Consider the following 288,358-nt stretch of genomic DNA (forward strand, 5'->3'; position numbering starts at 1 on the left):
CTTTTCTCCAAATTTCTATGCCTTCAATAAAGTGCCAAAGCATAACTCCAATGAGTTATTAGATTGGCCCTGTCTGTAGGGAAACCCTAAGAAAGAGGTTGTACATGCTGGATGGGAATGAAGCAAACAGCCCCATAGGAATGGGATTGATCTGCTTCTTGGTAATATAGTGGGCCCTTGGTGTCTGCAGGGGTTTGGTTCCAGGACCCCCTGTAGATACCAAAATCTGTATATGCTCAAATCCTATTAAATACAGCAGTCTAGGAAAAAGGTATCCCTTATATAAAATGGCAAAATTAAGGTTTGCTTTTTGGAACCTATATTTTTAAAAAATATTTTCAAGTTTTGGATGGTTAAATTCAGGGATAAGAAATCTGTGAACGTGAAGGGACGACTGTAGTTCTTTTTACCTCCAAAGTGTGAAAATACATTTAAAAATCTCCCATTACAAAATAGATAACAGGGATCAGATAAAACATTTTCAAAGTCAGCATTTCAATATAGTGGAGAACTCTGTAAATAATTGCTGCTTCCCCTTATAGTTGATCTTTTAACTTGTTGTGTTAGATATGTAGAAAAGCCTATTCTGCATGCATGCAAAATCAATTTACACCTACAGGAGGTCTGAATGAAGGATGGCTGTGCTGTATGAGCAGCATGTGTAATTATTTTAAAGTTCAGACATTTAAGAAGGATTTGGGGGCAATATTAATAAAGCAAGTATGTTTCTCTGTCTTAATCTCAGTAACCTAGATATAATTTTTGTCTGAGTGCTCTACAGTTTCAAAGCTCCAGTATGATAAAGTATAAATGAAAAAGTCAATTTGGTTCTATCAAATTAACCTCTCAGTAAATCCATCCCAATAAGCTATTTTAAGAAAGTCTTATCAAAAGGTTGATCTAACTTCAATGTCAGTCTCCTTTATCATATAAATTGCTTATTTTTCCCTTGTTGCCACTGACTATATTCTGCCACAGTTTTGTGCTCTTTAGATGTGTCATACTACAACTGACATCATCCCCAGCCAGCATGAGTTGGGTGATAGGAATTGTAATAGAACACATCTGGAAGATACCGGGAGCAGAAAGACTCATTTATAGCCTGTTGTCATGTGTTAATGCTATAGGTTTACAAGCCTCTATCTCCACAAAAATCTCAAACTAGCAAAGCCACATGCAGCCAGAAATTACTATCCAGATACAGAGCAATTATATATCAAATCTATTTTGTCTGAGGGCATTCAATCAGACTAATTAGTTTATTTAACAGTTAATATTGAAGGTATTCAGGAACCAGTGAAAATCATATGCCCTTCAATATTTCACAGGTGAAAGGTTTATACATACAAATATGAAGATTTATTTTGTTTTATTTATTTATTTATTTATTTAATAACCTACTTTTCTCTCAATATTGGACCCACAATGGCTTAAAATCTGCCAGCATCTTTCAGTTTCACTTTTTAGAATCCCAACAACATTACTGCTTCACCCCAGTTGTGTATCAGGATGTGATACTTTCCACCGACTTCTCACAAGGACATCTGTGTGCCTTTATAGTCATATTCCCCCTCCCACACCAGGGACGTAGCCGGGGGGGTTCTTGGGGTCCGTCCCCCTTCCATTAGATAAAATGAATGGTGCGTGCTGCTGCGCCGCCGTACCAAAGCCCCATTATAATGGTGGCACTTAGTCTGGACCCCCCCTTCCCAAAATCCTGGCTACGTCCCTGCCCACACACATGGTTTTGCACACATTATTTTACCCTTGTGTGGTTTTTACAGATTCTTCCCTTTGACTAAAGTGTGTTCATCCCCCCCTCCCATAGATGCATTTTTCAGGTGTATGCATAGAGTTTTATGCATTTTCTTGTGCATTACATGAAGAGGGTCCAGCATGAAGATGGGGAGTCAATTTTTTAATATATTTGTTTTGTGGGAGAAATGGTAAAGGTCTTCTGATCTGGCAGTGTGAAAGGCAATTGCTACCCAAAGGTATCACTGGATCTAAACATCAGATCACCTCTGTGCACTCAGTTTGAGCCAGGATAATCCCAGAAGTTATCAGACTCCCTAACTTTTCAGGCAATGAGTGGTGAATCACTGCATCCTCTTGTTGTGAGAGCCCAGACTAGAAACCAATACAGAACAGCCAGAGAAGGAAAGAGTCAAGGACTGGATTTAGTATTTGGAGTGGCTGAAACAAACACAGAAAGAACTTATAATGAGGTGGATCTATTTATAAAAGGTAAGGGAAACAGCAGAACATTAAAAAGAACAGATTACCAGAAAAATAACTGGGAATGTGTAGACTGGTGTAAAACAAGAAACCTATTATGAATACCAATAGTGCAAGCCACTCAGACTAAAGCGACAGCAATTTGGGACATCAAAATATTGTGAGGCACAACAGAACCCCATGAGATGCCGTGAGGTGCTGAGCGGATCTCAGAGCCCAATGTTTATACTCTCTATCCATATGCCCCAGTCATTCAGTTATATAATGAATGCATAAGAACCTTCCACCTGGCTGAGCCAGAGCCAATTACTCTGTAATTAGCAGGGATCAGTTTCTGAAATTCCCAAACTACTGATAATGCATGATGAGATATGGTACTTATCCTGCTTACAAAAATAACTGCTAGAAATGGAATCACTCTTGGGCTTAGGAAAAGTGGAAATGAAATTCCTTTATGGTAAGCAAGACCTCATTTAATTTCCAGTTTAATCCAATCTTTTTGGCGAGCTCACCTATCTCAAAAGAAAAATATATATCTCGAGGGCTAATAGCTACTACGCCAAGTTTTAACTTTAACTTCCTCATCTTCTACATATCTTCCAAACCCTGATTTGACAGAGACAGTCCTGATTAATCCTCTGCCATCTCATATTTTAAGATGCTATTAAAATGTCCCACTTTCTCTCTCCTCTCTCCCATTTTGTTATCAGCTTACATTTGAAATGTGAGTTCAAAGTGCAAAAGTTGTAACATACAGTGGGCCCTTGGTATCTGCTGGGGTTTGGTTCCAGGATTACCTGTGGATAACAAAATCCATGGTTACTTGAGCCCCAGTAAATACAATGGCATAGTAAAATGATGTCTCTTATATAAAATGGCAAAATCAAGGTTTGCTCTTTGGAATATATATATATATATATATATATATATATATATATATAATATTTTCAAACCGTGGATGCTTGAATCTGTTGGTAAAGAACCTGTGGATAGAGAGGGCTAACTGTATATAGGAAGCAACATGCCAAACCTTTTTGTACAGTTAGTAAAAAAAAGCTCAAAATTTGTACTGAAAATCCATACTTAATATAATTACTTTTCCATCAGTTATGTATGCACATTTAAGAGATGTTATGTGTATTGTGTTATTTGTTTTTGTTCCATGCTTTGATCCACAGAATGGGGTGGATAGGAAATCATCATCATCATCATCATCATCATCATCATCATCATCATCATCATCATCATCTCTTAATGGTTGTTCCTGATGGGGACTTTAAAAAAATTCATTCCAACTGTAAGATAAATCAATTGTCTTCTCTTTCATTTCCATGTGAAAGTCAGGTTCTGTTCATGATGTCTTCATAGACCTTAGTAAGTTACCTTGCCCCATCCAGCAAGGGAAAAGTAACTTTTCCAAGCTCTGTCCATTTTTAACCTGAGAGTTATAGAGAACAAATCCACAGCGTATATTTCTGGATAGCTTTGGGGAAAAAATGTACTAGGAAATATTCCCAAGATGACATTGCATTTTTTTTTTAAAAGGGTGATGCTGACAGGAAATTGTACTAGATGTTATTGTTCTCCTTGAGAGCAGAACACATTTACTTAATGTGTGATTTTATTACAGGCATTTAAGTATGTTAAACATTTTACCACACGGGAAAAATCTAGCAGTTATAATTAGACAGGACTTCCATTGACCATGCTGAAAATGTCACTTGCATAGTGAGGAGGGAGAATGAATATACAAAGTGTAATGGGAGGGAAAAAGAAGTAGAAGTAGTAATTGCAAGTCAAGCCTGCACTGTATTACCTTTGCTAGTTTTCCTGCAGAGTGTCAGTATCATTCAAGGTGGTGGTGATTACTTTTAGTGTTTGCACCTCTGGGACGTGGGATGAATCCCTTTGACCCCATAGTAAAAATCCATGATGCTTTTTTTTTTCTGGGTGTTTTGGGGTCTTGGGTGTTTGGGTCTGGAAGAAGTAAAATCACTGGCTTTGGGGGATGTTTTGAATGAATTGGGTCATTTGGAGCAACCCCCCTAGAATGAAAAAAAAATGGATCTGAGAGCTTGGGGAATTACTTTTGGGTCTTCACTATAGGCCACATTTTCTTAACCTTGCTCCCATTAGTCAGTGCACCTACCTGATCACATTTTTTTAAAAACATTCAGATTGATTAAAACTTCCTCATCCTCCAGATACTTATAATAATAACCATGCTACACACAATCAACTAATATTTGCTGGAACTGATGATGATAGACCTGCTGGAAAACAGACACCAACCAACAATTCTATCTATGAATGTCCTTTCAAACCAACTGCTATTGAGTACAATGGAACTTATAACTTTAAAATGCTGAGAACCTAACACAGACTGTCCAGCAATTCAGAGTTGAAAACCAGGACACATGTTGCTCAGTAAATCAAAGTGTAGTCAACATGCAAAAGTTATTAATAATGAAGGGCCCACAAACTAAGGGGTTGTACTGACTGGCATCAAAGGTCGCCATAGAAGCAGAGTGGAGGCATGACATCTGCATGACTTCGTGCCCATGCCTGCGTGATGCTGCACACCCCACCACATGGCGAGCAGCTTCATGGCACTTCTCTGGCACTGCATCCAGATGATACAGCACCAAAGGAACACCAAAAAGCCATGGTGCCAGCGGCTATTGCATCCTTTCTGCAGCATTTTGCACTGTGGAAAGACCACTACTGGCAAAGAAAGAGGGGGCTGCAGGCCGGCCCTAGGGGCAGTCTGTTCATCCCCTAAGAGAAACGGAACCTCATGTACTATTTTCACTGTTTGTGTAATAGAAATTAAAATGCTGTTCACTTTGGTGAATCTGCACCTATGAAAGTTAAACATTTTACAGTTGAAGGTATTGCTGAATTATATTAATGTTGCCTGAGTGGGTAGGCTGGATGTATCCTCGGATCAGATGTAGGCAATCTTGGAGTATCCAGAAACCAATTCGACCTGCTTCAGGTCTCCCATGGGCTATTTCATTCTACTGAGTTATAGCATTCCACTTTAGCTGCCATGTGATTCCACTTTAGCTGCCATGACTATGTCCTATTGAATCTTGTGGTTTGTATTTTGCTGAATCACTAAGAAGCTCTGACAAGTCTGAATGTCCCTCCCTAAACTATTGGCCAAAACAGATAGGCCAAAATAAAACTGCTTCAGGTCACTTTGGAGGTATGCAGTTTAAATGATGCATGTGTCCTAAGAGGCTGGAAGCTGCACCAAAGCCATGCTCCAGTCCTAAGGACTGCAGTGCAACGTTGTTGTTGTTATTAACATTTATTTATTTAACATTAAATTTATGCTGTAAATTTACACAGTGCTGTACAGCTTCTGGCCTCTTAAGATGTGTGTGTCATTTAAACAGCATATCTCCAAACTGACCTGAAGCACCTTTATTTTGGCCTGTCTGTTCAGGGCTTTTAGTTCCTAGAATTCCATAGGTTGGTGCTATGGCATTTATTTAACATGGGATTGTTGTTGTGGGATTGTTGTGTGCCTTCAAGTTTTTTCAAAGTTATGGCAATTCTAACTCTAAACCTATCATGAGGTTTTCTTAGGAAGATTTGTTCAGAAGAGGTTTGCCATTGCCTTTCCCTGAGGCTGAGAAAGTGTGACACACCCAAGGTCACCAGTGGGTTTCATGGGCAAGCTAGGAATTGAACTGTAGACTCCAGAGTTGTAGTCCAACCCTCAAACTGCTACTCCACGCTGGCTATATTATAACTGTGTTGTACGAAAGGGCCCTAGGAAATGCAGTAAATCAGGAGTGAAGCTGTGGGACACCTTCAAGGAAGATTGAAATGGAAAGTCCTCCTTTCTGTTACTTGTTTCATTGAGGCATTTTCTCCCACTCTTTGATGTCAAATAGAATTCTTCCTTATCAGACCTATTTATTATCCATCAAACAAACAGCTTTTTCTGATAGCAGAATGTTATATGTCAACTTCAGATTTATTCATGTGGATCCTAGAATTATGCAGAAGTTACTCTGGCCTTGTGTTAGAACAAAGTCTGGACAAATTAGTTAATAGATCTGGCAGGCACCTGGTTCATATACATATATATGCATGCACTCCTCAGTGTGGCTGAAAGTATTGAAAGCTGAGTCTCAGTTATGGCTCAGTGATTTAGTCCCTTGAAATATCAAGTCAGGAAGTAGTACAGATCTCTCTCTCTCTCTCTCTCAAGTGAGGTTACCTATCTAAAGTTGGAGAGCTTGAAATTGTGATTTGAAATAATGTCCAAAGCTTCGCAGCCCCAGGCTACAAACGGTAATCATGTTCTCAGCTTCATTGGTAATGACCTGCACTGGCTTTTATTGCTCATAACTAGTGCATTATGATCTTTGCCAAGAAAGGAGTTCATTTGTTTGATTTTCCACTTGCTAGAATTCCAAGCAATACATCAATCTTTCAGTACTTTCTCAGCATGAATATAGTCACACATGATCCGAAGAAAATAAAGGCACTTGGAGCATAAGAATTTAAGAAGAACTTTACTAGAATAGACAAAATGTCCATCAATCTCATATTGGTCAGTCAGACCGAATCAGTTGTTCTCCAGGAACCGGTAGTTGCTGTTCCAGAACATGATGCCTCTGATCCTAAAGACAGCATACAGCCATTATGGCTAGTAGCCAAAAATAAGGCTTATCTTCCACAAGTTTGTGTAAACTTGTCATCTATGACTCCATCTAGTCCCCATTTAAACTGAATGAATTCCATAAGTTAACTGTGCATCGTGCTTCATAATGACTGACACCCTGTTGGTGACTTATACCAGCATAAGTCCGATCTACACCTCTATATGCCTTTTGATAGTTGTTGAAAGGGGAGTTGTTAACTATGGGGCAAAACAGATGACCCCTATGCGCCAGCTTGGGGCGTGGCATCAGAGCACAGCATTTAGACACTGCATGCTCTGATGCTACCCCCAAGCCGGTGTCACGCCACCCATATGACCACATAGCGGGCAGCTTTACAGTGGTGTGGCATTCAGACACTGCATACTGCAGGAGGAATGCAAAGCTGCAGCAGTGGTAGAAAAGCTTGAAGACACACAACAATCCCACAACAACAATCCCATGTTAAATAAATGCCATAGCACCAACCTATGGAATTCTAGGAACTAAAGGCCCTGAACAGACAGGCCAAAATAAAGGTGCTTCAGGTCACTTTGGAGATATGCTGTTTAAATGACACACACATCTTAAGAGGCCAGAAGCTGTACAGCACTGTGTAAATTTACAGCACTTTATAAATAAATGTTAACAACAACAACAACAACAACAACAACGTTGCACTGCAGTCCTTAGGACTGGAGCATGGCTTTGGTGCAGCTTCCAGCCTCTTAGGACACATGCATCATTTAAACTGCATACCTCCAAAGTGACCTGAAGCAGTTTTATTTTGGCCTATCTGTTTTGGCCAATAGTTTAGGGAGGGACATTCAGACTTGTCAGAGCTTCTTAATGATTCAGCAAAATACAAACCACAAGATTCCATAGGACATAGTCATGGCAGCTAAAGTGGAATCACATGGCAGCTAAAGTGGAATGCTATAACTCAGTAGAATGAAATAGCCCATGGGAGACCTGAAGCAGGTCGAATTGGTTTCTGGATACTCCAGGATTGCCTACATCTGATCCGAGGATACATCCAGCCTACCCACTCAGGCAACATTAATATAATTCAGCAATACCTTCAACTGTAAAATGTTTAACTTTCATAGGTGCAGATTCACCAAAGTGAACAGCACTGGGTGTGAGACTGCCATGGTCGCCTTAGTCGATTATCTCCGTCTGGGCATGGACAGGAGAAGCGTGTCCCTGTTAGTGCTTTTGGACATCTCAGCAGCTTTCAATACCATTGACCATGGTATCCTTCTCGAATGCCTGAGGGAGTTAGGTATTGGGGGCACTGTGCTCCAGTGGTTCCGTTCCTACCTGTTGGGTAGATTCCAGATGGTGCAGCTGGGGGACGTCTGCTCCGATAAGAGGGAGCTCACATCTGGTGTCCTTCAAGGAGCTATTCTGTCCCCCATGCTATTTAACATTTACATGAAACCGCTGGGCGAGATCATCCGGAGACACGGGGCGCAGTGTTATCAGTATGCTGATGACACCCAAATATGGTTCTCTGTGTCTCCAACTGATGCAGTGACTAGGGATGGCATCTCTCCTCTAAATGCCTGCTTGGAGTCGGTAATGGGCCAGATGAGGGAAAACAAACTCAGCCTGAATGCAGAGAAAACGGAAGTACTGGTGATGGGTTCCCCAGGCCCGGGTAGTGAAATTTGTCCACCTGTCCTGAATGGGGTCACGCTCCCCCTGAAGTACTCAGTTCGCAGCTTGGGAGTGCTTCTGTACTCGTCGCTGCAGTTGACATCTCAAGTGGATGCGATGGTCAGAAGCGCTTGCTACCAGCTTCGGCTGATATGCCAGCTGCGACCCTACCTGGACCGGAGGGACCTTGAAACTGTAGTACATGCTCTGATAACCTCTCGATTGGATTTCTGTAATGCGCTCTACATGGGGCAACCCTTGTACCAACCCAGAAGCTTCAATTAGTGCAGAATATGGCTGCGAGATTGGTTGCTGGATGTTCCAGGGAAGACCCTATAACACCTATCCTGAAAGATCTCCATTGGCTGCCTATTCGCTTCCAGGCCCAATACAAGGTGTTGGTAATTACCTATAAAGCCCTAAATGGCTTGGGCCCAGGGTACTTGGAAGACCGCCTCTCCCCATATAATCCGCCCCGCACACTCAGGTCAGCAGGGAAGAATTTGCTGATGGTCCCAAGTGCGCAATATGCGGCGACCTCACAAAGGGCCTTTTCCATCTCGGCCCCAAAAATGTGGAACAACCTTCCCGACGAGCTCCGTTCCACCACCTCCATGGATCTTTTCAAAAAGAACCTTAAGACCTTTTTCTTTCACCAAGCTTTCCCCCCATGAGATGTGATAATATGCCCTTCCCCCTACTTTGTAGTGATTTTGTAATGTTTTTTGGATCTTTAACTCAGCTGACTGTGTAATTGTTTTTAATATGATACTTTTAAATTGTTTTTATTGACATGTATGTATTTTTATGTTGGAATTTTAATCTGTACACCGCTTTGATCATCACGGAAAAGTGGGATAAAAATAAAATTCATTATTATTATTATTATTATTATTAAAAAGAAGCAACATTTTGTTGCTCCTTTTTGTGCCAGCAAAAAGCTGGGTTGGGGGCATGGCATGTGGTTGCTGCAGCCCCAACCCCATGTTCAAAGTGATGGCATCAAGCCACCCCTTCAGAGCCGTCTGTTTCAGCCCAAAGTCTATTTTATCACTCTGACTACTGACTACTGAATTCATCTGATGTAATAGGGAAGATTGCCAGTGAGTGACCTGTATGTAGAGGTGTAGCTGCCAGGGAGAGCCAGTATGGCATAGTGGTTTGAGTGTTGGATTACGCCTCTGGAGGTAAGGGTTCAATTTCCAGCTTGGCCATGAAACCCAGTGGGTGACCTTGGACAAGTCACGTACTCTTAGCCTCCAGGGAAGGCAGTGGAAAAACTCCTCTGAACAAATCTTTCCACTAAATCCCAGTGATAGGTTTGCCTTAGGGTCACATTAAGTTAGAAATGACTTGAAGGCACACAACAACAACAGCTTCTGGGGATGGAGCAAAGTGAAGGCTCCACTCTCCCAAATAGGAATTCTCCCCTTCAAGGAAATTTACTTTCAGTCTCCAAATATGTACATTGCAGAACAAGAGGCACTGAAAAATTGTTCAAACTTAAAACACTTATAATTGCAGTGTTTGCATTTCCTTGTGATAATTTTGCCTGATTCTTTTCTTTAAATGCTTAACTGTATTTGTAAATGCTCAACTGATATTCTGAATTACTACAGGGTTAACAATGTCATCATTTGCTCCCACTCCACATAGTTATACTTCTGCCTTTACACCTCCTCCGGGACAAAACAGATGGCCCCTTTGCGGCAGCTTCCCAGAGGCTTGGGGGTATGTCATTTGTACAATGCATGCCCCCAAGTTGGCAGGAAACCACCATGAAGCTACCCACCCAACCGCATGGTGGGCAGCTTTGCAGCATTCTGGCGGCATGACATTTATACGCTGCACACTTCAGGAGTGTCACAAAGGCGGGTTATAGACCGCCCATTTGGGGCGGTCTGCACCTGCCCCTTTCCCCGGTGTATCGGGGCCTCAGCGTGCAGAGTGGCAGCCGCTGAGGCCCCGATCCGCCGCTTTTCAGGCTGCGGGGAAGCAGCAAAACGCCGCTTCCCCACAGCCTGAAAAGGGGTGTCCCTGGGGCTTCAAGCCCCAAGAACACCCCGCAGCGGCAGGGAGAAGAGAAAGGGGCCGCTTGGCCCCTTTCTCTTTTAGTCCACTGGGCGCAGCCGTCTGAAGGCTGTGCCCAGCGGACTAAACCAGGAAGGAGCTCCAAAACGGAGCTCCTTCCTGCTCCGTGTTCAGGGGGCACTAAGCGCCCTGGCGCAGAGCAAGGACGTCATGTCCGTACCACCCCGACTAGAGGCGGTGCGGCCGTGACGTCCTCATGGCAGCGGCCGTATGGAAGGGCTGCCGCCGTTTAGTGCGTGACGAGCACGCACTAGGGTTAGGGCGGTGCGGAAGCACTGCCCTTTTGTAACCCTAGTGCGTGCTTGTCATGCACTAAAGTGCCGGTCTGTAACCGGCCATTGCCACAGCGGCAATGGAAAGTCAGCTTTTTGCTGGTTCAAAAAGGAGCTGCTTCTTTTCAGGCCAGCAAAAAGCCGGATTGGGGCCACAGCATGTGGATGTTGTGGCCCCGAACCAGCATTCAAAGTGGTGCTGTCAAGTCACCCCTTCAGATCATCTCTTTTGGTCCTCAGTCTGCTGTCCTGGTGCTTACTGTGGGATGTCCAGCCTAAGGACCCTGTTCTTCTTTTTTATTATGGCTCTTCATTTTATAACTGGATTTAAAGTGTGTAGTCCTTTAAACAGTGGATGTCTTTAAATACAGGAGACTAACAGCCCTGGAAGACTAAGAATTATCCCATGTAAAATATATCCTCCAACTGTCCTGGTTTGGCAGGGGTAGTCCTATTAATCCTTTGTCCTTCCATTTTTTCAGCTGCTTTTAAAATGTGCCAGTTTCTCTCTCCACCTACCACTTTCCTCTTTTGTCCACTAGCTTACTTCAGTTACAGCAAACTGAATTCAAAATGCAGAAGTACAAAAGTAGTTTCCATTCAACTCAGGCAAGGGAGAGAAGAGTGGAATCCTATCCGTCCTTGTAGGCTCATGCAAAAGCAATCTGCTGCAGCCTCTCTTCATGAATACCTTTTGGCATTTTGACCACAAACTGATGTGTTTTGACCATACATGTCCCAGTTTTCATCTATGAAATGTTAGGGTATGGTAAAATAGGATGCATGGTCACTTTACAGAATGCAAATTTCTAGCACACCAGTTACTTTAAAAAACAGCAACACTCAATTGAACCTGTTGTAAGCTATATTTCAGAGTAATAAAATGGCAAAACCAACTCTGAGTATTCCTTACCAAAGAAATCCTTATGATATTCGTGGGGTTGCCATAAGTCTACAGGCAATCCGAAAGTGCACACACACACACACACACTGAACTTATAATTCAGTATGAATTACCATTACTACTACTACTACTACAATGATAATGAAAATCCAATGTGGGCTATAATGGGTGAGGGTACAGGTAATGGCAAACAGAAGAATCAGTAATGTTTAGCCAGTCCACTTTTTAGGATACTAGTGCTACCATTCCATTCAAAGTGGAAAAGCCCACCACAATTCAAACCTCAAAACCAATGGGAAAACAGAGGGAGATTGGGAATTGAATGTTTTGAGTAGTGATGTTATTTGTAGCAGACCTTAGAAATGCTGACTTATAAGTAACTGTAGTCTGTAACTAGTTACTTTAAGGGATAACAAAATGGAACAGTATTACATTTGGAAAGTAATACAACAAGTACAATTGACTGAGTTATTTTCCAAAAATACTTTTTAAGGCATTTTGACAGGCCAGTCTCATTTTGTGTGCACTCTAGGTGTGTAGCTACAGGGATGAGGGGTGAAATGAAGACACTGCGCACTCAAATAAAAATTGTTTGGCTCTAATGAAATTTTCTCTCAATTTTCAAATTTCTGGCATTGCAGAGAATGAGTTATTGAAAACAGTTCTCACCTGGAACTCTTCTATATTTGCTATGCTCACATATTCCCTCCCGCTCCCTCCTCTCTCTTTTGGATGCCTAAGGCCTAAAAACCCTAAGGCACCAGATACTGTTTGATCCTGGAAGTTAAGCATGGTGGGCCCTGGTTAGTACTTGGATGGGAGATGGCCAATGAATACCAGGCACTGTAGACTATATTTCAGCAGAAGAAACTGGCAAAATCACCTCTTTCATTTCCTAACAAAACCCTATGAAAAATTCATGGGGTCACCATAAGTCAACAGGCAACCTGAAGGCACACACACACACACACACACACACACAACTTTTAAAAGCTCAGCTGAAGTTTTATGTTACTGCAATTTAGAAATTTAGGGAGGACAATTCCATGAGGAGGCAGAATTTCCCTCAGTGCCCCCTTAGATGCATCCCTTTCCCCATTCCAAAATGTACAGAAAGCAATAAAAAAGTAAACAAGTGCAACAGATAATGTAATGAGTTAAGCCTTTTCTCTCATTGTAGTGAATGAAAGGAACAGGTAACTTTTAAAACAATCCAATGGGTAACAGAACAAATTACTTTTGCAAAGGAATTTGCCAAGATCTAGTTTGTAGTCTGACTGAAAGAATGAATGATGCCAATTGCAAAACAAACATCTAACAAGAAAGGAACCTTAGGCAGTGAACAATGTGACTGTCTTGAGTTGGGGACAGGCATCTCGAAATATGGAAGAAAGAGGAAGCTAATGCTCATGTTGTTGGTGTTGACTTATGGCAACTCTAATGCAAACCTATCATATTTTCTTGCCAAGATTTATCCAGAGAGGGTTTGCCTTTGGTTTCTTCTAGGGCTGAGTGTCACTTGTCCAATGCTAGAAGTTTACAGACTGAAGGAAAATTCCATGAGGCAGCAGAATTTGCATTGGGGGAGCAGCTACCCATGTGGTTCCATGGCCAAGTAGGGATTTTAATCCTGATCCCCAAGATTTTTTGTCCAGCACTCAAACTGCTACTCAAACATTAGCTCACTCATGTGATGTGCAGTAAATTTTTTTTAAAGGCACCACACAAAACATATTTTAGAAGCAAAAGAAGGATTCTATTTTAGGGTGACCAGACATCCTCCTTTTCCAGGACATGTCCTACATTTCATATTGCTGTCCAAGTGGAATTCCAAAATGTCCTCCATTCTGAACATGATTAAGAAGCATGAATTTATATTTATATGAGAGTTTTTAGTTTTTGTTTGCTTGAATGTCCTACATTTTACGATGCCTTGTCTTCCTTTGTGGTTATGGCATCTGATCACCCTGTTCTGTTTTCAAAGGCAGCCTGAAAATAATTTCAGATCAAATAGTGATCTTGATTTCCCATTAAACACAACCTGCCCAGCCTGTTATATTGCCAACTTCAGCACAACCTAATCTTTCCTTTCTTGGATAATCAGGCCCCAATTCCTTGGGCTTGTTAGCAAGGATCTTCTATTTTGTGCCTGCACAGAAGGATAAATTCCCTGAGTGCAGGTTTGATTCCATTGAACTCCCATAGATTTTATTTCCCCACTAATTTTGGTGGAGTTAAAATTTCATGTATATTCTTCAGCTTCTCTTAATTAGGGTTTCCTGCTAATATCTAAAGGTATATCTTTTCTCTCCCCCTTCATCACAGCTACACTGTGCCTCTTAGTTCCTGTGGGTTTTTCCTGTTCTTTAAATGAAAACAAATGGATCCAGCTGCATAAATAGATATCTAGTTCACTGAAGTCCAAAGCTGAAACCAATATATTTCTTCAGAAGCTGGCTACAGGGAAAGTTGAAGGTGGACAGTCAGAAACCATTTGTGAGGTACTTCTTTATCTTTCATAAAGTGGAAAAAGATGCTTTTATTTTAAGCTGGTTCAAGAATGTGGAAATGTTGGCCAGTTACCTTCAAACAAAATTTCCCCTCGACTACAGAGAGTTATAGAGGGATAAATATAATTTGCAAAGGACAAAGAGCCAGAGGGTATGAACAACAGAAGTCTAAGCTCTGAAAGCAGCAGTAAATTATAGTAAAATGTTAAGATGATTTGTCTGGTAAAAGATAATTATTTGGCGAAGGGTTGTTTGTGAGTCACTGGTGCCTGTGACACTCATCAGCACCTCTGTTTTTCACCCTATGAGGACAGAGGAATGCAGTAAAGATGGACAATTGGAGTGTGTTCAAAGGTGAATAAGGGTGAATACCTGGAAACAATCCAGACAAGATAATGGCTGGGAGTTTCAGCAGTTTAAGTAGTTTAAGCAGCAGCGAGCTTTATCACACTAGCAAGATCCTACGGAGAAATGGGATTTAAACTGGATTTAATTAAATTAAATTTAAACAGAACCCACAAATTCAGGAAGTTTATCACACTGAATTGCTGCTAAAGTGAAATGACGCAAAGTGAAACTGGAGGAAAACACCACCTTACTCCTGAAAGTAAAAAGCTGCTGTTTTTCTCCAGTTTAACTTCGTTTTAACTTCACGTTATTTCATGTTAACAGTGATGTTGTGTGATAAACTTTGGGCATTTCTGAATTTTCTCTAATTAAACTCTCATTTAAATCCTGTTTTCCGGCGGGGTCTTGCTAGTGTGATAAACTGAATGAAGCTGGCATTACTTCTGAAGGAGCAGGTACAGAATTCAAAAGCAGTGGCACACCTAGTATATTTGACACCCAGTGCAGATCATTTTTTTTTAAAAAAAATACCCCCTCCTCTTTTTGACAGTCTTTCCAGATCTGGTAGAGCTGCTGGCCAAGTGGGAGAGGGAGGAGACTCTCTTTACTGCCTGTCCAGCAGAGCCACCAGACCCAGGAAGCAGCCCAATCTCACCAGATGCTGCTGGTTGGGATGGGCTACTTCTGTCACCTGAAGCTTTTACGGGTCTGAAAGCTGTTGGACAGGTGGGAGGTAGTTACTGTCTGATCAGCAGAGTCACCAGACCCAGAAGGCAGACCCTTGCCACCAGAACATTGGGTGGCACTCCCCTCTGAGTTATGTCCCAGTGTGATCCACCCTCCCACCCCTCATGACTCCCTTTCCAAAAGTACTCTTGATAAGGGTCTTTTTAGTTGGTGGCATCCAAGAATGGATCAACCAAACTGAATTTCAGTGCCCCCCACCTTTATGTGTTTCTAAGCTTCCAAGATCAGATGGAATCTGGTGCTTGTAGTATATTTAGGCCCTAAGAAAGTATTTTCTACTTTCTGTAAAAAGCATTCATATTTAAATATAACCCACAGACACACTGAAAGCATTTGTTTGCCTAAAACTGAATACAGAGAGGTTCTTTACACACACACACACACACACACACACACACATTATGATTGCATTTAGTGACCACAGGACCTTAAAAATAAACTCTGGCTATGCAGATCTCTTTGTCCTTTAAAGAATGGAAAATATTATGTACTTCAAACCCTGCTGAGTCTCTAAAATTCTTTGGATACTATTGCAGAAGGGATGGCATTGCATTCAGCACCAGAACGCCTTATGAGTGAACAATAGGGAGACAAATTAAATAAGTATTTATACTGATCACCTCATTCAAGCTCTTGTCCATTTGTTTCCTCTGGATGCTTTCTTATCTGGCTTTTGATCTTCATAAAGGACACTCGTCAAAGGCACCTCAATGAAGACTATTTTGCAATTAGAGCAAGCCATCATTTGTAAAGCACGCTGAAGATGTAAATCGTCATGCAAATGTGATAGATTTAATGCCACTAATGACTTATTGACTTGTGTGTGATCACTTGATTGTTTAGGACAGGAAATACAAGCACACAAATTTGCATTCACTTAAGAATGAAACATGCTATTTGGAGGAAATGGCTCAAAGTGAATTAATCTTTGGAGGAATGGGAAGGAAATGCTATATCCAAGGAAGGGGGAAAGCATGCTGAAGTCTAATTACATCACCAAATGATGAACCTACAAGCACGATATCACTTCCATTGTAAGTATCCTTTCTACAAATTAAAATGTGATTATCAGAGTCATTGTGTCATATATTAATGATGCAGCATGTTTGAGTTCTGGAACTGAAATGTAATATTAGAATAAATAAAATCCACACTGGACCTAATGAAAATTAATAATTCCTACTTATTGTACAATAATAATGAACCGTTTAATTTATTATGTTACAACTGCTGTGGTTTTGGGTGGACAAAAATGATGCTGAACTTCATGCAGGGCAATCCGAAACATATTTATTCATGTATCTCTGAATCCAGTGGCATATGCACTCTAGTGAACAAGCTTAGAATCTGCAGCTCCAATTTTGTGTTTTAAGATATACAATATATCTATCCCATTATCAGGCTTCATGAATGTCATGAGTTACCAAGTTGAATATATAAATAACTAGCTATTGTTATTTAATCTAGACTCATTATCTGGAATGCAGTTCTGTACATATTTTCTAGGGTTGTAGACCCATGGGAGTAAATCCATTAAACTCTCTGGAACTTATTTCCAAGTAAGTTTTTGTAGGATTGTGTTAGTTTTCAAAGAAGTAGCCTTATTTGTCTTTTACAGCATAAAAAGGAGGAAGAAAGGGGGAGAGGGAAAAAAAAAAGAAATGTGGCAGCACCTTTAAGACTAAATGGTTTTTATTTGGATTGGATTGTAATCTCAAAGGATTTGAACAATCTAAACATTTTCAGTATTTCAGTCTTAGTATCCCTTTAGCCTTATCTGGAATAAATTATATTCTTTCAATGTATATGTTTATCAGTGTATGAGGGATGATGCACCCAAACCTTTCTTTTTATCCCCAAACACTTTTATCAGAACTTTTCCTGATATTTCCGTGATATTCTTTGTCCTTGAAATCACAGCCAACAGTGGAATGTAATAGAAGTCTATTGCTCATATAAGTACCCATTCAAAGAGATGAAAACTGAATAAATGATAACAACAGCTGACTACATGTATCCTAAACTTTGTGGGGGGGGGGGAACACTTTGAAACAAATGTAAAGAACCAAGAAATAATAGGAAGGCAAAGTTCCTTTTTGGCATCCTTCCACTGCCTGATTTATCTTTCCCTTGATTACTTGGAACATGCAGCAGAATGAAAGCTTAACTAAAATTAATATTGGCCTGTCATTAGAATCACAGTATTGTTTCTAGAATACCCATAAATACCAAATGTTTAAACTCCAGATTGGATTAAAGTATTCTTATAAATGTGGTACAGAATGCAAAACAGCATTTTTGTTGAGACAACAATGGAAATATGTATATGCACATACATACATACACACACACACACACATGAATTGTAAGGCATGGGTAACAGAAATTCCCATTCCATCTATAGTGTGTGGTCATTCCATTCCATACATAATATAGTGTGTGGCCTAGAGATGGATGGATAGCAGGGAATGGATCTGTCACCTTGAAAGTGCCTTGGAGAAGGTCAGGAAAATGAGGTAGTGTTCTGGTCACACCCTGTCCACAATCTTGTGAAATGATGATAGCAACTTCAGTGTGATTCTTGCTGCTGTCAGTGATATGAGATGCTGGATCTTTGTTCAAGCATACTTATACTGAGAATCAGGATGAAGGGCATGGAGAAAACCATTAAGATCATTTAATGAGAAATCAGTGGGAAAACGATCAGTTTGGTGGGCCAAGGGCATTCATTCTTTTCTGTCTTTCCATGGTGGAGGAATCTGTCTATACAATGGTCAGAGCATCAGGGAGAAGATTTGTTTGTTTGTTTTTAATCACCACAGAAAGCATCTTGCACTACAGGAAAAACCTTGGTTGACAAAAGACTTTATCACATGACCGCTGTTCTCACTGCAATTTACTGAAGGGAAATGCATGCATACCAGTTTGGGAACACTCTCTACCATTTGCATTACCTTGCTGATGCTGCCTCCTTGTGCTTTCTTCCACCCTCATCCTTAACCCCACCTCCCTGTCCTATGCCCTACCCAGTGTGCCTTTTTTAAAACACAATGCTAGAGTTATGACATATATTTTTTTTAAACCAAAAAGATTAAAATAAAATTTTTAAAAAGCCCAGCTATTCTGGAATAGTGAAGAGGATGGAGGAAGGGGAGAGGTGAGAAGGAGACACTGACACCATGCAATCCTGGAACTGACACAGAAATAACTTACTGCACCTGTGGACTAGCACTATACCAGTGCATTTGGGAGCTTATTGATGGATTTTCCCCATCAATGACAAGGTTGAAAGACTAAGATTGGAAGACATGGCAGCAACGAAAGGGAGGCGGTGTTGTGTGATAGGCATAATCAAAGGCCATATTATTGAACTTTTGTGGAAGCATACAAGCTGTATGTGGTAGAGTCCAAAGCCTCTGAGCTTCGTTTTACAACGTCTTTTAATGCCTACTCAGCCCCCACTTTCCTTCTTGTCATCTGTGTAGCTATAAGGTTTTTTTAAGCAGCATTGGCACTGGAAAAAGAATGAAGAAGGGTTGTAGAAACACAGACTTTAAGTGCTGGGTTGCAAAAGCATGCCTGTAATAAAAAATAATATAAAGCTTGAGAGGAGAAAAAAAGAGAATTTTATTCTTGCCAATATAACTGTAACCATGTGTGCCTGCTTACAAAAGGCAAAGTAAACAGCAACTGCCTTTGGAATCCTTTACTGAGCATGAATGAACAGTAAAACAGAGAGAAAAGGAGAGTGAAGATAAGCCCCACCAGTTACCCGCTAGCATGTTTAAAAAGCAGAGATATATATTTTTGCTCACCAAAAGTGAAAGCTGGTGAAAGAAAGAAAAATCCATCCTAAGATACAGTACTGAAGAAACCTTGAAGTGGTTGAGAGACAATTCCAAATGTTGTTGTTTACTCATGCAAGGTTTACCTAACCTGGTGGTTTCATTTCACATGTGCATCTCTTTGATCCTGACTAAAAGGTATGCTGAAACATGTTAAGCTGGTCTTCTTTTTATTGGTGAAGAAACCCATCCCTAGTCTTTCCATGTTATTTCTGCCTTTGATACTATTAAGTTTCTATTAAGGTAGCAATGCACAAGAACACATTTACTTCATATTTCTCCTCCTACCTACCATCCTACTTTCCCAAGACCTTGTTTCATATATCGTAAATGTGTAGTCCTTGTCCAGGTGCCTGTTTCTGTCCTCAACACACCAGGAATGCTTTTCATGGAACTCCTGCCTGTGATGAAGCAGCAGTGGTGGCTCCAGAAACAGGCCATCTCCTTTCCCTGTGCTGCTCAGTGCAGGGTAGGGGGATGGCACGGCTTTTGGCGTGTGGACAACAGATCAAAGCAAATTGGACCCTTTCCAGCTATCCACCCACCAAAAGAACACAAGGTCCCTCTGGTTCCTGGGAAACACTGGATTTCCCCCCCAAGTTTGCCTAGTTCAGTGCAAAGTCAGGTTAAAGGCCAGAAACTGTGATATTTCCCTGGAAGTAACCATATGTCATGAGGACTGCCAGCATTGGCTTAGTGTGAGCTTGGCATTTCCCCCCAAGTTAGACAAGCCCTGAGATTCAGAAGGACTCAGAAACGCAGGTAGAAGTTTTGTGAAAACTGATAAACTCTCTAAATTCTGCATAGAAGTTAGATGCCAGAGCAAGGATTGAGAAGACGTGAAAATATAAAGTTCTGTCATCAGGACTCTCAAATCCCAGATATTTAATGAAATAAATGTTGAAATAGTATACAGTGGGACTCTGTGTTCAGTATTGTTTGCTAATTCTGTTTCCTAGAAACAGGAATACGTGGTTTTTGTGGAATATGTGGAACCAGGAAGGGTGTTGCACTGGCTGCTTCCTTGAAAAATGCTGAATGTTTAAGTTCTACTTGATGCTTCCAGATCCAACATCTGCCTGAATTCTGACCTATTGTACTTTCTCTGTGGTACCAATTGAGAGGAAAGCAATAAAAGCTTAAACTTTTTTTCATCCATTGTATTTTCCTTGCACCTATCCTTCTGAAATTTCCAGAAAATTTCCTGAAATTTCTTTCTGTAGCCATAATTTGACATATAGCATTTTTTGTAGAAATTCCCACAAGAAACAAAAAAGAGGAAGGGCAATCTACACTCTCAGCCCCGAATTTTGAGCTCTCTCTTTCAACCTGCATTACTTTTTCTGAAATATTTGCAGGTTTCTTCAAAACCTCTACACTTTAGGCTATTTTAACAACTTTTGTCCACAAAATAGGGGAATAAAACACATCTTTTAAAAAAAAGCCACACATACACACCTTAAAACTAAAAACACTGCTCTTACTAGCAGTGGCATCCCTAGGATTGGTGTCACCCAGTGCAGTAACTCATGGTGTCACCCCCACTTGACCTCCTCCCATTTCACACAATACAGAACATCTAGTAATGCTGTTTTGCACTAATGTTACTCATAAATCATAATTGCCATATAGCACAGAATGTAATGCTAATAGTTGTGACATAAACAAGTAGTAAAATTAAAATTATACTTTCAAATAAATATTTTTAATTTTTAATTTTTTTAAATTTAAAATTTTTAAATTTGAAATTTTAATTTAAAAAAAGGTTGGGCCTCTCTTTTCTGTTCCCACTCAGCTTCACCCCACTCCCACCATCTCTTAAAGCATTTTAAAGGGAAGCAGGTGAATGCCGCATCCTGTTTCCGCCAAAGGGTAGGTGTTTGAGGAGCAGTCGTGTCACCCCCCCCACACACACACACACATTAGGGTGTCACCTGGTGTGGTCTGCATCCCCTGTTCACCCCTGGTGATGCCACTGCTTACTAGGGATGTAAATCTTTGCTTTATTCATTATCACAGACAAGAACAGAGAATTCTTATACTATACTATACTATACTATACTATACTATACTATACTATGCAAGGGCACAAAGATTCCTTGACAGTTCCTGAATGCTGCATGCTTTGGTAGATAACTGCCGGTGCAGAAATATATATGATTTTTCTGCACAAGAAACATGTTTTCTGTGTCGAAAATGTGTTTCTTCTGCAGGGAACCATATTTTCTGTACAAAGCACAATGTTCCCTGCCTGGGAACATTTTTCTGCACAAAAGCATGTTTTCTGTGCAACCAACCAACAAACAAAAACAACCCAAGTGTATTTTTTGTAGACAAATAATTAGTGAATTATAAGAATACTACAGTATATTCATTTTTAAAATTATATTTTAGGGTGGGGAAAGAAGAATCTCTAAGTGGCCTTGAGATTGCCTCCAATCTTCCTAAAAGAAGGAATTAATTTCATTTTGTTTTGTTTCCACATGCGACTCAAAACAGCTTACAAATTGTTGAAACAAGAAAAAGCTAAAAACCTGATAATAAAAAGTGAAAGCACAAATAAATAATAATCTTTACACCATTAAATTTTAAGAAATGTAAAATAATTTTAAAATGTACAATAAAGTTAAAATACAGCACTCCCCCCATAAAAATGACTCCCAGCAATCATTAAATTACTAAATGGCTTTTTGAATAGAAAGGTTTTTATTTGCTCATGAAAGGAGACAGGGGGCCAGCCTAGCTTCCCATGAAAAGGAATACCCCAGTTTGGGAGCAGCCACTCCCTTTCGTGTCCTCAGACATGGCAGGGAGGTATGATACTCTTTTCACAGTTGGAAGTGGGTTTGCAAGTTATAGCAACAAATCAATCAAGCTTTGCCAATTGTAGTAGGCTGTTACTTTCCTAGCTGTGCTGAAGATTTGTACGCAGCTGCTACTTCTTGCCCGGAACTGAGCCCAGCAAAACCAAAGACTTTACACTCTTGTCTTTCACCTGGAGATAATCCATGAAAACAAGACCTAGGAATAGTCCCTGAGATCTGACAGCTCCACTGTCATGTGTACTATCCAGCAACTGACATACAGAGAGATACCAGTCCTTTTGGTACTGGAGGGCATATATTCATCATTAATAGTACCCTCTAGACAAGTCAAAATCCTGTCATGGGCAGCCTTGGCAAACAACTTTTTCACTGTGGATTTAACACTTAGATAATTCCTGGAAACCACATACCTCTAAGACACAATGTCCCTGAGGATCAGCTCAGAAACTTGTACTGAGAATTGATAGTGCATCAAATTGAGCATGCCAGCTAAGTGACAAATGGCTGCCTTGATCTACATCTTTAGATTACAGCTGCCTCCGGCTGTGAAACTGATTTTGTCTCTCCCACTCAGTGTATTAAAAAAATGAGAAGCATGAAAGAAACTAGCTAATTGATCTATAGGTAAATAGAGAGTTTTACTTAAAAAGTTTGTATAATTGAGCATAAAGACAATTGCATTAGCAACAAGGTGAAATAGAAGCAGTCTGATATTTGGCAATGTATTTAGATAGATGTCTCTAGCAGCACTCATATTTTAATAACCCTGACTCAGCCTCTCACTTTATCAGAGTTGAATATAATCTACACCTTTAACCAATACACAGTGTTCAAATCTGTATAAATTATACATACTTATTCAAATGCTAATTTATATACCATTATTCTGCTTCTTCCAGTCATCCAGACATGAAAGATATAATAGTATGGAGAGCACTGAAGTCTCATAACATGGCCACACAAAATCCTGCTCATCTTGAAGAAGAGGAGGAGGTACTTTTTAGAGAACAGTCCCCAGAATTCTGCACTTGGTGGGTGTATTCTGGGAGTTATAGTGCCCAAATTTTTTCCAAGTTGTGCCCAACATATTGTTTTCAATCTGTCCAGTATATTGATTTCATCCTTGGCTTCACCTCTATACATTTTTCTTTCTCACCTTTGATTTTGTCTCATAGAGAATAATGTCTAAATTCTGATCATGGTTTGACCTTTGGAGGTAGTTTACTTAACCCCCAACTTGGCAGCTCATTTCATTTTGATTATCTACATCAGTGGCTAAACCAAAACTGAACTTCAATATCTAAGGCCTGTGTATCTTCAAAGCAGGCATTTTGCAAAAGGCTGTGGAAGAAATGATCTTGTCATTTCCCCAAACAAATTGATTCACTGCAATTTCCAATCATTTGTAATAAAAATATTATATTGAATTATACGACAAATAAAATAATTACTGCAATACATTCCAGGCCTGGTCAGTCTCTTTCAAAATAGGTATGATAGAGACAGTGAAGCAATTGCTTTAGTTTTATATATATATATATCAAACTCTGACTTTCATGTTGTTTTCAATAAGCCATGTGATTACTGAAATTTCTTCTCTAGTGCCTTGTGTCAGTACAAAGTGACCTATTAATATGAAACTACACATTCTCAATTTTTTGCTTTGTGGACAGTGCCAAAAACAAAAACAAAAACAAAAAATGCGTACCGAAGCTCCACCTACTGTGTTTTATACAAATCACATAATTTTCCAGCCAGGATTAGATATGCTTAACCTCCTCTTCATTGCACCCACTGCATTGTTCTTCTGGGAATGTAAATAATTTTCTTCCACAAGAATTGTATTTCTCATTCTGAAAATTTCAGATGGTATGAAGATAAATAGAGAAAGCCAATCTTCTGTATATTTATCAGCAGTAAGTTCTATGTCAGTGAGGCTTAGTGCCAGTAATGTTGTGAGAATTACATCTTGAACACCCTCACAGAGAAACTGAAATGCTGTGTTTCAGTGCTTTAAATATTGAAAATATTTTTGCTATTCAGATTCCCCCCCCCCCCAAGAAACTGGTCATACAAACGTGTTTCAAAACAAGCAGAGTAGAAAATTTACTGTAGAAAATTGATACAGCACATTAATAGGATTGGCTTTAATTATTTTACATCTAACTGATTAGAGAGGTAGACAATTGGAGAGATGTAGACGTGGGCTGGAATCGTGTTAGTGGATTAGATGTTTGTCAGGGTAGGTTATACACACAGGTCTGTTTTTGGATGGGGTGCAGAAGGCTATTATCTAAGTCTGGTAGAGAAAGGAGGCAACTCAGAGGAAGAAGATGTGGCTTTGACTCCAAGGGGAAAGGAAATAAAGGCACATTCTATTTAGGAGTGCATGCTTATTTCTCCCTTGCTGCCTAGACCAGCTACAATTTCTTCCTCTGACTTGTCTTCCCTCTCCCTCCACTCCTGCCATGGAATATAGGAATTGGGCTGTGGTGGTGGTATTATACAGTGGGCCCTTGCTATCTGCTTGGGTTTGGTTATTGGATTCCCTGTGGATATCAAAATCCATGGATGCTTGAGTCCCATTAAATACAATGGCATAGTAAGTATCCCTTATAAAAATGGCAAAAGCAAGGTTTGCTTTTTGGACTGTTTATATATATTTAAAAATATTTTAAAGCCATGGATGATTGAATTTGTGGTTAAAGAATCTGTGGATATGGAGGTCTGACTGTAATTATCACCCTGCATTTTCCCCAAACCTAGGACTCAATATGATTTATAATTTTAAACAAGTTCAATGTAGCTAAATTTTTACAAATGTCATTTGTATACAATTAAAATATAATTAAACTATTCAAAGCAATACAAATGTTTTAAAATACACGTAGAAAGGATGAAACCCAGTTTTATCCTTTTAAAACCAGTACAATATAAAACAATACAGCACCCTCTTAAAAGCCCTTTTCTTAAAAACCCAAAAGCCTTTCAGAATTTTAAAAAACGTCTTCACCTACTGATGGAAGAATAACAAAGGACTTTGCTAATAAGGGACTTTTAGAACATAGGGGTACCCCACCAACTACACTTGTGAAGGTGGTGAGACTGTAATAAGGGTCTCTCTGGAGAATCTCAGGGACCATGCTGTATTATATATAGAGAGCAATAATCTGTCAGGTAGCCAGCGCTTAAGCCGTATCATACTTTCTAGGTCATAACTAGCACTTTAAATTGTGCCCCAAAACACACAGGCAGCCAGTGAAGCTTTTGGAATGGGGTAGTTATATGATTCCTGTAATCTGCCCCATTTAATACTTTGTCTGCAGCTCTTTGTACCACCTGAATCTCCTGAGCACTCTACTAAGGCCAATTCATGTAGTGTGTGTCTCCATCCCAAATGGGGTGTAAATAAGATATGTGTCACTGTGGCTAGTTCAGACAACTTCACATTTCACGGCTCCTTTTTCCTGTGTGGTCACCATGGCAATGAGCAGTGGGAGAAAGGGGTGGTATCTCTCCCCCCTTTCTGCCTTTCTGTATCCCCCCTCAGTTTGCTTAATTAAACAACCAGCCTTGATTCTTGGTTTTTATACAAACACACCCCATTCATATCAGTGGCTGATTATTCTCACTTGAGAAAGTGCAAAGATATGACACTGTACACTGAAGGTAGGATCGTCTTCCCAATCACCATGTTTGGATGTGAGACCTAGACACTGAAGAAAGTGGATGGAAAGAAAATCAAATAATTCGAGATGTGATGCTGTTGAAGAGGGCTGATGATACTATAAACACCCAAAAGACATACAAATGGGTCTTAGAAGAGATGAAGCCTGAATTTTGGAAGCCAAGAGTCTGTCGTACTTTGGCTACATCATGAGAAAGCATGACTCAGTAGAACAAACAATAATGCTAGGAAAGGTGGAAAGCAGTAGAAAGAGAGGAAGATTGCAAGGCAGATGGTTAAACTCAATCAAGGAGGTCACAAGCCTGAAACTACAGGAGCTGAGCAGAATGGTTGGGGGTAGGAGATCTTGGAGATGTCTCATCCACAGGGTCACCATGAGTCAGGGTTGCTTTGAAGGCAGTTGTCAACAAGAAATCTATCTAATTATGTCATAGAAATAATTCATTCCACCCCACCCCAAGGTTACATTTTTAAAAATTTAATCTTTAATGAATTATTACATGATTACATTAAAAGTTACATTTTAAGAGTATTTTGCATTGCCTAAAAGTATTATTTATAAGAAACTTAGAGAAAAGTTTGAGTAATAGGTGTGAGAATGAATAAATAATATAACAATGATAGAAAAGCTCTTTGTTCAGGGCAAGGTGAAGATTCAGCACCAATTCTCCCCCACCAAAATAATAATAATAATAATAATAATAATAATAATAATAATAATAATAATAGTGTTTTAGTATATTATGGTTCTTTAAAACCAAAATTTTAAATAATTGCTATTTTGTTTTATACTGTTTGGTGGCAGTTTTAGCCACTAACATTAAGAAGGATTGTCTTCAAATGTGAAGAGTTGCTTAATGAACTGTCCATCTGAGAATGTGGCATTGAAATGTCCTTGATAACAGACTATCTAATATCATTGCCCTTTATGCACTTGAGAAAAGCCTGCTGCTTGGTTGCTCTGTTCTCATTTTCATTGTGTTCCAAACTAGGAATGTAGCATTGCCTAAATGTGTAGAGCTAGATAAATGAAAGGACTAACCATAAAGGTCACATCTTTTCAGAAAATAGCTGAAACTCACACAACTGAAATGAAACAGTGAAACCATGGCATGTGAGCTGAGAAAAGTAACTTGGCTTGCAGTGTCATTTTTAAAGAAAATGGATTATTACCATTTGGTAGGATGGTTTGCACTCTTTTTTTTTTAATGGTTTTTAAAAATGGTTGTAGTTGTTGTGTGCCTTCAAATAATTTCTGATGTATGACAACCCTAAGGCAGCCCTATCACAGAATTTTCTTGGCAGAATTTGTTCAGAAAGGATTTGCCCATGCCTGCTTTTGAGGCTGCTAGAGTGTGATTTGCCTTTCTTCCATTGTCTTAATCCAACAGTGAAACCAGTACATCTCACTGGTACAAATGTGAAAATTTACCTCACATATGCAACTTTTTGTGTATATATAGCAGAAAATAGATGGGATTCAAATGCATGCCTCTACCATTTGGGGGGAAAGGCTTGGGAAAATAATGATAAATATATGATAAATATGCTAGTGGAATCTGAGGGAAAAAACAGTCTGAGAAAATAGCCTTAGCTAGGAAATGTTATAGGGTCAGTAGGGGCCACTCTGCTTTTCTCCCTATATGAAACATGCCTTCTAAAACAGGAGTGGACAACCTATTTTCCAGAGTACAGAAAAGTTACATTTGGACTCCAGCTATCAGTATTTCCTAACCAGGAACTATTGGATTGAAGTTCCAGAACTCCATAGCCAGCATAGTTCCTGGTTAGGAAATACTGATAACTTTTCTACTCTGGTTTCCCATTGACCACCACATTAATTCAGTGGCAATTCTTCAGGGACCAGATGCCTAAAGGCAGCAAGTCACTTTGCTGGTGGGTAGTGCCAGAGCCATTACACAGAAAAAGTGGGAATGGTAATGGTCTTAAGTTCTCTCATCATTGTCACTCACTCTTCCTCTTGCTAACTGTTATACATGAAGCACTGCTGCCACAAGGACAATGAGACTGGAGGCACACTGTCAGACTCATAGGTCCTGCCATACTTACATTTTGTATATGCTTTGCATACTGGATAATGGGTTATGCTGTACAAGTGGTGATGCTGGGTGGAGAGCTTGTTTACCTTTCTCTAGCTGGCCAATGAGCAGATGTGAAGGAAGGAAAAATGTGCTTTGAACAGTCAAGGCCGATTCAATGGGAATGCTTGGTATGAAGAATCTTCTGTCTTGACAGCATGGTTATGCTGTGAACAACTTTGATTTTCTGAATAAAGCCTACTAAAGCTTGTGTTACTGAACTGAACTGAGACATACACAGACAGGGAAGCAAACAGATGCATAAACTCAGAAGCCCAACCATGGAAGTAAAGAGAGAAATGTATTTTTCCATAAAGCATTATGCTGTTTTGACTGTTTCACTCAGTGGTTGGGTTTCTGGACTCATATTTGGTCCTGGCTGCTTACTTGGCTCTTCTTAATTCTTCTTGTAACAGTGGTGGTGAAAGGGGTAGTTAGCACAGGATCCAGCTGCTATGGGTGCCAAATGAATAACAGATCAACAGGCAGATCTAGGCTCATGTGATTTTTCTGAAGGATGCTACCTTTATCCAGCTACTTGTAGTTAGGTTTCTATTCTTGTGTGCGAAGCTGTCAGACTCTCTTGTGTTTTCTTTATGAGCAGGACAGCCAGTGTGAAGGCCTTTACACACGTGAAAAAGACTCAAGACAGTTTGGCAGCTCCACACACAAGAATAGAAACCATTTTGGGATTTTACCAGCACTCTTCCTGCAGCTGCTTTCAGCTGACAGAGCCGGGCCCTACTTTAGCACCTAGTAGAGCTTCCATTCAACTTGGAGAAGCTACAAGAGAATGGTGGCAAAAACCTCACTGAGGGCCCATTCCCACTTGTGGAAAAATCTGTGTTGGAACCTGGCTCCTCTTCACTAATGAAAGCGGTTCCAAAAGGTCCCTCGTTCAGGCTATGAAAAGGAACCTTGTTTGTACAGGTGGGGGATGCCCAGAGGCAGAGAAAAGGAGAATCTGAGGGGAGGCAAGCCATAAAAGCCAGATCAATGAATATAAAGCCATCATGGTGGGTACCTTTGGCAGGTGATCAGTGTAGATCACTGGCAGGGAAGGGGAAATGGGACTGCAGAACTGAAATGGTAGTAGGGAAAGGAAGGGTTGATGGAAGAAGGCAGAAGAAAACCCTCTGCAAACGATCAGATTAGACTTCTTGGGTGAAGCTACTTAGATATCTTGCAAAAGTCTTCCATCCCTCTTCTAAAACATGCCTGGCTGAGACAGGAGCAGAGAGAGAAGGGGCAGGGGTGGAAGGAGGAAGAAAGAAAATGTGTGGGAGATGGTCTGCTCACTTTGCACAATGATCTCACCACTACCAGCATGTGGCCTTGACAGAAAAAAAAAACCAGGAAGACATTCCTCACTTTAGCATAAAGTCTTTTAAAAATGTACAGGTCCAGAGCTACAAGCTATTATAGACAATGTGTAATGTATAAGCAAAATTGCTGATTAGAATTCTTGTGTACTTCAAGACATGGTGAGGTGGGGGAGAATGCTTACTATCTAAGGAGGACATCCTCAGAATTTTGATGAGTATCTGTTTAAATCTTTCTATTCTTGGAACCTGTCAGATGTTCTAATGTTTTCCCTTGTTCTTAATTTTTTTTATTTTTAAGCAACCTAATTGTCATGTCAGCTCTTGATTATTCTTTCCTCCACTCATTTGTAAACAAAACAGAAAAGAGGACAGTGAAACTGCTGAATTTAAAATTCTGAAAGAAACAAATAACCCAGAATAGACTATACTCTGGCCCATGGCCTTTAAAGAAAAGAAAAGAATCAGTCTATTCATATTACTACTCCCATGTCATGAACCCATCCTTCATCTACACCGGAGTTGGGAACTGTGTGGCCCTTGAGTTGTTGCTGAACTCCAGCACCTATCAACCATAGCAAATATAGCTGATGGTGAAGAATACAAGCTGCAGTTCAACAACATCTGGATGGCTTCACAATTCATCACCCTCATCTATATTATAATTTGAAATATTTCTCTACTCTAGAATACAAATTAACATGCCTGATCACAATGTCACCAGATTTGCCCTGTTATCATATGGCATGACAATAAATACTGCACTAAGGTTAAGACCAAATCTGTCAATTACTGTGGATACCTCTGAACAAATAGTTTTTTTTGTGGGTTTTTTCGGGCTATGTGGCCATGTTCTAGAAGAGTTTCTTCCTGACGTTTCACCAGCATCTGTGGCTGGCATCTTCAGAGAATGCAGGTACTGCAATTAGGGTGGAAAAATAAAATGCACAGATATAGGATGGGGGACACCTGGCTGAATGAAACTACATGTGAAAGGGATCTAGGAGTCCAAGTAGACCACAAGTTGAACATGAGTCAACAGTGTGATGCAGCAGCTAAAAAGGCCAATGCAATTTTAGGCTGCATCTAATAAAAGTATAGTGTCTAGATCAGGGGTAGGCAACCTTTTTGAGTCGGGGGCCAGGTTGCTGTCCCTCAGACAACTGGGGGGCCGAAGCCGGGGGTGGAGGTTCCACCCTCCAGGGGCGGAGCCACATGCCGGGGGTGGAGCTTCTGGGGCGGAGCCACATGCCAGTGTGGAACTTCCACTCTCCAGGGGCGGAGCCACACACTGGGGGTGGAGCTTCCACCAAAGCATTATCATAATCATCACCACCACCACCACTATCATTGTTACAGCAGACCTTTGTTACAGCACTTTGGAAAGTCACATTGTCTCACCTTCATAAATAATACAAATAATGAAATGAAATAAAAAGCAATAATAAAAATAATGAAATAAAAAAACAAAAATAAGTGTTATATATTTTTAAAAATTAATGGAAAAAACCCAAGGCAGACCTGAAATGACTCACCTTTCCACCTCCTCCCCCTCTTTCTCATCCTCCTCCTCCTCCTCTTTCTCATTGAGAGGGCATTTTGCAGAAAGAACACCCAGGGCAAGTAGTAATAATAATAATACTAATAAAGTTACAAGCAAGGAAATTACTAAAATGCAATTGAAAATAAACTGCAGCAAGCATGCACACTGTGTCAGCCCAGAAAAGCCACAAGTTGGTGAGAGGGCATTTTGCAGAAAGAACACCCAAGGCAAGTAGTAATAATAATAATACTAATAAAGTTACAAGCAAGGAAATTACTAAAATGCAATTGAAAATAAACTGCAGCTGCAGCAAGCATGCACACAGTTTCAACCCAGAAAAGCCACAGGGTGCTGAGAGGGCATTTTGCACAAAGAACACCAAGCTAACCCCCTCCCCCATTGAACCAACCTCTCGCCTTGCTGTGGCTGCAGCTGCTGCTCTGGCTCCCTTTCTCCCTCACTCTGTACTCCTTCCTTCTGCCTCCTCCTCATTTCCCTGCTCTTAGGGAGGAGGAGGAGGAGGGTGGAGGGTGGAGCCTGCTGCAGGCCCACTGCAGCCCCTGGAGCCCTGTTGGAGTGCTCCAGGGGCTGCACCGGGCCTACTAGATGGGCGCCGCCATTTTGTTTTTCAAAATGGCGGCCGAAGTCTCGCGTGACCTTTGCCATCCTGAGGTCACGCGAGACTTTGGCAGCCATTTTGAAAAACAAAATGGCGCCTGGAGCGGCGCGAAAACGGGGGAAATCGGCGGCAGGACTGTGCAGGGGCTGGCAGGAAGGCCTTGGTGGGCCGGATCCGGCCCGCGGGCCGAAGGTTGCCGACCCCTGGTCTAGATCAAGAGAAGTAATAGTGCTACTGTACTCTGCTTTGGTCAGGCCCGACCTGGAATATTGTTTCCAGTTCTGGGCACCACAATTCAAAAAGGACATTGAGAAACTGGAGCGTGTCCAAAGAAGGGCGACTAAAATGGTGAAGGGCCTGGAAGCCATGAAGCTCTATGAGGAACAACTTAGGGAGCTGGGGATGTTTAGCCTGGAGAAAAGAAGTTCAAGAGGTGATATGATAGTCCTATTTAAATATTTGAAGGGATGTCATATTTAGGAGGAAGCAAGCTTGTTTTTTGCTGCTCCAGAGAACAGGACCTGGAACAATAGATGCAAGCTCCAGAAAAAGAGATTCGACTTCAGCATTAAGAGGAACTTCCTGACAGTAAGGACTATTTGACAGTGGAACACACTCCCTCGGAGTGTAGTGGAATCTTCTTCTTTGGAGGTCTTTAAGCAGAGGCTGATTGGCCATCTGTCAGGTATGCTTTGATTGAGATTTCCTGCATGGCAGGGGATTGGACTGGATAGCCCTTGTGGTCTCTTCCAACTCTGCGATTCTATAATTCTATGGCCACATAGCCGGAAAAAAACCACAAAAACCCTATGGATGCCAGCCATGAAAACCTTCGACTTCACATCTGAAGAAATACTTTAGGTTTCTGTACTTTTTTTATGTGTCTATTGCGCGTTACAGACCGCCCTTTTGGGGCGGCCTGTATCCGGCCCTTTCCCCGCTCGATTGGGGCCTCAGCTGCCACAATGGCAGCCTCTGAGGCTCCGATCTGCCACTTTCCAGGCTGAGGGGAAGCGGCAAAAGCGCCCATGTGTATAGAGTGCCACCATTTTGTACATGCTTGGCACATACTAGGGTTAGGGCGTCCGGAAGGGACGCCCTTTCCTAACCCTAGTATGTGCTCGGCATGTACTTTCGGCACATCTGTAATGCGCCTATAATGCACATTTATGAATTAACGTTGAGCAAATCTGATAATTACACTTAGCTTGGTATGCCAAGCATTTTTGTGAAGTTTTGATTAATCAGCAAATTTTGATTTTGGGAGAAAATTATTATGTTTGGTCTGTTTGGTACAGAACTTAATGTGACTGTAACTGCTACCACTCAATTGTCTGTTTCATATAGATCGTGATTGAAACCATCTACTGTGCTGATGATTTTATTATTTTGTTTGGCCTTTGGCTCTTAAAATTAGGGGTATGTGCTTTGGCTGTTTGTCTGAGTTTAGATCTGTTTTTAAAGAGAAGCTTGGATTGTTTTAAATGGATTTTTCTTATTTAGTTAATGTTTTAAAAGTATTTCTCAGTTGTGCATCACCTTGGGGGTCCTGTTCAGCTGGGAGGCATTATGTATACGCTTTGAACAACAAACAAACCAAGAAACATAGGTAACACTGGGTAAATTTCCAAGAAGTATAATGTAATTCATGCTAGTTGGGGAAAAAAAGTCTATCAGTGGGTACATTTCTTAGTTCTTTATAAGCTGAGTTCTAAGCTTCAGAATAACCATCCTACATCTCTGTAGCTATCCTTTGTTTCCAGTGGGAGAACCCCAGCTGTTCAGTCCTAGTGCTGTTTTTAAACACAATTTGGGAACATTCCTAGTACAGCCTGATATTTCATTGACTTTGAATGGCATAAGTCTTTTCACGGGGGATAGGCAGAAACACCTGGGCCCTTAATTCTCACAGGCTTGAAATGAAATTCAGGTGTTTCTGTTCTATTTTCACCTGCGAACATCTACTGCAGCATGAAAAGCAGAATGGCAATACTGATCACATCTTTGCATTCAAGAAGAAAAGGAGTTTGATTATTGCCTGTACTGTGTTGTTTCAGCAAACAAAAAATGATTGTTTGCTCTAGTGGTCACTTACACATTGCTGAAGAAGAGGACATAGATATACATACAGTTTGCCAGTGCTTGCTGGTAAGTGTTGATGTGAACTGGAGAATATTTGGTGCAATTTAAAAAGTACTTTTCAACATGGTGAGGAAGGTTCATGTTTGAATCTCCAAATTGCTTGGAACCTGAAGTCTTTCAGATTTTGGATATTTCTGGATTTTGCATTATTAGCTATCCTCTTCTGTCTTGCAAATAAAAGACCAGGAGCACATTGCTGGCTCAGAGGCAAAAACGGGTGGCTGGAGGGTTCCTTGGAGATCTCTTATACAGTAATCAGATCCCTGATATGAAATGAAATGGTGTAGTATTTGTGGGCTGAAGAGAGACATGAGAGATGTGATGCTGAAGAGAAATATGGATGGAAAGAGATGTGAGATTTCAGAAACCTGCTTATAAAAAATGCATGAAAAATAGAGTAAACTTTCTGATGGCTGGGAAGAGGCAAGCGTTACCAGAAGTTGGCGGGTGATAGGACCCAGGAAGAGTGGCTTTGGCCTGCACACTGTTATGAAGCCCCAAATCCATGTTGCTCTGTGTCTCCTTGCTGTGTTGCATTTCTCATATCTCTCTGTATCCCAGAAATACTACACTATTTTATTGCATATATGGCACCCAATTACTATACAGGAGATCTCCAATTTGCAGCGGTACTCCTGGTTGTTTGCTCATGTCTATCTCCAACCACATGTCCCTCTCCAGCCTCGCAAATATACATACTACACCACTTGTGCTTTAGCTCCCAAAGTTTCAGATTTCAGAGCATTTTGGATTTTGGAATTTCAGATAAGGGAGACTCAACCTGCACTGACCAGATAGGTCGGTCTGCTCTGAAGATGCTAATTTGAGCTAGAAAACATCAAGGCTTCTTCTTTCCTTCCTCAATATGTTCTTTACTTTCAACTAGACTTGGTCTGGACAGCCATTTTATACAGAAAACTGTCCTTTTACAAGAGGTGCAAAAAGCAGGAATGCCCAGAATTTGTTCAATGCAAAAAGCAGAAATGCCCAGAAATTTTAGGGGTGTAAATTGGTACTCATATACTGTGAAATGCTATTTTGTCAATGTCTTTTTCTCATTTTTTCTGTTTCCCCAAAAGAAGCAGAAGTTGGATGGTGGGAGTAGTGTTAAAGTCAGAGAACAGTGCAAGGTGAACTGCCAATAAACCCAGCAGAAAATGTAACAGCTGTACTATGGTTTAATATTATGTTGTACTATGGTTTAGAATTAGTTCACACAGTTTTATGCAGATACATATCTCTTAATCTCCTTTCTTGGTGGTGTCCCTCCCTAGTCATAGGAGCTGGGATGAAAAACAAAATGGGAAGTGCATTTCAAAATAAATCCGGCTCATAGCCTTGCCATTTTTAACAATTGTAAAATGAACTTCCAAAATATGGTGCATATTGCCAATCACATGCAAATGCTGACACATGAACCAATCCAAATGGGGGTGAGGTGGGATCTTCCACTATTTCCAAAAGGCTTACTGGCTCATGCTGGCCAGAGTAGGAGGTAGGTGAAATGGTGTTCACAACTGAGTGGATCTTTATGCTTTAAAATTTTCACTCATCATTGAAAATATTGAGGAGGGATTGCACTATGACAGCTCTAGCAAGCATAATTGTGGAGACCAGTGCTGGGGCCTTTGAGGTATAGCTTCCTGACCAATCTTTGTTATAGGGTAGATGACCAGATATGGACATGCTAAGAAGGTGAATACCCAGTATTAGAGTCATAAAGTGTTTCCCAGTTTTGTATTCTTTAATATCTCATTAGTATTTCTTGTTCATGTGATAAAAGTTGCTGCTGTAGCATATAACCTACAAATAATTTCATTATGTATTTCCTAGACAAGGACATTTCACATAATGACTGGATCAGTCTAGTTTTTCCTAGCTTTTTTTACCCTACAATTTCATTTTGTTTCTTACTGTATGCTATTTTACCAAAAACACAATAGTGAAGGTTAAATCACAGGAGTTAATGGCGCAAACCCACTACACTGCTGCAATGCCATTTAAATAAATGGCAATTGCAGATACAGATGGCAGCTGAAAAGAGAATTTATACAGAGTCTTTTTCTAATATTACTCTGTAGCTTCTATTTTACCTTTGTCTAAAAGCTCTGCAGTACCCACCTTCCAGCTGTCCAGATTTGGCAGTCTTGATTATTTCTCTGCTGTCCTACTCTTTCAGCTGCTTTCAATGTGTTACAGTTTCTTTCTCCTCCTACCACATTCCCCCTTTGTTCTTAGCTTACTTCAACTGCAGACGAATGAAGTTCAAGGTCTCTGACTTTGCTTCGTGAACGAAGATTCAGGAAGGACTCATCCGCGCTTTGTACAAGCGCGTTGGTGACTAAAAAGGCCAATTTGGGATAAACAGGTCCGGTTGCAGAAAGCACAGCAGAAAGTCTCCTTGGGTGATGTTTCCAGGTTGTGGTTCTTTCTGCGTTGTCGTTTCTCTTCGAGGCTCGTTCGGCGTGAGCTTTTGAAGAAGGCTGCAGCGTCATGGATAGTGTGTCTCCATGCCTCCCGATGTGAGGCCAGGGAGGACCATTGTTGGTGATCTATCTGGCCAAGCCTGAGATGTTGTTTCAGGGAGTCCTTGTATCTCTTCTTTGGGGCTCCCCTCTTACACTGACCCGTGGCGAGTTCACCATAGAATACTATTGTGGGGAGGCGATGGTCCTTCATCCTAGAAACATGTCCTGCCCAGCGCAGCTGCATCCTCAGTAGCATGGCCTCAATGCTGGTGATCCCTGCTTGCTCGAGGACAGCAACACTTGTCACAAAGTCAGTCCAGTGTATATTTAGAATTATGCATAAACAGCGCTGATGAAAGTGTTCAAGGAGTCGTAGGTGTTGGCGATAGGTGACCCATGTTTCAGACCCATAGAGGAGAATAGACAGTACAATGGCTCTATACACACTGATTTTTGTGCTTCGCCTCAAGTGTTTGTTACTCCAGACTCTTTTGTGAAGCCTTCCGAATGCGCTGTATGCCTTTGCCAGTCTGTGATCGATCTCTTTATCAATCTTGGCGTCTGAGGAGATGATGCTTTCCAGGTAGGTGAACTGCTGGACAGACTTAAGCACAGATGTGCCTACAGTGATGTGGGGATGGTAGTGTTCTTCCTGTGGTGCCGGCTGGTAGAGAATTTCCGTTTTCTTCATACTGACTTCCAGCCCAAAGAGCTCTGCAGCTGTTGCAAAACAAGATGTGAGGCGCTGAAGAGCTACTTCCATATGGGCAACGAGGGCAGCATCGTCAGCAAAAAGCAGCTCACGGACTAGATAGTTTAGCGTCTTAGTGCGGGCCCTCAGGCGGCTTAAATTAAACAAGCTGCCATCAGTACGATAGCATATATAAATGCCGTCTTCTTCTTTGAGATCTGCCGTAGCCCTTTGGAGCATCATGCTGAAGAAGATTGTAAATAAAGTTGGAGCAAGAACACAACCTTGTTTTACACCATTAGTTATTAGAAAGGGCTCCGAGAGAGCATCACCATATCTGACTTGACCTTGCTGGCCTTCATGTAGCAGGATGATCATTTTGAGGAATTTGGGGGGGCATCCTAGTCGTTCCAGGATCTGCCACAGACCTTTTCTACTCACAGTGTCGAAGGCTTTGGTGAGGTCGACAAATGTTACATAGAGTCCTTTGTTCTGCTCTCTACATTTCTCTTGCAGTTTTCTGAGGGCAAATACCATGTCTGTAGTGCTCCTATTAGCTCTGAAGCTGCATTGGCTTTCGGGGAGAAGTTCTTCTGCAATGGCAGGAACTAATCTGTTCAGCAGTATCCTTGCGAGGATTTTTCCAGCAATGGAGAGCAGTGTTATACCTCGGTAGTTTGAGCAATCCGATTTTGCTCCTTTTTTCTTGTACAGGGTGATGATGGCTGCATCTCGGAGATCTGATGGCAGTTCGCCTTTTTCCCAGCAACTCACAAGGAGTTCGTGGAGTTTAGCATGGAGTGCACTGCATGACCTCCATGTTTCCAAGCTTCAGGTGGAATTCCATCAATCCCGGCAGCCTTGCCATTTTTCATCTGCTGTATGGCCTTAACGGTTTCTTCCAAAGTGGGAGCTATGTCCAATTCTTTCTTCATCGGTTGTTGTGTCATCTGTTGAATAGCTGAATCTTGGACTACTCGGTTGGCAGTAAAGAGGCTTTAAAGAGGTGCAAAAGTAGTTTGTAGTTAATAAACTCAATGGGGGAAAGGAGAGAGTAGAGGGTGAAATCTTACCCTGCCCTATTGTCTCAGGCAAAAGCAAACTGCAGCAGCCTCTCCTAGCTTGTATGTTCTTCCTCTTTAATCACTTTTGCCATTTTGATCACACTCTGATGTTCCTTGGCTGCATAGGTTCTGGTTTTCATCTGTGAAATGTTGGCAGGTAGTAGTAGAGATGGTAAGGGTAGAGATCCAGTGTAGTGTAGTGGTTTGAGTGTTAGACTATGAGTGGTTTGAGTGTTAGACTATGACTCTGAAGATCAGGATTCAGTTTCCCCATTCAACCATGGAAACCCACTGGATGACCATGGGCAAGCCACACTTTCTCAGCTTTAGAAGAAACCTGGCAAGAAAACCCAGATCTAATCTGCTCTCATTCAGGCTATTTATCTAAGGCGGGATACAGACCTATGGATCGGGGCCTGAGCTGCCACAGTGGCAACCCCAAAGGCCCTGATCCGCCGCTTTCCCAGGCCTCGGGGAAGCGGCAAAACACCGCTTCCCCGCAACCTGGAAAGGGGTGTCGGGGCTTCATTGTTAGGAAATGACATTTATGTGTCCACAAGATAGAGCTGTAGCGGAACATATCACAGTTCCAGTGGCAGTTGACAGTTGACATTTGTATTATGGAATGTTGATGCTGTCAGTCCTTCTGAGAGAGAGTGTCAGTTATTATAGAATCATAGAATTGTAGAGTTGGCAGAGACCACAAGGGCCATCCAGTCCACCCCCTGCCATGCAGGAAATCCAAATCAATGCATCCCCGACAGATGGCCATCCAGCCTCTGCTTAAAGACCTTCAAAGAAGGAGACTCCACTACACTCCGAGGGAGTTTGTTCCACTGTCGAACTGCCCTTACTGTCAGGAAGTTCCTCCTAATGTTGAGGTGGAATCTCTTTTCCTGCAGCTTGGATCCCTTGTTCCTGGTCCTGTTCTCTGGAGCAGCAGAAAACAAGCTTGTTCCCTCCTCAATGTGACACCCCTTCAAATATTTAAACAGGGCTATCATATCACCTCTTAATCTTCTTTTCTCCAGGCTAAACATCCCCAGCTCCCTAAGTCGTTCCTCATAGGGCATGGCTTCCGGACCCTTCACCATTTTAGTCGCCCTCCTTTGGACACACTCCAGTTTCTCAATGTCCTTTTTGAATTGTGGTGCCCAGTTATGGCAGTTGGTGTTAGAGTAACTGCCTCTCTGTTTTTGTTGTTATGGTTGTTTGGTTGGCAAAGTAACTTATTTATTAAAGTAACTTATTTATTAAAGCCCTCGTGTAGAATGAAGGCTTGAAGTGCTCTTGTCATTATATCTCAAGCTGGGAGCTTAAGGCCATCTGCAGTGGTGAAGGAATATTTTTCTTCTTGGCCTGAATACCTTTGCATACATCTGTTCAGGTTCCTTCTCCCTGGCGTCCTGTTGATGTGGTTCAACTCTGTAGGTGGTTGTGGTGGACACAGCGCGTCTTTCCACGCCCTAACATTCATGCCATAGTGACACCCCGACAGTGGCGGGGAGACAGAGAAAGGGGCCATTCAGCCCCTTTCTCTTCAGTATCGCTGGTGCGACTGTGTAAAGGCCGCGCCAGTGATACGCAGTGCAAAAGGAGCTCCATTTTGGAGCTCCTTTCGGCACCACTGAAAGGGCACCACAAGTGCCTATCAGTGTCGCCAAGACATAATGGTTGTGCTGCGCCGTTTGGACGCAACACAGCTGTTATGTCAAAATGGCGGTGCCCGTGTATACAGTCCCCCGTCACATGCTGGGGTGAGGCCGGTATGGACACTGTGTCCTTGGCCAACCCCTAGCAAATGATGGGAGCGCCGTATCCACCCATCTGTGCAGTGCCTAAATTGAGATTTGGGAATCCAAACCACCAATCCTCCTTGACTGACTTGCACAGAAAAAGAAAAAGAAAAAGCACAATTTCCCCTCCCCCACACATGTGCACCTTGATATACAATTTAGAGACACTGTAGATCCTAAGAAGAGGATTAACCAGGTTTGTTAGAGTTTTAATTTAGATAAGAAATAATTTTATTTAATATAATTAACTTGAGGAGATACTTTTGCTTTATTCTACCAGCAATTTAACTAAGAAGACTCATTAACAAAAAGAAGTGAGGAATGTGAGAGATGGGAGGATGTTTTTGTGGCAGACAAACCGGTAAGGTCCCTCAACAAAACCCACCAATTGGTTAGCAAGAAAGATAAACAGAAGATTAAACTAGACTATTCAACAAGACTAAATAAAAAATAGAAATAGAACAACTCTGTAAAAGATTCTAGAGGAGATTCTAGAGGAGTTTATCACACGGGAGGCTAAGTGGCAAAATCCCGTGCAGAAACAGGATTTAAATCCTGGAAAAATCCCTCAAAAGCGTGATCATTTTCAGACACATCAGGGGCATTGTGCATTAATCCAACAATAACCTACACAGAAAGTGGACAAAACTGGTTGTTTTTTAATTTGGGGAAATCCCCCAAAATAAAAAGTGGATGATTTTGTCTATTTTCTGTGCAGGTTAATGTCGGATTAATACTCAGGCCCCCCCGACGTTGTCTGAAAACGATACTGCTTTTGCAAGATTTGTCCACTTTTTGTGCACGATGCCTCATGATGTCATCTGAAAAAGATACTGCTTTTACGGAATTTTCTGGATTTAAATGCTGTTTCTGCATGGGATAAACTTCGTACGATAAACTCCTAATACAGATGATTGTTGCCCAACTCTCACCACTATTTCACTATCTGCTACTAACACAGCTAAACACAGAGAATTAACAAGGAGATTCTAGAGGAGATTGAGTATGGTCCAAAACAGACTGCAGAAATAATCCAGTTTGAGACTGCTTTAACTGCACTGGCTCAGTGCTAGGCAATCCTGGGAGTTGTGACACCAGAGCTCTCTGACAGAGAAGGCTAAATGTTTTACAAAACTACAGTTCCCAGAATTCTCTAGCATTGAGCCGGGGCAGTTAAAGCAGTCTCAAACTAGATTATTATTGCAGTCTGTTTTTGACCTATGTAACATCAGTGGTCTCACAAAATCCCATCCTATAAACATTGTGATTGGAGAGTGCTGTTCAGAGTCTTGTTTCCATCTTCTGCTCAGGAACTATAAGTACAATTAAGCAGCTGCTTTCATGAAGCTTAGGGATATGAATGTCCCTGAGGTTCTTTGTATGCAGAGCCTACAAACTACTAGTATTTTCATTTGCAGAACTCTTTCTCCATTTAGAATGAAATTGAGAACACTTGTCAGCTTGAAGATGTGACAGTACATGGCCAACCACATACATCTTGTCATATGGGTTGAGAAGAAAATGAATAGCTCTACAGACTATCTATGAACTATTCCACACTTTGAAAAAGCTGTGAAAATTGTTGCATTCCTTGCCTTGTGGCCAGCATCCTTTTAATGGCTTACATATATGTAAGTGCCACTTACATGTACACATGTCCCTTTTTTGGACAGTGTGCAGAGAGACGTACACATGTTCCTTCTCACCAGCAGGGAGTGAAGGATTAGAGATGGTGATTCAGATCATGAAGACTTCGGTGCTCTGAGCAACTGGGTGAAGGAAAAGGCAACCATTTCATCTGAATGTGTATTCTCATTTCTTCCTTCTTGGGAATAAGCTGAGACCAGCTGTTTCTCTCTGGTTTAAATCAGTTCCAGCCCCTCCTCTACAGGTACATAGCAGCAGCAGAGTGCCCCCCCCCCCCCGCAAGCCTTGACAGCTGCTGGGGGATGAGAAGATACAGAACTGTGCATGTGGAGCTAAATACACATGTAGTATCTCATCCATAGTCTTGTTTTAAAAACGATTGAATCCCTTTGTCACAATTTTGCCACTCATTATTTCCTTCTTGATGCAAGCCACACTTCAAATATGTCGTCATGATGAAATATAGCATCTCTTGATTTGCATATCTATTGATAAGATAGCACATTTTTAGATTCTGTTATTGCCCATTTCTATGAATGGTTGTGAAAGTTAGACAGGGAAGAAACCTGATAACTCATTTGAGGTGTGGTGCTAAAGACGAGTTATACAATAAATGGGTCCTGGAGCAAATCAGGCCTGATAATAGTAATACAGTGGGCCCTTGTTATACGCTGGGGTTTGGTTCCAGGATCCCCCGTGTATAACAAAATCCGTGTATGCTCAAGTCCCATTAAATATAATGACATAGCAAAATGGTGCCCTTTATAAAAAATGGAAAATCAATGTTTGATATTTGAAATTTATACTTTTTTTTGAACATTTTCAAACTGTGTATGCTTGAACCCGTGTATAAAAAAATCTGTGTATAAGAAGGGCCAACTGTAGTACCTTTCTTGTTTAAGAGATGTGGTGGCTTAGTGGTTAAAACACCAGTTCTGTCAATTGTAAGGTCAGAAGTTTGGCAGTTCAAGGCCCAAGTGCTGCCTGATGGGGTGAACTCCCGTCACTATTCCCAGCTTCAGCCAAGCTAGCAGTTTGAAAGCATGCAAATGCATGTAGATAAACAGGTACCACTTCAGTGGGAAGGTAACAGTGTTCTGTGAAGTCATGCTGGCCACATGGCCACAGAGTTGTCTTTGGACAATGCTGGCTCTTCATCTTAGTAATGGAGATGAGCACTGCCCCCTATAGTTGGTTGTGACTAAACATTCATGTCAAGGGAAACCTTTACCTTTCTTTTTATATTGTCTCCACCCAACTGTTTAATGATTAGATCATGAGACTATCTTGGTATTGACTACAGTCTGACCAATTTAGTTGCTTTTCTATTGGTTTCTCCTGCCCATTGGTTGGTTCATGTACTACTGTCCCTCACTCCCATTTCACCTGAAAATTCATGTTCACATGAGGAACAATTGCACTTTCATTCCAATGAATTTCCATATTGGATGCAGTTCAAGGTGGAAATGAAAGAATTCAACAAGCTTGTTTTTTCCCCTCTCATTTGCACATTTTGGAGTCTTATGTAGCTTCTGTTTTGTTTTGTTCTGAATCTCACAAAGATGCATATCATTCTCTTTGCAACTCGTCTCAGATCCAGCTGTGTCCATAAGACTACTGGTACAAGTCTGGCCATTGTAACCACTATCCACCTGAAGACTACTGCTCTCACAGGGACTGGCACTGCTTTCAGCAAGAGGCAACATACAGATGCAAGAACCTTCGAAGTTCAAGCCAGCTATTGGCATATCACCATTTTCAGCTGATCCTTTTACTGAGTCCTCTTCCAACACCCCTGGATCATCCATATCCACCAAATGGTTTTCCTTGAAACTATCAAGATCATGGATCAGTGTCACCCCTTGTTTGTTGCCTTCAGAATGCTCTGGTGAAATGGACATTCGGGCAACCACTAAATGTGTGCCACGTGTGGAGGCATCTCCATTCAATGGGTGCAGGTTGACTTTTGCCTGTGCTGGTGACGGATTTTCTTCAGCCACAGCACTTGCTGCCTCCACCTCTGGCTGCTTTTCACTGGAACTTTCAGGAGTAGAAGGTAAGCAAATGAGGGAGGTCTGATAAACTGTTGCTCCTTGGCATGCCACAGTTCTCATGGGAGAGCCATTTTTTAATGGAGAACATTCTGTGTAAGAACTGATGCTGTAAGGAGGAGCTGGTCGGCATGCATTTGAAACAGAAGGCATGTCTGGAGAACGAAAACTGAAGTGCCTTTGTTCTGATAGTGGCGTCTTCCTTATCTGAATACCGGTTGGAGAGAAAGTTGGAGAAGCAGTAAATGCAGGATTTCTCTCTGGAAATGATGGACTAGTTAGTCTGCCCAGACTGTAAGTCTTCATACCTCCCTGAATAGGTCTGGAGGAAAATTGGCCTGAGCTTGATGTATTTAGAGGACTTCTACAATGGACTGGAGAGATGTCTATTGAATACAGTACTCCAAGGGAGGCTGGAACATTGTGTGGACTGTGAAAAGCAGGGCATGAGTTCTCAGAGGAGAGGCTTCCATTCTCATCTAAAAACAGTTTTCCTCTCAGTGAGGAAGTACTCAGGCTTTCCTGAGACTGGTCAGCTAATTCGTCCATTTTAAAATATTCACCTGCATAAGGCAGAGGAGAGCAAACTTGATAGGAGTATGAGCCACATGTCTCTTGTTCAAGTCTTATTTCAGTCATATACTGCTGCACATTGGGCAACCTCGGCCCTGGAACTAATATTTTTTCCATGTCAAAATCTACAGGAAGAGACAATACAGTTTGGCAAGCAGCATTACTTTTGCCAGGTTGCACAGCTACTTCTCTGCCAATTGGTGAAGCATTATTTTGATCAGTATACTTAGTTGAATTAAGTTGAGAAACCTGTTTCCCACTGTGATCTGTCCAAGGAGATGGTACAATGACTCTTTTAGTGGAGAGGTCTTCAATGGTTTTTTGTCTCTTTTCTTCCATCTCTTTATCTATTCTGGCTTGGCTCAAATACAATCCTTGATGACATATGTCTTCAGAGTCTATTTCCTTTTTTTATTTAATCTTTATTAGTTTTTCTTTTCTTTTCATCATATGTACAGAACATATTTTATATAAATAATCCTCTCTTTGTTGTTGCATTCCTCTGTACATCGCTCTTTCTCTAATCTTCCATTATACTTAAATTCTTATTGTTCTTAGCATATCTTTCTTCCATACAACTCAAAAAAGACAAAACAAAATACAGTTTATTATTTCCCACTTATACATATTGTTATTTGTCTATTTTTATACTCTGTTTACTTATATGTTATTCAAATACTTTGTCAAGGGTTGCCATTCCTTTTCCCAATAATCCGTTGATTTTCTATTATTCCATACCGTTATTTTATCCATTTCTTTCAGTTCTACTATTTTTTCTATCCATTCTTCTAAACTAGGTGTTCTTTCAGATTTCCAGTACTTGGCCAACATAATTCTAGCTGCTGTCACTAGATACAACACCATTCTCCTGTATTTTTTCTCTTTATCTGCTCCCAAGACTGAGGTCATATTAAGTAAGTACAACTCTGGAGTACATGGGAATTCTTGCTCCAGTATATTTTTAACAACTTTGTGTATCTTCTTCCAGAATGTTTTGATTTTTGGACATATCCACCATACATGATGATAAGACCCTACTTCAACTTGACATTTACAACAGTTTTCCCCTTGCAATCCATATATTTTTGAGAGTCTTAGTGGTGTATAATACCATGTTGGAAATTTTCAGGTAGTTTTCTTTTAAATCTTGGGAGCGGGTAAATTTACATGTTTGCTTCCATGCTTTTTCCCAATTCTCTAGTTGTATCGCATGGCCTATTTCTTGGACCCATTTTATCATAACGTCAGTCACTATTTCCGTTTCTACCTCTCTTTGTATTAATATTTTATATATCTTAGATATTTTTCCAAAATCCTTATCCCAGATAATTTTGTCTATTACATTTTGTTGTATTTCAAATTTGTTTTTTACAATATCTTCTTTGTATCTTGAGTTAATTTGATAGTATTCAAGCCTGTTTAGTTTCTTCCCAGTCTTTTCTAAGTCTGTCTTGGATCTTTTTCTAACTTTTTCTTGTGAATCAATTATTATTTGCTGTTTATAAATTTGTTTTATACATTGTAAAAAATTTCCCCCCACATTCATTCTTTCTAAGTACAGTCCATCCTCGCCTTACGCGGGGGATCCGTTCCGGATCCCTCCGCGTAAGGCGAATTCCACCTATGCTCAAGCCCCATTGGAAACAATGGGGCTCGTGCACGGTGGCGCGGCCGCATGTGTGCGCGCGAGGCTCAACGGGCGCGTGCGCCCATTCAATTGAATGGGATGCGCTGCCCCTTCCACCTCGCGAACGCCGCGGCTTGAGCGCATACGCTCAAGTCCGCATATGGCGCGCCCGCGTATGGCACGGGCACACTGTACTTCAAATAAACATTTCCATTTAACTTTATTGAATGCCTTTTCGGCATCCAATAATAATATAGCTGCCTTTTTTTCTTTATGTAGATGGTAATATTCAATAGCATTCACAAGTGTTCTTATATTATCTCTAATGTATTTTCTGGCAAAAAGCCATTTTGATCCTCATGAATATATTGCATCAATACCACTTTCAGTCTGTTTGCCAATATCCATGTATACAGTTTGTAATTTATGTTCATTAATACAATGGGTCTATAATTAGCCATATCTGTTTGATCTTTTCCTTCTTTGGGGATTAGTACCACATTTGTGGTTTCCCATGAACCCGGTATGCCTTCTCCTGATATTTCATCAGACATAAGATATAGCATATTAATTATTTCATTTTGAAAGATCTTGTAATACAGGGCATGTATCCATCTGGCCCTGGTGCTTTATTTTCCTTTAATGCTTTTATTGCCTGTAGTATTTCCTCTTTGCTAATTTCTTCATTTAATTTTTGTTTTTGTTCTTGTGCTATTTCTTTTATCATTTTCTTATCTAGGTATTTTTTAAATTCTTTCTCTATCTCCCTGTTCTCTGTTTCTTCTTTAAATAGATCCATATAGAATTCTGTGTACACTTCTTTTATTTCCTCTTGTTTATTTAATCTCTTTCCTTTATATCTGATTTCTGTTAGTATTCTCTTCTCCCTCACTTTTTTTAGTTTATAGGCCAGCCATCAGCCTATTTTGTTTGCCCCCTCAAAGTACTTTTGCTTAATCCTTTTTAGTTTTTTATCCATTTCTTCTACATTTTCCTTTGCATTTGTGGTCTTAGCATTATATATTTCTTCTTTAATTTTTTATTATTTGTGTCTTTCTCCATTTTTCTTCTAGCTTTTTAAAATCCTGTTTAATTTGTATATTTTTCTCCTTTGTTATTTTTTTATTTCTGAAGCTCTCTTTATTAGCAATCCTCTTATTACTGACTTACCAGTGTCCCATATGGTTTTATTGGGTATCTCATTTGTTTTGTTCTCCTCGAAAAATAATTTAAATTTCATTTTTCAATTTTTTTTACAAATCCTTCATCTTTAATTATTCTCTCATCTAATTTCTAACTCCATTCCTTAATCTGTTGTTTCATCTTTATTTCTAATTCTATTACATTATGGTCCGATATTAACTTTGGCTCAATCTCCATTGATGTTATTCTTGGTAATAAATGTTTTGTTACAAAAACATATCTATTCTAGATCTAGACTGGTGTGATTCAGAATAATATGTAAATCCTTTTTTTGTCCATATAAATGTGTCCATACATCTGCCATATTTTGTTCTTCTAGCATCTCAAAGCATCTTCTAGGTAATTTACCTTGATGTTTTTTTATATTTGTCGTTGATTCTCAATCTCTTTGGGGCTTATTTACCCCATTAAAATCTCCCACCAATATTATATTTTCTCCATTTATTTTTGATATCTCCTCATTCAAATTTTGAAAAAAGCTTTCCTTCTTTTCTAATGGTGCGTATATACAAACAACTTGTATTTTTTCATTGTTCCATTCAATTTCTATTGCTACATATCTCCCATTTTTGTCTTGAAACAACTTTTTTGCTTCATATTTTTTGATTACATATATTGCCACCCCTCTTTCCCTTTTTTTTACTTCTGATGACCAAAATAAATTTCCTAATTTTTTATTTTGTATAAATTCAATTTCACTTTCTCTAATTTTAGTTTCTTGTATACACAATATATCGTATTGATTTTTTCCAAAATAATGAAATAGCAATTTTTAAAATGATTTTTATTCATACCTCGAACATTCATGGAACCAGTTCTAATTCTTGAGTCTCCCTCCATCTACCTTCCCCTTGTGTGTCTCTACCTTTGTTTAGATCTCTTCCTCCCCCTGAGCTAGATTACTTAGTTCTAGTCCCCCCACATCCACCAATATCTCTTCCTCTTCCTCAGCTTCAGTATAGGTTGCGTCCTTTCTCTTCTCATTTCCTTTTCTTTGTTCTTCTCCCTCCTCCACATCTTTTTTCCTTTTTTAAAATTTTCTAAGAAATTCTTTAGCCTTTTCAATGTCATCAATCCTGTATCTCTTTTGTCTATATGTGACTGTCATTCCTTCAATCCTGTCCCATCTATATCTTATTTCATTTCTCTGCAAGAATTCAGTGAGGAATTTATATTCCAGTCTTTTTCTCAGAATCTGTGGCGGGGGGGGGGGGGGGAATCTCTCTAAAAATTTCTATCTCCCTCTCATCTATTATTAGCTTTTTTGTATAGCTATTTTGGCATAACTTTTCTCTCAATCTGATATTTGTAAATCAAATAGCAATGTCCCTGGGAATATTTCTTTCTCTAGCTATGGCCAAATTAATTCTGTAGATTCTTTCTGTCTGTAGGTCTAGGATTTCTTCTGTTATTTTGAGGTATTGGGCTATTATTGGGATCATTCTTTCTAGTAATTGTTCATTTTGTATTTCCGGAACCCCTCTCAATCTTGCACATCTTTCCCTAGCTCAACTGTCTTGTAAATTCAGATATTGATTTTCTATCTGTTGCTCTTTTATTACCCATTCTGTTTTTTTATCTAATTCCTTTGTCTTAGCCGCGAGTTCCTCCACATCTGTTCTTATTCCAGACAGCTCTCTTGTTACTTTATCTATTTTTTTTGATATCCCGCTTATTTCTTTTTGTATGTCCGAACTTATTTCATCCCTATTGTCTTTCAGTTCCATCTTCATCTCCTCTCTGATCTCACTCTTAAATTCTTTTTTAAATTGTCTCAATTCCTGCAATATTAACACATTTATATCTGTATTAGTTTCTTCCATTAGTTCTTCCCTGGGGCTTGAAATTCCTTGCCCTCTCATCATGTGATTGAGATCTTAGTTTACCCCTGTAAGCCATCTTCCCTCCTTATACCCCACTTGCCTCTTCTTTTGTCTTCGTTCCATTTTTTCGTCTCTCCATTCCCCCTCCCCCGTTTTAGTCCAACAGTCTTTTTTTCCCCTCTTCGCCATTTGTTCAGCCTTCGCTCTACCTCCACCGTCCCTTCCTCCATGTTGTCCCGCTCACTCTTTATCTTCGCGTTCCAAAATAGTCCCAAATAGTCCCAGCGTTCTCTCCACTCTGTCCTTGGTTTTCAGCATTGTCTTTGCTTATTAATTCTCTCCTCCTCTTCTTTTCCCCACTTAGTCTTAGTCTCTTGTATCAATTTGTCTCTCGGTATGTACTTTTAATTTGCTTTTGTCCTGGTTTTTTCTTGAGCGCTTTGCAGTTTTTCCCCTCTCCTTCTCCTCTGGTCTGTTTTATTATTCTTTAACTCCATGGCTCCACTCTCCACACAGCTCCGCTCTCAATGCTCTTAATTAAACAGTCTCAGCTGTTTTTAGTCTCCCAGCTGTCTTTGTATTCACAGCTGTCTCTCTTTATTTTTGTTTTCTTTCTCGGCTTCTTTTTAGTTTCCTTCCCCCCCTCCCCAAATATTCAATCCAAAATGCTTATTCTATTTGTTGGTCAATGAAATCCCAGTTATAAATTATACTTACCCATTTATCAATATTATCCATAACATCATACAAACATCAGGTTATACATATAATATATTTTTAAATACTTGTTTTATCAGTAACCATTACCAACTTAAGTATCTATGGGATTTTTCTGTATATTTCCCTTTTAAACATATGTCTAATATCAATTCTATCTGTTATAACAACTTACCATATATTTCTTATAAGCTTAGCATATTATAAGCATAACCCATATCACCTGTTGGGTTTTAATATTTTAATAACCTTTTCCCTCAATTTCAGATCCTTTGTATGTTCCATTTAATTTTTTTTATCAACCATATATTCAATCTTCTAACCCCCCTCTCTTATTGGATTAAAGATTGCTGGAACATCATCTCCAACCACTTTCCCCCGTTCCTAGTACAGTTTTGAAAATACAGTGGTACCCCGGGATACGAATGCGCCGCCTTACGAAATTTCCGGGTTACGAAAAAAATCTATTTAAAAAACCTGTTCCGCGTTACGAATGTTTTTTCGGGTTACGAAAAAACTTTTGGTGCTTTTCGGCGCTATTTCGCACCAAATCGCGGCTTTTCCCCATTAGCGCCTATGGCTTTTCGGCTTGCGAAAGCCTTTCGGGTTACGAAAGCGGCGGCGGAACGAATTATTTTCGTAACCCGGGGTACCACTGTATGTTGTTTTCCATTATACTAATGGCAGTCAACAATACATTGGTTTTCCACTCTATCAACTCAATTATATCATTGTCCTTTTCAGGAGTTTTTTCTGGATCAGTTCTTGTAATCGACAACGTGTTTCTTTTTATTGGCTGTGGTCTTAACACCTCATCTAGTAAAAAGTCTTTGTTTCTTCCTGTTTCACTGGACCAGATTCTTTGAGTGCATTGAGCAATCTTTATATCTTCTTCTGTAGACTGTAAAGCATCCCTTATCGAAATCATCACATTCTCTAGATAGTTCATCATGATCTCTGGTTTTTCTTTCTCTGTTGAATCTCCTTTTTCAGTTGGTTGATGGCTTTTATGGTCCCACCAACGATTGTCTCTTTGCTGTGCCTCATATTCTTTTCTTTTTATTTCCCTCTCATATTGCCATTCTTTTTTTTCATTTCTCTCTGATATTTCAGTTTTATTAAGTCTCTCTCATATTTTTTTTCTTTTAATTCTTTTTTATGTTTCAGGTCTTTTAATTTAATCCTAATCAAATCACATTCCTTGTCTGATATCCCCATATCATCACAAGCTTTTTCAAAACTGGCAATATATAATTCATGGCTAACTCCTATGTCATATTTAGGGGGGAAATTATATCATATAGGGGGAACCCATTAATGTTATTCTTGACAATATGAATAACTCTAGATTTTAAACTGATCATTAAATCCCATGTCTTTATGTCATTTATTTCTCTCCCATGAGCCATCTCATTCTCCAGTTTTTTAATTTTTAGATCATGCATTTCTCTGTCATGAGTACTTTCTTTTTTCTTTCAATCTCTTTCTCTTTCAAAAGCCTCTTTTCCTTTTCAATTTCTTTTTCCTTACAAAGTCTTTCACTTCCTATCCTGGCCATTTTTATTCTTTCTTTTATTCTCCAAATCTCTATACTCTCTTGAGGTTCAGAAATTACTGTGTCAACACTAGCCACCATCTCTTCTCTAACCTCTTCCTTTTCCACCATTTATGGCCCTGCTGGAGGTTTGACTTTCTTAGGAGGCATAGTTGATAGTATTTCCTTACAAATACCTAAAACCTTTACCTCAGGAAATACTCAAATGTGACTGTGTTTCCACTTAATAACACAGATCCACTTGAACCGTATAGTTAGGTCAGTGATTCCTTACTTTACCACTGACTTTTACCTCAGGAATCACTATCTAAGTATTGTTTCTCAAGTGTGCTTTCCCTTCCTACTAATCTCTTACAATTACCTCAGGGGTTTTACCTCAGAGACTAGTCACTTTCTAGCGTGGTCAGTTTTCGAATAATCTCCTACAAATACCCTTTTGCTGTTACCTCAAAGATTATTCTACTGACACCAATGCCTAGATTTCAACTGTTGGGCTTTCACTCTTACGTTTAACTCAATGATTGGGTGTATTGTATTTCGTACTCAGACCCCCTCTAACCAAAGCACACTTCTGGCTAGCGGATTTATCGAATCCAGGCGCTCTGAAACTGTAACTTTTTTTTCAGTCCCCTACAATTTACCTCAGCAAATTACCTCAGGGACTGGTATTAACTTTCTTATCCAGCCTGGTCAGTCTACAGGTAATCTCTTACACAGTACCCTTGAAGTTCTCTGCCTGAGAATTCTAAATACCCCTCCTTAAAACTGCCAATACCAGAATGCAACAGGAGGCAGCTAGAGCAGTCAAAGTGGAATAGTAGCACTTTAAGAGTATAGTGTGATAAACATCTATGATGGGTAGGCTTTTGACAGGATGCCCATTAGAAAAAGGCTTTAATAATGTTTGGTCAGAGGATGAGGGAATTCAAAGTCTCTTATTTTAGAACATTAGTTATGCAGCATTATTCCTTATCATGCAATTGATGTGCATGCCAATTTAAGCAATAAAGTAATACCCATCTCAAAAGTTATTTCCATTCATTACATGGTGGGCGTGATACTTGGTATTTCATCTGTTCGATCAATTTTGGATGAACTGTTTCAGTACGGATCACAAATATTCACTTGTATGATAATGGACGTTCCTACCTGCATGTGTTTTAATGTCTTATTGTACAATAGAAATCAAATATCTCAGTACAGACAATAGAAATGTTTGACAAGGAAGCAAAATAATAATAATAATAATAATAATAATAATAATAATAATAATAATAATGATAATGATAAAAAATACATCTAACACAGAGAATCAAGGGATTGTCTGCTTGTCACCAGAGTTTAAATGGTTTTTTTCTGGAATAATTTTAACTACTTGGCTGATGGGAGGTTTCTTTGATCTTATGTAACTAACATTGATCCACCCTTTTAATTGCTGTGCTTGAAATGAGATGGTCAGAATTTTCTGCAAGTCACTACATCATTTTCAGTCTTTCTACATGTAAGAATGGTTTCTTTGGGGTTTTAAAAATGTTTGGTGCTTTTTTAAAGTTGTTGATGTGCATGAGTGGTTAACCTTTTAAGCTTTTAAATATTTTGTAACTTATCCCTCCCCCCCTTTTTTTGGGGAGAAGAAAAGGAGTTTAAATAAACCAAATGTTTCTATGTTGAGCACTGTTGTATCAAAGGTTCAAAAGCTGAGCTATATTTCAGGTTGCTTGGAGACAAGGGGAAGGTGGGTCTCATTCCAGCTGTCTGGAGTGAGAAGTGCATGCAACATCCTTCCTTTAAGGAAATCCCACATCTGTTTTCACAGTGTAATATAGCATTTACCTCTACTACTGATCTGGATCCACAGGGCCAATGAATCCATTCTCTCCAGCTACACCTCTACAAAACTACTAACAAGGGAGGAATATAGAACATTTTCTGAACCATTACTGTAGCTGTTTGCAAGAAAATAGACTTTACAGCTAGCCTAGCAACAATGATGAGAGGAGGCACCTTTTCCCCTGTTGGCTGTCAGGATGAAAACATCATCCCTCGATCCAGGTCAAGTTTGCAGTTATGGGGAAATTTGTCAATTTCATTTTCTCCCATACTCAAAAGTTCGCAAATTTTTGGTAAATTCTGACCAAGAAACCTAACTGCAGCTATCCATTCATAACAATGATTATATTTCACTTTTTATTCTGCCTTCTAGTTCTTGTGGTGATTGTTTAGATAAAGAGTATGATTAGCATATATATTCCCTGCACACGCTCTTGGTTGTTGTTTCTAAAAATGGTGATGAACTTGTCCAGTGTACTCATTTATACAAATACAAGACATCTCTGGAAGGATCTTTCCTTTAAATTAGAAATACCCAATTGTAAGGTTATTTCTGGTTCTTGAAAGATGCACTGTATCTTTAAGTTAATCATTTTCTGCCAAGTGCTAAATTCTTTCATAAAAATTAATTCAGTAATAGCTAAAATGATCCTCAAAAGTAGAACACTCTTACTGTCCCCATATTATAGATGGGAAATTTATGATTTATCAATATTGGCTTACATAAAGTATCTGATAGTAGGGGCAGGATAAAGCCTGGGAATTTGGTATCCATGGTTGAACACCATTATAGTTACAATTGTATAAAAGTAGCATTTTCTTTTCTTGTTATTCAAACATAATTCAATAGTACTTCTCAGTTACTTTTAAAAAAGCATCAGAATGTTATGAGCTATGGGCCTGTGATATTAAACACACATAAGTAAGGAAACTCTGTAACTTTAAAAAGTATTAAAACACTTACAGCTAAAGCACAAATGGAGTGATATTATACCTCATTGTGTTACCCTTGTAATATAACTTAGTTATATCTTAGTTATTGTAGAATATTTAATTATAAAGTAACCTGTTAATTGTAATCAGTTATTTGTACATTCTTTGCTGCACTTTATGGAGGGAAAAAAAAGAAGCAAGTACATTTGTCCCTCAATATTCGCTTGGGTTAGGGGCAGAAGACCCCCATGAATATGGAAAAACTGCAAATAACAAAAAACACCATGTTTTTTCCTGAGAGGACACCTCTCTAGGAATCTCTAGGTCCTCCAGTGCAACTCTGTGGCCAATGTCCGACAGACACTGAGCATACAACTGCACTGGAGGAGCTGCAAATGCCTAGTGGAGTATTCTCTCTAGGTCTTTTGGTGCAACTTTTAGTTAAAGTTGACCATAGAGTTGCACTGGATGACCTAGATATTTCTAGAGAGAACATATTACTCAAATCCCTGAATAACCAAATCTGAAAATATCAAAGCCGCAAATGCGAAGGGATGAGTGTACACAAAATCAATTGTTCATCTATGCTGAAGGAATCTGTTCCTGAGATGACATTGGCTGATCAGGAAGCTGATGGTGGGGTTGTAATGGTTAGTTCACTGACAAATTCCTTCTTGGAGATCATTAGGAAAGAAACTGCAACTGCTAATATACTAATACTGTTACACAAATTGTAAATCTGGAAAAAATGCAGAAAAGAGAAGGCAAAATGTTCAAGTCAGGAAAGGTTGCAATGTTTGAGCTTCTTGATCATAGGGGGGAAAGGCACGTGTAAGTGATAATCATGCGCCAAATTATGCATGGTGGTAAGAAAGTGGATAGGGTGATGTTTTCTCTTATAATACAACTCATAGTGCTAAAAACTGGGATCATCCAAGGAAACTTCACGCTGAGAAGAAATTCAATACATATGATAGGAACCACTTCTTCATACAGTGCAAAGTGTAATTGTGGCATTTGCTGCCACAAGATGTATCGATGACTGCCAACTTGGTTGCCTTGAGTGGACAGTGTCACAGAGGATAGGGCTATCAGTGTATACTATTTATAATCAATACAGTACATATTACCTCCAGTATCAAAGGCAGCATGCTGAGGAAGACAAGCAGGGAAGAGCAGCTGTGCTCATGTCCCATTTCTGAGGCCTCCCATAGGCATCTGGTTGGCCACTGTGGAAAAATAATGCAGGATCAGATTGTCTTCATGGTCTAATTCAGCAGGGTTCTTCTTGTAGCAAAGTCTGTCACTGTGTCAGTCTTATGTGAATGCCAAGGTTGCATAAACTCTTTTAGTAAACACCTTTGGAGCTACTTTTGACTAAGCACGCATATGACTGTTTTGTAAATTAGTACTTCTTGCAGACATGCTGAGCATAAAAATTAATAATCTCTGTGATGCTGTGCTAATAACAAGGGTATCCCAGCCTGGTGTGAGGAAAGAAGCATATCAGCATCTCAGTGTACAGAGAAGGTAAAACAAGTATATGAATGTAAACCCATTTAATTCCATTAATATCCTTGTGAATGTTGATCTATATACATACACACATCAGAATGATTTGCTAATAGCACAGACATTCGTTGTAATGGATCACATAACTCTGTTTCATCTATATCAACCCATTCTGTGACACAGTGATACAATGGAATGATATGAATCATGTTGCATGGAAAAGTGTGGCTATAAAAACTTTGGTCACATCCAGTATCACACAAGCGGATTTCAGATTATTAGCACAACTAGAGTGACCAGATGTCATAACCGCAAAGGAGGACAAGACACCGCAAAATGTAAGACATTGAATAAAAAGGTTAAAATCACTAATATAAAAATAACTTCATTTCATATGTTTTATTTACGACCATATTACATATACTGTTTTTTTGTTTTGTACTCAACCATATTTTTTTCTAATGAACCTATCTTCATTAAATGCCTTGTTGGCTTGAAATATACTTACTTATAGACTTCTGAACAAAACAAATATTTAAAATTGTACATTACTAGCAACAAACTCTTGACTGAATCTACATTTTAAATGATTACTTCCATTTGTAGTTTTCCCATTTGCTTTCTCATCCCTCCTGCTTCTTCTTCAACCCAAACAAGCACACTTTGCCCCCCCCCCTCGCCATGATGCCACTGATCTGTCTTAACAACCCAAATTTGGACACAGCAGCTCTTTATTTACTTAATTTAGAAATGCAGGATGTGGGTATGATTATCAGGTGACCAGTTTCAACAATGCTTGTAAAAACTAGTTGGGGGTAAAAATGGGAGACAGGATCTGCATCAAGCCAAGATGAGTAAACACATAACTAGCAGACAAAGAGCTTGGTCTGGTTTATGTATATTGACTCAGGAATAGAAGAGACATGTAATAAAGAAGGCATGAGAACCTAATTGTGGGTGAGATGTCAACTAGTGTGCCAGAAAATGATTGCCTCTATTCAAACCATTGTCTATGGCCTAGAGTTCATAGACATATCCTAAATCAGATGTTTCTTTGCCTACCTTCTGAATTACAATATATTCAATAACCTGAATTAAGATAGATTCTGCCTTCTTCACATCTAAAGGAATAAATGTCTGTCCATAGATGTTTGATTCCATGCATCTAATGGAGTATACTGTGTCTATGAATGTTTATGCTACCAATGTCTTTCTCTCAATATCCCCTGAAGGCACTAAATGATTCTTTTGTATCATTTAATGCTGATACAAACTAACACAGCTATGTCTTTCAATAATTTTCCTGTAGTTTGAATCCAATTAAGAAGTTGCAGGTTACATTGTATCTGGAGGTCAGATGACCTTCTATAAGAAGTTGTTGTTGTTGTTGTTATTATATACCTTCTGACATTTCACAGATAAAAACCAGGAAATTCCCACCAAGAACACAGAGGGAATAAAGTTTTCATTATAAATGTTTAGTTTTAAAAGAAATTTTGCTTACTATTACTTATATATGCCACAACTGTTCCATGTAACAGGAACAGCCCATATAGCTGGTTACTGTCTCTACTTTTGCCTTTTTAAAGAACCTTATTAAAACATTTTCAGTGCCAGTCAACAGAATTGCATTTCCACCAGGTTCAACTCCCTCCTTATGGTGCATCTACACTGTAGGAATAATGCAGTTTGACATCACTTTAACTGCCATGGCTCCATCCTACAGAATCCTGGGATCTGTAGTTTTGTGAGGCACCAGCACTCTTTGACAGAGAAGGCTAATGATCTTGTATAACTACAAATCCCAGGATTTCTTAGTATTTATTTATTTATTTAGGTATTTATATCCCGCCCTTCAGTCCTAATGGCTCTTAGGGCAGCTTACAATTAATATTTTTAATCAGACAGTTCCCTGCCCTCAGGCTTACAATCTAAAAGACAGGAAACAAAAGGAGAAGGGAATGGTGGAGGGAAAGGCGATGAGGTCCAGTGGTTCTTCTCTCCCTCTGAGGCCTGGACCAAGGCAGATGGATTGGAGGGAGGGCTCTTCCTTCTTCCAGGCTAGGCCCTGATGGAGCTGGAGCTGCCTGGTGAACTCCCTCTCAGGCCGGCGGATGGCAGTTATGGAGGGCGGAGTCTCCTTCCTTCAGGCTAGTCCTGATGGAGCTGGACCTGCCTGGTGAACTGCCTCTCAGGCCGGTGGATGACAGTTATGGAGGGCGGAGTCTCCTTCCTTCAGGCTAGTCCTGATGGAGCTGGACCTGCCTGGTGAACTGCCCCTCAGGCCGGCGGATGGCAGTTATGGAGGGCGGAGTCTCCTTCCTTCAGGCTAGTCCTGATGGAGCTGGACCTGCCTGGTGAACTGCCCCTCAGGCCGGCGGATGGCAGTTATGGAGGGCGGAGTCTCCTTCCTTCAAGCTAGTCCTGATGGAGCTGGACCTGGCCTGGTGAACTGCCTCTCAGGCCAGCAGATGGCAGTTACGGAGGGCGGAGTCTCCTTCCTCTCAGGCTGGCGGATGGCAGTTATGGAGGGCGGAGTCTCCTTCCTCTCAGGCCGGCGGATGGCAGTTATGGAGGGCGGAGTCTCCTTCCTCTCAGGCCGGCGGATGGCAGTTATGGAGGGCGGAGTCTCCTTCCTCTCAGGATGGAATTACAGCACTTAAAAGTTGTATCAAACCGCATTGTTTCTACAGTGGAGATGCACCCTTAGAGTCCTTCCAACATTTCACAGATGAAAACTGGGACACATGTGGCCACACCACAACAGAGTGTGGTCAAGATAGCAAAAGTTATTAATGAGGAAGAATGCACAATCTAGGAGAGGTTGCAGCAATTTCCTTTTGTTTGAGCCCACATGGAAGGGCAAAATTCTGTCCCCTCTTCTGCCCTCTGTTGAATAGAGCAAACCACCTTTGCACTTTGAACTTTAGTTTGCATCAAGGAAAGTAAGCTGAGGACCAAGGGGCAGAGGAGAAGGAGGAGAAAGAAATTGGGATGTTGTAAAAGCAGCTGAAAAAGTGGGAAACCAGAAGATTAATTGGGACTGTCCCTGCCAAATTGAGACAGTTGTAAGTTATATGCATTATACTGCCAGAGCTATGGAATGCTCTTCCATGGGTCTTTTCCATTCTGACATTCTTCAAACAAGTTAAAGCACTTGGTTTCTATGTGATTTCAGCTGCCACTATTGCTATTAATGTTGCTGCTATTTTTTAAAGAGCCCATTTTATGTTTACATCCTTTTGTTATAACTTGTGGTTCATTTAATTATTTTATAATGGCTCTGATTTATTTTGCTGTAAACAGCCTTAACACCCCCTTTTTTTTGGAAGAAAAGTGATCTTTAAGATATAATAAATATACTAAATAATAATTATTCTGAAGAGAAACCATCAATTTACCTTCTATTTTTCAAATATGGATTAATTATACTTCCAATATATAGGATGCAAATTCTAAGCCTGAAGCTCAGTCTTTAAAGAGGCTATTGTTATGTTATTTCTGTGTTAATCGGTGAAGCCTTATATCTATCTATTCTAGTTAATAATCTCTTTAAAGTATAAAAGGGAACACAAATGGCCAGAGCTGATTCTGATTCTTTATGGTTCTTCGGTTATTTATTTATTTATTCATTTTTATAATAATATGATACATAAAAATAGTTTTATCTATTTGCACAATTGAAAGCAAAATATCCATTGTAGGAAAATACATTTTGCCTACTGCTGTTTTACAGACATTTGTAATAAGCTTTTAGAAATTATTCCATACTTGTAAAAGAAAATTTGGCAATTTATTTATTTTAAATTCCCACTTTCCAGCTAAAAATGCTCTCAGATGACGGTGCAAGATCAATTATGCTAGGCATTTGTAACTCCTCCAGCACAATTCTGTGGTCAATGTCTGGTAGATGTTGACCACAGAGTTGCACTGGAGGACCTAGAGATTCTTAGAGAGGTGTTTCTCAGGTAAAAACATGGTGTTTTTGTTATTTGTGGTTTCCCCACATTCACGGGGGTCCTGTGCCCCTAACCCCAGAGAATATGGAGGGATGAGTGTACTCCAAAATTTGAAAAATTCCAAAATCCAAAACATTTCTGATCTCAGACATTTTGGATAAGGAATACTCAATCTGTCTTGACATTTGAAAGATGTAACATAAAAGAAAAAAGGTATGTGGAAGGAAGAGGAAGAGAACCTGAATCATACATTAATTCTTACTTAGCATCTTTTGCAATGACTAGCTGAAATAGAAATGGCAGAGCCGATGGTAGCTTCAATGGACTGGACTGCTTTTGCTACAGAGTGATGGAAAAAAATAGGAGAAGCATTTAAGGGGATGTTTCTATATGGCAGGAAGGGAATAATATTTTGTAACTGTGTTATGATAGAAACACTGTTGCCATTGCCATGCTGCAATAATATCTGATCAATTTCAAAGTGTTTTTTTTTAAATAAAAAAATAGGTATTTGCTAGAACAAAAACAACAATAGGAAAACAAGTATAAGTACGTGTACCATGTAAAATATTGTCTCTGCCATGCAGTCTTCGACATTCTTAAATATTATTAGGGAAAACTTTAATGCCAGGAACACCAGCAGTGGTGGCAACAACACCAGCGATGTATGCATGTGCAGACTTTGCAACACTAGCTGACTGAAATAAACCTTGAAGAGTCCAGGCTCTTAGCCTTTTGCTCTGTACTCAGACCAGATTAGGGAAAGCCTGAAAAAGGAAACAGAAAAGTTAATTACAAAAGAACATTAGCACTGCTTTTGGAATCAGGCCAGTGCACCATTAGCTCTCCTTCAAGGAGATAATATTAATTCAAAATAGTAATGAGGTTTCTCAGCCACACAACAAATCCATAACAAAAGCAGCATCCATTAATTCACGCTTCTCTCTTAAGAAGAGTCATAAAGGTTTTCTTTTTTCTTTTTCTTTTCAAGATCAGCCATAGCTCCTTTTTTAAAAACACCCAAGGAAGAAAGATTTGTGGAAGGCAATAAATATATACATATTTGTCATTGTTGTGCGCCTTCATGTAAACTCTGTGACTTATTGCAACCCTGTCATTGGGTAAGAGATATTCTGAAGAGGTTTACCATTGCCTCCCTCTGAGGCTGAGAAATTATGACCAAGGTCACCTAGTGCATTTCCATGGATGAGTGGGGATTTGGACCCTGGTATCCTGTGCTAGTATAATATATTCAAACTACGTGCATACCATGCTGGCTCTCATGCGTGTAGATGCTTCTTCCTCTCTCACCCTCTTCCTCTCCCCCACTTGTTTTTACTATAAATATAACAGGAAACAACAAAAGGCAGTTGAAGTCAAGCCTCTTTAAAAGTAATGGAATAAGACATGCACTATAGGCAAATATGTGTATGTATGGCTAGAAATTCTACTGACATCCAAATTACATTGGCTGCAAGAAAGGGATGACTGGACATTCCAGTGTCTTTTGATGGCTTCGATCCAGACTATCTCAAAGACAGTCTCTTCCTGTATGAACCTGCCTGAGTTTTAAGATCCTTGCTTTTTTCTTGGCCGTGTCTGCATTGTTGGGAAAACCTGGCTTACCACAAGGAGGACAAGCTACCTGCACAACCAACACACACAATGGATCAATACCAGCAGCATTGCCTGCACACACACACACCCTCCCATCCTGGCCCCAGTCCCATTAAAATGCAGTATGTGGTGGAGGAACTGTGCACATTTTAAAGTGACAGTACTGTGGTGGGAACTAAAATTTTTCCAGGTGGGAAGGGCTCAGCAGTTCACTCAACCCAGAGTGGATCCTTCTGACCTCTTCTGCTTGCCTCTGATGTTCCTTCCCCCATCCCTGCACTGGCACACAGTCAGCATATCTGGAGTTTCCATACTGATTCAGAGCCAAACAGAGGCCTGTTACAGACTGCCAAAATAAAGCTGCTTCGGGTCTCTTTGGAGGTATGCTATTTAAATGATGCATGCATCCTAAGAATCCGGAAGCTGCACCAAAAGCTGCACTCCGGTGCTTAGGAATGGAGTGTGGCTTTGGCGCGACCTCTGGACTCTTAGGACCCATGCATCATTTAAATAGCATACCTCCAAAGAGACCCGAAGCAGCTTTATTTTGGCAGTCTGTAACAGGCCAGAGTCTTTTTCCTCCAGATAATTATGCTGGTGTGCAGATTGGAGTGGAGCTGTGTTTCACCTGTTTTGGCCTCGGGCACCATCTAAACAGGTCAGTGCAGGAACAGCACAGGAATGCTTCTTTTTTCTCTGTGTGGCTCTGACCTTGATCTCACCACTGTTATAGTGACATCTGGTAAGGACATTTGAGGCTGCCTTCTTGGTGGCTGTTCTTGGGCTGTGAAACTCTCTCCCACAGAAGGCTAGCCATGTACCCTCTCTGCTTTCCTTCCAGGTAGGCAACATATGTTTTATTTACACAGGTGTTTAGCTATTAACTGGTTATTTATTGCAGAAGGGCATTTTAATGTAGGGAAGGAAGGAAGGGAAGGAATTGTCATATGTTTATTCTCATTGTTTGGTGTGTGGTCTTCCTCTCTTCCTACTGCCTTCTATCTTTCCGAGCATTATTGTCATGTCTTCCCATGATGTGCCCAAAATATGACAGCCTCAGTTTAGTCATCTTGGCTTCTAGTTCAGATAGGATTTGTTCCAGAAGCTATTGGTTTGTCTTTTAGCCATCCACAATATTCCAAGCCACTTCTCCAACACCACATTTCAAATGAGTTGATTTTCATTCTATCGGCTTTTTTCACCATCCAGCTCACATAGCCATACATATTGATGGGAAATACGATGGCATGCTAAATCCCCACTTTAGTGTTCAGTAGTATATCTTTACACTTCATGACCTTGTTCAGTTCTTTCATAGCTGACCTTCCAAGTTCTAGTCTTCTCCTGATCTTTTGACTGCAATTTCCATTCTGATCAATGATTGATCCAAGATATAGGAAGTCCTTATTGCAATTTCCTCATCATCTGTATTGAATTTGTATGGACCCTTCATGCTCATTATTTTACTTTTCCTGGGCAGCCTGTCTACAATCCAGACCTTTTTCAGGATGGGAAAATTCTGGTTCCAGCAAACCTCGTGATTGCAGACAGGCTGCCCAGGATGGGTATGGACTGCATACGGCCTGGGAACTGGTAAGTGTGATAACACCCACTGTTGACTTTTAAATCCTGTATCCATCCCAGTGGGATTTCTAGGTGAGATAATCTTATGAGACACTTCCTGAGGATGATACTAACTCTGATGGGCAGGAATGCAAGCATAATACCGAGTTCTATTTGTTGTTAGCTGCTCATGAGTTGACTCTGACCTATGGTGACCCTTTGGATGAGACATTTCCAGGACCCCCTGTCCTCTACTGCTTTGCTCATGCCCTGCAAATTCATGCCTGTGACCTCTCTGAGTAAGTCTATCCATTTAGCATGCAGCCTTCCTCCCTTTCTTCTGCCCTCTACCTTTCCTAACAGCATTGTCTTTTTAATGAGTCATATCTTCTCATGATATAGCCAAGGTATGACAGCCTCATTCGTAGTCTTCTCCTGATTTCTTGGCTGCAGTCTCCATTCTGATCTGTGTTTGATCCAACAGGTTTCTATACTGTAGTTCTATTCAGCAGGTATATTAGCAGCTACTGATCAGTAAAAGACTCAGGAGGGGGGAGGTAAACCTCTCTTTCCTTCCCTTCTGCAGTGCTGCATTACAATAAAATTACAAGCGTCTGTGATGGTCTGAAGTAACGAAAATGATATTGCAAGTTCCAGTGATGGATTCCTGCATCCAGTGAAGGTGAGTGGCTCCAATATCAGTGGGTTGGTGAACTCATTCCAAGTCTGAATATGAATTTTTAAAGGAGCTAGAGTTCAGCAACTTGGCAAGCTCTTTTAAGGTTTGGACTGAAGTAAGAGCTTATTTACTGCCTCACTGGCACCAGAACCACCAGCCACCCTGCCTGAAACACAAGTAATATAGTTGTGCATCCAGTGGGACTTAATGTTAAGACTCATAGAATTGAAAGAGATCACAAGGGCCATCCAGTTCCAACCCCTTGCCATGCAGGAAGACACAATTAAAACATTCCCAACAGATTCACATCCAGCCTCTGTTTGAAGCCTCCAAAGAAGGAGACTCGTCCACTCTCTGAAGCTGTGTGTTCCACTGTCGAACAGTACTTACTGTAAGTTCTTCCTAACGTTTAGGTAGAATCTCTTTTCCTATAGCCATTGTTCTGTGTCTCAGTTTCTGGAGCAACAGAAAACAAGCTTGCAGCATCTTCATTATGACATCTTTTCAAATATTTAAGCAGGGCTATCATATCATCTCTTAACCTTCTCTTCTCCAGGCTAAACACACCCAGCTCTCTAAGCCACTCCTCATAAGACATGGTTTCCAGACCTTTTACCATTTTGGTTACCCTCCCCTGGACACACGTCAGCTTTTCAATATCCTTCTTGAATCATGGTGCCCAGAATAGGACATAGTATTCCAGAAGATAGCGACCAAAGTAGAATAGAATGGTACTATTACTTCCCTCAGTCTAGATGTGATATTTGTACTGATGCAGCCTAGAATTGGCTGAATCTTAGGGATTTAGGGTGGAATCACTGTGCCTCATTCATGGAGTCTGGAAAAGTTAGCTCATTGGACTAAAACCGCTAGAATTTCCCAGCCAGCATGGCTAATAGCCATGATGACAGGGGACTCCAGAAATTGTAATCCAAAAGATAACTTTTCTTTGCTCCATTCATTCACTTACATTTTGCAACAAGAGGGTTGGGAGGATGACTGGCATCCATTTGTCAATCCTTCCATATTTTCTCCATTTCCTCACATTTTTAATTAGCACAGGAACAGTGTGTCATTTTGAGGAGGATAGAAGCATAGTCTTCACAAGTATACATACCCTTAGTTACTCTCTTTATAAAAGAAGACTTTGTCCCTTCCAGAACCAGAATTTGGACAGTTACCTCTGAAGAAGGATGTATATAATGAGTCCCTGAGCATCATCCTACCTCTGCTCAATTATAGGTGGATCATTATCATCCTCCCTTTAATATCTCAGTGTCTGTTTCTGGAATGAACATTAACAGTTCAGTGCATGTTCACTTTAGACTGGGGCAACCAATTTGTATGAATCTCTAATCAATGAGCAAATTAGGCTGATTTATACTACCTCCAGATTAAATCAGGTTTGCCCAATTTGGCTCTGGACCAGAAAAAGCACACTCCAAACTGCATCAGACCTATCCAGACACTAAAAATAAGAAGTTAAAGCCAGACAATGTGTCTCCAGTGTGCTTGTATAAGGAAAATGTGAAGGTGATGTGATGTGGGAAGGGGGAAAGGAGGTGGAGGAGCAGAGCTTGGTTCTGCCCACTGAGAGCACTATCTGTTATTTGAGGCAAGAATCTCACAATCATTCTATAATCATGTTATTTATATGGATTGATTATTGAGGCCATTGAAGTCATGTAAGTCAGTCATCTTCTCTGGCATCTGTTCCTTTATTTGCTAGATTCATAATGTGGTGAGAAGTTGCAGTTGTTGATTGTCCTCTGCATTGGTATCTCTTTCTGTTTTCATTTCCTTATGTCTTGTTGAACAGGCCAGGTGAATCTTCTATTTGCCGTCCTTGTGAACATATTTATGTGTCCAGGTGTGGTTTAAATGGTGAAGTTTATTATCCTCTCCCAATTGCCCCTGGTTGTTGTTATTTGGTGTTACAAGGAAGACAGGCAATTTGAATCACCAAAGAAAAGGGAAAGCATTGTTGGAACAATTTTGAGATGGTAGTTGAGCCCAGATTTCGTATCTGCCTTCATTGTGGAAAGCAAATAATAGAATGAAAGAGTTGGAAGAGACCACAAGGGCCAGTCTAGTTCAACCCCCTTGCCATGCAGGAACACAAAAATCAAAGTACTCTAGACAGATGACCATCCAGTCTCTGTTTGAAAACCTTCAAAGAAGGAGACTCCACTATACCCCAAGTATTCCACAGTCAAACAGCTCTTGCCATTGAGAAAATTTTCCTAATGTTCAGGTGGAATCACTTTTCCTGTAGTTTAAATTCACTCTACAACATCCCTTCAAATATTTAAACATGGTTATCATATCATCTCTTAACCTTCTCTTCCTCAGGCTAAACATACTCAGCTCCCTAAGTCTCATAGGACCAGGTTTTCAGACCTAAATGAGCAAGGATAAACTATCAGGGCATTATAGAACAAGCAGCAATCTCAAGCACCTTTATAGGTGTTGGGGGGCAGTACAGAAAGGTTCTAACAAAAGGATATGAAGAGTAAGGTCCAAAACACACTGCAAAAATAGTCCAGTTTGAGACTATTTAATTTTAATTGCCCTGGCTCAATGCTAGGGAATTCTGGGAAGTGTAGTTTTGTGAGACATTTAGGCTTCTCTGTCAGAGATGTCTGGTGCCACAGTAAACTACAGTTCCCAGGATTCCCTAGCACTGAGCAGGGCAATTAAAGTGGTCTCAAACTGGATTATTTCTGCAGTGTGTTTTGGACCTAAGACTCATAAAGGAAGAACAAACCAGGCTGAGTCTCCTAAAAGCAGCAATTATCTATCCCCTATCCCACCCCACCCCAGAGGCTTAGGCCAACTGCTCTGGAATATATAGAAAGAAGGGTAATGGGACCATGAGAGTAAAGCAGTCAGATCAGATCACCAAATGCAGGGACGTAGCCAAGGGGGGGGTTCTTGGGGTCTGGACCCCCCCCCTTCCATTAGAAAAATGAATGGTGTGTGCTGCTGTGCCGCTGCGCCCAAGCCCCATTATAATGGTGGCACTTAGTCTGGACCCCCCCTCCCCCTTCCTAAAATCCTAGCTGCATCCCTGCCAAATGCCTTAAATGGTATCAGTGGGATCTGCCAGGGGGATTTCACCACCTGGGCTGCTGGTAAAGCTCTCTTTCATCAACTTTATGTTGCATCATCAACTCTCATCAGCTGTACTGCAGGCAGAATAAACAGTGATCTCCTGAAGTGTGCTGTCATTTCATTATTTTAGCTGACTGATGCATCATGAATCTAGCAAAAATAAAAAATAAATAAAAATAAAAAATGAACAAATGCCAGAGAAGATAAGTGACCACATGACTTCAATTATCTCAATAATCCTTCCACACAACTACCATGATTGTGGAGCGATTGTGAGAAGTGACAGGTGTATTGATTAAAGCAACATATATAGTCAACAACTTTGAAAATACAAGGTTATTTTTTCAATTGATAGCCATTTTCATTTTCCTCATGCTGGTCAATGGGGGAGGACTATTAATCTGGATTTTCAAGTCTGATTTGGGATTTGGGGTCCAGATTACAATGTATTGGGTTTAGATTGATTTTGTATTGAATCAGATTCTTGTCCAAATCACTGAATCTGGGACCAAATTGAGGGACTTATACATACCTTTCTTACTTAGCTTTGCAGTAGGTATCCTTGTATAACCTGGTCATTTTTTTTTTGGTAATTGTAAAAGTATTTTGTTGGTGCTTGTTGTTATTATTACTAATATTGGAATATAGAAGTAGTGATAACAGTAGAAGAAGAAAAATCAGAATACTAGGTAAAATCCCAGTTACATAAAAGAAAGTTACAGCATTATAAAATGAGAGTGCTAATTTTAAAAGCAAAAGGAAAAAATTGTTTTCCACCCATCAACATTTTGACAATGTGGATTTTTTCTCATTAAGGTACTTCAAGTTGAACACTAATGTGTTAACACTTTGGGTTTGTAAAATATTTTGGGAGAACAATGGACATTGATGCTTAAACGAATACACATTTAATGCTAAGTAAATAATTGATTTTTATCTTATCCTTAAGGATAAATTTATTTTATTTTATCCTTAAGGAATGCTTTGTTCCCCTATCCGACCTCCAACAACACAGATGTATTGAACCTCACCCTTTTACATCCACATCATATATGTCATATCAAATATTGTGTGTTGTGTGCCATCAAGTCATTTCTGATTTATGAACACCCTAATGCGATCTGGTTGTAATCCTGCCTCAATCCACAGGGAGAGGTGGGAAATATAAATAAATAATTTATTATTTATTTATTATTATCCTATCATGGGTTTTCTTGGAGACATTTGTTCAGAGGGGTTTGTCATTGCCTTTCTCTGAGGTTGAGAACATACGTATGAACATATGTGGGTTTCATGGTCAAGCTGGAAATGGAACCATGGTCTCCAGAGTTGTAGTCTAACACTTAAACCACTATGCCACACTGGATCACATATATAGCACAGAATACATCTACATTTGAAATAAACATAATATTCCCATAATGTGGAAAGTCAATTGCAGATTTTTTTTTGTTACAAATCATTTCTCTTCTGTTATGTAAGTGACAGAAGTCACCCATGTAGGAAAATGGGTGTGAGGGGACTTTGTTTATGATATGCTTTTTTATTTATTTGACTGAAAAACTTATTTATCACTTCTGAGCCCACCAGGACTCCAAGACGTTGCACATACATTAAATATAAACAGACTTTCAGCAAATTATGTACAAAATGAACAGTACACACAAAACACATTTCCACCTGTTTATTTGCATATTTTGGAGCATAAAAATAAGGAGACAAAAATTTAAACAAATGGAAAGCTTGGCAATGTGGTTTATTTAATCATTCTTTAACTATTAAGGTGCAAACCCCTTTCAGATGGACATTTTGCATTTCTGCAGGGATGTCAGGGCACATAAGAGACACCCTGGAGCCAATTCATTCTCCTGATGTACTCTGGAGTTTGGTCCATCATTTTTATCAATCTTAATTTGGTATAGTTAGTCTCCCCTCCAGGTGATTTCAAAGTAGCTTCAATGGGGATGGGAATTCAGAAGAACAGAAGTTTCCAGGCTTGTTTTCAGAAGAACTTGCTCCACATATATCCTGCCTTGGCTGAAAGCATGAGCTTAGAAGTGACAGATCTTCCAGCACTATTTCCCACACTTGGAAATGCTTTGCTCCTTCTATTTCCTTGGCAGTCCAGAAGCAGTACTAGCATCTTATACTCTGCATATCATGATCCAAGGCAAATGAAAAGGTAAAATCATTCCACTGGCTGCCATCTTATTTCTGGGCAAGCTGCAAAGTGTTGGTTATTACCTTTAAAATCTTGTATGGTATGGGTCCAGGTTACCTATGGGATTGCCACATCCAATATAATCCACCCTATATATTCAGGTCCTCTGGGGGACATTTACTCCAGTCAGCCAAAACTAGGTTATTATTATTACACTCTATTTATATAGTGCTGTAGATTTACACAGCGCTGCACATACAGTCAGTAAAATAGATAAAAATAAACCTGCCTATGGCGTACATTCTATGAAATAATAGCATAATACATATAAAATAATACATAATAATACATGAAAGGGTTCAGTAAAATAAGGCAGGCAACAAGTTAAAAACAACAAATATCAGGTTGGTAACTGTCATCCAGAGGATTTTTCTTCAGCCACCCCTAGACTGTAGAATGACCTTCTGTAAGAGATGCTACAGCTGAAAATTTAAAACATTTAGCATTACAGAATTAAAGCATTAAGGACCAGTCCCTTCCGGCATGTCTATCCAGATAATTTTTAAATTGTGAATTTTAAGTGATGAAATTTAAATCTAGGCTGTTTTAATATGCATGTGTCGTGGTGGGTCTTTTCAATTGATGTGTGTTTTTAACAGATATTGCGCATTTGTTGGTCTGTTGTTCTGTTCTTCAGCCCATGGGGAGAGGTGGGTGAGAAATAATAATAATAATAATAATAATAATAATAATAATAATAATAATAATAAACAATGCTGTTCTGTGTCATTTAAAAGCACAAAGTGCTGGAAAGGAAAAGTATACAGCCCATTTGCTCAAACACATGTTTAAAACAAGAAAAGGAAAATTGTAAGCATTGCTGTGTGTTGGAGTACTGGGATTGTCATCCCTGCTGATGCTGATTTCGTTTTGAAAAGGGCAACTTGAATGCTTCAATGTGCTATAACAGTGGGACATTCAGCCTCTAATGGATCGATTTGGCATTATAGGGGGATTTCAAAAAGATGGCACATTACATGCTCACAGTGTTTAGTATACCAGCTAATTGGGGTGTGGTGGGGATAACAATTATTGATTGTTGGGTTTTTTCTTGTTGTTTTTAGTGATTAGCAAACACAGTTGTTTCCAACAGCTGAGAAAACACTCTCAATTCCATGCATTAAAAAGAATAATGGGAGAAATTTCATTGAGTAAGGAATTGATCATCTGAAATTTCCCTTAGGATTTTCAATTTCAAAGTTAGAGTTATTTTTGTGGCTGCCAGCAAATGCAAATCTACTTACATGCTCACTTTTTAACAGTTTTATAATAGCTTGAAAACATATGCTCCCAACTCTCCAGACTCGGCACAGACAGTCCTGACTAATCCTCTGTTGCCCATTCTTTTTCAGCTACTTTTACAGTGTCCCCATTTCTCTCTCCTCTTCTCCCTTTCCCCTCACCATATTTCAATTGCTGAAAACACTTGGAAGTACAAAAATGGTTTGCACTCAGTTAATTCACCAGGGTACCAGGGAGAGGAAGAGCCATAATCTTGGCTTTCCTGGTGGCCTCAGGCAAAAGCAAACTTTAATAACTTTTGCCATCTTAATAATAATAATAATTTGTTTTATTTATATACCGCTATTCCAAAGATCATAGCGGTGAACAGCAAGTAAGCTAATTAGCAAGTAAGCTAATTTGCCCCCAACAGTCTGGGTACTCATTTTAGTGACCTTGGAAGGATGCAAGCCTGAGTCGAGCTTGGGCCCTTTTGCTGGTCTTGAACTCGCAACCTTGTGGTTTTGAGTAAATGGCTGCAGTACAGGCATTTAACCACTGCGCCACCAGGGCTCCTTAACTACACCCTAGAGTTTCTTGGGTACATATGCCTACTTTTCATCCGTGAAATGCTGGAGTGTATGGAAATGTAATAGAGCAATTGGTCCATATATATTTTATATACACTTCCTCATTAGCAGAATTTACAGAAAGTAAAGATGCCATTGACCCCTTCTCTTCTCTGAAGGCACCAGATTACATCTGATCTTGGAAGCTAAGCAGAGTGAGCCCTGCTTAGTACTTGGTTGGGATACTGCCAAGGATTACCAGGTGCTATAGGCTATATTTCAGAGGAAGGAACTGGCAAAAGCAACTCTGAACATTCCTTGCCTTAAAAAACCTTATGAAATGCATTAGGTTCTAAGCTGGCAGTCGATTTAATAATAATAATAATAATAATAATAATAATAATAATTTATTTTTATTTATCTCCCGCCTCTTCCTGTGGATTGACACACTTGAAGACACACACACACAGAGATGTCATCATCTTCCACTTCTAACCCTCCCCCTAAGGGAAACACACATCTCTTTTTCTATTCCTCATAAAAATCTGATACTGTGAAACAGTCAGAAAAATTGCATTGTGTTATCTTTGACTGATAATGTTTAGAATAGTGTTATCCTTTAAATAAGTAATTCTTTATGCCTAGTACTTACATCAGCAGGTGAAAACCTTTGCAGTCCAGCAGGCCTTTGAATACTGAGTGTTTTGCAAGAGAAGAGCTTTCCTCAGTGTGTTGTACTACTTTTATCATTTCCTTTTTAAATGGGGATGTTTTCAGTGGTTCTAATTTTACAGTCAGTTTTATGCTAGAAATAAGATAAAAGGTACAAGAGTGATGATGATAGAACTGATAGGAGTGCTGTGGCTAGGTTGTCTTCTATTGTGTTGAAGTCATTTACAGTAACTTTTGTACTATGTTGTTCAGTATTAATGTTATATATTGTATATCTGCAATATTATTATACTGTATATCAGCAATACTCTTGTATCTTTTGCTTTATTTCTTGCAGCGTCTTATAAGAGGTTTTGTGGTTCTGTTGCCTTAGAATAGTCAGTTTAATGCCATTGTAAACATAATTTTTGTATTTTTATAAACCTACTTATATTTTTAACTTGCATTTTTAAAAATCTTAATGAGTCCTAACTTTTAGGAGCATGTGAAATATAAATAAAGTAGTACAATACAATACTATTTAAAATGAATTGCACTGCACACAAAAGTGGGAAGCATGTGTCACTTGTGATGTTGATGGATTGCAAATCCTAGTAGCCGCAGGCTCTTAGCCATTGGTGATGAATACTGGGCACTGTGGTCCGTAGTATCACAACTGGAGGGGGGTGTTACTTGATTCCCACCCCTGTATCATAGAAACGTTCTGTAATATTATTATATTTTTAATAATAACTGCAATAAAAATATACCCTTGATTTGATAATGAAATGGATAAGTATCTGCGTCAAGTATCTTTCCCATTACTATATCTAAAAATTAAGTTCTTCCTCAGTTTTAATGGTCTGAAGTTATTTTCGGCCAAGCACGAATTCCCAATGTTTTGTATGCAAGAACTGAAAAGAGGATTTTATCCACATCGTTTACACCTCAGTATACAACCAGATTACATGTGACTCAAATGAAAAGGATCCTCTTCATGTTTTTATTGTGTACAAAGAATGGCAGTGATGGCTCTTCCAAGTTCATAGAATCATAGAGTTGGAAGAGACTGCAAGGGCCATCCGGTCCAACCACCTGCCATACAGGAACTCTCAATCAAAGCATCCCCGACAGATGGCCATCCAGCCTCTGCTTAAAGACCTCTAAGGAAGGAGACTCCACTACACTCCGAGGAAGTTTGTTCCACTGTTGAACAGCCCTTACTGTCAGGAAGTTCCTCCTAATGTTGAGGTGGAATTTCTTTTCCTGTAGCTTGCATCCATTGCTCCAGGTCCCAGTCTCTGGAACAGGTTATCTAGAACAATGCTTTTCAATCTGGACAGTGGTTCTCAGTCTGGTTCAAAATATCTGGACTTCAGCTTCCAGAATTCCTGAGCATTGGCCACACTGGCTGGGATTTCTCAGAGATTAAATCCAAAAGTTCTGTAGGACCAAATGTTGAGAACCACTGGCCTAGATTCATTTTCCCCCCTTACTTGGAAGACAGATACAATAGCCAGTTTAGTGTCTTAAGCAATAAAACCACATCTCATGCCAGCTCAACAGTGCTGACGGGGGGGGGGGGGGGGGGGGGGGGAGCACATCGGGAGTCAGGAGTCAGGGGTATGCCTGCTCGAAGAGGTGTGTTTTTAACCCCTTTTTAAATTGGTTCAGTGAGGTGGCCGAGCGGAGCTCATCGGGAAGCGAGTTCCAGAGATTGGGGGCCGAGATAGAGAAGGCCCTCCTGGTGGTAGTAACTAATCTGACCTCCGGAACTCTTAATAATTGTTTCCCGGTTGATCTGAGTGTGCGGGGCGGATTGTACGGAGAGAGGCGGTCCTCCAAGTACCCTGGGCCCAAGTACCTTGATCATTGGAAGTTCCACATTTTTTTCTGAAATGTATGGTGAATCTATGCATTAAAAATAAGACAGTTTGGCACCACTTTAAGGTCCATCCTATGGCATCCTGGGATTTGCTGTTGCCACAGCAACAGGGACAACAGTTGCAGGCTTTAGAAAGTGTGGGCATGGCCTTGAGGGCATTTCTCAGGGTGTGTGGACTGAATTGGGTGACACTTCAGAGCAGCAAGTCGATCAGAGTCTTTCTGTTCCAATTTACTCCTGGGAGATTTGGTCTGGTAGCTCTGGGGGTGAAAGCATAAGTTATTGCACTGGAGTGAAAAAAAACCTAATAATGCAACTGTGTCAGTACCTTAGAGGTTTTATTGGGACACAACACTGAAGTCATTCTCAAGGTCTTTCCAAGTACCCCTGGGAGGTACTTGAAAAGGCCTGTCTCAGTGTCCTAGCAAGTGTGGGCAAAGTGTGGCCCACAGGCCACGTGTAAGTCTTGAGACCCCTATGTGCTCCCTGTAAAGTCCCCCCAAAATGATTTTAGGGTGAAACTGCAAAAGCTGCCAGGAAATTTAGTAGTTTGTTTCCTTTAACCCTCCAGAGTCCCCAAACCTCCCCAAACCCTGTAAATTAAAATAAATTGGCCAAGTGGCTGCCATGCAGGAACTCACAATCAAAGCATCCCTGACAGATGGATTGCTGCTTAGCTGTTCTCTGTTAGCGGATCTATTTCAGTTTCTCAATTAATGATCACATCATTCTCTCCCCATCCCCAACTTATTAGATTCTCTCATTCACATTTTTATTTTCTCACTTTTTACAGTCAAAAGATCCTCAGAGTTATTCAGTAATTACACTCTTTGAACAAATCTTGCTAATAAAACTCCACAATAGGTTCACTTTAGTGTTGCTGTAAGTCACAAATGACTTGAAGATACACAACAACAACAACAACAACAACAGTTCAGTACTAATGCCAGTATTAACAATACTAAAACTAACATTATTAATATATTGTGACTCACTTTGGGTCCCATTTTGGGAGTAAAGTGGGAACCAAACAAATAAATAAATTCTCAGTCAGTTCCTTAGAGAAATAAGTTAATTCAGAATAATCAGTAATGAATGGTAGCAGTATTCAACAATTAATAAAATTCATTAATTAAAGTCTGTCATGCTCACTTTCAAATAATACCAATGTTTTCAACAAATCATTGTTAGTAGCTAAGTTAACATACAATTTTTTACATGTTTAGTTCTAAGTAAATCCTTTTGTGTAAAATGCAAATTGTTTTCTTGTCAGTGCATTTAGAATTGCAGCCTTAAATCATGAATTGGGTCCAATTAAGGCATTATAATAGCGAATAGTGCTTTACTCGTTTGCAGACAGCACTGAAAACAATTTTTGTTGACTATAACCAGGTGACATAGTTTGTGTGAATGCAAGTGTATTCTGCTTGTTTGAGGCTATCACAACATACTGTGGGCCCAACATATCTATAAATTTGTATTCCACAGATTCAGCCATTTATCGTTTTAAAATATTTTTTAAAACATCCAAAAAGCAAACCTTGATTTTGCAAGTTTTTATAAGGGACACCATTTTACTTGGCCATTGTATATGGTTTTGGTATCCATGAGTGGTCCAAGAACCAACCCCCAGCAGATAGCAAGGTCCCACTGTACAACCCTGTGCTCTGTAATTCAAGAAATCATACTCCAGTCTAGTCCTTACAAAGCCAAACCAATTAATCCTATCAGACCATGAATATTTCCGAGTACCTCATCTAGTTGAAAACCCATTAAAGCAGGCAACATGACACCGGCAGAATAGGAATCCCACAAGGAGCATTGCAAGCAAATAAAGGAAAATTGCCTTGACAGTATTAATGATGGCAACAAACACTCTATGAATTTTAAAGCAACTTCCCTCTCACTGGACCTGAAGGAATGAGACAGTTAAGAGAGCTCAAGAAAAAGAAAAGTATAGCCTGTTTGAGAGTGACAACTGAAAATTAGGAAAATAGATGGGCATACGTGAGTATGTTTTCCTTATAAACTGAAGCTGCATGACAGAACCTTCACAAAGATTCATGTGAAATGTTTTATTGTGTTGTGATCACGATACACTAGTGAGAAGTGATAATTACGCGGAATGAATTTTTAGTCAATACCATCCCCCCCCCCCCCCCAATTCTGTTACAATTAAGGACATTTTCATAAATAAGTGGAAGTGAAAAACTTTGGTCAATTGACATGCTCTCAGCCTCAGGAGAAGGCAATGGCAAACCTCCTCTAAACAAATCTTGCCAAAAAAACCATGATATGTTCTCCTTAGGGTTACCATAACTCGGAAATGACTTGGAGACACACCACCACCATCATAAATTTTGTAATATATTATGATAAGATTACATGGGAATTGAGTATTGCAGCAGTAATCAGGGACAGCTATAAGGAACATATAACTCACATGGTGAAAAAGCTTCACTGACTGCTAGGTCAGTTCTGGGCATAATTCAAAGTGCTGATCATGACCTATAAAGACCTATGTGGCTTGGGTCTAGACTATCTGAAAAACCATATCTCCCTATATGAACTTAAGATCTTCAGGGGAAAGCCTTCTCATAGTCCTGCCACCATCAAAGGCTCACATGGTGAGGACTCAAGACAGTGACTGCTCCATGGGAGGTAAGGCTTTCCTCCCTACTTTCCTTTCACCAGCAGGCAAAAACATTTTTATTTAAGTAGATTTTTAATATGCAATTGCACCAGGGAGGCATTTTTATTGGTGTGTGTGTGTGTGTGTGTTTAACTTTTGAATGTTTTAAAATCATTGTATATTTTAAGTGCTTATAAACTCACTTAAAATTTTTAAATGTTGGCTAATTCCCTTTTGTAAGCTGTGTTGGGTCCTTCTCTCTGAGAAAGGTACCATATAAATAAAATCAATTAAAATTATTATTTTAAAAAACAGATTCATACATATGCTGATTTGGAATCAACCAAAATCAAATTTGGCTTGATTCCTTTTAGTTAGCTCTGTTGAGTCCTACTCACTGAGAAAGGCAACATATTTATTATTATTATTATTATTATTATTATTATTATTATTATTACTATTATTATTTTTAAAAAATCAGATTCATACATATGCTAGATCAGAACAAAGGCCTATCTAGTCCAACATTCTGTTTTCACTGTTGCTCTGAGTTTCTCAGAGATAGGCTCCTAGCCACAACATGCTTATAATAAAAAGTCTAATACTTGTGTTCTTAAGGAACTGATTTTGAAAGACGGTCTGCTTCTTATGGCTATATAGCCTGTAAAGCTTAGCCACTGATAGTGCTACTCTCCATGAATTTGCCTAATCTCATTTCAGTCTATCTATTAATTTTATTTATTTGCTGTGCAAATAAAGGAATCCAGTAGCACCTTTGAGACTAACTGAGAAGATGACATTTTTGCCATAAATTTTCATGGACTCAGTCTACTTCTTCATATGCACAGGAATACTTCCTTTTATCTGTCTTGAATGTTGCAGCACTTAGCTTCTTTGAAGAAATACTGGCTGTATGCTAGGTACAGGTGGGATCCTACATAGATAGATGATACAGATGGAGACTCAGCTCTCTCCTAAATTTGTTCCATGGCATTATGACCATATTACTTCAATGGTGTATGGAAGCATGGTGCATCTGATCACACAATTCAGCTGCTCCTTTTTCAAAGACTGCAAATGTCATTGACATTTAAATGTGATCTGACACACTACCTATATTTGTGCAAGTAGTAGCAAAACATAGTTCTTTGTCTTTAAGGGGTGTGTGAAATTAATTGTATTCTTCATTACTGGAGTATTTCCAAGGTGGCCCTGAGTGCTGAACATAATTTTGAGATAGCTACTGGTAGTACATTACACAAATAGGTCGACATTACTGACTCCCTTCATACTTCTTCTGTATTTTCCACATGTTGTGCATGGGTGACATCAGTGGCTAAGAATTTGCTTGGAAAAGTAGAAACGTGTATTATAACTTCAGCCCCTATGTGAGCATGTCTGTGTTTGTCTGTGGTATGTTTTGTCAGTGTTTGAGACTGTTTCCTTAAGAAAAGTCCTGATCCAATATAATACTCGTACTTCAAACTGTTCAGAGGGCACATCTAAACTGGAGGACAAAGTGGTCACAATATGCTGTTGAGCCTGGCAACAAAAATATAGAAAGGCTTGACATCAGGGAATAGTGTTTGGGACAATAAAGAGCCCCCAAGAAAATATGGTATGCAGCACATATATGACATGGAGGGTACACACCAGCAAGATGTTATTTCTGGGATTAAAGATGTTTTTACTAAAATGATCACAATGAGTAACATTTCATCTAAGAAAGCAGCAAGTTTTTTTTTTAAAAAAAGCCATTAACCTTTTGGTTAAACCATTTTTTCAATAGTGAGGAATGTTGTGTGACATGCTAGGGACCACCAGTCTGGAAAAAATACTTTTTTTGATTACAAATCCTATAATCCCCTAACCAACATAGCCAATGACAGCTGTAGTTTTCCAAGTTCTACACTTTATTATACAGTATATCATCTTGCACTTGTTAAGTAAGTAAGTAACTAAGTCTATCATTAAATGCATTTCTTTTCTACTATGTAGTATTTTTTGTGATGCAAGTTTCTTTTTGTTCTACTGAACAGTCACTTATTAACTGTCTTTACAACATACAGAGATTTGTGGGTGAGAAGAATAACCTTAGTATCTATATATCTGATGGCCAAGAGACTGGAAATGATCAATATACATCCCCACCCACAAAAAAGGAGACAAAAAAGACTGCAGTAACTATAGCAGCATAGCATTAATTTTCCATGAAAGCAAAATTATGCTCAAAATTCTGCAACACAGACTGCAATCATATATGGAGAGAAATCCCAGAGGTGCAGAGTTCAGAAAAGGAAGAGACACTAGGGACCACATCACAAACTTACGATGAATAATGGAATGAACCAAAGAATTCTGGAAGAAAGTCAATGTGCATTTTATATACTGTACCAAAGCCTTTGATTGTGTATATCATGAAAAGCTATGGAATACTCTTAAAGAAATGGAAGTGCCACTGTTTTTTATAGTCCTGATGAGGAATCTATGCTTAAGACAAGGCTACTGTTAGAACAGAATATGGAGAAACATAATGATTCCCTGTTGGCAAAGAGATCAGGAAAGACTCTGTTCTGTCACCCTATTTGTTCAGTGTGTGTTCAGAAAATATAAGAAGAGCAGATTTAGACTCAGAAGAAGGAGGAATGAAGATAGGAGTAAACTACATCAATGATGTAAGATATGAAGATGACACTTACTACTAGCAGAAAACATCAAAAGCTTTGAACAACTACTAAAGAAGGTCAAGGAAAAAAGTGCAATGATAGGCTTACTGCTGAATGTAAAGAGGGGAATACATCTATACATACTAATGGGGAACATAATTGCTTGTACGATTCTAAATTTCATGCTTAGTTGTATATCTTTGCTCTTTAGGAACTTTTCTAGTTCTTTCATAGCTGCCCTCTCCATTCTTAGTCTTCTTCTAATTTCTTGACTGCAGTCCCCATTCTGATCTATGTTTGATCCAGGCATAGGAAGTCTTTTACTGTTTCGATTTCCTCATTGTCTAGGTTGAATTTATGTTGATCCTTCATGGTAATTGTTTTTATTTTCTGTATGTTTAGCGGTAAGCCTGCCTTTGCACTTCCTTTCCCTTCCTTATTGTGTTTTCTGCTTGGTGTATGGTGTAGTCTGCTTATCTTAGATTGTTGATATTCCTTCCACATTTTTGCATTCCTCCTCCTTCTGTGTCCTAGCCTGCTTTTCATACAACATTTTCTGCATAGAGATCACAGAGACATCTGGCTATATTTCTGTACCCAGACATGGAGCTCCCTGGAGGTCTCCGTGACTGATGTATTAACTGGTTGTGGTAACATATAGATATTGAATGGCTGTGGGGAATGGATCTTCAGTAGTTGTATAGTTGGCTTGGAAAGCTTTTATCACTGGAGAGGGAGGAAGGGAATACTCTGCAGTGACCCAAAATAGACTTATGCAGGTTTAAGGTTAGTTTATGCCTATGTGTGTCATGAATACGATTCCAGCCCAAAGACAGCTATTCAAAGTGCTGGGTACGATCTAAAAGCTCTACAGGGGTTAGGTCCAGGCTGTCCGACAGATAGTATCACCTTCTAGGAGCCTGTCCAGGGCCTAAGACCCACAGGAGAGCTTCTTTCAGTCCCACTATCTTCATTAGTATGGTTGTCAAGAAGACAATATAGAGCCTTCTCTTCCCTAGGCTGCCCCTAGACTTTGGAACGCCTCTCTAGGGAAGGTAGAATGGCCCTCTTGCTGTCTCTCCATTGGGAGGAAAATATTTTTTTTATTCAGACAGGCTTTTAGAAAAGATTTTTTTTTTTAAAAAAGGGTGAATTATTTTAAACTGTACTATTTAAAGTGTTTTTAAAAATCTTTTGAATATGTATATTTTAAATTGTTATAATATGATTAATAGTTTAATTATATCCTAATGCTGACTTTTCTATATTTTTAATGTTATTGTAGTCTTTTTAATTTCTAAGCTACCTTGAATCTCAATTCTGGGGTAAGGCAGGATATAAATAAAGATAAAAACAGCAACAGCTAAAAAAAAAAAAAGGCTTTTTCAAACTCTGCTAGAACATGGCCACATAGCCCAAAAAAAAAAAACCCACAAAAAACTATGACAAAGGTTGGGCTTTAAATGCGGTGTAATTTAGATGTTTAGGTTTGTTCAGAGTTTTTAATATATTTTAAATTTTAATGCATAGTTTTAACTTTTAAAATTGTTTAATGTTTTTTAATTTTATATTTATATATAGTCAGTATTTTTGTATTGTTTTAAATTGTACTGTTATAAATTTGCTGTGCACTGCCTTGGGGATATAAGTTAGTTATTTAGTTAATAAAGCACTTGTCAAAAGCAAGCAATTAATACTTCTGGGAAGTATTAGGGAAGAAATTTGCACATATCCAGCCATGGCAGAGGATTTCCCCACTCCCCCTTGCATTTTAATGCCTTTGGTAAGGTTTGTGACTCAAACAAGTGTGGTGATCTGCTGTGAGTCATCTGAAGATCCATAAGCAGATTCATATTTCTATTCTAACCAAAATTTGCAAAAATTACATGTTTGTAATTTTTAGCCCGAGCCCCACCACCCAAATAAGTTTTCTGAATTCTGCTTTTGCTCACCCCAGTCCAGAAAAACTACTACATCGACTACCCATCACTTAAATGAGAAGCAGTGGTTTGATGCCCCTCCTCGCCTTTTCAGTATATCCCACCCTGAAACTTCATAAACTCTCTTCTTCATCTCCTATATTCATGGGTTAAATATTAACTTATTTTTTTTAATTTATATAGCACCATCAATATACACGGTGCTGTACAAAAATAAAATACAGATTGAGTATCCCTTGGCCGAACTTCCGAAATGCAAAATACACCAAAATCCAAAATTGCCCTTTGAGTGGCTGAGATAGTGACACCTTTTTTTTATGGTTCTGTATACACAAACTTTTTCAAGCACAAAATTATTTAAAATATTATGTATAAAATTACCTTCAGGCTATGTGTATGGAAAATCAACATGGTGTAGTGGTTTGAGTGTTGGACTATGGCTCCTGGATACAGTGGGCCCTTGGTGTATGTGGGGGATCTGTTATGGACCCACCCGCGTAAGCCAAAAAATGCGTATGTTCGAGCCCCATTCACTTGAATGGGGCTCGTGCACGCGGTGGTGGCACAGAGGAGGCAAGGCGGCAAGGCAGACGCGTGTGCCTTGGCTGCACACCCTATTCATTTGAATGGGACGTGCCACCCCTTGCGCCCCACACGACTCTCCACAGGTTTCATATAATAATATACAACAGATTAAGATTATCTACGCTGAAGGGAATATAGGCTCTCTGTCACTTGCGAGCATGCTGAAGTTCATTTATGTAGAATTGTTAGCTATCTTGTAGGTTTCAAACAAACGTGAACAGGTAAATCTGGATTGCAGAAATTGTTGCTGTATGCATTTGGCTTAACAAGACTTAGAATAAAAAACAGTAGCCCTTTGCTGCTTTTATACCAGAAATGGGAGAATTGTGGACCTCCAGAGGTCGGACTGAAACTTATATTAGTCCTGTCCATTGTAGCCAGTTCTGAATGATGATGAAGGTTGAAGTCCAACAATATATCTGAAGGGATATGTTTCTCTACCCTGCTTATTGTGGACTTATAGAGTAACAGAGGAAGTTGGAGATTATGATATCTTCCACTCTCTTTTGAGCCACATGCTCACCTTAAACAAGCTTAATACAAACTACAACTGTTCATTTCTGTAAGTGGCACTGACAAATATTTTCAACTATTTAGGTACAGTTGAGAAAATGCTTGAAATTCTAATGGTATGGTATAATTGTAGCAAATGCTATTAAGAAAGTGGTAAATACTTCTGATAGTAATATGTTGATATGTTGATGGCAAAAGTATATTTCATCTAGCATTCTTTAGCTGCCACACAAGGAATAAAGTTAACTTTTCAAATATAGATGGATGCTACATTAATGGAATCATCTTAGTTTTACAGATGGCGGTCATTTTCCTGGGTTAGGCATCCATTTGCTCCACTCCAAAATGTTTCTTTTGCCATATGAATTGATAGGTGTGATCTGTTGTTGTTGTTATGTACCATCAAGTTGGCTTGAACTTATGGGAACCCTAAGAATTAGAATGCTCTGAGATCCTGTTATTAACAGTCCTACTGAGTCTTGAAAACTCAGGGCTGTGGCTTCTAATCCTTAAATCCCAGTTTTAAAAGCATTAACTTGAATATCTCAGTTATGGAAGTAAATGTGCTTCTGGGCATTACTTCATTAACAGAAACTTTAGTACCAGAGGCAGTAAGAACAGGGATAGGTTCGTACATCACAAAAAAGACAAGCATCTTGAACATGTTTCAATGGACTTTTCATTCAAAAACTAAAGATGTACACATTTGAAATGAAACAAACAAGTCATGTAAGCCTTGTATGAGTACACAAAAACATCTCAAACTTTCTAGAGACCAAGGGCTTTAGCACATCAGGCTGCTAAGATGCCACAATTGCAAATATACTGGTTTTGTACAGCTCTTCAAAATTGCCACAGTGCCGCTATAGTCTCAGGCTCTGTCTTCTGCACTGTGGCCTTCAGAACCCCACCTTCGTGCATTATGCTGCCCCCAGCATGCCTTTTGGTTTGCATTTTTTAAAATATATATATATTTATTTATTATTAAAACACGCTTTATTTCATATTTACATTCCACTTACAAGTCATATATCAAAGAAAAATAAATAAAAACAGAGATTCATGTAATTCTTTTTCCATTCTCTTTGTTTTCCCATTTCCCCTCTCCCTACTGCACCAGGAGGAACTTATCCTGGATATTCCTTTCTTTTATTTTTAAACAGCTTATTTATTTCATATTCCTCTGTTCCTGTTTTTCTATAGCCCTCATCTCACACTAATAACTAATTTTCTTGTTTATACATAACAGTCTATGTATAGAGTTTCTTTAGAATCTTAACTTACAATGTATTCACTCCATTCTAATAAAGAAATTGAAGCTCTCTATCTTCCTCGCGCTTCTTGTATCTTGTTTCTTTTTCAGTTTGTTTCCCAGCCATTACTCTGTGAATTGGCTCCTTATATATATTTTATAGTTGTTAATAATGTCCATAGTGTTAAGAGTTTAATAAAGTAACAAGCATAATATATCAATATACTCAGTACACTCTTAATTTTTCACTTTATTCAAGCATATGTAAGCATTCGTTTTTATAGATTTTGACCGTCTGTCCTCACAGTATTTCAACAAAGGTTTCCACATTTCTTCATTTGTCTTATAGCTCTCATCGTCTTGCAGTAGCATTGTTAATTTATCCATCTCTATCACTTCTAGTGCTTTATTTAACCATTCATCATTGTCTGTTTTTTTTTCTATTGTTTCCAGCTTTTTGCTACTACGATTCTTGCCAATGTTATTAAATGTAATATTAATTTTATATGTTTCCTTAGTTCTTTCCTGTCTATCATATTTAACAAAATTGTGTCAGGTTCTAATTTGACATTGATTTGATATATTTCCCTTATTATTTTGTTTACCTCTTTCAAAAAAATCTTAATATATGGGCAAGCCCATCACATATGGTAAAAGGAGCCATACTGGCTGTTAAACCTCAAACATGTCTCCGATTTGTTTTTTTTTAATTATTATTATTTTTGCTAATCTTGAAGGTGGAAGGTGCCAACTATGTAACATTTTCATGTAATTTTCTTTCATATCAATACAACATGTAAAATTTAAATCTTTCCCCCACGCCTTTTCCCATCTGTCTAATGGTATATTTCTGCCAATATTTTTTGCCCATTCAATGATACAATTCTTTGTTGTTTCTTCTTTCAATTACAACTTTTAAAATATTTTTAATTGTACAGTCACAGCAATTGATTAAGTTTAAAAAAAATAAATTGAAAAAAAGAAAAGTAAAGTAAAACAGCCTTTTTGGGAATAGTGAGGGAGAGGGGAAGAAGAGCATAATGATGCCTACTTGCACCACGTCACTGCCTCCATATCACAACTGCACCAGGAGGAACTTATCACATGTGAATCAAGAGGGAAAGATTGACAGTTTTGCCTGTCAGTGAAAAGGAGTGCTCCAGGAATGGATGGAAGACAAAGCAGCTACAGGACAGACATGGTGCTATGTAATAAGGTATGGCCACAGATACTAATGTTCTGCTGTAACTCCACTTAGGCAGCCTTATGTGATAAAGTTCCAGGGCTTCTTCCAAAGTGCATCCAAGTAGTGGCATCACCAGGGTGTGTGTGTGGGGCTGCAGACTGCATCAGGTGTCACCCTAAAAGAGGGTGACACCACTGCTCCTCAGACACCTGCATTTTGTCAAAAATGGGCTGTGGCATTCACCTGTATCTCTTTAAAATGCTGAAGAGATGGTGTGAGTGGGGTGAGGCTCAGAGGGAGGAGAAAGGAGAGGCCCCAGGGATTTTTGTAAAAAAAAAATTTTTTTCTTTAAAAACATCACTTTTTACCAAATTTTCACTTTTATCACATGAAACTATGTATATGTGAACACATTTAATCTGTGAATATGATGCCATAATTTAAAGGTATACATTTAATTTTGCTAATTGTTTATCTCGCAACTATTACCATTACATTCAGTGATATAAGGGAATTACGATTTATAAGTAAATTAGTACAAAAAACATGATTAAGGATTCTGTATGGTGTGGTATGGGAGGAAGTCAATGGTGTATGTGTGTGAGACACGATGAGTTACTGCACTCTGGTGACACCACTGCATCAAAGGATTTTTTTTTCTTTCACCGGTCTCTACTTATGATTTACATTTTGGTGGTCAGAGTTACAGATCTATCCTTTTTAATGTGTTGAGAGTGGATGGTGAGGCAGCCTTATCCACGCTCTCTTTTTCTCTGTGTTTTGTTCTTCATTCATGCTCAGTAAAGGAGTCTGGAGGCAGCTGCTGTTTACCTTGCCTTTTGTAGGCTGACACACACAACTATAGTAGGATTTGCTAGAGTAGAATACCATCCTTTCCAAGCTCAAGGTATATTGTTTTATTTACTGAAAACATGTTGTTGCTGTGTTACCCTCAAGGTAAGGGTGTCCAAGAGGATGCTCCATCACTAATCTGAACTTAGGGGAATTGTAATACTTAGCCCAAATGAGTAGATTTAGAGTGACCGGGGCAAGACGGTCTTAGGGATCAATCCCACATTTCTGATATCAAAAGAGGAGGGCCCTAGTGATATCAGTCGACAGTCTGTATTTCTTCAGTCTTCTTTCACCATCCTCCCAGTATTGATGCTGCAAAAACAACAAAACAATAACAAAGCAAACCTCTAAACCACTTCCACCTAAATAGATGGCAAAGAATAAGCAGGGGCTGGGCAGGCATAAACATACTTTGTAAAAAGAAACCTCTTTCCCAGTTTTGTTAACTGAGATATGCCTGTACAAGTGGCATCTCTTCCTCTCTGGAAAAAAACAAACCATGTCATTTATGTATACATTTTCTTTTTTAAAAAATCTGTTATACTTAATGTGTTTTACAGCTAAGCCTTAGACTGAAGAATTTTCATATCACTTTTTCCACATAACTATATAAGAATTGTAGGGAAAGAGTCTTTTTCCCCTCATGGGAGGAACAGGCAATGTTTATACAGGGCCATTTGTAGCAAACTTTTCAGGGGAAAAGGAGAACGGTGTTTTATGTATGAAATTTTCCAAGCTGCAGCGGAAGAGAATTAGGTCATGTAAATATGTAGTGATGCCCTTTCTATGTAAAGGCTGTACTACAAATTGTGGAGCTTTGCAGAGCCTTTCAACAGTAAGTGGTATTTAGGCCAAAACCTACAGCCAAATTATGGCTACTCTCCTAAAACAACTTACCCTAGAGTATTGGCCCAAATGGGAACTCCACAGGGCAAACTTCTCCAGATGTTTCCCCTCATGCCCTTCAAATGTATTGAATAGCAGGTTGAATCAGTTCCAGCATAAACAATAGTTAGAGATTATGGGAGATACAGCCCCAAAATACCTGAAGTCCACAGTTTGAGTAAAGCTCTTGTAGGGTTTGATATAGGGAGACTGCAGCCCAAATACATTTATATTCCTTATACATTGCTTTCTCTGTCAGAGGGATCAAACTCTTTGGAAAATGTAGGTTGTGATGGGCCCTTCAGGAGTTAATCCTATAGATCTGAATAGGTTTGACGGCTGAAGCTTCAATAGGCTGTTGACTAACTGGTGTATGTCAAAAATAGTAGTAGAGCCCTTGTAACATATTTATTAGCATACATCCCAAAAAGTAGCATACGGCCCAAAAATTGTGTTGATTAATGACTGAAGGAACATCTACACTGTAGAAATAATGCAGTTTGACACCACTTTAACTGCCATGGTACCATCCTACAGAATTCTCGGGTTTGTAGTTTTGTGAGGCACCAGCATTCTTTGGCAGAGAAGGCCAAAAATCTTGTAAAACTGCAAATCCCAGGATTCAATAGGGTGGAGCTATAGGACCTAAACTGGTGTCAAACTGCATTATTTCTACAGTGTAGATGCACCCTGAGACTTTACCATCTTCCCCATAGGTGCAATTTATCAAAGTAGCATCCTCTCCTATCTACATCATTTATAATCTGTGGAACACTTCACATCCATTGCTTCCTGATTCTTCTGCTACAATTGTTTTTCTATAGCATGTAACGTGAAAGACTACCTCTGCTCATAACTACCAACTTGTCTGCACACTAAGATTACCAGTTGACAGCCTTCTCCAAATGACACTTCTTTTGGAAGATTAAAACCATACAAAAGGAGCCCCCCATTTTCTTGTAATGGCAACCAAATTATGGCATGTCCTTCCCAGAGAAATATTGTCTATTTTTTTTAACTTTTAGGTTCAAGGCACAAGTTTTGTAACCAGACATTAAAGGAAACACATTAAAAACTGATCTTAACCCATCCTTAAAACTCATTGACCTTTAGGTGTGCTTTTATGTGATGCTTGTTTTCTCTGTGTTTTTGTTTGCATTATTTTTTAATGTACATTGAAATAGTTCCATTTATGTATTTTTATTTATTAAAAACAAACACACATAAGTAAAATAAATAACATTCAAAAATGGCTTTATGAAGCCAAGCAACACAATTAATTACACTGTGGGGTGCGGAGGGTTTAAGAAATGTCCTGCATTGAATAGTCTCTGTGTAGATAACAAACATATAAAGTAGGGGTGAAAATGCTTAGATTTTCCAGATGTTTTGAATAACAACTCATATAAGCCTTTACCAGTAACCCCACATAATGAAACTTTTGGGAGCTGAGATCCCAAATATCTGGGCCACCAAAGTTCTCCAACCCTTAATGTAAATAAGAAGAACTCAAAGCTCAAAGCCTAGTCTAGTTTTTTGCCCTTGCTTCTTATTTTTTTAAATGCAAGACACTTATTTTCAGTGATTAAACATTTACATTTTATGTTCTTCTTTGTACAGTTTGAAGTCATGTGAAAGCAACACCAAATAGCTGCACTCATTTTGTAGCTTAGCTGTCAAGGATGAGTAAGTAATGGCTCTCTAGATCTTGTCTGACTGTAACATCTTGCATCCTTTCCTAGAACAACCCATAGTAAGGGATTATGGTTGGGCTCTAAATACCCTAAAGGTACAGATCCCATCAGATCTTGGAAGATAAGTATGATCAACTCTAGCTAGTACTTGGCTGGGAGACTGCCAATGGATACCAGGTGATGTAGGATATATTTCATAGAATCATAGAGTTGGAAGAGACAACAAGGGCCATCCAGTCCAACCCCCTGCCATGCAGGAACTCTTAATCAAAGCATACCCAACAGATGGCCATCCAGCCTCTGTTTAAAGACTTCCAAGGAGGGAGACTCCACCACACTCTGAGGGAGTGTGTTCAATTGTTGAACAGCCCTTACTTTAGAGGAAAGAACTAGCAAAACCATCTTTGAGTATTTCTTGCCTTAGAAAACCCTATGAGATTCAAGGAGTTACCATAAATTGACAGTTGACTTTAAGGTACATACACAGAGAGAGGGGGAGGGGGATTATGGCAGTTGTGGCTAAGAACATCTGGAAGGGCAGAGGTTGTTTGCCACTGTAGAAATATTTTTCCAGTCATATATGACTGGAGTTTACTGAAACAGTCCACCAGATCCCTTTTAGGAGAGTCATGTGGGTAACCTAAGGGTGAGGTCCATGTTAGATGTGTGATTTGTACAGACTTTGCTGAACTCATAAGCCTGAAGGTCTATAAAGTGTATCTGATGCTATGGAGATTATCACACATGGCTTTTAAATCACAATTAAAGTTGAAAAAAAGTGCCTTTGGTAATGCTTACTGCATGATGTCACCTCCAAATAATAGCTGCTGTGTCTCCCAAGTATGGTTAAGGTGTCCCTTTTCATTGACAGGGGAAACCCATCAATAGACTCCCAATTGCACTGCAGTCCTATTAGTCCTCAAGTGTGAAACCTTGCTGTTGTGGCCATTCGAATATTGGCAGTCATGTGGTGTTAGTGTCTCCTCATGTCTCCCCTCCCCCTTGATATTCCTGATCAAGCTGACTGCCTCTGCTTCTTTTCTATTTCTATTTCATTTGCTTAAATCATATTAGCATAACTTAAGAATTGCATTAAAAATACTCCCCCTCCCCAAAAGGCAAGGAAGTTGAGTAAAGGGTTTGTGTAGAGGAGAGTGCGCTGGCACTATTGTGGAGACATGTAATAATGGCTGCTCTCAAAGCGCTGTGTTTGTCTTCATTAACTAACACGATTGTGGTGAGAACGGGGCTCATGTGGTCATGTCCCAAATCTTTTCTTGTGCTTTTTACCCAGCATTGGCAACATCTTAATTTGCACAACAACAAAACAACATGTGATGAGAGGCTCAAAGGGGCTCAGTTATAACATCATATGAAAATGTTTACAAGGACAGTCTCTCATAACAATGGCTCACCAATTTACTTAATCTTTTTTAATTGTTGATTTACATTTTTACCAGTTCAAAAGTTTAGTATGAAGCAAGAGTTCACACAAGGGTCTGGGTAAAAGAATGTGGGAATGGGTGTGAAGTACATATGCATTTTCCTTCCCAGTTTGTCAGACCTTGGAAAAGTTACTTTTTAAAGAATTATAACTCACAGTGCTTATGCTGGCTTGGAGGATTTGGAGAGCTAAATGTCCATAAAAGTAAGATTTCCAGGTTCTGCTAGTGGTCAACAGCTATTCCACCTTCTTCACTCCTCCCTTCCCATTCCATTTGGCTTCCATATCTTTCCAGAAATGGACTTTCCTACCCTTGGTTTGTCCACCACAAGTACCTCTTGAGGCTTCTGAAGATGTAGCCACATAGAAGGCTTTACATTTTTAATTTTGGAGGGGAAATCAGACTACAGTAGGCAATCACTGGTAAGGATGAAACATGAAGGGTAAGGAAGAGTCACTGTCAATCATACATGAAAAGTAGGAGAGTCCAAGCAGAAAATGCACCCTGGCAGGAGTGGGACATTAGTGGTGCAGAGTGGGGGTGGGGACATGTACTAAAACCCTCTTATTACAACAAATGCATCTGTGTCTCTTAGTCACAGAGACTGGCTGTATGAACCACATGCTTCATAGAATCATAGAGCAGGAAGAGACCCCAAGGGCCATCCAGTCCAACTCCCTGCCATGCAGGTACTCACAGTCAAAACACCCCTGATAGATGGCCATCCAGCCTCTGTTTAAATTGCTTCAAAGAAAGACTCCACCACTCTCTGAGGAAGGAGAGTGTTCCACTGTCGAACAGCTCTTACTGTCAGGAAGTTCCTCCTAATGTTGAGTTGGAATCTCTTTTCATGTAGCTTGCACTCATTGTTCTGGATTCTATTCTCTGGAGCAACAGAAAACAAGCTTGTTCCATCCTCAATATGATTTTCCTTCAAACACTTAAACAGGACTATCATATCACCCCTCATTTTTCTCTTCTCCAGGCTAAACATACCCAGCTCCCCGGGTCTCTCTTCATAGGGCATGGGACAGTGTCATTCTTATTTATTCAAAAATTGTGTGTTGTGGGGAACCAACCTTCCCTTAAAAAATATAAAAATATATACATGGCTTGGTGGGAGAAGAGAAAAGGAAGAGAGACAGAAAAGAGACTGATCACACTCTTGGGACAGCTGTGTCAGTAGCAGACCTCAAAAGAAATCTTGTAGCACCTTTGAGACTTCCTGAAAGAAAGCTAGTAGAATGCACTTTAGTAGATTTGAGCTTATTTTTTCAGGTGCATGAAGTGGAGTCCAGAGACAGACCTTCATAAGCTGGTTGTGTGTGAAAAAGTCAACTGAAACTCAAAATCTTGTGGGGATGGTGAAAAGTTCAGTTTTAAGGATGGCGGATGGTGGACAGAGGCAGGAGGGCCTTGTGGGGATGGAGTTGAGGTGGAAAGTTCAGTTTTAAGGATGGCGGATGGTGGACAGAGGCAGGAGGGCCTTGTGGGGATGGAGTTGAGGTGGAAAGTTCAGTTTTAAGGATGGTGCATGGTGGACAGAGGCAGGAGGGCCTTGTGGGGATGGAGTTGAGGTGGAAAGTTCAGTTTTAAGGATGGCGGATGGTGGACAGAGGCAGGAGGGCCTTGTGGGGATGGAGTTGAGGTGGAAAGTTCAGTTTTAAGGATGGCGGATGGTGGACAGAGGCAGGAGGGCCTTGTGGGGATGGAGTTGAGGTGGAAAGTTCAGTTTTAAGGATGGCGGATGGTGGACAGAGGCAGGAGGGCCTTGTGGGGATGGAGTTGAGGTGGAAAGTTCAGTTTTAAGGATGGCGGATGGTGGACAGAGGCAGGAGGGCCTTGTGGGGATGGAGTTGAGGTGGAAAGTTCAGTTTTAAGGATGGTGCATGGTGGACAGAGGCAGGAGGGCCTTGTGGGGATGGAGTTGAGGTGGAAAGTTCAGTTTTAAGGATGGCGGATGGTGGACAGAGGCAGGAGGGCCTTGTGGGGATGGAGTTGAGGTGGAAAGTTCAGTTTTAAGGATGGTGCATGGTGGACAGAGGCAGGAGGGCCTCATGGAGATGGAGCTGAGGTGCCAAGTTCAGTATTAAAGGTGGAGGTTGAGGAGAAGTAAAGCAGGAGGTTGCCTAGCATCTTTCCACTCTCTCCACTCCAACTCATGCATCTGAAGAAGTCAGCTCCAGTCGAGGAGAGCTTCTGCTTTCCTCTTTTCTCTGTCAGTTGGTCTCCAGGGTCTCCTTGGCATCCTGATGTTTCCACTTGGTGTAGTGTTGGGAGGGACTCCCAGCACTCTGGAGACCGAAGGACTGAATCCTGGCTGGGTCATGACAGCTCCTTTGGGCAAGATGTCCTTTCTCAGCCTCAGGGCAAGGGCCAGGGCAAGCTTCCTCTGAACCAAGGTTGGGCAGGAAAAGCCAGGATGCCTTCGCCTATTGAGGGTCGTCGGAAGTCAGAAACGGCTCGAAGTCCCACCAGAAGCACGGGGTTTCCAGATGCAGACGGCGAGGTCTTTTGGAGTCTGGCGGCGGAGCTGGCTTTCGTTTTGGAGAGAGAGTGAGAGTCTCCAGAGAAGAGCATTGGGGAACCCTGGGAGGCGAAGGAGAAGAGAAGAGGAAGAGGAGGAGGAGGAGGAGGAGGAGAGACCCAGGGACACACACACACACACACACACACACACACACACCCCTGGAGAGGAGACCAAAGCTTTTGCACAGCTACCCAGACTCGGCACGAGACGCACTACACACAGGCACACATACGAACCTACACACACCTTGGGGGGAGCCCACTGCTTTTGTACACTGGCTCAGACTCGGCAGGAGACGCACGAGGCATCACACACAGGGACACACACACACACACACATCTTGAGAAGAGACCAAAGCTTTTTCACCGCTACCCAGACTGGGCAGGAGACGCACCCACGAGGCACCACACACACACACACACACACAGAGGGACACACAAACCACCTACACACACCTTGAGGGAAGCCCATTGCTTTTGTATAGTTGTCCAGGCTCGGCAGGAGACGCACGAGGGACACACACACACACACACACACACCTCTAGAGGGGGGAGCCCATCCCTTTGCACAGCACGAGGCACCACGCAACTACACACACACACACACACACACACACAGGGGGAGAGAGGCGCTGGCAGGGAGCTCCCAGCCCAGCCTCTCCCTCGCTCTCTTTGCCTTGCCTCTCGGTGTGTGTGTGTGTGTCTCTTGTGTGTGGTGCCTCTTCCGACCCCCGCGTTGGTGGCTCTCTTTCTTCCCTGGCCTCTCTCTCTCTCTCTCTCTCCTCCCTCCCTCCCTCCTCCCACCCACCCACCCACTTTCTCCCACCACCCATTTCTTTCCCCCCACCCTGGTTCCAATTTTGTCTTCTTTGCTCTTTGGTTTTATTTTGCTCTCCAAGTCTGCCTGGCAAGCCTTGGAAAAATGCCTGCCCGTGAAGCGAGGAGGGGGCGCCGGGTCTGGACATAAGAAGTGAGTACTCCTGACAATGGCGCGCCGCTCTGCCTGGCTCTGGCAAAAGGAAGAGGGAGGAGGATGGGGAGCATGCATGCTCCCTTTTGCATCTTGGCTCTAGGGAAGAGGAAAGCCTCCCCCCCGGCAGTCGAGCCCCCATCGCCCATGCCCACCTATGCCCCCCCCCCCACTGCCACCCTTCCCTGCCCACCTCATGGCAGCGAGGCTCCTGGTGCATGCAACACCTTGGCTTTGCTAGACTTCATCTTTCTGCAAGGTGTGTGCGCGCGTGTGTGTGTGTGTGGAGGGAGAGCGTAAGGCCAGGAGAGACGTCCAGGGGATGCAATGGATCTCCTCATGGACCTCTCATGGACCTTTTAGCCAAAGGTCCACGAAAGGTCCATGGAAATATCTCCTGCATCCCCTGTATCGGCATATGGCCCTTGGCTCGCTGGCTGGCTGGGAACAGCAGCCAAAGGTCCATGACAATATACATAGCATCCCCTGGATGTATAGGTGGCTGTGTATGTATATATGTATGTATGTGTGTGTATGTGTATATGGGGGAAACAACAGCCAAAGGGTCCATGAAAAGAGATATTGCTTCCCCTGGATGTACATGTGTGTGTATATGTATATGTATATTGGAGAAAACTGCAGCCAAAGGTCCATGGAAATAGGTATTGCATCCCCGGGATGTATATGTGTGTATATGTATGTATATATTAGAGGAAACTGCAACCAAAGGTCCGTGGAAGGTCCGTGTGTGTGTGTGTGTGTGTGTGTGTGTATCCCATCTCCTGGATGTATATATGTATGAGTATGAATGTGTAAAATGTATATGGGGAAACAACAGCCAGAGGTCCATGAAAATAAATCTTGCATCCCCTGGATGTATATGTGTGTGTATATATGTATGTTGGAGGAAACTGCAGCCAAAGGTCCATGGAAGGTCCATGAAACAAAATATATGTGTATGTATATGTGGGTGGGAGGAACAACAGCCAAAGGTGCCTGAAGATACACAGTATAGTGCATCCCCTGGATGTATATATATATATGTATGTGTATATTGGGGGAGGGGAAATAGCAGCTAAAAGTCTATGAAAATATATATTTCATTCCCTGGATATATATGTATATAGGGTGGTGGTGGTGGGGAACAGCAGCCAAAGGCCCACAAAAGGTCTATGAAATTATATATTGCATCTCCTGGATGTATATGTGTGTGTGTGTATGTATGTGTGTATGTATGTGTGTGTGTGTATATATATATATGGGGGCAGCAGCCAAAGGTCCATGAAAATATATATTGCATTCCCTGGATGACATATATATGTATATATCTGGGGTGGTGGTGGGGGAAACAGAAGCCAAAGGTCCCTGAACGGTCCATTGCCTTAGGAAGATGTTCTGCCCTACCGGTTGTTGCCAATGATTTCAGGAGCATCCTGGTTGTGTGTGTGTGTGCGTGAAAGGGGAGGGAAACTGGTTGCTTCTTTGGGGGAAAAAAGAGAGAGATGAAGATTTCTCTCTTGTGAGGTTTTTCAAACACGGGGGGGGGGGGCGCTTCTCAGGGTAAAGGCTTCTTGTTTATGTTAGTACATGTGTCGAGGGGGAGTGAAATGGGAGGGCAGCCTTTTGGATGATGCTCATAATGGCTAAGGAGGGTGATGTGCATGGAGGGGCAGTGAAGGATGCTATTCTGTGTAGGATCCGCCTAAGGAGGAGATGCTCTCTACTCTGCCAGCCCTTTCTCCCTTTGTTAGCTCAGCAGCAGATGAGAGAGCTTCCTGAAAGGGAGAGTGGATCAAGGGGAATTTGGAGACTTACACTTAACCCAAGGTAACAGGTTTGCCTTGGGTGTGTGGGGGTGCATTGCAATAAACGTGGATTGCCTGACAGGTGCGGGGCACTCTTCCTCCTCTTACTATTATTATTTTTATCATCAACATCATTAATGATGCATTATTCTTGCTGTTATTATTATTTAAGAGAACAGGATGTCCAGGTGTATAGCTGCCGGGTCTCTTGCAATAAACCTGGATTGCCACCATTTTGAGGCGGGAGAAGAGTTGGAGCAGGATGACAACATGCTAAGAGAGATCAAAGTGTGAGCGGTGGCATTAAGCAATGATGACATCAAATGGGGATTGCTCCATGTTCCCACCCCTTTTCCTTGCCTGTCACACATTTTCTCACCCTGATCTGCAAGCCGCTTAATATTCTGATCACTTCGGCCCCTACAGAAGTGCAGTGGGCTTCAACTGCTGTTGCTGCAGCTCAGCTGGTGTATAAATCGTCCTGCTGCACATAATCAGTCAAGAACTTAACACCAAAGCCTTTGGGCAGCAGTGTTCAATTACAGTTGTCAAATCTGTGACTCTGGAATAGTTACCCTGAAGTCAATAGGATTAGTTCCATCACATCTATTCTGGGTAGAAGGAGATGGTTGTAAGGCTGAATCGTCAGGCATGGTGAAAGATGAGATTCTTTTGTGGCCCTCCTTTGGTGGTAGAAGTTGTTATGGTGTTCACCACAGTGAAAGGAGTTAGGTGTTGCCTCAAGTCTTTCTTGGAAGACTTTTGCATTCTCTTTCCCCCTCCTTATATAGACAGGGATTTCCTCAATACAAACCCTCCCTCTCTCCTCTCATTCAAACTAACCATGTGACTTAGGTCACTCCCTCTTATTAGACCCACACTCTTTCTCCTGCCCTGTTGGGTCCTCCCCTCTTCCTTCTCCCTCAACTTTCTTAAGAAAGATGGCGAGGTAAATATTTCTTTTTAACCTGAACTATTCACTAGCTAGATATAGATTAAAGCCATTAGTAAACTGTTGTTTGAACTACAAACTTCATGTGTTGTTTTTGAGTCAGTTTCAGTTCTTAGGGAAGCATAGTTAGACAAGAACCATTCTCTGCTACTCTGCTGATTTAAAGCTAGACACTAACAGGCTTGGCTTTGATATTTTTGATATTTCAATATTTTTGTTTCCTTAACAAAGGGTGTAGGAAACTTAAATTGCCTTACAAACCTTAGTTTCTAGGAGCTGGAAAAGAGTAATGACCTGACAACACTGTCATGAAGGATGGACTATCTGAGTTTCCTCATCTGTTGCTGCTGTCTCTTTTGGGTGGGTAGTGGCAGCTCTAGTCTATCTTCAGTGCCTGTCTGCCTCTTTCTGTCTTTGGTGATGCCGTAGTGCAGTATTGTTGTAGTGCTAGTGTGGTATAGTGGTTTGGCTTTTGGACTATGACTCTGGACACCAAGGTTTGAATCCTGCTCTGCCATGGAAACTGACTGAGTGACCTTGAGAAGAGATGGTTAAGAGGTGATATGATAGCCCTGTTTAAATATTTGAAGGGATGTCATATTGAGGAGGGAGAGAGCTTGTTTTCTGCTGCTCCAGAGAACAAAACCCGGAACAATGGATGCAAGTTAAAGGAAAAGAGATTCCACCTCAACATTAGGAGGAACTTCCTGACAGTAAGGGCTGTTCGACAATGGAACACACTCCTTACTTGGAGAACGGTGAAGTCTCCCTTCTTGGAAGCCTTTAAACAGAGGCTGGACGGTCATCTGTTGGGAATGCTTTGATTGAGAACTTGTGGTCTCTTCCAACTATGACTCTATGACCTTAGGTGAGTCACATTCTCTCAGCCTCAGAGGGACCCACTGGCAACCTCCCCACCTCCCCCCCGAACAAATCTTGTTCAGGAAAACCATGTGATAGATTTGTCTTAGGGTTTTCATAAGTTGGAAACAACTTGAAGACTCACAACAGCAACAAGTGAGGTTTTACCTCACATTCCTGAAGAACACGTTGTACATAGGGATAATGATATGGATGACTAATGTGTTCAGCCACCTTCTGCTTCCCTTAGGACATGTCCACATTTCAGGGTGGTTAAGGGAGAAGACTTATAGAGAGTCATATGTATGTATGAGTGATTTGTATGATAACCCTGTTTTAAGTATTTGAATGGGTGTCACACTGAGGATGGAGCAAGCTTGTTTTCTGCTGCTCCAGAGACTAGAACACGGAATGATGGATGCAAGCTACAGGAAAAGAGATTCCACCTCAACCTGAGGAGGAACTTCCTGACAGTAAGAGCTGTTCAATAATGTAACACACTCACTCAGAGAGTGGTGGAGTCTCTTTTGGAGGTCTTTACAGAGAGACTGGATGGCCATCTGTTAGGGCTGTTTTGATTGAGTATTTCTGCATCGCAGGAGGTTGGACTAAATGGCCCTTGGGGTGTTTTCCAACTGTACAATTCTATGATTTTATGTGTTCAAGCTGTAGACTTTTTCCTACCAGAACTGAAAGGAACATTTTGCTCAGTCAAAGTAACCCAATGATATATTTTTAAATACTGACATTCAACAGTGCCAATATGATATCTCTGGCCTCATTTCCACTTTCAAATATATCAGATTGTGATCTGAATCGATGGATTGATTCGACAGCAGAGCGTGGTTCACACTGCATTTGCCCCAATCTCATTTTCTTGTAAAATAACCCACTTCTCATTCACATTGACCAGTGTTTCGATTCCAAAGTGACCCTTTTCAGTGGATGATCATCTGATCATGCCATAAAAAATAGATTCCTATCCGCATCCTGTTCACACTTGTGCTGAATTAATTTATTGCAAAAGACTCAGAAAAAATGAGCATCAAAAAGAAGCATGTTAAATGGGTCTAGTGCATGGCCTCCCTCTCCAAACCACTTCAGGAATTTGGCTCAAGTGCGAACAAGGGTAATTTAAACCATTTCAAACTGGTTTGCAAACCAGTTTAAAACATAGTGGGAATGAAGCCTCTGTGGTCTTCACCATGTTGATGTGACATCTGATTGATAATCATTATGAACAAGTTTTGAGGACAATCTAATTTACATGATGTTGAGGTAAGAAAATCTTAGCCCCCCCATAATGAAATATTTTCTCATGTAATCCCCAGACAGGTGCTTGATTCTCCTGCCCCCAGTTAAGTACTATCATTTCCACTGGCTCACAGAGCTAGTGTGGTGTAACAGTATATGAGTGATTTGTATGATAAACCTGTTTTAAGTATTTGAATGGGTGTCATATCAAGGATGGAGCAAGCTTGTTTTCTGCTGCTCCAGAGACTAGGACACGAAATTATGGATGCAAGCTACAGAAAAAGAGATTCCACCTCAACATGAGGAGGAACTTCCTGACAGTAAGAGCTATTCAACACTCCCTCAGAGAGCTTTGAAAAGCATGAGCTTTGGACTATGATTGGAGAACAGAGTTCAAACCCCTGCTCAGCCATGGAAACCCACTAGGTGACCTTGGGCAAGTCACACATTCTTCAGAGGAACCTTCAGAGGAAGGCAATGGCAAATCCTCTTTGAACATATTTTGCCAAGAAAACCACATGATAGGTTTGCTTTAGGGTTGCCATAAGTCAGAAACAACTTGAAGACAAACAATTATTTGGAAATACTTTCCACATGATGCTGCTTACAATGAACTGCTATTGAAAATTATACATGAGAGGAAAGGATGATACAAATAATAATGCATTTTTCTAAGTCCAACATATTGTGTGTGGGTGTGCACATGTAAGGTTTTAGAAGTGATTATTTGTATTAACTATTTGCCTTTAAGCTAAAAGTAAACTCATTTGCAATAAATTTCATTTACAACTAATCTCATTTACATCAAAATGAACTAAAAAGGGTTGAATTGAGAAAATATATGTACAATTGCCTCTCCTTTTTTATGGGGGACCCATTCTGGAGCCCTCGTGAAAATGGAGTTTCACTTATATTCAAGCCCCATTGGTTTGAATATAGGCGGGGGTGGACGGGTGCATGTCATGGGCGCATGTCCCATTCTTTTCCCCGCCATTCATCCCTTGCACATAAGTGAGGGATGTGAGTCTGAAGACTGTGAGAATGGAGGGAGGATTGTAATTATCAGATATTAATCATTATTATGTGATTAGTGCATTATGTGATTGGTGCTGTGTTCTTTGAGTTAGCAATGTACTTATTTCTGAATGTCTGGACTGTAGACATTATAACTGGTCAGTCAAAAACAAGAAAAAATGAACTAAGCAGTGTTGCCACAACAAGTTGCTGGAACCTCTTGTTCTATGGTACATTCTTGAGAAGTGAACAACATGAGTCTCTTTCCAGAGTATCACTGAAGTTAAGTTGTCACATGAATTAATAGGTTCCCTCTAACCCTCTAGCAAGAAAGAAAAAGTACTGAATAAATTTCCGACAAACCTCATAAAAATAAAAATTAACATTCTTGTCTTCTCCCCTCTTTTTATCAGTGGCGGCACCTGACTTGCTGGATCCCAAATCTGCCACTCAGAACTCCAAACCCAGGCTGTCATTTTCTACCAAACCCACTGTGCTTGCTTCACGGGAAGAGAGTGATACAACAATTAATGTTATGAAATGGAAGACGGTCTCAACCATTTTTCTGGTGGTGGTTTTGTATCTGATTATTGGAGCTACTGTGTTCAAAGCCTTGGAGCAGCCACATGAAACTAACCAGAGAACAACGATTGTCATCCAGAAGCAGCTATTTGTGTCACAGCATTCCTGTGTGAATGACACAGAACTTGAAGACTTAATTCAGGTAATTCCCTGTACAGAAGTGTGCTCTTTATCATGTTTTAAAAGGAATATAATTTCTTAGGTTACATAGAGATTGCTATACTGACCATGACTGATATTTGTATGGAGCAGCATTTGGCAAAGGTAATTTGATGTAAGACTTATTTATTTATTTAATTCAAGGATTTATATCCTGCCTTTCTCCCACAATGGGATTCACATGCAACAGTAATTGTTTACTTCATTGTCATATCAGGGTTGCAGTGAAGCTGGCCTTTTCCATTAAATGCCTCTGCTGTGTTTCTTTTTCATTTGCTATTCACTGCAGATGTAATACAGTGTACTTTTTCTTGAACTAGATAAGTAATCTTGATGTTCCTTGGTAAATGGATAGACAACAGAAATAAGAGCCATACTAGCTGCACTTGAGAATTATTCCTGGGTATAACCAAATATAAATAATTATTTGTAAGAAGCATATGCAACAATAACAGGGTACGACATAGAATTTGGATCACCTTCCATGCTGCACAGCATTGTGGACAGAAAGATGTCTTTGTTGGTATCCTTTGGAGAAAAGGCCAGTGTAAATGTGTCATGGTGCAGAGTGTAAATGTGACATAGGGGGCAGAGTTGAAGGATGTATTAGTTCCTGTTGCCCCCTTTTTTTGATTGGACTTCGTCAATTCATTCTCCTGTCTCTGATATAGACCTTTGCTGGTTGGTCCAAGGCTGGGTAGGAATTCCTGTCTCCTTTTCCACAGGTTTTTTCCCCCTTACCTTACACTGTTGACTGGGGACTGTGTCTGTTGGCTTCTGGTAGAGCCTTAAATATGGTATATGCTCAACTATAAGTCAACCTCATGTATAAATTGACGGTAGTTTTTGTGGCCAAAACGATGGTATTTTGATGTGACTCACGGATAAGTCGAGAGTAAAGAGATTCCACCTCAACATTAGGAGAAACTTTTTGACAGTAAGAGCTGTTTCACTCCCTCAGAGTGTGGTGAAGTCTCCATCCTTGGAGGTCTTTAAAAAGAGACTGAATAGCCATCTGTCGGGGATGCTTTGATTGTGATTGCCTGCATGGCAATGGGTTGGACTGGATGGCCCTTGTGGTCCCTTCCAACTCTATGATTCTATGATTCCATAGGATGCCTTATATTCTACTGGAGTGGCATTAGACCCTTTACAGTGCAATCCTATACAAGTCAATTCTAGAATAAGATGCACTTGCTTCAGTGTGGTGATTACTTTATTGCAGGTGTGTAAGATTAGCATCATATATTTTTTGTTTTCTTTAACTATCAGCATGATTTTTGCCCAAATTTATCTCAGTAGCATTGACTCTAAAGTTCATGTAAGGGTGAATGAAATTATACCAACTCTAATAGATGAATCTGTTTCTGGTTTGTGTAACTTTATATGTATTTACCCATAATTACTTTCATTTTACAGATTCATCTGTGATTCTAACAATACCTTTCAAAATCATTGCTATTCTACATTGGTGAGACCTCCACTGGAATATGCTGGGCATCACAGTTTATTAACATAGAACATTAGTCTCAAACATTTTATGCAGACATTTACAATGGTTGTCCTGGCTAACCAAGCCAAATAAAAACACTTCTGTTCAAATGTGTCCTCACTAATGCTTGGTTGTACAGGGCTCCAGTTTAGTAACAAGAAAAGTTGACAAATTGATAGTGTTCAATTGATAGTCGTGTAGCACTTTACAATGGCTGAAATCCTCAAGTGTTCCAGATCCAAACTCTTGTTTTTAATAATCACACTTAAGATAGTTGTGTGGGGCTTCAGGTTAATATGAAAAAGATCCATGTTATCCTGTGACCAACTGGTAGGATGGGTTTTTGGTGAGGATGGAGTGATTTTACTCCACTAAACAGTTATATGTTTATTGTGTCATATGTATTCTTGGGCTTACTTTATAGTATCTCTGGAAAGGTACAGTGTGCTTGTCCTCTGAGATCCCTATGGCATACTGACTGCAGTTCTGTAGCAGGTAGTGACAAAAGAAGCTTTCTGTCTTCTTGTTAAGAGTCTGCCCTCCATTTCTGCCAACCTGTCATCTTTTGTAGTTACTTAATTGCTGTTGAAAATACATTGTGTTCAGGAGAGGAGTTTAGTTGCTTATTCATTGTACAATTATAATAACAGTTTTGCTCCAAAGAGGATTGTTCTCTGGTGTGATTCAACACATAAACAGTATTTTTGAACTGAATTTTCTGAAAGATATGAAGGTAAACATTGGGCAATAGTATAGTATTAAGACAGCACTAATTAAAAGGTCTGTGTGAAGAAAATTACAGAATTTTTTTCACTACAATGTTATATTTTGGGGCAGTAGTTGTGTATTACCTTGTTCTAGGCTAAAATTAAATCTAGGTCTTAAAGATGGAAACATACTCTTTAAAAACAGTTTATGGCTAAGGAACAGGACCAAGGGTATATCTACACTGTAAAAATATTGCAGTTTGAACATCACGTTAAGCACTGTAGCTCTATCCCATTGAATCCTGGGAGTTGTAGTTTGACAGGGCCTTTAGCCTTTTCTGCCAGTGCCAAAGTGTGCTGGTGCCTCACAAGAGATTACAAATCCTGGGATTCTATAGGATGGAGCCATGGCAGTTAAAGTGGTATTAAGCTACATTATTTTTACAATGTAGATGTACTTTAAGGAGGGAGCTGAACCTGGTGGAATTACAATTCTGTTGACTGACATTGAAAATGTTGACACCACTTTAATTGCCATGACTCCATCCTATACTCCCTTGGAGTGTAGTGGAGTCTCCTTCCTTGGAGGTCTTTAAGCAGAGGTTAGATGGCCATCTATTGGGGATGCTTTGATTGGATTTCCTGCATGGCAGGGGGTTAGACTGGATGGCCCATGCGGTCTCTTCCAACTCTATGATTCTATAGAATCCTGGGATTTGTAGTTTTGTGAAATATTTAGCCTTCTGTGTCAGGGTGTTCTGGTGTCACAACAAACTACAGATCCCAGAATTCTGTAGAATAGAGTCATGGCAGTTAAATTAGTGTCAAACTTCATTATTCCTACAGTGTAGATGCACCTCTAGGGGCAGTGAATACATTTTTGAAGTGGTGTAGTGACGTTTTTGAAGTGGTGTAGTGGCAAATTTTGAAAAGCAGGCACTCACCATGAATGTATTAATAGCCATGCACCCAAGGGGAGTGAGTCCAAGAATTTAGGCTGCTCTACTGATCCATATCAATAAACCAGTTAGCATCTGTATGAAGAATATATGTTTTGAAAAGCTCATTGGTCTTAATGTTACATTCCAGACCAGGAAATTTTAAAATACTTTGCACTGCAGCAGGGATAGCTGGCATTTGGGTTGGGGATCCCTCCACAGCTACAGTGAAGATTTCAGCTGAGCTCCAATGAAACAGCACAGCCAATAAATGGAAGATAAGAGATCATGGAATCATAGAATCGTAGAGTTGGAAGAGACCACAAGGGCCATCCAGTCCAACCTCCTGCCATGCAGGAACTCCCAATCAAAGCCTCCCCAACAGATGGCCATCCAGCCTCTTTCTAAAGACCTTCAAGGATGGAGACTTCACCACACTCCAAGGGAGTGTGTTCCACTGTCGAACAGTTTTTACTGTCAAGAAGTTCCTCCTAATGTTGAGGTGGAACTGGACACAATATTCCGGGTGGGGTCTGACCAGAGCAGAGTAGAATGGCACTATTACTTCCCTTGATCTAGAAACTATATTTTTATTGATGCAGCCTAAAATTGCATTGGCCTTTTTAGCTGCCGCATCATACTGTTGACTCATGATTGATGTCTCTACTGATCAAGAAGTTATGCTGCTTTCATCCTTTGGATCCCAGCTACAGTACAACATGGGTGTGCCCACATTTTTAGAAGAGTTGTAGACTTGATATGTGTTTTCTTTAACTACAAATATGATTCTTGCCAGAATTTATCTCAATAGCATTGATGGTAAAGTCAATGTGTAGTTGTATGTGATACATGTTATCCTTAATCCACTTACTCTGGATAAGGCATGGTGGTTTTAAGTGTGGGTTGGTTTTTTTTTTTGGTCATAAATAGTCATTCATTTCCTCTTTTCTCATACATTTATTTTTACTCACCTTTTTTTTATAGCTGAGTATTATAACATTCCCAGGTGATAGAATTAAAGACATAGCTGTGTTATTCTGGATCAGTATACAAAGGGATCTCTGAGACTGACTGAGAGAAGGAAGTTGGTAGCAAAAGTTTTTGTATACTATGGCGGGTTACAAACCGCCATAAAGTACGCGCTCCGCGCATACTAGGGTTAGGAAGGGCCGTATTAGGGTTAGGAAGGTTCTTACCTTCCTGACAGCCCTTTCTCCCAGTACGCGCGGAGCGCGTAGTTTTTTGCGGTGCCCATCCACATGGGCGCCGCCATGTTGACGTACTGGACGCTGTGCGTCCAGACGTGTCGCGGCGGAAGTGACGTCGCGAGGACGCACTCCACCCCTCGCAGCGCCACTTCCGCGTTCCAAAAAGGAGCGGCATTTCGCCGCTCCTTTTTTGCTGCGCAGGGAAGCCTCGCGGTCTGGCAGCTGGGGCTTCCCTACGCAGCGAATGGCGGCGGCGGGAAAACGGCCCCTTGAGAGCCGTTTGTAACCCGCCTATGTCTACTTCCTCAGATGCATGAGATAGTATTCCCAGGTTTTATTGAATTGCCAATTGTGTGGACATAGTCATCAATATGGATTTCCTCTCCCTCCTGCAGCTACCCAGAAATCAGTTTAGGACCCTCCTGAGTAGATTTCGAAGAGGCACAAGTGATTGCAGGTTGGAGAAGAGGAAAGATAGGTCCCATTGTGTGACAGGAGGCTTGTTCACATGATTTGGATGTAGGCACCTCTTGGTTCCGGTATAAGAATCAGGTGTTAAGGGAATATGACTTTCTCTGCCTGCAGAATTAATGCAGTTTGACACCACTCTAACTGCCATGGCTCAGTGCTGTGGAATTTTTGGATTTTTAGCTTAATTCTACAAACTATTAATTCTGCAGTGTGGCAACAGCCATTGACTCTGTACTATTTCTAGAATGCATACTGGATTCTTCCAGATGATCATTCAAAGATATAGCCATGTTAGTCTGTAGAATCAGTATGTAGAGAGATTTTGTAGCACCTTTGAGACTAAATGAAAGAAAGAAATTGGCAGCATGAGCTTTCATAGACTTCAGTCTACTTCCTGAGATGCATTATGCAGATGCGTAATGCATCTGAGGAAGTAAACTGAAGGCTACAAAAGTTCATGCTGCCAGTTTCTTTCTTTCAGATGATGATATAGTTTATAAATAGGATAGACCAAACGTATTTATGATTCCAATGTGTTTCAGGCCCTTTTACATTAAAAAGAGTCCTTCAGGGCAATTTTGAACAATCACTATTTGATACAGTAGTACTGTACCGTACTACACTGATCAAAAAGTGTGTACAACTTAATCTTTATAAGTTCATTATAATTAAAAGGGTTAAAAACTGTGTTGGAATAATAAAACAAACGAACAAGCTTAATTTATACAGTATATCGCTTCATACTGCCTAAGCAGTTTACAACTGTAAGCTAATTTGGCCCCAACAATCTAGGTACTCCTTTTAGCGACCTTGGAAGGATGCAAGCCTGAGTCAAGCTTGAGCCCTTTTGCTGGTGTTGAATTCGTAACCTCGTGGTTTTGAGTGAGTGGCTGCAGTACAGGCATTTAACCACTGTGCCACCAGGGCTCCTGTACTTGCCTACCTCTAGACTTTTTAAACTCTTGGTGGCCTATTTGGAGTTCCCCTTTTCTCAGATAATGCCATATCCATTAATCCTTAATCCACTTACTTTGGAGTAGGCCTATTTTCATAGGTCTATTACTTTCAGTATGCCTTTAAGTAGATTTTAGGGCTCTGTTATCATAGATAGAAATGGCTTATTCATGTTAGCCTTTCTCCATAACTATATTTGTGTTCATCCTTTTAATACCAGTGATATGAAGAAAGATTTACAGTACCAGGAGTGTACTATATAATAAATCTGACCATGTTAAATTTTCAAGGAGATTTTTGTAATGGGATTTCCATCACAAAACCAATGTGTGCCTTCAATTTTAGCTTCATTTCTGTGTAGTTGAGTTCTCTCCCTTCCCCCCGTCCCACTATAATTCCCCTGTCTCAGATATTGTGCTGTTTGAATGTCACAAATGTCCAAATGTTTTCCTTGCCCAAGTGCTTGTATTTCCCATAGTTTATTTGCCTACTTCAGTTTGAGGCAGTCAGTGTGCTTCCTACTGAGGTGGTATCTATTTATTATAACGTGAAGTCCAACCTGGTACTGGAAACCTTTGATGGGCAGGATGGGCAAAAAATACTTTAGAGGTAATCTGAGAGAGCCCTGCCTGCCACATAGCTGGCTGTGTGAATCCAACTGGATCATATTTGTGCAGATCTCATGCCTTTCTGTCTACTTGCAATGGCACCCAGGAGCACCATCACAACCTTCTCCTTTCCTCCTCTTGTGCCTCACTAGACAGAAACATGCCTCTTACTCAGTCAGGGACAGGGACTTGTATTTTCCAGTTTTGATTCAATCAGTATGCTCCATACTGAAATATATATATATTTGTTTATCATAACTTGAATTAGTTCTAATGAGTTTTGTCAACATTTCATTAGTTTTCTTTCCTCTCTCTCTCTCTCCCCCCCTCGTTTTGTTGGGTCTGCCTTTCTTGAAATCCAATACTGTTACACTGAGCATTCTGTGAGGTAAAAATCACAAGAAAAGATGCGACTTAGTGTGATATTAAAACATGATTGTGTATTCCTGTATGGTAGGGAGTTGGACTGGATGGCCATTGTGGTCTATTCCAACTCTATGATTCCATCTAAATGCTGAAACCCAACATTATACAATTCACACATTGCCCAATGAATACCAGGTGATGTAGGCTACATTTCAGAGGAAGGAACTGGCAAGTCCATCCTTGAGTATTTCTTGCCTTTGCTAAATTAATGTGTCATCATAATTTAATAGGTGACTTGATGGCACACACATACCAGGCAACATTCCCTAAATACTGAAAAATAACTTCTGCATGAGTGGGATCTATGTGTGATGGTGACATATATAAATGGCACATTTGGCATCTGGATTACATCACTAATTCTAAGAAATCTCAGTGTTGTGTATGGTGGTAGATCAGAATATGGACCATAAACCTCATACAGTGGACCCTTCCTATTGAATCATAGAATCATAGAGTTGGAAGAGACCATAAGGGCCATCCAGTCCAACCCCCTGCCATGCAGGAAATCCAAATCAAAGCATCCCCAACAGATGGCCTTCCAGCCTCTACTTAAAGACCTCCAAGGAAGGAGACTCCACTACACTTTGAGGGAGTTTGTTCCACTGTCGAACAGTTCCTCCTAATGTTCAGGTGGAATCTCTTTTCCTGTAACTTGCATCCATTGTTCCGGGTCCTGTTCTCTGGAGCAGCAGAAAACAAGCTCGCTCCCTCCTCAATATGACATCCCTTCAAATATTTAAACAGGGCTATCATATCAGTTATGGAAATCATATCAACATAAGGAAATCTAAGCAGTATAACAGCTCACATGCACATCTATGAAGAAACTGACAAAAATGTTCTTTATTCAGTGCATCAAAATATTCAGTATTTACTTTAGTTTGTATGTTCTGTCCTAATGCTTCCAGTCATAAGATGGTTATGCTAACCATTTTCAGTGATATATGGACAACCCAGTTTATTGACACTTTCAGAACCTTCTTCAAATCTTTTCAAACCTCTGCCTCAGACCATTTGTTTAGCCCAAAATACAATTGAAGTCTCAATTAGTTAGACACAGATTTTTGATCTCTCTTCCAGCCTCTGTATTAGTACTTCAACTATTAGAAAAAACATATGCATGGGATTTAAATGTTGCTTCTAGTGATCAGCAATTTGACCAACTGCAGATCACCACAACTCATATTATTCAGTGAGGCATGTGCACGCAGAGGTGCTGATGTGGACACACACACACACATCCCTGCCGATTTAAAATATGGGGCAAAACCATCCATATTTTTTCCCAACTGTGGGGAACTCTGGAATTGAACCCCTGGGGATGGGAAAGTCCATACTATTATTGGCCCCCATGTGGAGACCAAAAATGCATTACCACACTAGTGTATGGATGGACTGATTCAATGAAAAGCTTTCATTTGTGTCAGTCACAAAGCTTGGGAACCTTTATTTTTAAATGAAACCTCTTAGAAACAACCAGCTGGCATTACTCATATTGACTGAGGATTCTCTGAGCTGTAGTCCCAAAAGTAACTTTCCTAAGCTCTGGCCATTATGTTAGTTAATTGACGGGCATTTTTGCGTTTGAAAGTCAAACACTTGTAAATACAAACCTGATATAGAGTTCCAAGCACCTGCCAAACAGTTCTAAAATGTTAGTATTTTAACATCACTGCAATCAAATCTAAAGCCAGCGAGCCACATGTCATGTTCTTACATCAACTAGTGTATGGTAAAACACTACATAATATTGAGGAGAATGAATTACATTATAGTATTAGGAAATTTGCATAGTGTTTTCTGAATTTGTATTGGTGGTTTCACTTCATGATTTGAATGATACAAAAGTCTGATGGGTGATGGAATATAACACAATTTTTCCAAAAAAAATCCAAAGTTTTCTGAATGTTTGCGTAAAGCATAATAATAGTTCAAGTCTAATCCTCAGGTTTTGTCAGCCTTGGTTCATAATGTGCCTTTTAGAGCAAAACTACAGAGGTCTTAAAAGTTTGTTCAGGAAGTATCTAAAGTAGTAGAAAACTTTATTTCAGTGCTTCCAGTATATAACACACCATTGTTTTTTATTTCTGTAGTGGGTGTAACAGAAACACTAACAGAGAAACTTTTTAAATTTGGTGTGCTAATCTGAAAGTGACCAGAAGTTAAATGGAAATCAAGTACATTCATTTCCAACTAAAATCTTAGAGTGCAGTGCTTTTGCCCTAATGAAAATTTTTAATAAAAAATTAGCGTTGGTTTTTCTAAAAAAAATAAATCATATTTCTGAGAGGTTCCTCTTTAAGAACAAAACAAACCTTGATTCAGTGGAAGTGCATAATAGATCACTAGGTTAATGTTTCAGGCATTATTTAGAATATCAGCTATTACAGAATTCAAAGGGACTGGAGGATTGTCCTCACTGGATGAATCTAGATGTTCCTTGTGATTTATCTATTTACTTGCTGATTAAAACAATTTACTTGCATTACTTGTAAAAGAAACATAATTGATCCACGTGAATTGGATCTCAACAGTCTTCCAGATTATGACTCTTATTTTGCTGTAGAACAAAGGAAAGAAAAAAAACATGAATGATCCACACTTTTTGTGCATCCACCCTGTAGAATTAAAGCAGTTTGACACCACTTTGACAACCACGACTCTCTCCTACAGAATCCTGGGACTTATAGTTTGCTGAGGCATCAGTACTCTCTGACAGACCAGGCTGAATACCTCACCAAACTACAAATCCCAGGATTTTGTAAGATAGAGTCATGCCAATTAAAGTGATTTCAAACTGCTTGAAATCTGCAGTGTGGGTAGCACCCCTAGTTACTTCTAAGGCTCTTGAAAGTACCACATTATTAGAGAAGAACTAAGGATTTTTTTTAAAAAAAATGCCTAATGTAACATGTGAATGTGTCAAGCAGGTGTTATTTTACAAACATATTAACCAGAGACAGGTTTGGCTGTTTTGGCTATGGGTATTCTCATTGGAAAACATAGGGTTCTTACTACATAATGATTTAAAAAGCCCAAAGAAATTCATGCAATGGGTCTGATAATTGTGCATTATGTACCCTTTGCTTAACTGCATCCATCTGTCCTGCCTCTCTCTATATATCTGTACATCTTTATATAACTAGATTAGCTAGAGACATCATAGAGTAGCACAGTAAATGTAAGATGAATGATTAATTTGTCAACGAGACACCCTAATTTCACATGAAGAAGGTCAATGACTGGGGGGAGACCCTGCACCAAGTTCATTCAAGTTTTCTTTTCTCCGCCTGCATTCTATTGCTTGGAAGATGAATTTAATGATGTAATATGATTTACCATGGATTTCACATAGTTTCTGATCCTATGATTCAAACCATTCATATATATATTGCTGCATGAATCTAAATATTGTTTCAGATGAAGTACAACAATAATATGTGACTTTCAATACTGAATTGAAATTTATAATGATACTGCAAGTAGGAGTGTGTTAAAATAGTTCGAGCTGCAGCCTTGAGAAGCAACTAAGAAATGCATATAATATTTATATATGTGAATTCAATGTATGCACAACTGGTTGAGAATGAACGCCTTCCTAATTACCTGATATTGGCAATTGAAGTGGTGTTCTTGATCAATGTGATACCAGAAAGACTCAGTTAGGCTTGCACTGGTCTATACCTCCTTGAGGGAGATTGGGAATAAAGATAGGACTAATGTTATGTTTTTCTTTTATGCATCTCTCCATATAATAAACCTGTATAATTAACTTATATATTGCCTTTTCTTTAATACTGAGACTCAAGACAACTTACAAAAATTGAAACAAATACAGTAAAAAGCACTTACAAAGTCATGAAGAAAAAAACAGGTAGAAAGTTATTAAAATGCAGTCAGAACTACCCAGAGACATAAAACTATTTGAAACAAACCCATTCAAAATTGAAATATAAAAATCAACAAAATGGCACACTGTTAAAACTCCCAGCAGTCAGTTCCTAAAAGTTTCTGAAATAATAATAAAAAATCACATGTAGAGGGAATGACAGCAAGGAGCAAGCCATCCTAGCATCCCTAGGAAGGTAATCCCAAACTCTGGGAGCAGCCTCCGAGAAGGCCTTCTTCCTTGTACCCATCAGACATGGCTGCAAAAATGGTGGGATCAAGAGAAGGCCGTCCCTTGAAGATCTTAGAGTCTGAGCGACCTAATCCTGGAAAATAAAATCCTTTAGATACCTTGGAGGCAAGCCATCATACTTGGTGCCAACACCTATACTTTATAGGTCATAATCAGTACTTTGAATTATGCCTGGAAATAGACCAGTACCCTGTGGAGCTGTTGCAACAAGGGAGTTGTATATTCTCTGTAGCCAACAAACTAATCTGGTTGCATTTATTTTGGCCATGTGATGATTCTGAACACTTTTCAAAGCCAGCCCCACAGAGGCCGCATTATATTAATTGAAATGAGATGTAACAAAGGGAGTGTCATTATGGCCAGTTCAGAGATTTTAAGGAATGGGAACAGCTGGCTCATTGGCTTTAATGATGTAAATATACACCTGGCCACTGCCAAAACCTGGACCTCCAGACTCATGGCTGAATCTAGGACTACATTTGAACTGAAAACCTGTGACTTCAGGGTGACATAATCCCATACAGTATAGGCTGAATCCATAGTCTCTGGTTTTCATTTTGGACAGAAACGCCTATGTTTTGTTCGGATTATGCTTCAAGTTGTTTGCTCTCATCCAAGACATTACTGATGACCAATATCCGTTTAGCATGGAAACAGCTTCTTTGGAGTTAAGTCGAAAGGAGAAATAGAGCTAGATGTCATCAGCATACTACTGACCTCTTCACCAAAATCTTGGACAACATCTGGCAATTAAATAGCAATAGTAGCTACATTTCTATACCACTGTAAATTTACAGCGCTTTACAAATTAAGGATAATAATAATAATAATAACAATAATAATAATAACTTCATACTGAACTAAGCAGTCTCTAAGCAACAGGTTTCATGTATACAATAAATATGTAGTATGGGACCAAAACAGAACCCAAGGAACTCAACAGGCCAAGAATCATGGAGCAGAATAGGAATTGCCTATCACACTTTCAGGACTCTCCCCTTCTGAAAAGAATGCAGCCACTATAAAACAGTGCTTCCAACTACCATGTCAGTCCAGAAGAATACCATAGCTGATGGTTTTGAAAACCACTGAGATGTTCAGCAAACCCAACAGGGAAACACTTCTCCTGTTCAGTTACCAGTGTAGGACATCCACTGAGGTGAACAAAGTTGTCTCTAATGGCCAAAGTTGGCTTGAGGTGGGATTGGCATAGACCTATGTAATACACCGAGGAACCTGTAATATTCAAAGGCCATTGTATGATTTAGTGGAATATTGAAGACTGGCTAATAACTATCAAACATAGTGGGATCCAAGGAACATTTTCTGAATAGAGTCAAGTATCCTTCAATATGTTGGGACCTTGCCTTGATGTGAAGAGACACTGACCACAGCCTTAACTCAGTCAAACTCTGGCCTCTTTAATGAACCCAGATAGGCAAAAATATAGAACATGTGGTGGCTATTTCCTCACCAAGCATTGTGTTCACATCCTCAGTCTGCAAAATCTCACTGGAGTCTTCCCTGGCTGCATTCGCACTGCACCTAGGTTGACACCAATTTAATTGTCATAGCTCAATGATAAGGAATACTAGGATTTATAGTTTATTGTGGCACCACACCTCTCTGACAAAGAAGACTAAATATCTCACAATACTACAAACCCCAGAACTCCATAGCATTGAGGCATAACAGTGAAAGTGGCCTCAACCTGGATTATTTCTGTAATGTAGATGCAGACGCTATGAGTGATGTTTTAGCTCCACTTTCATCTTTACGACTCTAACCTTCTGAAAGACATCCCACATTTCAATTTGCAATTCTGCTTCTCTATTAGGTATGGGAAAGTTCTACAGGGTTTCAATCTGTGTTGTTGTTCTGTGCCCTCAAGTCATTTCTGACTTATGATGGCCCTAAGGTGAAATTGTCATGGGTTTTTCTGGCAAGATTTGTTCAGGCAGTGAGGTTGCCTTTGCCTTCCTCTGAGGCTGAGAAAGTATTGATTGATTGATTGATTGATTGTATGACTTGCCCAAAGTCACCCAGTGGATTTCCATGCTCTAGTGGTGATTCAGACACTGGTCTCCCAGGGTCCTAGTGCAACACTTAGACCGCTGTACCACACTTGGTCTACAGTCTTACAATCTCTACATATCTAAAGGCAGGGAACAATGAGGACACCTTAAGTATTGTTATGCTTTTACAGTGCTTCCTCAAGGACTGATACACAATTAAAATCAGCTATGATACTGGAAGCTTTGCATATTTATATGATCTAAGATGGACCTTTGTAATTAGCATACACAAATATCCCTAAAGATGCTATACAAACACTAGCAATGATCCCATTATTGTTCAGATGACTCAGCATTGTGGGCTTACTTTTAATTTGTGCTGACATGTTCACCTCTTCTTTTTTTCTCTGCTGAATTGTAGTTGTCAGACAGAACAGTGTTAATTATGAGCCCTGAAATCTACATGTAAAACTTTGGCATAGGGTTTGAATGAGAAGAACAATATTGGATTTGGGGTGATTAATTAAGACCCCTGACTGACTGAATGACTATGTCAGTTACACATTTGTGGGTAAAAGTGGACAGCTGAAACCATGTGGTGCAAAACACAACAATATTATTGCAGAATCTTGGTGCAGGTTTTTTGGGGGACATATCAAACTGTGGCTACTAATTAACATAACAGTTTGATAACATCAGTTTAATGATCTCCTACATCATGTATGTCTGAACACATACAGAGCCCACTTGAGATTCTGTGCTGTTTCCTAAGAAGTAGAGTCCATAAAAAAATATATATTTTTTAAAATGATAATTTAAAATTTTTAAAGTAGATTTTTAAAATTAAAAACAGATTCCAAAGTTTTCTTGAAAGAGCTAGGGCATGAATAGTATGAATATTAAAAATATTACTTGAAATTATATTCATAACATATTATAAATATGTTAACAGCAGTTTTGAAGATGGATGATAAACAGAACAATCCTTTTCTGCAGATGATAAACATGAAGTATTCATTCTTTCTCTTCCCTCCCTTTGTAACCTTTGTCTTTTTCTAAATGAAAAGATAGGTAAGGTCAACAGCCAGAGACTTCAGGCAGGTAAGGTGGATCTGAAAAATGGCCCTCCACGTTTGCAGCTTTGAGTTTTGTGGATTTGACTATTTGTGGTTTTGAATAATATGTCCTCTCTAGGTATCTCTTGGTCCTCCAGTGCAATTCTGCCAGAAGTTGACCATAGAGTTGTGGTGGAGAACATAGAAGCTCATAGACAAAAGGCTTCTCTAGGCATTTGTAGGTCCTCCAGCATGATTCTATGATCATGTTCTGGCAGATGTTGATCACAGAGTTGCACTGGAGGACCTGGAGATACCTAGAGAGGTGTTCTCTCAGGTAAAAAGAATACACTGGTGCCTCGGGATACGAAATGATCGGGTTACGAAATTTCCGGGATACGAAAAAGTTGGATTGGCAAAAACTGTTTCGGGTTACGAAATATTTTTCGGGTTACGAAATTCATTTCGGCGCGAAATTCAAATGCTGCAAAGTGCAGCTATAGGCTTTCCAGTGCTAACGGATTATTTTTCGGGTTACGAAATTTTCGGGTTACGAAAGGAATGGCGGAACGAATTAATTTCGTAACCCGAGGCACCAGTGTAGTGTTTTTTAATTTGTGTTTTTTCCACATTCATGGGGGTCCTTCACCCCTCACCCCAGCAAATGTGGAGGGACCACTGTACATGCCAGGAATCCCATTTTTTGTTGAACTGAAAATTCATCTGAAAACAATTCAGAATAATTGCTTAGCCTATTTGAAAATATATCAATGTGATGCCTATATACTTGAAAATGAAGCCTATATATTTGAAAATGTATCAATGTGATATTAAACAGCAATGTATCTTTGCTTCAATGATTGACTAGAATCTTCACACTGGTGATTTAAACAGTGGCTTAAACACTGTAATTAAAATTGAGTTCAGTGAAGTAATTTGAATTAGGATTTAAATCAATTTGATTTTAATCAACTCAACCCTGCCCTGCTAGGAAGTCCCTCCTGGCTGATCCCATGGCAATGATCACCAAATTTGCCTTAGAAGAACAGCCTTGTATTTTGCAGTGGCACTGGGAATTGGGGAGCTGATGTGTTTGTCTGTGTGGGTGGACAATGGCAGAGAAAAGTTGGACCACAGAAAGATATCCATCAGACTGCAGAATTAATGCAGTCTGATGCCACTTTTACTGTCATGGCTCAATGCTGTCACAGCTCAATGCTTTCAGAGAGCCCTGGGACCACAACAAACTACAAGTCCCAGAATTCAATAGCATTGAGCCATGGCAATTAAAATGGTGTCAAATTGAATTAATTATGTGGTAGCAGCCTGAGATTTTTGAGCTTGTGCATGTGGGAAAGCTGCATTCCCTGAAGAGAAATCCAGAAATCAGAAAATTAACTGAAATCAAAAAGAGAGCAAAAATAATATTTTCATTGTAATAATAATAATAATAATAATAATAATAATAATAATAATAATAATAATTTAAAGCCCACCTCTCCCCAGAGGATCTGGGCAGGTTACAATCAACAATAAAACATAGTAAAATAATAACACAATCCCTAACCCACAATTAAAATAAAATAGCATAAAATCAGTTATTAAAATCACAATAAAAATTACAATAATTATTTGAATATAAAGGGGAAGTGGATAGTCTAGCTTTCAAAGGAGAAATGACAATGTAAAAGAAGCAGGGAGGAAATAGAAAATATATTTCATTTTGTAGGTAGAAATAAGGTACAAGTTACATGCGAAAGGAGAAGACGAGAAGGTATGTCAGGACCTAAGAGGGTGGGAAATACTTTCACAGACATATTGGTGGTGGGAAATATATGAACCCTTCTTCCCTTAAAGCCTCTGGATCAGAAAGTTCTGCCTGAAATGTAGAGGCTGAGTTGTGATATCTCCAGTGCTCTGCTTGGTTGGGAGAAAGCTAAACTATGGAACCTCCTGCTACAAGGAAATTACTATTGTGAGGAATATATTCATTTCCAAAGAGAGGTTAGTTATCAGCACAAATTGACACCAGCAATTTTCAGCAGATGATATCTAATTCCATCTCCTTCTACTGCCTTTTTGTGACTAATGGGCTGCAATAGGTTTTCAGCCTTGTCAAGTGGGCTCTGGGGATCAATGGTTTGATAATATCTACTTTTAGCCATATTATCACTTCCCTAATCAAACAGATACACACATAACTTGAGGAGCAAACTCAATAGACCTTAAGAGTATAGTGTTTCTCCAGGGAGACTTAATTTGTCACAGTGATTGATAACTGTCACATATATGTATGAAATAAAATAGTTTAATAGATTACCAAATGAATATGATGTACTACAACCAAAATGACAGGCAGAGCTGCTTTAATACTTTGCTCCTGTTGGTGTGGGTATACTGGTCAGTTGATTAAAAACATGAGTATTAACTTATGATGCTTGATAATGCAGGGCTGGAGTGCCATAATAAAACAAATTAACCTATAAAGTAATATTAATCTAATACTTTACTAGGTAACATTCACACTAGAGAGAATATTGTCATTTCTAGGTAGGAGAATTTATGACCAGAAATTCTATCACATAAATGAAATATAGGTACCACAGATTTTAAGACTGGACTTCAGGTTTGCTAGGTGAAATTACAACACTTAAATGGATGTACATGTTATATTGTTTTACAGGTAAATAATAAGCTTTGTTTCTTTTCACAATGATAAGAAAATAACTATGAATTTACATACTGACATTAGGGATCCTTGAAGATCTATGGTTTAAATTTTGACTTGCATTTCTCAGAATGTTGTATGGTAAGGAGTGCAGTTACTAGGTTAATGCACCTCTGAGTTTTATGATACAGGCCTCTTTGCCCACCCCCATGTGTGTAATAATGCACAGTTTATATTAAAATGGGTACAGACATTTATATTATATGATAAATTCTGTATTTATGATAAAACATATTTATGTGTATAATAAACTGTATTTGAGTTAAAAATGAAGATTTAGGTCATTATAGGATAGAATTAACAGAGCATGGAAACCTCCCTGGATCTCCCAGCCAATGCGGGCATTTTGGCCATTGGATTCTGCTAGATTTATTCTAAAAATTAAGGAACACTTGAATCAATAACTTAATTTATATCCAATCATTTTTTCCAAAAGGGGAACTCAAGGTGGCATTGAGTAAACAGACTGATCACCAACAGATATTACTATTCCATCTGATGTTGTGTTACAGGTTGTTATTAACATTGAAGTCTGGAATTCTAAAGCAGAAACTTCCTTCATGGCGGGAAAGAACAGTAGATGTCAAGAAATGCCGATGTTACATATCTCTTTCTCTCTCTTTACAGTGGGCCCTTCCTATATGTGGGGGATCAATTCTGGGGGGCCCTGCATGTGGGAAAAACCGTGTAAGATTAAATCCTTTTATTTGTTATAGCATCATGTTCCCACATGCGGCGCCTGAGGCACAGTTTTGTCCTCCATAGCTTGCTGTATGCGTAAGCTCAAAGCCATGTACAGCAAGCCCACATATGGCAAGGGACCACTATATTATGATCCCCCCCATTTATTCTGTGCCATTACTGAGCATATTTTGAGAGAGACAGGCATACTATATGGCCTAAGATATACATCAACAAATATAATATCAATGTAAATATCAATAAATATGAGTAGCTAATAATTTTTTAAGCTAAACTAAAAGATATCATCCTATGTATCCATATTTCGGCAAGGAAAATATACATGGAACCAGGCATTAAGCAGTTCCGTGAATGTAAATCAGGAATTAGCATGTTACTTCCATGTTGTGCTTCTGAACTTTATTTTTGTGTGTGCTTCCTGACTAGAACACCTACGGCTAGCAGGCCATATATGCCCCACAGTTGCTGTTTGAGAGTGGGTTGTCCCTCTACCAGATAAGTCTTTTTGTGCTGCTAACAGCAGCAGGGAAATGCAGTCTGAATCAGGGTCATTGGAGGGAGGAGTAGAGGCTTTCATCTCTTTTGCCTCCCAGAGGACTTGAAACACAGGCTGCTGTTTCAGTGCTGTTCACCACATGGAAACAGCAGTCTGTTTCTCATCTCTGACTCTCGTCTGATCAGTTCATGGAAGAGAAATTTTGGAGGCATTTTGGGTTCCAGCAAGCCCCATAGAGTAGAGAGAACATTCTCTTGTGTGGCTAATTTTGTTGGGGGCTGGGAGAAGAGAAGTTTTAAACTCTTTCCCTTTTCCACTTATCCTGCCCTATTCAAGCAAAGAGCAGGAGCCCATGAGATATAAAGTTGCAGTACAGGCCAGTCAGTTCAGCACCTAGGAGAGTTCCAAGTGAAACACCTTGTTTAGACAAGATCTCAAGCTCAGCTAGGCCTTTTATAATTATTAATTAAGAAGTCCTCTTTCTGCTAGGCTTCAAGTTTCTCATCTTAGGGGCTAGCTATACTTTTAAGACTATTCACAGAGTAAGAAGTATAGCTTATCCCTAAATTTAGCACTCTCTTTTTTTCCCAGGACCCCATATGAGGTACATTGTAGGCATCTGTACATTTTCAAAAATTGTAAAGTCTTGGAAGAAAGTGTTAGGGCTAGGTTTGGTGTTACCAATGTTAGTTTGGAATTATGGGTCTCAGGCATGGAGGTATCAGGCTGAGTGGCTTCAGGTATTTCACATGCAAGTCATAGGCTCCCCACTAGTATGCAAGCCTGGTGTCCTTTTTACAGATGTCACTGGTTTCTTGACCTTTGAGTTTATGCCACTGCAGAGCTCTGGGGCTATAATAGGCACTAATAGCAGTCAGGAAACAGATATCTAGATTAACAAAGTTTAGGAAGAAACGTAAACACTTAACAGCCTTTCCCTAGGCTTCCATACCCTGAGCCTAAGGAACTGCAAGGAGAGCTGTATGTGTATGCCAGAAATATTTATGTGTGTGAATGCATCTGTGTATCAGCTTGAATATATGTACACAAACTGATCTAGAACTACATAATCTAAAACTTCAAGCAACATTTTGCAGAGTACTGATGGTTACTTTGAAAAATAATGGGAAAAAAAAGATATGTCTAAGCTATCTATAACTGAGCAGTGGTAGGTTTATGTTCTGGATCCCAGAGAATCATCATATTAGTGATTAGTCATGGGTGACCTCAGCATGTTACTGTATTGCTTTGCATTGTTCTGTTACATTTGAAGAGCATGAAGAGCCTGCTCTGGTAGCATGCCTATGAACTAATAGATTAACAGTGATCTAATAGTGAGCTCATTTGAAGAAGAGATGGTGCGCATTTGTATACATTAAAAAGTGAAGTGGAAAACAGTGAAACATTTATTGGTGTCAGACCATGTTTTATATTCTTCTGAATATTTCTTTTTTCTTTCAAAACAGTCCTGCAGAATTTATATTGGAAGGGCAATCCAGAAATTTACTAAAAGTACTTGATCATTTCCTCACCCTAGGTCTTCTCCCAAGTTAACTTAAAAAAACCAAAAAACAAAACAAAAAGTAGTTGCAGATAAATATGTAATCTGTACAGGGTATTTTCCTGCTTGTTAAAAGTCTTAATATGGGAAATTGCTCTATACATTAATGGGTGTTGCCAAAAAGGAAAAAGCAAGTATGTAATGCAGAAGAAGTGTATTTGTAATACTTCTTATATTATGTTTAACATGCATGAATAGTTGGGGGCGGTTGGACATAATTCTCACAGTGGTGTGTGCGTGTGTGTGCGCGTGCGTGTGTGTGTATCAGTGAGAGATGAAGAAAAGAAAGAAAAAAAGAAAGGGTATAAATATTCATTTATGTGTATTTGTGGGGATGTGATGGCATCTTATTTTGGTCAGGTTTGGGGCTTATCACAGGTAAGCTGTGAACTTAGTCTATTAAAAATTTATATTTCAGTTGTTGGGAACGTTTCTGAGTATGCTTCATGATGTTGCATACACATGGCCTTGGGTTGGCCTAGAGGGAGAAACTGTATTTATTCCATTACCTCAAATTGGTCCACAGTAGTATTATTTCACTCTGCTACAGAGCTCACACTTAGGCAATAACTTCTTTAATTCCTTGAACTCTAATGTTGTTTGCTCCATTATACCCACTTGTATGTTTGAACTGGAAGTTCAATATCCAGTTACCTATCTAAATAAAATCCCCACAAGCTGTTTCAATGTTTCAAGAATTTATTATTGTAATCCTCCTGCAGGTTTGTTAGGGTTACAATGTAGCACAAAATACAAATACTGTAAAGCATATCTTTCTACCACTCAGCCAAAACTATGAATGAACAGAGCAGTTTTATTTTGTTGCAGTTATCAACTATACTGCCTGATGCAATCTGATACAATATAACCATGATGTAACAAGATCTCCATAATTTTTGTTCATGTGAAATGATAGCCAATTATAAATCATGACATACAAGTTGGGGGTGATATAGGAGCTAACCTGCATGATTATGGTAAGCACAACAGGAAAAATTGCCAGTGTCCTGACTTAATGTCACAGGAGTCTTGTTAACTAGAGAAAATGCACATCAAAGGCAGATGCTGGTTATTCAGCACTTACCAAAGCTAGTGTTTTCAGTGCCAAGATTCCACTTACGGTATGTTTCATGGAAGATGATTTCCCAACCAACTGAAGTGCCTTTTATATATACTTGTCCTTTGCTTATAGCTCTGGATAGAGCAGAATATTTCCTCATGGTAAAAAATTCCACAATCAGGTTGATATGATTTAATAATGCTAATGGCCAGGTCATCGAACAGATTGTTTGTATGTTCAATTTCAGCTGAGATGTGTCAGTGTGTCATTTCCATAGCTTGCTTTGGCTTCTGAAAATCTTCCCTTATGCCTAAATAAACATAGGGCCATTGCAAGTGGTGTTGTTCTACTGGATGGGAACTTCGTTGATGGACGAGAGCCTTTTATCAGTGGAGTAGAGAGAGATGTGATATTTTGTGTTTCATTTTGCATTTTGCAGTCCCATCATTCCTGAAACGTCTGATCCAGATTGGAATAAGTTTAGAGAAGAAGCAAAATTTGCCTACATTTGTCTCTTTCATCGTTTCAATGACAAACCATCACTGTCTTCCATGAGTGGCAGGACAGTGTTGGCTACAACTCAGTGAATTTAGGATTGGGCTCATTTATTTGCCATCTGGGGGCTTTCTAGAGGTCGCCACACCCCCATTCAAGATGCCTTTCCATTGAATATCATAACCATAACCAGAGGTGGAAGCTTTCTCGATAGTCTTCAGTATTCATATGTTCATATTGTATCTGTGAAAAGTGATTGCTAAGGCTTGAAATGAAGCTATTATACTGTTAGACTTCTCTGTTTCAGTCTCAAAGTTGCTGTCACATTGTATAGCCAGTAGTTTGTCACCTGGTGATCATTTTCAATTAGGGATGGAGAAAATTCTCAAGGAAGTTGTGAAAACATCTATTTTTATATTCTACCAGGATTCTTCACATCAAGCCTAAAGAACATGATGAAATTTCACTTTCCTCTAGCAATAGTAGTGTCTGTGTTGAACTCTTGATCATTTAACCATCTTACTCTTTAACTCTCAGCAATGTCAAACAGAATGGATAACAAAGAACTGCAGAAATATAATATTTTTCATTTAACTGCCCTTCAGTCTTAGAAAAGATACAGCTGAAATTGGAATTTTCTTTCAGAATTCTATGAAACATTGTGTTCTCTTATTTTATTTTAATCAGCTGAAGCCTGATAAGTTATATTCTCTTCACAAGCATACAGAATACTGTCTTCTATGTTTATGTTTCATAAATATTGACAAATATTTCTTTAAACTTACAGCAAGTAGTGGCAGCAATAAATGCAGGAGTCAATCCAAAAGGAAACACGCCTAATCAAGTCAGTCATTGGGATTTGGGAAGTTCCTTCTTCTTTGCTGGCACAGTTATTACTACTATAGGTAGGACACAATTTATTATTCTGTTTGGAGCGGTGTATTTCTAAGTCAACTTTAGTTAAAATATATATACTTATTTTCTTGTTTTTGATTTTTAAAAATTATCTGTTTTAATATTTTTATATTTTATGTATGGAGATGTCAGCTAAATTGGAGTTCATGGAAAAATATATTTGATTTTCTAAGAATAAACTGTGATTTTTAAAAATTCAGTATAAACTAGATTTACATCACAGTGAAGGTGGTAACCTGTGGATTGTGAATTGGAATATGCATGTAAATTTGTGCTTTACTCTGTTGATTTGGATTTCTAGAAGTGACAGTCTTAATTCCATACAGCTATTCTTAAGCAATTTAAAGAGTTTTTTTCAGGAATTGGTGTGTATATATACTTTTCAAAATGACAAATCTTTAAGAAATGAACGCAGATTACACTATCACTTGAGATTATCTTATGTTGTGGTGAGAAGAAAGCATTTACAACCAAGACATTTTCTAACATTGTATACTGTGCATACAATTTACAGTTGATATTATGTGGATAACTGTTGAATTAGACACAATGACAGCACACCTAGAAAGATGGATCATCATGTGGGTAGATACTTGATAGAAAGAGGGACACATGGGAAATACTGTGCACAGGATATTTCCATTATTACAACATATCTTCCTGCAGTCCAAAACAGGGTTTTCTCTCCCCCCACCTCTTTAGGGATATTTTTCCTATCCTTGTTGTTGTTCTTGTTAACTGCCCTCAGTCGATCTCGACCCATGTCGATGCTGTGGATGAGACATCTACAAGACTCTCTGTCTTCCGTTGCTCTGCTTAATTCCTGTAAACCCATACCCGTGACCTCCTTAATAGAGTCCGGCCAACTAACATGCAGCCTTCCTCTCTTTCTACCTCCCCTCCCCTTTCCTAGCATTATGTTTTTTCCAGTGAGTCCTCCCTTTCCATGATGTGCCCAAAGTATGACAGCCTCCTTTTTGTCATCTTGGCTTCCAGGGAGATCTCTGGCTTGATCTGCTCTAGGACCTGTTTGTTTGTCCTTTTGGCTGTCCATGGGATCCTCAACACTCTTCTCTAGCACCACATCTCAAATGAATTTATTTTCTTCTTATCTTCTTTAACTGTCCAGCTCTCATATCCATACATGGTAATAGGGAATACGATGACTTGTATGATTCTATCTTTTGTGCTCAGTTGTATATTTTTGCATTTTAGAATCTTTTCTAGTTCTTTCATAGCTGCTCTCTCCATTCTTAATCTTCTTCTGATTTCCTGGTTGCAGTCCCTGTTCCTATCAATGTTTAATCCCAGGTATGAGAATTCTTTTACTATTTCTATTTCCTCATTGTCCAGGTTAAATTTGTGTAGATTTGTGTAGTTTTCTTTATGTTCAATAGTAGGCCTACTTTTGCACTTTCTTCCTTGATCTTCCTTCGTATGTGTTCCAGGTCTATGGAAAACCTGATGAGGTTTTCTACTAGTACTTTGGTGTCATCTGCATATCTTAGATTGTTGATATTCCTTCCTCCTATTTTCCCTCCACCATCTTCTGTGCCCAGACCTGCTTTTCTTATATGTTCTACATACAGGTTGAACAGGTAGGGTGAGAGGATACAGCCTTGACAGACCCCTTTACCAATTCTGTTTCTCTGTGTTCTGTTCTGACAGTAGCCTCCTGTCCGGAGTACAGATTCCTTATAAGGACTATAGATATGTTGGCACTCCCATGTCTTTAAGGGTGTTCCATAGCTTTTCATGATGTATTCAACTGAAGGCTTTGCTGCAGTCTATAAAGCACATGCTGATTTTCTTTTGGAATTCCCTGATGCCCTCTATTATCCATCATATGTTTGCAATGTGGTCCCTAGTGCTCTTCCTTTCCTAAACCCTGCCTGGACCTCTGGGATTTCTCTTTCCATGTATACTTGAAGTCTGTGTTGCAGAATGTTGAGCATAATCTTGCTTGTTTGGGAGAGGCTATGATCCTATAGTTGCTGCAGTCTTTTGTATCTCATTCTTTGTGGAAGGGGATGTGCATTGACTGATTCCAGTCTGTTGGCCATCATTTTGTTTTCCATATTTGTTGTCATTTGTTGGTTAGCACTAGAGTTGACTATGTCAATGTGGATTACAGCGGTTCAATTGGAATATCATCTGTTCCTGGAGATTTGGTTTGTTTGTTGGTTTGTTTGTTTTGTTTTGTCATTTCTCTTATTGCAGTTTCCACCGCGCTTTTTAGAATTTGGGTTTGATATTCATATGGCTTTTTGTTCCATGTGTCCTTCATGTTGTCATCTCTTTTATATAACTCTCCTGTGTATTGCATCCAACATCTTTTCCCACCCCAACATCTATTTTCCACATCTTACTGTGTTACAAATATAAAGTATGATTTTTGAAAGTTCATACTGAACACACAAATGTCCATGTGTTCCAGTTATCTAGTACAAACATTTGAAACCCCACTTTAGTCACTATTCCTCCTTCACTGTTATGCCTTTATTATTACTTTATTTATTTAGCCTTTATCCTAAATTGACCTAAGTGGCTCACAAAATATAATTTAAAAATAGTACAATTAAAAACAGTTAAAAACATCACATTAATATACAAGTTAAAAATGTAAAATCATTATTTATTTATTTATTTATTTTATTTTTATGCCACCTTTCTCCCAAAAAAGGGACCAAGGCAACTCACAATATAATAATAATAATAATAATAATAATAATAATAATTTTTTATTTTTATACCGCCCTTCCATAGATCAGGGCGGTTCACAGCAAATATCAATAAAACAATTAAGAATACATAAAAACACCCCTCTCTCACTGACCCCTCCCCCCTGGTAAAAAGCCACCACAGTGGCAAGATAGTCCTCCGCAGTTCTGGGGAGCTTCTTCCCAGGTGACATGGGGGGGGGCAGCGGCAGAAGTAGTCCTCCACCAGCTCTCAGGCAGTCCCCGATGTTGCTGGGTCTGCCTGATGGCTCCCTCTGAGGCCGAGATGACAGTTGAAGAGGGAGGGGCCTCTTCCTTCAGGCAGTCCTCGATGTTGCTGGGTCTGCCTGATGGCTCCCTCTGAGGCCGAGATGACAGTTGAAGAGGGAGGGGCCTCTTCCTTCAGGCAGTCCCCGATGTTGCTGGGTCTGCCTGATGGCTCCCTCTGAGGCCGAGATGACAGTTGAAGAGGGAGGGGCCTCTTCCTTCAGGCAGACCTTGATGTTGCTGGGTCTGCCTGATGGCTCCCTCTGAGGCCGAGATGACAGTTGAAGAGGGAGGGGCCTCTTCCTTCAGGCAGACCTTGATGTTGCTGGGTCTGCCTGATGGCTCCCTCTGAGGCCGAGATGACAGTTGAAGAGGGAGGGGCCTCTTCCTTCAGGCAGACCTTGATGTTGCTGGGTCTGCCTGATGGCTCCCTCTGAGGCCGAGATGACAGTTGAAGAGGGAGGGGCCTCTTCCTTCAGGCAGTCCTCGATGTTGCTGGGTCTGCCTGATGGCTCCCTCTGAGGCCGAGATGACAGTTGAAGAGGGAGGGGCCTCTTCCTTCAGGCAGTCCAAGATGTTGCTGGTCTGCCTGATGGCTCCCTCTGAGGCCGAGATGACAGTTGAAGAGGGAGGGGCCTCTTCCTTCAGGCAGTCCAAGATGTTGCTGGTCTGCCTGATGGCTCCCTCTGAGGCCGAGATGACAGTTGAGGAGGGAGGGGCCTCTTCCTTCAGGCAGTCCAAGATGTTGCTGGTCTGCCTGATGGCTCCCTCTGAGGCCGAGATGACAGTTGAGGAGGGAGGGGCCTCTTCCTTCAGGCAGTCCCTGATGTTACTGGGTCTGCCTGATGACTCCCTCTGAGGCCAAGATGACAGTTTAGGAGGGAGGGGCCTCTTCCTTCAGGCAGTCCCCGATGTTGCTGGGTCTGCCTGATGGCTCCCTCTGAGGCCGAGATGACAGTTGAGGAGGGAGGGGCCTCTTCCTTCAGACAGTCCCTGATGTTGCTGGTCTGAATATATAAAAGCACATAAAAACAAAAATTTGAAAAACAATTAACATAACCTAATTAAAACACAACAAGTTAAAATTTAAGACATACAAAAGTTGAAAACATAATTTAAGAATCTATAACAACCCACCGACCCCCAAATAAAACCAGGCTTGCATAATTTTAAAAAGGCTATCTGCATAGGAATGTTTTTACCTGCTGGTGAAAGGCCAGCAGGCAGGGAGCCAGTCTAGCCTCCTGCAGAAGGGAGTTCCACAGGTAGGGAGCAGCCACTGAGAAGTCTCACTCTCGTGTCCTCACTGAGCAAGCCTATGGCGGTGGTGGGACTGAGAGAAAGCCTTCTCTTGAGGATCTTAGGGCTCTAGCTGGTTCATATGGGTAGATACAGTTTCTCAAATAGTCTGGACCTAAACCATGTAGGGCTTTATAAATCATTAAACACATACTCAGATAAAAATATAAAACCATTTAAAACACCCGAATAACAAGCCTCCCTGTCTGCAATTACATATTAAAAGCCTGTTCGAAGAGAAATGTTTTTGCCTGTCAGTGAAAGGAAAGCCCTGCTCCCATATGAGGGAATTCCAAAGAATGGGAGCAGCTACTGAGAAGGCTCACTCTCAGGTCCTCCCAAGCGAGCCCATGATGGTGGCAGCATTGAGAAAAAGTATCTCCCTGAAGCCTGAAGATCTTAGAGTTCTGCGTTCCCCCTTTCCAAATCAAATATCACTATCACCACCACCGTCATCTTCATCTTCATTTTCATCATCTTTTGGGGGATGAGGTAGAAGGGATGAAGGATTACCATAATCCTTCACAGGAAGTTACGTTGTGTAGATCACTTGAAGAAGAAACTTAAAAGGTGATGTGATTTTACATTCTGTAACCCTCTATTCCCTGATACTTCTCCTCCTTTCCTACGTCCAAGGCTCTTCTGGTGCTGATGTGTGGTTGTGATGGGAGAGGGTAGGGGGTAGACTAGGAAGAAGTGCTGTACAACCTCATGTGCCATCTTCACTTGCTGAGTTGCACAGGAGTATGTAGGACTGAGTTCAAGATAAAGATCGGGTTGTTGCCAAACCTTATGGATTCTTCTTTGTGCATAAATTAGCCTCTGTATTACTACGTTTTAATGAGTGAGGCAGTCACAGACTAGGTTGTGATAAAAACTACCAAGAAGGAATAAATAAGAATGAAGCAAGAATATAGGGTGCAAAATGTCAGCCCTCCTGTGTGGAATTCTTCATAAAGTTTTAATGCTGTTGAAATTTTATTATCATATTGTCATTTCATAGGGACCCTTAAGTGCTGAGTAATTATTTCATGATATAGCTGTAGGCAGGTTTGGCTGCAATGAATAAATCTGGATTTTTAAAAATGAACAAAAATTGTAGATAAAATCCAATGTCCTGAGGGAAGAACTGAAAAATTTCTTCTGCTCGACTGCCCTCTCCCCCTTGCAGCTCTCTGAGTCACTCAAGAACCAACTATGCTGGACTTTTCCACCTTTCCACAGTGAGCCAGTTTTGAGGACACATATGGAGCTTGAGTGGAGAGGAGGAGACCATTTACTTCCCAGTTCTGATTGGGCTCCTCTTTCACCAGCGCAAGTCCATAACTGGATCCAGTCCAATTTGACTTAGTTACGACTTAAATAATGTGAAACATAAACTGAAACAAAGAGAACAGAAAATTTGCAAGTGTTCTTTACATTCCTAAGTACTTTTCTCTCAGGACATTTAGGTCTGTATAGTTCAGAAGCTTTACTTTTACTTTGGCTCCAAAGTAAATTGAAAACCTGTCAGTAACCACTCTTGCAATCACAGTCTGGACAATATCAAGATTCCAAACTCTCTTTAAAGGCTTGTCCACATCAGTACGTTTCTGTAACCAGGCATGAATGACTGCCACTGGAGTACAGCTAGAAAAAGATTGGCAAAAGTCAAAGTTTATAAAATCTGTTCTCAGACAGTGCCAATATGTAATTACCTATAAGTAGATATGATCTAGGAGCATGGTCAAGATGCAAACATGATTATTATTATTATTATTAGTAGTAGTAGTAGTATCCCTCCTCTCCCTGTATTGGATTGAGGCAGGTAACAACAAACAAAAGCAATAAAATCAAACATGACTATCATTGGATAAAAGCATAACAGGACATATTAGATCCCAATTCCTCAATCTCCCTCCCACCCTAAAATACCATTAAAAACAATTCCCAATAAAATGGTTAATAAAATAAATACATTTTTGCCACCTTATCCCATTCAAAATAAGCAGTCTTGAAGGAAATAACGATTAGTGATACCAAATACCACTGAAAGGTCAGGAGAATCAACACAATGAAACTCTTTCTAGAAGAGTTACACACCAAGGTCGTCAAGGCAGTTCTGATCACTTGAATCTAGATTGCAATGGATCTGTCATCTGGATCTTTCATCTAGGAATATTTGGAATTAGATTTCTACCATGTATTCAGATATACCAAGGCTAGAATCTTGTTGGTGAAATATGCATATGTAAGTTGTCTTATACATGTGGTTATACTTTTTTGATGTTTTCATTTACTGGTTACATGAGTGATATTCCACAAGTGCACCTGTTTCTCATGGGCCTAAATCTTATCGTTAGTCCTAAATAATGTAGAGCCATTTACCAAAACCAACTCATCATTTGACAGTTGACAGTTGATTTCAGTGCTCTAACTGGGACTAACTATCATTATTCTAGTCATACAGGTGTGCTTTCTTGGAGTGGTGGTGGTGTAACTATTACTAGTACCTTCAATGATCCTCTTTGTTTACTAGGATTGCAGAAACAACCATTGTGTATTCCCTATTTGCAAAGGGATGATAAGCAGTCAATGGTTACATAATGTTGGTATTAGGCAAGAAAGGTGGTGTAGTGAAATCACTGTGTAACTGCAGGAGTGTAGATTTACACCTTACAATACACATTATAGGATAGTTTTTTGTGGGTTTTTTGGGCTATCTGGCCATGTTCTAGAAGAGTTTATTCCTGACATTTCAATAGAGGATCTCAGCCGATGTGTTCAGGCATCATGTGTAAACAGGGTAGATTTGACACAGCATATGTCTTTTTGGTCAAGTATTGCTCTTTAAGACAGGGTCACAACAAGGCTCTCATAAGAACCATTCTGGACTACTGTTTTATTAGAACGACAGAATAAGTGAAAATTTGCTTCCAATTTAAGGAAAATATGTCAGCCAGGGCAGAGACCAAATTGTTAGCTTTTTAAAGCTGTGCTTTGAGCAGCTCTATTATAAGCTGTGACTGAACTTTGAAGGCTTTGATGGGCAAGTGAACAATCCTGGCCATTCTCTCTCTCCATTCTAGAACTATAATGAATGCTACTAAACAGAAGCTGGTGGGGTTTATCTACCAGAGTGTTGTCATTTTAATTATGTTATGAATAGTTTTGTTTGTAACAGTGAGTTGAATCCAGTGTAATTAGTGGCAGGACACTGAATCCAGTGGGACAGAAAGCAAAACATTTCCACACCAATTAGAGACTCCTCTCATGGATATGCACAATTGACTGGAAAACCCTCTGGAAACAGTTTCCAAGGACCTGTTGGAGGGATTCATAGGACCTTCCAGGGCTGTGGACGGCATGGCAGGATAAGAAAGTTCTATTGCAGCCTCTACTTGGTGGGCACCACATATTCCATAGGCGCAACATATGACCCTCCTGGTGAGCGGGAGGAAGTCTCTTGGCTTTCCTGTATCCACCAATCCTGATAGCTTTCTACCATTTCGGGCTGAAAAAAATGTTTTAGGGACCTAAAAATAGCCTTGGGTGACATTTTGACAATCTATGCTATTTATGGGGTGCTGCATCCCAAAACAGGGACACAAAACACTCTAAAAGTGTAACTTCCAATCAATCAGAACATTATTTCCAGTCACTGCTTAATGTGCCAGTACAGTGGACCTTTGGTATCCATCAGGTATCCATCAGGGTTCCAGGATCCCCTGTGGATACCAAAATCCATGGATACTCAAATCCCATTGTACACAGTATGGTAGAAAAATGGTGTCTCCTACATAAAATGACAAAATCAGGATTTTTTTTATACACACACAAACACACACACACACACACACACATGCCATTGATAGTTTAATCAGTGGATGCAGAATCATTGGATATGGAGTGCTAACTGTACAACCACCCAAGGGTAGCAGGGAGCCCAAAATGGCCTTCTGCCCCTGTTGGATTTAAGAGGTCCTGCATGTTAGTGTAATGCTGGATTTCTTTGTCAAGAAACATGACAAAATTGTAAATGTGCATTGTTTTGAGTGCTTGCACTTTCCTAACAGACTGCTGTTTGTAACAGTCTTTTATCAATATGATTGACATTTGCTTTTGTATCTCAGGAGCTTCTCCCACTTGAGCATGCAATCAATGTATGATTTCAGTTGTTTTGTATTGTACATAGGATGATTCCTTCATGGCATTTTTTTCAGTTGCTATTATGCTGCCCCTTATGTATATAAAATTCATGCTTTTCACTCAGATGCAGCTGGAAAATAATAATAAAAAGGTATATATTTTAAATGCTGTGTACAGTTCTTGGAATCTTATTGTGAATGCAGGTGCAAACTAGACCAACGAATATGTTTAGACATTTGCTTTTGCTTTTAGAAATCTTGGTTTAGAAAGCAGTTACAGTTAGTTTCTTTAAATTAGAAAGTTAAGAGCCAGCTGACAAACTTTTTTTTCTCTTTAGGCAGATCCAATAGTTCCCAGGTAAGCATTTATGTGGACAAACAGAATGTGTGAGCTGTGCTGTCACAGATAAAATACTAGACAATAGTTTTTGCAACCGAGATTGGTGTAGTTATAATTACTGTTAGTAGTAATTTGTAGTTCTTTGGTTTACATGCTATCTTTGTTCATGTGAGAACGTCCATAGCAAAGGTCAGAATGTCTTGCATGAAGGGGAATGCTACTAACATTCACACACTGTATGAACATCTAAAAGAGGGAAATTTGATAATCTTATTTATTTATTTCATTTATATGCTGCCTTTCTCCACAAAGGGACCCAAGGTGGCTCACAGATCATTTGTAATGTTCATAATTATCTGGAATAATCACTTGTAATATTGGAAATGTTACAGGGGATGTGTTGAGTTTACACAGACAATACAGAGACAATACCAGAACGTGGCATATTTTCATTTTCCTCAATATGGTATACTCCCGTTATTTTGACTACAAAAGCCATGAGAGTTGTTGCCAAACACATGTGAAAGCTCCCATCATCATTATAGTGGTTTGTTCTACTGAAATTGATTGATTGTAGTTTAAGAACATTTTTTGTTTATAGCAGTGTTATCGCAGAGGGTTTTTTTAACCACTGTTATGTCCTACAGTCACCTATAGTGTACATAATTTGCCTTTATGTTTTGATTATGTCACACAATTCCCTTTGATATTTAACGAGACAATCACTGAAATCTTGTTGATAGTCCCAACTAGAGTATACCCATTGAACCAATAGTTGATCAGTGAGTCAATATGTAGGTAAATTCTATTGATTTAATAGGTCTACTTTGCCAGGATTAACAATAAGATTTAGGCCAATGTTTGTTTAAGATGGTTCCTGAAACTTTATAAGTTAATGATCAGATCTCTGTAAAGTGTAATAATATTTCTACTGATCTTACAATCTACCATCATCCCAAACTACTTTGTTTTCAGAAACTAAAAAAGGTAGTAAACAAATACTGACACTCTGAAAGGTATGCCATGGTTGATGGCACTTAACAGAGTAAAGTAAGCCTTCTAGATTCACATTTATGATTAGAGACCTTGTCTGTGAGCTCAAATAACATTTTATTGTAAAGAATGTTTTTATTCTCCAGTCTATGTCCCCTGTGGGCACAAGCATTTCTTCAGAGGTCAGAACATTTTCTATCTTGTTATGTAGTTCATGGATTCAGCAGAACAATGGGGAATTGTGCTATTAACTCTATTTTTGCCAACAAAATTTTACTACTGTAATATAGAGTATGCGTAGATATGCATATCTGAGCGGGAGATTACTGATTTGATGCATGGTCCCTCTCCTCGCCCTCCTACACAGCCTAACTTCACTGAATCTCCATGTCCCTTTTCCACTTTGCCCATGGGATTAACTTTGTCCATGGGATTAGCAATTGGGTTGTGGAGATGTGGGAATATCTTGGAGTACTGATGGTTGGAGTGAAGTCTAAATCCCACTCCATCTCCGCCTCCCAATTTTCTGTTTTCTGTCTTCCTATATGTAAATGTTGGAACAACAATATGCATAAGTTCAATAATAAAAGTTGCAAATGCTTCATGACCTTTCAGATATCCTGCTTGCTAGTTTGTCATGTAAAAAAGCTAGGATTTTTTCAACACAAGCATTTTTGTAATTTCATTCAATCTATCTCTTTCATCCATCTAATTCTGATAAGTTATACAAATAAAAGATATAACTATATGTAAATAAAACACATGCACATGTGTATAATACTATTAATAGTGTCCAGCTTTGCCTATGTTCAGGTCTTATTATCCCATCACTGTGATGTATTCAAGTCTTATACTCCACATCTCAAGTCAAGTCTAAAGCCTCTACCTTCACATCTCAAGTCCTTGCAAAATACTTTCAAGTGAAGTCTTAAGTCTGGGATCAACTTTAACATGAAACAGGAGGTGGTGTGTGTGTGTGTATAAGAGAGTGGAGTTTCAGTAACTAGAAAATTAAGAAGACGTACACAAAGTTAGGTAAAAAAACAACAATTAAAATTGCACCCATAACCTGTATATATGATGTGTGGTACATTCTTTTGACCAAGTGTTGAATTAATGGGTTCCAGTTATAATTTTAAAAAGTCAAAAGAGTGGATGAACATTATACTTCTCCTGTTGGTCACGCAAGTGCTTAGAGGGATGATTTCATTTCCTGAGAGTTGTGGCTGCTGAGGGGAGCAAAATGTTGTGCAAATAGCTGTGTTTGTATCTTGTTGACTGAACCTGCCACCAAGACCAAAGTCCATGGTGTAATTCACTTTGAGCTGTGGGCCAGACTTACCCCTGAGAGTGTGGGGCATATTTCTCAGAGGGGAACAGCAAATGTGTTAGGCATGCACCTTGTTCTTTTGAGGTGAATTTTGCCTGCTGCTCGTAAGAAAAGCTTTGGAAGGATTTTTCTGCCTCAAGCCCATTCCCTGACAGATTTGTTTGCTGTTCCCCTCCAAGACACATGCTCTGTGCTCTCAGGGTGAGTCTTGCCTGATGCTCAAAGTGAACATTGCTGTGGACTTTTGTAACATATTCCTGGGTTAGGAAGCTAGGAGGGTGTTGGTTTTGCTGAGAGATAATTTAATAATCATAACTGAAGTTTTTTGCAGTCATAAAATGCAGAAAACAGTCTTTTGAAAAATGCTTTTTTTTTTTTTTTTTGCAAGCTAAAAAAATTATTGGGTCTCACTTTTCAACTGATTCAATTTTCTGACTGGTCCTCAGGCCCATACCCACCAGATAAGTGAGAGCTTCCTATATAGCAAATGTAAAATACCACTTCTATCACATGACTGGTAGGCAAAAAGCAGTGAGATGGAAGTGTTCAAAGGAGGAAAACTGCTTTCTGGTCTATGTTTCTGGATGAATGTGTTATGTTACTGAACCAAGGCCAGGAAGTTGGCTGCTAAAAATATACAAGTCACTAGTTGAGTTGAGTCAGTGCATCATTTATTATGGAGTCAAGTCCAAGTTGAGCTGTTGAAGTGACTTGAGTCCAACTTGAGTCTGAGTCAGTTCGAGTTTACATCACTGTCCTTTCTTGATGTTTTTTCTTTTCTTTTCCTCAACCCTGTATGGACTTTGCATGAGTTAGAAAATTCTTATTGCCTTCACAGTACTTTTCTGTTTCCTGTTTCAATTTCTTTTCTTCTTGGACTTTTTCTATCTTGCTGTTTTCAGATCCACCCTTGTGATCATTCAGCCTTTCCCTCTCTTAACTCTCTTTTCCACTTGTACCAGACATCAGTTCTTTTCCCTTTTAGTTTTTACCATGTTCTTGTTTCTCAAATTCATCTGGCCATATTTGCATGTTATAAAGATTATGTGTTTATTGTTCAGATGATATAGTCTGCTAGGGTTTGACCAGTGGACACACATGTCTCTAAATTCTTACTCAGAAACTTCCACTCAGATATGCACATCTACACATACTCTATATTTCAAAATTACTTTATAGATAGAGAAGATTGTGTTTTCTTAGGCCTGTTACAGACAGCCAAAATAAAGCTGCTTCGAGTCACAGTGGAGGTATAGTGTTTCAATGATGCATGCATCCTAAGAGTCTAGAAGCCACACCAAAGCCACGCTCCAGTCCTTAGGGCTGGAGCGTGGCTTTGGTGCAACTTCTGGACTCTTAGGACGCATGCATCATTGAAACACCATACCTCCACTGTGACTCGAAGCAGCTTTATTTTGGCTGTCTGTAACAGGCCCTAGTTTCATGTAAAATAACCATAAAATACACAACTTAGGGCCTCCTTAGTATCCGTGCAAAGTTTCAAGTGTGCAGGTTTCACAGTACTGGAACATTTTTTTTTATTTTAAAATAAAACAAACTGTGAGAGAATTAGTAAGAGCTATATTGGACTGTTCCATGTCCAGAACTGGTGTATGTGTTCTCCCATGCCAAATCCCTGAGGTCATTTGTAATAGCTGGAAGCATGAGAATCAGTGTTGTGACACATGTTGGCCATGAGCAAGAATCAGGGTAAAGCCCAAGCCACCCTGACATGCAAAAGTAGAGGGTGGCAACAAGGGCAGGAAACCATGTTCCTAATAGTTATAACAGACCTGGTCAATTCAGAAAGTTCATAATACTTGAAATTGCCAATAGAGACAAGCAGTCACATCATAACAGCAGGATATTTTATGTTACTTCATTTGTTATACAGTAGTTTTGCTTCCTGGAATGGGGTCAGGTGCTTGTGAACTTGTCTGCCTTGGGTGCCAAAATAATCTCAGATGCCATGGATAGAATCTTTGTATGAGATTGGGAGGGTTCTATTTGATGCTTTTCCTTGGATACCAAAATATTTTGGGCTGGCAATGCTTAGTGAAAATATATTTCTACCAGTGCACAGAAGCGGTAGGTAGCTGGGCCAATATGGGTGAGATGCATGGCTTGGCAATTTGCAGCATGCCTTGGTAGTCAAAGCTTGTTATCACCAAGACTTGTAGAACTGAATTTTATACCTCATCTCATGTAGCTGGTGTTTCGTGATCTGAGTGGGGGTGATGATGCTGATCTCTTTGCTCTCGGAATGAGTTGCTTTCCCTGCTTGGATCACAAGCTCCCTTGTACTGCTCTTTAAAATGAGATAATTGACAACCAGAAATGCCTCTTCCATTCCCCTCTAGCTTGGAACAGGTTGAGGCACTGAATGCATGCCAACTTTCTTTCTATCATGTCTGGAAGGGAGTTGGAGCTTGGAGCTCTCTTGTGAGAACCTCTGAAAATCAGCAGTTGTGCAAGCCTTCTCTGTCTCTGTGTTTTTCACTTTGAAGATTTGGAGCCCAATTTATATCCTTGTGCTGTCTGTGTCCAGCAAAGTCTGAAGTTTATTTTCACAAAAGTAGCAAAGAAAAATCTTATGGGGCTTTATTAATATGTTGATAATCAATAAACTGATAAACAATTAGGCAATTTATTAATACACTGATAAGCAGTTACTATACCAGACATAATCGTGGTTGTGAAAAAGCAGGTTTGGAGTTTAATCTCTGGGAATAGCAGATTCAGAAACTGAGATTATGACATATTGAGACCCACAAATGGAATGTTGGTGCCTCTAGAAAGAGGGAAAAATGCTCCACTGGTAAGAGGAGCTGTGGAAGTGTTTCCAGACAAACAGACAAATCCTCTGAATGAAACTGCTATTAGACCCAAACTTTTATATGCCAAACATTGCTAGATAAAGTTTAATTAATGTTTGCCCCCCTACAAAAGTAATATCAGATTTGAAGATGAAGATGTCTAATTTCCAATTTTTGAATCATATTTTGAACCACATACAATAGTGCAGGTGAACAAAAAACCCCAAGCTTATAACTCTGTGCAAAAAATGCAAATCTAATTTAAACAGTTAGATTCTAATTTATTCAGAAAAAATTGAATGATGATTCATGACTCGTAACTCAAGGACACTACCCTCTTTGTCACACTCCCTGAAATTCCATCTCACACCCCTGCTTGAGAACCCCAGGATTAGACAATAGCATAGTTTTAAAAAGTGTCACTACTTGGACTATGTCCCAATATTTTATAATTCCTCACTGATTCCTAGATTTGTGGATAGAATCTAAATCAGTGATGGTCCAGAATTCCAGGCAGTAATGTCTAGTAGACTGTGGAACTGAGAGATGATGATGATGATTCATAAAACGGGCAAAGATACAAAGTAGGAAAGGGAGCAGCAGGAGAAATGAAGAGTCTCAGCCCATCCTGGAAAATGCAGACAGGAAGGGAGATGGAAGGGATCTGGAGCAGCAGGAAAAATTGAAAGACTGTATGTTTCATTAGAAGATGGTAAGTCAAAATAGAATGATGGACTCTTGGTTTTTTTAAACAATAACTGGGGGAATATTTTTATTGCATTAGGAAGTGGGGGGTTTTAGCGTTTACATCTTTAGAGTTTCATATTTATGAGTCTGGATATTTCATTTCCCAGGTCAAGAGAAGGTGACTGACAATCCTGGTAGTCAGACTTACTGTATATACTCATGTATATACCTAGAAATTTTAGTAAAAAAATTGACCCCAAAACACTAGCTCAACATATCCACAGGTCAATGTTAATACTACACTTTAATTCTTATTAAAAAGGGAACCATCCCCTGGTGGAAGACAAGAGTGCAATCTGCCCTGGAAGCACTGACCTCCTTCTACTCTCTCTTCCATCCAGCTTTTAGTGTGAGCTAAAACAGCATAGAAAAAAGCAATTCCTGTCCAGGAAACATGTTTTCTGTGCATAAAACACCACTTTCTGAACAGAAAAGTCAACTGACTGGGAAACTCTGTTCTCTGTTCAGGAAATGTCTTTTCTGTGCAAAACCACCACAAGCATTTTTCACATCAAATAAATCCTGAACTGTGAAGATTCTCAGCAGTCTAAGATTCTTCTTGTCATGATAGTCAAAAAATCAAATTTAAACTTTAATTTCCCCCCAAATATTCTCTCCATTGTGAGAGACAAAATAGAAGTGTTGGGACAAAATAAGAGTGACCAGGAGGGGGTCTCACATCATTAACTTCAGCATAAGAATAAACAAATAAGTATTTATGTCAGATTTCTCCCAATTGTTACCTCCAGACATGTTGGATTACAGCTCTGATCATCCATGTAGCTAATGGCCATAATTCCTGAGCGCAATAGGAGTTGTAGTTCAAAATTGCTGGACAGCAACATGTTGATGAAGGCTGCTGTACACAAAAAGATTCTGTACACAGCATTGACATTAGAGATCAAAACATTCAGAAATCAGTTAGCCATTGTTTTCATTCTCTAGATCATTCCATATCAGTTTAAATGGGGACTCAGTTTAGGATTAAATTCCTGATTTAGACCTAGAATCATACATTTGGAAGAGACCATCCAGTCCAACCCCCTGCCAACTAGGTATGGTTATTTTTTTGTCCATTTAGTCCTAGCCACTCTTGGTGCCTAGTATCTGATGTTCAAAGATATACAAATCCCCATTAATTCCAACTGCCAAGAGGTTCCCATGAGCAGGCATTTTGTGGTAAATGATTTCATAGGCTAATTGTGCAGTATTCTTAGTAGTGCATATCAAATATGCTTGTGGCACTACAAATTTTGCTTGACTGTCCTAAACAGTATTTATTCTCTTAAGAGTTGCTCTGATTGTAAATGTTAAGATATAACACATTTTTGGAAAAGTTCTTACAGCTAGTGACAGCACTTGACTATTCACAAGCTCTTACATTCTTTCTTTTTTTGTCTTCAGATACTTGGGTCTTAAGAGTCTTATGGTCTAAAATGGCAAACTAACTAAAATATTTCCTATTCCACATTATTAATTTCTCCTACACTGGTATGTTTGCATACATTCTTGGATTTCTTCTTTTGCAGTATATTCAGGCGACATCATTTTAGTTTGAATTATAATCCAATACCGAAAGTACTAAGGTATAGAGTCCAAGAAGGAAATCCTTACCAAGGCTTCATCTCTTGCATAAATTTATAATAATAAGATAAAGGACTGGCTGCTAAAGAACCTGTTGTCAATTGACTACCCTTTTCTGCCTCAATTTACAGTGACTATGCTGTAAATTAATTTGTAATATGCTAACATTATGGACTGAGTAGCAATTCTATCTTCATTCAGCTTGTAACCCAAAGATAAGAATGCACTGATATGGAATCTGTCAGAGAGATTTAGTACTCTTTATATCAGTAATACTGTTGAATTTAAAATTGTGTATCTATATTTTAATCCACATTAGCATTGCATTAGGCAAAAGGAAACTACTTCACTTGGAATAGGGTTGCCATAAGTCTCCAAACCGGGACAAATGTAGGACAACATTTTCAAATGTAGGATGTGTTTTTTTAAAAAATGGAGGACATGCAAAAAATTTGATGATTTTTAAAAAATCTTAATATAAATGCATGTTTCTTAGGCATGATCAAAATGGAGGACATTTTGGCATTTTTCCTAGACAGATGGCAGAAACTTACTTCCCTTTCTGGCCAAATAATAACAATAAAAATAGCAAAAAATAAAATAAAAAACAAGGGAAACTTGGATATTAATAGCAATAAAAATTAACCAAAAATAATAAAAAATACATTCAAACTACTGCACCACACTGACTCTCTTAAACAGGCTTGCCCTGAATAAATAAATAAAAAAGGGAGACCTGAAATGGCCACTCACCTCCCCTTCTCCTGCTGCTCCTGCTCCTTTTTCTCTTTGTATTTGGCGCCAGAGCCCTTTCCCCTCCCTCTGGCCCAGAGTCTGCTCTGCCTCCTCCTCCTCTGCTGAGCCTCCACCTCCTTAAGGGGACCAGCTCCCTTTGGAGGCTGGCGCATGGCCAGGGCCCAGCCACGCAAGCAGGCCAATTGCGCGCTTCCACCGGCTGGGCGCGGAGAAGGAGGCAGAGGAGGAGGTGGGTGGCCAGCCGGGCCCCATGAGTGGCCACGCGCAGCCATGTAAAAGGAGCGCGTGGGGGCGGTGGAGGAGGAGGAGGCAGAGGGCCCGCTGGCTGCATGAGTGGCCGCGCACGAAGGCGGAGGAAGAGGAGGGGGGAAGTGGGTGGCCGCCGGCTGCATGAGCAGCCGCGGCCATTAGGAGGGCGTGGGGAAGTGGAGGAGGAGGAGGGTGGCCGCGGGGGGGACAAACCCCGCTTTTGGAACTAAACTGGTCTGGGACCGGGCCAGGACCCCCAAAAGCGGGATTGCCCCGCCTGCAGGCAGGATATGGCATCCCTAACTTGGAAGAAGGTATGTTTAAAATTGTAGTGATCTTTTGTAAATCAGCTGCTGAAAATTTATCCCATATATGGTTTGATTGCAAGAATATTTTTGGAATTAAAACTTCTGGTACCTTGAGCCCCCATGCTTTGTGAAATCAAAGATAGCTCAACTATAATCCTTGCACGGATGTGAGAATTAACTACCCTTTCTTTATTCCTTGCAAGTTTACAAGTATATATATTTTATTTCTACTTAAACATTTCTATGTTTGCCCACTTGTCAAATATTATCCCACTGTCTAGTTAAGGCAACCATTAGTTTACCTACCCACTTTCCTCTTTTATTTTCAAACATCTATATTGCAGGTGATACAAGTTTACTATAAATAGCACAATGGACTAATTAAACATTTAATCTTCCACTTTTATCACATATTGTGAACCCAGGATAGCAAATATAATGACAGGGTACGGTTTAATCATTCATAATTTAATTTAAAGATACAGTCAGTGAATGGGAAGCAGATAATAATGTAATTTGTCACTTACACAAATAATTGATAGAGAAGAAAATGCTAGACCAAGGGTCCTTTTATTTTTTTATTTCTTTTTGTGCTAATAAATGGGACAAAAAAGGGAAAGAACAGAAGCTTGTATAGCTTATTGTATAGTAAAGTTTCTGTTTTTGGTGTAATTATGCCAACTACATAAATGGTGTCCATGCCAAGCAATTATGATATCACTGGAGTGGGTTAACACAATCCTATGCTGTAGTCTTTCAGGATCCTTGGCTGTCTTTTACCCTTGCCTGCTCCATGGGAAATAGGGAGCTTAGAGGGAAGGAAGTTAAGGATGTGAAGGTTATATAGCCTTCCAAGATTTTTCCCTGGCTCTTTCACAACTCATTGCAGCATGAGATGGGAACTGAGGCCCTGTACAGATGGGTGAAAAGTGCTGGCCTATGGGCAGGGTGAGGGCTGAGCGTCCCCATGCTCAAAGCACTCTTGCCACCTGTAGACCACCATCTTGGTGTGCACCCAAACGTCACAGCGCCAAAGGGGCATTATCATGCTGCACAGTGGCAGCTCTGGTGCCACTTCGAGGGCACGAAAAGGAGCCTTTTATCCCCGGCTCCTTTTTGTGCTCTATGGAGGCTGGATCAGTGCCATGGCATTTGGTTGCCACGGCACTGATCCAGGGTAGAAAAGGGCAGCATCTCTTTGCTCCTTTCTGCCAATCTATACAGCCCCTGAGTCCCATGGCAGAAGGGAGGAATGAAAAAGGGACTTACGGAGGATTCTCATTGTGGTATTTGAACACTCAAAAAACCCTGTTTCCCTTTTGTCCTTGGGTATTTGAATACTTTTCATCCCTCCCTTGCCTTAGGTTGCAGTATAAACCAGAGAAGATGGAGTATTTCAGAGTAGATGGATAGTACTACATGTGAGGTGTTACACATGTTGAGTCTATTAATCCAGATATCTCCCCCTTTTTTCTAATGGTCTTATATCTGATATTATTTCTGTCCCAGCCACTAATCTGAAAAGCTACGATGTACTGATTTAAATTCTAGCCACTGGTCAGTCTAATTTTTCAGATCTGCTTGCAGATTTTGTAGATAATATCCAGAATCTCTGCACTCAGTGACATGAATTAGATCACAAAACCTACAGGTGATGTTCTCTTTAATATACTAAGCATTGCTAGTAATAATGTTCTTAACTTTCTTCTTCAGGTCCACATATGTAATGCCTCGGATTTACAAAGGTGTGATTTAGGATTGCCAATTGTTCAACTGAGGACAGTTCTTACTAGTAATCCCTATCACTGAGAATAGAAGTGGGTGAAATATGATCCTCTCCCCTCTATATTGTAATGTGTTGCTTTAAAAAAAGAGAGAGATCAATTCTATCTCCTGAAAGTCTTTAGAAGTGATGATTCACCTTTGAAATAGATCACAGGGCTCCCTCATTTTTAAAACAAGAAGTAGACTTTATTTATTTGTTTATTTATTTAATTTTTATTATTTAATGAAATAATAATTTTTTATTTAAAGCTTTTTTGGCATATAATCAGTGAGCTGTAGATAACATTTCTGTTTATGTTTACTGTGGCAAGACTGAAAGTCTGAATAGTTATAGGTATCAATGGGTTTAAGATGTGTTTCTCATGGTGAGCAAGACATTCAGCAAAAAGATAAGAGGATGGGCAGTGGTACTGTAAAGTGTAAACTTCATTGTGGGGTGAACAGAATTGACATAAACTTTCTAAATGTCCTGTTTAATTATTCAGGACATGAAGATATCATCAGTTTGTCCTCACCAAGTAGCAGGTTTGTTACATGCCCTCTTCAAATATATTATTTCCTAGTTTGCTCATAAATAGATTGGCATAAAGAGCCAAACCTTGCTTGGTAGCTGGAAATAATGCTGTCCGCTGAGTGTAAAATAACATCAAGTGAAGATGAGTTACTAAAGTGATAATAATCCCTGTGCAAGGATCTTTGAAACTTCTTCTCTTAAGGAATTCAAAGTATGAATACTATCATTATGCATTGTATTGGTGTAAATAGATGTGACATCCAATGTAACAACTATACTGTTATTATGGATACTGTTTATTCAAAAACTCAGTTCTTAGTAAGAAATTGCTGGTGAATTTCATACAGAATGGGAATTTTAAAAAACATATTCTTTATCTTCAAGTCAGTATATGGGGACATGCTCTCTAGTTGTGTTATTACCAGAGCAATAGATTACCCTGTGTTGCAGACTTTGGCCTTGTGCAGACCGGCCATTAAGGCCAGCCTGGGGGCAGAGTCAGACCATGGCATGACACACACCCCGACTCTGCCCTCAGGTTGCCATGATGCTATGCACCACTCCACATGGTATGTGGTGGCACAATGCTCCTCTGGTGCTGCATCCATGACTTAAAGCTGTGGTGCCACAGCTATCATGCCCTTTCCAGGACACAAAAACGAGCTGCTTTTTGTGGCTCTTTTTTGCGCCATGGAATAGCAAATTGAGGCTGTGGCTTGTGGTTGCTGCGGCCCCAATCTGGCGCAGCTGAGGACAGCTGCAGGCCGTCCCTTAGGGGTGGTCTGCACAGCCCCTTTGTGGATTTTTTTTGTAACATGTAACAACACTGGGATTTGAATTTTGTAACAGAAGTGGAATTTGGATTTATCAGGAGATCAGCTGTTCCATTTTTATATTGTTCCCTGTTTTAAAGCTTTTGTTTTTGTTGTTGTTGTTATTGTTGTTGTTGTTCTTGTGTGTCTTCAAGTTGTTCCTGACTTATGGCGACCCTAAAGCAACCCTATCATGGGGTTTTCTTGCAAGATTTATTCTGAGGAGGTTTGCCACTGGCTTCCCCTGAGGCTGAGAGCATGTGACTTACCCAAGGTCCAAGTGGGTTTCGTGGCTGAACTGGGAATTGAACCATGGTCTCCAGAGTCATACGCCAGTGCTAATATTACGGTTTAAATGATATGGTCACTAATTTCTATAGCAATGATTTTGTCTAAGTATGTGCATGTTTTTTAATCCTTCAGTTGTATTTGGCCTTTTATGGATTTTGAAGTGTGTTGTTGTTAATGATTCAGTTAACTATATAAACAGATTTCCAAAATTGATTTTTTTGTGATATTATGTTTAGATCTTTTGTTAGTGAAAATGTAGCAGAAATCTCTATTATATGTATCTGTTTTGGCATGAATATATTCAGATAATCAGCATTTTCTTTTGAATGCTTTGTTTCCAGCCTTGATTTGTGTTGTATCATCTTCATTTTGGATTGAATAGAAATGAAACCCTTAATTTTATTTTGAGACATTCTGCTCTGCATAAAATGCTATTGTGGAATAATTTCTTTTGTCTATGCTATGTGATCTTTTACTCAGTATAGGGGTTTCAGGAGAAAATCTTTTGAATCTCCTACACATACATGGCAGCCTTCAGTACTCAGAGTAGAAGAAAAATATTTGCATACAAATAGAGTTCCATAGGATTAGGGATGGAAAGAATAATCAAAGATATTTTAAATGGTAAGAAAGGGTTTCTTGAGTATAAGGAAGCCCTGATGAGGAGAATCTGGGACTGACAAAAATCTTTCAGTTCGGAAATTATTCTGTGCAAGGTTTGCATATATCTGTGCAGAAAAATGCTATTTTCCATACAACTCCCCTTTGTATGTATTTTGTGCAGAATACATTGCCAAATACCACAGTGCATAATTGTGCAGAAAATATCTTGTTTCCTGTGCAAATATAGCACTTGTGAACATTGCACAGAATGTCTCAAAGTGAATAATCTTTCAAGATTGCACAGTTTTCAAATACTTTCTTGCAGTGGGAAGACAACTTCTAAAACTGCTGATTGCTTCCTTCAAGAGGAAAATTAGAAAAGGACTATAACCCCCAGTAAGACAGAGTTGAAATGCAGAAAGAGGAGTTGATATCTTACAGCAGAACATCTCTTTTAAGTTGTTTTCATGGTAGCAGTGTGATTGCCAAATGTTGTCTGTTTTGTTTTGTAGATCTGATATTGTAGATGTTTATATTTAACAAATGTGAAGTAGGATCTCCTTTGGAAATACAGATTTTTTGTTTTAATGTTTGCTTTAATATGTTTTTCTTCTGGAGAGGCTGCTTGTTATTGTAGAAAAAAAGAGAGAGAACACATTCAACTGATGTTTCTTCATGTACCAAAGACAAGGGGACACATTGTAGGATAAAAGTTAATAAATCTCAAAGTGTTGAAGAAAAATATTTAAAGCCTTGTGCAGATTGAGAGATTCTGAAGTAAACTAACATATTTTGTTTATAAAAACATGGGATGTCCTGCAGAAGTCACAAAAAGCTGTGACTTATTTTTAAAGGAATGGGAGTGCCACTATATTTGATTGTCCTGATGCGTTAGAACAGAATATGGAGACACTGAATGGTTCCCAGTGAGCAAAGGGGTCTGGCAAGGATGAATTCTATCACCCTATTTGTTCACTTTGTATGCAGAAAATATCATATGCAGTGCAGGTTTAGACCTGGATGAATCATAGAATCATAGAGTTGGAAGAGACCACAAAAGCCATCCAGTCCAACACCCTGCCATGCAGAAACTCTCAGTCAAAGTATCCCCGACAGATGGCCATCCAGCCTCTGCTTAAAGACTTGCAAGGAAGGAGACTCCACCACTCTCTGAGGGAGTGTGTTCCACTGTCAAACAGCCCTTACTGTCAGGAAGTTCCTCCTAATGTTGAGGTGGAATCTCTTTTCCTGCAGTTTGCATCCATTGTTCCATGTCCTGTTCTCTGGAGCAGCAGAAAACAAGCTTGCTCCCTCCTCAATATGACATCCCTTGAAGTATTTAAACAGGGCTATCATATCACCTCTTAACCTTCTCTTCTCCAGGCTAAACATCCCCACCTCCCTAAGTCGTTCCTCATAGGGCATGGTTTCCAGACCCTTCACCATTTTAGTCACCCTCCTTTGGACACGCTTCAGTTTGAAGGGTGAAGGAAGAGTAAAGAGGAAGGAATATCAACACTTTAAGATATGCAGATGACACCATACTACTAGCAGAAAACAACAAACTTGGAACAATTACTAATGAAAGTTGAAGAAGAAAGTGCTAAAACACTTAATGTTGAACATTAAGAAAACAAAAACAACAGTAACTATGAAGGATTTACATAAATTTCAATAATAGGAATTGAAATAATTAAATTGTTCCCATACCTTGAATCAATCATTGACCAGAATAGAGATTGCAGTCAAAAAATCAGAAGAAAACTAGGACTGGGGAGGGCAAATATGACAGAACTAGAAAAGATCCTAAAGTGAACAGTAATGTTAGGATTGTCTAAGCCATTCTATTCTCCATTGTCATATATGGATATGAGAGTTGAACAGTGAAGAAACCTGATAAAAAGAAAATCAACTCATTTGAGATGTGGTGCTGGAGAAGAGTGCTGAGGATACCATGGAAGACCAAAATGACAAACAGATGGGTCCTAGAACAGATCAACCCTGAAACCTCCCTGGAAGCCAAGGCTGGTGTACTTTGGCTACATCATGAGAAGGCATGACTCAGTAGTAAAGAGAACAATGCTTCCACAAGTGGAGGGCTGTAGAAAGAGAGAAAGACCACATACTGGATCGTTATTCCAGTCAAGGAGGCCACAGACTGGAGTCTGCAGGACCAGAGCCAAACATTTGACGACCAGTTGAGGTGGGCTTGGAGGTGTCGCATTCATGGAGTTGTCATGAGTCGAAGTTAATGAGAAGGCAGTTAACAACAACAGCAAATATCTTGGGAGGCTGTTAAGCACAAGGAGATAACTGAAAGAGGATATCTGGATCTAACAAGATATGGGTTGCTTTAGTATACATACTGTTGATTTTTAAAGTTTTTTTTAAAAATGCAGTAAAATAAATTATTCATTTACGCTGGAGTCCTGTTAGTGCACTGTACCAACATAGACAGTGGTGCAGATGCATCAGGAAAAGGGTCACAGGTGCAATGGCAGTGAGGAAATGCAGGCAGAACGGTCATCAATAGAAAGGTGATTTTTAACATCCTGGTTCCATGACATTTTGCTTTGGTAATCTAAACCTAATGTTAGGTTAAAATAGAGTACAAACTAATAGTCAGTGGTACCAGAGCATACAATATAAACTTTTGATAGAGGGAGTTGGATTTGTGTAAAGTTCCTTGTGGATGTATAAACCCAAACAATAGAATATGTGAAAGCATATGCCCAGAGTGGTGATTTGAAGTATGCTGGCCAGTCAAAAGGGAGGGGGAATAAGTAAAAGATAGTAATCAGTGGAGAAGGTCAAATTAACATTACACCCCCTCTCTCTCCCCCCCCTCTCTCTCTCACACACACACATTCTCTCTCTCTACTGAGATCATAGGCTGTCAGCAGGGACATAGCCAGGATTTTGGGAAGGGGGGTGTCTAAACTAAGTGCCACCATTATAATGGGGCTTGCATGCGGTGGTGCAGCGGCATGCACCATTCATTGTATTTACCCCATGGACACCCCCCCCCCCGGCTACGACCCTGCTGCCAGTGTTTGAAAGAGACCATGTTTATAATTATCTTCCCCCATAGAAATAAAAGTGTTGAATATATTCTAGATTGTATTCTTAGTCACTGTAAAAGGTCAAACAGGTTTAGGTGACACCCTACTTTAATTGAATTTATATCATAAAATGCTCTCAGATACACAAGGATTTCATATTAGCCAGCTTATGTGGAAAACATTTCCTAGTGCGAAAGGAGAAGATTATCACATGAGACTTTGAAAGCACTATTAAAACTAGAGAATATCACCTTTATCAATGCTTATCACATGATGTTGTCTCCAAGTCATTGCTGCTTTGATATGAAGCATTGTTAGAGTGTCTCTTTTCATTGAGGGGGAGAACAATAACTTCGCAATCATGCAGCTATCCCATTAGTCCTCAGATGTGAAACACTGCTGCTGAAGCTGTTCCAATATTGGCAACCATGTAGTGTCAGTGGACTCTTTCACATGGGAGGCTTACCATGAGTAATTGCCACGAAATCGTCAGAAATCATGAAAGAAGTGTAATTGGGGTTCACACCCCTGTGTGCTTCTCCCGGCAGCAAATCGTTGAGGCTCGTTTCTCCAGTTAGTAAAGCGTCCTTGGATCTGCCATTTGGTAATAACGGGATCTTCCATTATTGCCAAACGGCAGCTCCATGATGACTTACTGACAGGAGTAGCAAGCCCTGACACCTCCATGGCAATTTACAACAGGAGAAGTGCACGAAGGTATGAACCCTGATCATGCTTCTTTCATGATTTCATGGTGATTTCATGGTGATTTACTCATGGTAAGCCTCCCATGTGAAAGAGACCAGTGTCTCCTCCTCTCCCCGTGACCCCCTCCTCCTCACTCTTCCCAAGAAGGCTATTTTCCTTTCTTTTTTCCGTTGTTTACTTAACTTTCTTTTTTTTTTTAAAAAAAAATGGCATTAGCATAATTCCAGAATTGCATTAAAAATAAAATTAAAAACTCAAAGAGATGCTGGGAAAGGCATAGGTCATAGAATGAAGTCGAATTCGGGACCATGCCAACCACTACCATGTCAGGATACACAGGGAAGCCATTGAAATCCACAAACATCTGGATAATTTCAACCGGAAAGAAGAAACCCTTAAAGTGAACAAAATTTGGCTACCAGTCCTGAGGAATAGCAAAATAAGGACTCAGCAAATGCAAATGGGAAACCATTCAGAGTCAGCGGCTTTCCCAGCAGATAATGATCACGTCAGGAAGAAAATCTTCTAGAACATGGCCACATAGCCCGAAAAACCCACAAGCAACCATAGGGCACAGATGTTGAGGGTGAATGTGGAAGAGAGTGCAAGGGACCTTTCATGACAGAAACAAATCCAGTTTCACTATTGCGGAAATGTGTGACAATGAATGGTCCCAAAGCCGTTATGTTTCCATTTTCTTTCACTAACACGATTTCGTCAAGAATGAGGCTTGTCCTTAAGAATGTCCTTAAAAAGACTATATTTGTATATGGAAGGCATTTTGTACTGATACACTATTAGAAAAGAACAGTAAATCCTCTGCAGATCTATACAGAATTTAACTGACAATCATAAAAAAGAAATGTCTCTCATGCTTTTACATTAATAAGGCAGCAGTCTGGTTTGTGATCACAAAGTCCAGTTCAATGTGAGCCAGTTCAGTGAGCTGCCAAACATCAGTACAGAAAACAAAGGAGGCATGCCAGATCACCAATGCCTGCCAGACCATTCCATCTGCTTCCCACCAAAAAAAGAAAGAAAGAAAGAGAAAGAAAGAAAACAGTTATGGGAATGCTGAAAATCTACAGTGTGAAGATTCCATCATACATTTACAATTGATGAGTCTCTTGATTTTTTGTGTGTAGCATGAAAATGTGATGTCTAGTTGCCTTTGTCGTTACAAGTAGATTTTAGTAAGGCATCGTGAGGTGGGTGTTTTTTCTGTTTTCTGATGTTCAGGAGGATTATTCACATATTTGAGTAGAATAGCTCAGTTTATGATAATGCCCTCATTTAAAAGAAGTAGCCCTAGAGTCTAAAAAGCTTTGGCTGCCTTTCTCCTGCAATTTATGTTCAAATGTTGGGATCAGAGATTTTAAAGGTTACTTTTTGGACTAGAGCTCCCATAATCCCCCAGCAAGTATGGCCAGTGAGAGTTGTGCTTTAGAACATAACTTTTCCATGCTCTGTTTAATGCTGATGGTATTAAAAATAATTTTCAAAATTGCTAGTGAGTTCAAACCCTCTATAAATCTCAAATATTATTTGAAGCAATTGCCTTGCTGTGTGTCTTTTACCATCTTGAATTTAGAAGAACATAATTCAAGCCATTGTTTTCTTCTCTAAATCCCCTGATTAAGTTATATTAATATAGTTCCGAAAATGGGAAGTTAATGTGCCTTCTGTTGCTTTAGCTGAAGGTGTGGAGAAACACGTGAAAGATTAGGGTTCATTGCTTTTCAGTCTTGCTGAGCTAAGTAAAACTGGTGAAGTCAAGAATGTTTTGGTTTCATGTATGCACCAGTTCATTAAATTTTTGCTGCATCTTTCAAAGCCATGACCCTTCAGTCATATTATGGAAAGGTGAAAATTTAAGTACACATCTAAGTGTTTCAAGGGTCACAAAGCCATTGCTTTAATTGAAATGATGTTTAAAAATAGCTCACTTCTGAGCTTTGTATAAATAAAATATTTTCCTCCATGTGAACAAGAAATAGCAAGCTTGCTTGGCACTTTAGATAAGAGTCCTCTCCAGAGGAGTACAGTGGCTCAAAAGAGCCTTTTTCTATGTACTAGAGCAAGAGGATAAGGTAAGTTAGAAATAATATGAATGGAGTTAAATCTTGGCAGTGTCTGAACCGTAAGAAAGCTAGACACTCAGTATTTGAATTAGTGCTAGAAAGGGTGGGGTCTTCTCTGCTTTTGATTTTTTAGGACAGCTCCACAAAATATGCTGCAGACATGGTTGCTGTGGGTATAAACTCATAGAGTACAGATTATATGTGTGTGTGTGTGTGTGTGTGTGTGTGCGCGCACGCGCACACACACACACACACACACACGCGTAGATTATATGCATTTAAACAGCCAGCTTTTAAATCAAGGGCAGGAGGATAATGACACTAGCTGCATGCAGCTCCCAAGGCCTTCAGGGCTCCTTTGTACTCCCTTTTCATTTTTTTTTAATGGCCAAAAATGTTTGGACCATTGCCAGACCTTTGCCAAAGATACTGTAAAAAGAAAAGGAAGTAAGCTGGACATTGACTTCCAGTCAATGTCTCTCGCTCTCTTTTTAAAAGAGTTCTCCTCAAAAATAGTCTAGGAGCATTTTTGGCCCCATTTTTAAAAAGTTTTTTATATTTCAGGGGTAGGGATGTATTAGTGACGTGGACCTCCAAGATAGGGTTGCCATATCCCGCCCCCCGGCGGGACAATCCCGGTTTGGGCGGTGCCATCCCGGTCCCGGTCCGGTTTGGCGCCCAAACCGGGACGGCCCCGCCCACCGCGGCCACCTCCGCCGCCGCCGCGGCTCCAAGGCCTTTCTGAGGCCTGGGAGTCGGGACGGAAAAGGAGGGCAGCGAGGCCTGAGGCGGAGGAGGCTGCAGGGAGGCGGCGCCTCTTGGGCGCAGCCGCGCCAACCTCCCCGCCTCCCTGCAGCCTCCTCCCTCCTTCCTGGCCTCCGCGGGGGCCAAGAAGGACGAGAGGCCGGGGCGATCGCCGCCGGCCTCCTCGCCTCCTTCCTGGTCCCTGCGGGGGCCAAGAAGGAGGCGAGGCCGGGGCGATCGCCGCCGGCCTCCTCGCCTCCTTCCTGGTCCCTGCGGGGGCCAAGAAGGAGGCGAGGCCGGGGCGATCGCCGCCGGCCTCCTCGCCTCCTTCCTGGTCCCTGCGGGGGCCAAGAAGGAGGCGAGGCCGGGGCGATCGCCGCCGGCCTCCTCGCCTCCTTCCTGGTCCCTGCGGGGGCCAAGAAGGAGGCGAGGATCGGGGCGATCGCCGCCGGCCTCCTCGCCTCCTTCCTGGCCTCCGCGGGGGCCAAGAAGGAGGCGAGGCCGGGGCGATCGCCGCCGGCCTCCTCGCCTCCTTCCTGGTCCCTGCGGGGGCCAAGAAGGAGGCGAGGATCGGGGCGATCGCCGCCGGCCTCCTCGCCTCCTTCCTGGTCCCTGCGGGGGCCAAGAAGGAGGCGAGGCCGGGCCGATCGCCGCCGGCCTCCTCGCCTCCTTCCTGGTCCCTGCGGGGGCCAAGAAGGAGGCGAGGCCGGGGCGATCGCCGCCGGCCTCCTCGCCTCCTTCCTGGTCCCTGCGGGGGCCAAGAAGGAGGCGAGGCCGGGGCGATCGCCGCCGGCCTCCTCGCCTCCTTCCTGGTCCCTGCGGGGGCCAAGAAGGAGGCGAGGATCGGGGCGATCGCCGCCGGCCTCCTCGCCTCCTTCCTGGCCTCCGCGGGGGCCAAGAAGGAGGCGAGGCCGGGGCGATCGCCGCCGGCCTCCTCGCCTCCTTCCTGGTCCCTGCGGGGGCCAAGAAGGAGGCGAGGCCGGGGCGATCGCCGCCGGCCTCCTCGCCTCCTTCCTGGTCCCTGCGGGGGCCAAGAAGGAGGCGAGGATCGGGGCGATCGCCGCCGGCCTCCTCGCCTCCTTCCTGGTCCCTGAGGGTCCCAGGAACGAGGCGAGGCCCCGATCCTGGCCTCCGATCGTGGCGGGGCCCAGGCGGGGAGGGAAAGCCTCCTTAAGTGGAGGCTTTCCCTTGCCGCTTGGCCTCCGCTGCGATCGCAGTAAAATGTAGGACAGAATTTTCAAATGTAGGACACACTTTTTGTGTGTCCTACATTTGAAAATTTTGTCCTACATTTTTCCCGGTTTCGAGGTCCGGCACTATGGCAACCCTACTCCAAGACCTCCTCCCAACTTGTGACAGTTGTCTATCCCTGTTTTAAATCTTGGAGAGAATTTTTCCACTTCCCCAGTCTCTTGTTCTACTTTCGTATATGAGTGGAGTAACAGACCTGTACTTAATCACTTTATGGAAGAAAAAAAGTCTCAAGATACTGCTAATGATACTATGATAGTTCCATATGTTAACAAAAAAGGGAGAATTGCTTCTCTGCAACCAAACTTTTTAAAAAATATTTCGATATGGTTGTTGAAGCCTCTGACATCTGATTTTGGAGGGTCAAATCCTAAGTAATCCAGTTTCTGATCATGTTCTTTTTGGCTGATCCATCTGCTATTCAGAAATAGTGCTACCAACAATAACAGGTGTTTTATCAGCAGTGCTGACCCCGTCTATGATCTTGCCCCATGGCAAAGCAAACTGCTGAACATGGCAGATTTTAGGTAAATTGAGATTTTTCTTTTGTTCTTAAGTTTTGAATACTTCATTTAGAATAGATAATTATGAGCCAGTTATGCTGTCAATAGCCATTCTTCCCATTTGTTCTAATAATTAATTCTGTATTTTAAAAATATTGGATTTGTACATCAGAAAACAATCTGATTAGACAATTTGCTAGTCTTTAGAAAAGGGATTATTTTTGCCCCGCTACACATTGCATTGGACAAACAATGCCCCTTGACTTTGTTTAATGCTGCAGGGGCTATTTACTATATGCAAGTGAGATCTGTATCTGAATCTTGCAGCAGGATGGATTTGTCCCCCAAGAAGAGTAATTCTGTTCATGGTTCAAGCCAGCCAGTCTCTCCAAAAGGGAGACACAAGTCTTCTTCTGCTCCAGTCTCCTAGTTTTCTTTTCTAAATATCACTCTATCTTCCATGGCTACTATGTACACAGAGACTTCACTTGAACTATAGTAGGGTAGTTGCTCCCTTGGGGTTTTCATTTTTTTATTTTTTTAAAAAAGTATTTCTCTCAAATCTCCTCCTTATTTTTCATTGGATGTGTTTTGGCTATTGCACTGCCAGCCTTCACATTCTGAGAAGGAGTAATGAGTCATCATTAGTCGATGCCATTCTGAATGGAAATTTGTTATCTATTACAGCAGGCCATTGGGTTTGATGCCTGTTGGGTTTGATGCCTAGAACCCCTATGGTTACCACAATGTATGGCTGCTCAAGTCCCATTATTTGCAATGGCATAGTAAAATGGTCTGTTATATAAAATGGCAAACTCAAGGTTTGCTTTTGGGAATCTATGTGTGGAATGTTTTCAAGCTGTGGATGGTGGACACCATGGATGCAGAATCCATGGAGGCTGACTGTATTATTATTTAATAAGTACAGAGTATGTTGTGTCGTATTACCAGTGGGTCTAAAGTGTTGCCAGTCTACTATACATTGTTCCTGCCCTGTACTTTGGTCAAAGTAGGGGCAATAATAATGGGATCAATGTTTTTGCCTCAGCCAGTAACACAGTAGTAAGTGGAAATTGCACCAGTTTTCTCATCCAAGCAACTTATTTTCATCCAAGCAAACCGAAATATACTCATCTCATACAAACATGGATACACAACATAGTGTACTGAAGAGTATCTAAACCAGGATTCATAAGTTAATGTTAGCAACAACTACTATCTGTACATGAAAAACAAACAGTTGGTTTTTGTTTTTAAAAAAGACAACTGAAAATCAAAGATAATTTGCCATGAAAAAATGGGATGTTATCTTTTTAGTGAGTCCTTTCTCAGCAAGTCTTGGACCTGATTGTGTGATTCAGAAATTCAACTCCAGATGTAACTTCAGATTGGAGTTCAGAAATCCCTAAACTTTGTGCCTTGCCATCAGTCAATAATGCCTTGACAGAACTGGATGAGATTACAAGAACAGTAGGTCACTCCAAGGAAATGAAGACCGCCAGAATTCAGACAAAGAAGTACAGGGAGTTTTTAATTAGATGCCTTTACAATTAGATTTCATTTTTGAAAATGAGAATGGCTGTTTGTTTGTTTTTTTAAAAAAATCTTGGCAGAATTACAGTTAGCACTGCCCTTCTCAGCAGGTGAAATATGGGAAATGTTAGGCAGAGAAATGGGAAGGGGATTTGGTGAAAAACAGTTTTTACCGAATGAGTGTGCAACTGCTTTGAGTGCAAGATGCTAAACACACCCATGCCACACCTCAATCCCCATTTATTAAAAAACAAAATATTTTTAACAAACCCACCCTTAAACACTTGGAGATATGGGGGGAACTGCAATGTCTTCTCCTACCCATCTCCCCAGTGAGATATTTGAAACAGCAGAGGGACTTTTGAAGCAGAAATTAAATTGGAAGTTGCTTAAAACAAGTTATAAAGAGGCCTAAATTGCCCCCACATTCTTTTAGAGGGCCTGGGGGGTATTATGAATTTTAGAAATTCTGTAAAATTGGCAGGAGGGCTTGGGGGACTCAAAAATGGCCCAAAAGTTACTTTCCCTATATTCTGCATCAAAACCACAATGAGGTTGTCCAAAAAATACAGTTACATCAGCTTTGTGTATTTGTGGGCAATGGCATAGTAATGGCACATATCATGAAGCACACAGTCCAATATGACATGGACAGTTTATTTGGCCTTTCCCAAGTCTGCAGGATTTTAGGATTTTAGGAGGTTGGAAGCAATTTGTGCCCCTAAATTCACATATTTGTGGATGGCTGATGATTTCGGGGGGGGGGGGGGAGCAACACATTTAAGAAGTAGTTTCAGAAAAGTATGTACACTTTTCAAATGTAAACAAAACACTGTATAAACAGACTTCAGTCAGTGGGGGAAATGTATGTAAGCCTAGCATACAGTTAAAAATGGACACAAAAATGGTTAAGGAAGATGAGGAATAGGGAAAAAATGAATTTTGATTCTTTTCTTTTTCAAAACAACAAAAAACAAAGACAAATAATAGAACTGGGAATCAACCAGACATGGGTTGGCAAAGGAAGAGGTCTAGAAAGTCCTAATATTATTGTTGCAGATTCTCTGTACAGCAGTGCTTCTGATTTTTTTATGTTCAGCAAGGCTAGCAATAAAGAAAGATTGTTGCATGCCTTCAAGTCACTTCTGACTTATGGCAACCCTAAAGCAAACATATCATAGGATACTGTAGGTAACATTTGTTTGAGGGGATTTACCTTTGCCTTCCTCTGAAGCTGAGAGAGTGCGACTTGTACAAAGTCACCCAGTGGGTTTCCATTACCAAGTGGGGATTGCAACCCTTGTCTCTAGAATCATATCCCAGTGCTCAAACCTCTACACCATGTTAGCTCTCTACACCTCTACACCATGATAGATCAGTGGTCCCCAAACCTTTTGGGACCACCACCCTCTTTCCTCTTGGGTGACAACGCTAGTGCCCCCTGCGTGCCTATTTCCTGATATTAAGTCTACTGTTGTACCACAAATTTAAAACAACCAAGCTTGGTTGTTGCTCCCTTTGCACCCAGTCACCTGGGGAGCAGCAACTGAGCAGCTGGCTAAGTAGAGAGCAGCAAGTGAGCTTGAACAAAAATGTCCTTGCTTGCCAGTGAAAGGCCAGCAGGGAGCCTTCCCAGTGGCTGCTCCCACCCTGTGGAGCTCCCTTCTACAGGAGGCTAGGATGGCTCTCTCCCTGCTGGCCTTTTGCTGACAAGCAAAGACATTTTTGTTCAAGCAAGCTTTATAAAATTATGCAGGCCAGGTTTTATGGGGGATGGGGGACTGGTTTAGATCTGTGATTCTCAACTATCCTAATGCCACGACTCTTTAATACATTTCCTCATATTGTGGTGACCCCAAGCATAAAATTGCAGTGTCTCAGTTCCTAAGACCATTGGAAATATGTGTTTTCCGATAGTCTTAGGTGACCCCTTTGAAAGGGTTGTTCGACTCCCAAAGCGGTCACGACCCACAGGTTGAGAACTGCTGGTTTAGATTATTTTTAACCTTGTATGTTTTAAATTTTGTATGATGTATTTTTTTTAAAAAAACTTTTTACTGTTTTAATTAGATTATTTTAATTGTGTGTTAAAGTGTTGTTTTTGTATGTATGTATGTATGTATGTATGTATGTATGTATGTTGTGAGCTGCCTTGGGTCCCAACTTGGAAGAAAGGAGGGATAAAAATAAAATAAAATAAAGTAGTGACCAAGAAGTCTCTCACCAGGGCCAGCCTTGCAGTAAAGGCCAGCACAGGCAAGAGGCTTCTAAGTCCCTGCTCAACTGGCTGCTTGGTCTCTATTCCCTTTGCACCTGCTCACCATTAGAGCAGCAACTGTGTAGCTGGCTGAGCAGTGACAGAGAAGTCTCTGACCCATTCTGGCTTTGTCACAAAGGTTAGTGTGGACTTCTTGGTCAGTTCTCAACCAGCTGCTTGATCACTGCTCCCAAGGTGACTAAGTGGAAACTGAGAAGCTTCTTCCCAGCAATCTCCTTCATCAGGGTGGAGAGGGACATAGTCAGTGTTATGTATAGTAGGTTTACAGAGGCTACATGCTCTGGATTGGAGAACTTTTCTCTCAGCCTGTCTGATGAAAGAAATTAGGAGGGGGATGGAGCACACAAAGCTTATGCAGGTTCTGAAAGCTCCTTTTTGCTGCTGTTTCTTCCCCACTGCCACATGCTCTAACTCCTTGCTCCAGTCACTCTGTCACAAAATGCTGTTGATCCAAGCAACAGAAATGAATTATTTATTTTATTTTATTTTTATCGCATACCAGTATTTTAACTGAAGGCCCCCACACCCCCTTTTTCCCTCACTGCCCCCCTGCTGCCCTCTTTCACCCTCACCAGATCTTTCCACAGCCCCCTGTTTGAGGGGGGCCAAGAAAGGAATGTGGCATCACCTTTAAGCCTAACTGGTTTTGTTTGGAATTAATGTGGTGTCATCATGTCATTTAACCTCACACGATGCGTGGATGTGCACTGAAGGAAACATACTCTCAAAGCCAGTATTCTTGTCACTCTTATTTTATACAGCTATTTCTAGTTCAGCCATATGCTGTTGTGTTGCTGGTAGCTAAGAGATGAGATTGTTTTGGAGAATAGTCTTTCTAACTTGCAGTGAAGATAAATTTGCTACCATGGTCTATTTCCAGCAGGTTTTACTTTTCTTTTTTTTAACAGTTTCTGCTAAGTCATTCACTTATCTCTTCATCAAATAATTGGTCTTTCAAATTGCTTAAGTAATGCTAATATATTGATGTTGTTTGAGTGTCTGTTGTTGTTCCTGTGATTTCCAGTTCCTTAAATGTGAAAACTGCCCTAGCTGTGTTTGAGAATACAGTCCATAAACTTTTTATGGCCGAGTGCCACTGATAGAATTACTTCATCAGAACAGCAAGCATTGATGTGTAGGGATTCCTCATCCATAGAGATCACAGTGGTGTTATGAGATATGGTTAAGCATGGCTGGATATATGTGCTAGGGACTCCTCTCTTGGGAAAGGGGTTGGTGGTTTTTGCTTTTTAATTGTTCATTTGTTTATTGCCCTCCTTTTCCACCAAGAAACTAAACATGATTTATGTATGGTTGCCAAGCAACTTACAGTGGCTGATCTTAGGAACAGAACTATTTCAAAACTGGATTGTTTTTAGACTGCTTTTAGGAGTTTTTAAAGAATATTTTAATGGAGTTTTAAACATGTTTTAATCTTTGTTTTGTTTTAATTGGTTTTAATTTGTTCTTAACCTGGGAGTCCTTGTGGAATGGGTGATGATACACAAATATTTCAAACAAACAAATTCCACTATGGCCTGTCTGACCATTTTATTGCTGGTAAAATCAACAGGTTAGTTGTTGTTGTGTGCCTACAAGTCATTTCTGACTTATGGTGACCCCAAGGCCATTGGGTTTTCTTGGTAAGTTTCTTCAGACAGGGGTTGCAATTGCCATCCTCTCAAGCTGAGAGAATATGACTTGGTCAAGGTCACCCAGTGGTTTTCCTTGGCTGAATGAAATTCGAACCCTGGTCTGTAGAGTCCTAATTCAACACTTAAACTATTACAACATGCAGAACTAATATGAAAATTAATAGGTTAGTCCTCAAAGAGAGCCAGCATGAATTACTGGTTTGAGCAATAGAGTTTGACACTGGAGACCAAGGTTCAAATCCTTGCTTGGCCATGGAAGCTCACTAGTAACCTTAGCCAAGTCACACTCTCTTACCCTCAGTGATGGTGAACCTTTTAGAGACCGAGTGCCCAAACTGCAACCCCAAACCCACTTATTTATTGCAAAGTGCCATGTCCCTCTGGATTTCTAGTAACAAACTATGGCAAACTCTATGCCTGGGTGATGGTACATGTGCCCACAGAGAGGGCTCTGAGTGCCACTTCTGGCACGCGTGCCATAGGTTCGCCATCACTGCCTCAGAGGAAGGCAAAGGCAAACCCTCTCTGTCTTGCCAAAAAAGCTGTGTGGTAGGTTCATCTTAGGATCTCCATAACTTAGAAATGACTTAGAGGAACACAACAATCTCAAGAAGAAGAATATACTTTAAAAGACATCTTGTTTTTGAGAGACAATTTCAATTCTTAAGGTAAAATTAAGGTGTAGATTTTCCTGCAGAACCTGGTGGTGGACTGGGCCATGGACAATTCCTTACTTCAAAATCTACACTGTCACACCACCTTTGCAGACTTTAAAAGGGCTCACTTTCAAAGGCCCTGCCTGATCCAATTGTTCTATCAGTACCCAAGGAGACATTCTGCTGTGATTTCTGCAACCGGACTTGTTTATCTCGGATTGGCCTTTTTAGTCATCAACACGCTTGTAGAAAGCGTGGGATGAGTCCTTCCTGAATCTTCGTTTGCGAAGTCAAGCCAGAGAGACTGGCCTTTAGTCACAAGATACTTTGTAAAAAGTATATTTAAATGAAAATAAATAGATTGTAATCCTACCCTGAAAAATAAGATAAGAGGAACTCCTGCTATTTGTAGTGAATAAATATCTAATGGCTTTCATGTAGCAACTACAGTTTATTCATCTCCTCCTAGAGAAAATCTCCACTAGGAACAAGGTCTCTTGTAGATAGTGCTGGAGATTAACGCACCACTAGGGTTGCTTCTTTCCCTTACCAATAAGCTTTACATCCATATTATTTTACTTTTATTTCATTTATTTCACTTCTCAGCTAAATCAGGATCCCAAATCTGTGTCCAAATACCTACTAAAATCATATGACTCAAAGCAGCAATAGGCAATAAAACCACAAATTAAACCATACATTCAGAACATCAAAATACACTTTCAATTGTGTGATTTCACAACACTTTAAAACACTATAGCTGGCTGACTCTTAGCTCAGGAATCTTTCTCAGAATTGGTCTTGAACTGAAGAGGAAAAGAGGTTTTCTCCATCATCACCCCCTTAGCTTGCTAGCAGTTGAGAGTGCTGCAGGGATAGGATTTTTAATTAAGTTTTAAGAAAACTGCTAAAAGAGCATACCTAACTCATTGCTGAATTGCAACTTAGGACAGCCAAGGCAAGTCAAACAAAATGAAGATTATAATATTTTATATGTGTGAAAAGGTAGAACTTTTTAATTCTATAATTTTGTGTGATGTGTAAAAAGCTATGCTTAACTAACTGGCTCTGTCAAATTTTTATCAAAAGTGTTCTGAAGTGTTATTAATTTTGCCTAGTGAATTATTCTGAAATGTTATTTAGAATAAATTTTTCCTATTGTATTGCTTCACAAGGGCCAAAATATGCTAAAGGCACCAGATCTTATCTGATCCTGGAAGCTAAACAGGAGCAGCTTTCATTAGTACTTGGATGAGAGACTGCCAATGAATGCCTGGTGCTGCAGGCCATCTTTCAGAGGAAGGAACTTGCAAAACTACCTCTAAATATTCCTTGTCTAAGAAAACCATGTGAGCCAGTGTGCTGTAGTGGTTTGAGTGTTAGTTCAGGAGACTGGAGATCAGGGTTTGATTCTCTGCTCAGCCATGGAAATCCATTGGGTGACTTTGGGCATGTCACACATTCTCAGCCCCAGAAAACCCTATGATAGGTTTGTCTTAAGACTTACCACATGGGGTTAAAAGCCCAGTTTATCTTTCCTGAATTCAGTGCTAATTGGAAGGCAGCCAGGTTCTGTCACACAGAAATCATCACCAAATTGGTGACTGGGTCCATCCCGGATGCAGCCCATGTCCTATAAGCTGCTTCCATGGCCATTTTTAGAAGTTGGAAGTTTCTGTTTTAGAAAAGGGGCCACAGGAGTGGCTTACAGGACCCGGGCTGCATCCAGGACAGACATGGGCAGTGATTCGGCAGCAATTTCTGTAGGACCTGGCTGCCTCTCAAATTAGCATTGAATTTGGGAAAGGTGAGCCGGGGTTTTAACCACATGCAATAGGATCCTTAAGAGTTACCATAAGTCAGAAATACCTTGAAGGCTCACAACAACAAAGAAAACCCTATGAAACTTATGGAGTTGCCATAAGTCAACAGGTTACGTGAAGGCAAACACATATACATTGTTTCAGAAGTTAAAGGAATATTTTCTGGTCTATAGCCATTTTTAAAGGATCTCCTTTTGGACTATTTAGTCATGTTGTTTACTCTGTTTTCATTTCCATTATGCCTTCAGAATGATATTGGATTCGATGTATTTGCTGAGTATATTGGAAATAGAATTTGATGTCAGAATCTTCTCAACTTCCATACCATAGAACAAAAACCATTGTGAAGTGACAAACATAAAAAGATTTTTACTCCCTAAGAGAGTAATAAAAATGCCATCTTTGTCACCAAACTTACTTTTAAGGATTAATGGCAGTAGGAATACAATGTTTATTACACTGACCTCTTCTTTTTCAATTATGCCATTTAAAAGCCATTACAATTAGCTCTTGCTGGGTTTCATTACTGGTGTTCTGTCCCCCATCTTTAATGTTTTACAGGAAACAGTAACACACTCTTTTATTTATGAAACAGTTGTCCTTGACCTTTGCACAAAATGTGTTGCTCTTAAAGAAACAGATAAGTTGTATCAGCTTGAAGTACAAAGAGGAAATAAGTTTTTCTGACTTGGCAGTTCGTTTCTGACATCCAGAAAGCATGGCAGAGTAACATAAACTTAGATTTAAAAAAAACATTCAGGGGTAGCTGTGTTGGCCATATAGCAAATCAAAAATCCATCAAACAATGATAACTTTATTGGAACAACCAAAATGTACAATTACATGTTGCCACTCCACTGGCTTCTTCATTAGGCAAGGTGTTAAAAACCATACAGGAGGGGGAAAGATTTAAGATGTTAGTCATAGGCCTGCATTTTTTGTTCTCAGTTCAGATGGTGTGGAGGGGTATTATTTGCAGGCTGGAACCTCCTCCTTCTGGCCATTGTCACTGGGAGATTCTGAAAGTCCAGGAAATTTAACATCCATTTGCAAAATAAATAAAATAAAATAAAATAATAATAAAAAAGATTCTTTGAAATCCAGCATGTCTCTGTCCTTTGTGAGGCCCAGGCTCCTTTTGTTAGATGGAGGACACTGAATTTATCAAGATGTCTTCATGCTTGCATCAGGAAAACGTTAGGTGAGATAAAACATGCCAGTCAAGTCCCAGTTTTAGAAAAAAATGTTTTATCTTTGTTGGAGACAAGAACCTCAAGTAGTAGGGTCCCAGTCCACTGGCTCTCTCTTCAGGATTCCCCTGTTGCGATTATAATGCGGTATGTTGAAATCTGAAAAAATATTCAGGGGTTGCTGTGTTGGCCATATAGCAAATCTAAAAACCAACAATGATACCTTATGGGGCCAACCAAAACTTAGATAGGTACCCTTGAAATGCTAGTGTCAGGGCAAATAGTTATCCAGTTTCAAAATCTTGATGAGTTGCCTCCAAATGTTCCAATTTGGCAAAAAAGTGCCAGTTTGTCCTCTGTTGTTGAACCTTTTTCAACTGTTTTTAAAATGTTCCAGTTTCTCCTCCCCACTTTCTCCCCTTGTTCATGATTTATTTCAGTTGCCATAAACTAAAGGCGCAAATGAACAGGCAAAATACAACTGGCCAACTCACTTGTACAGTGGCCCCTTCCTATAAGCGGGGGATCCATTCCGGACCCTCTGTGTATGGGAAAAACCATGTACGGTTAAATCCCGTTATTTTCTATGGTGGCGTGTTCCGGTGCCACTTTGTCTGCCGTGGCTTGCCTTACGTGTAAGCTCAAATCCATGTAAGGCAAGCCCTTGTATGGTGCAGGCACACTGTATTCTGGCCATGGATCTGGCCTGTTCCAGCCCTGGAACTCACTTGATCCAGTGTGGTAACAGGTGAATGTTCAGATGTCTGCCTGCCATTGTGCCGTGGAGCCACAGCTCCTCCTATTCACCTGTCACTGCTACTACCATTCTCCGTATGCAAGTGCAGAAATGGGTTGCCTGGTTTCACCATGTGGCACCACCTTTTGACATCACAGGCCATCACTGGGATCTTCAAGGAGAATGGCAGAGCCAGTGGCAGGTAAGGGGGCATGCAGTCCAATACACTACCAGATGTAGCAGTGGAGTTTCTGGGAGTTTCTGGGAATGCAAACAGCTAGTTATTTTAAACTTGGCTAAGGGCTGGTTGGGCTGGATACATTGAAATGACATCCTATCTACTGTACTTGATCCTGGCCTGGAGCTGCTGGTCTGTGTCATCTGAACAGGACGATGCCAGGCCAAGAGAGGGGTGAGGGATGGTCTTTTGACTTGTGTGTATAGACCCTAAATTCAAAATACAAAAATTAGTTTGGACTCAATTCACTTAGCACAGGGGAAAGAACAGCATGGGACAGAATTTTGCCATTCTCTGTAGATAGAGTGGAAATCAAACTGGTGCAACTTTTTCTAGCTTGTGTCTTCTTCATCACTGATAACTTTTGTCATCTTGATCTTGATGTTGCTTGGCCTCACATGTCCCGATTTTCATCTGTGAGACGTTGGAGAGGATGGATTCTCTAGTTTTGATACAAGCAAACTGGGGACGAAAGCTAGCTTTCAAGCAGTTAAACCTGGTAAACACAGTTGAAATTGTACTGTGCCCTTACAATGTCTGAAGAGAAACAGAGCTTCAGACATTTATTATTGTTTCTGAGTGGTGAAGAAGTGCAGTCAAGGTTATTCTCGCTATTCTTGGAGTTAGCTATTGAAAAACATAACAGTGAATTCAATTCATCATGAACAAAATGTTATGCCATAGGAATACTGTTATTTTTTAATATGGTATCCCTTCTTAAACTCCATATTTTTCATGGTTTAATAGCTCAAATGCCTAAAGCTTGTAATTCTGTCTTATAAAATCTAGGCCTAAAACCAGTCGTTAGCTCCAATGAGAGTAGACTCATTGACCCAATGGAATTCACATAAGAGGTGACTCTAATGCATACTTACAATTGTAATTTGTCCATAGACTTTTCTATTTAGTATTAGGCTTTTGTAATATTTCCCCAAATTTTTGTTCTCAAATACAGTGCGTCACATTTTACGTGGGCTTGGCATATGCAGCTTTCATAGAATCATAGAATTGTAAAGTTGGAAGAGACCGCAAGGGCCATCCAGTCCAACCCCCTGCCATGCAGGAAATCTCAATCAAAGCATCCCCGAGAGATGGCCATCCAGCCTCTACTTAAAGATCTCCAGGAGGGAGACTCCACCACTCTCTGAGGGAGTGTATTCCACTGTTGAACAACCCTTACTGTCAGAAAGTTCCTCCTAATGTTGAGGTGGAATCTCTTTTCCTGCAGTTTGCATCCATTGTTCCATGTTCTAGTCTCTGGAGCAGCAGAAAACAAGTTTGCTCCCTCCTCAACATGACATCCCTTCAAATATTTAAACAGGGCATACACTGAAAGCCACACCGGAAAAGCCCCTTGTGCGCCTTGGAAGAAGTAATGGGGTGTGCACCCATGGCGCGTGCACACCATTGTGCCGCTGTGGACGTGAGCCCCTTTACTTCTAATGGGGCTCCAGCACACGTGGATTTCCCCTTATGTGGAGGGATCCGGAATGGATCCCTGCATCAGGGGAGGGCCCACTGTAGCATATTATGGGATGTCATCCCTAGTTCCACTTCCACTTTTAAAATTACAGAGATTACAGGCAAAACCATCACCATAGAGACCTGGTACAGAATCTAAAAGACCAAGTCACAAATGTTACTAGTACTTCTCTGATGCCATTAGGTGGCCTTGAGTGTTTGGGAGGCATTTTGAACACCTGAAGTACTATACATGTGTGGTGTGTGGTGTGTGTATGCTAGATTTTGTGTGAACTTCTCTAATAGGTGAACAAAGATTGAAATGGCTTTCCATTTCTTGTAAGTCTGTCACAGTTTAAGTGTAGAGTTTTCTGGGCAAAATTACTTGAAAGCATATGAGGAACACTGATTCTATCAGCATAGATTAGTGTTTGAGACCTGTTTGGGTCATCTGGTAACTTCTGAACTGGCACAGCATATCTCCTGAGAAGGAACATGAGTATGAACCAGATACAGATGATGACAAGCCAGATAGCAGGCTGTCACTGTGACACACCAGTCTCAGTGCTCAAGACTGGTTTTCTAAACCATGATTCAAGATCCATACCATCTTTTATTGAAGTCATTGACACATCCATCTATTATATTTTATTAAAAGCTAGATTTAAGACCACACAGACCATAGCATAATAGCTTCATTTAACTTCTGGTGACATAAGTAGATAATTCTGTCAACTATGTGTGAAGCTGGAAAGTTCTGTAGCACTTAAATCTGAAAATGAATCAGACACAGTAAGTTGCTTGGATTCTATTTTATTTTAAACCTTTCTTCAAGGTTAAATAACCAATTAATAGTCTTTTTAGCAACTTGAATAGAGTAATTATAGACAGCTTTCTTTCACAAAAATCGAAGTGTGATTCTAGGAAATTAAGTTAGACATGACAGCAGGATTTCTAGGAAAGATTTTTGCAAATGTGCAGCCTGCTGTTTCTAGTTCTATACCCCCATATTTTACTTACTAATAGATTTTACAGATCAGGGTATCTTTGGTTGAAGGGCTTGTGCATTTGCTCATAGCCTTAAAAAAATATTCACATGCAAAATGCATGATTAACTATGCTATGGTATGCCATAAGATTTTGGATATAAATCAAAAGCAGTATAAGTTTTGATTTCATGTGTCCAAGGCTGAATCTGCACTGCAGAATAATACAGTTCGACACTGCCTGGCTCAGTGCGATGCAATTCTGGGATTTAGCCATCTCTGAGATATTTAGCCTTCTCTGCCAGAGTGATCTGGTGCCACAGCAAACTACAGATCCCAGGATCTCATAGGATGGAGTCATGACAGTTAAAGTGGTGTCAAACTGCATAATTTCTGCAGTGCAGATGCAACCCAAGGGATTTTTGTGTTTCTAGAGAAGTAACATGCTCCATGCTCTTTCCAAAACCTTGCTTTCCCCATATTGTACATGGCCACCTCCACATCATTTGCTGGCCATAGACAAAGATTTGGGGTGATTTTTCACTGGAAAAAGCCCATGAATGAAGGAAACCACAACCAAACATTACAGTTTAACTGTATATCCACAAATTCTTTACCCACATTTTAAGCATCCGTGGCTTGAAAATATTCAAAAATATATAAATTCCAAAAACCAAACCTTGATTTTGCCACTTTATATAAGGGGCACAGTTTTATTATCCATTTTGTGTAATGGAACATCCATGGATTTTAGTATTCATGGGGGGCAGGGGTGATCCTGGATCAAACCCAGTGGTTACCAAAGGTCTACTGTACCTGTTTTGGTCTGAAAATCAGCTGAAAATGTCAACTAGCCAAGTATGTGACATCACATCAAGTGCACCAGAAAGTGTTAACATAGCCTATTGGGGGAAGTCCACTGGAGGAGGGGGAAGGAATGTTCCTCCATGCATTTGCCCATCCCTCATTTAGATAGAGATCAAATTACTTTTTTAAGGTAGTGGAATATAACGTTCAGCAGTATACTGACACATAAGTGCAGATGTCAGAAGAGAGGGAGGACAAAAGTTGCTAGCTTGGTGGTGGCACTGGTAATTTTCTAAGTTCATTCCCATGACCAATTAGTTTCTGGGGACAGAATTTCACTTGGGTGCCATCTGGTAGTTACTGTGCTACCATGCAAAGCTGTTGCATAAAGAGGCACTGGATAGTAACTTGTACATATTCAGATAAAGAAGACCTGCTTTTATAATCCCAGAGGATTCCAACTAGAAGGTACCCTTATAGAAGATGTGGGACAGAAAGAGAGGGAAAGCAGGGATGTAGCCAGGATTTTAGGAAGGGGGGGGGGGGGTCCAGACTAAGTGCCACCATTATAATGGGGCTTGGGCGCGGTGGCGCAGCAGCATGCACCATTCATTTTTCTAACGGAAGGGGGGGTCAGGACCCCAAGAACCCCCCCCCCCCGGCTACGTCCCTGGGGAAATGTAAATGAATAGCACTATTTCACTTTTTGTATGAAATAGAAATGGACGTCCATAATGTATTTCACATGTGAAGAGATGAACATGTCTTTCTCTCCTTCCCACAAGACTCAGGGGTGTATACATGTGGATGTACAAATTATGAATTATCTACATTTTGCCACATCTGTGTCTCATGTAAGACACCAGCCATAGTGTTCCTATGAACAAGGTGCAAACTAATCTCAGTTAAAAATACGATTTACTTTTTCAAAAAAGTAATGTATTGAAAACAAGATAATTTTATATTTTGTAACTGCAAGGGATGTTTCCATACCATGATTTCTGTAGCATGTGCCAAAGCAGAGCAGCATGATTATAGCATACTAAAATAGTGCCAACAAGAGAGATGTTACGTGCATGATGAGAAATACTGTGAAAGGGTGAAAATCATGATAAAAGTAGAACAGTGCTAAGCAGCAGACTGAATTAAAACAAGGTAATTATGTGGCAGTGTTCTTTCTCAATTAAAAAAACCACTGGAATATTTGACTAATGTGGAAGAGATTTTCAAACTGTGTGACAGGTGTTCTCCGGGCATCTCATTATTTCATTCAAAATCATTATTGTCATGGTCTCCTTGGCCAGCTATATGTATCACTTATTCTAAATATTACTGATTGAGTATTCATTAAAGGCTATTCCCAACTTTATGTCCTTATTTTCATTCTCTTGATATTTTAATTCATATTTATTCTTTCTTATTCTGCATACAATATTCATATTAACAAGCAGATACACCACAGCTTGTATACAACTATGTCCATCTGCTAGAGGGACAGATTCCGTATCCCCCTGTAATTCTTCCCATGCATCCCCCAAATGCTTTGGAGAGTTGAAGACCCCTATGAAAGGGAAACTGGATCAGAAGCTCTGAACTTCCCTGTTAACTTTGAAAGGTGATTAGAATGAACATAAATATATAGGTAAATTGTACAAGGTGTTCTTGAACATCATTACCACATGATCTGTGGAAAGATTTCTGATTCAGAGTTCCAGTTCACTTACTACTTATTTTAAACATTCTTTCAGTTGACAAGAATTACAGAAAGGCCAATGGGAAATTCTAATAGGTTGTTATAAAGGGTTAAAGTGGAGCATTTAAAGATGTTGGGATGATGATAGTTCACTTGTTATTCCTCTCTTCCTCATATAACATTTTGTTCTGATCATTTATGTGAGTGTGAGGAGGAGCTCAGTTCCAGCTTGTTGTATCAGCAGCAGATGAATTAGGCAGTGATGATGACCCACCTTGCTAGTCTCTTCTTTCTCTCCTGCTCTCCAGGTAGTTGTTCTAATAACCCCTGCAAGGAGGTGGAGCAGCCATGTTCCAGCATGTTTTACCAGTAGATGAAAACCATAATAATCTCACACAGTTGTCTTAATTAAATAGAAGCTCCCATGTTTTCTAAGCAATGCTTCTGCAAATAAGCTGTGTTATAGATTTATTATAGATCAAAGGTGAGAAGCTCTTTCAGGCCAAAGGCTGAATTCAATTTCAGATAGGTTCTTGGGGATTACATTCAAATGGTGGGCGCAGAGCCTAAGGCAAAAGGGCGAAAACCAAAAAGTACTAGAATATTTTTAAACTCTTCATTTCCAGTAACTAAGCCTTTTTAGGGAAGGAAAAAATACTGAACAATGATGTTGTGAGGAAGGAGTGTAGTACAATTTCCAAATATATTGAATGGAGTTTTGATTGTTAGAGATTGCATTAATGCAACAAATGATAAGTAACAAATAACAAATGATTCATTACAATAGCAAATGACAAATTACAATAGCAAATGATAAGTAACAAACAAATAACAAATAATAAATTTCAGTTGTTTTTCCAAATGCTAGATGCACACAAAACATAATTATAACCAGAGTTGTATTTTAAATTCTTTTGTTGTTGTTGTTATGTTTTGTTTGGACAGGGTGTATTCTTAAGGTAACTGCAGTTGTGCACTAGTTGGGCTGAACCCATATTAATATTCAGTGAAATTCCATTAGCATTGAAGCCAGTGGGCAGAACAGACACTTTCTCTTATTCTTCCCTTGCAAACCTTCAGTGCCATCACCTGCTCTCTATTGGAGAGTTGGGAGAGCCTCCAGAGCAACATGAAAATAGTGCTGAAGTCTGCAGATGGACGGAGGAATTGGAGGGAGCTATTCCTGCAACTCAGTGGGAGGCCTCTGCTGGGTCCTGGGTCCCTTTGCAAATGGAAGGAGACCTGTTTGCAGAGGAGCACATCTGGATTCAATCCTGTATACTGTGTAAAGAAAAGGTCATATTTTACAATAAATTGCAAACATGGATTCTTTGGTGATTATCAATGAGGATTTGATCCTGTTCAAAAGGATCAAATTCCCTTTAAAATGAATTGGATGCCTGCCTAAATTACCCACTTGGAACAGCTCTTTTCAGTGTTCTGTGTTAGAAAGACGGTATGGTGCACCATACCACATGTGCTGTTCAGTTTGAGATGTGTATAGCAAAATAATTAGGGCAAGACCTCATATGAATGATTTTATGTGACATATACTCCTAGGGAGTATTTAAAAAGTGTCCTTATTTTCAGTACTAATTAGATTTGTAATTTAATGCCTTTAACTGATTTATCAACAGCTCAAGTTGTTTGTAATTTAGGATTTGGGAACATCTCACCACGTACAGAAGGTGGAAAGATATTCTGTATCATCTATGCCTTACTGGGAATTCCACTCTTTGGTTTTCTGTTGGCTGGAGTTGGAGATCAGCTAGGGACCATATTTGGGAAAGGAATCGCCAGAGTTGAAGACACATTTGTTGTGAGTATACTGAAGATGTTTTCCTGAAATGTAAATAAATGTAAATATTTTAAAAAGGTAACAAGATGTTTAGGATCTACATCAAAATAGTGCAACATAATTAACTGTTTGTTATTACAAAAGATCCTTTGAAATGGTAAAAGTCAGCTATGTGTAAAATAGAGCTGAGATTTTGCCCTTGCCTTTCAGAAATAAACTAAATGTTCCATGTAAGGATTTGTAACTTACCCCTTTCATCTTCACCGTTCTCCTTTTGAACAAGCAACTTTGGGAAGAACATAGTAAAATGAAAATGAAATTGGGTGAGATTGTAACCTACCTCCCCTTTACAAGGGTTTCCAAGCTATTTTTTCCAGCAAACAGTTTGGGTTGAATTGGGTGGTACATAGGGCAGAGAACGAGAGATAGGGAAGTAGTTGAACATCTCTGAAACATCTCTGTTTCACATTGTTGTATGCCAAAGCTGCTTTTAAAAAATAAATTAACAATCATAAGATGAGTTATACTAATTTGTCTGCAGCATCTAGTTCAGGCTAAGTCGCTTGTAAACCCTTGATTCTTCTGTAATGCCTTTGCCAAAGGCGTTTTGTTTTGGAAGTTATAATAATACATTGCACAAGAAAGCATGAAGGAAAAAGGAAGCTCAGTGAGAGGGCAACTTGCAAGCAATGCAAAGGAATCACTACACTTGCTTTAATAATAAGAACAAGCCCAGGGCAATTATATGGGTTCACTTCAGTTCCAACCTTAACTACCAAAATAATAGGACAGCAAAGAACAATACTAATACATATGGAAAAACAAACTAAGAACAGATCTACAGATTACAAGTACTGGTAGTACATTACGATTCCTGGATCAAACACATAAATTGTGGAGGTCATAGATGCTAGCTAGTTCCTAAACAAATTGTAGTGGTTCTTACAAAAATCCATATATAAAATATACTAAATAGGTCTCTACCAAGTTATTGAGCCTCATATTTCATTTGAAATAAATTACATCATCACTTCTTTTGGCAATTTTTTGTCAAAAACCTGGAGAGAAATACCTAGAATATAGCTTTGTACACACAAGCTGACCATATGTATTTACTTGCTGTCTGTAGAAAACAGGTGTCTGAGCAGCAAATGCAGGAAAATCTTCTGACCATGAAATGATGTATGAAAAAAATGACTTGAGAATCTGGGTCTTTTAGTCATATTCTCCACAAGTGTAGCCAAGTTCACCATACATTGAGATCCAAGTGGCATGAATTTAGTTTAAAAACACATACCTGTGTGCAGGTATCAAAGATACATCTAATATAGATTTAGCATGCAGTACTACATCTAGTCACAACAGGAACACTGCCCCTATCACATACCACAAAGAACTACTGTCTATTATATTGCCAGCTTTTGGGCAAAATGGCCAATTTCTTTCTCAAAAAGATACAAAGGTGTCCAATATGCCTGAAACATTTGCTTTTTCCCCCTCAATCAAGCAAGGTTTTAGATATTGAAGATATTGAAGATATTTTTCATTGGTTGATTTGTACAAAACTATTGAATTCTCTATTCTACTCAGTTCTACATCAAGCATCGAGCTTGTGCTTTCTGGCAATCATCTATAAACTCTACTTGTTCTCAATTTCCTCAAGAATTCAGTTAGTACTGTAATTCCAACATATCAGTAGTGGCCGGAGTACTCGGAGCTAGGGATGTATACATTCACAGTCACTAATTAGTATAGTTTTCTCTCTATTGTGGGAAAAAATGAATATTTCTGTGCAGTATTCTCCCCATATTGAGCATCCCAAAATATTCTGGAGGATTTCCCCATGCAGAGAATATGAGGGGTTTGCTTTTTAAAACAAAACAAAAAACATGCATTTTTCTTCTCAGAAAAATTCTCCAGAATATTTTGGGACATTTGAATACTGGGAGGAAAAACTATCCAAAAGGCTCCCTGCTCTGTTCCTCTCCCAAACAGGGTTTCCTAACTGTTAGTAAACCCATTTTAACCAAGAAATGTGTAAAAGACAATGGCTGCATCTACACCGCAGAGACAATCCAATTTGACACCACTTTAACTGCTGTGGCTCAATGCTATACTACTAGAGCTCTCTGACATAGAAGTAAAGTAGTTGATACAGGATTCTAGCCAGAATTTTTTGTTGATAAGAAATCATATACCATACCAGTAAGAGCGCTTCTTTTTTTTACCTGGATAGATGAAGATAATTCACCTAAAAAAGGGGTGCCAAACAGTTTGACTACAAAATCACCCACAGAAGGGAATTTGAATTAACCCATGACCAGCAAGCTGTTCTGTGAGTCAAAAAGTATGTCTTGTGATATAAACTGACATTTGGAACACTGACTCCACCCTCAGAAAATGACAGTTGCATTGTCATAAGCCAAAACTTGAGTAGTAAAGGAAACCATATAATTTTCTGAAAGTATGATTGGCACATGCTCAATGAGATACCATGAAGAACATATTTAAAGTTATGCTACAACTGTGGACAGGAGCTTTGTAAGGCCTTACATCCCAGTCCTTTCCTCCCCTCACTACAGAGATCTATCTGACCTTAAGAAATTTATTAGTCATTAAAATATTCCTATAAATTTTTGTAGACCTGCTAGGGACAGTTCATTTACTATAACCATGGCACATCTTTGGAGTGAATTTTCAAGAGTGGACCACTTGCCAATATAGTCATATATTAGCATTTAGGCACATAGTAAAAATGATTTGCTTTGTGCTTTTCAAATAGTTTCAGTTCATTCTGCCATCTTATTGTTCTGTTTGTACAGTTTTGTTACATAGTGTCTTTTGATACTCTAGTACATAGTTTCAGTTGCATTAATCTGATTTTAGTAAAGCAGCGAACACATTTTACACATATGCTTACACCTATATGAAAATGCAGTGGTTCTAATAATGACTTCTTCTTTCTTCTCCTTTTCTACCCCCTTTTCCATTTGCTTCTTTTTTCTCCCTAGAAATGGAATGTGAGTCAGACAAAGATTCGCATCATATCAACAATAATATTCATATTGTTTGGCTGTGTGCTGTTTGTTGCTCTTCCTGCAGTCATATTCAAGCACATAGAAGGCTGGAATACACTAGATGCCATTTATTTTGTAGTTATCACCTTAACAACAATTGGATTTGGAGACTATGTTGCAGGTAAGATTTTACCAAGGTCTGCTGTAAGAATTTTGGTATATGCAGAGATGTACACAATTATTGTATGTGGTTTTAGTTCTTATTTGTGTAAACTTTATTTAAGAACAATGCAGTCAGATTTGGTATCAGTCGATTTTGGATTCTTTTGTCAGTATTGTCTGTTATGACTAATATCTGCCAGGGTTGCAGAGTGGAGTCTTTCCTAGGCAAACCTGCTAGAACTTAATTTCAGACCTTTTTATAATAGTGCATTTGTAACTGGGGGGAAAACTGATTTGTAAATTTTAATAATAAAATTATTTTAAAAAGAATTTTAGCTCTTTTTCAGGCAAAACACATACTCTACCACTAACTGACCTTCCATATAAATTGTGAAGGAATTATTTCTGCCACTAAACCTGGGGTTGTTTCAGTTGGTATATGAATTTCCTGTGAAAAATAATATTCAATTGATCAATAAAGAATAAAAACAATAAAATAATTTTGTTGTTGTTGCCATTGTTGTGTGCTTTCCAATCATTCAAGTCATTTCTGACTTATGGAGAGCCTAAGGTGAACCTATTACAGCTTTTTCTAGGCAAAATTTGTTCAGGGGGATTTGCCATTGCCTTCCATTCAGGCTGAGAGAGTGTGACTGTCCAAATTCACCCAGTGGATTTCCATGGCTGAACCGAAATTTCATCCCTGGTTTTCAGAGTCACAGTCTAATGCTCAAGCCAGTACACCAGGTTGGCTCCCACCAGCTTACTGAGTATTCAAACTAGAAGAAAGTAGTATTGCTTCATATATCATGGATTTAAGAGAGTACACCAGATGCATACATGTGTTACATAGGCACCCCATGGACACACACTCTATCACTGGAAAATCGAACATTGTAGGTGCACACTGGTGAGCCATAGCTTTTTCAAACAAGTGACATATACAGGTGATAGACTTGAAAAACTAGAAAATAGTATTTTGAATTCTAAGTGCCAGAAGATTTTTCTTTCTTTTAAAAAAGGGAATAAAAAATGTTTAAGATGCATCTTCCTGCAGGAATACATTTTTGAAAGGAACACATAGAAAATGTTTGAGGTCCAGTCCTATGCATAGATGAACAGAAAGACAAATTTCTAGGTTTTAGCATCAGATTTGGTATGTGTATGTGTGTGACTGAGAGAGATAGCCAGACAACATGTAAACACAACCTGAATAGTCTCTACAGTCTGGAAGAAATTAGCTCAACCATGGTGTGTTGTTTGAACCAGGTCAGAAATTATACCCCTGTCTAACAATCTTTGGTTTGCTAGAATGGAAATGACTAATAAATTCACTCAAGTGTTCCCTTCTCACCTTCCACAAAAACAAAATTTTCTTGCTGAATAAACCAGAGTTTTCTGTGACATCCAAACTGAAAGGCTAGTTGAAGCACTCCCTAGATAACAGGATCAAATCATGGTCTGCAGTCCTGGTTTGCAGGGACTGAGTAAACCATAGTTTCTCTCTTCAAATGTAATGGTACAATATGATTAAACCAGGATATTCTGATCTGGAACTGAGAGAGAGAAGGAAAACGAGGAAGGCTTGTTGTTGTTTGTGACCACTATAAAAATCATAATTTCATGTATTGCAAATGTTGAACAGGGTCTCTATTTTCCACACAAAGATAATTGCAATGTAGGAAAGATAGGTGGGATCAAAACTGCAGCTTCAATCTATAAAAGGATCAACTTCATGTAGTAGTGGAAGACAGTCAGAAAAAAGGCAAGGCAGACTTCTCTTACAAAGAAATTCTGGAATTTGGGCATTGCCATGGAATAGACCCTCTTCTTAATTATATCAACTATGAGTTGGAGACATGCAGAAGATTAAATTATCTTCTGATGATTTTAGTTGTTGAGAAATTTCATATGAGGAGTAATGTAAAATGCATTTGAAGTACTGGCATTTGAAAATGTCAGGTAGTACCAACTGTATGAATTTTAGTTATTTTGCAAAATAATATTTATTTATAACCCAAATTTTTCTCAAAACTGGATGACATGTTGTATCCTTCTTCAAGGTATTGATATCATTTCTACTTTATCCCTGGCCTTTAACTTTGCAAAAATTAAGTCTCTGAAAGTACTGAGTCAAAAACTAGAGAATCCTTATAAAGATATAAGTGTCAGAAGAATTTACACCTAGAAAGATAAATGAAATAATAAGAGAACCCTGCACCTTTATTAGAAATATTAGTTTAAGCCATGAGAAACTTTATGAAATAAAAGTGGAGTAGAAAGGGGAGGAAATAAAAATGACAATAGAAGGTTATTCAGTTATATGGACATATTTCTACTCAATAGGTTTTTAAAAAGCACATTTTTATTTCTTATGTGTCCTGTTTATTGCTGAAAAATGTTACATGAAGTATAACAAAGGCCTGGTACACACCACCAGGAAGCGGTGTCCTGGCGGCGATAGAAGGGCTCAGGACCGTGCACCAATGACATGCACCCGAGCCCTATGACATGAGGGCGGCACCATTATACAGCAGCAGCACCCACACAGGGGATCTGTAGATGATGTGTGGGTGTCTGTGCACCCACATGTCTCTTACAGGAAGCAGCGCAATGCAGTCCTTAATCACACCACAAAAAGGAGCAGCTCTAGCTGGCTCCTTTTTTGCTGTGCAGCGTTCCTACGCCAGTTGGTTGCTGCGGCAAGATTGCACAGCAAAGAAGGGCAGCATGTCCTCACCTGTGTGTACAGCCCCAAAGAAAAGGTTGCTGCTGCTGTTAACTGCTTTTGAGACTACTATGGCAACCCTGTGGATAAGACATCTCCAAGACCCCTTATCCTCCACTGCTCTGTTTAGGTCCTGCAAATTCAGGCCCATGATCTCCCTGATTAAGTCTATCCATCTGGCATGTGGTCTTCTTCTGTTTCTGTTGCCTTCTGCCTTCCCTAAAATTATCATCTTTTCAAGTGAGCCATGATTTCTCATGATGTGGCTAAAGTACGATAACCTCAGTTTTGTCATCTTTGCTTCCAGGGAGAGTTGGAATTTGACCTTTTCAAGGACCCATTGTTAGTCTTTCTGGCCCACAGTACCCTCAGCACTTTTCTCTTATCAAATTTGCAGATGACATCAAATTAGGAGGAATAGCTAATACTCCAGAGGACAGGATCAAAATTCAAAATGACCTGAATAGACTAGAAAGCTGGGCCACAGCTAACAATATGAACTTCAACAGGGAGAAATGTAAGGTACTGCACTTAGGGCGGAAAAATGAAATGCACAGATATAGGATGGGGGACACCTGGCTTAAGAAGACAACATGTGAAAGGGATCTGGGAGTCCAAGTAGACAACAAGTTGAACATGAGTCAACAGTGTGATGCGGCAGCTAACAAGGCCAATGCGATTTTAGGCTGCATCAATAGAAATATAGTATCTAGATCAAGGGAAGTAATAGTGCCACTGTATTCTGCTCTGGTCAGGCCCCACCTGGAATATTGTGTCCAGTTCTGGGTACCACAATTCAAAAAGGACATTGAGAAACTGGAACGCGTCCAAAGGAGGGTGACTAAAATGGTGAAGGGTCTGGAAACCATGCCCTATGAGGAACGCCTTAGAGAGCTGGGGATGTTTAGCCTGGAGAAGAGAAGGTTAAGAGGTGATATGATAGCCCTGTTTAAATATTTGAAGGGATGTCATATTGAGGAGGGAGCAAGCTTGTTTTCTGCTGCTCCAGAGACTAGGACCCAGAGCAATGGATTCAAGTTGCAGGAAAAGAGATTCCACCTCAACTTCTTGACAGTAAGGGCTGTTCGACAGTGGAACACACTTCCTTGGAGTGTAGTGGAGTCTCCCTCCTTGGAGGTCTTCAAACAGAGGCTGAATGGCCATCTGTCGGGGATGCTTTGATCTGGATTTCCTGCATGGCAGGGGGTTGGACTGGATGGCCCTTGCAGTCTCTTCCAACTCTATGATTCTATGATTCTCCAGCACTACATGTGTAATGAGTTTATTTTCTTTCTGCCAGCTTTCTTCATTGTCCAGCTCTCGCACATGTACATGGTGAAGGGGAATACAGTGGCTTGGATGATTCTGACTTTAGTGCTCTGCTGTATATTATTACACTTTAGGATCTTCTCTAGTTCTTTCATGACTGCCCTTCCCTTTCCTAGTGTTCTTATCTCTTTGCTGCAATTCCCATTCTTATCAATGTATGAAGATTTTAACTATTTTGATTTCTCCATTATCTAGGTTGAACTTGTGTACTGTAGATCTTCCATGGTCATTATTTTTGCTTTCTTTATGTTCAGCGGTACGTTTGCCTTTGCACTTTCTTCATTGATCTTCCTTCGTAAATGTTCCAAGTCTGTGATTTCTCTGCTAGTAGTAAGATGTCATCCACATATTTTAGATTGTTGATGTTCCCTGCCTAAGCCTGAGGGCAGGGAACCGTCCAATTAAAAAGATTGTATGTACAGTGCTGTGTAAATTTACAGCGCTTTATAAATAAAGGTTAATAATAATAATAATAATAATAATAATAATAATAATAATAATATCTTCACATATGAAAATGTTAACACCTGTTTAAAGTCTTCTTTCTACACCTTTGACCTGCAAAGACATTATATATGTTTGCAGGTGATGCTGAGACTTCTTCCAGCAGGTCTTTCTGCCAATTGGTAATAACTCTTTAGTCTTAGAGAGTGTAAACATGGTTTGGGAGTGGGTGACTAATGAGATTAGCCAAAAGAAAACTAACAAAAAAACCCAACAAACCCAGCACAAATGCAGAATTGGAATGAAGGGACCAATTGTTAGTCCTCTTTATTGAACTGAATGTCGCCATCATGGGACTCTGTGTTTTTGAGTCCCTTCCCCCATATCTTTAAAACTTTACTAACTGATATATGTGGTGGCATAGTGGTTAAGATGCCAATTCTGATGATTGGAAGGTTGGCAGTTTGAGACACACAGTATCCAGCGCCTCTGCCTATACTGTTATTCTGGATCAATTGGAGTTGGTTAGTACCGAGGATGTGGACAAGCTTGGTTGTGTGAAAAAGACAACTTGCTTTCTCGATCCTTGCCTCTCTTGGCTGGCCATACAGGAGAGTGACACCACCAGGTTATTATTGAAGAACATAATCAATGCATCTTTTAGGGAAGGCTACCTCCCACCCTGCCTTAAGGAGGCAGTGGTTAAACCACTTTTAAGGAAGCCTTCCCTTGACCCCCCTGGACTGAAGCAATTATAGGCCTGTTTCATTGTTACCATTTTTAGGCAAGGTAATTGAGAGGGCAGTTCAACGCCAAGCAGTCTTGAAAGAAATGAATTTTCTAGATGCATTTCAAACCAGATTTAGGGCGGGCTACGGAGTTGAGATGGCTTGGTCGCCTTAGTCGATGATCTCCATCTGGGTATCGACAGAGGAAGTGTGACCCTGCTGATGCTCTTGGACCTCTCAGCGGCCTTCAATACCATTGATCATGGTATCCTTCTGGAATGCCTGAGAGAGCTGGGAATTGGAGGCTCTGCTTTGCAGTGATTCCAGTCCTACCTCTTTCAGGTAGATTCCAGATGGTGTCACTTGGGGACAGTTATTCGACCAAGAGGGAGCTTAGGTCAGGTGTACCTCAAGGTGCGATTCTGTCCCCAATGATGTTCAACATTTACATGAAGCCGCTGGGTGAGATCATCCGGAGACATGGGGCGGGGTGTTATCAGTATGCTGATGACACCCAAATATATTTCTCTATGTCTCAGAATGACGCAGTGACTAAGGATGGCATTCCTCCTCTGAATGCCTGTCTTAATGCGGTAATGGATGAGGGAAAACAAACTCAAGTTGAATCCAGGTAAGACGGAGGTACTTGCAATAGGACTCCCAGTCCGGGAATGGAGTTGTGCCAGCCAGATCTGGATGGGGTCACACTTCCCCTGAAGGATTCTGTTCGCAGTCTGGGGGTGCTCCTAGACTCGTCTCTCCATCTGACAGCACAGGTGGATGCAACGTTCAGGAGCGCTTGCTATCTGCTTTGGCTGAAATGCCAGCTGTGCCCCTTCCTAGAGCAGGAAGACCTTGAAACATAGGTACATGTGCTGGTAACCTCTCAGCTCAACTTTTGTAACACGCTCTACATGGGGCTACCTTTGTGTCAAGTTTGGAAACTTCAATTGGTACAGAATATGGCAGCCAGGCTGGTTACTGGCACACCTAGATCTGCCTACATCATACTAATTTTAAAATCCCTTCACTGGCTGCCTATTAGCTTGTGGGCAAGATACAAAGTATTGGTTTAACTTTTAAAGCCCTACATGGCCTGGGTCCTGACTTCTTGCGGGAGCGCCTTCTCCCATATCAACCTCCGCACTCTCTGCTCTGCTGGGAAGAATCTGCTTCAACTGAAGAGGACTAGATTATCTGCAGTAACCCAGCGTTCCTTTTCAGCAGCTGCTCCTAGATTTTGGAATGACCTGCAGGACGAGATCCACCAGATCACCACCTTGGAAACCTTTAAGAAGGCTATTAAGATGGATCTCTTCCTGCAGGCTTTTCCAGACTAGAACATCCTTGCTGACCTGCCTCCCCCCTCCTTTTTCTCCCATTATCCCCCATCTTTATCTTTGTTCTACCCAGACTCCGCTTGAGACTCTTATTTTATTTTAATCGTTATTTTATATTAATGTTTTTAACGTCTTTTCTTGGTTTAATCTCCTTTTAGCATTTCATTAAGTTTTTATGACTGGGGGAAGGGATGGGGATCTTGGAATTTTTAATGTACAGTATTCTCTTTTAACTGTATTTTGCTTTACTGTTGTAATCTGCTTGGATTCCTAGAGATTAAGCGGAATATAAATAAATAAATAAATAAATAAATAAATAAATAAATAAATATTATTATTTGAAGAACAGAATCCATTCAATAAAATGTTTATGGTAAATAGCCATATTTGTCACTTGTCTTAAAGCTGGTTTTTTTTTGGGGGGGGGGGGTATTTTCAAGTCATGGATGGTTGGCTCTGTGGATAGGGAGAGCTAACTATTCCAAATATGCATCTACATAATGCACATCCATGTGCAATGTGTACCTTTTCAATGGTCAGATATTTCATATGTTTCAACTGTGATCTTTGGCATTCAAATTGCCTTCTGCCCACTTAAAATAACCATATTGTAAATATTTTTAGTTCATACTAGTAAGAAAAATGTTGTTTTTAACAAAAAATTGTTGAAAATTATATTGTATCACAATTACAATTTGAATGGGTTGGGAGAAGTAGCTTAAGAAACAGTTTGTAACGTCTCCTGAAAAATTAGAATCCTATAGGTGTAAATTCTCTTCCACCAGTTGAAAGAAGTAATTGCTTTTAACATTTTTTTTTAAAAAAACAAATTGCTCTGCAAAGGTGAAAAGTTAGAAAGCTTTTCCATGTACATTTTTCATCTTCATGATGACAGAAACCATGCTAAATATAGAATCAGAGCTTGAAAACTGGTTCCATGAGAATAGGTTATGAGCAGATTAAAAATAGGAAAACAGGAAAATACTACAGAACTGTAGTGAAGTCCTGCTGATATGACTAATCCTGATAAGCTAATTTGGGAAAGCATAGTACAGTTTTGTGTTTTGATATAGGAGGCTACAGTTCATATCCCAGCTAAGCCATGAAGCTCTTTTGGTAGATGTTGGCAAGTTATTATCTTAGCCTGATCTGATTTGTAAGATAATCACAAGAAAAATAAAATAAAGAATTTGCTCAATAAAAAGGGACTGTGGCCAAGATTATAAGAGTGGCATAATGCACATCCCTGAATGGAGAGTTACACATAAATATTGCTGGTTAGCAACATTGTGTAACTGAATCATATACTGTACCCATTGGGGCTTTGTTCCAGGACCCCCAGTGGGTACCAAAATCTGTGGATGTTCAGGTGGTGTCATAAAATGGTGTCCTTTATATAAAATGGCAAAATCAAGGTTTGCTTGTCTTTTTTTCAGGGAGAGGGGGGATATTTTCAAGCCATGGATGATTGGAAGTGTGGCTAGGGAGGGCCAACTATACCAAATATGCATTTACATAATGCACAGTGCACATCCATGTGCAATGTGTACTTTCATGCATGTTGGCACTATATCTAAACTTTACTTTTGCAACCTTAAATTGAATGTGAATCTTTCACATCATTGACAATGTTAACAAATATTTCCATACTGCAGCAGCATGCATGAGACAGGATCAGCTTTCAGGCCATAATAATGAATAATAATAGATGTTATATATCAAGGTTTTGTAGAAAATGGGTAAACAGATGAGTTGTAGCCCTCTTGAGCAGTGGATAAGTATTTTAAAAAATCAGTATTAAAGAGAATGTGGGGAATGAAAGAAGAGAAAATGTGACAGAAATAGGACTGGAAAATATATTAGAATATATTTGAAAAATGGTTGAAATACATTTTTTTATATTGAGAAACCTTGACAGGAAGAAGGACTGGAGTGCAGCTTTGGCTCAGCTTCTGGCCTCTTAAGATGTGTGTGTCATTTAAATCACCTACCTCCAAAGTGACCCAAAGCAGCTTTATTACAGCCTGTCTGTTCAGGCCCTTACTCCATACAAAAAATCATGTACTTGTTTTGCACAGAAAACAGCATCTTCTGAACAAAAAATAACATTTTCTGCACAGAAAACAGTAAATATTTTTCTGCACAAAACAGCCATACACAAATTTGGACAGAAGTCTCAAATTGCAAATAACATTCAGAAACTATGGTGCTTTTTTAAAAAACTTTCTCACAGTAGGAAGAAAATTGCTAAAATTACTCGTTCTTTCAAGAAAAAACCTGGTGAAGAATTCCATCCCTAGACACACAAATCCATGTGTGAGCCAAGCAAAGGCATTAGGCATAAAGTAAAGGTCAAATCAAATTGTTGATTTAGAGGAATCCTGCCCCAAGCTAAAGCTATAGCTTATTCCAGGCTTAATGGGGAACTTTCACAGTGCAGCATATCCATGTGGTCATCGGAACTAGCAGTGAAGATTTCTTATGACACATCCAGAGTGGCCGTGTAATTTAGTGGGAGTTATAGTTGTAGTCATTTGGATTCCCCCATATCTATACTATGCCTTCCTGTCCTAGTCATGCAGATTGGAGGAAGTGCTAAACTCTGCTAAACCAGAAACAAATCAGGGTCACATTCCCTGTATATTTAAGATACAACTAGATGAAGGAGAAGAAACATTGATTGTGCTTGTCAACTGCGTAAGTTGATTTCACCTTATGACAACCCTATGAATGAGCAACCTCCAAGCAACCCTTTCTGCAGCAGCTCTGCTGAGATGTTTCAGACTCAGAGCTGTGGCTTCCTTGATTAAGTCTATCCACATGCATTGAGGTCTTCCTCTTTTCCCACTGCCCTTGTGTTGTACCCAGGATGATTGTCTTTTCTAGTGAGTGATGCCTTCCCATGATATGGCTGAAGTACAACAGTCTCAGTTTAGTTATTTTTGATTTGGATTTGATTTTCTCTGTCGTTGTTGTGTGCCTTCAAATAATTTCCAGCTTATGGTGAACTCTGGCCTCCAGAGTCATAGTGCAACGCTCAAACAACTACACCACACTGGCTCTAGCACCTACTTATTTGTCTTTTTAGTAGTCCATGGTATTTGTAAAACATTTCGCTAGCACCACCTTTCAGATGAGCTGATTTTCTTCCTGTCACTCTTCTTCACTGTCCAGCTTTCATAAGCATGCATATAAATTGGAAAGATGATGGCATGTACAATCCTAACTTTCCCCAAGTCATGCTTGTCACATTTCATGTTCATATAATGTTTGCACTTTTCTTTCACTTCTGAGCATGTCAGCAGCTAAACATCCTTTTGGCCGGAGTCCATTAACCACAGATAATTCATAGCTGTCCTCTGCTGTACCCCGTTTAGCTTGTTGAGTGCCACCTGACCTGTAAGTTTCATGTTGTTTCATTTTGGATTGACTAATCATAGGGTTTTCATAGTGAGAGATATTCAAAAAGAAGTTTACCATAGCTAACAAGTGTTAGCTATAGTGCTACTGCTTTTGTCTCTGGGAGATCCTACCTCAATGTCAAACCCCCCCCCCCCCACATACATACACTACTACTGCTGCCCAGTAGTTTTATGGCACATTTAGGCCAGCTCCTCAGCAAAAAAAAACCCAACCCCTGTCTGCTATGGTAGATCCTTCTATCATCATCATCATTATCATCATCATCCTACTGTCATCAGCATGGTCTCTGGTCTCACAGGGGCATGCAATCCCACCACTGTGGTCATGAAGTGTCATTGGTGTGCAACTACCAAACAACCATTACAAGCCAATAAATATTAAAATAGAAAGCACTGACATTTAGAATAGTTTGGATGGTCTGGAGGAGTCCTTAGATTCTGAGATGGCCTTTTCCGCATAGACTATTGGACTCTCCTGTATTGAAGAAAAAAAATAGGCCATTTTGTTTGAGATGTGACCTTGCCTAACAGCAAGACCTTCATTGTTATTCTAGTTTATTTCTCTGTTCTTGTGGTCTACTTTTCATCCTGTACAGTCGGCCCTTCTTATACACGGATTTTTTATACACGGATTTAAGCATACACGGTTTGAAAATGTTCCAAAAAAGTATAAATTTACCTTGATGTTCCATTTTTTATTAGGGACACCATTTTGCTATGTCATTATACTTAATGGGACTTGAGCATACACGGATTTTGTTATACACGGGGGATCTTGGAACCAAACCCCAGCGTATAACAAGGATCCACTGTATATATCTTCTTTGGTTTTCTCTAAGGACCTCTAATGACTGGCTTTTTTCTTTGGCTCTGATTTCCTGGCTCAACTGTTGATTCCAGTTTTTGGTTCACCACTGTTTGTTGCTCAGACCTTATAAGTTTTCAGTCTTCTCTCTATATAGGATATCAGGAAATTGCTGTGCTCATCCATAATTGCAGAACAGTTCTTTTCTATTTCTTAAACTACTAATGATGCCAACCACAGATAAATGGAGCCCTGGTGGCGCAGTGGTTAAATGCCTGTACTGCAGCCATTCACTTGAAACCACAAGGTTGTGAGTTTAAGACCAGTGAAAGGGCCCAAGCTCGACTCAGGCTTGCATCCTTTCGAGGTCGCTAAAATGAGTACCCAGACTGTTGGGGGCAAATAAGCTTACTTGCTAATTAGCTTACTTGCTGTTCACCGCTATGATCTTTGGAATAGCGGTATATAAATAAAACAAATTATTATTATTATTAAATATTGTTTCTAATTTTTGTTTTACAACTTGAGCCTCCTGTGGTTGATATGGACATTGCTATTCTACTTTAAATGTTCAGTCTCTATTTTTTAGTCTTAAATCCAGAAAGAGCAATCTTATCAAATTTAGAATTGTTGTTTAAAATTCTAGAATCTAGAACCCTAAACTTTCTGAGGAATTTATAGGTAGCCCTATAGTTTCACCTTAGAAAAACAACATTGTGACATAGATGATTAAAAAACAAAAACAAAATAGAGGATCTTTTTGCTTGAGTAATGTTATAAAGAGCACTGAATTCAAAATCATTGCAGCCATTCCTGAATCTAGAATTAGGCTGTGCCAAAAGCCTAGAAGAAGTAACTAGGCTTTAATCATGGTAGGGGTGAAAGATTTAACAGCAGAGTATGTCCCATTCATCATCTGAAAGTTTGCTGCCAATCATTGTGTTTATATGCCTCTGCATTAAACAGCTTCTGCAGTGCTTATGTTCAGTATATTGGTGTTGATTATAAGACTGCCAGCTGGCTGTAGACCACAGCAGTGGCCCAAGAATGTTAAGAAGAAGACTTAAACAATTTCACTAATGCATTGGAGTCAATGAAATTGTTTAGCTTGTAACTAAAAGCAACATAAAACACTCGTGACACATTTAGCCTCATGTAACCTCAAAATTCCTGGGACCTGAAGTGCCTTTGTCACTGCAGTCAGCTTTGTCTACCACTAGGTGACATTGCTTAACTTAGAAAATATGGAGGTGTGCGCAGACAGACATCAATCAAAAGTACAAGATCAGAGATGAGACTCTTTAACGTCTTAATCATAATCATCATTCTGCAAGTCTTGATAGAAGGTTGACTCTGTGAATGTGAGTAATCTGAAGTACAGTAGGAAAATGTGACTTACCCTTAACTCTGTACTGGATCGTTGAGAAAATTTGACAAGACCTTTTAACTGTCCTTAGTACAGCCTATTTTTTAAAGGTATGACATCCCCACCTACAATCTTTTATTCACTTTCTCCTTCAGTAACCTTTCATTTTCAAAACCACATAGGTTGCCTGTACTCATTTATGTACATCTCATCCTCACCTTTCTAAATTACTTCTCATTCCTCCCTGCAATGGCGCTTGGCTGTTCTTTGCTGCCCTTATTGCATTATGTCTTGTATTGTTTGTCAAAGTCGTCTTGCTACTCTCAACTTGTAATTAAGGACAGTACTGCTTCCCAGAGCTGTGCAGTAATAAAACATGCTCAGTGCTTGGTGTGACAATTTGTCTTCTTATCACTGACCATAAATGCATCAGTCACAACCCTATTTGAACAAAGAAAATAAACAAAGGACCTAAAGACTTCCATTTAAAAATGAAATCACCACATTGGCTTCTGTACTCAAAAGTGACAGCAATTTCACTTTCAGGCAAAATTGTTCTGCTGCTTTTAACATGCTAGGCAAGGGGTGAGTAACTTGTGATCCCTCAGGTGTTGTTTGACTCCAACACCCATCATTTCTCACACGACCTTAAAGAAAATATTGCTGTTATATCATGCTGTACTTTTGAGCCACGTTATGTAACAGATTGCAGTGATTTCACAGAAGAGTCAGGCATGTACATTAATACTTACCAGTGTTTCTCAGCTTTTTACAGTGTAAGAACTTCCTTATTAACAATCACAATGGCGGGTTACAGACCGCCCGTTTGGGGCGGGCTGCACCCGCCCCTTTCCCCGCTGTATTGGGGCCTCAGTGTCCAGAGCGGCAGCCGCTGAGGCCCCGATCCACCGCTTTTCAGGCTGCGGGGAAGCGGCAAAAGGCCCCTTCCCCGCAGCCTGGAAAGGGGTGTCCTTGGGGCTTCAAGCCCCAAGGACACCCTGCGGCGGCGGGGAGGAGGAAGAGAAAGGGGCCGTTTGGCCCCTTTCTCCTTTGGTCCGCTGGGCGCAGCTGTGTGAAGGCTGCGTCCAGCGGACCAAACCAGGAAGGAGCTCCGAAATGGAGCTCCTTCCTGCTCCGCGCTAAGGGTGCACTAAGCGCCCTGGCGCGGAGCGAGGACGTCACGTCCGCTCCACCCCGTATAGAGGTGGCATGGTCGTGATGTCCTCATGGCATCTTTCTAACCCTAGTACGCGCTCTGCGCATACTTTCCTGCCCATTTGTAACGGGCCAATGTAGAACTGGAGGTGCCTCTGCCTGTGCTATTAAATTGAAAGCTGGGCCAGATTTCCCGCTCTCCATTGTTCATATGACCATTTAACCTCTTTAAAAGTGAGGAGGGAGAGTATTTGGCAACTTTTGTAAACAGTATTTAAATATCAGCCTTTTTCTTTAGTTTTGTTTTATATTTTAAAAATGCATTGTTGCCCTACAAGATTATGTTCCTGGGGGAGAATGCTCCATAGCATTACTTTTTGATGTAGCATAGTTCTCAAGAGCTTTCTGGTGGGCTCAAAGAATAAAACTGACTATTCTCCTTAGCAAGAAGAAAAAGTATCATCTGCCTCATGTTTACATGAGTAAATTTCCCCAAATTCTTAAAATTCACTTATCCTTCTTCCCAAGATTAATTCATTCCAAAATGTTTATTGGCCAATCACATTATTTTGAACAATACTGTTTTTTGTCGGTTTTTTGGACTATGTGACCATGTTCTAGAAGAATTTGTTCTTCTAAATTCTTCTAGAACATGGTCACATAGCCCAAAAAACCCACAAAAAACTATGGATGCCAACCGTGAAAGCCTTCAACTTCACATTCAGCAAGATTGTTTTCTGCAAACCACTAAAGGTTGCTCTGATTTGTATGGGTTGAATATTATTAGTACGAAGAAGGGATAAGTAAGTGTAGAGGGTATGAGTATGTGAGTGGAACATAAGAGTAGATGAAAGAAGGTGGAGAAAGAGGTGAGAGGAGTAGGTAGAAAGGAGATAGTAAAATGCAGAAGTGGATGGGAGATAAAGAGTTGGAAGGTTAGCAGTACAGTATGGGAAGGAGAGGAAGGAAAGGTAATGGAAAGGTATTCAGAAAGGGAAGGGAAAGGAAGGGATGAGAAGAATGGAAGTGGTATGTGAGAAAATGGTCGGATGAGTGGGAGAGGTTAACAATGTGGCAAGGTAAAATAAGAAAGGTCTGTGATACAATTTAATAAGGTTAATGAAATAGATAAATGAATATGTAAGAATACATAATGAATATGTAAGATTGTTATTGGTAATATATGGGATTGTTACTGGGTGATGTAGGAGAGGGTATTTATTATTATTAACCTTTATTTATGAAGCGCTGTAAATTTACACAGCGCTGTACATGCAATTTTTTTAGTTAGATGGTTCCCTGCCCTCGGGCTTACAATCTAAAAAGACATGTCACAGAAGGAGAAGGGAGTGGTGGAGGGAAAGGGTAAGAGGTCCAGCAGTTCCTCTCTACCTCCAAGGCCTGGACCAAGGCAGATGTACTGGAGGGAGGGCTTGGCTTCATAATGGATGGTTAATCTTCTTCCAGGGAGGCAAGTGACAATTATGCAAGGCCTGGGAACGCTTCTCTGAACAGGATGGTCTTCAACTCCGTTTTGAAGCTGGTTAAAGAAGTGATGGCTCTTGTTTGGGGGGGAAGAAGGTTCCAGGAGTGAGGGGCAGCGAGTGAAAAGGGGCGAATCCGAGATGGGGCAGAGGAAATCCTGGGCTGGTACAGTAGACCTTGACTACCAGAACGGAGGGCCTGAGTGGGAAGGTGAGGAGAACGAAGGTCTGATAAGTAAGGAGGGGCCAGCCGATGGAGGGCTTTAAACGTGGACAGCAGGAGCTTATACTGAATGCGGAAAGGGAAGGGGAGCCAGTGAAGGGATGCCAAAAAAGGAGAGATATGGTCAGAGCGGTGGGCGGATGTGATAATGCATGCAGCTGAATGCTGGACAGAAATTAAAGGATGGAGGTGTGAAAGAGGAAGCCCTGCCAGAAGGATGTTACAGTAATCAAGTCATGAGATCACTAAGGCATGGACCAGGATCTTGGCAGTAGAGTCGGAGAGAAATAGTCGGATTTTGGCAATATTGTAAAGGAATCTGCAAGCCTTGGCTGTGGTCTGGATCTGAGGGATACACAACAGAGAAAAGTGAAAGAGAAAACCAAGACTGCGGGCTTGCTGGACTCATTGAATAGAAGTGTTGTTCACAGAGACAGAAAAGGAGTGTGGAAGGGTGGACTTAGGAGTAAAGAGAAGAAGCTCTGTCTTGGACATGTTGAGCTTCAAACGCTGATGGCTCATCCACTGTGAGATAGCTGTGAGACAAGATTTTTTGATGTTTTTTTTTCTTGTATGTTTTGTATGACATCTGTATGTGTTTTAATATTAAAATTTTATATTAAAAATAGAACGGAGGTGTTACACCAAGTATGAAGATAATTGTTTGAATATTCGGGCTAAATCAGTTTCTAAATCAGGATGTAAGACACACTCTTAAATGGATGGAACAAAATGGTCCTTTGCTAATCCAGCTGTTTATTTATCAGAGATAACCACTGTTTTTACTGGTATACACTATGGATCTAATGCTTAAGATACTTGAATCTGAATACTCAGTAGTCTCAATACTGGAACAGTTCTTCTAAAATCACTCAAACGTTGCAGTCCTTCCTCCATGACACATTTGAAGAACTAGTGATGTTAATCTGGAATTAGTATGGAAAGGGATTTTGTAGAACCTTCGAGACTAACTTCTTTTGCTCAGTTAGTCTCAAAGGTGCTACAAGACCCATTTGCACACCTAAGGAAAATGCAATGGCGCTTATATGTCTGAGATTGAATATATTACAATGAAGTCATATGTGTCATTAGTTAGAAGTAATTTCCACTAAGCCCATTCAATGGGACTTAGCTATTAGGTAAGTATTTTTAGGATTGCACCAGCAATTTTTCAGTTAGGTATGATTTGGTGGACTGAACTAAATAATACATTAAATATGTAATGTGCAGCTGAACCTCTCTTTCCTTTTTACTTACGTGTAAGTGTGCTGGCCTTGATCTAGATCATGTACATTGTATGCAGTTTGGCCAACTAGTCATTTGTTTTTCTAAATTAACTGCCAGCTAGGATTGCCACATCTGAGGGCCAAGTTTCCTTGATTCCTCTCCAGGCAAGAGACAAGGGTGCAGATTCTGTAGTTACGATGAGCTCATCTCCAGGCAAGAGGAGCAGGTTCTTTGCAAATCTCCAACACAGCTGGCAGTGCAGCAGCTTGCTACAATTTGCAAGGATTAATTGATGTTCCAACTTGCAAAGATGCTTTGTGTGTGTGTATGTGATGTGTTTAATTTAGTTTCCTTCTTCCCTCCAAATCATTTCTTCTCGGGGAGCATTCCACTGTGTGTCTACCTTCTGGCTACAAATAAGTGTGTGTGCGTCCCTTCAATTCCCCTGTTGATTTATAGTGACCCCATGAATTTCATAGTTTACTTAGGCAAGGAATACTAAAGTAGTTTTGCATGTTCCTTCCCATGAAATGGAGCCTACAGCACCTGGTATTCATTGGCAGTCTTCCATCCAAGTATTAACCCAGGCTGATTTTGCTTAGCTTCCAAGATCAGAGAGGATCTGGGTGCCTTTAGGGCAGAGTAGGCTAGATTAAATATTCTGTTTCCCTAAGCCAATGAAAAGGAATAACCCACTCATTTCACCTTGATCTGGGAACAGCTTCTTTAGCTAAGATTTTCTGTCTTTCCCCCCAAGCAGACATATCTGTCTATGCATTTGTGTGTTTGACTGAAAAGCTGTGAGAAATTGTGATTGGTACTTAAGGCATAAAGCTTAATTACATCACCAGTAGAAATCCCTAAGTCTCAGGTTTTGGCCCAGAAACCTCAGGACCAGGAACAATCCTCAACTGGCAACGCTTCTGCCATTTCAGGGAGAACAAGTGAAAGAGAGAGCAAGAGAAGCTACCACTGTTTACAACAGAGGTTTCTCTTTTCTACACACCCCAACTCCTGACAGGAACTTTGCCAGCTTCTGCAAGTAGCACTAAGCTATAATTTAGCATGCTTTCCAAAGCAAACCATTGAGTTCAGTAGAAAAGGTTTAGGAAAGTGCACATCTTACTGACTGCGATGAATGGAAGTGACAAGTTCTTAACTTTGGATGTTGCCCTCATTTACCAGTTTTACTGTTGAATTTCTGTCTTACTCATATTGCTCTTTGTTGTGCAAAGTTCATAAGAAGTTCAAAGAAATGAAATAGGCACCTGCTTCCCTGATAAATAATGATGGAATGGAATAGATGATGTTGGATATAAGAGAGTAAACATATATTTACTTGATTTCTTTCTTTTTTAAAAACACACCAATCTTTATTTTTCAGGGGGATCAGATATTGAATATATTGATTTCTATAAACCAGTTGTGTGGTTCTGGATCCTTGTGGGCCTTGCGTATTTTGCTGCTGTCCTGAGTATGATTGGTGACTGGCTGAGAGTTATATCAAAAAAGACAAAGGAAGAGGTAAGGGAGTTCTCGATAATGTTTTGTTGTTTCGATTAGTTTTGAAAACTTTGCTTACAATTACTTTTCTTTACCATTTTCATATGCAGCCTACTTTAAACAATTTTATTTGATTAATGAAACAGTGATGTAAAATAATGTCTTTCTGTGTATCTAAATGTGTAAAGTTCCAGTCTTACACACAGCAGCAGCAGCAAATTGCTATAGGGTACCCTCCAGCTGTCCCAGTTTGACAGAAACAGTCCAAATTGATCTCACTTTTCAGTTGCTCTTAAAATGTTCCAGTTCCTCTCATCTCCTACCACTTTCCTCCTTTTTCCTCAGCCTATTTCAGTTGCTACAAACTGAGCACAAAGTGCAAAAGTAGTTTGCATTCATTTAACTCTGCAGAGGAGAGAGGGGGCAGAATCTTGCCCTTTCCAATAGGCTCAAGCAAAAAAATAAATAAAAATAAATAAATCTTCTGCATCATCTCCTAGCATTGACATGGTGTCAATGTGTAAGCCTTACCCTCTGAGGTCTACATATTGAATGAGATTGTCTTCAATAGAATCTGTACAAGCAGCAGTGGTGTATTTATGTTGGTATCACCCGGTGCGATGAGGGTGGGGCTTCAAAGCAGAAGTGGAAGCTTCAATGAGAAGGGATGAGGGTGCACCCTGTTCCTGCTTGCTTTAGCCTGACTTTCTCTCAGGGGGAAAGCCAGGCTGAAGCCAGGAGCTGGTTGGAGCGTACTCACACCCCGGGTGGCTGTTTCTGCAGCTGTGCAGCTGTTTCAAGATGGCTCCTTGCTTCGGCCTGGCTTCCTCCTGAAAAGAAGCCAGGCCGAAGCAAACAGAATTGGTGTACAGGTCTGTTCCAGCCAGCTGGAAACAGCTGGGGAGTCATGGAAATGGCCGCCCCGGCCAGAGGCCCCTCCCACAAGGTCCGTGAAAAATGACAGCTCAGCCAGAGAAACAGCCGCCTGCTGCCTGCCTGGATCAAAAGACTGTGTGTCAGCCTCCTCCTCTGGTGCAGTCCGCATCCCCCCCCCCCCCCGGTGACACTACTGACAAGCAGTCAGAGCCTTGTAAGGATATCAGTGTGTTCAGGAACCCTATGCAGCCAGGTGTCATATGAAGCCTCATGCATTGTCCTGTGGATAAATGCACTCAATTCACAGATGCTGAAAAGCAGAGCTTATTACCTAGGTATGGGACTTATAATATATGAATGGTGGGATGAAAGATGCATCCCATCTCCAGTTGGATACAGCAAGCGCCCTGCATTTTTTAGGGCTTTGACATTTGTTTAGTACTTTATAATATCAATGGAATTTATTTTTCAACATACATCTCTATGTAGCAGTTGAAGCAGCAATTCTCAGAGGCAAGTGGGATGTGTAACTACAATAAGTCTTGTATTTCCTTTCAGAGTTCATGGTTGTTTTAGGGGTGAGTGAAGACATAGGATTTCTTTGCAGCTTCCCAAGTCTTTTCCCTGCTCTTGGGATAAAGCTCGGAATTTCCTAGCTGCATAGTTTATGACTTGGTATTTTTTCACCTTCATCGCAAATATACTTCCAATCCTAATATTTGCTAGGAAACAGGGGTAGGTAGGTGAGGTCCAGGATTTCTCTTTCATTTGGATTTTAATCAAGCTATTTTGCTGCTCTCTATATTCTCCCTCCAGCTTTCTCTTCCCTACCTCAACTAACATCCCAGTATTCTTGACATGTCATAAAACCAACCACTTAATGGGCCACTTTCAGGTTTTAATTTTAAAAATTGGGGAAAAAAATAACACATTGAAAACTTATATCCAATGTACCCAAAGTACCTAACTATAGAAATCGCTGCCTTATTGTTCTGGATGTTCTTTATCCAGATTGGTAGACATTAACCCATCTGAGTCCTCTGTTAAGATGCAACAAGTGGGAACTATAAGAAGATTTTGTGGCATAGTGGCTTTCCTAAAAGAAGTGCTCCTGTTTGTAGTTCCAGTGAGCTTTCCCCACCAAACAGCAGTTTGTGCTGTTCCTGCCCCTCCCTCACTATGTTCCATTTTTCTTTTCCAAATATCATCCACTTTTTTCAGTACTGACTATGCCTAGTCATCATGGGCAGAGGAGGGCTTGTCCCCTTAGATTTTTAATATGGTGCCAAGGCTGGAAGTTTTGCAAACATTAGGGTAGCCTCAAGCATACTGATAACTCTTCTGGTTGCTCAGTGGTCCCACTTAAGCTACAGTTAATTAAACACTCACTAGTTGAATCTGCCTTTATAATGTCTGATGGTGATTTCTGCATTTACCAGTATATTCTAATTCATTGTACATGTTACAGATTTTTCAGGTGTCTGAAGATGTGCTGTTCTTTTAAATCAGATTACTCTCTCCATGTAGATGCTCTAGGTACCTGTACTTACTCATTGTGGCCACTGCAAATGGCGAAAATTTCATTCCATTTTGTTTTGAAAGGGTTATTAAAATTTTCTTTATGTTTGGGAAGGAAAGGAGTTGACATTGAAAAAATCTGAAAATGCAACAAAGTGAAAATGACTAATTTGTTCATTCCTAAGAAGTAGCAGGGTGTTGTGGTTTGAATGTTGGACTAGGACACTGGGTTTCAATCCCTGCTTGGCCATGGAAACCCACTGACTGACCTTGGCCAAGTCACAATCTCTCAGCCTTAGAGGAAGGCAAGGGCAACCCCCCTCTGACCAAATCCTGCCAAGAAAACTCTATAATAGGTTCACCTTAGCATTGCCACAAGTCAGAAATGACTTGAAGGCTCACAACAACAACAGCAACAACAACAACAAGGGACAGTACTTTAGCAGAACACATAGATGGCAGCTAGAGGGGAATACTAAGAGCAAGTTAGGCTCAGTTAAATGTAATTTGTGTTCCACTTAGCAGAAGGGAACTGGACAATTACAAGTCTCTAGTCTCTAAATGCATTGGATTTGAAATAGTGTATGTATGCCAAACTCTGCAGGTGAAGAAATCAGTATTTTATTTGTAATCTGAACTACAGTTATGGTGTGGTGATGCGGGGGGAATCGTGGCTGTAATCCTGTTGGTTCCACTGATATGGTTATGCTTCCAGCAGTGAAGATGGTGGCAAAAATGTCAGGTATAGCTGACCTGAGAAAAGGGCAGAAATTTTAGTGGTGGCATAATACTGCTGTTGGCTCTGAGCTGCCTATTTCCCCAGAGCCAAAGACTCTGGGAAGGATGGCATTGACAATTACCAGTGCCATGGAACAGGCAGTTGTTTAAGTCAGTGCATCTCAAGCTATCTGATACAGGGGACCAGCATTTCCCCCCAGTATGCCAGGGACTGGCACCATATTAATGCCCATTGGCTACCACTGTTTTTTTTCTCTACTGGAAACTTGTTAGGGTCTGGCTGATAATGGTGTGTGGACTGGCACCAGTCCATGGCCCACTACCTTCAAGTAGTACTGATCTGTCCCAGTGTACTTCAGCTGTGTCCATCTCCCAAAATATAGTTATTCAGAAGGAGCCATCTCTTATTCACTATAGAAGCTCACAGATATTGCAACCACTAGTGTAAGTGACTATTATGCTAGCCTATAACTTCAATAGGATTCTGGCTGGAATATGGATCTTTGAGGGATTATGCCATATAGGTTAGCAACTTTTCCAACTATCATATTTGGGGTAGCCGTGTTGGTTGTGCAGCAAAATACAACAAAATTCAAAATCCATGCAGAGCAATACTTTTATTGGGCCTACTCCAAAGCATAAAATATATTATGCAAGCTTTCAAAGCTTCACTGGCTTCTTCATCGGGCAAAGATGTTAAAAACCATACAGGAGAAAAAATGCAATGTTATTAGAGTCACAGGCCTACATTCTATCCCAGATATTACTGTATTGTCAGTTAAGATAGTATTGAGGGATTTCAGTGCAGGCAGAGGCCACCCTCTTCCTGGCCCTATGAGGACTAGGGACAAATGGCAATAAAAGACAAGTAATAAAATATCAACTCCATTAGCAACAGAAGAGTAACTTCCCTTGAGATCCAGCTGTCCATATCCTTGCAAAGCTAAGTGCTCCTTTCTTAGAGAACATTGATTTTCTCAAGGAGTCTCTCTACTGTGAAATCTGGGGGGGGGGGGGGGGGGATGTTTAGGTAAAACTTGCCAGTTATAGTCCAATGAAAGAGTTTGTACCTTTCTGAGAGGTAGAATCCTCAAACAGTTAAATCCTAGCCATTTAGCTCCCTCTTGCTTTAGATGCTGTTGTTTTAAGGTTCAGTTGTGGTTAAATGGGACATCTTCAAATGCAGTAAACATATTCAAGGGTAGTTGTGCTGGATGTGCAGAAAAATACAAAAAAATCCCAAATCCCAAAGCAGCGATAACTTGATTAGGCCAACTCAAAAGCATAAAATACGCTATCCAAGCTTTCAAAACCTCATTGGCTTCTTCATCAGGCAAAGATGTTTAAAACTATACAGGAGAAAAGGGTGATGATATTAGAGCCATAGGACTACATTCCATCTCAGATATTACTGTGTTGTCAGTCAAGATGGTATTGAGGATACCATCAATTTTAGATTTTCCAGCTATATATTTTACAATGTACATTTTGGCCCTTATTTATGAACCATTAATTCATTCTGAGTAATGTCTTAAGTTCCTCTCATTCTGATGCATGCATCTATGTTCTTTTACACAGGCAGATGTATTACTTTTACCACATATATGCTATTTTACATAATGTGTATCTAATCATGACATTATTTAATGACATACATTATTTTAATTAAAATGTCATTGGATTTTAATAAACAGTTTGTTTTCTTAGGAGTGGAACAAGGAAATGGTTTCTTAGTTTATGGATTATAGAAACAAATGGTTCTTTTAAGAACAAGGGAATATATTCATTATGTTTGAGTCTTCCTCATTTCAAGTCAGCATACTTCTAAATATAGCCTGTTTTCATTGTTTTTCAAACAAAATGCAAGTAATGTTTTATAAGATGCATTGTTGCAGTGATCCTGTACGTGTTTTCAGTGTCCAGTAGGTTTTATCTAGTCAGGAAGTTCTGGTAGGAGTGCACTATTACTATTTCACAGTCATCTATTCCCAGAAAAACCTGCCATTCATCTAATAATGACACATCAATCTGAATGTATTTTCCCTAGAAGACAGCACTGCAGCACTGTTCTTATAGACAATACTTCAGAAAAATGGCTGTTAAACTGGTCTGTCACCTGGTTTGGAGTGTTAAAACTCTCATGTTTCTTGTCAATCTGTATAAATAAGGAACTGAAAGCACGTAGCCAAGCATCAAACCAAAAAGAGACAAGCTCCACTTTAATATGGTCAACTATTTATTCAGGGTTTATAGTGTTTAAAAAGCCCAACACTTTTATTAAATAATAAAGAACATATTTAAAGGGAAAAAAGAGATAGAATGGATTCTAAAAATGAAATCCTTGGTGCCTGTTGGTTTAAATGAAGATTTGGACCTACAATATTTAATTTGAATATAACAGAGAAATTATACATCAGAACACATGTGTGGTATGAATGTAATATAATTATATAAAGAAATGTACAGAATGAGCATTTGACAGGAGAGATTGCATCATTTGCCACTGTGTTCTGTCCCAAGACATTTCATTGGTTATGACTTTCCAAAGTCATCTGGAATATGTATATATACAGAAATGCTACACTGTCTGGTCTCTTTATCTTTATGGCCCTGTAATTTGGAGAGTGTTTATAACTCCAGTGATTTCTCTGAAAGGGTATGTATAACTTCATTAAGATCTATAAGAATAATTTTGTATCATAATTTGATCAGTGTTGTCCTATCTTTTTAAATATTTATTTTAAGTGAAATTTGAAATTCATTATTATGGTCGATGACCAGCATAAAACAATATAAACGAGTACAATATTATACAGTGCCCAATCGGAAGAAAAACCCCCAATGCAAACGGTACAGTACAAATATAATAGGAATACAGCTTGGAGGCTATACATTCAAGTAACTATATAGGGTGAAATCCCTTCAAATACTAGATGAGATTGATAGAATAAAAAATTAAAAATTAAGACACCATTTTTCATCTACAAGCTATTGCAGCAACGCAAAAACTTGCCACCTTGGTTGTAATCCTTGGCTGCTGGTCAGCCAGAAGGTAATCAATGTAAAATATATCAGGTTTACCTGGTATTTTTTGTAAAATTGGTGCTATAAAACAATGCTGCAGATCCCGATAAAAGATGCAATACAATAAAACATGCCCCACTGTTTCTACATCCCCAGACCCACAAGGACATAAACGTTTACAGTTATTTTAAGTGTATTTGTATTTGTTGTAGCCCCTGAAGAAGGCCTAGCTGAAATGTGTTGGGCTTTTTAAACACTGTAAACACGGAACAAACAGTTGACCATCTTAGAGCACATGGGGTTTGTCTCCTTTCGGTTTGCTATTTTGAATTCTGAACCTATGCTTTGGTGTATTGCCTAAAAGGAAAAGGTATGACCCGTTGACAAGATTGTCAAGTTGTGTTCAACCATAGGAGGCGTTGCTCATCTCTGTAACTAATCCAAAGAGCCCAGCATTGTCAGAGACTACTCTGTATCATGTAGCCAGCATGATTGCACAGAACACTGTTTACTTTCCCACCGAAATGGTACCTATTTACCTACTTGCATTTGCATGCTTTCGAACTGCTAGGTTGGCAGAAGCTGGGACTAGTGATGAGATGAGTATTGTCTGTCCCTCTTAATATGGTGTCATATGGTGTCTGTATGTTCCCAGAATAACTACAAAGTATTTTGTGACACTTTAAACACTTGTAAAAGGGCATACTTGATGAAAAAGAGTGTTTCAGCATATTGAAATACTGCAAGATCATTCAGCAAGTAAAACAAACAAACAAACAAACAAAAGAACACCTCTTTTTTGGGGGGGGGGCTTTTGGATGAAAAGCCCATATTATACATAAAATACAATGGCCGTATACATACTATGGCATCCCCTTCAGTATTTATGATGTCATAAGTGGGACTTACATCATAATTAATAGAATTCATGTTTACTGTCATTGCACATTTGTAATACAGTGGGCCTTCAGTGTCTACAGATTCCTTATGCATGGATTCAACCATCTACAGCTTGAAAATATTTTTTAAAAATATTAAAATTACAAAAGGCAAACCTCGATTTTGCCATTTTTAAAAATAAATGATGCCACTCCACTACATATTGTGTTTAATGGGACTTGAGCATCCATGGATTTTTATATCTATGGAGTATCCTAGAACCAAACTCCAGAGGATATAAATGAATGAATCACAGCGGTTTACAATCAGTTAAAATACGAAAACAGCAAAATCCAATAAAAGAAATCCCCCCACATTAAACAATAAAATACAAGCGATAAAAATATCCATCATTCAATCACCTTTTAAAACCATTAAAACCAATAACACCAATAACACCAAGGACATCCATTACATTACAACAGCATAAAAGGAGAAGAGTGGAATTAAGGGACATGGGGGAAAGCAAGGCGGAAAAAGTGAGTCTTTAGGTTTTTCCTAAAAGGCTCCAGGGAGGGGGCTGAGCGGAGCTCATCAGGGAGAGAGTTCCAAGCCTGTGGGGCCGAAGCAGAAAAAGCCCTATGTGCAGACATCACATATCTCGTGTCAGGGACTCTCAAAAGCTGTTTCCCACCCGACTGGAGAATGCGGGGCGGATTGTATGGGGAGAGGCGGTCCTCCAAGTACCCTGGGCCCAAGCCATTTAGGGCTTTATAGGTTATAACCAACACCTTGTATTGCGCCCAGAAGCAAATTGGCAGCCAGTGTAGGTCCTCCAATACCGGTGTTATATGGCTGGCTCTGGAGGTACCAGTAACCAGTCTAGCTGCCATGTTCTGAACCAATTGAAGCTTCCGAGTTTGGTACAAGGGTTGCCCCATGTAGAGCGCATTACAGAAATCGAGTCGAGAGGTTACCAGTGCGTGTACCACTATTTCAAGGTCCCTCCAGCCCAGGTAGGATCGCAGCTGGTGTATCAGCCGAAGCTGATAATAGGCGCCTCTGACTGTCGCATCCACCTGAGAGGTTAGGTGGAGCGACGAGTCCAGAAGCACCCCCAGACTGCGAACAGTGTCCTTTACAGGGAGCGTGACCCCGTTCAGGACAGGTGGAAAAATTTCCATCCCTGGACTAGGGGAACCTATCACAAGTACTTCCGTTTTCTCTGGATTCAGGCTGAGTCTATTTTCCCTCATCCAGCCCATTACTGACTCCAAGCAGGCATTGAACGGAGAGATGCCATCCCTAGTCACTGCATCAGTCGGGGACACAGAGAAGACTATTTGGGTGTCATCAGCATACTCATAACACCGCGCCCCATGTCTCCTGATGATCTCTCCCAGCGGCTTCATGTAAATGTTAAATAGCATAGGGGACAGAATCGCTCCCTGAGGGACCCCAGATGTGAGGGCCCTCTTGTCGGAGCGACAGTCCCCCAGCTCCACCATCTGGAATCTACCCGTGAGGTAGGAACGGAACCACTGGAGCGCAGTGCCTCCGATGCCCAACTCCCCTAGGCGATCCAGAAGGATACCATGGTCGATGGTATCGAAGGCCGCAGAGATGTCCAAGAGCACTAACAGGGACACGCTACCCCTGTCCATGCCCAGACGGAGATCATCGACTAAGGCGACCATGGCAGTCTCAACCCCATAGCCCACCCGGAAGCCAGTTTGAAATGGGTCCAGATAATCCGTATCCTCCAAGACCCTCTGTAGCTGGGAGGCAACCGCTCTCTCGATCACCTTCCCTAAAAATGGCAGCAGTGAGACAGGCCGATAGTTATTTCGAATTAGGGGGTCAAGGGAGGGCTTTTTAAATAAAGGTTTCACAATGGCCGTCTTTAAACTAGATGGCAAGTGGCCCTCCCTGAGAGAAGAATTGACGATGCGGCGCAACATCTCAAGGGCTCACTGTAGCAGAAAGTGTCATTCAAAACCTTTGAATTCAGGCAGCTCCCCCCCACGAGGATTTCTGAGGTACTAGAGAGGAGGGCACTGAGTGATGACACACCCAGCCCTCTCGCAGCAGTGACACATGATGTGATAAGTTGAGCTGCTTATCACATTGCACCTTACTTTGGGGAGAAGGCTGGAGATGTCATTGCACAGTCCCTCATTTTCCAGGTTTGTGTGTGAACTTCTTGTATTAAAAAGTAAGTTCTGGGGATCAGACATCCTAGGTACAATGATGGACCTCCATTGCTATTAACAACTGAAGGATTCTGGCAGTGTCTGCTGCTCAAACACTTTGTTTTTGCAATAAAACATTTGCAAAAGACATCTCAAAATGAAAAAGAAAAGGGGGGGGGGGGGAAAGGCTGACACATAACTGGTGAATTATGATGGTTTAACTTTGACTGATGCCATATAACTCAGTTCTTGGGTGGTTGCAAAGGCTTGAATTCATTACCAGTGATGCAGTGACTAAAATCTTCTCCCTAAACCCACCTTTTCTCAGGGGCAGCAACCCAGAATGTGGTCATTTACTGACTGGTAGAGAGTAAGGGAAGCAGCACAGAAGTGTTTGACTACTTTCCTACATGTCCTACAGAGTTTGTATACACAGCAATGACATCATCTGCAAAGACCTTTGGAGGTCCCTGAGGATGCCTGTTGCTATGTTTCATAGTTCCATTTTCTGATGTGGAATCTCAGCTGAAAATGTGCAATGACCCTGGTATTCTCACTTAGCAGAAAACATCTGATTTTTTTCATCTTTACATCAAAATGTGAAATAAGTGAAAATTTACATCCCTACTTTAAGATGCCACCAGATATTTTAGTTATTTTTGCTTCAACAGACTAATGGGATCACCCGTCTTTAAACAGAACTACTCAGAAATAGTCCTATAGTGAATTAAACCATAATCTGTCAGATAGGAAAGAGTTATGGGGGGGATAGTTCAGGTACACAACTGTGCATTAAATTATGTATTAACTTGTATTAGTTTTGTGACACAACATTGATGCAATACTCTTTGATCCAGTACTGCCAGTGTAAGCAGGGAAACTGGAAATCTCCAGCTATTTTTGCCACCACCTGCAGCTCACTTGCTCTCTTCCGAAAGTGCAGATAGTGATGCAGGGGTATGTTAAAAGCAGAAGGGATCACCTAAGCTTGCCTATTCTAAAGCTGCATGCTTCCTCTGAATTACAGAGCTTTCCATCAGTAGAATGACACAAATTGGACACAGTCATTATCCTTGTAAGTGTTATTTAGTATACTGCTGAATAACAGATGTTGGGAACAAACAATGAAGAGGATTGTCACTTTCATGTACTGCTTGTGGGTTTCCTGGAAGCATTTGTTTGGCCACTGCTGGAAACAGCTTGCTGAATTGATTGAAGAACATAAGCAGAATCCTGCTGGATCACCAAATGACCTCTGGCTAGAAAAAGAATAATGTGCCTGTTTCTTTTTCTCCCACATTAAGATTTTAAAAAATGTGTTTCCACTCCAAATATATTATTTGCAAATTTTGTTAATTCCTCTCCCCCCAAAATGTACTGAAACAAAACATTAACTCATCTGTTCTGCCCTACTGAACTGGTAGTTATTCCCAGCATAAAGTAAACTATATTGTATATGTCTGCCATGCTTGTGTTAAAAATGAGGAAACTGAGACAAAAAGCGGTGCAACCCTAAATCAGCACTACCATGACTGATCACAAAGGAATTAAAACACAGGGCTTTGATAATTAGGTACTCAAAGATCTGAGCCTGAAGGAATATTTTAGTATTAACATTTTATCATAAATCATTTCCATCATGAAATTGAAGAAATTTGAGAATTTTGAAAAATTATTGCTTGAGGGAGATTTAATGTGAAATTAATTATAGCTGAACCAAAAATTACACTTGCCATCAGGAACATGTTGAAGGTGAGATTTCATAAAAACATATCCAGGTGTTGCTGTGTTGGCCATATAGCAAAGTACGATATCATCCAAAATCCACAAAACATTGATACCTTTATTGGGTCAACCCAAATGCGCATTATAGATGTTGCAAGCTTTGAAAGCTCCATTGGCTTCTTCATCTGGCAAAGTATTAAAAATGATACAGAAGAAAGAAAGGGGGAAATGGCCATGTTAGTCATAGCCCTGCATTTGGTCACAATGTAGTGGTTGTCCTCAGTTCAGATGGTATGGATTGGTATTCATTCAAGGGGGGGGGGGGCTCCTCCTTCTGGTCATGTGGGTACTGGGAGATTCAGTCCAGGAAATAAAGTTTAAATTCTATTAAATTTCATGGTAAGGATCCATTTTCTCACTATAATGCATGAAGGGTTCCTATATTTTTGGGAGGAATGGGAACACTTTGAATTTTGAGAAAGTTTCATGGATCTCATTACAAAATTGCTGTTATTGGGAATAAGTATTTCCCATTCACAAAATGGCTACCATGGGTGGTCTAGACACAAAACAAAATGATAACAAAAATAGAAGACACTTTAAGATACCTTGCTCATGAACTTCAGTGTGGCTTAGTGAATAGCCTGATATGATTTAAAATAAAAGCTTGAGCCGGGCAGCTGCAAGCCAGTTACATTGTTTTAGAGGCCCTGAGCTTTTGTAAATAAATAAATAAAAGCACCAAGAGGAGTAGAGACCTCCATGAAGAGCATCATCAGAAGAGCCAACAGCCACCATGTCTAGGACTCTTGCCATAATGTGCAGTGTGGGCTGTACCAACCAAGATAAGACCCAGCTTTGGTTCCTCTTGGAAGCTTCTACCATGGGCATGAAGACTCATAATGTGATAGTGGTGATACATATGAAAAGTAGGTCTGATCAGGATGGGGTTCCTGTAAAACCACTCTCTCTGCATGGCAGTCTCCTAATGAATTTTCTGGCCCTCAAAAAGGGAGACAAATATTAAGACACATTAAGTGCTTCCATTACTTTTCTATCACATACTCAACGCGCTATTAACCTGCAAAGCACTGTAACACAAAACAGTACTGAATCTATTGTGCTCAATCTACTGGAATGAATGTTCTGTTTTTACACAATTGGTTTTCTCAGTTAAACAGATATATGCATAAATTGTTATTAAGTGTCAGTTGTTCATGTTCTCTTGAGCAGTTGTTACATAAGGCCTTTCACTCGAATCTCCTGCCCCATTTTTACTTTGATTAAATGCATTCAAAATTCCACTGCAAACTTTATATCATTTTCTGTTGATATGACTAGACTATACGGTAGTCTATTAATGCAAAACACAAGTAGTTACAACAATAGAAGCTATTCTTCAGAATAGGTTTTAGAATTTTGGCAGTCAATAAGTCAATTGCACTCATTATTATGTTGAATAAGGATAGAAAAGAAATCAGCAAATTTCTTATTTCCCTACAAAAGTCCATTTCTCATCTTCTGAGATGGATAAAATTCATCTTGTCTTACAGACTCATACAAAGGTTTATGATATATTTCAACCAAGAAAAATACACACAAAGGTATGCATGCATTTGAAAAAAGTCACAATTAAAAGTACATAGGCTTGAAAGATATGCACAAATGCTTTAGTCAATTGGGAAACTGAATAATTAGGCAAACTGTGTACCAAAATATGGACCTACCATGGGCCCTTTGTATCCGCTGGGGTTTGGTTTCATAACACCCCCTCCCCTGCCCCATAGATACCAAAATCTATGGATGTTCAAGCCGCATAGTATACACTTTCATAGTAAAATTGTATCCCTTATATAAAATGGTAAAATCAGGGTTTGATTTTTGGTATGTATATATTTTAAAAATATTTTCCACCTGTGGATGACCCAATCCATGGATACAGAAACTGCATACAAAGGGGCAGCTGTATTTCTTGTGAAAAGCAAAATAATTTAAAAAATTAAAAATATAAAAAGTAAAAAATCTCATAATCCAAAACACAAAGGAATGAGATGGGAATACAACCAAAATATAACTTTAAATTTTTTTTTAAAAAAAATATTAATTTGGAAAGAAGATATATTTTGTAAAATGCAAGAATGTGGATTTTTTCTTCATTGTCAGTAACATTTATGTCTTGCAAATGTACAATACCACACATAACAATCCTTCCCAAGTATTTATTTTACCTGCCCTGGCAATCATGTGCAAAATACATTAGGTTGGATCCAAACTTTACCTACGATGTCTGGAAGGGCTCTGCTGATTAATCATTTTTCAATTTTTCATATGTTACGGCTTTGTCTCCTAGATATCAACATTGTGAAGTGATGACTCTTTGGAAAGGATGGGCAATGTACAGTTCTTGAGATGGTTGTTGATGTGCAAATCCCAGAATTATTTACCATGGGCTGTGCTCACTAGGGCTGATGGGAGTTTCTGTCCCATCAGCATCTGAGGGACTGTACTTTGTTTACTTGCCCAACATGTTGCTTTTCCATTTTGGAAAAGGTTATTGAATGCATAGCAAATCATATACAGGCTTTTCTGAATGAAACATTCTTACTCTATCCATTTCAGACAGGCATTTGGCCGATTAAACCAGATAGTCAGAGTTACCATCCAGATATCTTTTAAGCATTCTTAAGTGCTTGAATTTCAGGATATTTATATGGGAAATGAGAAGTAACAATTTGGTGAAGACTCTTAAGGGCCGAACCTACATACCTCTACTCAGCTCTTGTTCTTTCCACAGTTTCCTTAGTGTCTGATAAAGCATTATATTGATATTCCATAAAGGCTTTCACATATAAAGAGTTCTGTCCTTTGTATCATATCCTTAACCACCTTAACAATACAGCTTAGCTAATTTATCCATTCGGGTATGCATTCTCATCTATTTGAGGAACTGTACATCTCTAACATGCTTCTGTGACTACACAGACATGCAAGGTTGACTTCCTTGAACATTGTTAATATTTTAATAGCATCCATTACTACATAAGCATATCTCTATTTCAGTCTAGCCTAATTGTCCATCTTGCTAGTAACAACAAATCTCAGCAATTTGGGGCAGTTGTCAGTCTATCAATTCCATCAGAAACAGTGCGGCTGGTATTGCACAGTTTTCTTTAGATGCTGGAGACTTCAAAGAAACCTGATAAGAACTCTATCTCAGCTCTTTTTATTCTTTTCTGAGCCCATTCAATTAATCAGTTATCCAATCAAAACTGTAATCTTTATCAAGTACACTAGGAGTGTCTTTATTTATTGATCATGATAAACGTAAAAGCCTTTTCATGGCTTATCATCTGGTGTTGTCTGATATCCTAGTAGCAGGGTTATTCCTTGTCAATTTTTACCTTCTTATATTTATTCACATTCCACTGCATATCTGACAACTTTTCCTAAGCTAAAACTAAAACCAGTTTATCAGAAAAGAAGGCAGGCTTCTTTCTCACAAAGCTAATTGTTTGAATGAGATTTTATGCTAGACAGTGGGCCCTTAGTATTCACTGGGGTTTGGTTCCAGGATCCCCCATGGATACCAAAATCCATGGATGTTCAAGTTTCATTAAATACAATGACATAGTAAAACGTCCAAAATATAAAATGGCAAAATCAAGGCTTGCCTTTTGGAATTTATACATCTTTAAAGTATTTTCAAACTGTGGATGCTTGAATCCATAAATAAACTGTGGATATGGAGACTGACTATATATCATAGGTGATACCAGGCTATATTCTGTATTTAAAAGGTATAGCCTCAGGTCATAACGTTGGCAACTGAACAATCAGACCTGTAACACTGATCTAGCTGAGTTGGTCTCAGCAGTGTTGGATCTCCCTTGAGCAGTTGTGGTGGGGGACTTCACCCTCCATGCAGAGACCACTCTGTCAAGAGCAGCCAAGGACTTAATGTCCTCGATGACAACCATCTGTCTGCCACAAGTATTATCTGGTGTCATCCACGGACAGAGTTTTTGGACAGAGTTTTCTGTGTGGGATGGGATGATAGTGATCTGGGTGTGGAGGAACTTTCTATCATTCTAGTGTCATAGACACTACCTTGTGGGGTTATACTCACTGGAACTCAGAGTATCTACAGGGGTGGAATTGGGGTGAGGGTAGGAGGTGGTTAGGATGATCCATTCCAGGATGCTTATAGATCGGGATGGATTCCTGGTTGCTCTTGAAGACTTTCCTGTTACCTTGTCAGGTGATCCTGTTGAAGCCCTAGCTGATATCCTGAATAAGGAAATGGCTAGGCAGTAGATATGATTGCCCCTGAGCATCCTTCTCCCCACAAAGTGGAGCCAAGTAAGCACCCTGGTTCACTAGGGACCTGGTGGTGATGAAAAAAATGGGACAGTCTAGAATGATAATGGTGGAAGTCACATAAAACAAATCTGACAGAACATGGGTTAGAGCTCATTGGAAAGCCTATGCCATGGCAGCTGTGGTAGCAAAGAAATCATTTTCTACTGCCACCAATGCATCTGCACAGTGTCATCCACTACAGGTATCTCAAGTGGTCAGCAACATTTTACATCCTGCCTTACAAGAACAGTGTGTAAACCAGGCTTTTGAGAAAAAGCAAGCGTTTCCAGGCAAAGAACCAAATGTGAATGTTGACTGGGTGATGGATATGTAATCCCAACCCTAAATTCTTTCCCTTATAAAGCCACTTAATTGTAATTATTATTATTATTATTTTGCCAGCTTTAAGGCTAGAACGATTTCAAGGTAGCATGCCAGTTTTTTTAAAAAAAGAACAATATTAAAAGAATACAAAATTATATGATTCAATAAAAACAATATTGGTAAATAAAACTAGCAACCAAGAAATTAACAAGACCAATGTCAACAGTTAGATGTTGATTGCTATTCTGCAGACCTTCAAAGAATGAACCCAATGAGCCTCCAGAGGAAGCTCATTCCAGAGAAAAATACTGGCAGTAGTCAAGTGGTACGGTCTGCATTCTTACATTAATGACAGCAAAGTGCATGCAGGCTGGTACAGGTAAAGTAACCTGGATCCATAGCACTCATGGCTTAACTGTTCTTGTGGCCCTGACAGAACTAAAATATCTAGAAATTCCTTTGAAAACAAATTGTCTAGGGAATTCTTCTGGAAATACAATTTTGCTTTAAAACAAGACATTCCACTCAACTCCATACCTTTCAACTGCCCACATTTGTCAGAGATAGTCCCAGTTAATCCTATATCATCATTAATTCTTTTTCATCTGCTTTTAAAATATCCTGGTTTCTTTTTCTTGCTGCTTTCTCCCTTTCCCCTCAGCTTACTTCAATTGCTGCCAACTTATTTCAAAGTACAAAAGAAGTTCACATTCACTTAACTCAGCAGTGGGGAGAGGAAGGAAGAGGAGGGAGTAGAAACTTGTCCTTATCAGAGGCTCAGAGAAAAAACAACTGCTGTAGCCTCTCCTAGCTTGGTGTGCTCTTCCTCATTAATAGCATTTGCTTTTTTTTAACCACACTTTGATATTGCTCGGCCACACGTGTCCAAGATTTCATATGTGAAATATTGGAGGGTATGCTTGTTTTGAAATGTACAGTATTGGCATCTTGCTGCCACCACACTGCCAAAATTTGGTGGACCAGCAGCAATTGTAATGGCACCAGCAGTAGTAAGATCTGGATTAGGGCTGTTCAGTGCAACACAATACAATCTTCAGAAATTTTCAGGCTCTGAGGTTTAAAGGCTAAAACCTAATATTTAAATGAGAGTTGGTAACTTAAGACTGTACAGATAGTTTGGAGAACCACATTCTACCCACACTACGATCCTACAAGAATTAAGTGAATTTTCTAAGCAATCCTCATACATTGCTACATATCACACATGCGGTTTGAAAGCTTATCAGCTACCAAGAAGCTAATTATTTGAGATGAGATTTCTAATGAAGTTCAATTTCAGAATCATTTAAATGGTTCTTTTCCTTAATGTACAGTTTTTGAACCATATGCTTCACCACCGCCTGATGTATTTAAATATGGCAAAGTAAACAGCATGAAGATTAGTCTTTTGAGTCCATTGTAACCCCATTTGCTAATTTAGATCGAGGTTCACCTGCGAGCATATTTTAAATGGATATGGAATCTTAAGAACTGGTGCAGAGCTTCCATGAAAAACATTATTTCACCATAAGGAAATGCTATGGGAACTAACTAATGAGAAACTGGAATCCCCAGTAAGCCAGGCCATTTGAGTTAAGGACCACAAATTGGTTTAGTCTCTCCTGGTAGAGCACACATAAGAGCCATGATAGATCAGTTCTAAAGTCCATATAAGGGAACATTCTTTTATACATGCACACAAACTCCATGACTAGTAGTCATTGACAGTCTTATCTTCCATGAATTTATCTAACTATTTTTTAAGGTTTGTGGTCCTTCATTACGGTACCAAAGATTACCACTTTTCTTCAGTTATTTAATACAGTTTCTTGGACTCTCTCTATCATCCCCCTCTCTGTATGTATGCATGTATGTTTGTGAGCTCACATTTGATGCTGGGATCATGCAGAGAGAGAGAGAGAGAGAGAGAGAGAGAGAGAGAGAGAGAGAGAGAGAGTCTCTTTGTCAACCTTCCTGGTCAGCTAGATGGGTTGAGAGGGAAAATTAATGGTTCCTTCATTTGATTTCTGAGCAATTAGGCCTCATAGAATTCAAAATTCTAAGCTCTTGTCTGAAACCCAAAGAGCTGGAAACTTGAAAACAAAACAAAAAACAAACAAGCTTCATTTATATACCGCTTCATACCGCCTAAGCAGTGTCTAAGACCTCAGAGTGTCCTGTTATTTTCAGTTTCAAGAAATTCCTCTCACTGGCAGTCTCCAAAGACAAGTGGGAACTAAATGTGGAACAGCTATACTAGCCAAGTAACAACTTGGCAAAAGTATCCCAATAATCTCCCAGCTTTCTAGTGACTGCTTCTGAGCCCATCTGTTTTCTGAAATAGAGGCAAACTCAGAAGCTCCTAAAAAATTGAAAAAGCGATTTTAAAAAAAAGCAGAGACAAAACATTCTGTACTCTAGTCTTCTGCATGGATAATGTGACATTTATAATTATTCTTTCTACTTAGACTACTGTATCCTCAGGAGATTAATGGGAAGTTTTATTTTTAAATAACTGACAACTACAACAGGGAAACTTATTGCAAACTTCAGACAATGCATTAGTCATAACGGTTAGAAATTATAGAAGAGAGAGCAAAGTACATTGAAGGCATCTCAGGCTTTGCATTGTTCAACAAATGGACTCCCCAGCCTCTCTGTTTGTTATTTCATTGCATTGTTCAGTGAATACTGATAGACTGAAATATGCATGCTTCTGCATCTTGAAAAAAAAAGTTGATAATTATTAGATTTAGTGCAATGCAGCAGTCAGTTTTTCTGACTCAGAAGCAAAGACACTAATGGCTTAGAGAACAATCCAAAGTCTTTATTACAAGAACTCCATTCTATGATAGGAAAGGTACCGAGGACACTAATCTAATCTAGTTATATCTCTTAGAATGATCTTGGAGAAGGGGTGGAGGTAAGAAGAGGAGTGGAATCATCCCTAAGAGTACAGTCAGCCCTCTATATCCACAGATCCTTTATCCATGGATTCAACCACACATGGCTTGAAAATATTAAAAAAGATGTATAAATTCCAAAAAGCAAATCTTGATTTTGCCATTTTACTATGCCATTGTATTTAATGAGACTTGAGCATCCACAGATTTTTGTGTCCATGGGGTCCTGAAACCAAACCCCAGTGGATACCAAGCACCCACTGTATCTGTTTACATTGTAGAAGGGACAGGATAGGTAGACAGAGAGGGAGATCACTGCATGTCACTCAAACTATATTACTACTGCTCACTCTGAGGCATTAACTCTGTCAGTTTAGAGGGTTGTTGCACTTCCAACAATAAAAACATGCCCCATAGTTTTCTCTGTGTTACACAGTATAAATCTAACTTATTCTCCATCAGTATGTCTACTGACGCAGTTCATGTTATCTCTGCTAAATAATGCTTGAGCTCACAGCTATACTCTTTCATTCACATCAGATGGTCACGAGATTCTGATAAATTGTATTGTGAAGCAAAATTACTGAGAAAGTGAAGTAGGATTGAAGAATGGATTCTTCCACTTCAAACCCTCCATGGGGTTTGATTGATGCACTGTCATCTGGTGCCTCCTGTTTGTAGCTGAGATCCAGATTTGGATATCACTGCTTCCCAGTAGTAGAACCAATGGTATTAGAAATAAGGTAACAGTAGGGATTCTCTTCCTTATATAAGGGAATCCCTGCTGTTATCTCTGATCATTGACTGGAGATAGAAGGAATTTCTCTATCTTTCCTTGAGGGTGGCAGTGGGAGGGTCTGGGCCTCTTTGTTTCATAACATAGCCAACTTAGTAATGTACAGATTTACGTGGGAATGAATCTAGTGGAAACTTCTCTAAATGTGGGATTCTGATCTGAATTTGAATTTTGCTACTAAGCAGGTTAGAAGCTAAACCACTCAATATTTTATAAATGAACGAGTTTAGTGATGCATAGTGTCTATCCATAATATTGTCTTCATACAGAAAATAACAGTGTGGGCATGAAGACAGACAGGACAATATTAATATTTAGAATGCTAATGATCAGAGAATAAAGAAAGCTAGTCAGTGGAAAAAAACAATGATAACCATTTGGCATTATAATTTCATTGACAAAGCAATCAGGAGCTTCATCTGCATAGACCAAAATACTCTGGGAACAGCTGGGAGTGTTCTAGCCCCAAAGCTGCCCTAAATGTACCCCATTACCTCTGCACTCCAGAGCGACACTGAGTGGCTGTTCATACATGTGTCTTGCTGTTCAACTTGCTACCACACGTTGCTCCCTCTGAGGATGTCCAGTGTTATTCAAAAGGAGCAACTTGTGCCAGTGTGGTGAGTGGCACAGCGCAACATGTTGTAAACAGCTGCCCTGCATTGCTCCAGAGGGCTCTAGATTTTCTGGAAAAATCCAAAGTAAAGGTGAGTTTTGAAAATCTGTCTTAAGGGTCATATGTGGGTTGGCTGCTGAACTGGCCATATGTTGTCAGGACAGTTTGTACCAGAATCAGTGATAGGGCACTGCATCATCTGTACTGATCATTGTGAGGACAGCAGGGAGGATGTATTGTTTGGCCCGTGTGGACACAGCCACAGCTATTTGAATACAAATCCTTTGTGAGCATCTCCTTCTTAACACCCTGTTTCTTCTTTATCTGCTTCCTGGCAGCTTTAGACTATTCCAGTAATAATAGACAATGTTCCTATCTATTAGTCTAAAAACGGAAGGCTGTGAATCTTTTCATCACTATCAGTGGCAAAGAAGACAGATGTCTCCAGCTAGGCTATACCAGGAGAAAAGGAATGGAAGGTAGCCAAAACTATTCTGAAAGAGCAAAGAACAATAAAAAGTAGCCACTATGTGGCACATAATCAGAGACAAGACCACATACCCCCCCCCCCCGCCTCCTTTCATAATAATTTCACCATGTGTAAAACTATGTAAAGCATATCAAGGCAGAAATGTAACTAGCACTCTGCTTTTTGACAAATATTTGCAACATTTGTCATCACTTTGGCATCTTTCAACACTTCCATCCAATCAATCCAATAATGATATGATTTTGTGATCTCTGAGAGCCTGTTTTGGCAGCTATTAGCACCCCCAAGTGATATTAGTTAAGATTACAGTCTAAAATAGTGCTGTAATATGGAGGAATTGAGTGCAACTGTGAAAAGAAGAAACAGAATAATATTTCACACGATGGAACAGTTTAAACTAAGCAGGCATTAGGCTGGATTCCCATTGAGCATTCTCAACTAGACATTCAATCACTTGTTAAATTGTGAGTTGAAACATGGGTAACATAGGTAAATCCAATTGATTCAGTGGTTCTACTCTGGTTAGGATTAACAATAAAGTTTAGGCCTTTGTGTGTTTGTTTTCAGCAGGGAAGGAGTTCCTAGAAGTGAGAAGTTTAAAATATTTTTAAAATCCCAAAATAAATTAAATTGCAAAAAGTTATGAATAAAATTAATCACTAAAATAATGAATAAACATAGGCAGCAAAACATCACAATACTGAAACAGTTAAGTAGCCAACAAAAAAGTATTCTGAAATAGAAATGTCTTTCTAAATATTCTAAAGGGACACAGAGCATGAATTGTACAGGACAAGAGGAAGCATCCCACAAGGACAGTGTCACAATAGAAAATGTGCCACTATTTTGTTGTTGGTGTTGTTGTTATAATCTTCCTTACATGCCTTCAAGTCATTTCCAAGATATTGTGATCCTAAGGTGAACCTATCATGGGGTTATTTTGCTAGCACATAAATCTGAAATGATCAAAGACCTTGGAGGGGACCTTGGACTTTCTATATTTCCCCATATCTGTAACCACTCTGGACACTGTAATCCCTCCAGGCAGTGATGCGTAGCCTGGCTAATAGTCTATATGAAAGTTTCTTCATGAGTTATATTCACTCTTTGAACTACAATAATTCTTTCTAGAGAAGAGTGGGGATGGGGAACCTGTACTGAATTCTAATCCAGGAAATGTATTGGAATTCCATTTCAGCAGTGTACTAATGGGCAGAACCAGATGCAAATTTGGACATTTTCTTTAAAAAAAGAAAACAAAATCCAGTTCAAGTCTATGCATATTTACTCATTATTAAAACTTGACACCAAAATTTCCTGGACTAGAAAACATAATTCACTTCCATGCAAAATTCCATGCTACTTTGTGTTTTCAAGTTGAATCCAGTTTATTCCAGCCCTTGCATAGGATTTTCTTGACAAGATTCATTAAAAGGAAGTTTGCATTTGCCTTCCTCATAGGTAGAGAGAGTGTGTCCTGACCACAGTCATCTGGGGTTTCATGGTTGATAAGGGATTCAAACAAATCCTAGTCCAACACTGAAGCCAGTACAACACACTGGTTTCCCTTTAAAAGCTTCCTGGACTGCTGAACCTAACCTGGTGCCATTCTGCAGATTCCTGGGTTTATTTCTAAGACATGATTGGGATAACAGTAGTAGATGCATGTGGGTCGTATGGGGAAACTGCCTGGGCTGCATCTTACCTAAAGATTGAAAACTCCTCCCTTCTATCTTAGGGAAACAAAATGTCTACAAAAAAGTATTCTTGAACTAATCACCAGAATTCTATGTGATTTGTTACATTACATAAATTTACATACAGTATACCTAGCTATGTAGAAGAGATGCTAAGAAACTTCTTTACTGAATTATAAAGAAGGGGAACGGGACACTAAAAAAAAGTGTGTCGTGTAGATTGATGCACAATGTAAATCAGGACTGATGTGCAGTGTGCATTGTGACAGATGTGCATTAGTCCCATTGTGCAGCAGTCGCAGTGATCACCAATGTTCATTGGGTACTTTACTGGGTCTAAATCCACAACAGAATTCCTGCCAATATATTTTACAGAATAAATGCGTCAGCTTGTGTATAGGCACAAAAAAAATTCCTTCTGTATTTTGTGAAATTTCTCCTTAACAAAGATCCATATGGCAACATTCAGCAGGTAAAAAAAGCCAATGTGATTCTAGGCTGCATCAATAGAGGTATAGTGTCTAGATCGAGGGAAGTAATAGTACCACTTTATTCTGCTTTGGTCAGGCCTCACCTGGAATACTGTGTCCAGTTCTGGGCAACACAATTCAAAAAGGATGTTGAGAAGCTGGAGCATGTCAAGAGGAGGATGACCACAATGGTGAAGGGTCTGGAACCCATGCCCTATGAAGAGAGACTTAGGGAGCTCGGTATGTTTAGCTTGGAGAAGAGAAAGTTACGAGGTGATATGATAGCCATGTTTAAATATTTGGAATGTTATCATATTGAAGATGGAGCAAGCTTATTTTCTTCAACTCCAGAGAACAGGAGAGTGGTGGAGTCTCTCTTTCTTTGGAATTCTTTAAACAGAGGCTGGATGACCATTCGTTGGGGGTGCTTTGATTGTGCATTCCTGCATAGCAGGGGGTTGGAATGGCCCTTGTGGTCTCTTCTAAATCTGATTCTACTACAGTGGGCCCTCGCCTTACGTGGGGATCCATTCCAGAGCCCTCCACATAAGGGGAATTCTGTGTGTGCTGGAGCCCCATTAGAAGTAATGGGTCTCATGCCCGCGGTGTGCAGCGGTGCGGCAGCACAGCGGTGCACACATGCCATAGGCACATGCCCCATTACTTCTTCCAGGGTGCATGAGAGGATTTTCCGGCACGGCTTTTGGTGTATGTTGAAAGCTGCGTATGCTGCACCCACGTAAAATGCAGGCGCGCTGTATTTCATGATTCTAGGACTCAGAGCAGTGGATTCAAACTATAGGAAAAGAGATTCCATCTCAACATTAGGAAGAACTAAGAGCTGTTCAACAGTGGAATACACTCCCTTAGAGAGTGGCAGAGTCTCCTTTGGAGGTTTTTAAATAAAGGCAGGATGGCCATCTGTTGGTGGTGCTTTGATGGTGTATTCCTGCATGAACTGGATGGCTCTTGAGGTTTCTTCCAACTCTATCATTCTGTAAAAAAGAGATAACCCATTCTTCTTGTCATCTGATACTCTGAATATTTGAGGTTTCAGTAGCAAATATGACTGCCATTTCTATCACTTAGTCTGTTATTGAGTAACCACCAGTGTTCAGATTAAGGTAGGACTGAGTGTACCTTGAGAAAATGTCATACTTCATGGACAAAAGGAAACCAAACATTCACCAAAACATTGTTATAAATAGGAGGAACAATTAAATTAAAAAAGCTTGTTGCTTATGTGCTCTGGCAGTCTGAACATTACACAGCCTTCCATCAGTAACCTTTTGAGCTTATGTCTTTAACAATCCATAGGAAAGAGAGTTGTCTTATGAAGATGTAACATTTTGTTTGAGTGCATTTGAGGACAGAGAAAAATTGGTAGGCCAGAGCACTCATTCCAAGCAACTGCTAAGCCATCTTTCTGACATCTAATGCAACAAGGATGCCATCGCCTTACCGCAGTAGCTTCAAAAAGAAAATGAAAGCTTTTCATATTGTGTTGAACTAAATATCTCTATCTGTTTATTATATTTATGCCCTATCTTTACTTGAGAGGCAGTGGTGTTACCATGGAGTGTGGACCACACCAGATGACCCCCTAGGAGGGGGTGACGCCACTGCTCCTCAAATATCTTTCTTTGTGCAGAAACAGATTGTGGGCTTCACCTGTGTTGTTGAAGAGATAGGATGTGTGGGGTGGGGCTCAGTGGGAGGAGAAAGGGAAGGCCCCGGGTTTTTTTTAAATTAACATTTCAAATTTCAAATCATTAATTATTTTAATTAAAAATATATTTTTAAAAATTATCTTAAAACATCACCTTTTACCAATTGTTCACTTTAAGCACATGAAACTATATACACGGGGGCCTCTCCTTACACGGGGGATCAATTCCGGATCCCCCCTCGTAAGGAAAAATCCGCCTATGCTCGAGCCCCATAGGAAATAACGGAATGTGAGCATGTGGCGGAGCGGCATCTGACTCTATCTTGGCCTCTGAGGGGAAGAGAAGGTAGGCCCAATACCATCAGGTCTCCCTAAAGGAACTGAGCCTTCCCACAAGACATCTGACTCCATCCTGGCCTCTGAGGGGAAGAGAAGGGGGACCCAATACCACCAGGCCTTCCCTAATCGGTCCTAATCAGAGTAAGAGGAAGGGCACTCCCTCCAGTCCATCTGTCGTGGCCCAGGCATCAGAGGGAGAGAAGATCTACTGGACTTTTCGCCTTCCCCACTACCATTCCCTTCTCCTTTTGTATCTTGTCTCTTTAGACTGTAAGCCTGAGGGCAGGGAAATGTCTAATTAACAATTTGTAAGCCGCTCTGATAGCCTTGGCTGAAGAGCGGGGTATAAGTAAATAAATATTATATTATATATTGTTTTCCTCACTATATAATATAATATAATATAAGCACCTTCCGCATAAGTCGGAAGCTGCATAAAATGTGTCTGTATATGTAAATACATTTAGGCTGTGTGCATGATATTGTAATTTAAAAGTATAATTTTAATTGGGCTAGTTATTTGTCACAGCTTTTACCATTAGATACAATCATATAGGGGAATAACAATTTATGAGTAACATTAGTACAAACAAACTAATTCCTAGGGATTCTGTTTGGTGTGGTAATAAAAGGAGGTCAATGGAAGGGTGTGTGTGACACCAACCCTAGTGATGCCACTGCAGAGAGGTGGTCAATGCCAGAGGTTTGGGACCTGCATTAGACCTTTACAGGGCATTGGAAAGCTGCCCCCACCATTCTTTTACTGCACACCTCCCATCCTGGAGATTTTAAAACTTGTTTTTCCTCCAAAAATGTCTCTTAACTAAGATTCTCCTCATTCCTTAGGGCATGCATCGGCAACCAACGGCCCATGGGCCGGATCCGGCCCGGGGAGGAGCCAGATCCGGCCCCCGCCCGGTCCTGCCGCAGGCGCCGCCGCCAAAGCCTTTGGGCCAGTCGGCAGCCTCCTCCTCCTCCTCTTCCTGCGCCTCTGTGCTCTCCTTCTCCGGGGCCGGAGGCACCTCTTGCAAGCCCTTGTTTGCGAGCGCGCGCTAACGAGGCTTGCAAAGAGCAGCTCTGTCTCTTGAGGGAGCCTGGCAGGGGCTGGCCAATAGAAAAATGGCGGGGGGGGGGGACTGTTTCTAGCCCCACTCTGCCATTGGCCAGCCTCAATGAGGAAGAGAAACTTGGGAAGAGCAGGAGGATGTGGAGGAAGAGGAGGAAGAAGACCTCTGGCCCAGAGGGAAGGGAAAGGAAGGGCCGTTGTTTCCTAAACCCCTTTGGCTCCGAAAATGAGCAACAAGAGGAGGAGGAGGAGGAGGAGGAGGAAGGTACCATTTCCAATATGCATTTCCCCCTGGATTTAATAATATTCCCCTGCCTCTTTCCCCCTGGATTTAATAATATTCCCCTGTCTCTTTCCCCCTGGATTTAATAATATTGCCATGTCTCTTTCCCCCTGGATTTAATAATATTGCCCTGTCTCTTTCCCCCTGGATTTAATAATATTCCCATGTCTCTTTCCCCCTGGATTTAATAATATTGCCCTGTCTCTTTCCCCCTGGATTTAATAATATTGCCATGTCTCTTTCCTCCTGGATTTAATAATATTGCCATGTCTCTTTCCCCCTGGATTTAATAATATTGCCATGTCTCTTTCCCCCTGGATTTAATAATATTCCCATGTCTCTTTCCCCCTGGATTTAATAATATTGCCATGTCTCTTTCCCCCTGGATTTAATAATATTCCCCGGTCTCTTTCCCCCTGGATTTAATAATATTGCCATGTCTCTTTCCCCCTGGATTTAATAATATTGTCATGTCTCTTTCCCCCTGGATTTAATAATATTGTCATGTCTCTTTCCCCCTGGATTTAATAATATTGCCATGTCTCTTTCCTCCTGGATTTAATAATATTGCCATGTCTCTTTCCCCCTGGATTTAATAATATTGCCATGTCTCTTTCCCCCTGGATTTAATAATATTGCCATGTCTCTTTCCCCCTGGATTTAATAATATTGCCATGTCTCTTTCCCCCTGGATTTAATAATATTGCCATGTCTCTTTCTCCCTGGATTTAATAATATTCCCATGTACATTTCCCCCTGGATTTAATTATATTCCCATGTACATTTCCCCCTTATTTATATATTTCCCCCTTATTTATTGATATCAGTCAGCTTTTGAGATATGGGCCCACTCTTTCTGAAGCCGAGAGAGTGTGACTTTCCAAATTGTCTTTCTGTGCGTTTTTTGTCCTTATAATGCTGCCTTGTTGTGACAATGATGGTGGTGGTGATGATGGTGATATTGATTTCAGCCAGCTTCTGAGGCACGGCCAATGCAAGTTGCTCTGATTTTTACAAACTCATGCACAGTGAAGAAAAACCAAAGTCCCTTGACCAAGTACACACTTCTGAGTAGTATAGTTGGTGCAAGACACATGAAACCTAGGGCAAATCACTTCTTGCTAAACCAGCTTTACATGTCAAATATGCATAGCCATGTGAACTCATGTTCAGTGTGAAACCCAAAGAGTTTGGTTATGCAGTAAGCCTCTGAAATATGCAAGAGGCCATGTTAAGTAAAGCCATGTTCAATGCCCAAATGTGCTGTTTGGAATGGGGGAGAGGGGTTGGCCAAAAGGAAAGTAAATATTTCTGTCATCTGTCTAGGAATAATGCCCAAATGTCATCTATTTTGATCATGGCTAAGAAACATGCATTTATATTAATATTTTTTAAAAAGCACCAATTTTTTTTGCATGTCCTCCATTTAAAAAATGTGTCCTACATTTGAAAATGTTGTCCTATATTATTTATTTATTTAATTATTTATTTACTTTTTGGCTTCGGCCCCCCAGTTGTCTGAGGAACAGCAAGCCGGCCCCCGGGTCAAAAAGGTTGCCTACCCCTGCCTTAGGGCATGGAATCATATAGCCCTCTGATCTCCAGGGCAGGCCTTAGGAATTCTTCTCATGTATCCAACACCTTGAAAAAATCTGTCTTTGAAGAGGAAAAAAAGATCCTTCCTTCTGCACCAAACATGAGTTAAATGTGTCTTAAGGGTTGTGTCAGAGGACCCCCATCCCAAAACAGTGAGATCGCTCTTCTAGAAAAGGCTCTAGTGGCAATTGAGAGTGATGCAACATCGCTTGCAGTTGTCCAAAAAATAGTGGACATGATGTTGAAATGTTCTGAAGCTCTGGAGTTGACCAGAATGAGGTGTTGTAACCCTTTGGCATCTGATGTGTCCCCACCCCTGTCCTAAGGAATGGAAGAGGCAATGTCACCATATTTTTTGTGCAGAGGAGATCTAAATCAATGTGGATGGGTGGGGGAGCCCAAATTGTAGAAAAGGCTTTGTGCCTCTTTTGATGGCAGTTTGATACAAAAGTGAAAATTACTTTGTGTCTAGTCTCCAGTGTTATTTTTAAGATGCTGTGCATCTTTTTTTTAACACAAAATATTTATTTGATTATTCTTCATTAGCAAACAGTATAGGGAATACATCCAGTTAGTCAGCTGCTTCTTGAGCAGCACCAAAAGAAAAAATCAGTTCAGGATGTTTGTATTTTGAAGAGCTGGCCTGAACTCAAGTACTGAATTATAACTAAAAAGAAAGGCAGTCACCATAGCAAAGCAAGTGCAGTAACAATTCATTTTAAATCCAGGAGGCTTTACACATTTTCTTGAAATACGATATTCCAGATTCCAGATTGTCAGTGACATCCTCAGATGTTACATCAGCATGAGTATTGCCACAGAGGCAAAAGACTTTTTCTAAAACAATGAAAGCAGAAAAATGTTCTATAATTTTGGGGCGGGGGAAGAACCATAGAGGGCAATCTAGAAAGCAAGCAAGGAAGGTTTGGTAGATGCATGGTTACATCTAATTGTAAAGAGCTGCTGCATTACACATACATTTTAATTCACTTATTTTAAAAGGTATGTCAAGTGTTCTTAACTTGTTCTGTATGTGTTTATTTCTTGCTATTTTAACATAAGTCACTATTGTTGTGAAAAATGTTTGGCATCATTCAAGTCAGGAAGCATTACAGAAAGAAATTGGAGGTACATTCTCAATGTGATATAGATGAAATTTTTTAAAGAAATAGTGGGAAAGTTTATTTTTTTTACTAGAATCCATCATGCTATATACGCAATCACACCACCTTGATGAACAACAAAAGTCTGTAAACACACACACACACCAGCCATACATACCTTTACATATTATTTTACTTTTTACGATTGGTGTAAGCGAGATTTGATGATCTTGAGCCTGATCTATGATCTGAGTGTCAGGGCGTAAGTTGTGAAAATACTGCACTATCACTTTGTCTAAGAGGGAGATCTGGTGTTTTAGTGTCTTTTGAATTGAAAACCAAATGGGGCAGGCCAAGAAATAAGATAGCGGCCTAAATCCTATTTTTTGTTCCCACTAGAATAGTCCCTTTAAAATCAATAGAAGTTATGTATGCCAGAATTAATTCAGAAAGGGATGGAACAGATGGGCAGGAAAAAGTGGCTTGAACATGCATTTTCTGGGAATGCTTCAAAACCCTGCTGTCTGTACCAGCTGCTCCCAAGGCAGCCCAAATGCACACAGTGTGGTGTCACGTCACACCACTGGATATTTTATTTTTGCCATGTCCTTACCATACATGTGCACCATCATGCAAACATGCCACTGGAAACTGCCTGCTGTCTAGATGCCATCCCATTGCTGTGGGAGGCAAGCCACCCCAATAGAACAAAGACACATGGTTAGAGGAAAGGCCACAACTTTATTAACAAACAAGGGTGGGGTTGGCCCAAAGCATGAGGTCTGGATCTAGAAACATCGATCAACACTCTGGCTGGTGGATGAACAAAGTAGCTTGGTCACAGCTAATCTCCAGGGTGACATAGGCAGTGATGGCAAATGTTTTAGAGACTTAGTGCCCAAACTCCAACCCAAAACACACACATATATTGCAAAGTTCTATGTCTTCTGACTTTCTAGTAACTAACTCTGGCGAACTCTGTGCTGAGGTGATGTCATGTGTGCCCACAGAGATGGCTCTGAGTGCCACTTCTGGCACTCATGCCATAGGTTCACCACCACTAACATAGGGGCAACAGGAAACACCCTGATGCAGACATGCAACCGGCTGATTGCATGTTCTCAGTTGAGCCCCTTGTCACCAGGAGATGCTGACTTGATGTGGCCCCCACAATGGTCACACCCCCTTCCCTCAGCGCTCCTGGGTCCTGAAGGACTCCCGCTCCAGTGCTACGCATCCTTGGATATCATGCCCACCAGATCCAGGAGCTACAAAGTTGTGACAGAAAAAACATACCCAAGCCAAGGGAGGGACGGTGGGAGACCCGAGCAGAGAATGGCGCTGGGATGGGCGCCACATGGACTTAAATAGGCCAACCAACAACCAAAGGGCAGGAAAGGGTGGAGGCAACAAACCCCTGCCCTCAGAGCCAATGGCTTGACCCGGAGGACCGGGCCAGCCAATCATGGCGGCTTCCACTCTGCGAGGGACAGTGGGACTTGTACTCCCATGCCCCTCCGGAGCGGAAGGGGCTGTCCCATCTGCCCCGGCAGCCAATGGCGGGCACTCCTGTCCACGCAAAGACTTCTGGGGCAAGGCAGGGCCCCAAAGGACCAGGAAGTGGGGTGAATGACCGCCTCAGCAACAAGCCAGCCCAGTGAGTCGGGTGGCCTTATTTGCCATATTTTCACGTTTTTGCATTGCCGCCCCAACTGCTTGGATACAGTAGAACACACAAAGTCTCCTTCTTTGGAGGTATGTGTGTGTGTGTGTGTGTGTGTGTGTGTGTATATATATATATATATATATATATATATATATATATCTGTATTTATACCCTGCTCTTCAGCCAGAAAGGCTCTCAGTGCATCTTAAAGTGCATCTTACAGAAATCTCCCTGCCCTAATTTATGGCTATCTGTTGTTAGTGCTTTGATTGTGAGTTTCTGCATGGCAGGGGTTGGACTGGATGGCTTTTGGGGTCTCTTCTGACTATGATCCTATATCTGGGGAGCATATGATGAACCATAGTGCAGCAGGAAGCTAGGCTAGGTAGGGCTTTGGTCTGTTATTATGTACGTACTAAGTATCATACTCTAGATCGGACTGGATCTAAACATCTCTTTGATAGCCTCCAAGAAATGAACACGTAAGAGGTTTGCTGTTTTTATACCTATAATACTTCTTTTTATCCATGTATTATATACATAATACTGCTTTTCATGCCTATAAAGAATTGTTTTCTTTATGTTCCAGTTTTACATCATTTATTGAACAGGTTCAATTTCATAATTAATTAAAATTAATTAAACTTTAGTGTTAGTATGGAGGACATTCAGGACGAAATCCTATCTTAGCTATATGTGCAGCCCAATCACTATCTATAAGCATAGCCTTCCTGACAACAGAATTGTGAGGTTAAATAATTGAAAAAATGACAAAACAACAAGTGTTGCTGAAAACAGACAGCCTATGTTTCTGAGAAATGGTCAATGCTACATCTGTTTTATTCATTTTTGATGTGCTTATGACTTTGATTTGCTGGCATCGATTGAATGTATGTATGGTTCCTAAACAGATATCTAAGTTGCCTTGTAAATTACAATTTAAAAACTGGATACAAATATTTCCAACACTGAAAGAAGTAAGGCATTTGCTGAAGTGGCTAGCCACATATAAATCAGCCTCAAAAGAAGACTATTAATTATCTTACTTTACCTTTTTTAACAAAGGGTTTTTCATACTTATTAGAGCTGGGGTATAAAATTTGAAGGTGTTTGTGGCAGGAAACCTTTCATTCTGCTACCTTTTCAAGTTTCACTTAGTAATCTTGTTACTGCTGTGAAGGGAGAAACTGGTGATCACTCTGCTGACTTGACTAAAACTGTCACTTGCATTAATCCTCAGTTCAAACCTGTGGGCTAAAAATAGAACAGCGACAGCTGACATTTTTTTCTTTTAAGAGCTCTTTCCATCTAAATTTAGAAACGCCTGTGTGGAGTCTCACAGGGATCATTACACATACAGCCAGGGTATCCATAAATAAATGCAACATCTCCCCTGGTAACAACACATAACACACAGTCTGGATTGTTGGGAATTCAGTGCTCCCTGTCCAGCTGGGATCCTCTCAGCTGTCAAGGCTTAATTTTTAAAGGCAATTTCACCTCCCTGGCCCAGATAAAATTATAAAAAGAGCTGTGAAATGTTTTAGCTGCAGCAATTTTAGCTGTTGCTGTTTTTGCCCTTTTTATCGTATTAGGAAGATGATGGCTAAATTCTTCCACTAGAACAAGACACTTAGAGACTGAAGATTGATCACAGGAATATTTGGGGCAGAAAAGCACAATGCCAGTGGGCTGCTGCTCTTTCCTATTCTTTGTTCATATTGCACCCTTTGTTCCTATTGAAAACATTATCCCTCTCCCTCCTCTCTTTTTCTCTTCCCACTCCCATCTTTCTCCCCTCTATTATTCTGTTTCATAGGTGGGAGAGTTCAGGGCTCATGCAGCCGAATGGACAGCCAATGTCACTGCAGAGTTTAAAGAAACCCGCAGGCGCCTGAGTGTGGAAATTTATGACAAGTTCCAACGGGCTACCTCCATCAAAAGGAAGCTCTCTGCAGAAATGGCAGTGAATCACAGCCAAGACCTGACTCCTTGCAAGAGAACCTTGTCTGTCAACCACCTCACCAGCGAGAAAGACCTCTTGCCTGCCATAACAAAGACAGACAGCATTTATATGAATGGCTTGACGCCTCACTGTGCAGCTGAAGAAATTGCTGTTATTGAAAACATTAAGTAGCACTGACTTTGAATCCTGATATTTTAATAAGAAGAAGCCTATGGTTTAGACTTACCTTGTAGTTCCTGATATATTTTTTTCCTGTCCATAACTGATGCTAATCGCATTTTTTAAAAAATCACATGCATGAATTCCAACAGAAATCCACCCACAATAAGGATTCATAGTCACCGTCATATTTCTTGAAAGACACAAAATGAATGGCACTTCTGTCATTGACAAATGCTGGAACAAGCATGTCCGATGCCTTTTTTGTGCCCAGACTGTTTTTCATCTCTCCTAATGTGCCATAAGGCGTTAAGAATGAATAATGCTGGTTCAGGTTAACAATGTAGCTTTGAGGGATCAGTCCTTAAACTTTTCAGGGTCTACCTTACCAAGCCTAGGAATGGACCATGTATGGACTACAATCTATATGTAAATGGCAAGAAAATCTTATGCAGCCTTTTACCTAAGAAATTTTTGTCAGTGCCTTATCTTTTAAAGAAACAGAACCTCTATAACTCTCATACATTTGTTTTTGTTTGTTTGTTTGTTTGCTGGTTCTTGCATGAGTACTACATCTCATTTTGATATTTCATCTTGCCCCCAAGAATCATGTTTTTAAAGGTGTCTAAAGTTGAGGATACCAGCATTAATAAACAGATGCCAAATCTAAGGACAACAAAGCACTGCTCCTATGTCTAGCTTTAAAGGCACTGCAGTTAGAAGGGTTGCTGATGGTGTCCCCCTGCAAGTATTCATTTTTTTTCTTTTTACTCAGGTTCAGATGATACATGTACACTTTATACACTTGTAGAATTTATTGATCCATGTCAGGTCTTATAACTTAAGCTCTAATCACCAGTTCAGGCCCACACATTACATAAACCAAAAATCTTCTGTTTTGTGTTACTAAATTATCTGATAATCAATATTAACTTCATGCATTGAGAAGACTCCTTTGCATACTGAGAATGCAGAATAATCCTGAATCATCAGCAGAGCCATTTTTAGTGAACACAGTCCTGCTGGTAGAGAAGGATTTAAACTCTTCTGTGTTTTAGCCATGTCATGCCATATGCACAGGGGTCGTGTCTGCTGGATTGCTTTCCTGAATGTTACATCCTACAGTGTTTTTTGCCCACTCTGGAGCTGGGAATAAAAGTGGGAATGCAGTTGAAACTGGCATCACTGTGACTTTCTACATCAAGAATATACATGGTATCTGAACACAAATTCAGACATGAAAACCAGTTGACCAATAGCACAATCTGAATATGATCAACTATTTCGATAAGTAGGCTGATATACAGATCTGAAACCAATCGTTGAGATTTCTTTGGCTGTTTTAAAGAGGGAGAGAAAAGCATTGATTATAATTTTATAGCCTCTTGTGTCTTTTATTTCTAAATGTGTGCAAGATTCAGAAGGAATGCAGGATTAAAAATAATGGAATAGATTGTCTTAATTTTTTTTTCATTTAACTCTATTGCAACCTGGCTGTATATAAAATAAATAAAATACCCCTTAAGAGATTAATAGGCAGCCTGATCCTCAAAGCATAACAAAGGTGCAGATGCCACTGAAATAACAGGGGCTTGGGCACCTACAGAGCTGTTTGAGGTCCATACCCTTGGCTCTGAATATTAACAAAATGGGACTTCAATTGGACACCATTTAAATAACAAATCCATATTGTCTGACTATTAAATAACATGAATTATGAATGTTAACTTTATGGATGCTTCCTCTTCTTTTCTAACAAATCTAACTTATCAGTGTAAATAGCAATCAATGAAGAGTTAATGAAATTGTTCATCTCAAATCTGCAGAGTTTTCATTAAATATTTACCAGGCCAGGATGTCAAAGAAAAAGGCCCCATCCCCACTGTTTCCCCCAGCACAGTGTTTTGAATGTTGACATGGCAAGAACGGTTCTCTTGCCATGTATAAACTGTGAATTGTACTGAAAATAATAACAAAAATAATAATAAAGTTTTTAATGAAAACATGCCTTATCAAGTCTCCTACTTGTTGCCATTATAATGCTGAGAAATCTTTTGTAAACCATAACAGTGGAGCTCTGGAATTAGGATGATTTTGTACCAAATTGCAGCCTTCTTAATCTTAGCAAATAAAACTATTTTGGCGGATACTAAATAATATGTCCTCTCAGCATCAGCTTGTTTCTTCTCCAAAACTGATAATAAAATGAATACTCTCCTGCTGTTCTTGCTCTATGTTTGCACTTTGTCTTAAAACACATTGGCTCCAATGTAGTGAGCCTCTTTTATATACTAAGACAAACTGAACACACAACAGGGCTTTATTTTCCTGTCACTGAACATTAGTACTAGAATGGCAATGGATTCAAAATAATTTTTTTAAAAATATAGAGATAGAAATTGCATACCGGTTTAGCAATGCTTAACTGCACTTCAGTGCTCTCTCTCTCTCTCTCTTTTGCAAAGTAAAACAACCCCCTTCTGTTTATATATTGTATATCTGCTTTCAGTTCTTTAAACTTGGGTTATAATAGGGAAATGGGGAGTTGTAATGAAAATATCAGCAAAACAGACACCACCAGCAGATATTTTTTTTCTCTCTCTACAGTCCTCCCACCATCTGGTCCAAAGGATTTGGAGACCATTCAGGGCAAATTTGGGAAGAGTAGTGCATGGCTGAAGGGGAGGAAAAGGGAAAGAAATTCCTGTTGTACTAGTGGAAGTTCACTCACTTGGGCTCAGAGCCTACATGAAGCAGCTGGTCTCAGCTTGGAAGAGGAAAAGAAATGAGTTGAATAGAATAGAAACTTTATTAAGGTCATAGGCCAGCACAGATAAAAAGGGGGATACAGAATAAAAGAAGGTAAAAAAACAGTTTGAAAGCAGCATTTAAAGAATACTCTGAGATTCCAATATAGCAAGACAGGATTGATACTAGTCTACTATGGAGGTCGTTGCCTGGTGACTTAACTGCAGTAGCACAAAATCAGGCAACATTATATGTTGTACCAGGGTTGCTATAAAAAATGAGGTAGCCCTCTCCTTTCTCTTCCCCTGGAAGCCCAGAGCAGCTGCATCTTCATTGTATGAATTGCCTCCTGCCTCCTCTTTTCACTTGTAAGCAACAGCAACTCTCCTTCCTGGGGCTTGAGAGCTGCCTGGGGGGTGGGAGAGGTTTTGAGCAGAACACAAAGGGCTAGAGAATAGCTCCTTTCACCCCATCCAAAATAAGATGCACACATAAACTGCAGTAATACATGCATGTGTCACTAATACAATACTGGTGAATGTTAGATTAAATTCAGTGCCATTTTAAAAATCAATGGAATTACTTTCAGGCAACATATTTAAGGTGTATGTGCTTGGTTATATTGGATTAAATCTAATTTAAACTGAAATGTGCCTGAACATCACTCTTTGTAGATATGTGTAGATGTTCACCTTCATTTCTTCAGCTGATGGCATTGTTCAGTTTACGCCAGGGGTAGGCAACCTTTTTGAGCCGGGGGCCGGGTTGCTGTCCCTCAGACAACTGGGTGGCCGAAGTCAAAATGGCGCCCGGAGCGGTGCAGAAGCTGCGGCGGGGGCAGCAATCGGCGGCAGGACCGGGCTGGGGCCGGTCCCAAGGCCTCGCTGGGCCAGATCCAGCCCACGGGCCGTAGGTTGCCAACCCCTGGTTTACACAGTGGACAATGCATGTTGGCTCCTCCTACTGAAATTAATGAAGAAGCCAGCTGTTCTAGCCAAGAGAATACTACATACTTTTGCGCTGTTCTTTCCAAAACTGATCTCTGAATAGGCCTAGTTCTCACTGAAGTATCTTTCTTGTACTGTTTGCAAGAGAAATATCCCAGGATTGAATTATCTTTTAACTCAGAAACTTTTACATATATAGAAAATTAGCTTGTCAAGGAGAACACTAGATCCAATTTATGTTCATGTATTTATTTGTTATGGAGCAGCATTTAGCCATGTCAATTCCTATCCCCAGTCTGAAGAGGAAGAGTTAAGACAAATACATACTGAGAACTAGACCATACAAACTTATCATTTTTGTGAGTCACACCCATGCTAGATGTGGGATTCTGGGAATTGTAGTCTAAAGGAATAAGCATATCCATGCTGTGTCTAAACAGAATCGGCACCCCAGAACAAGAAACAGGATATTTGGGACTTAACTATTTTTCCAATAAGAATTTATTAACCACTATCTATAGTATTTGTATAATTCTATAGCATATCCCAGGAAAGTAAAAGGGTTGTGTATGTGAAGTGCTCTACAATCTAAAGCACATGAAATCAACCCACCACAGGGGGGAAATATTTTGTTGTCTGCCTAAAACTGCAAATACAGACAAGTCCAAATATCTGTTAGGTCAGCATGCAGAAATAATAGGCTGTATTCAGGCTGATATGTCACAGATTTTCCAGGCCATGTTTATTAATAAATTTTATGCACTCCGTTTTAAAAATCTTTCAAGGCAACATACAAATCGGATACAACCTGACTTGTCTCAGATCAGCTGCACTAGCAGTTTTCTGGGAGAGGAGGGACAACAAGTCATCAAGGAAAAGATTCCCAGGCATCACTGAAAGAGATGGACATCTCAGTTAGATGATTAGCCACCGTGAAAAACAATTTCTGAGTTGGTTTCACTCAGCTTCCTCATCAGCTGGCTTCTCAATGTTCTGGGGCATCATCTTCTTTTCTTCATAATCCCATATATGTATGACACCAATAATCACATTGTCCTGGTCCATGACTCACTTTTAGCCAGTTGATCCAGAACTCAACCAAAATATCTGATTAATCAAAATTAGGGCTTGTTTTTATGGAGTACAACTAGGAGCCCCAGGCTGGCATAAACAGTGACTGTACTTTTTGAGGGTGCTTGGTAGTTGTAATTCAAAACGTAACTTTTCCAGACTGACCAGAACTATGGCTACAACAAGGCTTTTACCCTGCATACTCATTACTTGGGAATACAAGGAAATGTCTGTGTAATGGTTTGTGCACTGAACTAAGGGACTGAACAGACAGGCCAAAATAAAGCTGCTTCGGGTCACTTTGAATGTATGCTGTTTAAATGAAACATGCATTTTAAGTGGTCAGAAGCTGCAACAAAGCTGCACTCCAGTCCTTAGGACTAGGGCATGGCTTTGGTGCGGCATCTGGCCTCTTAGAACACAGGCATCATTTAATTAGCATACCTCCAAAGTGACCTGAAGCAGCTTTATTTTGGCCTGTCTGTTCAGGCTCTAAGTCTCTGGAAACCAGCAGGGACGTAGCCAAGGGGGGGGGGGGTGTTCTTGGGGTCCGGACCCCCCCTTCCATTAGAAAAATGAATGGTGTGTGCTGCTGCGCCGCCGCACTCAACCCCCATTATAATGGTGGCACTTAGTCTGGACCCCCCCCTTCCTAAAATCCTAGCTACGTCCCTGAAACCAGGGTGCTGAACCCCCCACTCAGCCACAGAAACTCACTGAGTGACCATAGACAAATCTGAACTGTCCCTCAGAGGAAAAGGAAAAGGAAAATTCCCTCTGAGAAAATCTTGGCCGAGAAAACCCCATGATAGGTTTACTTTAGAGTCACCATAAGTGAGAAATTACTGGAAGGCACACAAAAACTAACAAGGAGATGCATACACAAATTGGATCAAAATGTCCCTAGTCCCCATACATATGCCATAGTTTTTGTACATCCTTCCCTCTTTTCTCCTCATTTTACATCTGGGATGCTGTGTATCGCCACAGCTCTCATCTTCAGGATTACCTATTTGGGGGGATTGTCAGGTGCATGACAATGTGCTTGTCCCTCTCCTTTCATCTTTAGCAGTATAGCCTGGTCAAATCTGAAGGAAGTAGTTACATGGGAGAGTAAAGAGCTGGTCTTTCTTAAAACAGTGCAAAATCTATTTGTAATTCAGTGAGAGCCCATGCTGACAAAGGATTTTGAGACTAGAGCTTATATTGATTTTGAGACAACCAGAGGTAAAGATATCCCCAAGAATAAGGGCATATTTTTATCTGAAAGAGTAATTTGTGAAATCTACGAAGAGTTATATCAGTCTCATTTAGTGCTTCCAGGAAACTCCTACACCATGTGGCTAACACATAAACCATTGCTGCTTTATTCAGCAAAGTAAATTGTTATTGAGTCTACCAGAACAGTAGTTCTTGGAACTGCTGTAGAGGTTGTTTGTAGGTCCATTAACATCTTCACATGTGCTGCACTCATTGTAATGAAATTATATGAATTGCATTGTATTTTGCAAACATGTTCTTCACTACAACAATCTTGCACATGCTTAACCTTCCAGTGAGTGCTGCTGTGAACTATGTAACCAAAACATCTGACCAAGCTGCCTCTTGAAGAAGTTTCATGAGATTGCTCTCTCTCATATGCAAACATTAAAGCCTGTGATGTTCCCAGGTATGTTTGCAGTGACTGACCAGGACAAGTGGTTATTTGGACTGGATCCAACAACAGCCTTCTTAATGGATTAGTAGGCCACCTAGCACTGGTTTTTTATGCAGTGAAGGTTTTCTGCTTGTTGCAAAAGATGGAAAGTCAACTTTACAGCCCCTCCACCCAAGGTCTTCTGTGCTCCCTGAAAATCTGTTCCAGAGAATGTGGGAGCCCCTGAAACAGTGAGAAACTGGTTCTGGTGGCAGCAAGAGGAGAGGAGGTTGGTGAAAATCCTTTCCCTTTCTTCCACCCATGAACATACCAAGCACCATTTCTGCCATCAGATCAGTGGCATGGGCTTTCTGGAAAAAGTAGAATTAGGGTGCTCTAAATTATCTGATTTAGCACATTTGATTTAAAGTGATATTCAAACATATCCCAAGATTTATGTAGAAATTATTTTTCTGGAGTATTTGTAATATGCTAAAGGGAATGGTATATACTTTCTGTCAGAGGGTGGACAATGGGGAAGAGTCGGGTTGGGGTCTCGCTGCCAAAGACGACGTGCCCAGGGACCCTAAAGAAGCCAAGGAGGAAAGGGCTCAAGGCACTACTGCTGGCGCCAGTGCGGAGACGGGGGAGGCAGGTGCACCAGAGGGTAGAAAAGGGCTGGAAGGAGGAGAGGAAGTGGACGGCGAGCGTGGAGGGCGAGACAGGGTATGAGGAAGAAGTGAATGCACGGGTTCGGGATGCGTGGATTGCAGAGTGAACCGGTGGTATCTGAGAGGACGCAATGAGAGGGGAGGTCGAGGAGGAGAGCTGCTTTGCTGCCAGGGCAACCCCCTTTCTCTCGAAGAACCTTACGAGCCCTTCCAGGCCAGGCCAGTAGTAAACCCCAGGCCCTGTTTGTTGTGAGATATATGAGGTCAGTGCTGGCCCGCTGAGAGAGGAGCAAGAGGACGAGCCCGAAAGTTAGAGGGAATCCACTCAGAAGAGGACTAGTTGTTTTGGTTGGTGGAGAATTATCCTGTTTTGTTTCGGTTTGAGCACAGGCTGTTCCCCAGTTTAATGAAAGAGCACAGAGCATCTCCCTGACTCTGCGTGCTTTGTTATGGACTCCCAAACCACACCCTCACCAGCTGGCGTGCCCAGGGGCCCGGTGACACTTTCCTTATATTTACTACATCTGAAACAATACACACACACACACACACACACACACACAGAGTATATTACTACACCTGAGAGACCACTGGCCAAGACCCTGCATCAGAGTCTACAATGCATAATGTTGCAATGATGGAGTTATGCCGCTGATGTGATCTGCAACTATGCTGGTGAATTATGATGATGCACCATGGGGCACCATGTAAGATGTCCCATTGTGCATCAGGGCATATACATCAGGACACATTGTGCATTAAGACCATAGCACAATGACCAAGCTGCTGGCTTCATTTGTGCAGTGGTCCCAGAGATGTAACTATGCCTCTGCTCCTCTTCTAAGAATATGGGCATTGCACAATACCACAATTTACCTTTAGGTGACTGTAAGTTCATTCACACTGACATAAATATCTAGAAGGATGTCAGGAGTCATTTTTAAAGACACACCTAAAGGGAGGTGTACCTTATATATCAGTAATTTGACTTTCTTTCACTGAGGTGTAAGCGTTGTACCTTCAGCAGTATTCACTCTCTGCAGTACTTATCAGCTATGTTTCAAGGTGAGAACAATGTGATTTAGACCAGGTAGCTGAACATTCCAGCTCAGTACAACAGCCCAGACAACTATGAATAAACACCCATAGGGTGGTGGTGATGTGGAAAATTTTCTAGGGGAAAATTTTCTGGGAAATTACTCACCTCACATATATGCAACAGATTTAAAATTCTGGGATCCAGTCCATGTGTTATGCTTGTTATTTTGTTATTAACTGCCCTTGAGTCAACCTCGACTCATGGTGACCATGTGAATGAGATATCTCTAAGACTCCTTATCCTCCACTGCTCTGCTTAGGTCCTGCAGATTCAGGCCTGTGACCTTCTTGATTCAATACAGGCCTCTGGCATGAGGTCTTCCTCTTTTTCTATTGGCTTCTACCTTTCCTAGCATTATTGTCTTTTCTAATGAGTCATGCCTTATTATGATGTGGCCAAAGTATGACAATCTCAGTTTTGTCATATTGGCTTCCAGGGACAATTCAGGCTTGATCTGTTCTAGGATTTATTTGTCTTTTTGGCCATCCTCAGTACTCTTCTACAGCACCACATCTTTAAAAAGTTGATTTTCTTTGTGTTTGCTTTCCTCACTGTCTAACTCTCACAGCCATATATAGTGGTTAAGTTGCACATTTGCATGCATGTAGCCCATTATAAACTGACAAAAATAAAAAAATGAAGAGTCATGTGGTCCTGATGGATTGAGAGATGATAAATAAATTCCTAATAAAATATAAACACCACACTCAGGATGGGCACAGCTTTAAAGCCCCACACAGGCTTTCCCCTTACCCACTTTCACATCTAGTCTGTGGCCATTTAGTTATTTTTTTATGGAATATAATCCATCCCAGAATTCTTATCTTTATGCACGTGTTTAAAACTGTACATATTGCTTGTATGCATTTTCCATATTTGCAAATATTTGAAATATTTGAAATTTTTCTATGTGATCTATTCAAACAAGCACATGTTTCAGGCTCTGAGTTTGCTTATGGACTTCCAGGTGTTGTTGGTTTGGAAATCTCATCAGCCCCGGCCACTATAGACAATGGTAAGGAATCACAAGCAGTGCAGTCCAAAAATCTTTGGAGAATTACAAGTTGTCCACCCTTGTTTTAGGTCCTAAACAGTAGGGCTTACTTCAGAGTACATATGCCTAAAATTTAATAGTGCTTTGTATAGTTCATAGTAATATCTCCAAATTGGTAAAAACTTAATTCAACAGGCTACACACCATGCCCTTAGCCCCACCGATCAATAGAATACCCTTGAGAGCCTTCTCATACTAGAATTTGCTTGCTTGGCCAATATGGTTCCTATCCTTGTTTTGGCAATTCTGCAAATCTGAAATATTAACTTTTGCCTTGCAGGTTTTTATATTTTGTATATTTTAAATTGTTCCCTGCATCTTTTACCTTATAGCCTATTTCCCTAAAGCACTGAAGACATCTACTTGAATTCAGCAGAATTGATCCATGTGAGCTGAAGGAAGCATTTGTATAGAGACAGTTTTGACTTCTGCTGGTAAATAACAGCACCAGTGAGATATTTCTATATGTGGTTAATTTTGCATTAATTTTCCTTAATCCTAGATAATGAATATGTAACATTCATCTCAATGGTCAATATGATTTTGTTTCTCCAGAGGAAACTGTATAAGTTGTTAAGCGGGCAATACACAGTCTCTCGTTAGTGATAAATAATATTTTCCAGTGGATCAGTTTCAAGTTACTTTGCTAATTATGAATTAGAATGGAATTCCTGGCTGATTTTGATTACTGATATTTAGAAATTTCTAAATCGTAAGTCTCAAAAATGTTTTGAAATATGCAGAAGATATGGTCAAAACAAAACAGAAGTGTTAACCATTTTATTTCAAACACATGCATTTTCTGTCATTCATATATAATGCTGTACTTATTATTAGCATTCATTATAAAATATTTCAATAAAATAATAATATTAACAACAGGTGCCACTATTGCTCTGCCACTGGTGGTATACTTATTATATGGTTCTTATAAGGCCTCTGTTCTGAGCACATTTGGAAAGACTTCACATTGGAATCAACAGTTCCCACAACTGTATAGTTTACATCAACTTAGAGTAAGGCCATAGATGAGCAAAACTGTCAAACCAAATGGTCTTTTGCTAAAAGATGTCCAGTACTGCATTTATGGATTCATAACTTAGAGTTACTGATCTGTAACTGGTCTGTATTCAGTAAGACTACATAGTCTTACTAAGTAGTTTTAAACCGCCTTTCTCTCAAGTTGGGACCCAAGGGTGGGACCAAGAGAAAGCTTTCTCCTGAGGATCAAAGGGCTCTAGGTGGTTCGTATGGGGAGATATGGTCTCTCCAATAGTCAATTCAAGTAATTGATTTTTTTCCTATCTTTTGTTTTTCAATGATTCAGTTATCAATTATCAATTTTTTCCTCTTCAAGTTCAGTAGTCCTTTATGTTGTAATGCATGTTTAGATAGTCCAGTTGTCACAAAACACAAAATACACAAAGTTCTCTATGCAGTCCTGGAAATGCCATCAAAAAAATTATCATTAAATAAATTGTCTCCAAGTCTTTCTTCTAAAAAAAAAAAGAAAGGGGCAAAAAAATGACGACAAAAAATAAATTCCCTTTTGTTTTCAAAGCTTCAAGGCAGGATGAACTCCCTCACAGTCACTTTTTCTTTCTCTTATCCGCTTTGTCTCCCCGTTTTTTTTACATATCCTCCATTAGCCTCCTTCTCGCCTCCCTTCTCTTCCTATCTCTTTCCTCCATTCCAATCTCAATTCTTCTTCATTTCCATCTAGGCCAATTTTATCTGTTATGTCCCAGTCTGTTTTATCTGTCAATGTTTTTAACTTATATTATTTTGTCTCAGTCCAGTTTTCCCAAATTCTTTTACTTTATCCAATTTTAATATAAATTCAGTCTCTTGCACAGTCTCAAAACAGTTAATCAACATATATATATATATATATATATATATATATATATATTTGACCTCTTTAATACAATTAATTTTTAACTTTAGCTTCTGTTCTCAAACAGCAGCAGTGGAATTCAGCTCCATGATGCGGCTGCGGGTCATGCGTAGTCTCCCAGCAGCTTCTGTGTTGTTTCCTTCAGATCTCCTCCAGTCTCCTCAGAGAAACAGCACTAGTCACTGGATCGAGACCCACATGGGCCCATCCGAGTTCCCTTTATCGGGTGAACTGTTTCCCAACCAATTTTGGCTTTAATTTTGGTTGGATCTTCCACGTCTTGGGATGCTTGCCACCCACTTCTGTGGCTTGTGACTGGTCACTCTGCCATCTTGCCGGAAGACCCATATTTCCTATATATTCTGAACCAATTATTTATGTTTTCAGGACATATGTTTTCTGGGCATACACCCAGTTTGTATTAGAATGGTATGGGTTTCAGTACTGCCCTAATTCCATAAAAGATAGACATTGCACAGCCCATTGGGCATGTGCACCCAAATGCCATTTTTTCCAAGCACCTGGACACTGTCCCCCAAATATCTCTCCCTCCCTCTAATATTGCTCCTGAAAAACCTCATCACAATTCCCCTCTAAAGTAAGGCATAAGACCTTGCTTGTGGGAAAGGGTCCTTTTCTGCAGTTGTTTTTTTTTTAAATCTTCTGGACACTTCCAGGTTTGGATGTAAAAGCAGAAAAATAGCATTCTTTGGAGGAGTTGTGGCACACAGCAGGGCTGAGAGGTAATAAAATTTCCCCCAACCTGCTGAAATGTTTTCTGACTGTGTTTCATCAGTCTTCCTATCCAAAGGTGTGTGTTTTCCCTGGGGAGAGGGGACTTGATGTAGCAAGCAACAGAAACAATCTAATGCTTCAGAAACCCATAAAATCCTTTATGAAGATAGCATGTGGACAACCTGAGGAGGCAGCACAAAAGACAGATTTCTAGCCTTACTGTCTCATAGAAGATAGAACAGGGACATTAGTCTATCCTGGGTGCCCTAGTGGCCTCTTATATGGGGAGAACATTATTGAGGTGTAACTACTGGAGTGGGGAAATGATGACATCTCCAAATAAATTGCCCTTCAGTCCCCAAATTTCTAGCATTCCAGGGAATGTGACACTGAAAATGGTTCACACCTAGATCTTCCACATTATTTGTTTTCTCATTCCCAAGGCACTCTTGCCTGCCTTGTTTCTCTGGACGCCTAAACTTTATTCCTACATTGTGCAAGTTTTAGGTTACTGCAATGCTAGAAAACTTTATTCCTACATTGTGCAAGTTTTAGGTTACTGCAATGCTAGAAATTTAGGTGCTGGGAGAATTTAATAGCGAAGAACAGAATTCCTATTGTGTGGATAACATCATCATTCCTGCTCTCCTCCCCATAGCTATATTCTATCAGCAGATTTGTATGTTAATTCAGCCCCCTGTCTAGTCAGTTGCATGTGGACTAGGGATGCTATATCATCTTGCTCTTTACTTTATGCAGCACAATGCCTTTCCTTTTGCCCTGATTTCCAGGAGGAACATGTTGAGTTTTCCTGCAAAGTGAGAGTCAGATGGGTACAACTCATATGCCATTTTTACATACCTGTTCTCCAGTAGCATAGAATCAGAGCAAGTGCATGCACATATGAAGAGGAACTTTAGATATCCCAGTAGGGGAGGTGACAATTGTCAGAAGGAAGATTTATGTCAAGTTACAGTCAACTATTTTTATTAGGCCTGTGCTGTAAAAACGCCTGCTCCCAAGGATGTCTCCTGCTTACTGCAAGGTAAGACTTGCTCATTAAATTTTCCATCCTGAAAAGGGCTTTTTTTACATCTCAGCTCCCTTGGGGAGAACTCCAAAGTGAACTTTCCTGTACTGTGCTTCACTTTGCTTCATTGAAATGCTGTTGCTAACTCAGCAAAGCCATTAAAAATGGATGGCAAAAGAAGAAGAAAGAAACCTCAGCCCAAAACATAGCATGTCTAGAGAGCTGAGCAAAACTATTATTAAAAATATAGACTAAAACAACATGAAAAACTTTGACCTGGAAATAAAGTAGCTACAACTGGTAATTTCTAATAATGCTACTAATTTTCCTCTCTTTTACTACATAGACTAACTGTAAAGGTAAAGGTAGTCCTTTGACATGAATGTGTAGTCATAACTGACTGTAGGGGACGGTGCCCATTTCTGTTTGTAAGCCTAAGAGCCAGCATTGTACCTATTTATCTACTTGCATTTGCATGCTTTCAAACTGCTAGGTTGGCAGAAACTGGGACTAGTGACAGGAGCTTACCCCATCATGCAGCACTCAGGCCTTGAACTGCCAACCTTCTGATCTTCCTATCATCAGAATACTAAATCACCACATCTGTAACTAACTGTAACTGTTCTTTATCCAGACTGAGGTGACAAGATTAAAATCAGGATCAGCAAACAATACCAAAAAGCTTGTGCTATTACTATTTTTTTCTCTTTGAAGCCTCAGTCAGGATGTCTCAAATGTATAGGAACTTGACTTGCATGTGTAGAAAACATCAGGTTGCATCAAGACTAAATTAGTCATGCTTTGTTGTCGTTGTGTGCTTTCAAGTTGCTTCTGACTTATGGTGATCTTAAGGTGAACCTATCATGGGATTTTCTTTGAAAGATTGGTTGAGAGGGGGTTTGCCTTTGCCTCTGATGTTGAGACAGTATGACTTGCCCAGAATCACTCAATGGGTTTACATTGCCAAGTGGGGATCCAGATCCTGTTCTCTTGAATTGTAGTCCTACACTCAAACCACTGCAACATGCTAGCTCTCCAATCATGCTTTAGTCCCACTAAAATTGAAGAAAGTTAAGTTAGCTGGGACTAACTTGTCCGTTCTATTGGGACTAAAATGTAACTTACTGTGAATAAAGTTAAATATACCTTTAACACCTAGGTTGCTGAATGTCCTCTTCTAAACATGCAAGAAACTCCCATGTGTATATGCTTAGCCAATGAACCTCTAAGTGATAAGATTTTTTTTGCAGATATACACAATTGATTGTACACTGTGCAAGACTAAAATGCATTGATGTCTCTGGGGTTGGTGTCACCCTGTGTGGTAACTCATGGTGTTACCGCTGCATTCACCTCTTCCCATAGCATACCATACAGATTCCTTAGTAATGTTTTTTGTATTAATGTCACTTGTAAATCATAATACCCATATATCAATGAATGTAATGGCAATAGTTGTGACATATACAGCTAGAAAAATTAAAATTATACCATTATACAGTATTACAATATCATATGCACAACCTAAATTTATTTACATGGAAGTAGTTTCATGTGATTAAAGTGAAATTTTGTTAAGATTTAAGAAAAGAATAAAAAATAAAATTTATTTTTTTAAAAAAACCTGGGACCACTCCTTTTTTCTCTCACTGAGCCTCTCTCCACTCACACCATCTCTTCAGCATTTTAAAGAGATGCAAATGAATGCCACAGCTCATTTCTGCCCAAAGGCAGATGTTTGGAGAGCAGTGGTGTCACCCCCTCTTAGGGCATCACCTGGTGTGGTCCGTATCCCCCGCACTCCATGCTGATGCACCTGCTAAAGTGGAGAGATTAACTCAATTAAAATTTTCAAGTGAACAATTCAAATTAACGTTGGAAGGCCTAAACATGGAAAGATCGCCTCCAAGTTCACATGACAAATGATGGGCCTCATAAAAGGCAGATGAGGAAACTGCTCTGTTAGGAGAAAGAGCAAGAAATAGATTAATACTAAATATATTTTCTCTGGGCCTATTTTTTGTGCTGGGCAGGATGTTGACAAGCTGAGTGTGGAGGGGATCTCCATAGCTCCATTGTCATGGGCTGATTTCTGCCTGGAAAGGTTTAGATCAGTGATTCCCAAAGTTTGGTCCACCAGAAGTTTGGGATTTCATCTAACAGAACCCCTGATTGTTGGCCAAGATGGCTAGGTCTTCTGGAAGATCAAAGTTTGGGAACCACTGGTTTAGACTCACTGTAACTTGGACCTTTGAAAGGGATGGGGGTCAATTACGATGGTCTGCTCTAGGAGGCTTATGGTTTTAGATGGATTCCTGAAGGCTCTTGAGAAGTTTCCTATTGCCACGATCATGCCAAAGCCCTGGTAGACCTCTGGAACAAGGTACTGAGGAGGGTAGTGGATATGATTGCAAACAAGCAAGCAAGCAAACAATTCTTTATTACATTTCATATACCCAAAGAGTTCAAGTTAACAAAATGTAAGATAAATTTATAGCATAAGGAGTCATTGGGTCAAATCATACAAGCCATGTTTGATTTCATGAAGATGTCACCAATGAATAAATTTGCTTGCACTTTATGTTTCTTTACATGAAATTAGTGTTACACGAAATTTACATTTTTTATTTTGTTATTTTTATGCTTTCTGCTTATATTTTTTTTGTTGTTTTTTATGCTTTTTGTGTATGCTTTACATGAAATTATGTTCCTTTACACAAAGTTAGCAATATACTCTCACTAGAAATGTAAATTGCTGTTTGGAAAATTCAGCAGGTCCAAAACACAGCAGCCCAAATGCTGACTGGTGCCAGTTATATAATTCCCTTCCAAACACCTTTGCTGGCTACCAGTTCTTTCTGGAAACAATTCGAAGTGCTGGTCATGACTTAGACGGTTTAGGTCCAGACTATTTGAGAGACCATATTGCCCAATACGAACCAGCCAGAGCCCTAAGATCTTCAGAAGAAGGCTTTCTCTCAGTCTTACCACCATCACAGGCTCTCTTAGTGAGGACATGGGAGAGAGCCTTCTCAGTAGCTGCTCTCACCATTTAGAACTCCATTCCATGGGAGACTAGGCTGGCCCCCTGCCTACTTTCCTTTTGCTGACAGGCAAAGAGATTTTTGTTTAAGCAGGCTTTTAATGGTTAAGCAGGGAAGGGCCTTATTTAGAAGTGTGTTTTATTTGATTTTAATTTTTTATGGTTTTTAAATGATTTTATGGTACTTAATGTGGGGTTTTTTTAAATTGTTTTAAGATTTTTATTTTTATTTGCTATTTCTGGAAGCTGCCTTGGGTCCCACTGTGGGAGAAAGGTAGCATATAAATGAAGTAAATGAAATGAAAAGAATGGAGAAAGCTGGGATTGTGTTTTCTTGCCTCACCACCAGTCTCTGCTGATCATGACAATAGCCTTTGCTATGCTCTGGTGGGTGTCAAATCTATCACTAGTGGTTCTACTTAAAAAAAAAGTGGGGGGGCAGAGTTGACCATGAGTCCTCAAAAAGGACATTCTGAGGGAGAGGCAAAACTGGGGAGCTAGCTTTGGATCTGCTAGATGTACCATAGTTCTCCTGGATGGGCTTGATTCAGGCCCATTAGTCATATGAGCCCCGGTGTTGCTAACCCACCCAACTCCATTGTGTGCCATGCCAAAAGCGTAGTGTAATTGTCTTGTATATGTCTTCCATCTGAAGAGCTTGGGTTCTGGTGGAGAATTGTCTACTCTGACTCTTTGGATTGCTGTGCCCAATTATATTGCTTATAAGACCAATTGCCATGCGGAAGAATGTGCATGCTGACAAAAAACACAATTCCCTTGGCAAGCAAACCTTTAAAATGTTTCAGCCTGCAGGGAGGGAAACAAGAAAGCAGAATCTAGCCTTGAGTGTCTTGTTCTAACAACAATGGCCTGAAGCTGAGGTGACAGAGATTATTAAATATTAATATACCCATGCTGGCAAGCCACAGTAACACACAAATGAGACAGTTATTAGGTTGGCTGAATAGGACAGCTGTCACTCAACAGCAACAGCTCACAATTCAGCCCATGATGTTAGTGACATGTGATAACAAAGACAGGAACCAATACAACAAAAACAGAACCTCTGTTTACTATAGGAATTCTCAAATATTGTCAGAATCAAGGAAGCAAATTTCTGCCTAAATCTGGAAAATAAATTTGAGTTTTGCTAAATGCTGTTGATGCATTATAAAAGTACAGTGGACCCTTGGTATGCACTGGGATTAGGTTATAGCAAAAACCATGGATGCTCAAGTTCCATTATATACAATGGTTTAGTAAAATGAAGCCCCTCATCATTAAAATTAAAAATATCCCAAAATATTCCACAGTTGAATCCATGGATACAGAATCCATGGATACAAAGCACCAGCTGTAGGCACTGTACCTGATATACTAAATAGGCTCAGTCTAAGATTTCCTATGATAGAAAAGAGAAACCCATGACATTTTCAGGAACGGATTCATTTAAAAACCTATGAGCCACAGCCAGCATGACCAATGGCAAGGGATGACAGGAATTGTAGCTCAACAGCATCTAGTAGGCCATAAGTTCATTATCTTTGTCCAAAATCTCTTTCAGACTACACAATTATAACCCTTTGATATCACTTTCACTGCCATGGCTCAATCTTATACTGGGATGTTTAGTTTTATGAGGTGTTTAGAATTTTCTGCCAAAGAGCTCAAGCACCTCGCCAAACTTCAAATGCCAGGATTCTATGGGCTGCAACTATGGTAGCTAAAGTGCTATGGTGTCAAAGTGCTATAAATGTGCTGTATGGAAAAGATCTGAGAAAAAAGTATTCCTTCTTCTGACTATTCATGTGAGTAATCAGGATATAAGACAGAGCCTTCTGTAGGAGGTTTAGGCCTGGCAAGAGGGCCTAGAACAGCACTCTAAACCTGGAGGAGAGGGTAGAGTAAGAGAGTAACATGAAGGAGGAAGGGGACTAGATTTCTTAAGTTGGTCATAATTGTAAGTCACATTTAATCAATGTATTTTGTTGAGTATTATAGCATTTTGGAGATGGCTAATAAGCAAACTTTTCTGCTTTCTGACAAGATTGATTACCATTCACAAAATTGCTTGTGAACAGATTTCTGCTTCCAGTAAGGTCAGAAAAAAAATCTTCAATAGAAGGTATAGTCAGTTGAAATATCTGGAATTCTAATACACTTAGTATGCAGGGAGCACATTTCAGGCATTAAATTCACATTGCATGTAGTGCCTCAGTGCATCCTTAGAATAATCCTGAAAGCAAGACCAGCACCCTCATCTTCATATTACAGATGGAGAATGAAAGCCATCCAGGTTCACAGCCGATGTAAGACAATTTGCAATACTAGCCCTCATTCTCATTAAATATTCTGTTTATATTGAGTAAATTAGTCTGCATTCTTATGCACACTTACTTTGGAGTAAGCCCAGTGGAACACAAGAGAACATAATTGTGGGCGAGTATACATTGAATTGCCCAGCAGTCTGTTCACTGGCAATTTCACAATGCAAGACATGGTATACAGTTTAAAACAACAAATTAAGTTCTATTACCTGTGGCTGAATCAAGATATATCCCACTACTGTTATTAATTACTTAAGGCACCATAAATACTGAATTACTGGGGTACATATACAATGAATGAAAGCCAAAGAGAGGAGGCATTTGCTGAACTCCTGGTGAAAATGACAGCAAGATTACTCTTGTTCACACATGACCAATAGTCAGGAAACACATAGGAGAGGTAGCACTGCATAGCTATTGTGCCCAGTGCTGCAGGTGAGGGGAAAATTGTAATCTAGTGGATATGAATTAGACTAGCCTGGTGGCTTCCAATTGTATTGGACATCACTTACCACCATCCATTGGCCATGTTGACAAAGAGGTCTATTGAATGGGGCAGTAAAGCAGAATAGCACTAGGATAATAGTGCCTTAAATTGGTACCTCCCACATAATGTTGTTGCAGTTCTGTTGTTCTATAATGGGAGACAGTTGCAAAATGTTTTTTTCCCCTTCATTTACAGAAATAATCCTGTAAAGATCTCCATTAATGATTTTGTCATGCTATGAATCGCTATGTGGAAATGGCACTTTTCTGCTGATTTTGGTTAGGTGCTTTCTGTGGGGAAACATGTTGTGTTCAGTCAATACACTTCTGCTACAGCAGTTTTAATGCCTTAACTCCCCTTGCTTGCTCACTTATTTTTGATGTAAAGCCTTTGTCACCCAACCACCTTGGTTTTTGATACATGGACTGTCTCACACACCCACACACCTACACATCTCCCCCTGGCAGGGAGAAGCTAGAATCTTTTTTAAAAGTTACACTTCCAAAGCACAGTGTGTGTGCCAGCAATGAAAAGGGAAGAGATGGCAAGCAGTTACTCTGTGTAGAAACACATTAGGTCCAACAGACACAATGGTTCTAGAAGTGTGAACGATAAGAGGGCAAACCTGGCTTGCTCTTGTTTTTTGTAAAAAGCACAATAATAGCTTTGTGCAATAAGGGCACAGCAATGATAGGGGTTGTAGAACTGGAAGGGAGTAGGTTGCGGAAGATTGAATGAAAGAATTTGCTATTTACATTTCTTTCTTCTATTTAATCATATATTTGGCACCCCACTTCTCATCATATACATGATGCTCCAGCTGGGTTTGGTGTATTGAGCTATAGTAGAATGCATAACATTTTGCCACCCAAACTGTTTCCATTTGTGTGACATCATGGAATCAATGGAATTATCAAAAAATAAATAAATAAATCTTATTTTCCATATTAATCAGGAAGGCACCAACAATCAAATAAAATGACACCATCTCTCTGTGTTTATATTCAGCATAGGTCTGTCTTTTCCTAATTAACATGGGAGAGTTTTGCAGTGCTTCATTCTGAGATGACCTTATCCATAACCATACAATCTTATTAAATAAATATGCAGATAAAGCCAAATGTTTCTGTTTGAAACATTCCAGTTGTTTTCCAGGCCACTTTTTAAAATGTAATGGATATGTGTGTTTTTGTAAGCCTCAGAAGTGTTAAAGATATCCTGCCTAATCTTCAAAAGTCTGAAAACAGATCCTAAAAGATAAGTGTTTTGGGAAGAAGGAAAGACAGAAGAAGAAACAATGGCCAGATGGCTTCAATAATAATTGAAATCTAGAGACAAGCACTGTATGGATATATCTTTTATTGACTAATAATAATTTGAACTGGAAATTGAGGCACAAATCTAATTGAAGTTTAAAAGGAAAATGGTTAAAAAAAAGCAGGTTACTTTTCTCAACCACAATTATGTTTCTGTGAAAATGTCAGTCCAGTGAGTAGTTGCTGGAAGAAAAAGAAAAATGCCATGCTGAGGATCATTAGGGGGAAAAGTAAGAAATAAAACTGCTAATGCTATAATTCTTTTTCACAAATGGATGATATGACCACTTTTGGAATACTGTGTACAGTTCTTTATAGTGTTCTGCAGTTGGGAAAGATACAGAAAAGGGCAACCAAAATGTTGAAAGGACTGGTACAGAATGTCTATAAGGAAAGGTTACAAAGTTTGGGGCATTTTAGCTTGGGGGGTGGAGAACAACTAAGAGGATGACACACATGCTAAGGGTATGTAAATTATGCAAGGTGTGAGTATGTGAAGAAGGGGATGTTTTTCTCTCTAAGTGTATCTACACTACTTTTGCAAGTCATTGATGCCACTTTCACTGTCATCATGAGTCTGTCCTACGAAATCCTGGAATATGTAGTTTGATGAGGGACTTTGGATTCTCTTCTAGAGTTCTAGTGAAGTCCCCTGAGCTGCATGTCTTAGTTCCTCCCAAAATTACAAATGGCTGCTTCCACGCTTTGGAACTGTGTTCTGAAAGAGGTTAGATTGGCATTCTCCTTGCTTGCTTCTCACAAACACTTTTTTAAATTATTATTTCTGAAGGCATTTGAAGACTTAGAAGATTATCACACTACCGGCCTTTTTCCAATCTGGGCATGGGCTGAAACCAGACTAGGGCCATGTCTTATCGCATCTCTGTGTCCAGATCATGTTCCCAGCCCTGTCTCAGCCCATTCCCAGATCGGGGGAAAAGCAATGTGATAATCTTCATACTGGTCAAGGGAACTGGGTGTTGCAGAATTTTGTTGTACTATCTGTGTTTTGTTTATTTGTAATTTTTAATAGTTATCTATTAAATATGTTTTATGGATAGTTTAATTATATCCTTAGTTTTTGTATTTGGTACATTTTTAACAATGTCTCTTAAGTGTTCTAAGCCACCTTGAAACTTATAAGGAAGCAAGAAAAATGGAGGAATAATTGTACTATGACTTTAGTTGTGTGCCGTCAAATCCAGTTTATGGCAACCCTAAGGTGAATTTATCACAAGGTTTTCTTGGCAAGATTTGTTTAGGGAGGGTTTGCCTTTGTCTTCTTCCTCTGAGGCCAAGACAGTGTGAATTGCCCAAGGTCACCCAGTGGGTTTCCATGGCTGAGCAGGGATTGAAATCTACACCCAAACCATTACACCAGGTTGGCTCTACTAGTATTACTACTAATCCCAAGATTCTGCAGGATTGAGCCATGGCAGTTAAAGTGGTATCTGCTGTAACCATGCAGTCCAGATACACTCATCTGTGTCATAAAACTAGACGCTGAATGGTATGACATTCAGGACAGGTAAAGCTACTGGAGAGGAGAAGATTTTCTGCCTGTAAAAAGCCTAGGGTATGTTCTTTTCTAGGCATCATATTTATTTATTTATTTCATTTATATGCCACCTTTCTTCCAAAAAGGGACCCTAGGTGGCTCACAGATAAAAACAAACCTGTCATTACACTCTGCTTCTGACTAACATGAATTCCTATTTAAAAGCCTATTGACATGTGACTAGTCTGTCAGTGATCTGAAATATTGGTGACAGCTAACCCAGGAAGAGGCCTCCCTTTTTTTCCTTTGCAGCATAAACTGAATTTGAAATATGCTCCAGAGAATCCTCATTATTTTCCTTCCTCTTTCCACAGCTGCTCATGGAACCTTTTGCTTCAATCTCAGACACAAATCAAAATAAAGTAGAGCTCTGTGGAGGAAGAAAAGTAACTGACTTTATACAAGACTGTACTCAATAAACCAGGAACAACTGTTGGTTTTGCGTCATTCCCTAAAGCTGTAACTAAATTATGGCATAAATAGAAGAATCAGGTCGCCTCTTCAAACCTGCTTCTCTCTTACTTGTGAAAAAGTGGATTTGCTTTAAAAATGTTTTCAGGGAACATTCAGCATTCTTCACCAGGATTTTATCTCCCCCGCATGACAGAGCTGCCAGATGTCCTTTGTTATGTGGGATATCCTTTATTGCATAATATCAATTTCCAGTACAACATTCACAGCTGTGTGGATTAGAACCAGACCCTGGAACTGTGTACAAAGTAGAATTTATGTCTTCAAATTCACCTAAGTCTGTTTAAGTGCCTTGCTTTGTAGATTATTAAAGAAGTGAAATGTCCATAGAATTTTGAGAGAAGCAAGAGATTTGACTAGACTAGGACCAATTGTCTGTCTGTCTCTCTGCCTGTTTGGCTGTTTGAGACATCTTCAGGAGGGATCCACCTCTTTGTCCCACCAGTGGGGCCAACATGAAGTGGGAAGAAATGGGAAAGGTTGTGATGCTGTGGTTGTAGAATGCCTTCCCCTTGGAACTCTGACTGGCTTCAGCGTTGATTCTTTCTGGCATGATGCAAAAACATGGCTTTTCGTTAAAACTTTTGGACACTAATGTATTTCAATACATTCAATGTAATAAAGGATATCTATTAGCCATGAAAGAAATAAATGTGCTTGAATTTCGGAAAAGTTTTGCAAGTAGAGAGTTTAGTTTTACAGATAATCACAAAGCAGAATGCAGATACAGCTTTTCTACTCACTGGTCCTCCAATTACTTTCTCTTTCACACATAGCCATAGACATGGTATCCTGCTTTATAGCTCCACATCCATTTTCAGTTTTTCTTTCACAGCTTGTATGTGTTACTCTTTAAGGATGTTTTTGGCTGTACTCTTGTAATTCTCTGCCTTTTATCTGTTTCTGTGTTTAAAGACTGTTTCTCACTTTTGGACTTGAGGAAAGAAATATTAAATGGAAGATCATCTCCAGCCAGCAAGAGGGCCTTATGGTCTGTTGTGTTCATGTAGATCTGAAGGTGGTGATGAGGGCATTGCTTTCAAATTCTGCCCCCACAAAGACTTTTTTTTTCAGTCACCAAATTTCTAGCATTACAGCATGAGAAACTTTGAAAATCATCCATACCTAGAAGTCTTAGAATTTTTGTATTTATATTCCCTTGATGACTTTGTTTGTCTCTTTTCTTTGGTTGCCTCAACTGGATTTCTAAATGCTCAACTAAAATGCTAAGTTACTGCAACTCTAGAAATTTTGGGACTAAAGGAAAACTTCACGGTGTGTGGTATAAATCTTATTTGGGTGGTGAATGCCCGAATTTTGGATAACCCATAGGTACATCCCAGTGCAGGGGTATGTGCATGAACTAAGCAGTGATCTACTCTTGGCCAACGTAAGAGACAGAGCATAGTTGGGTTGAATGTGAATCCTTCCAAAGATATTGGAGTACAGTTGCTTTCATCACCAGCCAGCACAGCCATGGTAATTTTAACCATACATCTAAACGTAACTGTAGCTGAGACTGGAATTCTGTTGATAGTTCCAACTAAGAACAGACTAATTGAATCAATGAGATTTTTGTAAATGTAGACTCACCATGTAATAGTTGATTGAACAAATCTTTTAAGTTGAGAACAACCAACAATATTCAAGTCCAAAATGTCTGGAGGGCACCAGGTAGAGAACGAGGACAAGGGAGACTTGTCCAGCTCACACTTTATTTGAAGAAATAAAGTGTGGTCTCTGAGAAGTATGAAGACAATTCATCATTAATTGCACCCCTGTTCACCTAAATACAAATGCAAAGGACTTGTTTCTTCTTTCATGAAAGTCTTGCTGTGGTTCCATTTTGCCTGCCATTTGCACAGAGCTAAAAAGGATACTTTACCCAGCTTCAGCACACCTGTGCTTCAGAAGGATGTGGCTCCATCCTACCTGCAAGTTGTGGTGTAATGAGCAGAAGCCATGGAGCCATCAAATGCAGCTTGGAGGCTGGAGCAGACTGGCCACATCCTCCTGAAGCACATTGCTTACTTGTAATGCAGACCTATCACTTGGAGAGCTTCCCTGGAGTTTAAGATGGGTTTGAGGGGCAATAGCAATCATTAATGCATAATATAGATGCATACCGGGCAGTTACATATCGATAAGTCTAGTTTATGAATCTATAACTGCTATGTGAAATGCTGGCCAAAATTTGTATTTAAGGTTACATACCATAAATAAGGGCTGGAATTCTTTTTTGTCTAGTCCCAAATACAGCAGACCTATTCAATGGGTCTGCTGTAAGTAGGACTAGCAACAAAATTCAGGTCATTTTATATAAGTGACTCCATTTTACTAAGCCACGGTATATAATGAGAGTTGAACAGACAGATTCTGGTATCTGTGTGTGTGTGCGCGTCCTAGAACCAAAACCCCAGCAGGTACCAAGGGCCTGGTATATATTCTTATTCTGCCCCAGTTTCTTTCTTTCTCTATCTGAATTCAAATGTGTTTTCTGTGGCTTTTTCCCAAGATGTACACTTTTCTTCCTTTGACTGAAGTTTGTGTACATTAAATGGAAAGGTTAGAGACTGACCATAATAAATTACAGCCATGCTTAATGAAAGGGATAATGAACCAGGGGAAATTTGAGAACTGAAAGCTCTTAGGAATCTCAAGGAAAAGCAGACTGAGCATGGCCAGATCATTCTGACCTTTGCATTGACTAATTGGCACTTTCTACTAATAACAACAACAATCTGAAATGTAAGAAAAAAGATTCAACGTGAATATAGATGTCTGTTGGTAAATATGGTGTTTAGTAATTTTCCATATGGCTTAATGACTGCTCTTTAATTGATTGGCTAATGTGTATCTTATATACACCTATGATTTGCTATATTGTTGTTGCATGCTGTTGCTTGGTAGAAATTGCAAAACTGCTATAAATAGTAACGTGTGTGTTTATATTTGAATGTTGATATTTAGGATGGCACTGTGTCAGTAAATAAAGTGCTGTCTTCACTTCACAGATACCTCTATTCTTGTACCCTAATGGGGGAAAGGTTTCCCCTGCAGTATCTCTCAACTATACATATTTTTAAATCCTGCACATTTTTAATCAAAAGTATGCATGGTTTTGTTTGCAATGTAGATTTCTTAGATTTCTAAGAAAAGATATTTTTTGTAAGGAAATGCATACCAAAATATTTATTTTCCATCCCTAATCAGACTTTGTATTTGTATGTCAGCAGGGTACCTGTGCAAGCCAACAAACATGCTAACTAAAGCAAACCAAACATCTCTTTCTGGAGCTCATTGGCCTGTCATCTTCCTTCCCTTTGCTGCAATTTGCTTATTTTTTACCTGCCAGGTTTCATCCTTATTGTCCTTTGAAGACTTTCTATTTAAATTCATGAATTAGGATTAAAGATTTAAATGTGGAATTCTTGGAGGAACAAAAGCAGCCATGAAAAAAGCAATAAGAGCAGAGACACTGGAATAGGGCAGACAGGTCTCACCAAAATAATGAAAATACATCATTTTCTTTCTTTCTTTTCTAAAAGACAGTAATTTTCAAAACATTTGCATTTGCTCATTTATGTGTATAGATTTACATTTAGTCTGAAACCAAATAACCATGCTGGCAAAACACAAATCTCTAACAGTCTACTCAAGTCATGCTTCAAGAAAGGGGGCAGTGATTCCTCCTTGTCCTTCCTCCTTCCTTTTCAGGTATCCAACAGCAGCTTGGAGGGGGTTTAAAAGTGCAGGTTTATTCCTCCTGTTTAGCTAAAGCAGTGCATCCAGCCATGTTTTGCCTGCCCTTCTGCACTCAAGAAAGAAAGGAGGAAGAGCATTTTCCTCTAGGGCAAGCCTGCTCCTTGTTGCCCGGGGGCTTTTTCTCACAGAGGAGGCAATCGTCATTAAACTGTGATTAAATCATGCTATTAGTGTGATCAGGGGCAGGATTATCACACTGCCTTGTGCTTCTGCCATCTGTGTCCTCTGTGTAAACAGTAATGGAGACGTCATTGGGTAATAACGGGAGTTTCTGTTATTACCCAATGATGCATCCATTACTATTTATGCATGCCCAATGCATTTCAACCTCAATGAAAAAAGGCCTTTTTAGGGGTCTTCAAAAGGGGGGGAAAATCACTGGAGTTGAAAACACTCTTCAAAACACAGGACCAAAGAGTTTTGGAGAGTGTTTCCAACACTAGTGATTTTTTTTCTACCTGGAATATTCTGGCCCATATGGACATCACCTTTGACTAGTTTTCTACAGGCCTGTATATGAACATATTTTGGTATGAAACAACAGAGGCCAGACAGGAGAGAAGATAGACAGACATAGGTTTACCATCTCAGTGAAATCTAGGCCTTGGTCTCCTGAGTTCCTCTTCAGAGATAATCTTCCCCAGGGCTACCTTTGTTTCAGACTCATCTCTAGATGTTTCCCTCTTTGAAACGTGAAGAAATTTGGAACATGTTAAAATGGGGGTGTTAATGAGCACAGTTTTCATTATGGTGCCAAAGATAGTGCTGATACCTTGCTGATGAAGCAAAAACTTTCACAATCTCTTCAATAGGAAACACTTAATTAGGCATCTTGCTATTTCCCCAGCAAACAATTTGCTAGCTGCTCTACTGACAGCTGAAATGCTTCCATTTTTTGCAGAGTTCACAATAACTTTTTCTAATCATTGTAATTAATATGGATTACAAAAAAGAAACCCCTATCATGCAATTGATTCAAATAGCACCACAAATTTGACATCATCATTTCATCATTACTGATTCTTCTTTGTCTCATTGCCATTCAAAATTTCTAAATTGTGTATACTGTAACAGGGGATCACAAATGTGGAGAGATCATTTTGCACTCCTATGACATCCCCTGGGACTGTTCCTATTCTTCCAATGTAACTGAAATTGATGTCACTTCCAGTTTCATTTCTGGTTATTTTTTTTTTTTTCATGTGGTAGGTTGAGCTTCTTAGGTACTGTGGCGGGGAGGTTAAGAGCATCTGTGGACAACGCCCCTGCATTTTTCAACATTATTTATGTATTTTCTTAAGAGAAAAGAAAACTGAAGGTTTTGGGGTGTTAAGGATGTCTACAAATAAAGGCCTCAAGGACGATATGTAACCCGCAGGGTATGCTTTCTCCATACCATAGTATGATAATACATATACAACTTTCTGAGCATCTCTGTCTGTCTGTCTGTCTGTCTTCATCTGGTAGCATATGAAGGATAACAGGGAAGGAAAATATCAAAAAACTTCCAAATATAACCTGATTTGGGTGCAACCAAAATAGACTTTATTTCTAGAAACTGTACAAGTAACAAATCCTGGTATTCCCTGATTAATGAGATCATCATTCTTATGTGATAAAGACAACCACTAGTCCAGTTGCTACCTGAATCTGAAACCTTTACAAACTTCTTTAATGAAAACACATTTCAGCAAAGAAAGGTGCAAAGTATGCCATAAATTTAATGAGTCTGGGAACAACAGATTCAAGTACCGTGTTGTGTCTTTCTAGATTGTAAGCCCGAGGGCAGGGAACCGTCCAATTAAAAAGATTGTATGTACAGCGCTGTGCAAATTTACAGTGCTTTATAAATAAAGGTTAATAATAATAATAATAATAATAATAATAATAATAATAATGTATGAATGAGCATCAGTTAGTACAGCTACACACTAGAAATGCAGGCATGAGACAGTTCAGATTTGGGGAAATACAAATCAATTATTTTGGGACAGAAGTATTAATAGTAGGTCTGCTGTATCCATGGACTAGTTATCTATTGATTGCCCTGCCCCATATTAGTCAGTGGTGGTGCCTGCACACAGCTTTACCACTGTGGATACATGCATGCTGCTGCCCATTGACTAATATGAGCTTAAGCTCTCACATTGTTTCATTCAAATTACAAGCAAAATGATCAACATCAATTTAGATGTTGCCAGTTAAATTTTCTAATAATTTATAAGTGTGGACGAATAGGTTTTAAAATGTATAAGACACACATTCAAGATCTGGAGAAGGTTCATGTCCAGACAATCAGGCAGAAAATGTGACAACGAAAGAAAGCTGCCTAGGGATTCTTGGAGCTGTAGTCCCTAAAATAATGTTCCTGAGCTCTAAAGAAAAGCTGCCGCCACCACCCATGGCAGGAATTCAGAATGGTGCAGCTAGGTACAACAAGAGAGGAACTTGTGATACTTCTCACTTAAATGTCACAGTCATCAGCTACTAAGGTCCAAAACACACTGTAGAAATAATCCAGTTTGAGACTGCTTGAGCTGCTCTGGCTCAGTGTTAGGGAATCCTGGGAATCGTAGTTTGTTGTGGCCCCAGAGCTGTCTCACAAAACTACAGTTCTCAGAAATCCCTAGCATTGAGCCAGGGCAGTTAAAGTGGTCTCAGACTGGATTATTTCTGCAGTCTGTTTGGCCCTAAGTTTCCTTTTAACGCTACAAATGACACCTGTTGTAGCTATCTGCACCATTGCAACAGTGCTATGCTTTGCAGTGCCTAGAAAATATAGATCTGAATTTAGTTATCTCTGAATAGGCTTAAATATAAATGCTTAGGCAAAACTAGATTGTATATGAGGCCATTAGAAAAGCCCTCTTAGGGGGCATCTGTACTGTAGAAAAAAGTACAGATGTACCCTTTAAGTGCTACAGCTCAATCCTATGGGGTTTGTAGTTTTACAAAGTCTTTAGCCTTCTCGGTCAAAGAGTGCAAGTGCCTTAGAAAGTGACAAAACCCTGGATTCTGTAGGAGCCATGCAGTTAAAGTGGTATCAAACTGCAAAATATCAAATATATATTAGAATAACACCAATTATATATAAATATATATACAGCTATATTATTAATTATATATTATATGCTAATCTATGTTACATGTTGTAGACAATAACATCATTCCAATTTAGATGACTTACTATATATTGGAAAGTTAGGTTTACACCCACACACCCACACACCTATATCCAATGGCTACAGTAAACTCCTTGAATTAATTGAATGGCAATCCAGCACTTTAATATCTTATTGATTCAATGGTCTACTCAACTGGGGACTAACAATTAAATTTGGGCCATTGTATGCTAAATTTACTTTCACTCCAACTCATCTAATATATAGTCATATGACCTATACAAACACTATGTGGTATTTGATAATCCCTTTGTAAAGCTCCCCGGTATTTTGAAATACATTTCCTGACCTACTATAGCTCCTATACATCTGCGTCTCCTGCTCTGAGGGGGCCTTCTTCCTTCTCTATATGAAACTCAGTACTTGCTAATTGTGCTTTTTCCTTCTTCCTCCCAATTTTTTTTTATTTATATCAATTCTTCTGTCCAATATAGAGTGTATGCCCTTCAGGTAGAAAATACAGAACAAGGGCGAGTGGACCTTCTTCACTGATTCTCTAATGCTATAAGATCTTACAGTATTTCATAGGGTGAAGGCAACCTTCTGCAGTTTGAAGCCTTTCCTAATCATGGAGCCTAAACATCCCTAGCTCCTAGGACATGGTTTCCAGAACCTTCACCATTTTAGTCGCCCTTCTTTGAAAAACTGAAGCATGTCCAAAGGAGGAAACCAAAGGAGGACGACTAAAATGGTGAAGGGTCTGGAAACCATGTCCTATGAGGAACGACTTAGGGAGCTGGGGATGTTTAGCCTGGAGAAGAGAAGGTTAAGACGTGATATGATAGCCCTGTTTAAATATTTGAAGGGATGTCATATTGAGGAGGGAGCTGACTTGTTTTCTGCTGCTCCAGAGACTAGGACCCAGAGCAATGGATGTAAGCTACAGGAAAAGGGATTCCACCTCAACATTAGGAAGAACTTCCTGACAGTAAGGACTGTTTGACAGTGGAACACACTCCCTCAGAGCGTAGCGGAGTCTGGGTTGGACTGGATGGACCTTGCGGTCTCTTCCAACTCTATGATTCTATGTAACTGGTTTAGAAGTATGGCAAATCTTAATTTTTCATGAGTAGAGAAGGTTCCTTGCTGTAGAAATTTGTCTCTAACACATGGAGGACAGTCAAAGCTGAAATGATGCTAATGGTTTTCAGTTGTGAGAATAGCTGGGCTACTGAGCCAGCTGAGTAATAATAATAAATAATAAAAATTTTATTTCTATCCCGCTTTTTGCCAGGCAATCAAAGCGGTGTACAACAGGTTAAAATACATCCATATATACATAATGCCCCTCTTAAAACAAGATTAAACAATGTAAGATTAAAAACTACATATTAAAACCGACTAAGCTAAATAAAAATCATCATGGGCAGAGTTCACTGGATGGGAAGTCTTATTTGTGGCTGAGCATTTTATTCCAGGAAGGCTTGCTGGAACAGATCCGTCTTAATGGCCTTTTTAAAGCTCTCTAGATTGGTAATTTGACGGATCTCATCCAGCAGGCCATTCCATAAGTTGGGAGCAGCTGCAGAGAATGTCCTCTGGGAGGTCGCCGTCAACCTGGTCTTTAAGGGCTGTAATAAATTCCTCCCAGAGGACCTGAGTGTATGGGGCGGATTGTATGGAAGCAGGCGATCCCTTAGATAGGTTGGGCCCAAGCCATGTAGGGCTTTAAAGGTGATAACCAACACCTTGTACTGTGCCCAGAAACTGATATTGGTGTTATATGGTCACTCCTTGCTGTTCCTGTGACCAAACTGGCTGCCATATTCTGTACCAACTGGAGTTTCCGGACTAGGCACAAGGGTAGCCCCATGTAGAGCGCATTGCAAAAATCAAGTCTTGAGGTTACCAGTGCATGTACTACAGTTTCGAGGTCACCCTGTTCCAGGAAAGGGCATGTAACAGAAATTTCAGGAAACTTAAAAATCTAGGCCTGGCATAGCAATGATTGACAAGAGGACCTAGTAGATTGAAAATCCATAAGTTTATTTCCAATTGTCGACAAAGGAAAACATTGAACTCAGTGGAATTCAAGTTCCAAAAAGCTGAGATCCTGAACCAGACAAAATGGCTCTTTTTATATTATTGAAGACAAAGAAGCTTCTTCAATACTCCTGATTGGCTAATTACAATTTAAACATACAGAATTCTTACAATCAGAACAGAAATGCATGCATACATTAAAACTGCATCATCACTCCTTACCACCTCCTTTAGGAATTTAGTAGCTTTTCTTCTAACCTTGCTTCTGAATATCAACAATGTATCCTTATCTTAAATTGTGTATATTATGTCTAATTCTGTTGGTGCCAGCTTCTTACGGGTCATGATGCTCTTTTTACTCCTTTGCTCTATTTTTTTCTAAACTCCAAGCCTCTATTTTTAACTATCTCTCTGGCTGACAAAGGCAACTCCATCTTTCTATAGCTTTCTATTTCAACAAGGAATTTCCACCACAGGCGCAGCTGGCGTATCAGCTGAAGCTGATAGCAGGCGCTCTTGACCGTCGCATTCACCTGATTCCTTGTCTGAAGCGACGGGTCAAGAAGCACCCCCAGACTGCAAACATGGTCCTTTGAGGGGAGCGTGAGCCCCTCTAGGACTGGAGGTTGCAGCCCAATCCCTGGTTTGGGGGCCCCTACCATAAGTACCTCCGTTTTGTCTGGATTCAACTTGAGCTTGTTTTCCCTCATCCAATCCATTACTGCCTGAAGACACTGGTTGAGGGGAGAGATGCCATCTGCCGTTGTCGCTGATGACTGGGACATGGAGAAATATATTTGGGTATCATCAGCATATTGATAACACCCGGCCCCATATCCACGGATGATTTCTCCCAGCGGCTTCATATAGATGTTAAATAGCATCGGGGACAGGATGGTGCCTTGAGGGACACCACAATTAAGCTCTGTTTTTGAAGAGCGACTGTCCCTGAGCATCACCCTCTGGAACCTGCCCAAGAGGAAGGAGCGGAACCACTGCAAAGCAGTGCCTCCAGTTCCTAACTCTCTCAGGCGTTCCAGAAGGATATCGTGATCTACTGTATCAAATGCCACTGAGAGGTCCAGCAACACCAACAGGGTCACGCTCCCTCTGTCAATGACTAGATGAAGGTCATCAGTTAAAGCGACCATGGCAGTCTCCACCCCATACCCAGTCCTGAAGCCCCAAGAAAATCGGCTTCATCCAAGACCGCTTGGAGCTGAAGAGCAACTGCCCTCTCGATTACCTTGCTCAGAAATGGCAGATGAGAAACAGGCCTATAAATTTTCATCTCCAGGAGGTCCAGGGAGGGTTTTTTCAAGAGCGGTCTAACGATCACTTCTTTCAAAGTGGATGGTATATGACCCTCCCCAAGGGAAGCATTGATGATACGTCTAAGGATTTGCCATCAATGCCTCACCCCCCCGGACAGCCAGCCAGTAGCGAGTCATGTAACTGCAGGTGGAAGTACCAAGAAGCCTCAAATGAGCCATAGATTCCTCTTGGGCAGGAAGAAATATGCCAGTCATAGCTAGTATAAAATTTTGGGCGAAAAACTCAAGCATGTATTTTCCAATGGCTGGACTTCCCTCCCAATTGAGGATTATGGGATCTTTTGCACATGTCCAAGTGAAGAATGACCCATTCTCTGAAAGTGACTAATGCTCCAACTGAAGTGAATCAACTGTGCCTTATTAAGACAGCATAACAGATTATAAAGAGATAAAGCAATAGCACAAAAACTTGAGGATCTTTCTGAGAGATACAGCTAAAATCTAGAAGGGGAAGGGATTTAGGTTTGGAATGGAGGGAGAGAGAAGTGGAAGCTTATTTGCCAGAAAAGAGTGAGAAAGGAAGAGAGGGGATTTACCAAGGTGTTAGGGTTTGAGCACGAAAGAGGGACTGTGGCTGCATCTGCACTGCAGAAATAACCCATTTGACACCATTTTAACTGCCATGGCACCATGCTATGGGATTCCAGGAAGTGCAATTTGTTGTGCCATAGTTAAAGTGGTGGCAAACCAGATTATTTCTCCAGTGCAGATTCAGCTTGAAGCTGGGGGAAAGAATGGGGCCTTATTAAGACAGGAAGGGAGAAGGAGAATCCAAGAGGGAACGATTCGGTTCAGGATGACAAGAAGCATAGCAAGGTGCATTCATAACCATACACAGAGAGAAAGGGATCATGTTAAACAAAAACATGTTTATTTTCCCCAGACCTAGGGGGGGCAATCCCAAAGAAGAGTGGGAGGAGTAAAACAGTGTACACTATCCTGTAACATGGCTTTGATGAAAAAACTGGTTTTGATTAAAATGTCCAGTTGTCTCTTTTTAATCCCGCTTCAGCTCCTTTGATGTCCATATCCTGGCAATTTATCGATTTTGGCCAGGTTGTTCTGGTTCCCTTGATATTGAGAGAAAAGCCTTGGGTGTTGCATGCACAGCAAGACCCAAGTTGCAGTTTATCCTGTAGTCCCTAGCAAAAGATTGTAGAAGCTGTTTTAGAGCTGGTTCTTTTTGAGGTAATCCCCTGGGCTGAAATCCATACCCTTTGTTCTTTGAACACCTTCATGTTCTTCCTCCTTCTATTCAAATCGTTCTTTCTCTCTTTCTGACAGGAGAACAAACATTCCTCCTGACATCCACAAACATTTCATGTACATGCACATATCTCTTCATAGAACCAAATAGGCTTTCCAAAGGTGGTATTGATAGTTTTCTGCTAATCCAGTTTTTTAAAAATCTTTTGTTAATTTTGCACTGATTAACAAAATCAGACCTAACCTTTGTCATATGAAAACACAGGAGGGTCTTTAATACACTTGCTAAGATTGTCTACCTATAGATACAAATTAAAAATGGCAAAGCATTAATTTCTGGGTGTTGCATGTATTACATTGAGTACATAAGCATTAGTGTTCTCTAATAATGTTATTAAATCCAAAGAAAGATTTATGGGAATATAATAGAATCTCTGATTCTATGGATGATATCAGGGATTCTTTCTCCATCTGAACCTTGTTTGAGCAACCGGGTCTTCCTGAGCTCTGGCATGTTCTTGTGCATTTAACTGATCTGGCATTTAGTTTGCTCTTCAGTACTGCTCTCTGATTTGCCATTTGACTCTGACTTAGCCTTAAATCCAGACTACTGACACACTGTAGACTGCTGACTTACTGTGGAAATCTAGGGGGCACACTATCCCAGCAGACATTGGAAAGCTGCACACATCTCACCGGAAAACTTGGGGGGGGGGGAATATTTTTTTGCCCCCTAGATGGTATGGGGACATTTTGACATATTTTAACCCTCCAGGACATTTTAGGCCCAGGAGAGGGCTTTTTTTTTATCAAGAGAAAATGATATTAAGTAACTACCTATTCACTTTCTGTTTCAAAGACTCTCCTTGGCTGAAATTGTTTCATAGAAAGGCCCCAGGGAGTCCAAAAGGTGGCAAAATGCCACTGACACACCATGGAGGGCATTTGAGAGCAAAAAATCACTGGGTCACAAAAATGATCTTGAAAAACTATGTGCAATTCATGGGCAGCAGTTTTCTTGCTCCCACCATTTCCTGACAGTTAGCTAGATATTGACACTCAGCTACAATATGCCAATGAATACCACTTGTGGCAAGAGAAGGTAACAACTTAATCCACTGCTTGTAGTACTCCCAGTTTGCCACTGTGGGAAACAGGATACTAAAATTGATAGAATATGTGCATCCAGCTGAGCAACTCTTACCTTCTTAATATTCAGGATTCATGTTGATCACATAGTGAAGATGATAATGCTGGCGATACTGGTGGAAAGCATACTTCAGTATTACATAATGTAAAACTCCACATACAGAGTTGCACATTAAATTTTCTTTGAAAAAATGATAACACTATGGAACCCAATATGCTATCCAGTATGCATCCAGATACATGAGTGTCTCTGCCTCCACAACCTTGAACTGAATATGGATGCTCTGTATTGGGTAAAAATGTGCAACCATTTCCCTTGAGGAATGTAAACATAAGACACCAACAGTATTCTAGCCACTAATTGAACAGGGATAATTTGTGATTTGATCAAATATCATTCTTTTTCATGCATTCAGTTCTTATAAGAGGGTAATTTTATTCAGCTTCTTACAACTATGGTGTCTATGGTGAAGATTAATTTAGCAAAATAGATCTTCAATTTGATCCCAAATACACCCAAATTCAAACTCCTACAAAGTATAAATACTTTGTTATGGCACCCATTATCTTCCTTTTGTTGTTTACTTATTCATAGTATTTACTATTAATTTATTTATTTATACATAATATAGTATAGTATTTATAGTATCACTTTCCAGCCCACAAGGGCCTCCAAGGAGATGAACAAATAGAAACCAATTAAAACCATACAAAGATAAAAACATTTTCTTAAAAAAATTTTTTGAATATCTTTCAATCTGAGAATCTAGGATTCCAGATTTTAAATTGGTTGTCATGCACAACAACACTGTTTTGGCTGTCCATTGGAAACTTAAAATTTGGAGCCAGCCTTTGGTAAGGACTTTCACAAATGAGGTGCTTCTAAGAGAAAGCCTTGTTACATTATCCACCAACCTAACTACATGAGGTGTTTGGATACTCAGTGGGGCCTCCCCTGAAAATCTCAAACTTCTGGCCGGCCCATATGGGAGAAGGTGATCTTTCAACCATTTAGGATTTTGTAAATAAGCACCACCATCTTGAACTGAAGTTGGAAGGATATTGGAATCCAGTGCTGTTCTTGAAAGATCAGTGCTACATGATGTCTAAAATGTACACCTGATACAAATTTGGTTGCTGCATTTTGCATCAGCTGCTGCTTCTGAACACTTCAAAGGCAGCCCCATGTAGAGTGCATTACAATAGTCTAAGTTTCCCTTCTTTAAGGACTTTAAATCATGAAGATAGTCTTTTTTTATATTAAGTTACTGCAAATCATTTATAGCATACACATAGATAAATCAAGTTCTTAACCTCCTAATTTCACATATTTTACATATTATCACGTCTTTTACTTCCATGTTTCTTATATCATGCATTAGGTGTAAATCTCTATATCTATAAGTTCGCGGCCCTTCTTATACATGAAACTTTTATACATGGATTCAAGCATCCATGGTTTGAAAATGTTCAAAAAAAGTATAAATTTCAAATATCAAACCTTGATTTTCCATTTTTATAAGGGATACCATTTTTCTATGTCACTATATTTAATGGGACTTGTGCATCCATGGATTTTGTTATACAGGGGGGATCTTGGAACCAAACCCCAGCGTATAACAAGGGTCCACTGTATATAGACTGAAACCATGATATTTGTAGATACTCATTGAAGAGCCCTCCCTCCAGCCCATCCACGATCATCCAGCCTCAGAGGGGGAGAGAGGCAGGCCAGCTCCATTGGGCCTAACCTCAAGTAAGATGAAGCACCCTCCCTCCAGCCCATCTGCCATCACCATGGTCCCAGAACAAGAGAAGAACCAATGAACTTGATCCCTTCACTGCCACCATTCCCTTCTCCTTTTGTGTCATGTTTTATTAGATTGTAAGCCCGAGGGCAGGGAACTGTCTAATTAAAAAAAAAAAGTAAACCACTCTGAGAGCCTTTATGACTGAAGAGCAGGGTATAAATACTCCAAATAAACAAATAAATAAATCACCGTACCCCACTCTTCCCCCCCCCCCAAAAAAAAAATTATGGGGACATTTCTAAGCAATTGCGTTAATTTGTTATTTTCTATAAAAACCATAGATCTTCCATTTCCATTCATCTAAGTCTGGAATCCCCTCTTCTTACCACTTTCTATCATATATTACTCTACCACTTTTATCATACAGTAGAAGAGCTTTCCAAATCTTTTCCCACTTCTTCTGCTTGGCACTCTTTATCAGCATTCGTCTGCTCCCTTATCTAGTTACTTCACCTCCACTTGTCTTTGAAGCCACAAACCTTGAAACTGCTGATGGTAAGTAAACAAAAATTAACTATTTCACTGCTGCCCTCATTTATTCACAAAAGGCATTTGTTAAGTTTCACTAAATTTCAGTCTGTCCGTAATGTTCAACATCGAAGTTTCATTCTCATTAGGTCCAATTAAACCCAATTGTTCTGGATCGTTCCAATTAAATCTAGTTAAGTCCAAATTAATGTACGTTATTCCTTTGGTCTGCTGTCTGTACGTCTCGACTGTATACTTCACTCTGGCACCAACCGTTATTCTTCCCCAGTCCTTGTTATTCATAAGATAGTATCTTACTTATTAAAAGGCTGTTTGCAACCTCAGAGTTTGAGTCTCCAATGCTTTATTTATAAATAAAATCTTGCTGTTTTGAGTCTTTAAAATTTGTTGGCAGTCACCAATCTGCTATCTGAGAAATCTTAGATGTCATCTCAGATGTGGTCGGGACTAGTTCTTCAGTCCCCTTGGCTTCTCCATAAATGGTCTCTTGTGATCTCCAGACACCAGGAGCTGGTATTGGACCTCTGCAGAAAACCTCTGAACCCCCTACACCAAGGGAGTATTCTAGCTGCCTGAAATGACCCCGGCAGCCCTCCAAATCAAGTCTAGCAGGTTGAATCTTAGCAGCACCACTAAAATTCCACCCAGCTGGGTGCCATTGCCAACCGGAAATCCCACTTCCATACTACTGAAGACTTGAGATTTCCCCATCAAAATAGCTCTTAATACAATGTGAAGTCGAAGGCTTTCATAGTTGGCATCCATAGTTTTTTGGGTTTTTTTTCAGGCTATGTGGTCATGTTCTAGAAGAATGCATTCTCTGAAGATGCCAGCCACAGATGCAGGTGAATCACCAGGAATAAACTCTTCTAGAACATGGCCACATAGCCCGAAAAACCCACAAAAAACTATAGCTCTTAATACACTTTTCAAAATGATAATTCAGTATCCTTTGTTCAGAGGCTGATTTCATTTTGTACTAATAGGCAAGAGTTAGGAAGACTAGGGGAGCATGTTGCTCAGGATGCCATTTATGTTAAGGAAAATGCAACATGGGATATACAGTGATTGAAATAAAACATGTATGTGAGAGTCAGGATGACTCAGCAGAAGCAATTAGAAGCCACACAGGTGTAAAAGGTAATGGAATTAGCAAGTCCTAAATGCCAAGGACAGAAATGCAAAGTGGATAATTGAACACACCTGAGAATTGTTAAGTGGTCAAGGCTGAGATGATGAAATCATTAATTGTGGGATGAACCAAGAGAACCAATGAGAGTGGATGTACACGCCCACTGGGTGGAAACAGACAACAGTGGGTGGTATTTTGCAATGACTATAATAATGGCTATGAATCCCAATGTATTTTGTGGGTAGTAGTGGATAGTAGTGAGGAGTATTGGAGTTGTATTGGATAGTTTTGGAGCTGTATATAGTAGAATAAAGTAGATCTTTTATATAAGACTACTGAGTTGTCTGGTGTCTTGGGTGAAGATACAAGAGCCAGCTGGATCCTGAAGAAGTAGGAAGACTTCTGTGGAAGCAAGAGTGAGAAGGCTTGGAGAGTTTGTCAGGGTCTTCAGCCTATTCTCTGTAACTCTGCTGCTTTAGAGCAAAGCTTTAACCACTGGCCAAAACTGGTCAGCGCCGGTGCGTAACAAGGTGGTGAGTTTGAGCCAGAGGTGAAGAGCTACAACTGCCATCATCCCTTCTATGGAAGAAGAGACTAATCTGCAGTGCTTTGTGCTCCACAACAACTTCTCAAGGCTGTCTGTAAATTCAGTCAGTCTCACTGAAAAGCAAATGTTCTCTTCTTGGTAATACAATAGATACTATGGAGGGGAATTATCCAATATACAGTTTTCATTTACTTTAATGTTCTAGGTGGAAGAATCTACAGTCATTAAGGTTAAATTATGTAGAATATGCCTAGCAGCTCTAGAGAGAGAAGAAATGTATAAATTGCAACATGTCAGCAGTCTACAAGAATTGCTGAATATACTCAGCTGCATGAAAAGATAAAAAAGAAATGTGCTTTGTCAAGACACTAAAATCTTCATTTATGAACTTGGAATAGGCAGCTTTTCTGGATTTGACTCCTATCAGTAATATTAAAGCAGTGATATTAACCACTTTTGTTTCCAAGAGTCACTGGCAGAGCCAGCAAAGAAGGACCACAAGGACTACTTGTGGTCCTTCTTTGCTGGGCTCTGCAGTGCTTCCAGCACTTATAACTGCACAAGGTGCTAAAGAAATACTCAGAACCTCCAAGTTCTATCTACAGAACTTCAATATAGAGTATATACAGCACTATATACATGACAACGACTCTCTAGCTAAGCATCCACCAAAATAACCCCCACTATCCATAGGTCATGCCCATAATTATATATATTGTATATGTATCTTCTCATGCAGTTGTCTGCAATTGTCCACTTGCATCAGCCTCTTGCTTCATCCATGTTGAGTCATCCTGGGCATCCTGGGCATATGCAGTACTATGGCTCTTCAGATGTTACAGGACTGTGCTTCCATCATTCCTTGCCACTGCTTGTACTGGCTAAGGCTGATGGGACCTGCAGTCTGACACTATCAGGAGCATATATTCCCCCATCTACTGCTATGGGACCTTGATCAGGAAAGATCTTGATGGTCTATAATGCTGAAGCAAATGTTATCAATCCATTTAGAGACAATAGAGCCTAATTGCTGAATCAGCTGGTCCTCATGTCATTGTTTTTGTTCCTCTCCTGGGGCAAAATGTTCTGTTCTACTGAAATGAGACCCCACAGCCCTCTTCAGTCTCTCTTAATCATACAAACCATAATTATAAAAGCCAGAATGTTATTTAAACAACAATCCACAACATCAAAGAGCCATCTTTTATCATTAAACTGGCTATCTCAAAATGTTTGCATTGAACTGAACATTTCATAACATCCGTCATGTCTATTACCTACCTATTAGCCAAGAGGAAAGAAAAATGCCTCTAGTTTCTTAGGCTTTTGAATACCTCTGAGTCCCAGTGCTAGTTTGTAAAGTTATCTTACTGAGTGGCTACTTGATCTGTCTGTGGGGGAGACAGAGAAAGCATTACTGGGCAATAGCATGGAGCTACCAGTTTAATTCTTTAGGATTTGTACTGTTATCTCTGATTGTATCCATCACTTTTATGGGATATATATCACCACCTGCTTCATCAAGGATTCAAACATCCTTGCAATGTAACTGTACAAGTAAGAGAGCACAAGGTAATGACTGATGCTGTTCCAAACCACAGTAGGTTCAGGACCCTGGACGGTACCATGAATAATGCTTGGTTTAGATCCAGGACTATAACTAACAACCCCAGTGCAAAGCTTAGAAACCAGTTGTCCCAGCACTGGTATCAAACAACTACCACCATGATTGCAGCCTAGTCAGGAGCACCTTTCTGAATTCTTTTTTCACTTCTCTGTTCACACACAAGTGTGAAATTACTACTGCTTTCTGAAGAATGAGGAACCTGGTTAGGCATGTTACCTAAGTCCTTCTTGCTTGCTAATGTTCTCCAAAGTCAATAACATTTCCTTGGGATTTAGCACTTGGGATGAAGAATTGAAGATGGACAGATCTCAGAGGAACTGGCAACTGGTTCTAACTCTTCCTCAAATCTGCTGCTACTGGAAAAAAGTCTCAGTGGTTTCAGGGGAAACCACCCCCACCACACTTGCAAATGTGTCTGTATTTAGAGAGATTTCATACAGGAATTTCTTTCACCATTTTCATAGGTACATCTGGTGGGAACAGGGGAAAAGGCCTTCTTGGCAATTGCTCCCAGGCTTTGGAATTCCCTTTCCACATATGCTGAAGTGACACTCTTCTTGATGTCTTTCTGTAAGCGCATAAGACATATGTCTGCAATGATAACCATGAGTCTGTTCCAGGTGGTATCTGGCCCCCACTCAGGTAGCTGGGAACACTTTGGACCTTATTTTTAATACAGGGAGGGATGATGGTGATATGGAGGAGCTTTCTACTGTTTCTACTGTTTTCAGTTATGGACAGATTAATTCTTGGACAGGATTAGACTTGCTGGGACTCAGTGCCTCTGCAGGGGTGGGGGACCCATTAAGATGCTTTGTCCCAGGAGGTTTATGCATCCAGATGGATTCCTGATGGCTCTTGGGGAGTTTCCTGCTGCCTTGGCAAGTGATCCTACAAAAGTCCTGGTTGATTTCATGAATGAGGAAATGACCTGGGGAGTGGACATGATCAGTCCTAAGCATCCCTTGTTACAGAGTGGAAATATATCAGCCCCCTAAGGAGCTGGCAGCAATGAAATGGGCGATATATGAGTGCAATACAGTAAAGGACAATATAGGCCATTCAACATTCTTCTGTGAAGAATTTGCCCACCATTTTGTGGATAAAATAGCTCAAATTCTTTGTGACTTAAATTCCAGAGCTGATACAGTTCTGGTGAATATAATCATGGCATCTGCTTGTCCAGTGTGGATGGTTTGTTTTCAGTGTAGTCTGAGGATGTGGTCAGGGTCAAAAAAATGCTTTCCCCCTTGGTGACATGTCCCTTATTCATGAATAGAACAACATGTGGCAGAAGGAGGGTTGGGCACACTCCCTCCTGCCACACACCATGCTGAAGGCTCCGAGGTGTTGGGGCATGAGGCTTCCTTATGCCTTGGTGCCACCACTTCATTCTTCTCATGAGGATGAGGCAGCAGCACTAAGGTGCGTGTGTGTGTGTGGGGGGGGCAGCTTCCTCAGTGCCACAGCTTCATTCTCCTCATGAGGAGGATAAAGCAGTGGCACCAAGGTGGGGGGCCTACCAGGTCAGTGGCTCAGTGAAGCATAGGTCTCCATGAAGATATTTACACTATGCTGAGGGATGTAGGCTAGAGGCCCATGTGTGGCCATCCTGCAAGGTCAAGTGAGAGTTCCTGGAAGAGAGCCTACATGGGTATCTTGAACATATTTCTGCCTTGTGGTTTCCTTACCCTTTATGCTTGTGCTTTTGTTTCCCTGTTCTTATTTCCATACCTCTGAATTGATCTTGTTGGATTTCATTTATTTATTTTTGCTCACATTTTGAGCTCTGGTGGTTTCAGTGCCAAATCAAGCATAAAGAAAAGGAAATCTCAATCCCATTAATGAATAACATCAGCAAATTTCTTTTCTTTTTTTCTTTTTTGAAACAAAAAAAAAAACACCTTTCACTTGAGCAGATCAGGTAAGTGAGAAAAAAAGTGGTTGGGGAAAAGTTGCAGATTCATGATGGTGCCTTATCAATTGGTATTGCAGAGACTATTAACATCTATCATATTCCCAGTAAGTGATATTTTGGATGTACAGCCTGTTTTTTGTGCAATGACAAATATTTAAAATAAAATGACAAGAAATTATGAACAGAAGAACATCTGGGATCAGAAAATATTTCATGTGAAGTAGTTGGGGGGTGGCTCAGAGATAGTCATCTGCTAACATAGCAACCTTGAAATACTTTTAAAGATCTTCTTGAAAATGAGTTGGTGATATTGAGAAAGAAGTACCTCTTAATGATTGTATCTGGGTTCTTTCCCCAAAGAGTCCATCTACTATTGACCTTCATATCCGCCTGGCTAAAAAGAAACCTGTTATTATTGATATCTTCTTCTTCATCATCATCATAATCTTCTGCCCTTTCCCCAAAACTGGGAATCAGGGTGGCTCAGAACATTAAAAAACAGTACAATTAAAAGCATACTAAAACAATACATTAAAATAGAATTAAATTATTACAATATTAAAACAAGTTACATGTTAACAGAATAAAATACAATAAAAATGTTTAAAATACTTTAAAGCAATATAACCCCACCCCAATCCCATGATTTAAAAACTTTCTGTTTTGAAAACCTGTCGAAACAGGTAGGTCTTAGCCTGCTGATGAAAGGATTACAAGGAAGGGGCCATTCTGGCCTCCCTGCCTAGGGACAGCCACAGAAAAGGCCTTCTCTCATGTTGCCACCAACAATGCTTGTGATGGTAGTGGGCCTAACAGAAGGGCCTCTCTTGAGGATCTCAGAGCCCAAGCTGGTTCACACAGGGAGATATGATCTGCCAAATAGCCTGGACCTGAACCATATAGATCATAACCATACAAGCAAACAAAAAACATTTAGCCCAGTGGTTCTCAAACTTTTTACCTTTGTGACCTCCTTTACATCCACATGTACTCTTTTCTCAATTGACATGGTATATGAACAACATATTTTGTTTGTTTAGTGTTTGTATTTTTGTTCGGACATTCATGTATATTCATATTTTAACATTTTATAAGGAAAAAGCTCTCTTCCTCTTTCAGAAAGAGGCTCCAAGCGCCCTCCTTGCCTTTCTCTCCAGGACAGAAAAAGTTTAGGAAGAGAACGAAGAGGAATCATGGCCTCTAACTCTGGCACACCCCTTGAGCAACTCACTCACCCCACTGAGGGCCCTTTGTGAACTACTGATTTAGCCAATATTTAAAATATTATACTCAGATGCATATATATACAGTGGACCCTTGTTATACGCTGGGGTTTGGTTCTCTCTGAAGAAACTTGCCAAGATAACCCCATGAACAGGGTTGCCTTAGGGTTGTCATAAATCAGAAATGACTTGAAGGCACACAACAACAAACAAATTCAGCTTTTGTGGAGTCAGATACCATCTACACATTAATTTATAAAAAGCTTTCTCTTAAATTGTAATGTAACCAAAGATTTACATTTCCATATCCATTTCCAGTTTAGGCAATAGATAATATAGCTCAGCCTCATTTCATTCTTGCACCCAGCTAAAAAATCTTTTTATTTTAACAGGCCTTCAAACGGTTGATCAGTTTGGAAGCATTCCTACATTTTCTCTCATTTAATTAAATGTTATTGTTCTTGATTTGTGATTTTGTTGTTGCTGTTTTGTAGACTGTACTGTAAATATTTATTAAAGAGCAGTATACAAACAATGAAGAAGAAAAGAGTCCCCTAAATCAATCAATCATCTTGCATTTCTCCTGTTGTCGGACTCAAAGTAGCTTTCAATAAAGATTCAAGCCACATACAGCTAAAAACCATATATATATATATATATATATATATATATATATGTGTGTGTGTGTGATAATGTTAAAACATCTCATTTTAAATAATCTTTAAAAGATATAACAATAAAGATAAAAAACAGTATACACATGCCACATGAAGAAACCCATTCTGCAGCACTTTTAATAAACAAATACCTGTTTAAATAACATACCAGTGAAAGGGGAGAAGAGACAGGGGCAGCCTGGAAAACTTTGGGAGGAAAGTCCACCTCCTGGGGGATGTCACTATCATGTGTCTGTATCAGACAGGCCTGTGACAATGGTGGGACTGTGAGAAAGCCTTCCCCTGAGGATCTTAAGACTCAGGCAGCTTCATATGAGAAGTAATGGTGGTGCAGATAGTCTGAACCTAAGTTATACTGGGATTTATAGGTCATAATCAACACTCCGAAATGTGCCTAGAAATGAACAGGTGGCCAGTGAATCTGCTTCAAGGGATTAATATGTTCCCAGTAATCAGCCCCAGTCAGACCAGTGGTTTAGATCCAATATGATACTAGCAGAGGAATGGTAGCCATTATTGTAAGTGTGCTGGGCAATCTGACTGCACAGTGAAAACCTGTACTACATTATCGTCTTGCACTAAATCTGGAAATTCATTTCCACACCCACAAAAGGAGCTTGTACAAGGGAAATGACACCATTAAATTCAGACCATTGAATTGACCTTTCCCATCCCATTCTGATAGTTGTTGTGCCAGTTTGACTCAAGTTGCTAAAAATGTTTTGTGAATGGTGTAAAGGCCTCAGTAGCTTTATATTGCTGAGGGGGAAAAATCAACATGCAGCCTTGCCTTGTACAAATTAAAACGACATCTGCTGTAAAATGTTGTCTATAATCAATTTTTTCACCTTGACTTTAGCATCTATGGGCTTTCATCCAAAATAAATGGGCATGGTCAGTGATGCTTTGAGAGCTCCTTGTTACAGTTTTGAAATATGAACCCCATTCAAGCATTAAAACTATCCAGTCATTTGTAAAGGGCATAAATTAGGACACCCAATTATGCAGAGATGTTCTGCACATATTGAAGCCACATGAATGCAACACTTTCCAGCCTTAGCCACATAGTACAATAAGGTCAGAGAGTAAGTGGAGCTGGCATACACAGAGGTGTAAGATCAGGTCCAGTATGCCTCTTATTATGGTTGTTGTTGTTGGGTGGTGTTTTCATAGATGGTTTGCCATTGCTTTCTTCTGAGGCTGAGAGAATGTGACCTGCCCAAGGTCACCCACTGAGTTTCCATGGCCAAGTGGGGATTTGAATCTTGGTCTCCCAGAGTCCTGATCCAAAATACACCACACCGTCTCCCTTCAGTAATTATACTGATTTATTTATTTATTTAATATCTTGCCTTTCTCCCAGCATGAGAATCAATTCATTTAGTGGAGTTGTGAATCATATTGAATTAATGGGTCAAGTTGGGACTAAAAGTAGGATTAGGCTTGCATGTGTGCACTATTTTGTCTTCTTCATTCTTACAGAATTATAGGACCTCTAGCCCCATTTCAATTAATCATAGTTAGATAAAACACATAGGAACAATGCAGTCTGTTCCCTCTTTACAGTTGAGAGTAGAGACCACATCCTAGACTCAGGAAGAGTGACACATTTTGGAAGAATGGGTCAAATGACTGTATGAGCAAATAGCATCAAACATGAGAACTAAAGGCAAAGAAATCTCAGAGATGCACATAACAACTGAGAGATATTGCCCAACACACAAATGAATCTCAATTTATGTTGCTTCATTTTACAGCATTTCAGATTTACCAAGTTTCTCTAGAAATACATAAATTAATTAAAGCCTCGGCCACAGTGCATCAGAGGAGAAAGCAACTGCAATCTTAGTATTGCTAGAAGGAAGGGGTTTCCCTTGTCTATTTAAAAGGGGGCATGAGAGAAGATGAAATTGGAGTCTTGCCATCATTGGAGGAGTGGTATTCCTTAGCTTCCGTAGAAGAGGTGTGTGTGACCAGGAGGAAGAAGTGAGAATCTTGCTTCAAAGGGAAGGTTTTCTTTTCTTTGCTCAGGCTGCATATGGACCACAGATATAATCCAGTTTGACACCACTTTAACTGCCATGGCTGTTTAGGCAATGGAGTTCTGGGATCCATAGTTTTCACACCAGGACGATTGGCAGAGACATTGAGGGAGGGTGGGGCTTTGATACCTTCCATGATGAGACCAAAATTTGCAAATGGAAGGATGGTCTAACAGACCAAGCTGAGGCATGTGATGGGGGCAGAGTCAGTATATAAGGATGGTACACCCCCCATTCTGCCTCTTTTCAATGACGCAGCCCACCCTCATCAAATGCAGTATGAACTTTGTTGTTTGCTTTGGGGCTGGATAGGAATTTTCTCCCCTTTTCCCAGGGATTTTTGCCTACCCCATACTGTATAAAGGGACTGGAAACTGGCTAAGGGTGGCTGATAAATAAGTTTCACTGGCCCATACAGAGTTAAAGAAGTGTTTGGTAACCACCATTGACACATCTTTGTGGTGAAATGTTAGGCTATTGATCAGCTTGTACACGTCAAAGGACATGGAGTTGTGAGAGAACCTGCCTTCGAGGTAGACATGGGCATTTTGCTCAACCTTACAAATTCGAGGGAATTTGGGGGAGAGTGCCTTATGTTTACCTTCCTAGGACTGGCTGAGGATGCAATCCGAATCATCGGTTTTACCTCAGGGATCGGTGTTTGTGCCCAAAGGGAAGGCTGAAGAGGAGGTCTAGGATTGACACCTGGCTTCAGCTGGTCCCGCATCAGGCTTTCACTTTAATCATTCTCTCACAGTTTGACGTTTAAGGTCTAAGTTCAAGTGCTTAGCTTAAATAGGATATAGGTCAAATAAATGGCCCTTTATTCATCCAATTTATGTGTCTGGTCTCGTTATTTCATGGTGGGATTGTTTGCAGAGAGCTCTGGTGCCACAAGAAACTACAAATCTCAAAATTCCACAACATTCAGCCATGGCAGTTAAAGTGGTGTCAAACTAGATTATTTCTACAGTATGGATGCAGCCACAGAAGATTGTGGGAGATGGATGAAGAAGCTGGAATAATGGAGTTTGGATGTAGCTGGAAGGTTTTCCTCTGCTTGTTTAGCTTGGAGGCAAGCAACTGAATCTTATCATCTGGAAGGGAGGGTTTTACCCAGCCTGGAAAAGCTTTGAAGTTTTATGCTTTAAATATCCTTTAAAATGGTGATAGGTTGAATAAACTAGTTAATTATGTGGCTAGTCCAGCTCCACCAAAACACATCTCTCGGGTCTCTAGTGTTTCTCTATAGAACGGGCTCTTCTACATTTACTTCAGTTTCAGTCTACATTATGAGTCCAGGAATGCAACCTCAACATAAATCAAAACTTGCCGCTATTTCAAATACTCTAACTTTTCCTTAGGGTTGATTAAAAAAAACAAACCCCATATATGACCTATTAGCAACTCACTATAAAATTAAACTGAAAACCCCTGTATAATTATTAATACTACCATGTTCATAACTGTAAATGTATTTGAATAATTTCACCAGCCTACTGAACTGAGAACATGGTACCCGATTGGCATGTGTGGGTGGATGTTACTGGCAACAGGATTCTTTGGGATTTTCATTTAAATCATGACACCAGGCAAAACTTTCCTCTCTAATAAAGTAATATCAAAACAGATTGTTTGTTTACAGTGTTTTAATTAGAACAAGGTTGTAAATGTATTCAGTTTTCAATTAATACTGACATTGTACCGCCTCATTGCTTCAAGTCATTTTGAGCATCACTTTCTGAAGTGTATAATTAAGCCCTTGAAGATCTCCTGGAAAATGCAGTTTTGAAACTGAGCCCTGAGATCAATGGCATGTCTTTCTGCTTGAACTGCCCAGGTTTTTACTTTAAATTGAATTTAAAGAGATATTTAATAGATCCTTCAGAAAAGAAATTTGGTAGAATTTTGAGGGGAAATAATGAAAAAAATGTTATACACACACACACACATTTTTGTCATTTGTTTCCAAGTATAAAACTATGGCTACTTCCCCCAACACCACCCGCCACAGGCCATTCAGTTGGAATTTCTCCAGGCAGTTTCCTTATACAGAATATGTAATAACATACAGCATATGCTACTCTTATCATAGATCACTTCCCCAGGGAGTCCTGCTGCATAACTCAATGAAGCTAAAGCTCTTTTTCACCTTCGGCAAAATCAGAATGCATGCCATCACATTTGCTTGCATGCATACCTTTGGCTATGCACCTATTCTTTACCTCCCATTGTTTGATTGCCTTTTAAAGTTGAAAATATATGCTTCTTGGGGCAAAGGCTTGACTATCATTTAATTACTCTGTGAAGATCTATGTTTAACTGCCGTGAAAAATGTGTGGCCCTCCAGATGTTGTTAAATTATAACTCTCATCAGCCCTAAGGTTGCAGCTGATGGGGATTGCAGTTTAACAACATTTGGAGGGCCACAAGCTGTCCACTGCTGATGTACAGTGGTGGAGAAGGATGGGAAGTCCTGTCCAATTTGACATGCTCACTGATTTTCTTTGTTTCTTCACACCAATTAACCAAATACAAGATTACAATGTCAAGGAAAGCATACTCTTTCATACTGTAGTTGGATACATTTTTAAACAAGATGCAATCAAGCAAGAACAGACCTTGAAATCACTGTGGCACTTATTTTTGTGGAACTGGCAAAGACAGATAATCTATTCATAAATATCAGAAGTCTGTTGCATCTGAGAAAGTAGACTTTAGTCTATGAAAGCTCTTACTGCCAACATCTTTCTTTCAGAAAGTCTCAAAGGTGTTACAAGATCTCTCTACATACTGATTCTACAGACTAACATGGCTATATCTTTGAAGTCTGTTGCCGTCCCTGTTCTTCCTTTTGTGAGCCACTTTGGAGATCCAATTTGTTAAATGTAAGTACATTTGCAGATCATATCTGTGTTTTAACATATGAAACAACTATGAGAACTGCAATACATTCATATAGGCCCAAGAAAATATCCATGAGCCCTGGATCTATTTTAGAAACAAAGGGCTCTACAGACCGGCAGGTGGAGCCATGGCACAGTGTCCACACACTGGATGCCATGACTCCGCCCCATCACATCACAATGCCGTGCACTCTTCTAGAGGGTGCACGGCATCATGGCGCGGCTCTGGCGCTGCATCTAGCTGGTTTTTCTGGCTTCTTTTTGTGCTCTCTAGAGGCTGGATTGGTGCGTCAGCATGTGGTTGCTGCAGCACCGATCCGGCCATTAAAGGGGAGGTTGGATGCCGCCCATTTGTCCAGCCCCATAGTGAGCATAGTCTTCCCTGCAATCTACATCTGTAAAGGGACCAGAACAACCAGAAAAAGTTGAAGAAAGACCAGAGAATCCCCACTCAGAGAAAAATTGTCTTGTCTTGCATGACAAACTTATTATGTAGCTGTATATACTAAACATCACATAAAACTTTTTCTGGCTGTAGCAATACATAGACATCTTGAGCAATTCAATGTTCGCTACCTAAGAAAGGGACCTTTGGTTTCACAAGGAACAGAGACACTCTGGATCCCAAGATGAGATATTTTACTGCTGTTAATGGAGTATAAATTTTACTGACCTCAATCTCCACATGGTCAAGAACAGGAGTGATCTCTGCCAGCACTGAGATTCCTCTAGACCAGCTGAACTACAATAGAAACATCTGAAAAAGTAGGCCTTATGATTCTCCTATCATCACTTTTCTTCCCATGTATGATTTTTAAATTATTTTTTGCCTGAAAGAGAAGCCAGTGGAGATCTGAATGCTTGCATGATATTTTTGTGCATTTTTGGTTGGCCAATAAAGGTATCATTCTTCTATGGATTTTCAGTTTTATTATATAATCATATAGCTGTTTCACGCAACCAAAATTTAGGAGAGGGAGAAATTTACTCCACTAGCTGCCATAAATACAATATATTAAGTTTTCTTTGATCCTGTGCCCATGATTTCCATTTGGCCAGTTATTCTGCTGGCATAATGTTTTCAGAGTTTGTGGGGATCAAACTTTATTTAGACTTTAGTGATGCTCAGAGTAGACTCATTGAAACAAATGAGACACATTAGTTATGGCTAATCTTTGTGCCATTAATTGCACATTGACTCTGTTCCAAGCACAACTCTGGATTTAAGCTATTACGTCTTGTTTGAACTTTCCTCTTTGTGGGTAAACTTTCCTAAGAGTCTCTCCAACTTTTAATGAGCCTTTATATTTTTAAACTTTACTTTTAGAGTCAACAGGGTCTCCAACAAAAGTATAGAGAATTTCTCCAAGCTAGTTCATTCTGAAGAATAGCAACAGCTTTTTCTTGACTTTATCTTTTTTTAGAAAGAGACATTATCGCATGAGTGGAAATCGCTGCTTCAGAGCATGGTGGAGTCTCATTCTTTGGAGGTTTTTATGCAGAGGCTGGATGGCCATTTGTCAAGGGTGCTTTGACTGGTGTTCCTGCATGGCAGGGGTTTGTACTCAATTGCCCTTGTGGTCTCTTCCGCATCTCTATGATTCTATGAAGCTGCCAAAACAGAATTACTGCAGGTTAGTAGCTTCTGTGGCTATACCTTGTCACACAATGTCATGCCTGTCCTGTAGCTGCTTCGTCTTACATCTGTCCATGGAACACTCCTTTTCACTGATGGGCAAATCCCATCATGCTGCTTTTCCAGTATTGATTCATTATTGATTAGTGATAAGTTCCTCTTGCTACAGTTCTGATATGCAGGCAGTCACATGGTGTGAGTGTACATGTTTATGATGTTTTTAACCACTCCTCTCTCCCCCTCACTATTCTCAAGCAGGCTGTTTTTCTTTTTCCCCACAATTTCTTTTCTTTTTTAAAAAGATAATCAATGCTGTGACTGTGCAAATGAAAATTAAAACTTTTTTTAAAAAAACAGACCAAAAGGCATGCTTGGAAGGGCATAGGGCAGAAAGGCTACGTTAAGATGGCTGGTGTGCAGATGGAAGAGCTCAGGACTATAGCAGCACTATGACACTTTTGAAGATCTGCACAAAAATGACTGCCCCCCCAAACTGGTATGTTTGCATTTCCTACATTAACACAACTCTGGCATCTTAGCAGCCTAGTGTGATAAAGTCCTTAATGTCACTAGATAATTAGAAAAGGATCTTGACAGATATATTGAAGAACAGTGATTTAGACAGCTCAGAAATTAAATTGCACATTTATGGAGTTGCCCTTCCATAATTTCTCCTTAAATTATGATGCAAGTCATTAAAGATCTTAGTCTATAAATTCCTGATTTGATAAAACAGTGATACATGGTAGAGAAGCAGACTGCCTAACAGAGCAAGGGAAGCGGTGGAGGTACTGGTAATGGGCTGCAATAACAACAAAAATTAGAATATTTGTGCATATGCTTTAGGTGTGGCTCATTTTTTAAAACAAATAATAGCTCATGTATCTTCTGAAAACAAGTGTAATGCTGAGGAAGTACAGTGAGCTTCAGTGTGTGTACAAAAACCTTGTATATGCTCACCCAGAGCCATTCCCCTTCCCTATTGCCATTCCCTTCTCCTTTTGTGTCTTGTCTGAGGGCAGGGACATGTCTAATTAACAAATTGTAAGCCGCTCTGATAGCCTTGACTGAAGAGCAGGGTATAAATAAATATTATTATCATAGTAACAGACAATATTAACATAGACTTAAAGGGGAAAATATTCATATTGAGAATAACATCATAGAATCATAGAGCTGGAAGAGACCACAAGGGCCATCCAGTCCAACCCCCCTGCCATGCAGGAAATCTCAATCAAAGCATCCCCAACAGATGGCCATCCAGCCTCTGTTTAAAAAAACCCAAAGAAGGAGGTTCCACTACACTTTGAGGGACTGTGTTCCACTGTTGAACAGCTCTTGCTGTCAGGAGGTTCCTCCCAATGTTGATGTGGAATCTCTTTTCCTGTAGCTTGCATCCATTGTTCCATGTTCTAGTGTCTGAAGCAGCAGAAAACAAGCTTGCTTAATGCTTAATATGATACCCCTTCAAATACTTAGACAGGGCTATCATATCAGCTCTTAACCTTTTCTTTTCCTGGCTAAACATACCCAGCTCTCTAAATCTTTCCTCCTAGGGCATGGTTTCCAGATCCTTCTCTATTTTGGCCACACTCCTCTGGACACTCTCCAGCTTGTCAACATCCTTGTAGTTGTAATGTAGTGCCCAAAACTGGACACAGTTTTCCAGGTGAGGCCTAACTAAAGCAGAATAGAGTGGCACTATTATTTCTCTTGATCTAGATCAATAGGTAGTGTTGTTTAAATTTAGAATGTAGAAAAGGGTATGCATATCCATGCCTATTCCTATTACAGCTACTCTCCTCTGACAATTTCCTGAAACACAAATTAGGATGAAAGGAGGCAGCCAATCATGAATTCCTCATAATTGTATATATATAATATACATGTTTAAATTTACACTTCTCCAAACACTGAAACATTTGTTAACTTCTCTCATTCTGGAATTTTCTGCCCTTTTGAAATTTATAAGATACTTGCACTCTATGGAACCAGCCTGCTTAATAGTTCATCATCTTATGATTATTACTTATATCCTGTAGAGCTTATTGAGATGAAAATTTGAGTTATATTCACTCTCATATTAAACTTAAATCATTTTTGTAACCTACTTAGTCTCTACAGCTCTCTTCTCTCAAATCAGTGTCTGCAAGATAGCTCAAACAGTGTTTCAGAAAGACTTCAGGGGAAGAAGTGGTTAGATAAAAAAAAATCCTACATTCTCATTGTTTCCTACTAATGATGAGGCTAAGCAAACCTATCACAGAGGTTTTGTGGCAAGATTGGTTCACAGGAGGTTTGCTATTGCCTTCCCCTGATGCTACATTTACCCACTGGGTCTCCATGGATGAGTGGTGTTTCGAACACTGGTCTCTCAGGGTCTTAATCCAATACTCAAATCACTACACCACACTATTATACTATGCTGGCATTTTAGGCTTACAATAGTTAAATATATGGAGAACAGTGGAAATATTTTGGGGTTCAAAACAGATAATAATAACAATAGCCCCAGACAGTGATAGCAACTGAGAATCATAGAATAGGAAGGGGCCACATGGGCCCTGCCATGTAATACTACACAACTTATTCACTCCTGAAAGATACCCACCCAACCTTTATTTCAAGACCCCCCAAGTTGGAGAGTCTAGCACCCTCTGAGGCAGCCTATTCTTCTGTTGAACAGCTCGTACAGAAAATAATTTCTTTCTAATGTTTAGGTGGAATCTCTTTTCTTGTGATTTGAGTCGATTAGTTCAAGTTCTAATCTCTGGGACAGCAGACAACAAGCTGGCTCCATCTTTTACATAACATATTTTCAGATATTTAAAAATAGCTATTATGTCTCTCTCAGGGCCATTCAGACTACCTTTTACCCCAGATCAGGAACTGAATTATGCACATGAAGTTCATATTTGCCCCAAATCTCCCACAAGTGAATCCGAGGCTTGCACCCCCATTCCAGGGCAAATGCCCCTTAGCATGGGTCATCTGGAAGTGGAGTAAAAGCTGTATCTTTTTTTTTTTTTTTTTTTTAAAGGGTTCGGCGAATATGAATTTGTCCCCGATCATGATTCAGAGAAGCAGCTGGACTAGATACATTTTAAGTAAATATCTCACCTGCAGAGGAACAGAGGAACACACACTGTGATCTTTTGAGGAACAACTCTTCACATCTATCATCAGGTTCACCATGAAGTGGAGCTGATATTTGTTTTCATATCTCAGGAGAGTCTTTTCATATTTACCTTAGAGGCCTCTGTAAGACGGGGAAGGATTTGTGGAGCATTTTAAGGGTGTCAATGAGACAGTTTTCATCCGTGAAAGAAACTTTAGGAATCTCCTTCTGACTGGAAGGCAGCTGTCTTTACAAGATATCTGATCTAAAGGAATCACTTGTATGGACAGGGTAGTACCAGTCACAGGCTTTAAGACAAAGGGATTTTCAGTCACACTTAATCTGTATACATTTAATGAAGAGCCTCTCTGTTCCAGCTAAAACAAAAGGGCTGCTGGATGATGGCAGCAGCAGTAAACTACCCTCCCTCCCTTCCCTCCCACTGCTTTTCCTGCCCACCTGCCCACCTGGCTTGCCTTTCCCCTGGGAAGGCCTGGAAAGGTCTGCCACACTGCAGCAGACTGCCCCCCATTCCATCGCCCCCATTGCCTCACCCACCTGCTTGTCTGCCTTGTTACCTGCCCAGCCAGACCTGGAGAGAGCTGCTGGCCAGCCCAGGAAAAGGGTGGTGGGCAGGGGAAGCAGCAGTAGACTTCCCTCCCACTGCCTCACCCAACCACTCACTGGTCTGCTTGCCCACCCAGGCAGCCACTTAGCAAGACCGAGAAAGGGCTGCAGAGCTGCGGTAGCAGTAGTGGACTGTCCCACCGTACCTTACTGTCCACTGCTTTGACTGCTTGCCATCTGCCTGTCTGCTTTCCCATCTGGAAAGGTCTGGGCTTGGCTGGGTGGCTGGCCAAGTAGGAGGGTGAGGCAGCAGGAGGAAAGAGAGGATCTGACCAGGCAAATGGTTGGATGAGAAAGTGAGGTAGTTGGAGGAAAGGAGGGCAGGACAATCCACAGCTGCCACTGCCACCCAGCAGACATTTCTGGTTCTGGATGGTCAGTTGGCTAGATGGGTGGATAGGTGGGTGAGAGGACAAGGCAGTAGGAAGGAATGGAGGGTAGGATAATCTCTGCAATGGTGGCATCCTCCTCTTCTTCCGTGTCCTTCCCTCCTCTCTTTTGCAGGAGACCACAGAGAGGGTTGAGACTGCCCCACTATGTGTTTACCCCATCCGAGCTGTCACCCAGTGTAGGTCACACCTCCTGAAACCCTTATCACATGGGAGGAATGTCTCTCAATTTCAAAAGAAAATAGGGCCAATTCGGAAATGAATGCAAGTACGTGGAAAGTTATCACACCACAGAAGAACACAGTGCCCATCCCAAAGCCAAAGTAGTGCAAATGCAAAAGAAATTATCATATGAGTATGTACCCTTTGTAGTCTAGAATTCAGATTACCATTCCTGCACATGCACAGTGAGGGCAGAATCGGATCATGACTGTTTTACACTTCCAACGGGGCTTGCTTCTGGTTCCCATGGTTTTGCCTTGTTTCACGTTATTTATTCATCCATTACCATTTATTTCATGTTATTTAGGCAATTCATGTTATTTGTTAATTCATTACCCCTTATTTCACATTATTTAGGCAATTCACCAATTCAAAACCAGTCCAAAGCAACCTTGTATTTGGTTTGAGCATTGGACTATGACACTAGAAGGCAGGGATCAAATCCCACTGGGTGACCTGGTGCAAGTCACACTCTTTCAGCCTCCTCAGAAAATGGCAATGGCAATCCCCATCTGAATAAACGTGCCAAACAAAACCCTGTGACAGAGTCATGAGAGAGAAAAAGAGAGCCAATCCCTTCCCTCCAGTTGAAGAGGATGAATTTTGCAAAAGGAAAGAGACAGAAAGGGCTGAGAGGAGGAGGGAGTGAGGCAGTGTGTGTGTGTCTCTGTGGGGAGGGCTGCTTCATCCCCAAAACAGCTCCAGAACTCCAAGAGGAGAGAAAATCCCCCCACAAACGGAGGGAGGGAGAAAAGGCAGACTTTGGTACCGGTCTTTAAACTTTTTGGGGAGGCCAGAGCATTTTCCCTCCCTCTGGGCAAAGGAACTTGGGAATTGTAGTCTGATTCGAAAGCAATCCAAAGGCGACTGAGACATGCATTCCATACCTACCAAATTCGAGTTGAATGCAACTTTGGAGTGGAACAGGATTTGTAAATTCTATATTTCCCCGAATTTACACATTTCTCGGTTGACCATAGATTGGGTTTGAATTGACTTAGCATTGACTTTGATTACATGTGATAACCTCTCGTGCAAAAACGTGAAACCCCATGATTGCATCCAGGATCATACTGCATTGACCTTCCAATTTCCCTAGTGATGCCCCTGCTCATAAATGGACACAATATTCCAAGTGAAATCTGACCAAGGAATTTATAAGTGGACAAGATTCTTCAAAGTGTTAGGAAGACGACATGCTCTCTCGATCCCTGTCCCTCATGGCTGACGGCCCAAGGGGGAATGGCAATAACATCTATGTTGTGCCGTATAATCAATTCATCTTTTAGTGAGGGGTGTTTTCCATCTAGCTTAAAACTAGCAGTAGTTAAACCTCTGCTAAAAAAGCCCTCCTTAGACCCCCTGATTCAAAACAACTATCGACCTGTCTCACTGCTGCCTTTTTGGGGGAAGGTGATCGAGAGAGCAGTTGCCTTCCAGCTTCAAGCGATCTTGAATGAAATGGATTTTCTAGACCCATTTCAAACTGGCTTCCAGGCGGGCTATGGAGTTGAGACTGCCATGGTCGCCTTAGTCGATGATCTCCGTCTGGGCATGGACAGGGGTAGTGTGTCCCTGTTAGCGCTTTTGGACGTCTCAGCGGCTTTCGATACCATCGACCATGGTATCCTTCTGGAACGCCTGGGGGAGTTGGGTATCGGGGGCACTGCGCTCCAGTGGTTCCGTTCTTACCTCTCGGGCAGATTCTAGATGGTGCAGCTGGGGGACGTTCGCTCCGATAAGTGGGAACTTATATCTGGTGTCCCTCAAGGAGTTATTTTGTCCCCCATTCTATTTAACATTTACATGAAACCGCTGGGAGAGATCATCCGGAGATACGGGGCGTGGTGTTATCAATATGCCGATGACACCCAAATATGCTTCTCTGTGTCTCCGACTGATGCAGTGACTAGAGATGGCATCTCTCCTCTAAATGCCTGCTTGGAATCGGTAATGGGCTGGATGAGGGAAAACAAACTCAGTCTGAATCCACAGAAAACGGAAGTACTAGTGATAGGCTCCCCGGGCCCGGGTAGTGTAATTTCTCCACCTGTCCTGAATGGGGTCACACTCCTCCTGAAGGACTCAGTTCGCAGCTTGGGAGTGCTTCTGGACTCGTCGCTCCAATTGACATCTCAAGTGGATGCGACGGTCAGAAGCGCTTGCTACCAGCTTCGGCTGATACGCCAGCTGCGACCCTACCTGGACCGGAGGGATCTTGAAACTGTAGTACATGCTCTGGTAACCTCTCGATTGGATTTCTGTAATGCGCTCTACATGGGGCAACCCTTGTACCATTCCCGGAAGTTTCAATTAGTGCAGAATATGGCTGCAAGATTGGTCTCCGGCTGTTCTAGAGCAGACCATATAACACCCATCTTACAAGATCTCCATTGGCTGCCCATTTGCTTCCGGGCGCAACACAAGGTGTTGGTAATTACCTATAAAGCCCTAAATGGCTTGGGCCCAGGTTACTTGGAGGACCGCCTCCCCCCATATAATCCGCCCCGCACACTCAGGTCAGCCGGAAAGAATTTGTTGAGGGTACCAACTGCGAGATATGTGTCAACCTCGCAACGGGCCTTTTCCATCTCGACCCCACAAATTTGGAACACCCTTCCCGATGAGCTCCGCTCCATCACCTCCCTGGATCTCTTTAAAAAGAGACTTAAGACCTTTCTTTTCCGTCAAGCTTTCCCCCATGTGCCTTGATATTTGTGGTCTCCCCCCTGATCTGTATCTTGTATCATTGATTATCAACTCAGCTGGCTGTGATATGGTTTTATGTTTTTTAACTGTGATTGAATTTTTATTGCTCAGTTTTAATGTTATGTATATATTGTGATGTCTCTTGGATTATTGTATTTTGTATCCTTGGTTGTTCACCGCTTTGATCAGTATGGAAAAGCGGTATAGAAATAAATTTTATTATTATTTCTTTATTATTATTATAACATAAGGAGTTCATGCCAACCCAGGTGTGGGATGGGATCAGGCTGGAATGGGTTAAAACTGATTTTACCACATGCAAGCTTTCTGTAGTACCAAAATTGGCTGCCAGAACATTTCTGGAAGGTAGGTGATGGTCGGGTGGCAACACAGCAATTTTGCGTGTGGTAAAATCAGTTTTAACCCATTCCAGTCCAATCCTGACTGTGCTGGGTCGGCGTGAACTCCTTGTGTTATAAACTCCTTTGTCAGTTCTCATCTGGAATGAGTCAGCGTGAAAATTGCATGCGATAGCCTCCCCAAACAGAATACAGCAGCACTACTGCTTCCCTTGATCTGGGCTCTTGCCTCCTGTTGATGCAGTCCAGAATGCCATTTGCTTTTTTGGTCACCTTATCACATTGTTGACTCAAAGTCTGCATTTTATTGCCTGATTTTATTTCACATGGCACGTGTTTACAGGTCAGGTTCAGAAAGGACTCAGACTTGCCCAGGGACTGGTGAATATGTGATCCTTAAAACAGCCCAAAGCATCTTTGCTGCTTTTGTTATTTAATTGATGTTTGGATGCAAATATTTGAAGTTCCTGAAAGACCATATGAAATTACCTGTAATCTTGCAGAATAATTGCAATGTTTTTCCACTCCTCATTATGCACTGAATGTAAATGTCTTACACTTTAGTGAATAATGACTGGTTTCTTCTACTTACCCCTATCTAAAGAAAAGAGTCCCACCACCAACTTTTAAATCAACTCAACAAACAGCTGAAAGCACAACAGGAAAATTACTGTACTCTGGACATTTTCAAATATCATTCTGTGATTCTTTATTCTTTCAACACAGCATTAGAAACACTATTTTATGCTTTGCCATGTCTGCTGTATTTGAAAAACACATGATATTCAGTTGCATTTGTCTACCTGCGCCACCCTCTGTCTGAAAATCTATTTCTGCTACAATATTGCTTCCTGCTTATGTATTCAGTTGCATGGATGAATCTTAGTGACTAATGCTGTCCCATGAGTTCTGCAATATTTTTGCAAGTCAACACAAGGACCTTATTAAAACCAACATGCAATGTAAGACAGAGTAAAGTGAAGGCATCATGGGACAACTTGGAAGGAGGCAGGATAGAAGTTTCCAACTAGGTCAGTGATAAAGTGAAAGGTAAGTGAGAGCCACCAAGTAATTATCACATTTCCCTCATCCTGAGCACTGGGACATTTCTGAAGGCTAACTCTGGCCTACCATCTGTTTTCCACTATGTGGTGTCAGCTCTGAAAATCATGAGAATTTGCAGAAGTGAGGATGTGGACTAACAGGAAATTGACTAACCTGAGAACACATAGTCATAGTGCAATCCTATGCATATCAGTGAGTCTTCTTCCCTAGGAAATGTTCTTAGGCTTGCAGCCTTATTTAATAACTTGGAATGCCAGATTCAGAACTTGGAGTTCCCTGAAAGAAATAGAATGAGCTGATCACAGTTCCCAGGGTTCCTTTGAGTCAATACAGGCTCAGACAGAGATACAGTCGGCCCTTCTTATACACGGATGTTTTATACACTGATTCAAGCATACACGGTTTGAAAATGTTCCAAAAAAGTATAAATTTACCTTGATTTTCCATTTTTATAAGGGACGCCACGAATTTTGTTATACACGGGGGATCTTGGAACCAAACCCCAGCGTATAACAAGGGTCCACTGTACTTTGTTGGGCTCCAGCTCCCAGAAACTAAAAGTCAGTATAGCCATTGGCTATGTTGCCTGCAGGATTCTGGGAGATATTGTCCAAAAGAAAGACTCCCCCCCTCCCCGACTCTGCTCCCAAAACATCACTGGTGAGGTTTTAAACATTCAGAAAGAAAAAGAGTGGAATAAGGAGATTTCACTCTGGGATGACATTCAGGGTAACTATCTTTACAGCTGGGGAAGCCACTTTCTGACTGTCCTTTTCCTTCAAATTACAGCATGTGCAACCTGTTACCCTGGAGTAACTAGGAATGGTCAGATCTCTTGCTGTGAAATAATGTTATAGATGTTGCCTTGAAAAGAAAGTATGCCTTTCTTTTTTATTGGCACAACAACCTCATATAAGAACTACTTATGCCTGTGAATGAATTCATAATGAAATGTCATAATTAATTATGGCAATTGAAGAACAGGCTTTTAAAGAAAAGAAATCACTGATAATTGAGGGTAAGCAGGCACGGAAAATATGACAGAACAAAACAATATAAGACTATTAGAGATTTACTGTTATACTGGTTTTGCATCTCTGAAAGAGGAAGGACTTTCTAATATCATTTAGTACTCAGAGCAATTAACCTGTTAACAATATATTTCCTTTTTGCATTTCCTCTGAACATCCGGTAATACAGAAACAAAAAGCAGGGCCCTAACTATAGACCAGAGCAAGACAAGAACATTGTGCCACTTGAGGTAAAGTATCAGATCATGTCCCCTACTGTACAGAAGCTGAATGCACTGGCAGCTGAATCTTCTTCAACATTTACAATAGTGTGGGGTAGGGTTTGGTGAACAGCAGGTTAGGTTGAGGGTCCAAAAAGATACTCCAAATTGCTACTTCTACTTCTTGTGAGTTTCACAGTCAATCAGGTGTTGTCCACTGGAGTTTTGGAACATCACTGATTTGGATTCTGTACAAGAATCTGAGAAGCAGCATGGTATTATCAGATAATGTGATAATTTTCAAGTAGGGTCATTTTCGGTAATTGTGTTATTCTGATCCTGTTTATGGGATTTCATTGGGCTCTTTTTTCAGTCCATTAGATATTGATAAAACATCTGAATGAAATTGAGATAGGCAAGATGATGATGATGTAGGCAGGTAGGTAGATAAGTAGGTGGCGAGAGACAGCAAGAGATACACAAACAGATAGATGATTTTATCCCTTCAGATGATCCTCATATTAGAAAGACACTCTAGAGTAAAATTTAGATGTGTCATTTAACTGAAGTGTTTTGTATGTCATACAATTAAAGTAACCTCAACTAGAGATGGCCTAAATCCAATCCTTGGTCCTGACTAAAGTAAGCCAATCAGATGAATAGTTGAAGGGTAAATCAACATTTAGGTAAATCCCATTAATCCAGTGGGTCTTCTCTAGTTGGGACCAGCACTTAGATTTAGTTGGATATTCTCTAGATTCCTTATCTGTGTCGATATAGATTGCCTTGACTGAAGAAGGATATTTCAGATCTCATGGGATTCTTTAGCTTTGGGTGAGAGCAAGATAAGGAGCACCGTTTTTTCCTCTCCTTATGGCCTCTGTAATTTGGACCAACTATGCAAAGCTTTTTTCTTTTTCCTTTAAGAAGCAAAGCACACATACAACAAACACAGAACAACTGGCTGATTGCTTTAAAAAGATGCAAACAAGCCATCTGCTGTGTTTTATCTATGCAACTGAGTGGCAACTATAGTTGTTTTGCATAATTGCCCAATTTTGTTTCATTTCTGCAAATATGCATGTGTGTGTGTGTGCATGCACGCACGTGAATGTGTGTGCATGCAAGCACACACACTATTCAATGCTTGTTGTTTTACCTCAGCTTCTCTTGAGGTGTGAAGGACAATTTTGCCACTCTGTGCCATTATGTGCAAGGAGAAGCAACAATTTCCAGCCCTAAACTCAACCCACCAAAGTACATAATACCAATGTGATGCTCAGCCCCTCAAAAAGAAGAGTAGAGAACCCTTACAAAATATTGAAACAAATTTCTCCCCCAAATTCATAGTAATTCTGCATAGTGGCAAAATCTCAAAAGGAAATCAAGAGGAAGACATCAGAAGATGGATGATTCCCTGGATCATTTTTTGCTTGAAATCTGCCATCGGACATTTAAAATACAATAATATGTTATTGTAGTTGTAACAAAAAAGCATGCTAGCAGCAAAATTCAATAGCAAAATTCTTGAGATATTTGCTTTAACCCCCCATTTTCAGAAAGAAAGCTCTTAAATTGAGTCTGCACCACTGAATCGGTTTTTGTTATTAAAAACAAATAATCCATTGATTCCATTGGCTAGAGGAAAAAAGCACAGCAACATCAACAAGAATCAGTAGATTTCTTCTGGCTGTCATTTTCCCCATCCTTCATTTCTTCCCTCCTTCCTTCCTTCTTTCCTGGTTCCAGGCATTCACAGAAAACTGTAAATGCTATGTATCTGATATTTGGGGTTGTTGCTTACAACAGCACAAGTGAAAATTCCTTTGAAGAATCATATTGTACTTCTAATGAAAGGTAGAGTGTGGTTACAGTCAATTTTAACTTTAGCATCTTTGGAAGACAAAAACAAGTCTGGAAAGTCATTGTACTTACAACAGAAGACAGATGTTTGTGGGGGTGTTTATGTTAAGATCATTATTTGAAAGAGTGTTGATGTTCTGATAAACAATTCATGTGCATCATTACCATCACAAGGACCTTAGAAACACAACGGAGGTTGTATGCATACAAGAAATACCACCATACAAAGAAAAACGTTGGCCAAGGAAGTCTGTGGGCATTTTAAGCATACATTATCCATATGCTGTCCTCTTCTAAAACTTACAGTGTAGTTCCAACTGCAAGAAGAGTCCATCTTGCTTTGTCTTGTGGTTACAGTTTCAGTGTAACCCCAGTATAAACAATATTAATGAAGCACCACGTTGATATGCAGGAAGATGAAATTACATGCAAAATCATTAACCGGTCCCAGACTTCTCTGCCAGCGTGGCCAAGGATGATGCATTCTGGGATTTGATACAATAACCTATAGGAACCTACACATCTGGAAACATGTCCTTACCTGTCGAGATGCATTTCCCCCCACTTATTATTAGAATGGTGTAGGAATAGGCAATAATTATATTTATACATCACTTGGATCAGCCTGGAGTCTGCTTTTAGACTGAAGACCAAATTCAACTTCAGGGAAATTCTTGGAGGTACATTTCAGTAGTGGTCAGGGCCAAAGACAAAATGGTGGGACTAACAATATCAAAATATTTTAATTTAAAAATTGTTATTGTCAGTAAATTAAGCCTGTATAGTTCTTAAATGCCCTCTTGTGACTTACAGTGAACCTACACATGGAAGACCTCCAAAAGATCATGTTCTTAGAAGACACATTTCAGTCTTTCAGAATGGGAAAAAAACATAAACAGAAAGGGTATGTGGCCTTCTAGAGAAGCCCAGGCAACAGAGTAGAAGCCAAGAGGGCTGGTTTGGGCCTTGGGGCCTAAGCTTTGCTACTCCCTTCATAGAAGATATTTGAATTTTCTGGCAGATCATTGTCATATATACACAATGACTCAATATAAAGGAGATGATGGCAGAAGTGCTCCCACCTCCATGTAGTAATATCAGTTATTGCATATCTAGACAGAAATATTGTAGGGTAAGTTCAAAACAATAAACCAACATACATTAGCAGACACATGTCAGTGGATAAAATAAAATTAATTAAATTATATATCAGGCTGGCAGATATCTGAGCTTTTTAAAGTTAATGCATCCTGGGAAAACATTGCTTCTTTCAAATGACTACCATTTTTTTTTTCTTGGAATATTGGATTAAACTACATGAAACTGTTCAATTAAATGTTTATTATTCTTTAGTAGCTTCCATTCCTTGAAAGATGAGACTGGTGACTGATAACTCAGAGTTTGCTTTTGGAGGATACAAGTAATTTAAACTTTGTGGCAGCTCTCAAAGTTGAAGGTCCATGATACTAAAAATGACTTGCTCAAATGCAATCTCTGGCAATGAAGTTCACTGGAGCTTATTCAACTGATGAAAGATATGTTTTCATAGCGGTACCAGCATGCATGTTCAGCTGCCATTGTAATGCCACCATGTGAGTTTTTGCTGACAAGCTGCAGTCTGAGTCTGACTGACTGTTGAGTTGGCTCAGGTAGTATTGTTTTTTGTGGGGTTTTCAGGCTATGTGGCCATGTTCTAGAAGAGTTTATTGCTGATGATTCGCTGGCATCTGTGGCTGGAATCTTCAGAGAATGCTAGCATGGAAGTGAGTGAGGTGCGTATATATACTCTGTGAGTCTAGGTTGGGAGGATTTACATGTTAATCTGTGTATTGTTGTGTTGTTGAATGGCAAGGCCTCAAGGTGGGATGATATGCAAGGAGGATTTGTATCTGCTTAATTAGGGGTCCATTGTCTGCTAGGAAAAAACCCTAATTCTGGGTGGTTTTCATTTGCATTTTGCTGGCTTTTAATTTTGGTATTTTTCAGGACTGGTAGACAAATGTTGTTTACTTTAAGGGTATCTTCTTTCTTGTTGAAGTTTTCCAGATGTTTGTGGATTTCAATGGTTTCCCTGTGTTTTCTGACCTGATAGTTGTTGGCATGGTCCAAAATTTCAGTGTTTTCAAACAGCATGTTATGCCCAGTATGGTTTATAACATGTTCTGCTAATTTTTCTGGCTGACTCATGGCTGTGCACACAGCCCCAAAAGGGTGGCCTCCAGCAACCCCTTTTCCAGCCAAGTTAGGGACGTGATAACTGCATGCTGCAGGCCCGATCTGACCTTTCAAAGGCATGAAAAGGAACTGCAGAAAGTGGATCCTTTTTGCACCCTGCAAAGAGCGTGATAGCCGTGGCATTGCGGCTTTACGGCGTTCCTTCAGCACTACATTGTTCGGATGCAGCACCAGAGAAGTGTTGTGATGCCACGCACTGTGCGGTATGGCATGCATTGTCATGCCACCCTGGGGCAGAGTTGGGACATGTGTCAAATGGACACTACACCCCAACACTGTCCCCAATCTGGCCTTTAAGGCTGGTCTGTACAGGGCCCGAGTCTGCAGTGTCTCTCATGTTCCTTGATTCATGTTTGGACACTGAGTTTGGTGGTTCCTCTGTATAATTGTCTGCAGCTGCATGGTATGCAGTAAACTCTTGTGGCCGCAAGAGCTAAGTATTTGCTAGATTTTCTTGGTTGGTTTATAAATCAGGCAGTATTATTAATACTATTGTTACACTGAGACAGTTCCGATAAGACAAAGCAAGCTTGGATTACTGTAATGTACTGTGTGTGGGACTGCCTTTGAAAAGTGGGGCGGGATGTTATCAGTACACTGATTACACCCAGATATATTTCTCCATGTCTTGGTCTACAGCTCTGACTTCAGATGGCATCTCTCCTCTCAGTTAATGTCTTAAAGCGGGAATGGACTGGATGAGAAAAAACAGATTAAAACTAAATCCAGACAAAATGGAGGTACTTACAGTAGGGGCCCCTAACCCAGGTATTGTGAAACAACCTCCAGTCCCAGATGGGGTCACTCTCTCCTCCAAGGAATGTGTTTGCAGTCTGGGGGTGCTCCTAGACTCATCACTCCAGATGACAAATCAGGTAAATGCAACAGTCAGGAGCGCCTGATATCAGCTGTGGCTGATACGCCAGCTGCAATTTTTCCTGGAAGTGAGGGACCTAGAAACTGTGGTCCATGCATTAGTAACCTCACAACTCGATTTCTGCAATGCACTCTAAATGGGGCTACCCTTGTGCTTAGTTCAGAAACTTCAGTTAGTGCAGAACATGGCAGCCAGGTTGGGTTCTGGTAAAGCCAGAAGCTATCACATAACACCTATTTAAAATCACTCCTCTAGCTGCCCATTAGTTTCCAGGCACAGTACAAGGTATTGGTTATGACCCTTAAAGCACTAAATGGCTTGGGTCCAACCTATCTTTGGGACCGCCTCCTTCCATATAATCCACCCCGTGCACTTACGTAGGTCCTCTGGGAGGAATTTATTGCACCCTATGAAAACTAGGCTGACTGCAACCACCCAGAGGACCTTCTCAGCAACCGCTCCCAGATTATGAAGTGGCCTGCTGGAGGAGATCTGTCACATTGCCATCTTAAACAGCTTTAAAAAGGCTGTTAAGATGGATCTCTTCTGGCAGGCCTTTCCCGAATAGAAAACCGGACACCAAATCGGAACTCATCACCCCTCTGAATCTGCTATGGCCATTGCCTGATTTGTTTATTTTAAGGTATGTTTTAAAACTGTTAATCATTTAATTGTTATTTTAGGGGAAGGTGGGACACTGGGATTTGGGCTTGTACAATTTTAACTTGCAAGCCGGCCCGGTTGTCTCTGACAGAAGCGTGATATAAATAAAAGTTTTATTATTATTTATTAAGTGCTCAGAAACTCCATTTGCCACAAAAAGTTGCAGCCAGGTTGTTAACTGGAGCTGGCTACAGGGAACATACAACTCCCTTGTTGCAACAGCACCACTGGTTGCCAGTCTGTTTCTGGGCACAATTCAAAGTGCTGGTTTACACCTATAAAGGGCTATACAGCTTGGGTCCAAGTTATTTGAAGGACCACATCTCCCTTTACGAGCCTAGTAGAGGTCTCAAATCATCTGTAGAGTCCCTTCTCTGTCTCACCACCATCACAAGGGAGCAGGCCTTGTCAGTGACTACTCTTAGACTATAGAACTCCCTCCCTAGAGAGGCTATGATGGATCCATCCCTGATCTCCTTTCCGCAGCAGGTAAAAATATTTTTGTGCCATCAGGCTTTTCAATTTTGACGAGGGTTGGGCTTTTAAATGCTCTGCAGTTCAGAATTTAATGTTTGTATAGAGTTTTAAAAACACATTTTACTATTTTGATGTTTAACGTTTTTAACTTTATTAATTCCTTAAGGGTTTTTAAATGTTATATTTTTTGGTATTTTTTAAAAAAAAATTGTATTGTTTTAAATTTGTTGTTAGCCACTCTGAGTATTCATACTGAGAGAAAGGCAGGCTAATAGATAGATAGATAGATAGATAGATAGATAGATAGTTTCATGGACTATTAGTAGTGGATGGGTTATTGTGTGTCTTTTTGATCAATCACCCTGACATTTTGTGCTTCCTCTCTCTGAGTCTGTGCAGAAATATGTACAGTTTCTAGGAAATACAATCCCAAAAAGCTCATTGTACATTGTTTTTTTTATTATACTCACTGGAAAGTCCTCTATAATGGTGCAGATCAATGGTCCATTTGTGCCAGTACTGTCTCTTCTGCTTGACAGCACTTCTCCATATATTTAAGTTCAGGTTTCACCATTTCAAGGGGAATACCAGGGATTGGATTCATGAAAAGATGTACTCTGCCACTGAACTGTGGTCTGTCCCATCCTGCATAATGGGGGCAGAATTCAGAGTCATGGCTGTGTTATTTTGAAATATCAGTATGCAAAGGGATTGTGTAGCACCTTTGAGACTAACTGAATGAAAAGTTGTACCAAAAGTTTTCATAGACTCAGATCCATCTGAGGAAGTAGGTCAAATTTATTCAAGTTTCTGCTACAACTTCTTTCACTCTGTCTCAAATGTTCTACAAGAACCCTTTGCATAATCCCAGCTCAACAATATGTTTTTGGCCCGGTCCAGATGGGCCCCGCAACCCTGGCATGTCACCAGGACGTCATCACTGCACGGCACCGTATACATGGCGTGCACAGCTGTGACGTCACTGCTGTGCGCCATCCAGATAGACCCGCGCAGCAGTGACATGCTTGTGCCACTGCCACCAGTTAGTGGCAGCGCTAAAAGGAGCCACTTTTCAGTGCTCCTTTGTTTTCCATGTAGCTGCGCTGCGCAATTAAATTTGGTTGCTGCGGCGTGGCTACGCAGAAAAGAGAGGCGGCTCCCGGCCACCTCTTTCTGGCAGTCTGTACCTTGCCATAGTCACAGACATGGAGCAATTCCACAGCAGACATGGAAGTCTGTTATCTGCTATGACTTCTCTTTTTGTGATGGACAGGAAGACCTCAAAAACAAAGTACTTCACATATTCAGAACTGTCCCCATCAATCAAACAAATACACTAATCTCTGCCTTGCTTCACATCAGACAAAATGTGCAGATCTTAAAAGTCTGCATAGAAAAAATGCATATATTTTGAAAATAGCTGAAACAATTTTAAT

At 40.1% G+C, this 288,358-nt stretch overlaps 1 protein-coding gene and 1 pseudogene across 5 annotated transcripts; one reads left to right on the forward strand and one right to left on the reverse strand.

The window, feature by feature from the left end:
• The first annotated feature begins 14,192 nt into the window (after positions 1-14,192).
• On the forward strand, positions 14,193-243,036 carry LOC149310613 (potassium channel subfamily K member 2). 5 transcript variants are annotated; one of them, XM_089529305.1, is made up of 8 exons: positions 14,193-14,329; positions 16,277-16,467; positions 97,937-98,247; positions 120,112-120,229; positions 166,823-167,004; positions 169,995-170,181; positions 187,798-187,937; positions 220,065-222,509. In XM_089529305.1, the coding sequence occupies exons 2-8, from the start codon at positions 16,434-16,436 to the stop codon at positions 220,380-220,382; spliced, it is 1,290 nt and encodes a 429-aa protein (XP_089385431.1). In that variant the 5' UTR covers positions 14,193-14,329; positions 16,277-16,433; the 3' UTR covers positions 220,383-222,509. The 5 variants fall into 5 exon arrangements, with proteins under 5 accessions (XP_089385431.1, XP_089385433.1, XP_089385434.1 ...); XM_089529307.1 differs by lacking the exons at positions 14,193-14,329; positions 16,277-16,467 and adding an exon at positions 91,356-91,637; XM_089529308.1 differs by lacking the exons at positions 14,193-14,329; positions 16,277-16,467; positions 220,065-222,509 and adding exons at positions 94,670-94,754; positions 242,304-243,036.
• Positions 42,379-44,145, reverse strand: LOC149310614 (protein aurora borealis pseudogene; annotated as a pseudogene).
• Positions 243,037-288,358: the final 45,322 nt, after the last annotated feature.

The sequence above is a fragment of the Sceloporus occidentalis genome, unplaced genomic scaffold, assembly GCF_023333645.1.
Source record: "Sceloporus occidentalis isolate IW3139 unplaced genomic scaffold, rSceOcc1.0.p SCAF_6, whole genome shotgun sequence".
Lineage (NCBI taxonomy): Eukaryota > Metazoa > Chordata > Lepidosauria > Squamata > Phrynosomatidae > Sceloporus > Sceloporus occidentalis.

What these genes read in the sequence shown, in the direction of transcription:
- LOC149310613 (XM_089529304.1), top strand. Translation starts at nt 94,703, where the DNA reads ATGAAGGATGGACTATCTGAGTTTCCTCATCTGTTGCTGCTGTCTCTT. An exon ending in ATTTGGAGACTATGTTGCAG is followed by an intron (nt 170,182 to 187,797) that starts GTAAGATTTTAC and finishes TTTATTTTTCAG; the next exon opens with GGGGATCAGATATTGAATAT. An exon ending in CAAAAAAGACAAAGGAAGAG is followed by an intron (nt 187,938 to 220,064) that starts GTAAGGGAGTTC and finishes TCTGTTTCATAG; the next exon opens with GTGGGAGAGTTCAGGGCTCA.